The sequence below is a fragment of the Phoenix dactylifera genome, chromosome 14, assembly GCF_051530095.1.
Source record: "Phoenix dactylifera cultivar Ajwa chromosome 14, Ajwa_hap1_PhDact_Kaust_v1.1, whole genome shotgun sequence".
Taxonomy (NCBI): domain Eukaryota; kingdom Viridiplantae; phylum Streptophyta; class Magnoliopsida; order Arecales; family Arecaceae; genus Phoenix; species Phoenix dactylifera.
In genome coordinates this window covers 28341869-28622090 of record NC_143203.1, presented here as the reverse complement: position 1 = coordinate 28622090, position 280222 = coordinate 28341869, and the positions used below count along the sequence as shown (strand labels likewise).

General features: G+C 45.2%; 20 protein-coding genes, 3 long non-coding RNA genes and 1 pseudogene across 66 annotated transcripts; 14 read left to right on the top strand and 10 right to left on the bottom strand.

The window, feature by feature from the left end:
- Positions 1-26293: 26293 nt before the first annotated feature.
- On the bottom strand, positions 26294-28762 carry LOC148700157 (uncharacterized). The gene is made up of 2 exons (XM_088710610.2): positions 28096-28762; positions 26294-28001 (listed from the first exon to the last, which is right to left on the bottom strand). The coding sequence occupies exons 1-2, from the start codon at positions 28760-28762 to the stop codon at positions 27337-27339; spliced, it is 1332 nt and encodes a 443-aa protein (XP_088566736.2). The 3' UTR covers positions 26294-27336.
- A 26470-nt stretch (positions 28763-55232) lies between these two features.
- Positions 55233-56318, top strand: LOC148700156 (uncharacterized). The gene is made up of 2 exons (XM_088710358.2): positions 55233-55463; positions 55548-56318. The coding sequence occupies exons 1-2, from the start codon at positions 55383-55385 to the stop codon at positions 56316-56318; spliced, it is 852 nt and encodes a 283-aa protein (XP_088566484.2). The 5' UTR covers positions 55233-55382.
- Positions 56319-76105: 19787 nt separating this feature from the next.
- On the bottom strand, positions 76106-79080 carry LOC120103651 (Tetratricopeptide repeat (TPR)-like superfamily protein). Of its 2 annotated transcripts, none has more exons than XM_039132232.3 (3): positions 78945-79080; positions 77197-78771; positions 76106-76863 (listed from the first exon to the last, which is right to left on the bottom strand). In XM_039132232.3, the coding sequence occupies exons 2-3, from the start codon at positions 78723-78725 to the stop codon at positions 76626-76628; spliced, it is 1767 nt and encodes a 588-aa protein (XP_038988160.1). In that variant the 5' UTR covers positions 78726-78771; positions 78945-79080; the 3' UTR covers positions 76106-76625. The 2 variants fall into 2 exon arrangements, with proteins under 2 accessions (XP_038988160.1, XP_038988162.1); XM_039132234.3 differs by having other exon boundaries at positions 77197-78753; positions 78945-79077.
- Positions 79081-84907: 5827 nt separating this feature from the next.
- LOC103715053 (EKC/KEOPS complex subunit tprkb-like protein) lies at positions 84908-88624 on the top strand. Its single transcript, XM_008802559.4, has 6 exons — positions 84908-85170; positions 86981-87047; positions 87265-87387; positions 87477-87560; positions 88181-88267; positions 88378-88624. The coding sequence occupies exons 1-6, from the start codon at positions 85103-85105 to the stop codon at positions 88462-88464; spliced, it is 516 nt and encodes a 171-aa protein (XP_008800781.1). The 5' UTR covers positions 84908-85102; the 3' UTR covers positions 88465-88624.
- Positions 88625-90196: 1572 nt separating this feature from the next.
- Positions 90197-91915, bottom strand: LOC103715055 (zinc finger (C2H2 type) family protein). The gene has a single exon (XM_088710650.1). The coding sequence runs from the start codon at positions 91763-91765 to the stop codon at positions 90629-90631; it is 1137 nt and encodes a 378-aa protein (XP_088566776.1). The 5' UTR covers positions 91766-91915; the 3' UTR covers positions 90197-90628.
- A 4381-nt stretch (positions 91916-96296) lies between these two features.
- Positions 96297-113792, top strand: AT-HF (HIS HF). Of its 12 annotated transcripts, XR_015973209.1 has the most exons (22): positions 96297-96531; positions 96645-96727; positions 99235-99329; positions 100323-100426; positions 102129-102298; positions 102393-102507; positions 103325-103380; positions 103470-103508; positions 103640-103738; positions 105577-105639; positions 105723-105785; positions 105942-106024; positions 108654-108762; positions 108841-108894; positions 110445-110532; positions 110607-110644; positions 111199-111304; positions 111651-111817; positions 112569-112781; positions 112963-113040; positions 113142-113223; positions 113430-113792. XR_015973209.1 is itself a non-coding variant. In XM_088710876.1 (20 exons), exons 1-19 carry the CDS (start codon positions 96375-96377, stop codon positions 112993-112995), a joined length of 1722 nt encoding a protein of 573 aa, XP_088567002.1. In that variant the 5' UTR covers positions 96297-96374; the 3' UTR covers positions 112996-113040; positions 113142-113792. The 12 variants fall into 12 exon arrangements, 6 of the variants coding, with proteins under 6 accessions (XP_088567002.1, XP_088567001.1, XP_088567004.1 ...); XR_015973212.1 differs by lacking the exon at positions 105723-105785; XR_015973211.1 differs by lacking the exon at positions 112569-112781.
- Positions 113793-115019: 1227 nt separating this feature from the next.
- Positions 115020-122408, top strand: LOC103715057 (26S proteasome non-ATPase regulatory subunit 7 homolog A-like). The gene is made up of 10 exons (XM_008802564.5): positions 115020-115367; positions 117102-117194; positions 117286-117367; positions 118085-118181; positions 118286-118361; positions 118587-118645; positions 118755-118877; positions 121209-121266; positions 121563-121648; positions 121955-122408. Exons 1-10 carry the CDS (start codon positions 115181-115183, stop codon positions 122024-122026), a joined length of 933 nt encoding a protein of 310 aa, XP_008800786.1. The 5' UTR covers positions 115020-115180; the 3' UTR covers positions 122027-122408.
- Positions 122409-123761: 1353 nt separating this feature from the next.
- Positions 123762-125504, bottom strand: LOC148700155 (uncharacterized). The gene is made up of 3 exons (XR_015973216.2): positions 125364-125504; positions 124755-124809; positions 123762-123945 (listed from the first exon to the last, which is right to left on the bottom strand). It is a non-coding gene; the product is annotated as an uncharacterized LOC148700155 (long non-coding RNA).
- Positions 125059-136611, top strand: LOC103715058 (S-adenosyl-L-methionine-dependent methyltransferases superfamily protein). 3 transcript variants are annotated; one of them, XM_039132228.2, is made up of 12 exons: positions 125059-125348; positions 125743-125966; positions 126089-126182; positions 127197-127246; positions 128377-128426; positions 129731-129839; positions 130449-130509; positions 130616-130668; positions 132908-133000; positions 134066-134129; positions 135086-135193; positions 136073-136611. In XM_039132228.2, exons 2-12 carry the CDS (start codon positions 125940-125942, stop codon positions 136315-136317), a joined length of 954 nt encoding a protein of 317 aa, XP_038988156.1. In that variant the 5' UTR covers positions 125059-125348; positions 125743-125939; the 3' UTR covers positions 136318-136611. The 3 variants fall into 3 exon arrangements, with proteins under 3 accessions (XP_038988156.1, XP_088567008.1, XP_038988158.1); XM_039132230.2 differs by having other exon boundaries at positions 125090-125433; XM_088710882.1 differs by lacking the exon at positions 135086-135193 and having other exon boundaries at positions 125069-125966.
- Positions 136612-139036: 2425 nt separating this feature from the next.
- Positions 139037-144649, top strand: SQD2 (sulfoquinovosyldiacylglycerol 2). Its single transcript, XM_008802567.5, has 11 exons — positions 139037-139636; positions 140390-140456; positions 140708-140778; positions 140940-141057; positions 141139-141212; positions 142180-142235; positions 142326-142409; positions 142480-142567; positions 142683-142760; positions 143394-143450; positions 143986-144649. The coding sequence occupies exons 1-11, from the start codon at positions 139161-139163 to the stop codon at positions 144479-144481; spliced, it is 1665 nt and encodes a 554-aa protein (XP_008800789.2). The 5' UTR covers positions 139037-139160; the 3' UTR covers positions 144482-144649.
- A 1333-nt stretch (positions 144650-145982) lies between these two features.
- Positions 145983-147860, bottom strand: LOC148700154 (putative acetyltransferase At3g50280). Its single transcript, XM_088710879.2, has one exon. The coding sequence runs from the start codon at positions 147732-147734 to the stop codon at positions 146202-146204; it is 1533 nt and encodes a 510-aa protein (XP_088567005.1). The 5' UTR covers positions 147735-147860; the 3' UTR covers positions 145983-146201.
- Positions 147861-154154: 6294 nt separating this feature from the next.
- LOC103695486 (uncharacterized) lies at positions 154155-166301 on the bottom strand. 4 transcript variants are annotated; one of them, XR_015973215.2, is made up of 4 exons: positions 165156-166300; positions 154864-155249; positions 154678-154790; positions 154155-154592 (listed from the first exon to the last, which is right to left on the bottom strand). XR_015973215.2 is itself a non-coding variant. In XM_088710880.2 (2 exons), the coding sequence occupies exon 1, from the start codon at positions 166164-166166 to the stop codon at positions 165159-165161; it is 1008 nt and encodes a 335-aa protein (XP_088567006.1). In that variant the 5' UTR covers positions 166167-166300; the 3' UTR covers positions 154670-155249; positions 165156-165158. The 4 variants fall into 4 exon arrangements, 2 of the variants coding, with proteins under 2 accessions (XP_088567006.1, XP_088567007.1); XR_015973214.2 differs by lacking the exon at positions 154155-154592 and having other exon boundaries at positions 154670-154790; XM_088710880.2 differs by lacking the exon at positions 154155-154592 and having other exon boundaries at positions 154670-155249.
- Positions 166302-176832: 10531 nt separating this feature from the next.
- On the top strand, positions 176833-183976 carry LOC103695487 (coronatine-insensitive protein homolog 1b-like). 3 transcript variants are annotated; one of them, XM_039132223.2, is made up of 4 exons: positions 176833-177258; positions 177445-177947; positions 182384-182861; positions 182971-183976. In XM_039132223.2, exons 1-4 carry the CDS (start codon positions 176905-176907, stop codon positions 183775-183777), a joined length of 2142 nt encoding a protein of 713 aa, XP_038988151.2. In that variant the 5' UTR covers positions 176833-176904; the 3' UTR covers positions 183778-183976. The 3 variants fall into 3 exon arrangements, with proteins under 3 accessions (XP_038988151.2, XP_088566887.1, XP_008775055.2); XM_088710761.1 differs by having other exon boundaries at positions 176929-177258; positions 177422-177947; XM_008776833.5 differs by having other exon boundaries at positions 176931-177258; positions 177363-177947.
- Positions 183977-186464: 2488 nt separating this feature from the next.
- Positions 186465-190830, top strand: LOC103695488 (uncharacterized). 2 transcript variants are annotated; one of them, XR_015973147.1, is made up of 7 exons: positions 186465-186914; positions 187005-187383; positions 187620-187725; positions 187833-187970; positions 189001-189200; positions 190123-190237; positions 190371-190830. It is a non-coding gene; the product is annotated as an uncharacterized LOC103695488 (long non-coding RNA). The 2 variants fall into 2 exon arrangements; XR_015973146.1 differs by having other exon boundaries at positions 186543-186914; positions 187005-187504; positions 190327-190830.
- Positions 190831-192792: 1962 nt separating this feature from the next.
- On the bottom strand, positions 192793-195502 carry LOC103695489 (Duplicated homeodomain-like superfamily protein). Of its 2 annotated transcripts, none has more exons than XM_008776835.4 (3): positions 194270-195502; positions 193512-193936; positions 192793-193291 (listed from the first exon to the last, which is right to left on the bottom strand). In XM_008776835.4, the coding sequence occupies exons 1-3, from the start codon at positions 194695-194697 to the stop codon at positions 193233-193235; spliced, it is 912 nt and encodes a 303-aa protein (XP_008775057.1). In that variant the 5' UTR covers positions 194698-195502; the 3' UTR covers positions 192793-193232. The 2 variants fall into 2 exon arrangements, with proteins under 2 accessions (XP_008775057.1, XP_008775058.1); XM_008776836.4 differs by having other exon boundaries at positions 193599-193936.
- A 6650-nt stretch (positions 195503-202152) lies between these two features.
- Positions 202153-205250, bottom strand: LAC10 (laccase 10). The gene is made up of 6 exons (XM_008776837.5): positions 205090-205250; positions 204377-204528; positions 203974-204218; positions 203715-203846; positions 202613-203530; positions 202153-202502 (listed from the first exon to the last, which is right to left on the bottom strand). Exons 1-6 carry the CDS (start codon positions 205231-205233, stop codon positions 202372-202374), a joined length of 1722 nt encoding a protein of 573 aa, XP_008775059.3. The 5' UTR covers positions 205234-205250; the 3' UTR covers positions 202153-202371.
- Positions 205251-211576: 6326 nt separating this feature from the next.
- PTR5 (peptide transporter 5) lies at positions 211577-215892 on the top strand. 4 transcript variants are annotated; one of them, XM_088710252.1, is made up of 6 exons: positions 211600-211721; positions 211809-211904; positions 213512-213669; positions 213763-213980; positions 214069-214619; positions 214794-215892. In XM_088710252.1, the coding sequence occupies exons 3-6, from the start codon at positions 213561-213563 to the stop codon at positions 215644-215646; spliced, it is 1731 nt and encodes a 576-aa protein (XP_088566378.1). In that variant the 5' UTR covers positions 211600-211721; positions 211809-211904; positions 213512-213560; the 3' UTR covers positions 215647-215892. The 4 variants fall into 4 exon arrangements, with proteins under 4 accessions (XP_008775060.1, XP_088566378.1, XP_088566379.1 ...); XM_088710253.1 differs by having other exon boundaries at positions 211626-211721; positions 211843-211904; XM_008776838.5 differs by lacking the exon at positions 211809-211904 and having other exon boundaries at positions 211577-211721.
- Positions 215893-221427: 5535 nt separating this feature from the next.
- LOC103695493 (Pentatricopeptide repeat (PPR) superfamily protein) lies at positions 221428-227336 on the bottom strand. 14 transcript variants are annotated; one of them, XR_015972903.1, is made up of 4 exons: positions 225103-227336; positions 224863-224951; positions 224456-224594; positions 221428-224360 (listed from the first exon to the last, which is right to left on the bottom strand). XR_015972903.1 is itself a non-coding variant. In XM_026800556.3 (2 exons), exon 1 carries the CDS (start codon positions 227243-227245, stop codon positions 225140-225142), a length of 2106 nt encoding a protein of 701 aa, XP_026656357.2. In that variant the 5' UTR covers positions 227246-227336; the 3' UTR covers positions 221428-225021; positions 225103-225139. The 14 variants fall into 14 exon arrangements, 3 of the variants coding, with proteins under 3 accessions (XP_026656357.2, XP_026656358.2, XP_008775065.2); XR_015972905.1 differs by lacking the exon at positions 224456-224594 and having other exon boundaries at positions 221428-222452; positions 224863-225021; XR_015972900.1 differs by having other exon boundaries at positions 221428-224649.
- On the top strand, positions 221779-222500 carry LOC148700153 (uncharacterized; annotated as a pseudogene). The gene is made up of 2 exons (XR_015972961.2): positions 221779-221975; positions 222073-222500. The product of XR_015972961.2 is annotated as an uncharacterized LOC148700153 (transcript).
- Positions 227337-228025: 689 nt separating the features above from the next.
- Positions 228026-246708, top strand: LOC103695494 (uncharacterized). Of its 4 annotated transcripts, none has more exons than XM_088710257.1 (6): positions 228026-228165; positions 241489-242214; positions 244318-245087; positions 245445-245523; positions 245613-245788; positions 246383-246708. In XM_088710257.1, exons 2-4 carry the CDS (start codon positions 241699-241701, stop codon positions 245470-245472), a joined length of 1314 nt encoding a protein of 437 aa, XP_088566383.1. In that variant the 5' UTR covers positions 228026-228165; positions 241489-241698; the 3' UTR covers positions 245473-245523; positions 245613-245788; positions 246383-246708. The 4 variants fall into 4 exon arrangements, with proteins under 4 accessions (XP_088566383.1, XP_088566384.1, XP_088566381.1 ...); XM_088710258.1 differs by having other exon boundaries at positions 228038-228165; positions 241278-242214; positions 244327-245087; XM_088710255.1 differs by having other exon boundaries at positions 228038-228165; positions 241278-242214.
- A 9749-nt stretch (positions 246709-256457) lies between these two features.
- LOC103695495 (protein OCTOPUS-like) lies at positions 256458-259617 on the top strand. Its single transcript, XM_039132220.2, has one exon. It carries the CDS (start codon positions 257141-257143, stop codon positions 259061-259063), a length of 1923 nt encoding a protein of 640 aa, XP_038988148.1. The 5' UTR covers positions 256458-257140; the 3' UTR covers positions 259064-259617.
- Positions 259618-263048: 3431 nt separating this feature from the next.
- Positions 263049-270857, bottom strand: LOC103695496 (sedoheptulose-1,7-bisphosphatase, chloroplastic-like). The gene is made up of 8 exons (XM_008776848.5): positions 270642-270857; positions 270386-270508; positions 270103-270288; positions 269883-269964; positions 264530-264751; positions 264327-264427; positions 264154-264225; positions 263049-263619 (listed from the first exon to the last, which is right to left on the bottom strand). Exons 1-8 carry the CDS (start codon positions 270756-270758, stop codon positions 263338-263340), a joined length of 1185 nt encoding a protein of 394 aa, XP_008775070.1. The 5' UTR covers positions 270759-270857; the 3' UTR covers positions 263049-263337.
- A 1620-nt stretch (positions 270858-272477) lies between these two features.
- LOC103695500 (uncharacterized) lies at positions 272478-275429 on the top strand. Its single transcript, XR_015973372.1, has 5 exons — positions 272478-272612; positions 272874-272979; positions 274008-274127; positions 274568-274623; positions 275220-275429. It is a non-coding gene; the product is annotated as an uncharacterized LOC103695500 (long non-coding RNA).
- Positions 275430-276680: 1251 nt separating this feature from the next.
- Positions 276681-280009, top strand: PHT4;3 (phosphate transporter 4;3). 3 transcript variants are annotated; one of them, XM_088711139.2, is made up of 9 exons: positions 276681-276819; positions 276923-277452; positions 277762-277988; positions 278131-278497; positions 278617-278661; positions 278749-278895; positions 279296-279433; positions 279540-279573; positions 279680-280009. In XM_088711139.2, the coding sequence occupies exons 2-9, from the start codon at positions 277009-277011 to the stop codon at positions 279862-279864; spliced, it is 1587 nt and encodes a 528-aa protein (XP_088567265.1). In that variant the 5' UTR covers positions 276681-276819; positions 276923-277008; the 3' UTR covers positions 279865-280009. The 3 variants fall into 3 exon arrangements, with proteins under 3 accessions (XP_088567265.1, XP_088567266.1, XP_008775073.1); XM_088711140.2 differs by lacking the exon at positions 276681-276819 and having other exon boundaries at positions 276960-277452; positions 277718-277988; XM_008776851.6 differs by lacking the exon at positions 276681-276819 and having other exon boundaries at positions 276990-277452; positions 277749-277988.
- The last annotated feature ends 213 nt before the right edge of the window (positions 280010-280222 follow it).

Here is a 280222-nt window from a genome sequence, read left to right as displayed (position 1 = left end):
CCCAGGTCGGATCACGATTCACCGCGAGACCCTCTGGGCCAGCCTGCGGTTCCCTGTCCACAGGTTTGTGAACGACTTGCTGGTCGAGTACCAACTTGTCCCAGCACAGCTCGCTCCGAACTCGTGGAGAACCATCATCGGGTTCCTGTCTCTGTGCCTTGGGCATGGGGTCCCGATTTCAGTGAGTATTTTCCGCCGGTGTTTTCTGTTGAAGAAGAACCCGGCGAACGCGGAGTGGCTATACTTTGCCTTCCGAGGCGGTATGTCGCTCTTCCGCGGGGCCCCTTCCTCTATACACGAGTGGAAGGGGAAATTTTTCTTTCTGACGTCTGAGGCGCCGTGGGGGTTTAATCCGAGGTGGGGACACCCTCGGTTGAAGGCCCTTAACAAGCTCTCCGAGCCCTCGGGGAGGGAGCAGAGGACCCTGGATTCTCTCCGAGCCCTCGGGAAGGGCTACGACCTGACCGAGCTCCTACGGGAGGACGCCCTGGCGAGCGTGGGTCTGAGCTCGGCGCGCCCCGAGGGTAAGGGTAGTTACATTACTTTTTTTTTTCTTGTCCTTTGTTTTTACTGCTAATGGTCTAACACTTGATGATATTTTTGATTTCAGATATTCCCCATATGCCGACCAGCAACACGTCGCTTTTTTCTCGCCTGAGGAGGCGGGAGGCCGAGGCCGGGGGAGCTATGCCCCAGCCTCGGAAGAAGGCGAGGCTGGCCGGCGCTTCTACGTCAGCCGAGACGAGCGGCCCCGAGGCGGGGGCCTCCTCAGCCGACCCGAGGCGGGCGCGGGTCGTCGACGACGTGGGCCCGTCGGCCCCTCCTTGCCCTGCCCCCGTTTCCCAGCGGGAGGGCCCGGCTTCGGGTTCCTCACAGCGCCCGGGGCCCGAGCCGACCAGGGGCCCTGAGGCAAGCGGCCCCAGGGTCCCGAGGCAGGACGCGCCGAGCTCCTCAAGGTACTTCGAAGAGGAGTCGGATGAGCCGGACTCCCCTATCCCTGTGGGGAGTTCGGCTATTCATGATGCTGAGGTCGCACGCGTCGTGTTTCGGCGTGCGATGCTTCCGGCGGACCGGGCCGAGTTCCGAAACATTTCGTTGGAGGACATTGTTGACAGTGCCTACTGCAACACTGCCCGGGTAAGTCCTTTTCTTGATTTTCTTAAAGTTATTAGCGAGTCCAGATGTTTTTAACTCACGATCATTTTGTCTCTTTCTTTACAGCATATTCACGAGCTCGATTCTCTGGTGTTCATCGCCCGGGGATGTCAGGAAGAGACCCGGCGGGTTAGCCGGCAATTGGAGCCGGCTAAGAAAAGGATCGCCGAGCTGGAGGCGGCGTTGGCCGAGGCCGAGGCTCGGAGGGCGGCCACCGAGGCCGAGCGCCTCGCTATGGCGGAGGGGCTCAAGGAGGAGAAGGCTGCTCATGCCCTAACCAGGTCGGCCTTGCGCGCCTCGGAGGCGCGCTTGGGGGAGGTCCAATCCGAGGTTGCGGGCCTCAAGTATGAGGACGGGGTTTCCCGCCTCCGAATCGAGCAGCTCGAGGCCCGAGAGAGGAGGGCACTCGAGCGAGCTGATCATGCCGTGGAGCTCTTCAAGGGGTCGCAGGAGTTCCGCGACATGTTAGAGGAGGAGACGGTCGACGGGTTTCTCCGGGGTTTCGAGAACTTCCGGCTGCAGGTGATCCGGTACTGCCCCCAGTACGACTTTTCGACGATCCGTCCGAAGATGAACCTGGGCTACGGGTCCGACACGGAAGACATTCCTGCCATTTTGACATCCGAGGCGGGATTGTACGAACAAGACCCCGCCGAGCCTTCGACGAGGGGGGCCGAGGCGGACGGCGTCCCGGAGGCGGCACCGGCGGCCGAGACGGACGGCGTCCTGGAGGCGGCACCTGAGGCCCCTGCCTCCGACCCCGAGCCTGTGCCGGCTGAAGATCCCGAGGTCATCACAGTGCCAGACGACCCCCCGGATGTTGCTGCCGCCGCTTAAGGCTCGGCGCATTTTTTCATGTCAGCGGACGAGATCGGTGGAGGCACAGGTGGAGAAGATGGATCCTTCCCTGATAGAGATGCTAAAGAAGCGTGGGCAAGACAAGTCAGGGAGAAAGGAAGGTGCTGACTTGAAACGGGAAGGGGGATGGCATGATCTGGGAAGTGCTAAGCCAGTTGGAGAAGACCCCGAGCCTGTGCCGGCTGAAGGTCCCGAGGCCATCGCCACGGACGACCCCGCGGATGTTACTGCCGCCGCTTAAGACTTGGCGTATTTTTTCTTTTTCATTGTATCCGAGGTCGGCTCTTGAATGGCCGACCTCCAATTTTGTAATTGGCCTTCCAGCCCTTTGTCAATGAAAAATACTTTTGTCATTTTGTGCTCGTCTTTCCCTTTCTTGTCGTGAATGAGGCTAGAGTTTTAGCTAACCGCCTCGACGACCTCTAACTCTGTATTTTAGTTCTCGGGCTACTTAACGAAGTTGCCCTTTTCCTGAGTTATATCTTTGCCTTCTCGGATCTTAGTCATTCCAAGCAAAGGGAGCTCCGAGCTTAGGTTTCCAGAAAATTTTCCTAAGTCCTATAACTCGGATCTTAGAATCACGAAAGCCGTCACGTTCGGCCTTTAGGGAAATCCCAAGGCATTGAGGTCGGGCCTTAGCCCTTCGAGTAGGACCGGGCTAGGTCTGTTCGTGCCGCTATTCGGGGGAGTCTAGTCGGGTTTCCGAACTTGACTTCCGGGTCCTTTGTAGGGAGCGCGGGCTAATAGTCGAATTATCGCCGAAGGTTTTCATAGTTATTGTTCTCGGACTCTGCCGAGATTTCAGTGAGTAAGGCTGGAATCTCTGAAGATCGCCTTAGTATCTGTGTTCGGCTGGTGCACTCGCGGCCGGGACCGCTTTCTCAGCTAGACATCGGAGTCTATGTATGGGGGTCGAGTTGGGCCCTAACTTACAAAGACTTTGTTCAAGTTGAGACTTGACGAGTGGAGACTTGTCGAACGGAGCATGCATAATGCAGTTAGGAGATCGGTCTTAAGCCGACCCATTGGAGAAGCCCGACTTTGGGGCGAGATAGGACTCCAACGTTAGATGATTAGCGGTATGTAGATAAAATTTGACAAGGAGGGCATCGAGTTAGATGTACCTCTTGCATTCTCGGAGTTGTGTTTCACATGGCGGAGTAGGTTGCTTTCCTTCCTCGTCGTCCTCTGGAGTCATTTTTGACTTGTAAGGGGGCTCGGGCTTCTCACGGACCCGACGACACCCACCGAAGTTGAGAGGATCTGGGGAGGCTTTATTGATCTACAGTTCTTTTCGAGGTCGAGGGAGCTTGAGACCCTCTGGTCGGACCCCAGGGCGCCCCAACCTTAGTCGAGGAGTCTTGTGTCAGGTCGGCGGGCCTGTGGGCGCTCTACCGAAGTAGGGTGCGCGCTAGTTTAATGGCAGAGCTCCGCTTCAGAAAGTATTGTCCGCTTCGGAGATCGGGGATCGTCGACCTCTCCCGCGGGTCCACTTTGTGGCGCCCTGGGTGGAACCACCCTTTCCATCCCTCACGGCTTCGTCCCGAGGTCGAGGGAGTTTGGAACTCAGCGGTCAACCCTCGGGGCATCCCGACCTTAGTCGAGGGATCGTTCGTCAGGTCGGTGGGTCTGGGCACGCTCTACCGACCTGCGACGCTTTCCGAGGTCGAGGGAGTCTGGTTCTCTACGGTCGACACTCGGAGCATCCCGACCTTAGTCGAGGAATCGTTTGTCAGGGGATCGGGGATCGTCGACCGCTTCCGGGGGTCCACTTTGTGGCGCCCCGGGTGGAACCACCCTTTCCACCCCTCACGGCTTCGTCCCGAGGTCGAGGGAGTTTGGAACTCAGCGGTCGACCCTCGGGGCATCCCGACCTTAGTCGAGGGATCGTTCGTCAGGTCGGTGGGTCTGGGCACGCTCTACCGACCTGCGACGCTTCCCGAGGTCGAGGGAGTCTGGTTCTCTACGGTCGACACTCGGGGCATCCCGACCTTAGTCGAGGAATCGTTTGTCAGGGAATCGGGGATCGTCGACCGCTCCCGGGGGTCCACTTTGTGGCGCCCCGGGTGGAACCACCCTTTCCACCCCTCACGGCTTCGTCCAGAGGTCGAGGGAGTTTGAGACTCTACGGTCGACCCTCGGGGCATCCCGACCTTAGTCGAGGGATCGTTCGTCAGGTCGGTGGGTCTGGGCACGCTCTACCAACCTGCGACGCTTTCCGAGGTCGAGAGAGTCTGGTTCTCTACGGTCGACACTCGGGGCATCCCGACCTTAGTCGAGGAATCGTTTGTCAGGGGATCGGGGATCGTCGACCGCTCCCGGGGGTCCACTTTGTGGCGCCCCGGGTGGAACCACCCTTTCCACCCCTCACGGCTTCGTCCCGAGGTCGAGGGAGTTTGGGACTCTACGGTCGACCCTCGGGGCATCCCGACCTTAGTCGAGGGAATCTTGCGCCGGTCGACGTTTTGTCGTCCTGCGATACTTCTCGAGGTCGAGGGAGTTTGGGACTCTACGGTCGAGCCTCGGGGCATCCCGATTTTGGCCGGAGAATCTGAGGATCACAGACGACCCAACATTAGAAGAGAATTACAGTCATCAAAATGAGAGAATTATTTGCAAAAAGGAAGCTGAATCCATTGTCCTAATTGTCTTGAACCCCTAGGGGGTTCATTGGTGGTGCATTTGTAGATTCTCGGAGTTCCAGCTTCGCGGGATCAGAGTCCCCTCCAGGGAATTTAATTTGTACGCCCCTGGTCGTTGTACCCGGGCGATTCTATACGGCCCTTCCCAATTCGGGGCGAGTTTTCCTTGCTCGGTCGGTTGAGAAGCCTCGGCTCTCCTGAGGACGAGGTCCCCTACTTTGAAGAGCTTGGGCTTGACTCTGGAGTTGTAGTATTGGGCCGTTCGCTGTTGGTATCTTGCCATGCGGACCCGGGCGACCTCTCGTGTCTCTTCGACGAGGTCCAAGTTGCTCCTGAGCTGGGAGGAATTGGTGTCGGGGTCATAATGCTCCACCCTTGGAGAAGGCAGGCCGATCTCCAACGGGATGACGGCCTCAGTGCCGTATGCTAGGTTGAAGGGGGTCTCTCCCGTGGGCAGTCGGAACGTGGTCCGGTACGCCCAAAGGACATTGTACAAGTCCTCGACCCACTGTCCTTTGGACCGATCAAGCCTAGCCTTGAGTCCCTGCAAAATAGTGCGGTTAGTTACCTCAGTTTCCCCGTTTGTCTGGGGGTGAGCAACCGAGGTGAAGCGGTGATCAATGCCGAGCTCGGAGCAAAATTCCCTGAAATGAACATTGTCAAATTGTCGACCATTGTCGGATATAAGGATACGGGGTAGTCCGAATCTGCAGATTATGGACTTCCACACGAAGTCCCGCATCTTTTGCTCGGTGATCCGGGCGACGGGTTCGGCCTCGACCCATTTGGTGAAGTAGTCGATGGAGACGACCAGGAACTTTCTTTGTCCGGAGGCTTGGGGAAAGGGCCCCAGGATGTCGATCCCCCATTGGGCAAATGGCCAGGGGGCGATGATAGAAGTCAGCAGGGCCGAGGATCGGCGCTGGATATTGGCGTTTCGCTGGCACCGATCGCATTTCCGGACGAAATCCGTCGCATCCTTCTGGAGTGTGGGCCAGTAATATCCTTGCCGCAGGATCTTGTGGGCCAGTGCCCGACTCCCCATGTGATTTCCACAGATCCCTTCATGGACCTCTCGGAGGGCATAGTCCGCCTCGGAGGGGCGGAGGCGTCTGAGAAGGGGAGAAGTGAATGATCGACGATAAAGTCTATTCTCGTACAGGACATACCGGGGGGCTTGGCGCTTGATTCGGCGAGCCTCCGTCTCGTCATGAGGTAGGGTCCCATCTTGGAGGTAGCAGACGAGCCCATCGATCCAGCTTGGCTTGGAGTCGATGCACATGGTGGGCTCGGGTTCCTCCGTGCTGGGGATCTAAAGATACTCGAGCGTTGTTCCCTTGGGAAGCTCGCTCATGCGGGAGGTTGCCAATTTGGACAACTGGTCTGCCCTGAAGTTTTCCGCCCTGGGAATGTACTGAATATTGAAAGAATTCAGGGCAGACGTAAGTTCCCGCACCTTTTGGAGATACTTTTGCATGGATGGCTCTTTAGCTTCAAAGTCTCCTTGGATCTGGTTCACTACCAGCTGGGAGTCGTTGAAGGCCGTCAGGTCTTCCACTTTCAGTTCTTTCGCCAGCTTGAGCCCGGCGATGAGAGTCTCATACTCGGCCTCATTGTTCGAGGCCGGGAATTCGAGGCGCAAGGCTTGCTCGGCCACTACTCCGTCTGGACTGGTGAGGATGAGTCCGGCTCCGCTACCCCCCGAGGTTGAAGACCCGTCCGAGTGCAGGACCCATGGCTGCCTCGGGGCTTCCTCCGCGGATACGGGTGGCAACTCGGGGTCGTCCGGCAGAGTACACTCCACGATGAAGTCGGCGAGTATTTGGGCCTTGATAGCCGGCCTGGGCCGATACTCGAGGTCAAATTCCCCGAGCTCAACCGCCCATTTGGCGATCCTCCCCGCACGATCCGACCTTTGCAATATTTGCTTCATAGGCTGGTCGGTCAATATAGCTATTGTGTGGGCTTGGAAGTAAGGCCTGAGTCTCCGAGCCGAGATGATGAGAGCGAAGATGGTCTTCTCAAGTTTAGAATATCGGGTCTCAGTATCCCTGAGAACCCGGCTGGTGTAATAGACCGGCTTTTGGAGCTTGTCCTCTTCCCGGACGAGGACGGAGCTCACTGCAGCCGGGGAGACGGACAAGTATAAATAAAGGACCTCGCCCTTCTGGGGCTTGGTGAGCAGCGGGGGAGAGGCCAGAAGGCTCCGGAGCTCTTCAAAGGCTCGCTGGCATTCTTCTGACCACCGGAAGTCTTTCGGCCGTTTGAGGCTCTTGAAGAAAGGAAGGCAGCGCTCGGCTGATCGAGAGACGAACCTTCCCAAGACGGCAACTCGCCCTGCGAGCCGCTGCACCTCCTTAACTGTCTTCGGAGGCGACATCTCTTGCAGTGCCCGAATTTTCTCCGGGTTGGCTTCAATTCCGCGCTGGGTCACTATGAAACCCAGGAACTTGCCCGAGGTGACCCCGAACGCACATTTCGCCGGGTTGAGCTTCATTTGGTATCTCCTGAGCTTGGTGAATGTCTCGTTGAGATCAGCTACGTGGTGTTCCGCCGCTCGGCTTTTTACCAGCATGTCGTCCACGTAGACTTCCATATTTCGGCCGATCTGATCCTTGAAAATTTGGCTGACCAGCCTCTGATAGGTGGCTCCAGCATTCTTCAGGCCGAAGGGCATCACCTTGTAGCAGTAGGTGCCCTTGTTGGTGATGAAGGCCGTCTTTTCCTCGTCTTCCGGCGCCATTCGGATTTGATTGTACCCTAAAAAGGCGTCCATAAAAGTTAGCAGTTGATGCCCTGAAGTGGAGTCGACGAGCTGGTCGATGCTTGGGAGGGGGAAGCTGTCTTTTGGGCAAGCCTTGTTCAGGTCGGTGTAGTCCACGCACATGCGCCATTTCCCGTTGGCCTTCTTGACGAGGACTACGTTGGCGAGCCAGTCCGGGTAGGAGACCTCCCGGATGAAGCCGGCTCCGAGGAGTTTGTCCACCTCCTCGGCCGCAGCACGTTGCCGTTCCGGGGCGGAGCCCCTTTTCTTCTGCTTTACAGGCCTGCTGGTTGGCCTCACCTGGAGTCGGTGAACCATGACCTCAGGGTCAATTCCCGGCACGTCCGCAGGCGACTAGGCGAAGACGTCAGCATTGTCCCGCAGGAAGCTGACGAGGCGATCCCTCTTGCGGGCGCCGAGGCCAGAGCCGACCTGCACGGTTAGCTCGGAAAAATTTTCTTTTAGTGGAACTTGAACAAGAAGCTCACCGGGCTCTACTTGCTTCTTCCAGAGGGTGTCCCTCGCATCGAGGGTTTCTATGGGCAATGAGGGGCCTGTTGCCTCGGGGGGTTGCTTTGCTCCGTGGGCCGCCATGTAGCATTGCTTAGCGACCAGCTGGTCTCCGCGGACCTCGCCTACTCCTTGGCCGGTGGTGAACCGCATGAGCAGATGGCGGGTGGAAACCACGGCCCGAAGGGCGTTTAGCCCTGGCCGCCCAAGGATGGCGTTGTAGACCGAGGGCAGACGGACCACCAGAAAGTCCGTCCTCACAGTGCTCTCCCAGGGGGCGAGGCCAACCGTAACAAGGAAGCTGGCCTCACCTTCAACCGGGACCGAATCTCCGGTGAACCCGACCAGCGGGGCATTGATTCTCCGGAGATGTCCTTCTGGCAACCCCATTTTTTGGTAGGCATGATAATACAAAATGTTGGCTGAGCTTCCATTGTCAACTAGGACACGCTTTACATCAAACCTATTTACAATCATTGAGATGACCACAGCGTCATCGTGAGGGGTCTCAACCCCTTCTAAGTCCTCATCCGAGAACGAGATGACTTCATCAGTGCGTGGGCGCTTCGGGGGTGCTTTCTGGGCGGCCGTTCCTGTCGAGGCCCTCCCAATCATGTTGATGGTGCCGGCAACGGGCCTGTTGTCGTCCGGATTTTCGGATGGTACGATGTTCTCCGCCGGCCTCCTTTCCTCACGTCGGTTCCTCACGAACCGGTTGAGTACTCCCCGACGGATGAGCGCTTCTATCTCGTCCCGGAGCTGGAAGCAGTCCTCCTTGTCGTGCCCACGGTCTCAGTGGAAGCGACAGTACTTCCTGGGATTACGGAGAATTCCCGTGTCTCGCATAGGAGGCGGGGGTCGGAAGAAGTCCCGACCCTCGATTTCCATCAGGATCTCGGTCCGGGGAGCATTGATGGGTGTGTAGTTATCGTACCTCCCTGGGTGCGTCCGAGGCCGTAGCGGGGACCTCGGTCGGGGAGGTGTCCTCTGCTGAGGTCGCCCCTGCTGACGGGGCGGGCTCCTCAGTCGGGGGAGATTCTTCTCATGGCGGGGGGATCGGCTCCTCTGTTGGCCGCGCTCCTCGCGGTGCTTCTTCTGCTTCTTCGAGGCGGGCTCAATTGCTCCCCGCCTAGAGGCGACTGCCTCCTCGGCCTTGGCATACTTCCGGGCCCGGGCCAACATCTCAGTGAAGTCGGCCGGGAAGCTCTTCTCGATGGAGAAGAGGAATCGGTAGGAGCGAACCCCAGTCTTCAGAGCCGACATGGCTATCGACTGGTCGAGCTCGCGGACCTCCCATGTGGCGGCGGTGAAGCGGTCCAGATACTCCTTGAGGGACTCCCCCTCTTTCTGTTTGATGTCGAGGAGGGAGTCTGACGTCCGTCGCTGGCGCCGGCTGGCAGCAAAGTTGGTGGCGAACTGCCTGCCGAGTTGCTCAAAAGAGGACACCGTGTTCGGCATGGTCCAGAAATCCAAAGCCGAGCGGTCCCTCGGAGGGTTGCTGGGAAGGCCTTGCAAAGTATGGCCTCCGCGGACCCCTGTAGGGCCATGAGGGCCCGATAGCTCTCCAAGTGGTCGAAAGGGTCGGTGATTCCGCTGTAGGGCTCCACCTGAGGCATTTTGAACCTTGCGGGAACCGGCTCATCCTCGATCTGGCAGGAGAAGGGGGACTTGGTAGTGAACTCAAAGTCTCCCTCCTACCTCGCCTTCTTACTGTGGAGCGCTGCAATTTGGCGCTCCAAGTGCTCAACCTTTCTGTCGAGCTCCCCCACCCGCGGGATTGTCGCCGCGGTTTGCGCCGGCTCACGGCGGTCCGGGGTTGACTCAGCCTCAGAAGGCTGGAGTCTTCTGTTGAGATCCTCCCCCGGTAGCTCTCTCTGGGGGGAAGTCCGTTCTTCGTTATTGGCTCTCGAGGAGCCATGTAAATTCTGGCCGGGGAGAACCGGGCCATTGGGAGGAAATTCCGGCGGGAACTGGGCCCGCGGGGGAAGCGTTGGTAAAGCTTCCTCGCGTCGCAGGCCCTGAACGGCGGCGGCCAGGGCCTGGACTTGCTGTACTAAGGCATTGAACTGTTCCGGCTGGACCTGAGGAACTGGGTCAGCCGGAGTTGGAGAATTCTGGACGGAGCGTCCAGGACTTTGCGGGGGATGCCGGGAGACGTTGGAGGCTCCCTTACTTCTCAACTTCATGACCGCTACTCGGGCCCTTCCTCTAGCGCCAACTGTTGCTGGAAATTGGACCCGGGGGCAATCTTCGGTCGAGTGAGAGGGAGCAGCGGGTCACCACGGCGGGGCGGCGACCAGTCGGCGGGCGGCGTCCTCCGCTTGGGGTGGTCGGAGAGAGGGAGCTGGGGGTCCTCACGGCGGGGCGGCGATCCGTCGGCGAGCGGCGTCCTCCGTTTGGTGTGCCTGCAAACAAGCCGGTGGCCGGGTCTTCCGGCGCCGGCCCTCCGACGCTCAAGTCAGGGAGGGGGCAAATAGTGTTGAAGAGGAGATAAAGTGTTTGTAGAGCGTGTAATTCCCCCCCCCCCCCCGCCTGAGAAGCCAAGGTTCCCTTTTATAGGCGGGGGTCGGTGTACCTGTGATGTAACGGGGCGAGGCCGTAGTACGGCTTGGCACGTTGTCCAGGTCGGCGCACGGTCAGGCGAATTATTACATCGATGTCGGCGGTGAGGTCGTCGTACGACCTGAATTGGGGCGCTGCCAGGCGAATTATTGCATCGGTGTCGGAGGTATGGCCGAGATCGGGGACTTATCATGGTTGACTAGACTCTGCTGGGCTAACTTGCCGTGGAGAGCCGAGGATCCGTAGATGTCAGGAGCCATGCGCATTAATTGTGGAGTAAGCCGGAGATCCGCATTAATTGTCGAGTAAGCCGGAGATCCGCATTAATGGTGGAGTAAGCCGGAGATCCACATTAATTGTAGAGTGAACCGGAGGGTTACAGCGGCCATGCGCAATAAATGCTGAAGCAGTGGCAGGGTATGGTCCTCAGTTGGACCTCGGAGGAGTACGGCCGTAGTAGGTGGCTGACAAGGGTAGACCTTGAGCATCAAGATTTTCCTAGGTCGGATGTCTTGAGGTCGGGCGTTGCGAGGTCGGACGCCGACTTCGGCTGTTCAGGGTCGGCGATTGTGCGGCTTCTTGGGGGCATTCGTGTCACTTGGGAGAAAAATCTTATTCCCCCAACAAATGGATATAACAAAAAAAAGTTAAAAGGCAATACATCTCGAAGAGTACTAGACAAATTTGCCTCGTCCATCCATAGATATATACTTGAATGATGAGCTACAAAAGAAGCCATCCAATCTGCAGCTTCATTGATACGATTCTTCAGATTCAACCGAAAAACACGCATGCGTTCTATCCATACTATCTGATCTCAGGTGGAATCTTCCGGGTTCAAACATTGCACACAAAATTGTGTGCTAGCTACACGGGGAGACTTCCGTCCAACTCGCCGGTGGCAGTGGTAGTAGAATGATGCGATTCATGAAGTGCATTAGTCCAAGGACACCTTGTAGCACTCGCTTTCCGTAACATCACTTGGTCAACGTGCAGTAGTTGTTACGTTTTGTTGGGGTTGAAAATTGGCATGAGGGTGGCCACGCCAGAGGAAGCCGAGAAGACAGCCACCAGGATGAAGAAAAAGGGCCACCTCCTGTGCTGCGGGGTACCAACATAAAATTTTGGTCAGAGATTCCGAAGAAGGCCCTCCGATGGCTAAGTTAGAGTTGATCCAATATTTTTTTTGAAAAAAAAAGGTTCCTAAATGTTTTTGATATGGCTTATTTATAGTCCTCACAAGGGTGCCCAGGTGGCTGAGATATGATCCATCCTCATCATGGAAGGAGATGATTTTGGCCAGGTGGCGTGTGGCCAAGGCTAGGGCTCGCTTGAGGCACACGGTTTAGGCAGTTCTTGTGAATGGCATGGTGTTGGCTGGTGTGACAGGGTATGACTCTTGGTATGTGCGGCAAGGTATGACTCTTGGCAGGAAGAATGGCTGGGGCAGTAAGGCATGGTCCTTGGTTGGCATGTCATGGCGTGGCCAACAAGCAATGGTTTGTGGAAAGGGGTTGGCTAGGCTAGGATGTTCGACCACATATGCGGGCACATGCGCGTGAGTCCAAGGGGTTCAAATTAGTGTCGATTTGCATGTACTACCGTTGGTAGGATTAGATGTGGTACTTGTGATTTCATGGCTTTGAAGATTGGGCAAGATAGAGACAGATTATGAGTCGATGACTATGAAGTTCAGACTTGGTGGATGGATGAAGAAGTGGACCGCTTGAGGCAGCAATGACATGAGGCCTTGTGAGGCCAATATGTTGAAGACACTGTACGGCCGAAAGCCTAAAGAAAGAAGCTACACAGAAAGCCAATGAAGAAGGAGTTCTACGACACTCAAGAGCATATCCTTGGGAGCAAGGATATTTTTCAAAGGAGGGAGTTTGTTGAGGACCCACGCAAGCAACGCCGAGATAGCGCCAAACCGAGAGAGGACAATGTGCCAACTGAAGGCCAAAGTGGCCAAATGATGTGTATTATGGCCGGTCGAGCACGAGGTTCATCCACAACTTCGGCACCGCATGGGATCAGCCCGCGCTCCAGACCTCACCCCATCAACCCAACGAGCAGTCTCCACATACACTCCAATCCGACCTCAGGCCCTGCCGAAGACCGAGCCAACCTCGGGCCCTGCCGAAGGCTAGCTGAGCCGACCTCGGCCAGAAGCCAGGCCGACCTCGAGCCCTGTCGAAGGCCGAGCTGACCTTGGCCAGATTGAGACTCTCGAGTCGCACGACCCGGTCAACCGGGACACGAGTCACGTGCATCCGGGATGCGCGTCCCAGCCATCTCAGTCGTCCATTCAACGAAGGAAGACCGAGTCGAACCATCCGGGATGCGGGATCTATGCAAACCCGGGAGATAAAGTTTGGAGATATTCTAGGATTCCTCCAAGCCCTTGATCATATGCAAATCAAGGGTGGAGAAGCATTGCACGTTGCCACATCAGCAAAGATTCGTGGAAAGACGGTTTTCCATGTTTATCTTAGAGAGAGTTACTTAAAATTGTCTAGGGTCTTGGGTCTATAAAAGAAGTTGTAAGGGGCTATTATGAGGCATCTTAGAGTTGAGTTTAGTGTTGTTCTCTTGTGAGAGAGTCGGCTGTAAGGCTTGGGCAGCATTGTGCCGATTTCGGTCATTAGATCTTGTGTTGTAGGACTTAGGCTAATGGTTGATATATCAATCTCTATTAGATTGGGCTGGAAAGGAATCATTTCGATTCTTTGCTAGATTTGAGCTAGTAGAGATCCTTGACTGCTCTACTAGATTGTTTTGCTTTTGATTGTTCTTGTTTATTTATTCTTCAATTGGTGTGGAATAAAATTCAGTTTACTTTAATTGTTGATCTTTGCACTAAGTTATTCCACCGACGTACTTACAATCGATCCATCATCCGCGATTTCTCCAAAGGCGCACGCTAAGGAGCGAGGTAAGGGACTTGGTGAGGGGCTTTGGACCGTAAGCCCCCATTAGTATGGCTGCGGGCGAGGTTGGGCATGCTTGGAGGCAGCGGCATGGGCTTGGCGAGGTCGGCTCGGCCTTCGGTGGAAATTGAGGTTGGTTTGGCTCTCAACGGGGCTGAGGCCTCGCCTGCTTAATTCTAAGGTCTGCTCGGTAGGAATCAAGTGGTTCCACGCTAGAGCATTTTGCCTCTCGTAACCATCCATATATATATATATATATATATATATATATTGGTTGATTGGTTGATTGATTTATTGATGGAAGAAAGTCCAACCCCAGTTAAAGGACGGCAAGCACAAGAGTGGGGGCCAGTTAGATACGGAAGATAAAGACCAATTAGGAGTTAATGCTGTTCATCAATGGACTGGACTCGCAGTCCTACGGTTTGGCCACTGCTTGCTTAGCTGTTGTGCGAACGGCATGGGCAGGGTCCTCTCACAGCAAGCCATGCACACGCTACCAAACGCCCCTGACAAGGACCTGCCTTTACTCCCTAACAGAAAATAAAAATAAAAAGAGAACCAGTTTCACCGTCTATCGTCCTTGAGAAGATCCCCAATTATTTCGGAACTACCCCAACTCAGAATCTGAGAACCCATTGGATCAACCATTGGATCATGCTCCATACAAATCTCATAGCACTCGGACCTTTCGATGGGATCATTGGGCCATCCAACGGGGGATTCGTGGAAAATGAATTCTTCTTTGGCACGAAGTAAACAACTGTTGTCCGATTTCCATTTCTATCTAAAACAACCGGCACACCACCTCCACCGACGTGTGTCCGTCATCACTAGCACACCACAGCTGATAGCGATTCCTGCTGCAGAGTTGGAAGAAAAAAAAATTATTAGAAGAAAGGAAATAAAGGGTAATACTCATGCCTAACTTGCCATTGCCATTGCCATTTGCGTTCGATTCGTAATTATCCAAGCAGAGAACTCCAACCATCCTGATTCCAGTCCAGTCATGAATTATTTTGATGGCATGGTCAGGCATGCAAGGGAAATACTCGACTACCCCATTGTACGTGCTAAAGTTGCGATCAGCCAAACATAACTCTAACCCGGCACCCACCCATATATCCCCGTGAATTGCATCAATCATTGACTGGCATACGGGTGAATGAGGAACAGGTGAGTGTACTAGTCTTCGACATACAAATAACGTCTACAAACACCTAAGCATATCCAACGCTCATCTATTGAAGTCAGCAGTCCATCATTAAAGTACCCTTGGCATGCATTTTCAATTCGAACCCAATTATTCGGATCCGTTTCAAATAATTTTGTAGATGGTCAGTTCGGTTTCAATTTCATCTTTAGAAAAATAGTTTAAATTAGCTCAGTTTAGAATTTAGCTCCAAACCGATCCGATTCGACCCGTGCACATCTCTAATACCGATGGGCATGTTGATCATAAATCTTGGAGGCTGCATGGATGCTTCCAAAATAGGCTTGCAGGAGAGAGTTGCTCCGTTGGGCATTGCTATTAGAGCTGCTGCTGCTGTTGTTGTATATGATGAGTATCTCGAAGGCATGCCGATGAGCTTTACAATGTCCAGCCTGAATTGGTGCACCATCCCCCGCAACTCCATCCAACTTAGCCCTCATCTCTTATTGATCTGGGTAAGATGGATGTCGCCACACCAGCAGCTGCCTCCTCTCACCATTGCCTTCGTCGATATAACCTTCACCAACCGGTTTGTCAATGCGTTTACCTTCTCGGCCTCAACCGCTCTATCGGCAGCATCCTCGCCCGCGCCTGCAAGCCTAGCCCCGCGATCATCACCGGCTGCGTTGGCTTCGCCTTTGCTATATATGGAGCTTTGCACCATATATGCAGGTCTCCATGGCAGAGGAAAGAGGTCGCTGGAAGTGGAGGAGATGGAGGGATGGAGGTGGACGCAGTCTCAAAGTTTCCCCACGCGACACCCATGAATCCTCTGCGTTGCGCAGACGGCAGCATTCAGCATCTCTCGATCACGTCACCAGAAGACGGCCGGCCATCAAACAAAGCAGTCATACGAGGGTTATATATGGTGCATGCCGTTCCCACTCTGCGGTATGATCGGAACCCGGCCGCCGAGGATCGCCTTCCTAAGGATAATGGCATATTAGAAATTTAAATTTGTTTTATAATTTTTTTTAAGACTCTTAGGATGGAAGGACCGGTTTGAAATGGAAAGTTGACTTGTTGGAAGTATTTGAGGCTATAGAGAGGAGGATGTCCGGACTCATCTTGCAGCCAAAAGGACCACGTCTTCTTTCAGTGTGATCGAGCAATCTGAGGCATGGAGACTCTCCGACATTCCACAAGAGGTACTCCCTGAGACAACCTCGGTTGATTCCTTCCTCCAGTTATTAAGGAGATGGTTAGATACACCTCATTCCGGACTTGGAATTATTATAACTATGTATGTTGCCTATCATATTTGGATAGAGAAAAATTCTTGGATCTTTAGAGAGAGCAATTTGCCTCCGCGGTTTACTTTGGAGATGGCGTGCATATAGGCTGCGGAGATCATTCATGCAGGTTCGTCTGAAAAACCTATGACAGCTCAGGGCATCTAGGACTCTACGTCTGTTTTTGTAGCGTCTTAGACGGTGTTTATCACCTGGAAGCCCCCATCTCCAAATTTTCTTAAAGTCAACTTCAATGGATATGTACTGGATGTCGGTAGGAGGGATGGAGTGGGCTTCATGGTCAGACTGTAGTGTTGGGCAACGGGCCGTGCCGGGCCGGCCCGGCCCAGGCCCACCGGGCCAAAGGACTAAACGGGCCGCGCCTGGCCCGGCCCGCTTCCAGGCACGGCCCGTCCAGCACGAAACGCCAGTCCGGCCCGGCCCCAGGCCCGTCTATTGGCGGGCACGGCCCGTAACGGGCGCAAACGGGCCGTGCCAGGCACGGCCCGCAACGGCTTCAAACGGGCCGTGCCTGGCACGGCCCGCAACGGCTCCCGGCACGGCCCGTCTGGAGAGGGGGGAGGAAAATAGCCGTTTCCAACGGCTATTTTCGGGAAAAAGTCCATTTTACCCCTCCCAACAGTCCAATAACGGCTGAATTGAGGGGTATTTTGGGAAAAAAAAATTTTGGGCTTCTATAAATAGCCCATTCCTCCCTCATTCTCACCACACCAAACCTCTCATTCTCTCCTTCTCTACTGCTATTATTTCTCTCCTCTAAAGTGCTCTTCTAGCAATTTAATTTTTAGTTTGTTCAAGTGCTACACAAGAGGAGGTTCCTGTTGAGAAGAGAAGGTCGCTTCTGTTGAGAGCACAAGAGGAAGCTCGGAATCTCGGCTCTGCCTCTGCCCTCCGACCCTCGACTCAATTCCTCCTTGCGGTTAGTTTTTATTTTTTGAATTAATCATAGATATGTCATCTTTTGAGGAAAGTCAGTTTGGCATTCCTGTTTCTAAGGGAGAAGAAACTAATCCCCAACCCCATGTTCCTAGTTCCTCTAGAACTGGTGAACCGAGTGAAGATCAAACCTCTTCTCGTAAGAGGACTAGTGCTGTATGGAATGAATTTGATAGAGTTATGGTTGATGGAGTCTGGAAAGCTAGATGTAAAAAATGTGCCAAACTTTATAGTTGTAGTAGTAGTGGGGGAACAGGGCATTTAAAAAGACATCAAGAGAGTCATAGGATGCATGATTCTCATGCTCAAACTCAAAGTACCCTTAATATACAAGGGGGATTACTTATAGGTAATTTTGCATATTGTTATGGGGGAATTGAGCCGCCATGCCCCACGTGATCGGCACGCGTATCCAGGAAAGCTACAGCTGCCCTATGATCCAGCACTCCGACCCCGAGTCGGACCTCCTCGGCTCCGCAGCCCGACCCCGGGTCGGCTGCCCTATGATCCAGCACTCCGACCCCGAGTCGGACCTCCTCGGCTCCGCAGCCCGACCCCGGGTCGGCTGCCCTATGATCCAGCACTCCGACCCCGAGTCGGACCTCCTCGGCTCCGCAGCCCGACCCCGGGTCGGCTGCCCTATGATCCAGCATTCCGACCCCGAATCGGAGATCTTTTGATAACGACAGGCTATTCTCCAGAGGCACGCCGCGGCCTCCTGCTCCACTACTCCCTGCAACGGCTGTACCCGATGCTGCCCACGATCTCCTGTATCGACCGTACAAAGCGGAGCTCCACTACGCCCTGCCATGACCGTACCCGGCGCTGCTCCACGACGCCCCGTAACGGCCATGTCAGTGGCCATTCTATCGTGCCCCACGACGACAAACCCCCCTGAGAGACCTCCCAGCCAGGCATATATGCGGCTGGGGGGAGAAGGGGGGGGTAAGCAATACCTCCCAGAGCACTCTCTCCCACTTGTGATTATCATCTCTCCTCCTCCAATCTCCTCTGACTTGACCGTCGGAGGGCCATCACCACCCTGGTGGTGGTGCAAGGCTTGTTTGCAGGTTCCTTGGCGGAAGGTGGAGCGCAACCAGCACCAACCAAGACAACTCAGGCGGAACCCCGTTCACACCGTCGTGTCAATCGTTCTCGGTTTGGACCACCAGCAACAGTTGGCGCTAGAGGAAGGGACGAATCTCAGAACGATCGTAATGGCACGGCGAGGTGGTCGCGGAGCTTCCAATGCTTCCGGTCGCGGAGCCTCTCGCGCCTCTGGCCGGGAGGCTGCTGCGTCCCCAACACACTCTCAGCAGCATTCCACCGCTTCTCCTCCCATTCAGACGGTCGAACCTGCTCAGTTCGACCAGCTAGCCCAGCAGGTTCGCACCCTCGCGGAGGCAGTGCAGAATCTGCAGGGTGTGATCTCTCGGGTGCCGCAGCGGGCTCAGGAGCCACTGCTCCCCGAGCACTCGCCTCTTCCTCACAACCCGCGCTCCTTCCTCTCCCATGGAGAGGAGCGCCGGCGCGGGGAGGATTCTCGAGTGCGGTCCATTCTGCCAGGACCTTCTCATCGGAGCTGCGCGGGGTACGAGAGGCGGACCCGGGCGCGTTCTCAGACACCCCAGTCCTCGAGGGGCCCGCACTCCAGTCGGTCCCCCTCGCGCCGCTCCTTGTCTCCCACCCACCGGTCGCGCTCCCTGGACCGGCGGGTGGACGATCTCCACAGACAGCTCCAGGTCCTGAAGGGCCACTCCAAAGATCCCTTCGCCGACTTGGAAATCTCCTCCCAGCCGGCGCTTGCCTCAAGGATCCTGCGAACCCTAAACCCGCCGGGGTTCAAAATGCCGGCGATCGAACCCTACGACGGGGCGGCGGACCCACGGGACCACGTGGAGAGTTTCAGGACTCTTATGCTCCTCCATGGAGCATCGGATCCTCTCCTCTGCAAGGCCTTCCCGGCGACCCTCCGCGGCCCGGCAAGGGCGTGGTTCGCCGGCCTGGAGGCTAATTCCATCCAGTCCTTCCACCAGTTCACCCGTCTCTTCATCAGCCATTTCGCCGTCAGTAGCCGGCGAAGACTGGTCTCCGACTCCCTCTTCGATGTCCGGCAGAACGAGGGAGAGAGCCTGCGGGATTATCTCACCCGCTTCAACAAGGCAACACTGGAGGTCCGGAATTTGAGCCAGGAGGTGGCTCTCTCAGCCCTGAAGCGAGGCTTCCGGAAGGGCAGACTCACCTTCTCCCTGGACAAACGTCTGCCGCGGAGCTTCCCGGAGCTGTTGTCTCGGGCAAACCAGTATGCAGACGCCGAGGAGGCAGCCTCCCACCGGAACAAGGAGGCCGCCGAAGCCCCTCTAAAGCCCGAGAAGAAAAGGCGAAAAGAGGCACCCCAGAGGAGGAGCCCGACGCCTCAACGCCGGCGCAGAAGCCCGTCACCAGCAAGGAACCACGGCGCCACACGCCCTCGTTCTCCGCACCGACGCTTCAACCGGTACACCCCACTCCTGGCCCCCCGGGCCCAGATCCTCATGGAGGTCAAGGGGCGGGAGGACCTCCCGGTCCCGAGGCAGATGAAGAAGATCCCTGGGAGGAAGCCTTCTCGGGCGTACTGTGAGTACCACCGAGACCACGGCCACGATACCGAAGACTGCTTCCAGCTTCGGGACGAGATCGAGGCTCTCATTCGCCGAGGACGTCTCGGTCGATATGTAAACGACCGACGTCCCCCCGCAGACCCGCGTCCAGCCGACCCGGCCCCTCAGGAGCCTCGGGAGCAGAATCGACCCGTTGCGGGAGTGATCCACACCATCACTGGGGGCTGCTCTCGGCCCGTGAGGAACGCAGGGGGCTCGGCGGAAGTATCAGGAGTGGCCGTCGCGAAGAGGCAGCGGGTCGGAAATGTAATCACTTTTTGTGATGAAGATGTAAAGGGGGTTCAGACTCCCCACGATGACGCCATGGTGATCTCTCTCACTATGGCGGACTATGATGTAAGGCGTGTTCTTGTGGATAGTGGAAGCTCAGCTGATATTTTGTATTACGAGGCCTTCCAAAAGATGGGCTTTTCCCGACAATTGTTGCACAAAACATCCACCCCCCTCATAGGATTCACTGGAGACGCTATCTCGACCGAAGGTGTCATCGAGCTGCCTGTGACTGCGGGCATTGCACCCGCAGAAGCCACGGTGCGGCTCGGGTTCTTGGTCGTCCGTGTCCCCTCGGCCTACAACGCTATCCTCGGACGACCCGGACTGAACGCCCTTCGCGCGGTGGTTTCTACCTACCATTTGCTCATGCGGTTCCCCACAGCGGCCGGGATTGGAGAGGTCCGAGGTGACCAGCCGACCGCACGGCAGTGTTTCCTAGCAACTCTCAAAGGGAAGAAGCCCATGGAGGCCCTAAGCGTCGAGTCACTTGACGCCAGAGACGAAGTGGCCTTGCGGCACGGGGAGCCGGCCGAGGGCGTAATCGAAGTTCCCCTCGAAGAAGGCCGCCCGGACCGCACGGTCCGGGTCGGTGCCAACCTCGACTTGGAAGCTCGGCTCCGGTTAGTGGAATTCCTCCGAGCCAATGCAGATGTGTTTGCCTGGTCGGCGGCCGATGTACCTGGGATCGACCCGGAGGTCGTTTCTCACGCCCTCAACGTCGACCCGACCCACCGACCGGTAAAGCAAAAGAAGAGACACTGTGCCCCGGATCGGATCAGGGTGGTCGACCAGGAGGTAGACAAACTCTTGGAGGCAGGTTTCATAAGAGAGGTGAGCTACCCCAAGTGGCTGGCAAACGTCGTACTTGTCCGGAAGGCGAGCGGGAAGTGGAGGATGTGCGTCGATTACACCGACCTGAACAAGGCGTGCCCCAAGGATAGCTTTCCGCTTCCACGGATAGACCAACTGGTCGACGCGACTTCCGGATATCAGCTACTGTCTTTTATGGACGCCTTCTCCGGCTACAACCAAATAATGATGGCTCCACAGGACGAGGAGAAAACTGCCTTCATAACAGACCGGGGGCTGTACTGTTACAAGGTAATGCCCTTCGGTCTGAAGAACGCTGGCGCCACTTACCAGCGCCTCGTCAATAAAATCTTCAAGGAGCAGATCGGCCGGAATATGGAGGTGTACGTGGACGATATGCTGGTAAAAAGCCGCCATGCAGACCAGCACATTGCAGATCTGGAGGAGACTTTCACCACCTTGCGAAAGTTTCGCATGAAGCTAAACCCAGCGAAGTGCGCTTTTGGTGCTTCGGCCGGGAGGTTCCTCGGTTTCATTGTCAACCAGCGCGGGATCGAGGCCAACCCGGACAAGATCAAAGCCATCCAAGATATGTCCCCTCCGACCAAAGTGAAGGAGGTTCAGGAGCTCGCTGGAAGGGTCGCCGCGCTCGGACGATTTGTGGCAAAGTCGGCCGAACGCTGCCAACCATTCTTCAAGGTGTTGAAGCGCCCAAAAGACTTCCTCTGGACGGCCGAATGCCATGCGGCGTTCGACCAGCTCAAGGAGTACATGGCGTCTCCTCCCCTGCTGTCCAAGCCGCAAGAGGGGGAGATGCTCTACCTTTACCTGGCGGTCTCCCCAACCGCAGTCAGCGCAGTACTGGTTCGGGAAGAGGCAAGACTTCAGAAGCCTGTATACTACATCAGCCGAGTCCTCCGGGATGCCGAGACGCGGTACACGAAGGCTGAGAAGATCGCCTTCGCGCTGCTGACTGCGACCAGGAGGCTTCGCCCCTATTTCCAGGCTCATTCTGTCACCCTTTTGACCGATCAACCACTGCGGCAGATTCTCAGCAATCCAGAGAATGCGGGACGGCTGGTGAAGTGGGCAGTAGAACTTGGTGAGTTCGACATCCGCTACCAGCCCCGACCAGCCATCAAGGCCCAGGTACTCGCGGACTTTCTCGCTGAGTGCACTGTGCAGGAGGCGGAACCTAAGCCGCCGGAGACACCCAGCCTCGATCTCCCGATCTGGACGCTCCATATTGACGGGTCGTCGAACCCTGAAGGTGGAGGGGCTGGGCTGGTCCTCACCAATCCCGATGGAGTGATAGCCGAGTATGCCTTGAGGTTCGGATTTCCAGTGACCAACAATGAGGCGGAGTACGAGGCCCTAGTCGCGGGACTCAAACTCGCCAAGGAGCTCGGCATCCGGCGTCTGAAAGTCTTCACCGACTCCCAGCTGGTGGTCGGGCAGGTTCGAGGGGAGTTCGAGGCGCGGAGCCCGACCATGCAGAGCTACGTCCGGAAGGTGCAAACACTCATTTCCGACCTCGGCAGTGTTGACATTCAGCAGGTCCCGAGGAGCGAAAATGCCAGGGCCGACAGGTTGTCCCGCCTAGTGGACGCAGACGCGCACAACTTGTCGAGGGCAATCTACCTGGAGACCCTGGATGCCCCGAGCATTGACGGGGCTGGAGCGGTGATGGCAATTGATCCGGAGCCGTCTTGGATGGACCCGCTCGTCGCCTACCTCGCCGAAGGAATCCTCCCTGAAGACGAAGATCAGGCCCGGCGGCTTGTAAAGAAGTCCGCCCACTACGTACTTTATGAAGGGAGGCTGTATCGGACCTCGTTTACCGCCCCCCTCTTAAGGTGCCTCCGCCCCGCGGAAGCGGCCTACGCCCTCGGCGAAGTCCACGAAGGCATCTGCGGATCGCACTTGGGGGCTAGGTCCTTGGCGCATAAGATCATGAGGCAAGGCTACTATTGGCCGACCTTGATGGAGGACTCGAAGGACCACGTGCGGAAATGCGACGCCTGCCAGCGCCACGCCAACGTCCAGAGAGTCCCCTCTGTCCCCTTGGCGCCAATCACCGCGCCCTGGCCCTTCGCACAATGGGGAATGGATATCCTCGGACCATTCCCCGTCGCTTCGGCCCAGCGGAAATTTTTGATTGTCGCCATCGACTACTTCACCAAGTGGGTGGAGGCAGAGCCACTGGCCACCATCACGGAGGCACAAGTCCGGAAGTTCGTGAAGAAGAACATCATTGTCCGATTTGGAGTACCTCGGGTCCTCATCTCGGATAACGGTCGACAGTTTGATAACAAGCACTTCCGGGACTTCTGCGAGGAATTTGGGATCGAGCATCGGTTCACATCCGTGTCGCATCCCCAAACCAACGGCGAGGCCGAGGTCACAAATCGGACAATCCTCCAAGGTATCAAAGCGCGGATCGGCCGGACGGGGCAAGCTTGGGTCGAGGAACTCGAGAATGTCCTTTGGGCGTATCGGACCACACAACGGACTCCTACTGGAGAGACGCCTTTCAGCCTAACCTATGGCACGGAAGCCGTTGCCCCCGTGGAGCTCGGACTCCCCTCGCCTCGGGTGGCCGCGCACCGACCCGAGGCCAATTCAGAGCAACTCCGAGGGAACTTGGATCTCTTGGAAGAGGCAAGGGAAATGGCTCAGGTACGGATGGCAATGTATCAGCAGAGGGTGGCCCGATATTACAACTCCAAAGTCCGACCGAAGCTTTTCAGAATTGGAGATCTGGTGCTGAGGCGAGCTAAGGCATCTCAACCTACGGAAGGTGGGAAGCTAGCGCCAAATTGGGAAGGCCCGTATAAAGTTCGTTGGGTAAACCGACCTGGCTCCTACCAGTTGGAAGCCCTAGATGGCCGAGAAATTCCAAGGGGCTGGAATTCCGCTAACCTGCGGATGTATTACCAGTAGAACAACAAGGCCAGAAAGACAATTTAAAAAGGTGCAATACTTTTCATTTCAATAATTTCTGGTTACAGTGGCGTGCTCGTGTGATTACAAGGAATTCCCAGAGGGGAATTAGGGAGTAAAGAAAGTAAAGAAGAGGTGGGGACCCAAACCCTCAACCCAGGGCGGCTGCAGTCCCACCAGAAGTGGGTGCTTCTAACCGGAGGCGCCATCCAGCACCTCACCAAAAAGAGGAGGAGCCGCCGCAGAAGAAGCTCCCGCTGCCCCCAGGGGAACGCCGCCTCCAAAGGATATTCCCATCTTCCCCAGTGGTAGGAAAGAGAAGGGATTCGAGGGGAAAGAGTATATGGAGGCGCGGTCCCGGATTGAGCGTCCGGCGCAGAGCTCAACCGGGAGGCTGAACTTCAAGGAGGGGAGATGTGATCCCGGATGAAACGCCTAGAGCGGAGTTCCGCCGGGGAGACCCTCCTTGTTGATCCCAGATGAAACGGCTAGTTGGCTGAAGTTGTAAGGGGAGCGCCTCCCCTTTCCTTCGACAGGAGTCTCTCAGTCATATGCCAAGGAGGAGGTCCGCGATCCATGGCAACCTGCAGCTCCGGCTTAGCAAATTCCATCGTACCTGCACCTGTATTTATAGCCAAGCTGCGGCCCCCTGGTAGTTCCGATACGGGTGGCTCCAATAAATGCAGGCGCACTGAATCCGGAGCCGTTCCGGCTCCCGAGGCGTATCTCCCCGCGATTTCCTAAGCGTCATTCTCCTTAAATCGCATTCTTTGTGCAGGACGATCCGGGTGACGTATACCCCTAGGTCCACGTGTCTCCGCTCGCGCCCAGGCCGCATCCTCCTCGAAGAACCCGCGTATCGCGGCCGCTCAACTAACACTCCTCACCAGCAGCAACTGGCGATCCGATTTCCCAGGTAACGCATTAATTAGCGTTTAATACCCTTCTCGTGTTCCCCCCAGGCAACGCTTGGAGGAGAGGAGAAACACGGTCGCGGCTGGGCACAGAGAAACCCCGATGGGCGGCGAGCGACAGGTGGCCGACCAACGAGTGGAATGTCCCGAGGCTCGGCCCTCGGATGCCTGGCTAACCCGATGATCATCCCGGGAGCAGACTAGCCGGAAGCCCCGACCGGTCGCCTCGGCTTGCGCCAGCCTAGGCCGACCAACGAGTGGAATCTCCCGAGGCTCGGCCCTCGGATGCCTGGCTAACCCGATGATCATCCCGGGAGCAGACTAGCCGGAAGCCCCGACCGGTCGCTTCGGCTTGCGCCAGCCTTGGCCGACCAACGAGCGGAATTTCCCTGAGGCTTGACAACCCTCAGATGCCTGGCTAACCCGATGATCATCCCGGGAGCAGACTAGCCGGAAGCCCCGACCGGTCGCCTCGGCTTGCGCCAGCCTAGGCCGACCAACGAGTGGAATCTCCCGAGGCTCGGCCCTCGGATGCCTGGCTAACCCGATGATCATCCCGGGAGCAGACTAGCCGGAAGCCCCGACCGGTCGCTTCGGCTTGCGCCAGCCTTGGCCGACCAACGAGCGGAATTTCCCTGAGGCTTGACAACCCTCAGATGCCTGGCTAACCCGATGATCATCCCGGGAGCAGACTAGCCGGAAGCCCCGACCGGTCGCCTCGGCTTGCGCCAGCCTAGGCCGACCAACGAGTGGAATCTCCCGAGGCTCGGCCCTCGGATGCCTGGCTAACCCGATGATCATCCCGGGAGCAGACTAGCCGGAAGCCCCGACCGGTCGCTTCGGCTTGCGCCAGCCTTGGCCGACCAACGAGCGGAATTTCCCTGAGGCTTGACAACCCTCAGATGCCTGGCTAACCCGATGATCATCCCGGGAGCAGACTAGCCGGAAGCCCCGACCGGTCGCCTCGGCTTGCGCCAGCCTAGGCCGACCAACGAGCGGAATTTCCCTGAGGCTTGACAACCCTCAGATGCCTGGCTAACCCGATGATCATCCCGGGAGCAGACTAGCCGGAAGCCCCGACCGGTCGCCTCGGCTTGCGCCAGCCTTGGCCGACCAACGAGCGGAATTTCCCTGAGGCTTGACAACCCTCAGATGCCTGGCTAACCCGATGATCATCCCGGGAGCAGACTAGCCGGAAGCCCCGACCGGTCGCCTCGGCTTGCGCCAGCCTAGGCCGACCAACGAGTGGAATCTCCCGAGGCTCGGGCCTCGGATGCCTGGCTAACCCGATGATCATCCCGGGAGCAGACTAGCCGGAAGCCCCGACCGGTCGCTTCGGCTTGCGCCAGCCTTGGTCGACCAGCGAGCGGAAGAGTTTCCTGAGGCCTAACCCTCGGATGCCTGGCTTAGCGCCGGAAGAGTTTCCTGAGGCCTAACCCTCGGATGCCTGGCTCAGCGCCGGAAGAGTTTCCTGAGGCCTAACCCTCGGATGCCTGGCTCAGCGCCGGAAGAGTTTCCTGAGGCCTAACCCTCGGATGCCTGGCTCAGCGCCGGAAGAGTTTCCTGAGGCCTAACCCTCGGATGCCTGGCTTAGCGCCGGAAGAATTTCCTGAGGCCTAACCCTCGGATGCCTGGCTTAGCGCCGGAAGAATTTCCTGAGGCCTAACCCTCCGATGCCTGGCTTAGCGCCGGAAGAATTTCCTAAGGCCTAACCCTCGGATGCCTGGCTTAGCGCCGGAAAAGTTTCCTGAGGTTTAACCCTCGGATGCCTGGCCTAGCGCCGGAAGAACTTCGGGAATCAAAAGTCAGCAAGAAGCAACCAAGAGCTAAAAAAAAAAAAAAAAAAAAAAAAAAGAGGACGAGGGCGAGATGAAGAAATATTCAACGTGCATTAATTTTCAGGGCCGAGGCCCATACAATTGGGCAAAACGCCGACATACAAAAATAAAAAAGACAATGGAAGGTACAAGAGGTCAGCTTGGAGGAACTCCCGAGTCGGGAACGCCGGGCTCGTCCGCGGGAGGTAGGGAAGCAGCAGGAGAACCAGCAGGCGATGGCGCCGGAGAGGAGTCCAGGAGGGAGATCTCGCTCAGGTCAACTTCGGGATACTTAGCCGACACCCTTGCCAGGCCCTCCTCGAAGCCCAAGGTGAAGGCTTCGGCCCCCGCGTCCGACGCGTCATGGACAAACTCGTCAGACTGGCGATAGGTCCGCACTGCCTCCGACATATCATGGGCGAACTCGGCGGACTGGCGATAAGCCTCTACCGCCTGACGCCCGATTTCCGCCCTCTTCTCGGCCAGCTCCGCCTCAGCTCGCTCCATAATCTGAGCCTTGGCCTCCAAGACCTTCGCCACAATCCGGCCTTCGGCCTCAGAGGAGACCCTCAGCAGATCAGCCTGAGCCTCTTTATGCTTCGCCTCGGTAGCAACCCGAGCGGCCTCGGCTTCCTTCAGGCGCGAACGGAGCTCTTGGATGTCCGTGCATGACTTCTCCAGGGCCGACTCCAGTTCGCCTAGTTTGGCTTCAAAAGAGCGGATTCGGTCGCAGGCGTTGTCGGCAGACCGCTGGGCCTTCTCCCACCGCTCTCGATAGTCCGCGATCTTCCGGGACTGCTTTTCAGCCCGTTCCTCCGCCTTCTTGACCCTGCTTTCGAGGCCCGAGGCGGCTTTGAGTTGCTCCCGAGCCTCTGACAGTTGCTCCTCCAGGGCGGCGAAGCCGAGTGCCCGCTCTTCGGCCTCCCGGAGCCTCGCCTCGAGGTCCCCGGTCGTCCTGCCTGCCGCAGCCCGGCCTCCCTCTTCCATTGCTTTCAGCCGGTCCTCGGCCTTCGCCAAAAGCCCCGCCTGTTCCTTGTAGCACTCCTCCAGACGGATCATGTACTGGGCGAGCTAAGAAATAGGAAAAATAAGGGAGTCAGGCGGAGAACAACAGAGCCAATAAATGGTGAAAGACGGCCAGAAGAACACTCACCGACATGAGACAGACGCAGCTGACGGCCCCAACGTCAGAGACATCCAACTCCCGGACCCGCCGACGGTCCTTCTCCAGCAACACTGTTTCGATGAGATTTCGGGCGCCATCGGTAGTGAAGGCAGACCCCGATTTCTCCCCGGAGCCGGATGGTGGTTCTGCAGCCTTACCCTTATCCATCGCCTGGGGAAGAGTCCGACTGATCGCGCTCGGGGCGGGGGTCGCCCCAGGAATTGATAGGGTCCCGCTCGGCCGGGGCCTCGGCGCGTCCCTCCTCGAGTCATCAGGAGCCGACCGAGTCGAAGGCCGGGTCGGGGACCGATCACGTCCGACCCGTCCGTCTTGAGCAGGCTCAGGTGGCACCTCCGGAGTAGCGGCAACCTTACCACCGGAGGGCTGGTACAGCGTCAGCTGCCGGTCGGTGCCCACGACATCTCCCTGACCGGTGGGCCCGGACTCGTCGGTCGGCATCGGAGGTATCTCCTTACGGGACTTCTTCGCCGGTGGGGCCCCGCTCGGAAGAGCTCGTTTCCTCCTCCGGACTGCTTCCAGCAGGGACGCCCTACCAACAGCCTTCGACTTCACCGACCGCATGACGTCGTCGACCTCTGCAAGAAGGACGGGATGGTCAGGGACTGAGAAACCGAAAGGAAGAAGGAACGAAAGAGAAGAAAAGAGCTAAAGAAACGATGGCGGACTCACGGTCGGTGGGGACCGAGCTCAAACCGACGTTCACCAAGGTATCCTCAGAAATGAGGCGGCCCACCGGGGGAAGCTGGCCCTCGGCGACCAACCCCTTCAAGGCGGCGACGCCCTCGGATTCCTCCCTCGACAACTTCGACAGGCCAATTGGGGACTTCACCGGCGTCCCCCAGATTGCCCTGATTTCCCAGGAGGGGTCTGCATCAACGAAAAAGAAGCGCTCCTTCCAGTGGTGAATGGAGGTAGGACCCTCCTTGACAAGGCCGCACCCTCGCCGCGCTGCGAAGCACCACCACCCTTTGTCCTGGGGGTGGCCGCTCAGGCCGTAGAGCTCCCAGAAAACGTTCAAGGTGGCGGGAATCGCATGCAAGCGACAGAGAACCTGGAAGACCGTCAGAGCACGCCACGAGTTCGGCACCAGTTGCGTCGGTGCCATTCCTAAACCCCGGAGCACCTGTAAGACTAGGTCTGAAGGGGGAAAGCGGAACCCGGCTTGGAGGATGCCCTCATTGATGGCGATCTTCCCTCGGGGAGGATGAGACATCCTCTCCTCAGGCCCTGGGAGCGTGACATTGCAGGCCTCGGAAAGGTGGTACCGAGCCACAAATCCGTCTAAGTCCTCGGCGACCAGTTTTGACTTGATGCTATCTGCTCCCACTTCGCCCATCCCTAATGGCCAATCTACGGTCAGGACGGGGTCAAGAAGGAGGGAAAGGCCGGAACGACTGGGGTGCACTAGTACAAAAAGAAAAAGTATGAAGAGCTCAAAGTAGAAGAGTGGGAAACTCACTTGAAGAGGAGGAAGAACGGCTCCGAGAGCGTCAAAGGAAAAGCAAGCGAACGTTTCGGCGGCAACAATGGTAGCGCAAAGGAGAAACTCGAAAATGTCCGTAAAGAAGAAGACGGACGGGGGAGGGCCCCCGATTAAATAGGCGAAAGGGCAAGTGACACCTCGATGACGCCAGAAGACGCCTGGCCGCCGAAGGGTCGCTCGCACCCCAAAGGCGAATCGACACCATTAAGGAAGGATGTCCGCCGAAATCCTCAGGTTGCCAGGTCAGCAGCAACCGCCATACGCCATAAAGAAGGCGGGAAGCTTGAAGCGCGCGCGCCTCTCCGAAGGATGGCGGCAATCTCGAAACATCACTCCCTTCACCTGTTCCCCTTCTGGTTCCAGGCTCGGAAGTGGGGGGCTACTGTTATGGGGGAATTGAGCCGCCATGCCCCACGTGATCGGCACGCGTATCCAGGAAAGCTACAGCTGCCCTATGATCCAGCACTCCGACCCCGAGTCGGACCTCCTCGGCTCCGCAGCCCGACCCCGGGTCGGCTGCCCTATGATCCAGCACTCCGACCCCGAGTCGGACCTCCTCGGCTCCGCAGCCCGACCCCGGGTCGGCTGCCCTATGATCCAGCACTCCGACCCCGAGTCGGACCTCCTCGGCTCCGCAGCCCGACCCCGGGTCGGCTGCCCTATGATCCAGCACTCCGACCCCGAGTCGGACCTCCTCGGCTCCGCAGCCCGACCCCTGGTCGGCTGCCCTATGATCCAGCATTCCGACCCCGAATCGGAGATCTTTTGATAACGACAGGCTATTCTCCAGAGGCACGCCGCGGCCTCCTGCTCCACTACTCCCTGCAACGGCTGTACCCGATGCTGCCCACGATCTCCTGTATCGACCGTACAAAGCGGAGCTCCACTACGCCCTGCCATGACCGTACCCGGCGCTGCTCCACGACGCCCCGTAACGGCCATGTCAGTGGCCATTCTATCGTGCCCCACGACGACAAACCCCCCTGAGAGACCTCCCAGCCAGGCATATATGCGGCTGGGGGGAGAAGGGGGGGGTAAGCAATACCTCCCAGAGCACTCTCTCCCACTTGTGATTATCATCTCTCCTCCTCCAATCTCCTCTGACTTGACCGTCGGAGGGCCATCACCACCCTGGTGGTGGTGCAAGGCTTGTTTGCAGGTTCCTTGGCGGAAGGTGGAGCGCAACCAGCACCAACCAAGACAACTCAGGCGGAACCCCGTTCACACCGTCGTGTCAATCGTTCTCGGTTTGGACCACCAGCAACACATATAATCATGAAAATAAAAAAAAAGCACTTGTAAAATGGATAGTTAAGGATGAATTACCTTTTAGTTTATGTGAATCTTTTAATTTTGAAGAATATGTTTAATTAAACCTACAACCTGCTTACAAAAGAACTAGTAGGCGTACATTTAGAAGAGTAGCTATGACCAACTTTTTAGCAATGAAACAAAATTTAATTGAAACACTTTCTACTTTAAATGTAAAAATTTCATTAACTTCTGATATTTGGTCAGCATCTGTAGGTAGTAATTGTTTTATTGCCATTACTGCTCATTATATTGATAATGATTGGCAATTAAATAAACGTATTCTTGTTTTTCGTGCTTTTGATTTTCCACATTCTGGGCAACAAATTTCAAATATTATTTATCAAACTGCATGTTCATATAATATTAATGATAAAATTATGTCTATTATTTTTGATAATGCATCTAATAATAATTCTGCTGTTGCATTATTAAAAGACTCATTGCATCCCATATTAGATGAAAATTTACTGCATATTAGATGTGCATGTCATATCTTAAATCTTTCTGTTCAAGCTGGCATGGGCATGATTCAAGATGTGATTTCAAAAATTAGAAATGCAGTTTTTTTTATTCATGCTTCAAGATCAAGACTTCAAGAATTTAAGAAATTATGCATAAATCATGGTAAACGTTTTAAAAAATTTAAACTTGATGTAATTACTCGTTGGAACTCCACATATAGCATGATACATGATGCATACCCATATAAAAACTTATTAAGTGCATATATTAATGATCGTGGATTAGGCTTTACATTGTCTGAAACTGATTGGAATAAAGGAAAAATTTTGAAAGATTTTTTGCTTAGTTTTTATAATGCTACCAATGTTCTTTCTGGTATTTATTACCCTACTTCATGTTCATTTTTACAACAAGCATATATAATTAGTCAAAAATTTGCAGAATATAGATATGATGATGTTTTAATGCCTATTATTGACCTAATGGAATCTAAATGGAATGAGTATTGGGACAAGATATGTCCTATGCATAACTTAGCTGCTGTATTTGATCCTAGAGTTAAATTAAATGGCGTGCTAATTTTACTTGATGCATATTCTGAAAATATGAATCAAGATTCTGAATCTGCTAAAGATGAGGTAAAACAACTTCTTTATGATATTTATGCTATATATGATGAAAAAATTCGTGGATCTAGAACACAAATACAAACCTCTATTTCTTCTTCTAGTAGTTCTCGTTCGTCATCTATTTTTTCATTCATTGCACAGAGAAGACACACACATGCTTCAAGTTCCTCTTCATCTTCTTCATCTTTAAGTAGTGAACTAGAATTTTATTTACGAAATGATCTTCAGTCTGCATATGATGAAAATCAAATAGAGAATCTAGATGTATTATCTTGGTGGAAGAGTGTTAGAAATCAATATCCTGTTATGTCTGCAATTGCACGCGATATTTTAGCTGTGCCGATGTCCACGGTAGCATCGGAATCCGCTTTTAGTGCAGGTCGGCGTGTTCTTGACGAAAAGAGAAGTAGGATGACGGGCGAAACGGTGGAGATGCTTCTCTGCTTCAAGGATTGGTTGGATGTTGAGGCAAGACTTCAAGATAAAGGTGGACATAATACAACATCCTTTGATGATGATGATACAAACACTACTGAAGACTGAAGACTGAAGACTGAAGACTGAAGATTGATTCACTGAATCACTGATGATTAGTAAGATTTTTTAATTTTTTATAATTGTACATTTTTATTGTATTCTGGAGGTCTGACCAAGGTCCAAACCTCGGCCCTTTCTTAGTTTCTTATTGTATTCTAGAGGTCAGACCAAGGTCCAAACCTCCCTTCATGTACCATTTTGATTTAAATTAATAAACTGGTAGGGGTCTATGCCAAACCCCCCACCATTAAGGTGGCTTTATATTCATAAATCCTTAGTTTTCAATATTTATTAATTTTTTTAGGAAATTTATGAAGCATTAATTTTTAAGGGCCTGGGCCGGGCTGGGCCGCGGGCCGTGCCGTGCTTGGCCCGCGGGCCTAGAACGGGCCGTGCCGGCCCAAGCCCGAAGCGGGCCGTGCCGGGCTCGGCCCGCGGGCCAGTACCCTGTGACCCAGCACGACCCTCTCAAATGGGCCGTGCCAGGCACGGCTGTTGGGCACCCGGGGACTTGCGGTCCCGATCCCCGGCCCAATCCTCCGATTTGATGTGGCTCGGTTGCCTTGTTGCTTGGGACCGACTTGTGGGTAACGTGGCTCTTCTTGTTGTCTTTGGCCTTCACCAATGCATAGTCCACACAAGGGAAACGGCGAAGGAAATAAATCGATGATGTGGGGAAAACAAACTTAGATTCAATTCCAAGAGGACAACGAATACATGGAATGGTTGGCCAAGGGACGGGAAGTGTCCTTGCCCTATCCTAAGAACAATCTAAGGGGAGTGATATGCTCCTCCTTAGCCCAAGCCTTTCGGCCGAATGACCCCTAAGGGACCTAAGGGATGAAACCCTTTACAAGACTCTAAGTCCAAATGAAATATGATGAAAAAGATGTCTAACTCGGCCTTAAGGGCCTCTACTTTTAGGCCTAGTGCCTTATTGGCTTCATGCCTTCGGAATTCAAAAAGGGGGTTGGCCGACTTCATTTGAATTTGAATTCAAATGCATTCGGCCATGTGCTTCATGAGTTGCTTGGCCGGCTTCGGTTTGAATTTGGATTCCAACCTTCTAAGGAAGGTCTTCAAGTTGGTGCTTGCGCCGATTTGAATGCTCCTTGCTGTTGGGCTGATAGTGTGCTTTTGTGCTTGTTGCCCCTTCACGCGGATCCTTGACTTGGCTTGCTGCTGGCCTTCGGTTTGGCAGCCGGATGCATCTTGGCCGCCCATGAATCTGCTCGCCTGATAGCTATGGGAAAGCCTGCAGGCTTCCCCTTTGGTTTTGCCTTGGCGCACATGGGATTTGCTTGGGCGGAGCCTGGGGCGCCGCTGCTGGGGCTGCTGCCATGTGGCGCGGCCAGTTATGGCCGCGCGCCTGGTCGGGCGACTCTGTTGGGCGCGCTGCCATGTGGCCCTGCTCGTGCGCTTGGTTGGGCGCTTCTGCTGGGTGCGCTGCCTTGTGGTCCTGGCTGGGCGTGATGCTGGGCGCCTTGTTTGGCTGTGCTGCCATGTGTCGTGGCCTGCTGTTTTAGGCAGGGCGCGCCTGTCTTGATGGCTGCTTTGCTCGTGCGGGTGCCACTTGGACTTTGGCCAGGTTCCTGCTGCTTCGGTTGGGCGCACACTTGCCATTGGCTGTGCGCTGGCTTGGCTCACCCTTGGCTGACATGGGCGCAATGTGCGCGGGTTCGTGCCGGGTTGCCGTGCTTGGCCCTTTGGCTTGGATTGCGCTCGGCCGCTTGGCTGGCTGACCAGGCTGTGGAATTGTTGTGCTCGGGCCATTTCTTCTTGTGCGTGCGCGCCTAGGTGCGCGCGCACGGGCTGGTGCCCCTGGACGTCGGCCATGACCATGCCCATCTTTGGCATGCGTGAAGCAGGCTGCTGCGCGCGTGCTGGTTGCTGGCGAGGCATGCGCCGGGGTCCTGGCAGTGCACCGGGCCAATCTGGCTGTGCCGAACCTCGCCATAAGTCTGCTGGCGCGGTTGGGTCGGCCTGGCGCTCGGGCGCGGGTCGGCCTGGCTGGCAGTCGGGCGCGCGCAGGGGTGCGCGCTGGCTGGACTCGGGCGCGAGCGCACGCAGAGGCGGGCGCGGCAGGCTGGGCGTGGGCGCGCTCGGGCGCGGGCGCTGGCAGGCGGGTGCGCTCGGGCGCGGCGGGCTGGGCGCGGACGCGCTTGGGCGCGGCAGGCTGGATGCGGGCGCGCTCGGGCGCGGCGGGCTGGGCGCGGACGCGCTCGGGCGCGGGCGCTGCGGAGCTGGTGCGCGCGGGTGCGCGCGCTGCTGGGCCGGTGCGCGCGGACGTGCGCGCTGCAGGGTTGCGCGCGGAGGGCCGCGCGCCTGCTGGGGCCTGTAGGCGCGCGGTAGGCCGCGCGTGGCTGGCACGGGCGCGCCGTGGCTGGCGTGCTGCTGTGGGCGCGCGCAGAGGGCTGCGCGCGACTGTGGCCGAGGCTGATGTCCTCCTTCCAAGCAGTGAAGGCCGGCTTCCTTGGGACTTGGCTTGGCCATGGACTCCGGATTTGGGCTCGGCGGGCTGAGGTCCCCATCAACGGCCCGGCACTGTAGCAAGCGGGCCGTGCCAGGCACGGCCCGCTTCGTGCCGGGCCGTGGGCGGCCCGGCTCAGTGCCCAACTCTAGGTCAGAGGCCTAAAATCTAGAGTGGTAGCCGACGAAGAGAGTTCAATTACCTGTTGTATGAATCCGAATATAATACGGAGCAAACTTGAAGGGGTGGTGGTGCATGCATTTTCCCCAGCAAAAACATGCACCGGGCCATCAGCAAAGTTATTAACTTTGCAAGTTAAAATTTCAATGCTTCGCAGGTCGCATCAATCAATAGTCTCACGTGCGTCCTTGACGCAGGATGGACATCGGGTTCTTAAGAGCTGCCAACTCGGTCCAATACCAAAAAGTGGCAGAAGCCCGGCCCAGGCCTAGGGCATTAAAAGATCCCCAGCAGAGAAGATGCTTTAATGACCAGGATGCGTAGGTCGCACATACCTCCGGCAGGGGACAAGTTCTAGATTCCGGTGGGAAATTGTCGAGCGGCAATCCTCACTCCACTAGCGAGAGACGTGAAGCGGGCTCCCGGCAGTCAAACCCGTCTTCCAACACCTCAGCGACCCGGGAGTTGTGAGGGAGAAATGGAGAAGGCACTTGAAGGGCCCCACCACTAGGTCGGGTCTGGGTCTGGGTCTGGGTCTGGGTCTGGGTCTGGTGGAAGAAGAAGAGGTTACAACCCTCAGTCGTTGTTCCGCTGGTACGAGCCCCGATGCTTACCGCGGGTGCATGCGTGCAGCCAGCTCTCGGCCACTCCTCTCCACCTCTCTCTCTCTCTCTCTCTCTCTCTCTCTCTCGTTGTTTGATTAGACGGGGATATTAAGATGATGGCAGGCAGCTAGAGTGGCTTATTCAAAGGCAGGTGGGTGGGATAAAGGGAGAGAATCTCCTGCGATCATCTTTCTCCCTCGCAAACAACACGAACACGGATAAGAGATTTTAGATGGTGGATTGGAGAGATCGTGGCAGACAGCACCCACCCGACTACTGCCGTAAGCTGAGAGGAACATGGCCCTTCACCCATAGTAGTCAAGCTCCACTCCGTGCCCCGTGAAAATCTCCACCAACCTAAGCATGCAAGAAAGAAGAGCAAGAAAAAGAAAGAGGAAAGGAACCATGTACATCTGATTGGAACATTTATAATAGCTCCGAGAATTAGATCCGACGCAATGATTTGATTTTGGCTACATCACGGATTGGAAGCTCAGCTACTGCTGTCTTGCTGGAGGGCACCAAGCAGATTCCAGACTTGCAGTCCAATTACTTGCTTGGGGGTGGAGCAGCATCCGAAAGTAAGTGGCAGCGAACTTACCACCTCGACCGGCCGCGCAGACAATGTATAATTCTTGTTGCTGGAAATTAGATCCAGGGATGGCCACTGGCTAAGGAGGGGGAGCTCCGGTGAGTGGCGCGTCGGCGGGCTGTTTCCTTCAGGGAACCTGCAAAAAGCAGGTGAACGGAGTTTCCGGCGCCGGTCCTCCGATACTTAAATTTTTGTGGAGAAAGAGATAATTTGAATGTAGAAATCACAGCCAGAAATCAGAATCCCCCTCAAGGGGAAGAAGTTTCCTTTTTATAGAAGGGATACAGGGTTACTTGTGATGTAACTGGGCGAATTAATGAGCTACAGTCATGATTGGGCGTGATCGTGTGAATTAATGAGTTACCGTGGGTGACTAGATGAAGGGGAGTGAGTCAACTGGCTGCCATGGATGACCGGAGATTTTGAGTAAGCTGGAGGTCCGTGAAGACCGTGTGCATTTAATTGTCTACTATCGCCCAGGCGGAGATCGCAGGATTAGATCTAGGAGAGGAGGAGAAGTCTGCCTCATTCTTTGACTGGGTTTTCTTTAGACTTGAGGTCGATCAAAGCCGCAAGGCTGTGCGCTCTGAGGTCAGACGCGTTGAGGCCTTTGAGGTTGGGCGCCTTGAGGTCGGGTGCCTTCAAGGTCGGGCGCCTTGAGGTCGGGTGCCTTAAAGGTTGCTGCTGTGGTGCCCGTTATCACGTGCCGGCGATGAATCCACATGCTTTGGGGCAATCCATTTTTCCCACAACACTACCCTCCGACTTCCAAGTCCGAGCCGCTTACGAGCTTGGGCGAAGGGAGTAATTGTCTTTATCATGCCAGAGGGGCCAGGTAGCTTTAAATTGCTCCGCCATTCCGCATGCTTCGGGGCATCTTTAATGAGGGCTCGAGGGCTTGAGGCGACGTCCTTTTGCTTTCCGAGGTTGCTCCAGGCCGCGGGCTCATAATGAGGATCCTGGATCCGACGAGATGCCGTGATGGGGATATCGGAGCTGATTATTTACCCGCTTAGGCCACCATCTTATTTGCATATTTATTTTATTTTTATTTCTGGGCTTGTTTGCATTCTAGGGCTTATTTGTGTTATTTGTGGGCTTATTAGGAGTTATTTCTGTGTAAAGGGGTTATATGTTAATTGTGTTTATTTGGGCGGACTATTTTCATGATTAGGGTTTTAATGAAGTATTGAAAAATTTTTCTCCTGCCTTTCTTTCTCCGGTCTCTCTTCCTCCCTTCCCGTCTCCCTCTTCCTTCTCTCTTCTTCTCACTCTTCTCCTTCCCTCTGCCTCTCTTCTCTCCTCCTCTTATTCCTCCCTCTTCCTCTGTCTCCCTATTTTGCAGCAGCAACAGTCATCCCGAGTTGACTCATCACCGCTGCAGCCACCTCTCCCGTGACCGGTTCTACATCAACTTGGTATCATAGCAAGGCTGGCTTTGCCCCTGCTGTCAATGCCACAATTCTGCTCTTTCCCTTCTCTCTCTCTCGGTTTTCAATAGATAAAAAAAGGGGGAAAAAACCCCTGCGGCTGCTCCTCCCACTACCCGTCACTCCCACAGCAGCCCGAAACAAGGAAAAGCTGTGCCCCTTCATCGGTCTTCCCGCCAACCGTCGCCTCCACCTCGCAGCGCCGCCGGTTCACCACCACTGACTACCGCCTCCCCACGGAAGCCGCCACCCTTGAGTTCCCCGTGTCTGACCGGACACCAGCCACCACCGCAGGACACGGAGCTGCAGCCGTGACCGCCGCCCTCCGTCCCGGAGCGTCGTTCACCACCGAGCCCTCCCCGCAGCCGAAGCCGCGAAACCTAGAGCGTCCTTCCGAATCCGTCGGAAGGTTGAAGAAAAGATTAACGGGTAAGTCACAAAACCCGTTAATCCGAATCCGGTAGCTCGGATCTACAAAAAAAAAAAAAAAAAAGGTAAAACAAAATGATGGGCAGGCCCATCAATTTTACATCATATGATGATACACATGACCCATAATATATAGCCTATGACTCCTCAAGTGGTTTGAGGATATGTATTAATAATGTTCATGCAGCTCATAGTTTCGAAATCTTTAAACCCTCTTCAAAAAGATCTTCATGTCCTTGCAGCAAAGCTAAAATACAAAACTTCTGGGGACCCACTCTCAGGTGTGAGATATGCATAATTAGCAATATAACAAAATTATTCATTGCTTTTGCCAAAACTATCTTGCAGTCTAACTTATAGTTTGAAAGGGCTGGCGTACCTCTTTTGACCACGCCACTTTAAGGTCTCTCACTCTATCAATGGACAATGTTTTTCCAGTCCCAGGGCACCCACATACACATATAAACGACCAGCTTTCTCCTGTTCAATGCCTGCCTCGCAGAACTCGAGAATCCTCTTCTGCTCATTTCACGACATGGCTGCCTTTCTGAGAATAGATGAGGCGAGTTACTGCGAATACCGTCCTTGAGATCACAAGAGCAGATAAGAGTGGTAACATGCTATGAGCCAAAGATCATCAGTCGAAATCGGATGAACAAACAAACATAAACAATCCATTCAGAAAGTTCTAATTTAGGGATCCCTGGGCATAACACTGGAGTCACAACAGCAACAGTATTTGACCGAGGTCAATCACTCCCATAAAAAAATAGGAAGAAAGTAAGCAAAACGAATGCTCCGAAAGGGATCAGAGCACCTGCCTCTTGGATTCCACTTGGGTCTCTCAGAAAATTTATCAGACAAACTTTTCCTTGGAGATTTAGGAGGGCATACGAGCTTGCCATTGGAAATCTTGTTATCTCCCTGTTAAATTGTATCGGATCGATGGATCAAAATCATATCAAAAAGGATCCTTGTCGGGTAGAACGATTTTAAAGCGCGCGGTGGAGGGAAGAAAAGAAATACTTGAAACCGTCACGATCGGATCGGTTCGGATCGGGCGCGGGAAAGGAACTCACGTTTCCGTAGCAGTTGTCCGAGCATTGGAATCCACTGTCTCCCTCGTCTCTTCCAAAGCCTCCGGATTGGAGGATCCAGTGGGACATGAGGGGCCGCCGCTAGTGCTTCTGGCGGGTTTCTCTCTCTCTTTTTGAGGGATATTGCCGGGTTTCCCTCTCGAGGCTTCCAAATGGCTTGCTCGTTACGGACAGCAGGCGTGAAGGATCGAGAAGGATCATCTCCGTCCTTTTTCCCCTGTTCTTCATCAATTGGAAGTCTACTTGTTAATCTTTTGCTCTACCATCTCCGTCCTTTTTCCCCTGTTTTTCATTTTCTTTGGTAAATTTGGAGAAGACATAAGTTTCGGCTTGGACAGATGGGTCAGCTTAGGTCCATCCAGGCTGACTTGCTGGTTGCTATGGGATTAGGCAGTACTGACCTGCTAAAAGATCAGTTATGATGAGAGCAAACAGCCATTAGACTCTTAACTAAATCTACCGCATTGCCAGTTCCCACTCCTATGCAGCTAGGAAGGCAATGCTGATATATATAAAGAAGAGCAAACTTTTTTGACATCCTCGAAAGTTTTTTGTTTATCTTGGGAGTCTCTAGCTGTTCTGGATGTGTTCATGGTGTGCACCAAATTTTCTTTGTTTATTCTGAGGCTCAGTATTTTACCGCTTATAGATTTAATATCATCAAGAAGTAGTATCAATTTCTCCTCATATCCCAGCTTAACTCCCTTTTTTTTTTTTTTTTGAAACGACAACAATGCAAACTATTAACATTATAAATGAAGCTCTCTTTGTTGTGTTTGAGGGTGTCCACGAGTGGGCATATGTGCATTTAATGCTATTCTGATATATTTACTGTGCCCTAAATGTGAAGTCTTTTCTCCCTTATAGTCTACTGGGCTCGTGGAACATGCCCCCTATGTCCATTGCTGGCACCTTGCACTTCAGAGTCCCAATTAGCGTTCCCAATCTTGGTAGTATTTCCCTTTTTCTTTTCTTTTCTTTCTTTTTTTTTTTTTTTTGAACAAGGGAAGCTCACACAAGTGTGAGTCCAACCTAAAGTGTCAAACAGCAAAATAAAATACAGAGGAGACGGGACAAAGTTCTAGTTCTTCCAGATAAAGCCTAGTGAGCCGCATTGCAAGCCACCCAATCTGCCATATTATTAGCCCAGTAGGCGGCGAATGTCAAGGAGAAGCTGCATCCCTCCAGTGGCTCACCCGATGCCCTGTATCCCCTCATTCATCGTGGCAGAGTCCACCTTGAGTATGATGTGATCCACAACAGAGTCCGTCTCGCGTATGAGACCCCCTCCCAGGCGGCACGAACCTCGGCATAGATGACGGAGTGATCGAAAATGCGCCGACCCCCGATCGACTAATCTAGCATGGTGGTCTCGGATGACAAAGCCAACGCCGCTACAATAACCCTCCTTCACATTGTCATCGACATTTATCTTGAGGAAACCAGGAGGAGCTCTTAAGGGACGAGAACTATCCTAGACGCTACAAGAGCAGAATGGGAGCTCTTGATTTTTCTAGTCAATCCAACGGACATCGGCGCAGTGATGTCATGGACCACCTCCGTTTAAAGAAGGGCCCTATCACCATCAATCTAGGGTGCACACTTCTATCCTCAAATACTCGGGCATTCCTATCTAGTCAGCAGTGGTAAGTCAGATAGGCCGCCCTAATCCCCTGGACTAGACGTCATGGCCTCTAAGTGGACTCAGCTTGGAAGCTTAGGAAATCCTCTATCGACTCCCACCCCTGTTGCAGTCCAGAAAAGGCCGAGGCGTATTACTCTCAAATCAGAACAGTCCTCTTGTAGCCAAATAGGACATGGAAGATAAACTCTTCCGCTCTTTGATAAGCCCCGCATCTGGGAGTAATACTCACCCCCACCGAGCCAGCACTCTTCTGGTGGGCAAACATCTCTAGATCACCTTCTAGACGAACATGGCCACTTGAGGGTGGATACGCAGCCTCCAAATTCACACCTCTCGCTCTGCCGCACCGCCGTCTCTATGACCAGCCCGAGGAGGTCCCAAGGATTTCCCCTTTCATAAAAACTTCTTGGTTCCTTCAGCTTCCAAATCATCTCATTATCATCCGTTACTCTTGCACAGGTCTTTGTGCTGGAATTTTCTTTGCAAAGGCAAAAATGTCGTGACTGCTGCTGAATACAGCAACAGAAACGAACTATGTACGCCATGCTGGAGTAGATGTTACTTGCATACATATGCGATATGAAGTTCATTCATTTAGTTATGTAATAAAAGCATAGAGGAGAGGAGCTAGTGAGATCTCGCTACAGCATCAAAATAGTGCAGCATTTTGGCTGGAGGAAATGTCGTGCATCTTGTTCATGCAGTGCGATTGCCTAATTTTTCCAAATGCCAACCCCGCTATGTTTTAACCTGCGGGCGAATTACTGGCGCATACTTTTCGAGGATTATTACTCGCATATACTCAAATAGGAATAATGCTGGTGGTGTCATCTGATAATTAATTACATGCAACTTGAATGATAATTAAGCATTTAAAACATTTATTCTATGCAATCAAAGATACAGTTATCTTTTATATTTTACTTTGACTTCTTGTCGGTTGGGAATGTCCTAAATGGCTGCAGGCATCTGATGCTAAATTATGTGCGGTATCTCTAGGGCCTATGAATACAATCTCTTCAGTTTATCCCTCAGTGAAAGATGGCATCTTGGCTTATCAATTCCATAAATCCTAGAGACAACTGCAATGACAACATCTCTATCAAGTCCAGCTCTCTCTCGCAACTTGAAGAAGCTCGATCCTTCGGAATTTCGGTATCGGCGCAAGCGAACACATCGGTAGAAAATGACGGTGCTCCATTCAGAAGATAGGAGATATAACTGTCCGAGGACAGATGGGGAGTATTGTTGGTGCCAGTACAATCTGAGCCAGCAGTCGTTAGGCCATTGGCTTCACTATGAAAGCAGTCAAGCGCCGGGGGAGGAGCCCGTGACATGCAATATTGATCCACACCGGCGATCGAGAAATCGCCGTCGTCGAAGTCCAATAAGATGTCTAAGGAATCAAGAACGCAAGGATCTGGGACATCCCCAACCTGAAGTCCTCCCTCTTCCGCAGTCCCAGCAGTCGACTGATTCAAAAATTCTTCAATGGAGGGCATGCAATCTTCCATCTGGGTTGTGGTTGACATAGAGGAGGACTCATGAGCTGATAAGGGTTCCTGCACATTTGGAAATGTGGCATGGAACTGGTGCGGTGGGCTTGGTGGGGACGTAGAGGGGGTGATCTTGGTGGTGCAATTGTCCGGGCGCGCGGTCAAGCATCCTACTTGTAATGTACTCCTGTAGAACGGAGGGTCGATCGACATCTTCCACCTTGAGCTGTCTTTCTCTTGCTCTTTCTCTTTGCATCCTGCCTCCTCCTCGTTGCATTCCAGTGGTTCTTGATGGAGTTTTCACTCCTGCCAGGGATATGCTTCGCAATCTCGGCCCATCGATTTCCCACCTTCTTATGTGCTACCACTAATAGCCTCTCCTCTTCTTCGGTCCACGCTTCCTTCTGCGGAGAGAATAAAAGGCGCGTAATATTAGAATGAACAGAAAGGAGAAAGCTGACGGCAGAAAGCATCCTAGAAATCGTGACATATACTTGGTAATTAAGAATGATGCGACACATACATGAGAAAGAACTCGGAGGCAGAGTATAAAAAGCAAGATGGAATGATGAAGGGAAAGTATCAGCGGACAAAAACCGAAAATGGTTGCGTGCGGACTCCAAAGAAGCTATTTTACACCTCCAACGGTGCTTGAAATAGAAGGATCCCGATGGTCATCTGTCTAAAATCCAAATAGAAGAAAACTACTCGAAGATAGCATAAGGATATGGAAGAAGAAAGAAATAAATGAGTTGAAGTCAACATATAGACTGAATGGAACCTTGATGATTATGCCATCTTTCTCTACACTGCTTCCCAATCCTGCCAACCAGCTTCTTAGCAATCTGAGGCCATTTCCGAACGCCATGTTTCGGACCAACATACTGCAACACAATAGAGAACAAAAGAATTCAATCATCTCTTGCACTATATTTGGCAAGAAGGAAACTCCTGGAAGAGATCACTCTTATGTACAGGAAATATACAGGTGAAATAAGAAGCAAAGCTGGGCTATCAGTTGGTACCTGTCCTCCTCAGGAGTCCATTGCCCTTTCACAACGGTAGCGGCGGCGGCGGCAGTTGTAGATAAGCTGCTTCGCATCCCCTTCTGTTGACTATTTTGGACTTTGCTCCAAATATTGGTTTTGAGAGGGACCTATTTGCAAAATGACATTTCATTATATAAAATGTACATGTTACCTCTTTTCCCGTGGGATGAAGGGCTTTGTTTTGTTTTTAGGTTGAAAGGGTTTTTCAGCCGCCGCCGCTCCCATCTTCTTCCTCTCGTGCGCTCTCGGTCTCCTGGCAACATCTGACTTGGTTTCCCTTCTGTCTTCACTCGCTGGAGGCTTTCTTCCTTCTTCCTTCTTCAACCGTGGCTTCTTCCTGTGGCTTCCCTGTTTCCGTGAGCCCCTTTCTTCTTTGCTGTTCACAGAAATTGCAACAAGGGAAGGTATGGTTTTGATACTCATTTGATCTACCATTGGAGCCGTAGAAAGGTTGATTTGCATACTACACTTTTGATCTATCATTGTGGCTGCAGAAGGGTGATCCGATCAGGTTGTTTCTTGCTTTATATTTGGTTTTATATTGCCTCATATTGTGATCATTTGGCAGTCCATATTTTGGGCTCTTATGTATCTATGTTTGTACCCTATTGGGAAGATTGATATAGTGGATTGCTCCTCCTCCCCGTGGATATAGGCACTTGCTGCCGAACCACGTAAATTTGGTGTCTTTGTGTTTATTTTTTCATGCCTGTGATGTGTTTGATGGAATGCCTGAATGAGTCCAATTCTTAATCGGTAAGCCGGATACAGTGAGTTTGTGCCCATTAATCCCAACAATTGGTATCAGAGCTATGGCTACTGTTGGGCAACAAAATTCATCTAGGGCTAACGATTCGGCTTCTGTTTCACATTCCACTACCATAAGGCATGAAGTGGCTGTATTTGATGGCACAGGGGACTTCTCACTATGGAAGGTAAGAATGAAATACCTGTTGGTTAAGGAGGGTGTAGCAAAAGCCCTCAAGGGTATGGATGCAATCCCAGGAGATAATGAGGCTGTCAAAGAAGAGATTAATGAGAGAGCACTAGGAACTTTGTTTTCGGGTTTGAGTGATAAAGTCCTGCGAAATGTTGTGGATCTTGATACAGCTAAGGGAGTATGGAAAAAATTGGAGAGTCTATATATGGCAAAATCCCTTACTAATAGATTGTACTTGAGGGGAAAATTGCACACATTTCGTATGGCAGAAGGGACTTCACTCAAAGATCACTTGGATGAGTATAATAAGCTCCTACTTGATTTATCAAATATTGGTGTTGAAGTAGATGAAGAAGACAAGGCTTTGATCCTTATCTACTCATTGCCTAAGTCCTTTGAGCAAATTACTACTACTATGCTCTATGGAAAAGAGACAATAAGTCTTGAAGAGGTAGAAGCTACTTTGTTATCCAATGAGCTTAGATTGAAAGTACAGTTACAACATCAAGTTCAGACTCCAGCTCAAGGACTTATAGCTAGAGGTAGAGATGAGCAGAAGAAAGGTGGACAAGGTAGAAGCAAATCCAAAACCAGATCAAAGTCTAGGTCTAGAAGACCAGGTGTTTGTCACTATTGTAAGAAGCCAGGCCACTGAAAATCAGAATGTAGACTACTACAGTCTAAGAAAGAGAGAAAACAAAAGGATAAAGGAACCGTCTCAGACTCGGCAACGGTTGCAGTTTCATCAGCAGGTCACAACAGTAATGATAATGATGCAGTATTTACAGCTGCTTGCAGTGTCAGTCATCCTGATACTTGGATTGTGGACTCTGGAGCATCTTTCCACATGACACCTCATAAGGAATGGTTCTCTTCTTTTAGATCATGTGAGGGGGGCACCGTTCTTCTTGGAGATGATGGTATTTGTAAAGTGGAAGGTATTGGTACAGTTCAAATTAAATCTAATGCAAACACTGTCGTGACTTTGGACGATGTCAGATATGTTCCTCAACTAAAGAGAAACCTTCTCTCAGTACATGCTTTCGATAGTGCAGGTTTCGAGGGCAGATGGGGTAGAGGATCAATAAATATCAATAAAGGAGTATTGACTTTATTGAAAGGGAAATTGTGTGGCACCCTTTACTATTTGGATGGTAGTACAATAGTTGGACAGGCTTCAGCAGTACAGTCTTCTACTGAGCAGTTGACACACCTGTGGCATCAGAGATTGGGCCACATCTCAGACAAGGGTTTACAGGAGCTGAGCAGACGTGGTTTGCTAAGTGGTCAGAAGGTTGGTGCACTTGGATTCTGTGAGCATTGTGTGTTCGGAAAACAACACAGGGTCAGTTTTTCTACAGGCGTGCACAGGACAGCTGCTATATTGGATTATATTCATTCTGACCTATGGGGACCAGCCCCAATTACATCTAAGGGTGGATCTAGGTATTTACTCACTTTTATTGATGACTACTCCCGCAAAGTCTGGATATACACTATCAGAAATAAGAGTGATGTGTTTGACACATTTAAGAAGTGGAAGGCTATGGTCGAGAGGCATACTGATAGAAAGTTAAAAACCTTCCGAACTGACAATGGATTAGAATTTTGTTCTATTGAGTTTAATGACTTTTGCAAATTAGAGGGCATTGTCAGACACAGAACCATAGTAGGTATACCTCAACAGAATGGTGTGGCAGAACGCATGAATCGCACACTAATTGAGAGAGTCAGATCTATGCTATCTAGTTCTGGATTAACTAGAGATTTTTGGGCAGAGGCCGCTCACACAGCCTGCTACATTATAAACCGATCTCCAGCATCAGCATTGGGCATGAAAACTCCGGAAGAAATGTGGACAGGAAGACCTGCAGACTATTCAGTACTCAGAGTCTTTGGGTGTCCAGCTTATGCACATGTAAGAGATGGAAAGTTGGACCCTAGGGCTAAGAAGTGCGTATTTCTTGGATACGCATCTGGGGTAAAAGGCTATAGATTATGGTGCACAAAGCCTGGATCCCAAGGTTTTTTAGTCAGTAGGGATGTGACATTTCATGAGATAGATACTCCTTTAAGGCAGCTACAACCAAGTTCTTCTGAGAGAGATCAGGGTCAGGATCAGATAGATAGGACTGTTATGAATATTGATCAGACTATCAGATCACAGCAGCAGCAGGCAAATGAAGATACTTTAATTCTGAATGAGCAGCAACAGCAGACAGATGTAGAGATACAGACTCAGGAGGAGGTTACCATGGAAGCTCAGGATCAGATTGATAGCATTGCCACTCGTAGACCCAGGCGTCAGATCAGAACACCACAAAGGTATGGTTTTGAGGATTCAGCTTGTGCTGGGTTAGTTTATTATGCTCTGAGCATTGCAGACACTATTGGTGATGAGCCGACCACATATCAGGAGGCTATTAGTAGTCCGCAGGCTGAACAATGGACCATGGCTATGGTTGAAGAATTACAATCTTTAGAGAAGAATCAGACTTGGAAATTAGTCAGATTACCAGAGGGCAAGAAGGCAATAGGCTGCAAATGGATCTTCAAGAATAAAGAGGGAGCCAGTCATCAGGATTTTAGATATAAGGCCAGGTTAGTAGCTAAGGGCTATTGTCAACGGGAGGGAATTGACTATAAGGAAATATTTTCTCCTGTAGTTAAACACTCTTCTATTCGTGTGTTGCTTGTCTTAGTTGTTTCTCAGAATTTAGAGCTGGAACAGCTAGATGTTAAAACAGCTTTTCTTCACGGTGATTTAGAGGAACAGATTTATATGCAACAGCCACCTGGTTTTGAGGTTCCAGACAAGGAAGATCATGTATGTTTGCTCAAGAGATCATTATATGGTCTCAAGCAGTCTCCAAGACAGTGGTATCGCAAATTGGATAAGTTTATGATCGACCATGGATACAAAAGATCTCCATATGACAGTTGCGTATATCACCAGCGGTTTTCAGATGGATCCTTTTGTTATTTATTACTGTATGTGGATGATATGATGATGGCAGCCAAGGATATATCAATCATCCGAAATCTGAAAGCTGAGCTCAGTACTGCATTTGAGATGAAGGATCTTGGACCGGCAAAGAAAATACTTGGGATGGAGATCAGTCGTGACAGGCAGTTGGGTAGACTTTTTCTTACTCAGCATGGATATATTAAGAAAGTCTTGGATAGATTTGGTATGTCCACGGTCAAGCTAGTCACTACTCCTTTTGCCAGTCATTTCAAATTATCTGCCACACTCTGTCCCCAGACTGAGGATGAGGAGAGATATATGTCCAGAGTGCCATATGCAAGTGCAGTAGGTAGCATCATGTATGCAATGGTCTGCACTCGACCTGATATTTCACAGGCAGTAAGCGTAGTAAGCATATACATGGATAAGCCTGGAAAGGCTTACTGGTCAGCTGTGAAATGGATACTTAGATATCTAAAAGGCACTTCCAATTTGGGATTGGTATTCTCCGCACAGAGTAATTGCACTGTTACAGGATTTTCTGATTCAGATTATGCTAGTGATTTAGACAGGAGGAGGTCATTAACCGGATATGTATTTACTCTCTCTGGTTGTGCAGTCAGTTGGAAGGCTACTTTACAGCCTACAGTTGCTTTGTCTACTACAGAAGCAGAGTATATGGCGTTGACAGAGGCAGCAAAGGAAGCTATTTGGTTAAGAGGACTAGTACAGGATTTGGGTCTCGAGCAGGACCGTTTGGATATTAATTGTGACAGTCAAAGTGCTTTGCATCTTGCCAGAGATCAGATGTATCATGAACGCACTAAGCATATAGATGTCAGGTATCACTTCATCAGAGATTTGGTGGAGAATGGTGATGTCCAGATTCAGAAAATCTACACTGCTCATAATCCGGCTGATATGTTCACTAAACCATCACAGCAGTTAAGTTCAGGACTTTCCTGAACTTGATTGGTGTGAGCACGTGTTAATGCCCTTCCGGGCTTGTGGTGAGGAGGAGGTTATTTTATCAATCCATATTTGATGATAGGTACATAATTTGTCGCAAGGAGGAGGATTGTTGACTATTTTGGACTTTGCTCCAAATATTGGTTTTGAGAGGGACCTATTTGCAAAATGACATTTCATTATATTCCCGTGGGATGAAGGGCTTTGTTTTGTTTTTAGGTTGAAAGGGTTTTTCAGCCGCCGCCGCTCCCATCTTCTTCCTCTCGTGCGCTCTCGGTCTCCTGGCAACATCTGACTTGGTTTCCCTTCTGTCTTCACTCGCTGGAGGCTTTCTTCCTTCTTCCTTCTTCAACCGTGGCTTTTTCCTGTGGCTTCCCTGTTTCCGTGAGCCCCTTTCTACTTTGCTGTTCACAGAAATTGCAACAAGAGAAGGTATGGTTTTGATACTCATTTGATCTACCATTGGAGCCGTAGAAAGGTTGATTTGCATACTACACTTTTGATCTATCATTGTGGCTGCAGAAGGGTGATCCAATCAGGTTGTTTCTTGCTTTATATTTGGTTTTATATTGCCTCATATTGTGATCATTTGGCAGTCCATATTTTGGGCTCTTATGTATCTATGTTTGTACCCTATTGGGAAGATTGATATAGTGGATTGCTCCTCCTCCCCGTGGATGTAGGCACTTGCTGCCGAACCACGTAAATTTGGTGTCTTTGTGCTTATTTTTTCATGCCTGTGATGTGTTTGATGGAATGCCTGAATGAGTCCAATTCTTAATTGGTAAGCCGGATACAGTGAGTTTGTGCCCATTAATCCCAACACCTTCCCTTCTCCATAATTCTCTCTTCTCATGACCGCATCCTTACCATAACATCCAACAAGACCACCATAGAAGCTGAAATCGTTCGACAAAATCCCATTCGGAGGATTAATGCATATTGCACCAGGAGATGTCTCGGCGTTCTTCCCCAGCTTGTCTACAGGATTCTTCTCGAGGCGAAGTTCCCCTTCGCACGAACTGGCCAGAAACCTCTTCAGTGGTGCGAAAAGTGGAGCAGGCGCAGGCCGGAATGGAGGAGGGCTCTTCTCTACAAGCCCATAGCTCCTTCCAGCTGATCCCGTTTCCATAGTGAAGTCTTTGACAAGAAAAAAAAAACAGGGAGGGAGAGAATGGGGGGAGGCTCTGAGATAAAGGGGCTAAAACGGGAATGGCATGGATCTAGGCTCCTGGGGAGAAAGGAAGGTCCGTGGGCCGCTCGTCCCGCCTTTGGGCTCATTTGTTCAGGCTCAATCTTAGGCAAGCAGGCGTACGGCGTACCCAATTTACACAGAGGAGAAGCTTCTCACCACAGTCCATGCATCGATCAACTTAAAATAGGCATGTAGTACAGTACTGATGTTAGGTCCACCTAGGTTATATGCTTACTGCTCAGGACTGCTCGATGACCGGTCCTTGATTGATGGACCCATGATGGACGGTTGAACTTGATTTCTCTCTGCAACATTTGAATTGTGGCAATCCTAGCTTATTATTTAGTTGACAATAGTCTGCCACCCTGGAGTTGTAGATGCCTGCGCATTGTTTTCTTTTTCTGAACTCTTTTTATACAAATATATATCTATGGGCATTAAATATTGATCCAATAGTCGTGGTGTGAATCAAGGATGCATCTAATTCACGGATATTTTGTAGGGCACAGCATGTTTTCATTTAACATTTACTAGGACACAAGTTATGTTACACTCGCACTCCAATCATCATTTGTTTTGTGAGATGTTAATTTGGGTGACTTCCAAGTGATATGTAGTACAGCGTCATGGCAAGCTGCGACTCAACTGGTGCGGTCACTTGTGCATCTACCAATTTGCAAACCTACCCCCTCCCCCTATCTCCTCTCTTATAGGTCTACATCTTCTTCCCTTTTGAAACCCGTTTTTTTTTTATTATTATTCTTCTTCTTCTAAAATTCAAGAAGAAGTGGCTTTAAGATTTAAGTGAGGATGGTGGAACTTAAAAATCAAGAAAAGGAAATCCTGCGAAAATTAGTTAGCACGCAAGGGTTATTAGTCAGCATGCATTAGCAATGCTAAAATTTAAACTAGCTACAACAGATTGTACATTTCTCATCCTTTCTCATTGAAGATATGGATTGGCAAACTTACTTCCACGATTGTGGAGGTGCATAGAAGATCAGAGACAAGGAAAATACGTAATGTGGGATGTGAGATGTAAAGCTTGATTACAGCATACCAATTCTTTAAAAAGAAGAAGAAAAAAAAAAATCACGGACTCCTGCCTAGGTTTGAAGAAAGAAACTGGAACCTGGGAATGGTTGCCAAAGCTGCCCAAAAACGGTACCTGGCCCTTGTTCGTTGAACGAGAGCAGCATGCTATCAGCCCACGAGCTTAAAAGCTACTGGGCCTAGCTGGGGCTCGAGGCAACCGGCCTACCTCATGCATGCTAGAATGGGGCCACCGGCCGAGACCCAATACCGCATTGACAACCGACACATGGATTCGCATGTTGTCAGGTCCATATCAGAAACCTCGTGATATTCAAAATCTTGTGAAAAGATTGATCAATCACGGCATATCTATTTTCTTTGTTTTTTTATCTTCCCCTGGTGGCATTGTAAAGGATCAACTGAAGGGGAGGTTCTCCTCCAAACAAGAAGGAGGTTATATCTATTTTGAGCCCCAACTTTGTTAAAATAGAAAACAATCTCATCACCATCCAGGAAAACAAAAAACCATTAGGCTTTAATCTCTTCTTTTGACTCTCCTTATCTTTTCCATAAATAAATTGGAGCCTGGTACAGCTAACCGGAGGCAATACTAGAGAGGTTTAAGTTCGTCTGAATGGCCATGCCATCCTAGTCATGGTTCAGATCATAGTTATTCGAGCTGTTGGTTCGCTTGTATCCCGGACTCGGGCTCAAAGTTTGCAATTCACGTTCTCAAAAGGGATAGGTAATGAGATAGCTAGCTTCAGCAAATGTAGGTTTAGACGAGTAGATATTTTCTTGTCCATCCCATGCACCTTCCGGGGCTCAATTAGTTTTCTGGTGCAAACCAGCATATCACGAGAAACTGTTCATCTATACATGTATATATACGATGGGTTAATGATCAGAAAAGAAAAGGGCCAACAAGCCATGCAACTTGGACAAAAATAAGCTCATGCCACACAATTCATGATACTCCCATTTTTCACATCATGTATGGCCAAACAACGATCTCCCTGGCATGTGACTATGTGAGGCCCATGTTGGATGGGCATGCGAGTTCACATGAGATGCTGCATGCAGGGTATATGTCAAAATTGGTTAGGTGTGTTGAGTGTTTCTCTTATCCTAAGGCCATGTCATCTATCGAGGCCCTATAATTTATATGTGGACGTGCGCGTGACTGCATGTAATGAGATTGAATATCTGAGCAAGACCATGTAGAATAGATATCACGTTTCAGGCTGGATCCAAGATTAATTTCAAGATGGAGTATCAGGATTCCATCAGCAAGAGATCGAAGTGGGATCTAACGCTATACCAGGCGCTTTGCGTTCTACCTCAATCTTGTGATCTGGCTTATTTGAAATGCTCCTGTGGACTTCTCACAGGGCTAATGAAAATTTGGCACATCACCTTGAAAAAATGTCATATCTTGTTCGAGACGATATTGCTTGGCTAAGCGTCACCATATTGCACACCTTTTAAAGGGTCCTTTCTTGGAGAAGAAAAATATGCCGGGGCATTATCTTAATGAATGGATGATGGGGTGCAACCAAGTTGCTTCCAATGCAAAAAGTCAATTTCTCAAATGTTTACAATCTTAATATTGCTAACGAAGCTTTTATTTGTAGTAAATATACTCTTATATTGGCTCAGTACTACTTGAAATAGACTGACGTCCTCATGTTTCTGCAGAAGAATGGTGATAAATGCAAATGGTAAGGCATACTTCAATTTGCATGCTTCCTGCATCTAATAAAAACAAAACGCGCGCGCGCAAAAAAAAAAAAAAAAAAAAAAGAAAATTCTTATTTTCCATCTTGGTTGGCCAGGCTTCTTTCTTAGGCCAGATTATACTTTCTACCAAACTAAGAGGCTATGATGTCTATCATGCTTATCAAAATTCTTAAATTTATTAGCTAGCGTGCAACAATAATTTTTATTAAAATTAATGGTGAAACTAATGGCTCCATCATCTGACATAACATGGCCCCTGCACATTCGAGTAAAGGCCTGTGAAATATCTCCACGTTTTCATAAATGAACTGTTGCTGGAAATTGGACCCGGGGACAATCTTCGGTCGAGGGAGAGGGAGCTGCGGGTCACCACGGCGGGGCGGCGACCAGTCGGCGGGCGGCGTCCTTCGTCTGGGGTGGCCGGAGAGAGGGAGCTGGGCGTCCTCACGGCGGGGCAGCGATCCGTCAGCGGGCGGCGTCCTCCGTCTGGGTGCCTGCAGACAAACCGGTGGCCGGGTTTTCCGGTGCCGGCCCTCCGACGCTCAAGTCAGGGAGGGGGCAGATAGTGTAAGGAGGAGATGAACAGTGCTTGTAAGGCGCGGAATTTTCCAACCCCCTCCTGAGAGGCCAAGGCTCCCTTTTATAGGTGGGGGTCGGTTTACCTGTGATGTAACAGGGCGAGGCCATAGTACGGCTCGGCATGTGGCTCAGGTCGGCGCACGGTCAGGCGAATCATTGTACTGATGTCGGCGGTGAGGGCGTCGTACGACCCGAACCAATACGCTACCAGGCGAATCATTGCATTGGTGTCGGAGGTATGGCCGAGATCAGAGACTTATCATGGTTGACCAGACTCTGCTGGGCTAACTTGCCGTGGAGAGCCGAGGATCCGTAGATGTCAGGAGCCATGCGCATTAATGGTGGAGTAAGCCGGAGATCCACATTAATTGTAGAGTAAGCCGGAGATCCGCATTAATGGTGGAGTAAGCCGGAGATCCGCATTAATTGTGGAGTAAGCCGGAGATCCGCATTAATTGTAGAGTGAACCGGAGGGTTACAGCGGCCATGCGCAATAAATGCTGAAGCAGTGGCAGGGTATGGTCCTCAGTTGGACCTCGGAGGAGTACGGCCGTAGTAGGTGGCTGACAAGGATAGACCTTGAGCATCAGGACTTTCCTAGGTCGGAGGTCTCGAGGTCGGATGTCTTGAGGTCGGGCGTTCCGACTTCGGCTGTTCAGGGTCGGCGATTGTGCGGCTTCTTGGGGGCATTTGTGTCACGTGGGGGGAAAAATCTTATTCCCCCAACACTACCCCCCGACTTTCGAGTTCGAGCGGCTTGCGGGCTCGGACGTGGGAAGTAAAGTCTATCATTAAAGTTGGGGGGCGAATCTCGTCTGCGCCCTCGTGTTTCTCGGAGTGTTTATAGCGAGACCCGCGCCCTTGGGCGTTTCGAGGTTGCTTTATTCAGCGAACTTATGGTGGAGCTCGTGTCTTTACGTTTCTCGGAGCGGGTGTAACGGGGGTGGCGTCTCTTGGATCGCCAAGATCGCTTCGTGCGGCGGACTCATGATGAGGGTCCTTGGGCTCGACGAGGCGACGCCTCGATCCCGTAATCGGAATTCTCCGCTCATCAATGAGCGTGCCGTTACGGGGTTCAAAACGGACACGCGGCATGACCTAGGATCGGACGCTTCCGATCCCGTATTACTGGATCATGGATCCGGCGAGGTGAAGGCTACGTCGGGGCTCCACGTGCCCCAGGGCCTTATTAAATGAGGGGAGCGAAGGTGCCGTCCGTTCGTTCTTCAAGGCGATTCGATTCTGCGGACCCATAATGAGGCCCCGAGATCCGGAGTGAATACGGTGCCTCGGTCTCCGAGGTCAACACGTGGCGCAATCCGATCGGGGGATGGGAACCGACCCTGCCGATCTGGACCGCCGAGGGGGTCTATATAAACCCCTCGAGTTTGCCCTAAGGGTTTTACTTGGCTGCTTCTCATTTTCGTTGTCTTTCTCCCTCGCTTCCTTCCTCAACCGAACCTCGCCGTCGGTGCCCGGAGCGATTTCCGGCGATGTCTAGTAGGTTCCTACCCTGCAACTGCTAGGGTTCCCCTTCCTTTTTCTTCCCCAGTTTTCATTCTCTGCTTCCGATTTCACTTCGCTCCTGTAAAAAATGGGTCTTGGTCCGGAGGAGGTAGGGTCCAGCCTGTCGGGGGAGGAGTTGGAGTTAATCCGCTCCCGGTTTTTCTTCCAGCCCGGGTTTCGTCTCGAAACTGCGGGGCCGAAAGACAGGGTGACGCGGCCACCCCCAAGTCGGATCGCGATTCACCGCGAGACCCTCTGGGCCGGCCTGCGGTTCCCTGTCCACAGGTTTGTGAACGACTTGCTGGTCGAGTACCAACTTGTCCCAGCACAGCTCGCTCCGAACTCGTGGAGAACCATCATCGGGTTCCTGTCTCTGTGCCTTGGGCATGGGGTTCCGATTTCAGTGAGTATTTTCCGCCGGTGTTTTCTGTTGAAGAAGAACCCGACGGACGCGGAGTGGCTATACTTTGCCTTCCGAGGCGGTATGTCGCTCTTCCGCGGGGCCCCTTCCTCTATACACGAGTGGAAGGGGAAATTTTTCTTTCTGGCGTCTGAGGCGCCGTGGGGGTTTAATCCGAGGTGGGGACACCCTCGGTTGAAGGCCCTTAACAAGCTCTCCGAGCCCTCGGGGAGGGAGCAGAGGACCCTGGATTCTCTCCGAGCCCTCGGGAAGGGCTACGACCTGACCGAGCTCCTACGGGAGGACGCCCTGGCGAGCGTGGGTCTGAGCTCGGCGCGCCCCGAGGGTAAAGAGGAGTCTCATTAGTAAATATACTCCTAATAGGAGCGAGCATATTTAGTAGATATCCCCACCTACTTTTCCTTCTTGGACTCAGTTGCTCATTATTCCAAGCTAGTGAAGAAAGTGAGATCAAGACTGATCGGGCCCTCTCCTTCGCTCTAGCTCTCTTTCTTTTCTTTTGCTTGTTTTTGGTGGCGCTTACTCCTTCGGTCGGCAAAGACAAAGAGAGTCGGGATCTCGGCAGAAAAAAGAGAATCGTAACATTGTCCTTCTATGTCTACCTCTCGGAATCCATTAATTGAGATGCCCTGATGCAACAACGCGTGAGAATTTGAAACAGTAGTTACATTACCCCCTTTTTTTTTGTCCTTTGTTCTTACTGCTAATGGTCTAACACTTGATGATATTTTTGATTTCAGATATTCCCCATATGCCGACCAGCAACACGTCGCTTTTTTCTCGCCTGAGGAGGCGGAAGGCCGAGGCCGGGGGAGCTATACCCCGGCCTCGGAAGAAGGCGAGGCTGGCCGGCGCTTCTACGTCGGCCGAGACGAGTGGCCCCGAGGCGGGGGCCTCCTCAGCCGACCCGAGGCGGGCGCGGGTCGTCGACGACGCGGGCCCGTCGGCCCCTCCTAGCCCTGCCCCCGTTTCCCAGCAGGAGGGCCCGGCTTCGGGTTCCTCACTGCGTCCGGGGCCCGGCCGACCAGGGGCCCTGAGGCAAGCGGCCCCAGAGTCCCGAGGCCGGACGCGCCGAGCTCCTCAAGGTACTTCGAAGAGGAGTCGGATGAGCCGGACTCCCCTATCCCTGTGGGGAGTTCGGCTATTCATGATGCTGAGGTCGCACGCGTCGTGTTTCGGCGTGCGATGCTTCCGGCGGACCGGGCCGAGTTCCGGAACATTCCGTTGGAGGACATTGTTGACAGTGCCTACTGCAACACTGCCCGGGTAAGTCCTTTTCTTGATTTCCTTAAAGTTATTAGCGAGTCCAGATGTTTTTAACTCACGATCATTTTGTCTCTTTCTTTACAGCATATTCACGAGCTCGATTCCCTGGTGTTCATCGCCCGGGGATGTCAGGAAGAGACCCGGCGGGTCAGCCGGCAATTGGAGCCGGCTAAGAAAAGGATCGCCGAGCTGGAGGCGGCGTTGGCCGAGGCCGAGGCTCGGAGGGCGGCCACCGAGGCCGAGCACCTCGCTATGGCGGAGGGGCTCAAGGAGGAGAAGGCTGCTCACGCCCTAACCAGGTCGGCCTTGCGCGCCTCGGAGGCACGCCTGGGGGAGGTCCAATCCGAGGTTGCGGGCCTCAAGTATGAGGACGGGGTTTCCCGCCTCCGAATCGAGCAGCTCGAGGCCCGAGAGAGGAGGGCACTCGAGCGAGCTGATCATGCCGTGGAGCTCTTCAAGGGGTCGCAGGAGTTCCGCGACATGTTAGAGGAGGAGACGGTCGACGGGTTTCTCCGGGGTTTCGAGAACTTCCGGCTGCAGGTGATCCGGTACTGCCCCCAGTACGACTTTTCGACGGTCCGTCTGAGGATGGACGCGGGCTACGGGTCCGACACGGAAGACCTTCCTGCCATTTTGACATCCGAGGCAGGATTGTACGAACAAGACCCCGCCGAGCCTTCGACGAGGGCGGCCGAGACGGAGGGTGTCCCGGAGGCGGCATCGGCGGCCGAGACGGACGACGTCCCGGAGGCGGCACCCGAGGCCCCTGCCCCCGACCCCGAGCCTGTGCCGGCTGAAGATCCCGAGGTCATCACAGTGCCAAACGATCCCCCGGATGCAGCTGCCGCCGCTTAAGGCTTGGCGCATTTTTTCATGTCAGCGGGCGAGATTGTGGAGGCACAGGCGGAGAAGATGGATCCTTCCCTGATAGAGATGCTAAAGAAGCGTGGGCAAGACAAGTCAGGGAGAAAGAAAGGTGCTGACTTAAAACGGAAAGGGGGATGGCATGATCTAGGAAGTGCTAAGCCAGTTGGAGAAGACCCCGAGCCTGTGCCGGCTGAAGGTCCTGAGGCCATCGCCAAGGACGACCCCGCAGATGTTACTGCCGCCGCTTAAGACTTGGCGTATTTTTTCTTTTTCATTGTATCCGAGGTCGGCTCTTGAATGGCCGACCTCCAATTTTGTAATTGGCCTTCCGGCCCTTTGTCAATGAAAAATACTTTTGTCATTTTATGCTCGTCTTTTCCTTTCTTGTCGTGAATGAGGCTAGGGTCTTAGCTAACCGCCTCGACGACCTCTAACTCTGTATTTTAGTTCTCGGGCCACTTAACGAAGTTGCCCTTTTCCTGAGTTATACCTTAGCCTTCTCGGATCTTAGTCATTCCAAGCAAAGGGAGCTCCGAGCTTAGGTTTCCAGAAAATTTTCCTAAGTCCTATAACTCGGACATTAGAATCGCGAAAGTCGTCACGTTCGGCCTTTAGGAAAATCCCAAGGCATTGAGGTCGGGCCTTAGCCCTTCGAGTAGGACCGGGCTAGGTCTGTTCGTGCCGCTACTCGAGGGAGTCTAATCGGTTCTCCGAACTTGACTTCCGGGTCCTTTGTAAGGAGCGCGGGCTAATAGTCAAATTATCGCCGAAGATTTTCATAGTTATTGTTCTCGGACTCTGCCGAGATTTTAGTGAGTAAGGCTGGAATCTCTGAAGATCGCCTTAGTGTCTGTGTTCGGCTGGTGCACTCGCGGCCGGGACCGCTTTCTCAGCTAGACATCGGAGTCTATGTATGGGGGCCGAGTTGGGCCCTAACTTACGAAGACTTTGTTCAAGTTGAGACTTGACGAGTGGAGACTTGTCGAACGGAGCATGCATAATGTAGTTAGGAGATCGGTCTTAAGCCGACCCATTGGAGTAGCCCGACTTTGGGGCGGGGTAGGACTCCAACGTTAGATGATTAGCGGTATGTAGATAAAATTTGACAAGGAGGGCATCGAGTTAGATGTACCTCTTGCATTCTTGGAGTTGTGTTCCACATGGCGGAGTAGGTTGCTTCCCTTCCTCGTCGTCCTCCGGAGTCATTTTGACTTGTAGGGGGGCTCGGGCTTCTCACGGACCCGACGACACCCACCGAAGTTGAGAGGATCTGGGGAGGCTTTATTGATCTACAGTTCTTTTCGAGGTCGAGGGAGCTTGAGACCCTCTGGTCGGACCCCGGGGCGCCTTAACCTTAGTCGAGGAGTCTTGTGTCAGGTCGGCGGGCCTGTGGGCGCTCTACCGAAGTAGGGTGCGCGCTAGTTCAATGGCAGAGCTCTGCTTCAGAAAGTATTGTCCGCTTCGGGGATCGGGGATCGTCGACCGCTCCCGGGGGTCCACTTTGTGGCGCCCCGGGTGGAACCACCCTTTCCACCCCTCACGGCTTCGTCCCGAGGTCGAGGGAGTTTGAGACTCTACGGTCGACCCTCGGGGCATCCCGACCTTAGTCGAGGAATCGTTCGTCAGGGAATCGGGGATCGTCGACCGCTCCCGGGGGTCCACTTTGTGGCGCCCCGGGTGGAACCACCCTTTCCACCCCTCACGGCTTCGTCCCGAGGTCGAGGGAGTTTGGGACTCTACGGTCGACCCTCGGGGCATCCCGACCTTAGTCGAGGGATCGTTCGTCAGGTCGGTGGGTCTGGGCACGCTCTACCGACCTGCGACGCTTCCCGAGGTCGAGGGAGTCTGGTTCTCTACGGTCGACACTCGGGGCATCCCGACCTTAGTCGAGGAATCGTTTGTCAGGGGATCGGGGATCGTCGACCGCTCTCGGGGGTCCACTTTGTGGCGCCCCGGGTGGAACCACCCTTTTCACCCCTCACGGCTTCTTCCCGAGGTCGAGGGAGTCTGGTTCTCTACGGTCGACCCTCGGGGCATCCCGACCTTAGTCGAGGGAAAGTATTGTCCGCTTCGGGGATCGGGGATCGTCGACCGCTCCCGGGGGTCCACTTTGTGGCGCCCCGGGTGGAACCACCCTTTCCACCCCTCACGGCTTCTTCCCGAGGTCGAGGGAGTCTGGTTCTCTACGGTCGACCCTCGGGGCATCCCGACCTTAGTCGAGGGAAAGTATTGTCCGCTTCGAGGATCGGGGATCGTCGACCGCTCCCGGGGGTCCACTTTGTGGCGCCCCGGGTGGAACCACCCTTTCCACCTCTCACGGCTTCTTCCCGAGGTCGAGGGAGTCTGATTCTCTACGGTCGACCCTCGGGGCATCCCGACCTTAGTCGAGGGAAAGTATTGTCCGCTTCGGGGATCGGGGATCGTCGACCGCTCCCGGGGGTCCACTTTGTGGCGCCCCGGGTGGAACCACCCTTTCCACCCCTCACGGCTTCTTCCCGAGGTCGAGGGAGTCTGGTTCTCTACGGTCGACCCTCGGGGCATCCCGACCTTAGTCGAGGGAAAGTATTGTCCGCTTCGGGGATCGGGGATCGTCGACCGCTCCCGGGGGTCCACTTTGTGGCGCCCCGGGTGGAACCACCCTTTCCACCCCTCACGGCTTCTTCCCGAGGTCGAGGAAGTCTGGTTCTCTACGGTCGACCCTCGGGGCATCCCGACCTTAGTCGAGGAAAAGTATTGTCCGCTTCGGGGATCGGGGATCGTCGACCGCTCCCGGGGGTCCACTTTGTGGCGCCCCGGGTGGAACCACCCTTTCCACCCCTCACGGCTTCTTCCCGAGGTCGAGGGAGTCTGGTTCTCTACGGTCGACCCTCGGGGCATCCCGACCTTAGTCGAGGGAAAGTATTGTCCGCTTCGGGGATCGTCGACCGCTCCCGGGGGTCCACTTTGTGGCGCCCCGGGTGGAACCACCCTTTCCACCCCTCACGGCTTCTTCCCGAGGTCGAGGGAGTCTGGTTCTCTACGGTCGACCCTCGGGACATCCCGACCTTAGTCGAGGGAAAGTATTGTCCGCTTCGGGGATCGGGGATCGTCGACCGCTCCCGGGGGTCCACTTTGTGGCGCCCCGGGTGGAACCACCCTTTCCACCCCTCACGGCTTCTTCCCGAGGTCGAGGGAGTCTGGTTCTCTACGGTCGACCCTCGGGGCATCCCGACCTTAGTCGAGGGAAAGTATTGTCCGCTTCGGGGATCGGGAATCGTCGACCGCTCCCGGGGGTCCACTTTGTGGCGCCCCGGGTGGAACCACCCTTTCCACCCCTCACGGCTTCTTCCCGAGGTCGAGGGAGTCTGGGACTCTACGGTCGAGTCTCGAGGCATCCCGATTTTGGCCGGGGAATCTGAGGATCACAGACGGCCCAACATTAGAAGAGAATTACAGTCATCAAGATAAGAGAATTATTTGCAGAAAAGGAACTGAGCCCATTGTCCTGATTGTCTTGAACCCCTAGGGGTTTTACTGGTAGTACATTCGTAGATTCTCGGAGTTCCAGCTTCGCGGGATCAGGGTCCCCTCTAGGGACTTTAATTTATACGCCCCTGGTCGTTGCACCCGGGCGATTTGATACGGCCCTTCCCAATTTGGGGCGAGCTTTTCTTGCTCGGTCGGTTGAGAAGCCTCGGCTCTCCTGAGGACGAGGTCCCCCACTTTGAAGAGCTTGGGTTTAACTCTAGAGTTGTAGTATTGGGCCGTTCGCTGTTGGTATCTCGCCATGCGGACCCGGGCAACCTCTCTTGTCTCTTCGACGAGGTCCAAGTTGCTCCTGAGCTGGGAGGAATTGGTGTCGGGGTCGTAATGCTCCACCCTTGGAGAAGGCAGGCCGATCTCCAACGGGATGACGGCCTCAGTGCCGTATGCTAGGTTGAAGGGAGTCTCTCCCGTGGGCAGTCGGAACGTGGTCCGGTACGCCCAAAGGACATTGTACAAGTCCTCGACCCACTGTCCTTTGGACCGATCAAGCCTAGCCTTGAGTCCCTGCAAAATAGTGCGATTAGTTATCTCAGTTTCCCCGTTTGTCTGGGGGTGAGCGACCGAGGTGAAACGGTGATCAATGCCGAGCTCAGAGCAAAATTTTCTGAAATGAACATTGTCAAATTGTCGACCATTGTCAGATATAAGGATACGGGGTAGTCCGAATCTGCAGATTATGGACTTCCACACGAAGTCCCGCATCTTTTGCTCGGTGATCCGGGCGACGGGTTCGGCCTCGACCCATTTGGTGAAGTAGTCGATGGAGACGACCAGGAACTTCCTTTGTCCGGAGGCTTGGGGAAAGGGCCCCAGGATGTCGATCCCCCATTGGGCAAATGGCCAGGGGGCGATGATAGAAGTCAGCAGGGCCAAAGGTCGGCGCTGGATATTGGCGTTTCGCTGGCACCGATCGCATTTCCGGACGAAATCCGTCGCATCCTTCTGGAGTGTGGGCCAGTAATATCCTTGACGCAGGATCTTGTGGGCCAGTGCCCGACTCCCCATGTGATTTCCGCAGATCCCTTCATGGACCTCTCGGAGAGCATAGTCCGCCTCGGAGGGGCGGAGGCATCTGAGAAGGGGAGAAGTGAATGATCGACGATAAAGTCTATTCTCGTACAGGACATACCGGGGGGCTTGGCGCTTGATTCGGCGAGCCTCCGTCTCGTCATGAGGTAAGGTCCCGTCTTGGAGGTAGCAGACGAGCCCATCGATCCAGCTTGGCTCGGAGTCGATGCACATGGTGGGCTCGGGTTCTTCCGTGCTGGGGATCTGAAGATACTCGAGCGTTGTTCCCTTGGGAAGCTCGCTCATGCGGGAGGTTGCCAATTTGGACAGCTGGTCTGCCCTGAAGTTTTCCGCCCTGGGAATGTACTGAATATTGAAAGAATTCAGGGCAGACGTAAGTTTCCGCACCTTTTGGAGATACTTTTGCATGGATGGCTCTTTAGCTTCAAAGTCTCCTTGAATCTGGTTCACTACCAGCTGGGAGTCGCTTTAAGCCGTCAGTTCTTCCACTTTCAGTTCTTTCGCCAGCTTGAGCCCGGCGATGAGGGCCTCATACTCGGCCTCGTTGTTCGAAGCTGGGAACTCGAGGCGCAAGGCTTGCTCGGCCACCACTCCGTCTGGACTGGTGAGGATGAGTCCGGCTCCACTACCCCCCGAGGTTGAAGACCCGTCCGAGTGCAGGACCCATGGCTGCCTCGGGGCTTCCTCCGCGGATACGGGTGGCAACTCGGGGTCGTCCGGCAGGGTACACTCCACGATGAAGTTGGCGAGTATTTGGGCCTTGATAGCCGGCCTGGGCCGATACTCGAGGTCAAATTTCTCGAGCTCAACCGCCCATTTGGCGATCCTCCCCGCACGATCCGACCTTTGCAATATTTGCTTCATAGGCTGGTCGGTCAATATAGCTATTGTGTGGGCTTGGAAGTAAGGCCTGAGTCTCCGAGCCGAGATGATGAGAGCGAAGATGGTCTTCTCAAGTTTAGAATATCGGGTCTCAGCATCCCTGAGAACCCGGCTGGTGTAATAGACCGGCTTTTGGAGCTTGTCCTCTTTCCGGACGAGGACTGAGCTCACTGCGGCCGGAGAGACGGCCAGGTATAGATAAAGAACCTCGTCCTTCTGGGGCTTGGTGAGCAGCGGGGGAGAGGCCAGAAGGCTCCGGAGCTCTTCAAAGGCTCGCGGCATTCTTCTGACCACCGGAAGTCTTTCGGCCGTTTGAGGCTTTTGAAGAAAGGGAGGCAGCGCTCGGCTGACCGAGAGACGAACCTTCCCAAGGCGGCAACTCGCCCTGCGAGCCGCTGCACCTCCTTAACTGTCTTCGGAGGCGACATCTCTTGCAGTGCCCGGATTTTCTCCGAGTTGGCTTCAATTCCGCGCTGGGTCACTATGAAACCCAGGAACTTGCCCGAGGTGACCCCGAACGCACATTTCGCCGGGTCGAGCTTCATTTTGTATCTTCTGAGCTTGGCGAATGTCTCGTCGAGATCGGCTATGTGGTGTTCTGCCGCTCGGCTTTTCACCAGCATGTCGTCCACGTAGACTTCCATATTTCGGCCGATCTGGTCTTTGAAAATTTGGCTGACCAGTCTCTGATAGGTGGCCCCAGCATTTTTCAGGCCAAAGGGCATCACCTTGTAGCAGTAGGTGCCCTTGTCGGTGATGAAGGCCGTCTTTTTCTCGTCTTCTGGCGCCATTCGGATTTGATTGTACCCTGAAAAGGCGTCCATAAAAGTTAGCAGTTGGTGCCCTGAAGTAGAGTCGACGAGCTGGTCGATGCTTGGAAGGGGAAAGCTGTCTTTCGGGCAGGCCTTGTTCAGGTCGGTGTAGTCCACGCACATACGCCATTTCCCGTTGGCCTTCTTTACGAGGACTACGTTGGCGAGCCAGTCCGGGTAGGAGACCTCCCGGATGAAGCCGGCTTCGAGGAGTTTGTCCACCTCCTCGACCGCAGCACGTTGCCGTTCCGGGGCGGAGCCCCTTTTCTTCTGCTTTACAGGCCTGCTGGTTGGCCTCACCTGGAGTTGGTGAACCATGACCTCAGGGTCAATTTCCGGCACGTCCGCAGGCGACCAGGCGAAGACGTCAGCATTGTCCCGCAGGAAGCTGACGAGGCGATCCCTCTCGCGGGCGCCGAGGCCGGAGCCGACCTGCACGGTTAGCTCGGGAAAATTTTCTTTTAGTGGAACTTGAACAAGAAGCTCACCGGGCTCTACTTGCTTCTTCCAGAGGGTGTCCCTCGCATCGAGGGTTTCTATGGGCAATGAAGGGCCCGTTGGCTGAATTGTCGCCTCGGTCGATTGCTTTACTCCGTGGGCCGCCGTGTAGCATTGCTTGGCGACCAGCTGGTCTCCTCGGACCTCGCCTACTCCTTGGCCGGTAGGGAACCGCATAAGCAGGTGGTGGGTTGAAACTACGGCTCGAAGGGCATTCAGCCCTGGCCGCCCAAGGATGGCGTTGTAGACCGAGGGCAGTCGGACCACCAGGAAGTCCGTCCTCACAGTGCTCTCCCGGGGGGCGAGGCCAACTGTGACAAGGAAGCTGGTCTCACCTTCGACCGGGACCGAATCTCCGGTGAACCCGACCAGTGGGGTGTTGATCCTCCGGAGATGTCCTTCTGTCAACCCCATTTTTTGGTAGGCATGATAATACAAAATGTTGGCTGAGCTTCCATTGTCAACTAGGACACGCTTTACATCGAACTTATTTACAATCATTGAGATGACTACAGCGTCATCGTGAGGGGTCTCGACCCCTTCTAAGTCCTCGTCCGAGAACGAGATGACTTCATCAGTGCGTGGGCGTTTCGGGGGTGCTCCCGGGGCGGCTGCTCCTACTGAGGCCCTTCCAATCATGTTGATGGTGCCGGCAATGGGCCTGTTGTCGTCCGAATTTTCGGTTGGTACGACATCCTCCGCCGGCCTCCTTTCCTCGCGCCGGTTTCTCACGAACCGGTTGAGTACTCCTCGACGGATGAGTGCTTCTATCTCGTCCCGGAGCTGGAAGCAGTCCTCCGTGTCGTGCCCACGGTCTCGGTGGAAGCGACAGTACTTCCTGGGATTACGGGGAAATCCCGTGTCTCACATAGGCGGCGGGGGTCGGAAGAAGTCCCGACCCTCAATTTCCATCAGGATCTCGGCCCGGGGGGCGTTGACGGGTGTATAGTTCTCGTACTTTTCCGGGTACGTCCGAGGCCGTGGTGGGGACCTCGGTCGAGGAGGGGTCATCTGCTGAGGTCGCCCCTGCTGACGGGGCGGGCTTCTCAGTCTGGAGAGATTCTTCTCATGGCGAGGGGATCGGCTCCTCTGTTGGCTGCGCTCCTCGCGGCGCTTCTTCTGCTTCTTAGAGGCGGGCTCGATTGCTCTCCGCCTAGAGGCAACTGCCTCCTCGGCCTTGGCATACTTCCAGGCCCGGGCCAACATTTCAGTGAAGTCGGCCGGGAAGCTCTTCTCGATGGAGAAGAGGAATCGGTAGGAGCGAACCCCAGTCTTCAGAGCCGACATGGCTATCGACTGGTCTAGCTCGCGAACCTCCCATGTGGCGGCGGTGAAGCGGTCCAGGTATTCCTTGAGGACTCCCCCTCTTTCTGTTTGATGTCGAGGAGGGAGTCTGACGTCCGTCGCTGGCGCCGGCTGGCAGCAAAGTTGGTGGCGAACTGCCTGCCGAGTTGCTCAAAAGAGGACACCATGTTCGGCTTTAGTCCAGAAAACCAAAGCCGAGCGGTCCCTCGGAGGGTTGCTGGGAAGGCCTTGCAAAGTATGGCCTCCGAGGACCCTTGTAGGGCCATGAGGGCCCGATAGCTCTCCAAGTGGTCGAGAGGGTCGGTGATTCCACTGTAGGGCTCCATCTGAGGCATTTTGAACCTTGCGGGAACCGGCTCATCCTCGATCCGGCAGGAGAAGGGGGACTTGGTAGTGAACTCAAAGTCTCCCTCCTGCCTCGCCTTCTTACTGTGGAGCGTTGCAATTTGGCGCTCCAAGTGCTCAACCTTTCTGTCGAGCTCCCCCACCCGCGGGATTGTCGCCGCGGTTTGCGCCGGCTCACGGCGGTCCGAGGCTGACTCAGCCTCAGAAGGCTGGAGTCTTCTGTTGAGATCCTCCCCCGGTAGCTCTCTCTGGGGGGAAGTCCGTTCTTCGTTATTGGCTCTGGAGGAGCCATGTAGATTCTGGCCGGGGAGAACCGGGCCGTTGGGAAGAAATTCCGGCGGGACCTGGGCCCGCGGGGGAAGCGTTGGTAAAGCTTCCTCGCGTCGCAGGCCCTGAACGGCGGCGGCCAGGGCCTGGACTTGCTGTACTAAGGCGTTGAACTGTTCCGGCTGGACCTGAGGAACTGGGTCAGCCGGAGTTGGAGAATTCTGGACAGAGCGTCCAGGACTCTGCGGGGGACGCCGGGAGACGTTGGAGGCTCCCTTACTTCTCAACTTCATGACTGCTACTCGGGCCCTTCCTCTAGCGCCAACTGTTGCTGGAAATTGGACCCGGGGGCAATCTTCGGTCGAGGGAGAGGGAGCTGCGGGTCACCACGGCGGGGCGGCGACCAGTCGGCGGGCGGCGTCCTTCGTCTGGGGTGGCCGGAGAGAGGGAGCTGGGGGTCCTCACGGCGGGGCAGCGATCCGTTAGCGGGCGGCGTCCTCCGTCTGGGTGCCTGCAGACAAACCGGTGGCCGGGTTTTCCGGTGCCGGCCCTCCGACGCTCAAGTCAGGGAGGGGGCAGATAGTGTAAGGAGGAGATGAACAGTGCTTGTAAGGCGCGGAATTTTCCAACCCCCTCCTGAGAGGCCAAGGCTCCCTTTTATAGGTGGGGGTCGGTTTACCTGTGATGTAACAGGACGAGGCCATAGTACGGCTCGGCATGTGGCTCAGGTCAGCACACGGTCAGGCGAATCATTGTACTGATGTCGGCGGTGAGGGCATCGTACGACCCGAACCAGTACGCTACCAGGCGAATCATTGCATTGGTGTCGGAGGTATGGCCGAGATTAGAGACTTATCATGGTTGACCAGACTCTGCTGGGCTAACTTGCCGTGGAGAGCCGAGGATCCGTAGATGTCAGGAGCCATGCGCATTAATGGTGGGGTAAGCCGGAGATCCACATTAATTGTAGAGTAAGCCGGAGATCCGCATTAATGGTGGAGTAAGCCGGAGATCCGCATTAATTGTGGAGTAAGCCGGAGATCCGCATTAATTGTAGAGTGAACCGGAGGGTTACAGCGGCCATGCGCAATAAATGCTGAAGCAGTGGCAGGGTATGGTCCTCAGTTGGACCTCGGAGGAGTACGGCCGTAGTAGGTGGCTGACAAGGGTAGACCTTGAGCATCAGGACTTTCCTAGATCGGAGGTCTCGAGGTCGGATGTCTTGAGGTCGGGCGTTCCGACTTCGGCTGTTCAGGGTCGGCGATTGTGCGGCTTCTTGGGGGCATTTGTGTCACGTGGGGGGAAAAATCTTATTCCCCCAACATGAACATAACTCTGCAAGTTATTCTTGGATGATTGTTCTTAAGGAGATATTTCTTGAGAAGACAATTTTTTGGGAAAAAAAAAAGGTTTGATGCTTTTCTTCAATGGTCTCTCTTTAGAAAGTCGGGAGGAATCGCGAGAGGCGTCGGGAAGGAGCACTATTGCAAGACTCGATCTTGACATACCATGTGAGCATCCCTATTGCCTTGACTCATAATTGTATTCAATAATATGCGTCACTGTCGGTAGGACTGAAATGGCTGCATCTTTTTCTTCAGATCTTGTCTGTTTCCTTGCAGATATAAGCAGAACTAAGGGCCCCAAACCCCCATGAAAGTATGAAACAACACGTTATCCTGCACAAAGGGAGGGAGGGTAGGATGCAGGAGGACAAGAAGCGCAGTGCGGGAGAACGTCACAGCTTTTGAAATGGCCATGACGGAGTGGCGTTTTCTCTGTGGCCTCAGCCCAGTGCTTGTATCGGAGGGGTCGTATGTCACAAATTAACTAAGCCCATATCGTCGCTCAAAACTCAAAAGAGGGAAGTCTCGAGTTAGGAAAGGTTACCATCACACCACCAATTTCCTAGCTCACGGTCGGTCCATGCGCACTCACTGGAAAGTGGAGGGGTGGGCAGCGTCATATACGTCCACATTCACACCGCCCGATAAGAGAGGGTGTTTGGACGCTGAGCAGGTACTGGGCGTGGCTCCTCCTCTCAATCATAGAGGCAGGGCCGGCCCGAGTCCTAGGCGACTGAGGCGGTCGCCTAAGGCTCCGGGCCAATGGAAGGCCTCCGGGAGCAGAAGCTAGCTACGAGTCTTCTCCCTTGATGGAAGGGAGGTGGAGGGTTTCCTGGCCTGCAGGGGGCAATCGGGGAAGTTGGGGACAGTAGTTTTGTTTTGGGTGGAGAGAGAGAGAGAGAGGAGGGATTTGGTTGGCTTCATACACACTTGAAGCCACTCTTATCTTTCATCCCTTCTCTTTTTTGGTTTTGGTCTTGGTTTTCCTTCCCTCACATTACTCCTGATCCAGCTGGGCCATCAGGAAGAAAGATAGGGGGATTGGAGATGGACTTCTTGGAGGGTGGAGATTCTTTTAATTTTCTCCTCTCGGTTTCTTCTCCCCTCTTGGGTGGTAGAGAGAGAAAAGGAGGGAGGGGGTTGAATGGCTGCTGTGCCGTGATGTTGCAGTTGCAGCTTCGGTGCTCACTTGAAGGGGGAGATGGTCTTTAGCAAAAGAAAAGGAGGGTAGAGAAAGAGAAGGAGGGAGGGGGGGTTGAATGGCTGCTGTTCCGTGATGTTGCAGGGGCTGCTTGGGTACTCACTTGAAGGGAAGATGGTGGGATGGGACTTTTATTAATTAGATGGAGTGAATTTCCCATAATGACCCTACTTTCTCTTGGACAAATTTTTTGACCGTGAAGCGCCATGGGATGGCCTTTTTCCTATTTTGCTCTTGCTTCACATGGTAAACAGTATTGCCAAGAACAGTTCCATGGCTCTTTTTTTTTAAATATTTTTTTTAATATTTTCATTCAAGAATTATATTAAACTGAAGAGGCTTTTTGTCGACCTTTATTAGATTAATGCATCTTTGTTGAAATAGTGTACTTGACAGCAATCTATTTCCATAACATTTTTTTAAGTATTTTATATTTATTAAAAAAATATTATTTAAAAAAAAGAGGCCCCATTTACTGAATTCGCCTTGGGCCCCCAGATGTATTGGGCCGCCCCTGCATAGAGGTCCTTCATCTGTCACCAAAAGAAAAAAAAAAACGAATCATCAGACGGCTCGTACTGGTTTAATTTCCGGTCAAGTAATTAGTGCACCAGCTTTTCGATGATAAGCATCGCTTGACCGCGGGAGTTGGGTGTACTTGGAAAGCCAATCGCGGTTTTGCTTATACATAATAAGCCAACCGCAAGCATAGATTTTCTGTAAGTAGCTAATTCATCTCTCAACAAACGAATCGACGGTCAACGGAGTGGTTATATGCAGGTGTTCTCTAGCTCTTTCCTTTATAAAATTTTTGCAGATATCTTCTTCTTCTTCTTCTTTTCTTCTTCTTCTTCTTCTCCTTCTTCTTTTTTTTTTTTTTAATAAAAACGGTATTTCATATAGCTCTAACTTAAGTACATCCAACCATATCAAAAGAAAGTAAAAAGTACAAGGTAGAAGCAATGTTTCCTACAGATGTCCATATGATCTCTCCAGAGTACCGGACAACAAATGAGGCAACCCATTCTACTGCACTGTTCGCCTCCTGAAAAACATGTAATGCCTGAAAATCGCTCAGCTTTTGAGTCAATCTACGGGTATCACGGATAAGAGGATGACCATTATCATATCTGTCCACTCCCCGAATTCAGTCGATCACTATAAAGAAGTCCCCTCAAGGCATATATGCTCGACACCAAGTACCCGCATCACATAGGATATCTCTTCCCAAGCTGCCCGCAGCTCCGCCCCAACTGCAGTAAGTCCAGGCGTGCGATGGCCACCAGCTGCTATCATCCTACCGAGATGATCGCTGATCATGAAGCCAACTCCGTCGGACACTCCATCCACCAACATACTATCATCGAAGTTAATTTTGAGATGACCAAGAGGTGGGGGTATCCAAGAAACAAAGACGAACCTGGGTGCTGTGACAGCAGAAAAAATACCCCAGATGTCCCTGGCCATCCTAGAAGAGAACCTAGCGGCAGCTGTAGTGATCTCCCTCACATGAAACATTGCTCTGTCCACCACTATCCCCGGAGGTAACCTCCTGCCCTCAAACAGGCCAGCATTCATGTCCAACCAAATATAATAAGTCAAATATGCCCAAGGGATCACCGCCTCGTATGGAGACTCTCAGCCGATGAATCAAATCCTGTGCCGACTCGACTGAGTGGGGCAACAGAGAAGGTGATCTACCAAAATCCCCCTGGCTCTAGCATACTGTAAAAGAATATGATACATAGTCTCCTTGGTCTCCGTGCACTCCTCACAATACTGGATTGTCCTCACCCCTCGCCGTACTAATAAGCTCCTGGTTAGTAAGCAACCTCATGACTATCTTTCGCAGCAACGCAATTGCCAAGCTGAACAGTGAACTGTCTCTTAAATATGGATTCAGCAAATTGACTTGCATCTGCTATTTAGCACCAAAATCTGAAATGCTATGTTAAATGCATGCAGCCGACGCTACTTCAATTGAATGACGAACTAAAATTTGATTCCGTTGCTCGATGCTGGGGAATGTATTTGTTTCCCATGTGGATGCAATACCGTACAACTTTTCCTAGTTAACTTTAGAAACCAGAAGATGAAACACAACATGCATTCATAGGCTACCATGCTGCAGAAATTTTGAATAAATTCCACCATTTATTTAGGAGAAAAGAGGATTGTTTCGGTGTTTGGAATAATGATTAATATAATTCAACAAAATATAATATTTATTGATAAAAAAAATATTGAACATCTTGACCTCCGCTTCAACCAATCTTCTTGAATTCGGAATATCTGAAATGAATAGCTGACGCAGGATGGATGTAGGGATTGGAATGCAGAGAGAAAGAGGAGAGAAAGAGGGGAAGAAGAAGAGAAAGAGGAGAGGAGAGGAGGAAGAAGAAGATTAATTTTCATGCAATCATTCATTCATTAAACCCTAAACATCAGGATGGACCCATATATATAGGGTCACAAAATAACAAATAACCCCTACAAATAAAATAATTCCAAAAAGCTCCTAAAATGACAATATGCAAATAAACCCAAATGACAATATGTAAATAAACCCAATCAACATAAAATAAATCAATCTAAAATAAAATCAGGCTGGTTGAATCGGCTGGAACCCGCTGAGCTGGCTGGATCCTGTGGCGACCGGCTGACCTGGCACTGGTGTCCGCACCAACTCTCCTCGGGTGGAAAGAAGTCGACCTCGACGAAAGCGGCTCGGTAAAGCCCCGGTAGTACGCCAACAAGTCCGGGTCAATCGGCGGTATCTCCTCGCGCTGGATCCAAGTGTAGCCGGACCTTGGTCGTCCTCACCAACGAACCAGGAAATGTTGGATGCCTCCATCACTGGTAAAAACTATTTGCTCGGCTAAAATAGAATCAATATACTCTTTTTGTGCTCGATGGGGGGTAAAAGGAAACGAAGATGGCATGGAATCAATAATAGGATAAACATCAGGCGCAGGAGAGTGTGCAGCAAAAGAGTCATCAGGGATTGCAACCAAATCTTTAATATTAATAGTAAGGCTATGACCGAAATCAAATGGAAAGTCAATGGCATAGGCGTCAGTGCCATCCTTGTGCAACACCCTGAATGGTCCAATACTAAGAGACTGCAATTCCTTAAGATGGATCATTACGTAACCCCAAGTTTGAAATTCTTTAGCACGGAAATCAGCTTGCATCTTATACTGAGCAGTACATGCATGAATGCCCTTATGGATTTCCTGATACAACTTATGAATGTGTTGTGTAAATGCATATGCAGGCTCAGAAATCCTAATATCAATTTCGATGGGTTGTGCGAGGGCATATCCAACTACACTCATGGTAGACTGGTCAGACTCGTTATCTGACTGTGCAAGCGAGCTAGGTGGAGTGTGGGTGCATCCTAGGGTTTCAGGTTTGTCATCATACTCTTCCTCAATGTCCTGAATGTCATCGAGGTTTGGTTCATAGATTTGCTCCTCTAAGTCATCTATGTCACCTCCCTGCTCTTGCTGAGCAATAACGAAAAATTTGTTCGCACATTGGGAGGTAACGTGACCAAAACCTTGGCATTTGTAACACCAAATTTTGGAATGTGGTTTGGGAGGCTCACCAAGCATTCCCTTGCCATTAGTGTCTCGGCCTGTGACATGGGCAGTAGGAGGGGGCCTATGAGTAGTGGACCCTACAGAAGGTTTGGACCCTAAGGAATTAAGGCCGGTGGGAGTGCTCCGTGTGTCAGGGCCTCTTACAAATGTGGACTTAGTGTTCCATCGATATAGGAGATCGTCTTGGTAGTTAAGGGGCAGGTATTTTTCTTTAAGTCTCTCTTTCATCTCTACCCAATCAGTTACTTCATGTTGATGTCTCCTAGCTAACAGATGTTCGGTACTTTGCCAGAAAAGTTTAGCTCGACCAATGAGCTTCATTCTGGCGAACCGAACCTTCTTCTTTTCAGACAAATTATACCACTCAAAGAAGTGGTCCATCTCGCGTAACCAATCGGAAAAAACCTTCGGATCAAGACGACCATCAAAAGTGGGGGCTTCAACCCTAATGCCTCGCATTACATTTTCATCAGGATCACGAGGTTCTCTGGGTTCTACGGTATGTCGGTGACCTCTATCAACATGAGGAATGGGACCAGGTCCTCTAGGGCGAGGGAAGGCATAATGGTGACCTGGAACAAACCTATTATCAAAGTGGTCCTGCCGAACCGAGGCTTGTTGTTCTAGGATGTCGTCCTCATCAACACCCGGTAAATGGGGAGTACTAGCTCTTTGGGATCCAATAACCCTTTGAAGTGAAACCTCAATTGAATCGAGTCGGGCATTAACCTGGGTGGACATTGTGGTTAGGTCATGAATTTGGGCGTTGTTTGCTTGGACTTGGGCATTGGTATTTTGGACTTGAATATTAGTGTCGTGGATAGCTTTTAATAGGGCTTCGATTTTGGAATCCATGCCTAATTGGGACTTAGGATGAGATGCGACACAACCACTACGTAGATGCATAAAATGAATAACAAAATGTATGATCCTACCAACTATAGAGGTTCCTAAGTAGACCTAATGCATGAAAGTAATTTAATATAGCAAGGTATATGCTCAATATAATCGGAAGCTAACTCAAGCAATTGAAATTGGCTTTGAATTACGTAATAAATTCAGATAAGTAGTTGCAGTCAAATAGTACTAGTTTTCAGTGCGTTGCAGGGCTGCACAGAGCCTAAAAGAACTCCCAAAGATTAGATAGCCCTAAAATTAATAACAAAGATAGGCCACTAGTAGGGTTTTGGTGTTGTTTGGAGTGGATGTGTTGAATTTTCAGGAAGCAATATCAATAGAGCACTTAAGAGTTAATTAATTCTAAATTTAGACAAACAAATAGAATTTGTAGTAAGGGAAGAAACCTGATCTGGGTTGGGGTGACAACCAGAAGCAAATAGCGCGAATCGGGTCTGAGCACAGCAACTCGGTGGACTTGATATCAGCAACTTGGGGGCCAGAGCTGATTGAGGCCTGTGCTTGCCGAAGATGTTCCAGCTGAGATGATGCTGGGAAGAAGGTCACGGCGTTGCAGGGTCCGGTGGTGGTGGTCGGAGCAACTGTTGGCAGGGAGGAGCTGATGCAGGACGGTTGGAGCGGTCTGCGGTGATGACTGTCAGAGCCGACAGTGGTGGTGCAGCAGTCGACGGCGGCGACGGCAATGCGGCGGCGCGGCGGTGAGAGCAACCCGGCGGCGCGGCGGTGCGGCAGCAACTTAGCAGCGGCGAGCGGCAGTAAAGAGTTGCAGGGGCAGCGCGCAGCGCAGGGGTGCAGCAGCAGGCGTGGCAGCGGCGGTGGGGAGCGAGCGGGGAGCGCTGACAGCAGTGGAAGGCCGAAGTTGACGGTGGTGGGAGGGCGGAAAACGGTGGTGGTGGTGGACTCGGCCGGGCCGATGAATGCCGGCGGAGTGACACAACTATGGTAGAGGAAAGAGACGGGAGATGTGGTGACGCGGAAGAATTGACGGCGGCAGCGGTGGCGGTGGGCGGAGGTGTTGACGGCGGAGAGGAAACAGTGTGGGGTTGACGGGGGACGGTGGTCGGAAGAGAAGAAGAAAACGAAACCAGGGAATCGGGAAAATAAAAAAGGAAGGAGGAAACCTCCCGCACGTGCGCGACTTACGCGTCACGTGCGTCAACCAGTTTTTTTTTTTTTTTTTTTTTAACTCAAGTCGGGTTGTCGGGTTATCGGGTTAACAGACCCAACCCACTAGGACAGTCCGACCCGCAATTTTTTTTTTTTTTTTGAAATGACTCGGGTTAATGGATAATGGGTTAACGGGCTAACGGGTGCAGACCTTACCTGTACTGTAGATCATCTTCAACCTTCAACCGTCCGCTCGCTTCCGCCGGATCTCGCCTGATTTTGCGGCGGTGGTTGCGGGGAGGTGTTGCGCCGGCGGAAGAGGGTGCTGGTGCAGCAGTGATCGGGGCGGCGACGTCCTTCACTTGGATCCGGCCACGGTCGGTGGCAGCAAAATGCTTTCGAGACCTCCGGGAAGCACGGCGGCGACCGAAGGCGAATCGGCGGCGATCAAAGGTAAATCGGCGGCGCGGCGAAACGGTGGCGGTGGATGATGCTTTCACAGTGATAGGAGGCCGGCTTATTTGCCTCCCGGGCTGCCTTGGGGGTTTCCGGCGACCGAGCCTTCCTTCTCTGCGTGAGATCCGACAGAGGAGGACGGCCAAGAAAGGGTGAGAGCGTCGGAGGCAGCGGCGGAGGGAAATGAAGGCGGCGACGGCGTCTTGCGAAGGAGCTCTGTGGATCGACGCCGGGTAGCAGCCGACCGACAGGAGGGTTTCACTTCTTTTTTCTTCACAGCGGGTGAGGTGATGAATAGGGAAGAGAATAAGGAAGAAATGGAGTGACCCTTCTTCTTCGGGGTGCGTGCCGTGCGACGACCTTCCGTGCGTTCCGGCGTTTGCGGTGCAAATGATCTAGCAAAATACAGGTGAGGAAAAGGCCGAAAAGGAATCGGCGGGGGTCCGTCCATAAACCGGATCCTTCGACTTCAGCAACAGAGGCAAAGTCAGCCCTGCTCTGATACCAAAGCTGACGCAGGACGGATGTAGGGATTGGAATGCAGAGAGAAAGAGGAGAGAAAGAGGGGAAGAAGAAGAGAAAGAGGAGAGGAGAGGAGGAAGAAGAAGATTAATTTTCATGCAATCATTCATTCATTAAACCCTAAACATCAGGATGGACCCATATATATAGGGTCACAAAATAACAAATAACCCCTACAAATAAAATAATTCCAAAAAGCTCCTAAAATGACAATATGCAAATAAACCCAAATGACAATATGTAAATAAACCCAATCAACATAAAATAAATCAATCTAAAATAAAATCAGGCTGGCTGAATCGGCTGGAACCCGCTGAGCTGGCTGGATCCTGTGGCGACCGGCTGACCTGGCACTGGTGTCCGCACCAATAACTTTGGATAAAACCGAGGTGTCGTTCTCCTCAGACCAGCAATTATAGTGGCACTGCAGGTAATACGTGATCAATGTGATTGCCGCCGTTGCGTGCTACTCGCACGATTGTTACCACGTAAATGTGGTGCCGACTATACTATCAAGATACAAGCAATTAAGGCATGCTATACCAAATCAGATAACTGATTTATTTTCTGCCTTATACAAAGAAATGGAAAGATTCTTAGTTAAGCTTATTTTGGAAACTATTTTCTACAAATTTTCTCTTTTCCATACAGTTGCTCTACTTTTCTAATTTAATCATCAGAGGATCCCACACCAAAAATTTTCCGCCAAATAGACTTCTTGAAAAGTAGCGAAGAAAGAGATCAGTTCTTCCTCACCTCGGTCTCATCCGATCTCATTCAATTCGGTTCTCACCGGCTTCAAAGCAAGCCGAAAAGCGTTCCAACCTCGGTTCAAAAATTAGCAGCAGCACTTATTAGACCAACTTTGAAAGGGCCTATCATATCTGTTGCTGGAAAATAGACCCGGGGGCGACTGCGAGCCAAGGAGGAGGCGCTTCTGCTGCCGGCGCGGTGGCGGACGGCTGTCACTGGCGGATCTGCAAGAAGCCTGCCCGGGGGTTCCAGCGAAGGCCTTCGGATGCTTAAGTCAGAAAGGGGCTTTAGAGATAATGAAATTAATTTAGAGGTGTTTTCTGGCCCCAGGAGAACATGATCTTCCTAGAGTTCCCCCTTTTTTATAGGAGGGGGTGTAGCGGTTGCACACGATCGGGCATGATTGTGCAAATCTTGGTTTAAATGAGTTACCTTATATAGCCCGAGATTTCGGGCTAGCTGGCGATCGGTTGAGATTGCATGGATTTAAATATTGACAACCGTTGTGGCAAAGACGGCGGAATTTAATCCCGGATATGGAGGATTTGATGGTCCTTTCCTTAGGCGGACCGGCTTGACTGTTGGTGGAGTCGGGATCGGCCCGAGGTCAATTCGGTTTTGCTCAGCCGAGATCGTGCGTGCCAAAACCGTTCCTGCCGAGGTCATGCCTGTTGAGATCGTGCTTGTTGAGGTTACGCTTGCCGTCGGATTCAGATGCTTTAATTGTATCTTGTGTGGTGGTCCACTTTTTCCCCCATCAATACCTATATTAACAGTAGAAACTTTTCTGTTTGTTATCTTATTGTTTCATCATAGTGGTTATTATCTTAAAAGAGGATCGTTACATAGATTTGCAATATTCTTTGGAATAAAAACAACTTCTAAATTCAATTTCTGCACCCTATGTATGTATCGAAATTATGGTCCAATCAAAACCTTACTTCAAAAAAAATATTTTAAAAAATCAATGACACCATATATTTCAAGGTGGTTAGGCCGAGCAAAGGGCGTTGGTATTGCAAGCAAAATTGAGCAGTCACAGTTTGCATCATTTCAGCTCGCAAGCTCGTCACATGCCCACCAATTGGAGATGGCAAACTGAAGCTCCAGGCTTTCCACAACCACCACCCTATTAGATGGATGAAAAGACTGGAAAATGTAGAGAGAACGCCAAGTTTGCTGAGAAAAATAGCCGCGGCCGGAATGGAAGCAAGGAAGACTTTCCTGTTTTTTAAAGTCGGTGCTAATTACAAGAAGCAATCCACTTGGGAGTAGGCTCCCACTCGGTTCTCAAGAGATGCACAGTATTTTCTTTTGAGAACAGAGATACACAAAAAGTCTTGCACGGAGATCACGCAGCAGCGGCGAGAGGCCAGCGGACCCATCCCCACGCCAGTAGGCAAAAGTCTTAAAAGAAGAGCTCATGACTCACCGGGCCACACCCGCCACGGGAAGAAAATTGCCGCCTGGTAGTCATCCCAGCTCATGCCCTCGCAAAGGATCATTTCCCTCGATCGGGATGAACGCTACCTCGCGCTCTCCGCGTCCCTGACAATCCAAGAGAAGGCGGTGCATGATTGCTGCCACCACCTTTCCGAGCGTGTATAAGTACGACATCTCGCTGCTACGATATTCTCATACTAATATAAATGCCATGTCCCCTTCTTTATGTTTTGTCCGCCGCTCGAATGCCGCCCTTTTCTTCGCTGCTGCTTTGCCGCCGCCTACGCATCGTTGGCATCGAGAGGGTAGCAGGTGTCCTCGCCTCCGGTGCTCCACAGGAAATGCGCGTAGTTGGCGGCGTGGACGGTGTTGCCGGGATCCGCGGCGATGGCTTCCAAGTAGCTCTCCTCCGCCGCTGCCAGATCCTTCCGCGCTAGCCACAGGAAGCTCGCATAACGGCTGAGCGCCTCCGCGTCCACCGGCTCCGTTCGCACCGCCCTCTTGAAGTAATGCTCGGCCCTGCAAATGCCATCACCCAACACCATTGTTCTATCTTCTCAGACAGACCAAACCAAAAATAAGCCAACAAACAAGTCCCACCGTAATACACCATCAAACAATCTCCACAGGTAATTTCGTCGAATAGGTGCGAAGAAGAAGGCACCACTAATAATAATCGACGGCTAAAACGTAAACCAAGAAAATGTAGGACTGCCGAAAAATGGGGTCGAAACGACCTGCCGAGCATTCGAGCTCCAAAAGAAATACTCAATCCCCGGAACTGTTATGCGACACCAAACCAAGGGATCAAGTGATTATTAATTATTATGAGTACTTAGAAAATTAGATCACCTGTCGTGGTCGTGGAGGACGAGATAGAGGAACTGGGCGAAGTTGGAGAGGAGGAGGGGATTGTCGGGCTCTTGGGCCAGAAACTGCTCGTAGTTGAGCTCCGTCCGCAGGTAGTCCGAGCACTCATCCGGTTCCAACTCCACCGTAACGGGCGACACCAGCCGCTTCAACGTGTCGGGGTCCATCAGCGCCCCGTCCCTCGAGCTAGCTTGCATACTAGAAGCTTCCTCCACTGTTTTGCTCCAAGTCCTTGCCGCCTCCTCTTCCACTGCAGCGGACGAATTCTCCTCCTCTCCGCCTCCTGTCGCCGGGGCCGTCGCGATCCCGTCGGGAGGAATCGTGTGGCTGCGGTACGACGACGAAGAGGATCCGTCGGAGCGTCCGTCATCCGTGGCCCCCGCCACCGGCCTCACCTTCCGTCCGCCGCCTCCGCCGCTCCCTCCGACGGCGGCCGTTCTCCCGGTGACTGAGAATGTTTTGATGGAGGAATGATCGAACCTCGGCTGGTTTTTACTCTCCTGCTGGTGCTGGGTGATGACGGCGGCCGATCGGTGGGGCGGCGCAAAATTGGGCGCGGCGATGGCGGAGTGGCCCATGGAGTAGACGGTGTAGTTGGCAAGGAGGAGCATGAGGGAGACCATGAGGGTCGGGGTGCAGGAGAAGATCCGCTGAAAGAGCCAGACGAAGGAAGCATGGATCTCCTGCTGGACCCTGGCTAGGATCCCCTGGATATCCTCGTAGAAGAGGGTCTGTCGCATTTGCAGGGCGAAGCTATGAAGCTCCTGGACGATGAACACCATGGAGGAGAAGGCCTTCTTCACGGAGCAGCAAGTCGCCTCCCTCAACGAGGACCCCTCCACCCACCGCTGCTGCTTCTTCCGCTTGATAATACGCAGCGAGAGCGGCAGATCCACGCTGTTGGCATTCCGCTCCATGCTAGCCGGCCAGTCCGGCGGCTCCAGCCAGCCGGAGAGACAGGGGTGATCGGCCGAGGGCTCAGAGGAGGATAGTAGGGAAGAAGAAGAAGAAAAAGAGTAGGAGGTGGAGGAGAAGGCATCATCATAGCTAGTACTAGCGCCGCATCTGCTCTCTGCTTCTTGATTTCTCCTAGATTCAGAGTGGATCCTGGATTCCGTGCCATCGTCTTCCTCTAGTTGCTCGAGTTGGAAGGCTAATTCCTGGAGCCTCGTCACGAATTCCTCCTCGTCGTCGTTGTTATAAGCGAAACTTTCAAGGCTCGCGCTGGAAGCCCTCCGTAGGTTTTGCTCTGTTCTTCGCCTTCCCCTTCCTTTCAGGATCTCCGAGGATCGATTCCTGGGCAGCAACCTGGACCCGAGGAAGGGCGATCGGCGGTGGTGGTCGGCGACGTGATACGGGAGGGTGCGATCGCCGGAGATGATGCCTCCACCTCCCCAGGAGCAGAGGGGGGAGAAAAAGGAGGCCAAAATGTGGGAGGAAGAAGAGGGGGCATGGGCGGGCAACAGCTGCGACGACCAATGCGAGCAGGTCCCAGCGACCTGAACTCCCATTTCCGGCCACCCCAATCGAAACCCAGGCCTTCCAAAGTAAGATGGACTTCAGAAAAAAGCAAACAGAGGCAAGGTCAAGCAAGCATGCATCGAATAGATGGATCCAGGAGCACAGCTGGAGGCAAGAAGGAACTGAAAGAAAAATTAGACCGAGAAGGAATTAATCTTCACCGGGACCGAGTCGATGCTCGGCCCCGATGCCGATTTATTTCCACCCACCGGAGGAAGACGACGACGACTGGCCTGGATGACTGCTGGAATCACCCGAACCGCCTCACGTACCAACGCTCCTCCGCTCTTCTCTATGGCCTCGCAGCCTGGCATGCCCGCTCTCCCATATATGGAGAGAGCGAGAGAGAGAGAGAAGCGAAAATGCCTAGCAATTTCACGGAAAAGATCTACACAGATGACGTGCAACTCTGTTATTGGTCGTAATCTGACAGTCTGTGGGTCCTTCCCTCGAAAGACAAGGCGAAACGATTAGTTTGTGCCTGCCAGCTGCGTCTCCCTTTGCAATGCTGGTGGATTTCATGTAGACGCAGAAAAATAAAAAAATATAACATATTTAAAAATGTGGGAAAAACTAGGGAATACAGATTAGTACGGTGAGATAAGCTTCATTTTTTTTTTTTTGATCGGACAACGAAAAACCACTAGATATTTGTTACGCGCGTCAATTTCCGGTCACGCGGTACCGGATAAGCGCGTGGTGAAAGACGTGAATCCTCCAAGCTTCTCCTCCGCTCCGACCAACCACGTGTCCATCACAAACTAGGAGCTTTGCGGCCACTTGACTCACCAGCGTTGGATGCTGTTTGTTATGGCCGCCTCTTCTTTGATGCAGGTATCTGTAGTCTTCACCAATTACCTCCACGGTCCCTCCTTTTCTTTTGTTTCCTTTTTGCCAGGACAAAGACTCCTGTGGAATGTTCCAAGTTACCAATAAGCTAGCCGGTCATTATGAACCGGCAGGTGTTCCATGATCACACATCTCCGGTTAACAACTAAAGATTCTGAATTCGGTCCTTAAACTGTATCAAAACCTAGTCTTAATCATGGCACGGATAGGTCGGCCTTCTTTTTGCTCTCCAGAAGCCCATAATCAATAATATGCTACCTACTTTAATTTGATTCCGCTTGTCTAGAAGTAATGCACCAGCACAGATGCCAGGTGTTCGGAATAGGCGGTGCCATTGAAATTTGTACTTGAAGATCGAGCTTAATTTTTAAGGTTTAGAATCATCCTAGGATAAAGTTGATCAAGTTGAGGCGGTCTACAAAAGTGAGTTCGGGTCAAATTTTACAAGAACTACCCAATGCGAATCCCACCTCGTATGTAGATAAATTATAGTGTTTGTGTTATGATCCTAAATTTTAATGAAATATTTTTGAATCAAATAGGTCTTGATTTAGGCGGATCGTGCCGGGTTTGCTCGATTGGGTTGGACTTGACAATATTTATTTTAGGAGCGACAATGCATAACCTGCTTAGACTTTTTAATTTTTGATTCGATAGATCGGATCGGATTACCTGTTTAACGAAATAATCAAATTCGAAATTAAATTTTTGAGCCGTTTAATAAACAGGTTAGAGCTAGATTGATAGATTTTTGATCGATCCTATATCCAATTTGATCTGTATCTGATTCGACCTAATCGGATTGCCACCTGTAATTTATTTTCCTATTTTAAAAGAGTAGGGTGACAACATATCTTTGGAACAAGGTTGCACAAGATAGTAGGGGAAAATGGTAGGACAAAATTCATTAAATGTTCTGTTGGGTTGTACTAAGCATTCTTTCGAAAGTGGGTGGGAAAGTTTCCTTATGAGCAGAAGGTGCTACTTTGGGTTTCTCATGTGTATCTGTATAGGGGGTGCTATTGCAATTAGGTAACACACACGTGTGACACATGGGGAGGGGTTCACATGGGGAGGGGTTCCATGCAGACGCCGAATTTTTTTTTTTTTTTTTTTGCTAAAGCAAAAGGGGTAGGGGGGAGGAAGGGACAAGCCCACCCCCGCGTAGCAGCCCCCACTGGGCTCCCGCCCCGCCAGGAGAATGTTCGATGCGGGCAGAAATGGCCGTGTGTTGGGCACCCCGACCGGTTTTACTCATACCCTCCCCACCCGTGGGCCCGGCTCAGCTACTCCTCTGAGCTCTGGCTCGAGTCCCACGTGTGAGTACGTCACACCCGGCACGACCCCGGCTACTAGCGGTTCAAGAGCGGTCCTACACCACAAGTCCAAGCAGTGGCCAAAGTAGTGAGCTCCGGTCCACAATTTAATCGTCGCCGCAGCGATTCGAACTTGGGACCTTGTGGTTAGAATTGCTGTCCAGTACCACTAGGCTACCACCTTGGTGGCGAGACGCCGACTTTGCAACCATTTTTGCTCGCTTGTTAATGGATTGGCTCTCGTATGATGTGCCTGCGAAAAGGTAATGTCGGGGCAACGCGATGTTGCATTCAATTGGGTGTATAATGTAGACAAGAATGTAAAGGAAATATCCGAAAATGCTAAAGAATGGACGGCTCGCGTTACGCTGGGTGATAAGAAAAGATGCTAAATTATAGTTGCATCCGGTGATAAGAAAAGATGCTAAATTATAGTTGCATCCATCGGGTGACTAAGGCCCGTTTGGCAGAGCCCAAAAGTTCTGCCAAATGATGGTGACTTTCTGAAGTGATAATTAAATCTTATTTTGTTGGTTCAGAAGAATGAGATTAAGTTAAAAGATTTAACATCCAACAAGGTGCTGAAAAGAAAAAAGTACTTTAAAAAACAAAAGTTAAACACTTATGCGCACTTTCTCCTTTTTAATCAACAATTAATTTTACTTTTGAGAAAAATAAAAACAAAAGCAGCGTACCTTTTCTGATCACTTATTAGATAGTGAAAATCAAAACATATAATTTAGGCAGAAAGATTGGATTATTAATATTATATATTCTTTTCTGGATCAGGAATTCATCCCCCCTCCCTCCCTTTCTTTCTCTGTACCTACATGGAAGCAAAAGTATGCCTAATTAATTGATATATATATATATATATATATATATATATATATATATATATATATGGGTCGCTTTTACATGCCATTGGAAAAACCCGACTGCCAGAAGAGGCGAGAAGAGACGCTGGTTGCAAAGTTAAAGGGGGGTAACTTTAGGTGTGGGTCAGGCGAGCGTTGGGAAGAACGACGTGACCGCGGTGCTTCACGTGATCTCGCGCTCCAGACGGCGACTCCTTCAGGAGGGGCCGACAGACTCTCGCGCTAACGTCCCTTCCCTCCCATCCGTCTTTCTCTCCCCTGATTTTTGGAGGGCGAGAGTACGGTAAAGAACAAATATAGTGTGACCTTTAAAATTTATTTTTTAATAAATTATATTTTTTTTAAAAATATATATTTCTTGTAATTACGGGCTGCATCCATCCAATCTAAATAAACGATGTTAGCAAATCCATTTATCCCACGTAAAAAATCAAAATAACTTCTAAATAATTAATAAATTATAAAATTAGAAATAAATTATACTAATATTCAGTAATTTGAAAATTCTATTTTTACTTTTGAGATTTATTTTTATCTAATTCTTTAATTCATAATTCAAAAAATATTAATCAAATTATTAACTTAAATGGAACTTAAATGCCATACCAAAAACTAACTAAAAAATGTCCAAACTATCCTTAAGCAATATAATATCCACTCAAAGAGGAGCCATAAGGTCCTATGAGTTTGGAGCTTGATCTTGATGAATCATCTGACAAGAGTTATATGCTAAGAAAAAAATAATTTTGATCTCTCAAATGAGTGGATATTTTTAAAATTTTCTACTATAGAAAACTAGCATCATGAGTTTTATCGCTTGAGACAGCTTGTTCATGATCCAAGTCAAACCATGGAATTGCAGCTGATGCATGCTGGTCCAAAAGGATCCGTTTAATTTTTGTATGAAGGAATTTTTTAAAGGTGGGGGGTAGATTTTTTTTGGGTGCTCTTTTTAATTTAATAAAATTAAAGGTGGGTCGTGACGTCCAATGCACATAGATGTACATGGCGTCGTGACGCATCACGCCTGCCTTGCGAGGGTGGGGACCCAGGACGGATCTCGACCTCTCATTGCGGATCGCTCAGGGATGCGGCCCTTCGCCGCTGGACCGCAGCGGGATGATTTCCGGCCCAGCTCTCCGCCAGTGCGGACGCCGAAACTAAAAACGCGCATGTGGTTTGAAACCCAGATGCTCTGGCTCCTTCTCATCATTTACTACAGCAAAAAAATCCAAGCCTGCTCCAATGGGGGCACCCTCGGACTAATTCTTTCCTTCTCGTGATCCAAGAACGTGCATGTTGCAGATGAAAGCTTTGGACATTACATTCGGGTCTGCATGTAATAAATTAGTCACATCCTTCTGTATGAGATTGCATAATTTAATCCCACGAAATATTTAAGTTTGCCCAAATCTTTTCCACGCAAGGTTTGCTTGAGATGACTCTTCAATATTTCAATTTTTCAATAACCTCGCCGCGCGTTATATATTATGCAAACACAGTTCTAAATTACATGACCAAACACCATTACAATCAAAAAATTCGAACAACCTGCATGCAACAATAGTCTGAATATACTTTATGAAAAGTAACAAAAAATTCGAGCTATTTTCGAGAAAGAGGTAGCTTTATCCACTTTCTTTCGCTATCATTTCACATATATCCTTTCTTGAAATAGCAAAAGAATAAGAATTTAGCTGCAATTTTTAGGCTTACTTGATACTCTTTGCTTTACAATATCTTGGTGTTAAGCGGAACAACGGCAAGTTAGATTTTTTTGAGGAGTTCAAAATCTGATGGCTGTGATCGTTTTAGAGCTCTCTCTCTCTCTCTCTCTCTCTCTCTCTTCTAATTACAGCGAGCGGTCGCAGGTTAATTTCGAACACATACGGCTGTAAAAATTCCATTCAGAAAGCAGGCCTGCGTATTGGCTTTTCAGATCTCATGCGATTCTGTTGGCCATATGACATCTTTTTACGTTTCTTGGACTCTATATCAAGGGAAGCATTAATCTCGGCCAGTCTGCACTTTTTGCACTTTTTGCTTGGACTCCCTTTTTTCTTTTTTTGGAGAATATAAGATAATAATTTTGACATTTTTGAAAAATGAAAAAGTTGTTTAATGCTTTAAGAGTAGATCTAACTGCCATGATCAATATATAGTTAATTTTCGTTTTTGAACTCTTCATAAGAGAAGAGCTTTCTTTTTATTACTGGAGACCGTTGAACCAACAATGATGGTTCAAGAGTTTTCTACTTTTCTTTATCCACGGCAAGAGAATGCGGGTTCGTGTGGGGAGCTCAGGTACATGCCATAATTCAATTGTTGGTGTGCGAGTGCACGCATGTCCATACGTACATATGCCACTATTTGAAACTTAACTCCTTCAGTTTAGTTCCTTCTGCTCGTTCAATTTTATGTAGCGTTCTTGGTAGTAATGTAGCTGATTATGCTCATATATGAGCTATATGAGCAGCCGACTTACCAAAAAAAAAAAAAACTTGACTTTTTTTTTTAAAAGAAATATTTTGTCCGCAAGTCTTTAATGTTAAAAATATATTTCGTGATTTTTTTTCTCAAATTTGTTCCCTTTCTCTCTTGTCAATATAATTCATTTCCGCCTCTCATCTCTGTTGTAAGTTTGATTAATCTTCAATAAAAGCTGGGTGGCTCCTTTTGCCTCCTCTTTACATCATAAAAAGAAAATATAAAAAATTGATAATGTGGTCCTGTTGGTAATTTTCGGGATCCTTTAGGTAGATTCTAATCAAATCGCTTGCTGGGAATAAAACATCTTGCCAAAATACAATGCCGACAAGCCAGTTGGAACTCCAAGTCTTTCCATGTTGGATGATCTGGTCGACATATAAATCTCCTTTAAATTTTCTCCCAGCTTGAGGCAGCCATGTATGAAGGTGTATATTTGTGGAAGGATGAACTCACTCCACTCTAGAATCATTAGATCAAACTCAGCATGGTAGGTTTTTATGGTATTTTAGATTTGTAGCAGCCGTCGCCGTCTTCCCTCCCGTTGTTCTTCATTCGTCGAGTTGGGCTCGGGCCAGGCTTTTCAGTTTTCATAGACGGGCTCTGGATGGCGACAAGGGCACCGGGCCCAACCTAGACCACGTATCGGCCCTTGCGGTACCCACAAGGGCACCGGCTTCCTTCTTGAGGTTTCTCCATCGCCCTCGGCGGGAGCTCCACCTCGGCGTTGCTCAACGCGTCGACTACGTGCGCTATCAGATCACATCGTTAGCCAGGTTTCCTCTTCCTGCCTTCCTCGAAGCCTAGGAGAGAAAGAGAGATAGAGCGAAGAGAGCGATGAAGGATTTCCAGGTGAACGAGAGCAGTCTCTCCCTCGCCCTCTTCACCGACGTCACCAACAGCAAGTCAGCCTCTCTTCCCCCCCTCTTTCCTCCACCCCCTTTCTCTCTCTCTCCTACTTATTTTCCAAATAATAAGATGATCATATCTGCTTCTTATGTCTCCTCTTTCATGTGTTCTGATGCTTTCATACCCGTCCGGTCGCTAATGAATGATCTTGCCGATGCGATCCCCCTCTGATGGTTGCATCCTTTCTCTCCCTATTTGGATGAATTCATGCTTGTCGCACCTTATTGCTGCCTTTAGACTAAAATGATCCGTCTCTATCTATAAAAAAAAAAAATGGGGGAAAAAACATTAGCAAATTAAGCTTATTTTTAAAATCAGAGCTCTCTGATTATAGCTTTTAATTTGTCATGATTCATTTCACAAAATTTTGTTCCTTTCTTTCAATAACATCAAACACTTCTTTTCTATGCAATGAGCATGGCTTTCCATTAAATTTATGTGATGTTATATGATTGAGGATGAGAATCCATGCAAAATGACACAGAAATGCCTCCAGAGGACGCCAATCAGAGGTGCAGCCTCATCGATGAGTCATAAAAATGAGAAGCATGCCTTTGTTAGAACATGCACCAGACAAATTATGGTCATCCTGAAGAAAGGAAATTTTACTCATGACCTTTAGAGAATGTGCAGAATCAGTAAGGATATGGATGAACTAATTTTGTTAATCAACCAAGAACACCAAGGAAAAAATGTTTGAATGAGTGTATAGAGATCAAGCAGGACACTGAGTCAGTGTAATATGAAAATCCGAAAATAATATTTTCGGCTCCAAAAATCCATGTTTCCAAGTCGGATATATATCGAACACCTGGATGCTTGTGAAGTTCTATGGTCTCCACTCTTAAAGACTGGTGTGGAGTTGGAGTCTTCCAATAATGAGTTTGACTCTTCACCTTCTTGTTAGAAGGGAGCATTTGTTCTTTCTGGTGTTTGGTCAAGGATGTAGGTGTTGAAATAGTTATGCAAATTGTTGTCTTTCTTATATCCTTAAATTACTTGGAAATTCGAATGATAAACATATGTACTGGAAGACCTTAAGGGACAATATCTTGTTGATATTTGTTTGATATAAAATATAAATTAGTTAAAATTGTAATTTATTCTATATATCCCCATATCCCTCTTTTTCCCTTTTGTCGAGTCAATCGCTTGGATATATGTCCGAGTCTGATTCTAATATCCATGCCCATGCAACACTGATACATAATGCTACAGTACATTAAGCACTCCATATGGCCTTGCAGATCAAAATGTTCCTTCCTATCTGAACTGTATGGCCTGGCAAAGTCCATTAAATATTTATGTGTATATCTATATGGATATGAAGGGTTGGTACTTTACAGAAAGACATGAAACGCACAAATTGTTTGTTAGGTTCCTTATTTAAATAATGAACTGATGGTTTCATTTCCTATAGCAAAATATTTACAATTATGAATATATTGACATATAATTGGCAAGATAAATAAATTTTAATTAGCGGCACTGACCGTCCTCCTTGCATCACCTGCAAGGTAAGCAGAGTTTTATGTGATGCATCTACGGAGGAAGGGCCACGGTCATTGTTGGGGTTCCATGACCTCACAAATGATTATCAGAGGCTCTGGCTTGGGAAGAAGCTTCAATTTCTTGTGTTTCTTCGACCAACGCTGGTATGCCCAGGTCTTTGATCTGTGGCATGAAAAATCAGCCATATATAATGAATTGCCTTAAATAAGCTTAGGGAAAGGAGATTGGTATTATTATCTTTTTCGAATGACCATTATGATCAGATCATAATTTTTATGAACTGTTAATTTTCAGGGAGCTTCTTGATGCTATGCGGGCTGGAAGGCTAGAACCAGAAGTGGCCCTTCTCAATGCATCGCTTGTATGTTATTTTTCATTTTATTTTTTAAGGCTAGATTCAGACTAATCTGTCCATGTTTTATTTATGTACAGAATACTGTCCTCCTTTCTATTTATTAATGGTAAAATTCCTGTAATTTATTCATATTGTACATGTGATACCGCGTATAGCTTTCTATTTGTTCCCGTGAGCATGCGCAGATTTTATCCTGATGCCATTCTTATTGCTAATGGAACAGATACCGGATGTCTTTCCTGTTTTAGCAGCAGCGCATAAGGCACTTCTTGCCAAATCAAGGGAATCACTGTCAACGCGTACTCTTCATTCGGAGCTAGTTTATAATTATTCTGGATCCAAGCATGTACTGATCTGCCGTAGTTCATTCCAGCTCGATCAATTTATCTTAGTTGTTCTGCTGAATAATTGCTGTGAAATTTAATATTTTGCTAGATAACAGAGTCCTTGAAGAGATGTGGAATTTCTGATGATACAACCTACATTCTTGCAGCTCGTTTTGGTGCTTCTCATGATGAGGTATTGTGAAAGCGCTCAGATTCCCAGCATGTTACTTGGAAATAGTTTTTAATATATGAATAATATGAATGAAGTGGCACATGTGTTATGACTTGTACGTTTAACATCGGAATGTGTGATTGCTCAATATATAACTTAATGTTTATTTTGCAGTGAGCAAATATATGGTAGAATTTTACAACTTGAGTGGAATTTTATGATTGCAAATATAACTCAACGTCAAGCAGCATTGGAAGCCTTTCAGTTAATTGTGATGTATTCTCGATAATGCAATACGATGATGTTTTCTCAATACTGCAACACAACTTTTTAACAGTTTCAGCTTCTAGTTGCATCTCCTTCCCTGATACCAAAATATCCACATTTATGAATATATTGACATATAATTGGCCACATTTATCCCCATGATCTAAAATTGGACTGTTCTTTGATTGCCCTACTTGTCCATCACCGGAAAGTTCAATAAGAGGATCGGGGCTCATCTGTCTGTAGTTAGTAGTTACATTATCCATTTTTTTAACCATCCTATTCTTTTCATGGGATGTTCAATCGTATTGCCATTTGCATTTAAATTTTCGATAGTCTAATATTGCATTAAGAAAGAATTTCAACTTTACTAGATGAAGGATATTGAGAAGCTCATCAGTGGCAAAGAGATTGATTTGGAAGAGTTGGAAGGGAGAGCTAACCATGCACAGATCCAAAAGGTTTGAATTTTATATGTTTATTTATTTATTTTGGGCCATGCTGTATTCTTCTCACTTTTGTTTTTCTCTATAATGATAAAGATGTTTTTTTTTTCGTTGACCTTTTACAGCACTATAAAGTATCCCCACAGGAATTGGCAATATCTTCCCTCGCCGATGCAATCACCTGCAGGATTGCAGCTCGAGATGCCCTGTGAGAATTTTCAAGGATCGACATGTAAGCTGGGCTATCGATCATTTGCTTATGGAAATTAGTATGTATCATCTGCACGCCTCTTTTGCATGTTCTTAACTGAAATTGGAAGAAGGTGCATGAGCATGAAATTGGAAATCTGCAAGATATGAAACCTTTGGCTATGACACTCGATGCATGATAAATTGTCAGATTAACTGCATCAACCAGGCCTGCCCTTCATTTCAGTTAGCTGAAAAGGGCTGGTGGTCTATCCAGACAGATTATTGAACTGCTTCACTTGGTGGTGGTTGGTAAGGTAGTTTGAAGCAAGGGTTCTCCAGGCTCTAGGTCGGGAGACAAGGTTAGATCCTGCCTGCACTTTTCTTATAACTTTATAAGGCTTCCAGATTCCTTTTTCCCCTTTTTTTTTTTTAAAAAAAAAGAAGAAGAATCTCTTATTTCTTCTGCCACTACTTTTCCTCTCGAATTGAAAGCATGGAAGCTTCTGTTCCGTGCGTCGTTCTACCGCTTGTTTGCAATCCTTGTTCCCGTGTATTCTCGGACCTCTTTAGTTCGTGTTATACAGCCTGTTTCCGTATCCCGCAATCCACCGAACGGTCTCCTTTTGTTTTGATATCGATGTCCAGCAAACTTATTAAACTCCATTTCAAATATTGTGAATAGGATGTCAATATCCCTGTTTGAATGATTTAAAGATGAAAATTTCCCAGCGTCCTGTCCGGTAAATCGGATCTTATCCTCGTAGATATTCATTGAAAAGTTCTACCAGGTAGAAAGCCACAGGAAGATGACGATTTCAACGCAGGTTTACAGCACGGCCGCGCGAGGCTCTGCAAACAAATTGAGCCGGCATCTTCTCAGAAATTTTGATCTTCGAGAGTGGTGGACTCCAATCACACTGCTGGGTTACATTAGGACCCCCCACCTCTATCCAATTAGACCGGCCCAATTCTGACATCTTTTTTAAAACAAAAATTATATCATCTTACTTGAGAAATCGGGAGAGAGCAGAGCTGTCCTTGTGAGCAATTATGATGTTTGTATGGTTATAAATGCAGTTGCTTAAAAGAAAGAGAAAGCTAAAAAGTGCATGAATAGCAGATGCCTATGTATGGTCTCTCTCTCTCTCTCTCTCTCTCTCTCTCTTCTTGATATAAAAGAAGGGCATAAAAAAAAGAAAAAAAACAAAAGTTCTCAGCATTCAAGTAAATTGTATACGGTACATTTTCTTTATATGATAAAGCGCAAAGGCTGCATCCAAAATAATCAATATCTACTGGCTTTTGAACACTATACACGCTCGCATACGACCCATGTCGAAGAAGCATAGTAGGTGCAACCCTAGCACCATGATTGCACGTTCCTGCATTTGATGCACGAAGATATGCGACTTGTTTACCTTCCTCTTCCAGGCGGATCGTCTTCCGCCACTGCAAGATCATGGGCATCAAGTTGGTCGTAAAGGGCAGCGCCCCCCCCCCCCCCAAAAAAAAAAGGCCCACAGCTGGCGCACATGGCCGCAAGATCGGATGTGTCGCCTACAGCATCAGCGAGTGCTCAGAGCTCATGTGGCTTTTTCCATACTCAAGTTTGCCTTTGCCTTTTTTTTGCCTTTTTGGGATAAAATTTCAAGTCAGTTTTTAACTGTGGGAAGATATACCTTCAAACGCTGTTTTCCTTGGTGAATTCAAAAGCAATCCACTACCAGAAAGGCACTACAGAAGACCTTAAAATATCAGATGTGAAATATGATACATCTCAAAAGCAAAATAAAGATAGGCTTGACTGAAGGACAGCCTGATCCAGCCTGCTATGTATATGCTCCAACTATGGCGAATGGAACAACCACCAAATAATACATGACACACATTATAGTTTTTCTAATTCTCTACTTACTTTGTAAAATACCATTATTATTTGAAAGAACTGACGAACATCCTAACGTGCCGCGACACCCTTAGCCGTCAGATCTAGACAAACACGCAACGCAAGCTAATCAACCACCGTTAAGTTCTGCAGCCGGAGGACACCATGTCACCGCAAACAAAGGAAAAAAAAAAAAAAGACGAACGGATAAAAAGGCATCTCACAGGGGAAAGGAGCGAACTTTTTGTGCTACTAGGACCCACACATCACCGACTGGGTGTCGGACGGTTCACGTGAGATCATGCAGCGTATATGATGACGAAGCACGGCAGCACCGCCCTGGGATTGAACACCAGCAGCTCCTCGTCCCCGCCGCTCCGCCCAGCCGGCACCACCGAGTCGAACAGGGAGGTCCCCTTCTCCTCCTCCTCCTCCTCCTCCGCCGCCGCCGCGCCTCCGCCGTCGCGCGCGACCCTCCCCGCCACGACGCGGCACACCAGCATCGCCCTCCGCACGTGCAGGTAGGCGAACTCGCGCTCCAGGTCCTCCGGCAGCGAGACGTGCGCGGCCCAGCTGGTAGCGTGGGTCGCGATGCCGTCCAGCTCCGCCTGCTTCCCCGCGAACCCGTGCCGCACGATCCCGCACGCGCTGCAATAGGGGCTCCCGCACACCCCGTCTCGCCCCAGCGAGCACAGGATTGTGGAGCAGTAGAATCTCAGCCGCTCGTTCCCGTCCGCGATGGAGCGCTCGTCGCCGCCGCGCCGCGACGCCCTCGACCGGACGGTATCGCGGTACTCCTCGAACCGCGCGAGAGTCCGAGGGGCGTTGTGGATCTTGAGGATGCGATGGATGGTGGGGGATGATTTCCCACTCCAGCCGGAGAGGAAGATGATGCGGACGATGCTGTTGCCGGAGTCGGCGTCGGAGAGCTCGGAGAGGGAGTGGTGGGCGGCCTGGTGGAGGTCGAGGAGGTGGGGCTTGCTCAGGACCTCGCCGCAGGCCGGGCAGGGGAAGACGTCGCCCCGGGAGGCGAAGGAGGAATGCACGGCCGCCGACATTTCGGGCTTGGACACGGACGCGGCCTTCTCGGCCGACACATCGGGCGATAGCGGAATCGGCTTCGTTATTGTAGGAGACGGTGGGGAGATGAGCAGGTGCGGGGATCGATCCTCCTTGGGCTTGCGGGAGGAGGAGGAGGAGAAGAGACGGCCGAGATAGGATCGAACGGAGAGGGAGAGGGCTTTGCGGGTTTTTGGAGCGGAGGCGGAGGAAGGTGAGGAGGGGGAGTGCGGGGAGATCTTCCTCCTCTTTGGCGGGGATTGTTGTTGGTCTGTATTGGGGTTTGGTGTTGGCGTGGAGCAGCAGCAGCCGAGGTTGAGCAAGAGGAGGAGGAATAGGGAGAGGAAGACGTTGAAGAATGATCGTACGGCCGCCATTTGATCATAGGATCACCATGAGGAGGAGTTGGAAGAGGTCAAAGGCCATCCAACGAAGAGGAAGAAGAAGGATGAGAGTGTCTGTGGCAGAAAAGACGTCTGAAAAGCAGCTGAGAGACAGGGCACTGAAAGGGAAGGGGGATTGCTCGTGGTTAACGGGGGAAGAAAGGAAGAAAGAGAGTAGGAAAGGAAAAGAAAGGAAGAGGTGGTGGGCTCACGAGTCTTGAGGGGTCGAATAAAGTTGCAAGTCGTCGGTGGCGAGGAAGGATCCCTTCGGGCTGTAATCTTTTGCGCAAAAGAACGAACGATCTTCTTAAAGCACAATGCACAGTCCGAACGCCTTTGCTCGCCCTCCGTCTCTGTACAGACCTTGAAGCGACTTGCTGCGCGATCCAACAGTCGAAATCGCTAAAGAATATCGATCATTCTTTTGCGCGAAAGATACAACCCCTGTCCGGGGATAAAATACGTCGTCGGCTGACCTGTCTCTGTATTTGTTTGATAACGTTACACTGGCGAACCTTGAATCATCTCTCAGCATTAATTAACACGAAGGCGCATATCTCGTCGGTCCGCGAACCAAATCGGTAGAACTGATGCCGCACTAAGCCTACTCTTTGGCCGTGGTTTGAGTCCGACTCGATGCACGCCCGGTCCTCATCATTCTCGCTTCGAGCTAATCGCTCCGATGAAAATGCCCGAGGTGGACGAGTCAGCCTTAGAACGTCCGCAGCGTTCCTGTGGATTATTTAGCTACGTCCTGCACGACGTGCGAGGCTTCCGTACCGGAAGAGCTCGACACATCGAACCAGGACAGACCACCTGGCGCTACATTTTATTTATTTATTTATTCTTGTCGGAGGATGTGGCATCAGCATCAACTTTCTTTATCCGTCGGACCTGCAGGGCTCATGTGTCCCCGAGCATGGAATTGCGACCGATCCCTTCATCCTTCGTTTCGGTCGCGATACACATCGGATGCTGTCATGTGGCGCCTTCTGGACTCCATATCACATGCAATCACTCTTTTCTTTCTTCCTTCCTCCTCTTTTTCTTTTTTTAACAAAATATACCCTGATACCCTGCTATCACTGCCACAACACGACAGCAACCGAGTCTTTCAACCGAGTCTTTTCTGGTAGGTGATGGTGCATAAACACTGCTAAGAGAAAATTTGATTGCTTTAATTATGGAGCCCCATGACCCAAAAAGGGACCAGGTTGAGCCCAAACTCTAGGACAAACGACTCAGTCAATCGATCGAGTGGAAGTGGAGAATCTGGAGATCCCGATAATTTTCTGCAGGGGAATGACATAGAAAGATAAGCCTTCAGCAATCCACTTGATTTTTCTTCAAACATGAATCAATAAAAATCAAATTAATAGGCATCGACTTGATGGTCCTTTTTTTTCCCTCCTTCAACAACAATTGCAATAACTCAGAACTAGATAAATCCAACTAAAAATAGAGAATTCGAAACAAATATCAAACTAGAAAAATTGGAAGGAACAGAAGACCAGACTACGGGAGATATAGAGATCAAATTCACTGAAGTGTTTCTAATTTTTTTAAAGATAGGATTTCAGTGAAGAATTTAGAAATAAGAAACCTAAAGGAGGAGGAGGAGATGGCAGAAGGAAATTTATTATCTGATCAGATTAATCCAAAAACAAGGAAAAAAACCCTGAATTTAATGATCGGCATGGGTCTATGGACTTCGAAATATGAATTAAAGAAAGGAACTAGAGGAGGATGGTCAGTGTTGCTGGAAATTGGACCCGGGGGCAATCTTCGGTCGAGGAGAGGGAGCGACTGTTAGTCCTCACGGCGGGGCGGCGGTCTGTCGGCGGGCGGCGTCCTCCGTCCGGGGCGGTCGGAGAGAAGGAACAGCAGGTCCTCGCAGCGGGGCGGCGATCCGTTGGCTGGCGGCGTCCTCCGTCCGGGTGCCTGCACACGAACCGGTGGCCGGGTTCTCCGGCGCCGGCCCTCCGACGCTCAAGTCAGGGAGGGGGCAAATAGTGGGGAGAAGGAGATAAACAGTGATTTTTGGGTGTATGAATGTTCCAATCCCCTCTTGAGAGGCCAAGGCTCCCTTTTATATGCGGGGGTCGGTTTACCTGTGATGTAACAGGGCGAGGCCGTAGTACGGCTTGGCATGTTGTTCAGGTCGGCGCTCGGTCAGGCGAATCATTGCACTGATGTCGGCGGTATGGCCGAGATCAGAGACTTATCATAGTCGACTAGACCCTGCTGGGTCGATTTGCCGTGGAGAGCTGGGGATCCGTAGATGTCAGGAGCCATGCGCATTTATTGTGGAGTAAGTCGGAGATCCGCATTTATTATGGAATAAGCCGGAGATCCGCATTAATGGTGGAGTAAGCCGGAGATCCGCATTTATTGTTGAGTGTGCCGGAAGATTACAGCGGCCATGCGCAATAAATGCCGGAGGGGTGTTAGAGTACGGTCCTCGGACATCGGGGTTTCTCTTAGGTCGGAGGTTTCGGGGTCGGTCGTCTTGTGGCCGAGCGTTCCGAGGTCGGACGCTGACTTCGGCTGTCCGGGGTCGGAAGTTGTACGGCTTCTTAGGGGCATTTATGTCATTTGGGGGGAAACTTTATTCCCCCCAACAGTCAGAAACATGAAGAAATGAAGAAGAACAAGAAGAGGCCACAGATCCTATGTAAACAAGCACAGGTAATCAAAGCTCTGCTCATATCAAATACCTGGACAATGACAACATCATTAGACATAATGGGCCGAGGGGGGAGGGAGGAAGAGGGTAGAATAATTAGAATCAGTCCATCAGCTCATTTTTTGCTTGCAGGATCTATACTGGGGGGGCCAAGCTAATATGTAATTCAGCGGAACACGAGGGGCGGTGAAGGAGACTGGTACTGCTCTTTAAATGATGGTACGAGTGTTCCCCGCATGACATTACCACCTTCAAGCAGATATGAGATATAAGAAACCTGGTAATTCATTCTTAAAGAGGTTAGTGGTATTTAATAATACATGCCACATCAATGCAAATCACAATTTTAGAATTTAGAGTTTATGTGACGCTTAGCGGATGCATGAAAGTTGAGTTGAACTTAATCATCAATAAAAGGATGAGTACAAAGATACATTTTCTGCATTAGTCGATAACATAACCTTCTTAGTAAAATGAGAGGAACAATCAAACATTAGATTTACAAGGTTTAAGAGCATGTCTTACCACAAGTTATTATATGAATCACTGGAATTGACTATATAATGATGCTCATCATAGAAAGATAAATAAATAAAAAAATTTAAGGGAATTGCAAAAAATCAAGAACTATCTTGAAGCAAAGTTGCCGAAGATTTTGTAGCAGTTTGGAGTTCAAGGTAATAATTTACATGCGCTGCAGCTAAGTTCAGTTTCTTGAGACAAGAATGTGACATTACCAGGAGAAAAATCTGATAGAGCACAAGCTGAGAAATCGACGTGCTTCATCACTTCTTCAAATAAAAGTATAACCTCGAACTGATATTGAGAATGGCTAAAATGAGGATAAAGGCCATTCATCACACTCTAATAGAAGAACTTTTAATAGATGCTAGATGTCTCGCAAGCAGTAATATGACCAAATCTTTCTGCCAAATATGACTTTCGAAGATCGCATAGGCTTCCATAGACATCATCCAAACAAATTTTGCTACCTACAGATCCTTGCATAAAATACATACAGCTCATTTGAACCTCCGGGTGTATTCCAGAAATCATTAGTGTGCAGTTCAGAAAAGCACGAAACAAGGCTAGGTAATTCTATTGCAGGCATCCCTCCAGTCAATTGCATCCGAAGGTCTTCATGTTTTCAATGATTGGTCCTGTCTCTGTAGCAGCAAGCTGCTGATAGAACATGGCAGAGTTTGGGACAAGGTCAGAAGGTTGGCTGATTGGTTCTCTGCCGCTTTGGGCCACTTTCCTTCGTCTCAATTCATAAGATCATGCACCGGGGTAGCAAGAGGGCCTGATGACTGTTTTGCTGGCCTTTTTATGTTCTCTTCCGATGCGAGTCCAGTAGCAGATTTGTTCTTCATTGAGAGCAGATTTTGTTCTTCAATCTTCCTGGTCTTTAGAATCTTATTAAACAAATTAATCAACTAAGTTATTTCCATATTATCTAATACTTCCAAATCTCAATAGGATTTTCATACATGTATGCATGCATGCATAACTCATAAATTCGTACGGCATGAGAGAGCTTGTTGATGCTCAACTGCTTCTTTGTAAAATGTTTATGTTCCTTTCGTCGTTTGATGATTTTAGTTTAGGTTTCAATATTCACTATATGAATTTATACCAAAAAAAAAAATCATTTTCTGAATAATGCTTTGGGCAATGCTATATTGCTTTGCAATTATTGATATTCTATTCACTATAAACGAAATAACCTGCAACAAATACTCTAGTTATTTAGAACAATATCGAGTGTCACTTCGGTAATAATCCGGAACATGAAAAAGGGATTTCTTTCTCATAATTAGAACTAAATCAACTCGCCCTCCGGGTATTATATATTATTAAACCCGGGTCCAACTCGGGGGAACTCCAGGCACCAGTCTCCTCTCTTCTCTCGTTCGGATGGAGGCGCCGCCACTCTCCTCCTCCGGGGTTGCTTCTCACCTTCGATCTCCCCTTCTTCCTCGTCTTTCTAACACCGGCGGAACGTGGAATCCGAGAAAGCCCTGTTCCAAATCCAAGAAGCACCTCTCCATCCGCGCTTCCTCCCAAGATTCGAGTAAGGACTCCCGCTCATCCGCGCGCCCAAGATTTCCGCTCCTCCATCTCCTTGTTCGGCGGCCGTTTTCGTAATCTTCTCTGACCTTTCTTTTACTTTGCTACTGTCTACAGCGGTCACCCTGTTGGATTACGGTGCTGGAAATGTCCGGAGCGTGCGTAACGCCATCCGGTATCTGGGGTTCGATATCAAAGATGTAAGCTTTCTTTACGCTCTTCAGCAACCCGTTCTTTTTTCCCCTCGAAAAGTAAAATCTTGATATTTTTCCCTTTCTGGTTTTCTTGTTTTTTCTTTCAACTCGATGCCCAATCCGTAATCTTGGAACCGAGATTACAACGGATACGATCTTCATGTTCCTTTTGGATGCCCTAACGTCCTATACCACGATCGTGAGCTCCAGAAAAGGCATGAGTCGTTTTTCTCAATGAAAGAACTGCCGTAGTCTTGGGATAGCACTGTTCTAAAACTTCTCATTTTTTGAAGATTTTTCAGCAAGATTCTTGCACTACTAGATTTTTGATACAGGGTTTCAATACCTTCGCAATGCTTTTGCAAATGAGAATCGCTAGACATCAAATAGGGCTTTTGTACAGAAAAGAATCTTACTTTGCTCCACGAGGTAGAAAAGGTTGCATTTGATTCTGTTAAGCTCATTGAAAGAACTTACACAGCCAGGTATAGGTGCCTATTTTATCTTGTGGAACCTGTCTATTTGTAGCTGCCACTGGTTCCCGGGTATTCAATACCAAACTACAGTGTACAATAGAAACTTGCGGATATAGGATTTGTATCTACTAGTTTGTTTACTTCCATTCTATCTGATTTTCTTGCCACATCATGGTCACAAACTGATGGTCTGCGCAGCTAGAAGGGCCTATCATAGGTTTAATGGCTAAGGTGGAGTGGCTGTTTGAATGTGATTTGTCCTGTGATTTTTTATAGATCAAATGGATCAAATTAATTAATGTGACGTTTTGATATGACCTCCAGTGAAACAGTCTTTGTGGAATTAGATAGTTATTCGAGATCAACTTTGTTACCGACTCATCCCATTGAGGTCCATGTAAAGCTTAATGGATTTAAAGATTCAGACATCAGGCAATTAATGTAAGAAAGTTAAATATAATTCTTAAAATCTAGAAGTACTGATCAATATTTCGTGGTTGTGGCTGGAAGGATTAATGGTTGTGGCTGTATTAGTTGAAGAAATATCTTCTGCGTGGGGTACAGTTTCAACATAACCCAGTTAACTGGTCTCTGTTCATTGCATTATATTGTTCTGGCGACAACAAAAGCTTCTGAGGAATGCCTTTGGGCATTAGTATCTATCTTGGGATGTCAAGTCTCAGCTTTCTGATCTGTTTTTTTTCTGCTTAAGCTAAAATGTTTGTGGAAGGCCTTACTACGCCTAAGTCAGAAAATTATAGTATCTTATTGCCTTACTCAAGTAAGAGGAGACCATAACCATAACCTTAATCATCCCCTTTATTTAGTGCCAGTAGCTCAAGAAAGAAGAGAGATGTCTCCTACTTGTTATGGCGCTGTCAGTTGCTTGCATAGGCTATGCTAGTGGTTTCCCTATACTTTCTGCATGAAATGACCCAGTTGCGTCTGAAAAGGAAACTTGCAATTACCTGAAGCATTCCCTAGTTAGCTCGGACCTTGTTGAGGTATAGAAGAGAAGGAAAAAAGGAGAAAATGTCTATTTGAGGACAAGGGGAAAAAGAAGGTCCAGATTATGTGGAATCCATATTTCTGGTTGGTGATGAAATTTGACACTTCTTGGTGCTCTCTGCCAATTTCATCAAAGTGGAGTGGATATGTTGGTTAGTAATCTCCTAGAAGTTCTATCTATCCAAGCTTCCTTAGGTATTTTGCAATGAATGCAATACAATTTACCATCAGTTTTTTTATGCATATTCCTCTCAATCATTGCCCTTTATTGATCTTTATATGAGAGAATTTGCATTGTGAAGGGCGCTTCTGATGTCCAAGAAGTTGTCTTGTATGCTGCCATTGATAAAAATTCAGTCCTAGAGCTACATTAGAAGATGTTGTTAAGGTTACCTAATGGTTTATCATTTATAAAAATGATGAGGAGGCATTACATCATCTGTTTGCCAGCATTTCTTGGGCTTATGTAATTTAGAGAGTGTGGGCTATGCTTTTGACATATTTTGGAACCTTTTCAATTGGTTGGTAGACTTTTACTTGTGCTACCATCCTGGTATCCATTTTGAGTTGTTGAGGTGGTATGACTGGTTGCGTGCAGTTTTATTATTGTTATTATTATTATTTTGGCACATATGCTGATAGGGAAATGATTTTACCGGAGAAAATGGAATACGATATTCCTATGTGTTGCTATTGGCTCCTAGTTGCCCGATGATTCAATAATTTGTTTGGTTGTGGAGAGTCAGCATGTCTGGATACATTTGTACATGTTGTATCTATATGGGGTATTGCTGATATCTTTTTTCTTTTCGTTGTGCTGCCCTCTTTTAGCTTTCTCCTTTTTCCTCTTTTAAGTTTCAAGTTAATAATCTTTGTAGATGAACATTAGTAACACTTCACTTTTATGCTTTGAAAATGCCATAATCTCTTGGCAATGTCTCAATGGTTATCCATTTCAGATTATGTCATTAGATGTGTTAGGAATGAAATGATGCATCAATAAGTATTGTAAATTGGTACATTTTCTAGGTGCAAAAACCAGAAGACATTCTTAGTGCAAACCGCCTTGTTTTTCCTGGGGTTGGTGCGTTTGCTGCAGCAATGGAAGTGTTAAATCAAAATGGGTAAGTGCTATGTAAAATGCTTTCTGTTGAATTCTACAATCTTTACCGAAGATCTATCCCGCACCTTCATATTGTAGTTTTTCTTTTTGATAAATATGAGTTATATATTGGAAAAGTTATTATTATATTTATGTGAAACAAACTCTAATAATAATTTGATGGCTTATTGGTTTCATATTTTTGCTCTCTTATTTCTTGCAACTATCATGGTATGAATTCTCTCAGTTAGCCAATGAAAGAACAATTGTCTTGCTTTAGCAAATAAACTGTTACTGTAATTAAATTTAATTACTTATTGTCGTAATCAGTCTTATTTCATTCATTATTAAAGAAAGAATGTGAAAAGATGCATGAGGTATATATAATGAAAACTCTGAAATATATTTTACAAGAAAACCTTTTTCCTTCAGTAAATAATAAAGAAGGATATAAAGCTCAATTAGTTAATTTTTTTTTTTCTATTTAATGGCTCAATATTAGTAACTCTTTGGAGATATTCTCACAATTGTGAGAGAATTATCTGATTTATCAGCATTCAATTTTTTAAATAATTTTACAGAAGCTCACCAATACTAAGAACTTTAATGATTATTTTCTTGGTTTATTTGTTTAAGTCGCATTGAGTCCATCATTTTATGAATGTTGAGTAATGTGAATGTATTGGCTCCTCCACATGGTCATTCATATGCATGAGTGATCAAATTTGTTCAAGTAGAAATGTATTTAGTTAGCACATCTGACTGATCTGAGATTTAGCTTAGCATTTTACAATCTGTCCCTATATTGTTCTTGCTGTAGAGGAAGTGCACATTATATTTAATGTGCAACACCAAATGTGGTTGGGATGCTCGTGTCGATAATTTTACTTAATAGTCCATATGTGATGCTACAATATGCCATGGCATTAAAGACTCATCTTATGTTGTTAACTGATATCAGATATCTTATTATGTTCATACATAGATTAACAACATTTCTTTATTGCTGTTGTAGGATGGCTGACGCACTCTGTATGTACATAGAGAAGGACCGCCCCTTTTTAGGTATTTGTCTTGGGCTTCAATTGCTTTTTGAGTCCAGCGAGGAGAATGGTCCAGGTTATTCTCAAAATCTTTTTTGTTTTATATATTGCTTCTTTTGTTAGCAGTCCTGTTAAAAAATGCTTGTATACGTAAACAGTATTGTAGAGTATGGATAAAATACAATTAAATTGCAACTACAAATACCTCATAGGGAAATCATGATTACACTATAAGTTTTTATTGGCTCATAAAACTTTAATAATAGGATTTAATAGAAATATGTGAATTTACCATCCTTTTTTTTCATGGATTCATAAAGGAGTCAATATTAATTGTTCCTTCCTGATTTCATTATGAAGTATCTCAACGAATTACTACTTCTACAACTTTTGCTATAGAATCTCTAATTCATCATCTTGATTTTGGAATTATGAAACTTGGTTTGAAGGAGTCTCCTAAGTTTTTTTTATAAGAGACATAAATCATAATATCATAATATCAACATCAAGAGATGTCAAAATCAAGCACAGATGTATCTAATTTTTCATTTTGGCTGTAGCTTCTGTTTATTTTTAGCCTTTAGTGGGTTTGTCTTAGTCTGTAGCTGAGATTAAAAGATCTTATGCCTTAATAGACCGCTAAATAAGTCAAGGTATTGCAGCAATACTGCTCACGGCACTATTCATGCTACATTACCATGAACACTAACATGGTGCTTTTGGATGTAATTTGGGGATTCATGGTTGCATGTGGGTTTTTCCATTGTTATGAATCGGAATCTTGAGTCTATGTAATGCAATCTAGGAATTGTTATGCAGATTTTAACAGAGTGACAGCAAGCTGCAAGGCTTTTTCCCTTCCCCTCTTTCTGTCTTCCCCTTATTTCTTCTAATCTTCTTCTAATTCTTTCTCTTGATCTGCTATCGTCCCTTTTGCACGTAGATTCAGATTTTTATGGAATTCGTTATCTACATATAGCCTTTGATCTTCTATGTGGCTGTGTCAAAATGTCAGAGTGGGTTGTACATTTGGGGGTAGTCATTTGTTAATATTGCAATGTTCAGAGTGACCTTTGGGAAGTTGTAAGTCTTCTATAGAGATTTGAAGGCGTTTCTTGGTCATGAAATGGCTTGCAGAAGGTCTTGGCTGCATATTTCTTAAATGTTTCTTACTTCTAGCTAAGTTTTATAAGTCTTGCAGCAACCATGCATTCCTGTAACTTAATTAAGCTTGCATAAATTGATGATCATCTAGAATAAGACACTTTTTATATTGCTAGGTTGTATGCTTTATATCTAGAGGAGTCTATAGCCATATTCTCTTTTTTTTTTTGGTCTACTACAAATTTAGGATGCAAATTCATAACCATGTAATGGTACTTCGACAAATTCTGGTACATGCCTCCTTTGCACATTTTACGGAATGTAAAACTGCAAACACATTTTTAACCAAAAAGGTGGTTATGGTTTAGGAGACTTCATCTCTTTTTTTGGCAAATTTGACAAAAAATTGCCGTTTTAGAGACATAGCCTTATTGGAATCATAGCTTCTCATATGTTTTTAATGGAACCATCATGCTGCTTTTTAGCTAATTTGTAAGATAATGCTATTGGCAAAGTTTTCTTGTGGCATGAACACCAATCTCCCGACATTCCTATTTCCTATATTTGCTTATAACTTTAGGCTCTGCTAGGTATATAATTAGGATTCTAGAATGTATTCTCAATTCCTTTTTCACTCCAAACCTATGTTGATGGTTATGGGACATGCCTCACAGTTAAAGGTCTTGGCTTGATACCTGGTGTGGTTGGACGTTTTGACTCTTCAAGTGGTCTCAGAGTACCTCATATTGGCTGGAACACTGTGCAAATTACCAAAGACTCTGGAATTTTGGATGACATTGAAGGCCAACATGTCTATTTTGTTCACTCATATCGTGTTCTGCCTGTATGCTTCTTCCTTCCATGAATTTAATGGCTTACTTTAGTTCCTTGTTTTGTTATTTTTGGACCAAAATCTTTTTTTTCGTATGTTTGCTTAGTCAGATGCCAATAAAGATTGGATCTCATCAACATGCAACTATGGTGAAAGCTTTATTTCTTCTATAACAAGGGGGAATATTCATGCAGTCCAGTTTCACCCGGAAAAGAGTGGAGGTAACTGTTTGTTGCAACTTGTAATCTTTTGTTGCAACTGAGTTAACCAGCTATCTTTCTTTATTTTTGATTGGAGGAAACTGGGAGATGTGATTGGCTGTATTATACATATGGTTGTATAGGCACTCTAATTCATTTTTCTTGGTTTGCAAGCATGCCTCAGATTTCAACATGCTACAGTGCACTAATATTTTTTTTGGGTTTTTAGGATTATTGTGTGGTTATGTCTATTTATAAGAATCTCATTCTTTAAACTTTCATATATACTGTGGTCACACCATTTACCTTCTAAAACAGGTAGCTAGAGAGGTGGATTGGCATTTTGGTTGAGACAGAGAAATAACTAATTATTGTCGACCTCTTGAGCATGTAATTGTTAAGGGTGATGTTTAATTGTGTTTATTATTTATATGTTAAACCAGGTTTTGAATTGCTGGGCCACTCTTTATCAGCACGATACAACTTTTATTTGTTTCTGTTGACCTTCAATCACTCTGTTTAGCGTATTTATAGTACAAATGTACACTACTAAATGCAGTTGATTAAAAAAAACAAATAGAGCCTATATTTCTCTGCAGTGAAACTCGTGACACATTAGACATGTTTTCTGTGCAACTCTATATTTCATAGGTGACCCATTAGAATATGTTTTCTTCTTCTTTGTTTGTTCTTTGCCAAATTTCTTTAACCTTTTTTTTCCTTGGTCAGGAACAACAATCCTCCCTTTATTAATGTCATATCACTTTATAGCTAGTCATTGTAATAATTTTTACCCCTTAGAAGAATTCTAATTGCAGTCTTCTGTTGAATTTTCCAGATGTTGGGCTTTCCATATTGAGAAAGTTTCTCAATACATCATCTTCAAAGACAAAAGTAGGTTATTGATGTTGCTATGTGATATCAACTTTATGATTTTTAATCTCATTTAGATAGTAACAATTGCACGCTTTTATGACGTACAGAAATTGGCTTGTGGAAAAGCATCAAAACTTGCAAAGAGAGTAAGATTTTCAATATTGAAGAGAACTTATTCGATTCAGCAACTGCCGCTTTGTCTGTTTCCCGCATCAGAATGTCTGTTTTCTTCCAGGTTAATGTTTCCTTCTTTACTTAATGACACATAGTTTTCTAGGTTATTTCATGCCTTGATGTGAGGACGAACGATAAAGGGGATCTTGTAGTAACCAAAGGAGACCAATATGATGTAAGAGAGCATAGAGATGGAGATGAGGTATGCGAGAAGTTACTTGATTTTATATTACCTGTTTTACACTTAATAGTCTAATCACAAAAGCATCAGTAAGTGGTACATGATTACTTTCTTACTGAGCTTCTACTGTAGATTTCTATTTCTTCTATGTCCTATCTTCTCTCTCAAATTCCCCCAAGAAAAATTTTAGCAATTTCTTTCATGGAAAGATTTTTTTCCTCCAATTTTGACGTAGCAATCTTAAGTGGCATAGTTTTGTGGATACTTTCATCTTATTTATCTGTACTTGGTTTTTGGTGATTGATCATCCTTGTTTTGTCACCTTCAATATTATTGTTTATTAGTATGTCATCTGCTGGTTCTCTTACCTGGAGATATATTCTTTATTTCTTATTTTTTATGCATCTTTCTTTCATCATTTCATATTGCCTATTCCTATATACTAAAAAAATGTCCTGACAGAACGAAGTACATTTGAGCACTTCTCCATGTGCCTCATGTGAGATACACATGACTTCAAGTTCTTTGGCTTTTAAGGAAAACTAATAGATAGACACAAGAAAAAATGTCAGGAACCATCCACTGTCAGAAAAAATATTCTGGAGATACCTATTCTCTTATATCTTTTTTGAAACATAATAAGGTAATAAATATAAAATATCCCAGAACAATCATGTCAAAGATTGTAAAATGGAATTTCCATTTAATATTGAATGGTGCTTGATGTTGAGCCATCCACTTGTTTCCTAGTTGGGTCTTGCAACTTGCCTCATTTATTCAAGGGTACATGCCCAGCATGATGAATGCTTCTGAGATTTGTTTATTGCTTCAAAAACAGTGGAGATTGCTATCTTTCTCATACAATCAGTCAATAGTTTGCCATTTTGAAATGCACAAGAAAATTGGACTGGTCTGTATCTGTATTGACGCCATGGTGTAACTTATATTGCTGCTTGTTATTCATCATTTTATTGAGTCATGAGATCTGAAGCAACGATAATGCCCTTATGATAGTTGGCCTTTGTAGAAAACTAAATGTGTATAAGGTTACTTTTTCAGACATTGACATTTTTGTGGTTAAAATGGGACTGAGCTAGAAATTTAGCCATACAGGAAAAGTAGAAGAAGGAAATGCTGATGAAAAACTGATGGTATTATACTATGTTTGTTTAATCTGGCCATGCAAAGTTAAATTTGAAGTAGTGATAGTGTGATACTGCTCTTGTTACATAAATAAGATAATTGGCATTGAAGCAAGGTAAATATGCACATGATAACCTTTTCAGAGCATTGAATTTTCGTGGTTGAAGTGGAAATTCTAGCTAGAAATGGAACAGTAAAGGAAGTGCAGGAGTAGAAGAGAGTGAAGGAGAACAAATGAGATAGTTTGGTTATGCACACTAAAAGCTGGAGGCTGTCCTTGTCCAGAGTTCGGCTTGGGTCAGATATATGTTCTTTGTGCGGAGCAGGGTTAGATGTGTGTTTTTTGTGTGAAGCCGGACATGGAGGATGAAGATGATGAATTTTGATCGAAATGGAAGGTAAATCATGAATTTGGAGCCAATGCCAGTGGTTGGAATAAGAGAACTGGTCCATGATTGAATTTGGGTAAGGCTAACCTCATCTGACATGGAAATGGAAGACAAATCATGAATTTGGAAGCAAATGCCTGTGGTTGGAATAAGACTATTGGATCGTGATTGAATTTGTTAAGACAAAACAAATATGATCTGTATTATTATCATCACATGCATTAGTAAGAACATTATTCTTCCTTTTCTTTCCTTTCCTTAATGCAGTTTTGGAATCTATATCTGCATTGCTGTATTTCAAACCTGCCCGCTGTTTTTTGCCAACAGGTGAGAAACCTTGGCAAGCCAGTGGAGCTTGCAGGTCAGTATTATAAGGATGGCGCTGATGAGGTATGTCATATTTCTACTATGCTTTATATGTTTATATTGGAGTCGAGATTATATGAACTTAGAGCAATTAAATGTCATTTCAGGTTAGTTTTTTAAATATAACAGGCTTCCGTGACTTTCCTTTGGGAGATTTGCCAATGTTACAGGTTTGACATGGAAGTTGTCCGTTATTAATGCAATTTTTTCTAATCAAGTTACATTCTGAGAAATCTTTTGTTTTGGATAATATCGTGAAGTTCAACTCATTCTAAATTACTTATTTAGTTTCATCTTAGTGACCTTGTACATAGTGTCTTATATAGGTGCTACGCTGCACATCGGAAAATGTTTTTGTACCACTAACAGTTGGTGGTGGTATAAGAGACTTCACAGATGGAAGTGGAAGGTTAGTGCTTATGGTTCTTTGAAGAATTCTATATTTGATACTTGTAGATATGTGTTTGACATGATCATTTATCTATTCACTTTATGGTCCAAAGTCCTTGACTGTTGGGATAGAATAGTTTGTTATTGATTATGAGTTGATTGGATGATGCATTACATGCTTTTTGATCAGTAGATACGTACTCACTATCTACTAGAGGACCTTTATGCTAACTACAATCTATTTAAGATCTATGGGAACTGATCTCATGTTCCAGGGCAGTGCTTGATTTGGTAATAAGCCAATTTTAGGGGATTATATGCTGGAGAAAGTTGATGCAGGTTTGCAATCTATATAAGAATGCATTTAGTTTGCAATCTACATTTTTATATAGATACTCTTCATTTGAGTTTGTACATGAATTGTTTGCTATATATCAAGGGTTGCCATCTCGGTATCGGACTCCGTACCGATACCATTCTATTACAGTGTTGTTATGCGGTATGATACGAGACAACAAGGTGTATAGATTGTTAGTACGATAAGAGACTACGTATGGTTCGGTACCGGTATGGTACGGTACCGACTAGTATGGCAAACTTTGCTATATATTATGTAAAAGTTTATATGCATAGGATTAAAGATAGATTAGATAAAATAGAGAAATGCAATTGGGATATGATGTGATCTGAGGATACCTCTCAAGTTGAATGGAAAAGTTTATAGGACACCTACACAACTAGCTATGCTTTATGGTACAAAATGTGGGGTAGTTAAAAAACAACATGTGCACATGGTAAGTGCCACTGAAATGAGAATATTGAGATAGATGTATGGTAATACAAGAAAAGATATCACTGAAAATGAAGCTATTTGTAAAAAAGTGGAGGTAGCATTGATTGAGGACAAGTTGATAGATGGTTTGACATATACAATATAAGCTGAAGGATGCACCGGTACGAAGGTGTGACCTGATACATATAAAAGAAAAGAGGGGTAGAGCTAGACCAAAAGTCACGTAGGATGAAGTATTAAGGAAGGGCTTGATATTTCAATATCTCTCAAAAAATATGGCCCTAAACTGAGCAGGGTGAAGGAAAAGGATTCATATAGCTGACTCCAACTAGCTTGGGATTAAGGCTTAGTTAAGTTGAGTTAATTACACTTGAAAAGTTTTGAATTTGTTTGTGACTCACATCCTTTAGCTCTATTTGCCGTGAAATCAGTATCATATCTTCATTTTCATGTTATTGATCTCCTCTTATGAGCTTATAGGTCGTGTATTGTGATTGGGGTAATTCTAACATGGTTGGTATCATATTTGCTCAAATTTGTTTTACTGAAGATGGAGGCAAATATTGCACCTTTCTTTTAACGAAAATTGTTTTGAGCTTCAGCCTGAATATTCCTTCTTTTGGAGTTATCAAGCATTTTGTGTAATCATTGCTAAAGTTAAGCATTGAGGTTGCTAATGTCCTAGCACTCTTGTTCATGCTCCCTCATTCTCATTGAACAGATTGAACCTTTGAAAGAATTACAGCTGCTTTTATACAATGCCGTGCTCTCTCTCTCTCTCTCTCTCTCTCTCTCTCTCTCTCTCTTTATTAAGTAGAAGAATGCCATGGGCTGATTAAATGCCACTGTGGTGCTGTCTATACAATGCTGCGGTTTATATTAGATTCTACAACGTGGGTGATTGGGAGCATGATGGCCATAAAATTGAAGTCATATCATCTTTGAAAATATTATAATTTGTTTCCTTTTGCAATATCTTTGGAGCTGGATTTTGTCAGTATTAAACCTAGAGAAATGATGTCATTAATCTTCATTTGTTAATGACAGATTTCTCATCAATTTCCTTTCAAATCTTATGATCTGTATTCGAGTATGCTGATATTTTAGCTTTATGAAAAACTTCTAATCCTTCAATAATTAGTCAAGTGCAACCAAGGATTAAGTGTCTTAGCACGAAACATGACAGCCAGTGGGGCATGTGCTATGCCATGTCTAGACACATGCATGATGTGTCAAAACACTTGTGTCATGCACTGGTAGCAACTAGTGTTATGCTTTGTACTAGCCTAGCATGACATGGGTCTGCCGGAGCCAAGGTTTGAAATCCTGGATCATACTGCATGGTACAGGATGTACCGACCATACTGCTAGGATATCAAGACTCAATACACCCCCAATATTGAGTAGTGTACTGATTTATGTACCACAGACTGTTGAGCAGCAGTATGGAGTGCAGAACCAGAAATCACTCGAAACCTTGTGTGAAAAAAGAGTCTCCATGAACAATACTTCACATAAATAAGCCATGCATATTGTTTCCTAAATTCAAGCATGAAAACATTTTCATTTGATTGGATCTGCTAAAGTTTTAGATCCTTGGTACCATCTCAACTCCTAAAATTGCATTGCATAATTCTATCTAAATAGACAACATATCAGAGTACACTTTTGTTGAAAGATCTATCACTGGGGTAAGGAACTTTTATCATGCACAGTAACTTGCTGAAAATGATTGTAGTCTAGAGCATCTTCTATGACTATATGAAAGTTGTGTTATCACTTTAACAAACGATTATGTTTGTTATTTATATGTATTTTCTATGTCTGATTTCTTTTTATCCTTACTCTTCCTCAGGCACTATTCGAGCTTGGAAGTGGCATCAGAATACTTCAGGTCTGGTGCAGATAAGATTTCAATTGGAAGTGATGCAGTTTTAACTGCAGAAGAATATTTAAGAACTGGAGTATGTATTGATTTCCCTTCATTGCATCATGTGAAGTTATGAATTCCTTGTCTAATTTTTTCCTAATATTATCTTTAGGTGAAGACTGGAAAGAGCAGCTTAGAACAAATTTCACGTGTCTATGGAAATCAGGTTGGTACATGTCTTGCTTCGTAAGTGAGGTTATTTTACTATTTTGTAACCTTTAACTGCTGTTTATTTATACTTGGTAAAGGGACCACAGATCTTGCTCTAATCTTTCCAGTTAATTTTTTTGAAGAAATTTAGCCTGCCATGTGACATAGGATAAAATTTATTTTTCAAACCTTTTTCTAGCTTTCACAAATATTTTATCAAAAATTTATATTAGGTTTTCCCTGAACTCACTTTTCTGGATGATCCTCGCACATATTTGATCCTGTCTTCTTTCTGGGATTTATTTCTGACTATCTTTGCGCATTACTTTTTTTCACTCCAGTGGGTTCTTCATTACTTTATTTTTGATCAAGGTAAATCTTCAGCTCTTTTTTTATAACCTAACATGCACGTTGAAATCCTCCTATGCCCATCTTTTGTGTATGTCTCTTCATTGACAAGCATGTTGATCCACAAGTGTTGCTGGTAGCTTATTTGTTACCATCAAAAAGAATTACAAAGGAAGCTGAGGTCGTAGTTATTATGTCATGTAGATAAAGACTGCTTCTTGACATTAATGGTGATTACTATCCACAGTATTAGATACAATCCCCACCAATATCTAAGTCTTGATTTGTAACATTATTTGCCCTTTTTATGGTTTTTCAATGCAAAGTGGATGCTTTTGACATCGAAACTTATGAATATTGCATGAAATGCATAGCGTTTAGATTAAATTAGGCATGTAGAACCTACCAAAAAATAAAATAATATCAATGTATAATGGTTCTGATAAAGCCACTCTACTAAGTACCTTGGAAGGTATATTTATTCTTTTTTCTGCCTTAAATGCATATGTTTATTGTCTAACATCTGATAGAAATGTCAGTGTTCTCTCTTCTTTCTCTAAGGCTAGAAATTTAGAGGTGTGAAGAAATTATTTTAGTCTTTTGTGAAGAAATTAATTTATAGCTATCTGCTTTAAAAAAATCAAGAGTTTCAAATAATGGAGACATCAATGATAATAAATACATGCATAGATAGGAAAATTTATGATCATCAATATCTATTCTATTCCTAACTTATGGTCTTGCTGGCTTAATGGCTTTAATCCACTGTTTATGTGCCATACGGTTTCCATTTTCTTGCTTAATTGCGGATTTCGAGATATACATACTTCTTTCTCTATAAAAGTTCTTATATGTCACTACCCTTAGTTCAACTAGTGGCTGTCACTCTTGAATGTTTGAATTGCTCAACCATCATAGCATCTTTAGTTATTTTTCTACGAGGTCAGGTTGTATATTTTTCTGTTGAGATTTATATAGTTGGTAGCTTATTCTGCAGATTCATAATCAAATGCAATTTGTCTGCTTGTGCTTCTTTTTTAAATATTTCTTCTGTTTATGGGAAATGGCTGATGGAGATTGCTTCATTTTCTAGTGAGGAATTCTGATTTGGTTTCATATGTTAGCTTTGACTTTCGAGATGTGCTTGTATAACTTAAACATTAACAAGTTTGACCTAAAATCTAATATTTTCTAAGCTGCTATCTTTCTGCTTGTCAGGCAGTAGTCGTAAGTATTGATCCTCGCAGAATGTATGTCAGGAGCCCTGATGATGTTGAATTTAAGACTGTAAAAGTGACAACTCCAGGTACTATTCTGTTCATCCTCATCTTATTTCTATTTGATGTTCTCCTGTTGCCTTACTCTTTTGTCTGATATCAGGTCCATTTGGAGAAGAATATGCATGGTACCAGTGCACAGTAAGCCCTTTCCCCATGTTAATCCTCATTGTTTTATTTGGACATGTAACTAGACGCCTCATTTCGTCATTTAGGCTTTCAATCTGATTTGTAGCTGTTGTCTTATTTTTGTTATCAGATATGGCTCTAGTTTCTTGCAGATGATTGAACATGTAGAAATGTAAATGATATTAGTTGTTCCATGCATGTCTCCCTTTGTGATCTAGATGTCAGGCGACATTACCACCTACAAATGCATCTCAACTAGTATGGTTGTGTTCATCTCTTCTTTTCTCTTCTCTTCTTTTCTCCTCTTCTTTTCTTTTCTTTTCTTTTCTTTTTTCCTTTTTTTCCTTCCTCCCTCTCAGTTTGTGATAGAATCTAGAAGGCTGGAAACTATGGCCTGTCTTGAGCGGCAAGCCCAACCCACATTAGTTCCGTGAGCCAGCATACTTATATTTGATCCTGAGGCACCTCAATTGGATTTGGTTTGGTTGTGGTTGTAAAACAACATCTCGACATACAGAACATAGATGCATCAAGGTGACCTTTGTTGTGTTTGTTTCACTGAGCAGGTCAGTGGTGGACGTGAAGGTCGACCCATTGGAGCTTATGAGCTTGCAAAAGCTGTTGAAGAACTTGGAGCTGGGGAAATACTACTAAATTGCATTGATTGTGATGGTATGTTGATTTCAGTATACTTCACAACTCCTGTGTCTGGTGAGCTTAAATAATTTGAGCTTGCAGGAGTTCTTCCTTCTGGTAATGCTTTGGCATATAGCAGTTCTTCTCTTTGCTTCAGTAATTAGGTCTCTACTAATATATTGTGGTGAATTTTGCCAGTCAATTATGGAAATGCGAACACTCAATCATAGTTGGATTTTCTTTTAAACTTTTCAATGATTCTTGATTTAAGTTGGCATTTCAAGTCAGTCTAGTATGTTGAGTTGTTGCATTTGAATATCACTGATTAACAATATGAATCTCTGGTTTGAATAATGCTTTAAAATATTTTGTTGCTTTACAGGTCAGGGTCAAGGGTTTGATATAGACCTGATCAAGCTGATATCAGAGGCTGTCACAATTCCTGTCATTGCAAGCAGTGGTGCTGGTGCCGTTGAACATTTCTCTGAGGTTTTTAAGAAAACAAGTGCTTCAGCTGCTCTTGCTGCTGGTATTTTCCATCGCAAGGAGGTATCTCCATGAAATCCATTTCATATCCAATTATAAATATTCGAATAACGATATTGCTATACTAGCTGCAAAAATTCAGCAATATTTTAGGTGGTAGAGTACCAATCTGGGTTACATTTCATTTTATTGGTTATGTCTTATATATTTTGGGTCTGCTTCTGCAGGCTTTGTTTCTTTTCATTTTTATTCTTCTTGTATATCACTTTTCTCATCCTATGTCATCAAACTAGAGCATTGTTCAAGCAAACATATTCCATCACTCATGTCATGTTATTTTAAGGGAAAAACATAGGATCTTGGGTCCCTTTTGTTTAGTTTGGTTGCAGATAATTATGACACAATCAAATCCTGTCTACCTGCTTCTGATGATTAAATGCATTTAAAAGTAAATGGAAATCCATGAGAAATAGTATGATAGAAATACAATTTACTGTAGAAAGCAATGAGACAATTGTTACTTCAATATGCATATCTTGCTTAAAAGCATGGCAATATATGTAAATTCTTTATATTTAGGTGCCTCGAAAGGAGTAACTTATCAGTTCAGAAATCACTCGATCAGATTCCAGAACATCTCGCTCTACATTTCTTCTGTCAATATTAGGATTTAGAAGTCCTTGTTCTTCATTTAATTTGTCGATTTGATCGACATTATATTTCTGTTGTTTTGATCTGTGAAAGGTGATTCATATGTGGTAGTATTGACATGCTTCGTTTACGAACATCTGCCTTTTGCTCTGCCATTTTGTAGAAACCTTGGTGGAACTGGTTAGCGGACGGACAAGTGTGTTGGAAGATTTTTGTCCTTTTACATGCACTATGACAATATTGTCATTTGTCATATCAATTTTTCTTACTTAGAGATCGTGTATCAATTAATGCCTAGTGGCATGGCTGAATGCTGCCACTCTGACTATTTGCTGCTGTTCCCTGCTATGGCAGACTTATTAGATCTGTATGGAGCGTAAGTTTGTCTTTTTTGGCTTTATATATTCTCCACTAAATCTTAAAAAGATAAGGACAAAACTTATCATGATAATATAAATAGGTAGATGAGAAAATTTTAGAAAAAAATACTAAGAAAGCAGCAGCCTAGCTTAACAGACTTCAGATTTGTTTGTCAGACCCTTTCCAAATTGAAACAGGAAGCGGTACAAATTAATTTGGAACTTGTATGATCGGAAGGTACGTCAAGATGATTTGGAAGAGTTGTTGCCACGTTGGTAAGCATGCAGATCCTAACGGACTCTAGTCTAGAAAAATCTTTTTGAGCCATATGAAGTGGATGTACGATTAACAGAAATGTTTTTTTTTTTTGTGCAAGGCTCACATCAAGTGCTGGCAGGACACGTGGCCTGTCAGGTGGCTAGCCACAAAATTATGTGCAAAGTCCATATCCCATTAAGGTGTGGGTATCCATTAGAGCCATGTTGGTCAAGCACTGGTCTCCATAGCTATTAGCAGCAGCGATGTGGAATTTTCATTGCCTGTTATTTAAATTTCCTTTATTTTAGACATTTGATAAGGCTTAATTCAGATTTGTGAACACACCATATTGATTACATTATACAGATGCAAGAAAATTGTGGAAATGATTTGTGTGGTGTTGCAGGTCCCCATTTTATCAGTGAAAGAGCATTTGTTGCAAGAAGGTATTGAGGTCAGAATACCATGGACATGAGGAAGGCGTCTATCTCCAAAGCAATACTTCAAAATGGATTGTGTTGTCTGCAAATGGCGTGCTGCAGCAAATACATTTTATTTTTGACCGAGGATTTCATGTTTATTTTTTGCAGCTACGTTTTACTGAGCAGGATGAAACTCCATGTTTACATGGCCTTTTATTTATGGCAGCCCCTGTGCTCTTTGGTCATGTTAAAGAATTTGTAGTGATGTAATAACAATTGAAGGGGAAGATGCGCACGGACCAAAAATATTATCATGCCCATCAATTTGGGCTGAATATTTTGTGTTATGATCTCTCTGTTTCATATCAGCAAGGAGTAAAAGAAAAGCAGAGGAAAAGGGCGGCTCATTTCTCATCCTGACAGCAGCTAAGCCGGGCTGGTATTTGAAGCTGAGAATGAGGTCTCTCTTTTGTCTATCAGTTATAGATTTTGAATTATATATCTATTTGGAGTCCTGATTGAGTTCCATTACCGATGAGGTTTCAGGGCTTTTGGTATGTCATGTGGGCGCTACTGAAATTCCCTTCTCTACTAGGCGCGTTAAGTATTTGTGTAGTCCATTATTGTACGTCGGCCCATGTTCTTCGGCGCACTCTACCGTGTGCTGCTTCTCTGGCGGGGTGGAGGAAGGCCCTGGGTCAAAGCCAACAAATGCCAAAGCACCTTGTTGTTTATTACAACGTCGTTGTTAGAAAAGCTTTTATTTCATTTTTTTTTTTCCTTCTCATAACCTATGATGATTTAGAATGTGGAAGATTGGTTGGGTTTCTAGTTTTGATGTGAATTTGGGAATTGATTCACTGGGTTGTTTAATGCAAGCACTGTGCAGGCGTGCGCATGCATTTTGTGGAGGTAAATCTGTCTCTCAGAGATTAGCATTGTAACAATCGTTGCTTCTGAATCTAGATTTATATTATCTAAACATAGTCTAGGTTGACAGACTTGGCATGATGGCTTGCAAACAGCTTATGAATGTTATTTCGATCTATTTTGTTTAAAATTTGGCAAAATTCAACTTTGATCCGCTGGCATATATAGGCTCCCGTTTTCAAGCTAGCCCTTGAATATCAAATGAAATATAAAATGGAGCTAGCTCTTAATCGAGGCCTATCAGATTCGCCCCAAATGGACGGGTAGGGTTGCCAGGCTTGACACTGTCCAGCCTTTGCACGTTGGCGAGAACTGGATCCGTATCTAAAGCATCATACGTAGGTTAGATACTCCCTTCCTGACGTATTATTTCTCCTCAAGCTCCGACCTTTTTTTTTTTTTTAAATTTTTGGTTGTACCGACAAAAAAAGGGTAGGATGCTCGGCATCCAAACAGGGCGGTGCGATAAGGAGCGAACGTGGGCATGGCCCGGAAGTGCAGCAGATTTCAGTTCCGGCCGGAGACTGCTACAGCCCAATTGGGCTTAACATTTAAGTCCAGGACAGGCCCAATCCTATCTTCGCAGCTCCGACCGCGCCGGCCCATTGGCAGCTCTCAAACAGCGCGGAGAGGGGGTAGTCGGTAGGTATGCATTTCATACAGATCGGTGGAGGGAGGTTGGAGCGGAAGAAAAATATCCGGATCCGGAGTGGAGAGGGGGGGGGGGGGGGGGTGGAGAGACAGAGCTACTAGAACTAGGGTTTGGGTTTTGGTTTGGTAAAGGAGGAGAGTTACAAAGTAGAAGATGGACGTGGTGAAGGCGCAGCAGATATCGGGGCGGGCGATCGAGAAGGTGATCGTGCACCCGCTGGTCCTGCTGAGCATCGTCGACAACTACAACCGGGTGGCCCGCGATACCCGCAAGCGCGTCATCGGCGTCCTCCTTGGCTCCTCCTTCCGCGGCACCGTCGACGTCACCAACAGCTACGCTGGTATTCTTCTCATATATTTCAAAAGAAATATATGTATACATACATACATACATACATACATACATATATATATATATATATATATATATAGAGAGAGAGAGAGAGAGAGAGAGAGAGAGAGAGAGAGAGAGAGAGAGAGCGAGCTAATTCAAGCCTCTTTTCCCAATTCCATCCAAGAAGACTAGGTTTAGTAGGGTCCGGATATGATCGATTCCTGGAAGATTTGCAGAATTTCAGTTAAGTTTAGGCTAATATGGGAAAAGAAGAATTAATGATTTCAGCTTCTGATCTAACAATTGGTTGTACCATAAAAAAGGAAAAATATGGCAATTGGTTCCGACGTTTTAGAAACCTTGGGTACATTTGGCTATTGATGCTTTTCGAAGAGTATAGACTTCACAAGAATCAACTCTTCATCATGGTCAATCATTGGACATTTTGTTGGTAGTCTTTAATAGTCCTGGATCCTTAGCCTTCACTGGCTCGGAATTGACCAATTCTTGCACTGCACGGGACGAGAGCTTGATCGTGGGGGTCATTTGTGTGAAAGGATGATGAAATTTTTCCAGGGAGTTGGTGGATTTCGCGTATAAGCTGTTTGTCGTTTTGTGGCTTAAGATTTTGGATATTCTAGCTCCCCTTTGAGGGAGTGTAGCAGTATACTGTGGGAGGGGAGGATGGACGGCAGAGACTACCTACCTATTGATCATAGGATGGGTGATATGGAAAGAGAAAAGAAAACACACTTGGATTTCACTGAGAGGACGTCATATACTTTGCCTCTGTTTTGCTTGTTCACATACTTTCAATTGAATATCATTCAGTCAGGCATTTGGAGGGAAGAGGAACGTCTTCCTTAACTAATGGTTTCAGTAGAATGCGTTGCTTGTACCAAGAGTCAAGCTGGAATTTTTTGCATGCAAGTGAGGGGAAGGCTTTACATTTCTTTTACCATAGCATACATAGGCATACACACATGCATCACAATCTTGGCTATGCATATCTTGTGAAAAGCATTATTATTATTATTTTTGCTTTTTATTTGGAATATAATTGTTAGATCATGTTATTACATTTGACATTTAACTCATCAGGTTGGTAATCAACAAACATATTCAACATTGCAAATACAAGTCTTTAGGTCAAAATGATAAAAACATTTAATCTGGTTAAGTGACTGTAAGATCATTTAAAGGTGCTTGAATGACCATGCAGACTAAACTGCTTCAAGGTAGTACTACATAAAGATATTAACTACAGCATAGCCATTTATGCATTTAAGCAGCTGCTAGTACAGCATGAGCTGACCTTCAATTTCGATGGAGGGTTTGCATGCTATATGCATTACTTTCTTGATGCTCCTCACACTTTACCATATTTTCTTAAATATTATCTTGTCTATATTTTTCACTTTCTTGTCGAATCAGATGTTTTACTGTACCCTTCTTTTCTTCCAATGTGTATATTTAGCTCAAGAAGACTTCTATTTAATTGCTAAATATCAAATTTTGTTTTCAAGCAAATGTTTCTGTTAAAGTTATTATAGGATGGGTAAAAGTTTGAATTCTTAATTCTTCACTCTATTGCGAATTTGCATTTATTATCAGGAAATTGGTTTCATACACACTTATTATCAATCCTTTTTTTTTTTAATTAAAGAAAAGAAATCAGTGCCTATCATGTTAAAGGCCAAAAGCCGAGTATGTTGCTTATCCCTCAATGCTGATTTTGCAGTGCCTTTTGAAGAAGATGAGAAAGATCCAAGCATCTGGTTTCTTGACCATAATTACCATGAATCAATGTTTGCCATGTTCAAAAGGATAAATGGTGTCCCCCAATATTCCACATTCTGTGGTTGATCCTTATCAGATTTCTCTCTTTTACTTTATGCTCAAGTCTGGACTTATCTTTCTTTCAGCAAAGGAACACGTTGTTGGTTGGTATAGCACAGGCCCAAAACTACGGGAAAACGATTTGGATGTTCATGCATTGTTCAATGAGTAAGATTATAGGACCTTTTTTATCTTTCAAGTTTTTGGTTTTTTTTTTTTTTTTTAAATTGCATAACTTTTTAACCATAGGACTTTCTAGTTCCTTGTCAGATATCCTGATGGGTTCATTTTTTGTCCTTCTGCATGGAAATGGAATAATGTTCCTCTATTCATAATAAAAGACATATAGTTACTAATTTCTGATCGGAACCAATAGTTTGTTTGGAGGATGACAAGAGTCACAAGACCAAGTTTCTAGTTTGTTGGCTGAGCTTAGCCTTCAAAATATTATGTAAAATCTGAGCAAATTCAGTTTTCCCCTTTTAGATTTTAATGTTGTAATGTTTGTTTCCTTCCCTGTTAAGATTGGTACCTTACAATTGACATCTGGTTGATTGTTTTTTCGTACACTGGACTGAATTATGGTTTGTTGTATTTTTAATATGATCAGCGTGTTCAAAAAATCTTCATAAAGATCAATACCAAAGGATTGTCTAGCATCCTAAAGAACCTTCAACAGTTTCAGCTGTGCTTTCTTTGCCTTTCCTCTCCATTACATGGCAGAATGTTTATTATGATACCGAGCTTTGCACAATATTCTCTACCTTCTTGGCATTCTTTTGTTTGAGCCAACCCCATATGGATGGCTTGAAGGTTGTCTTTAGATCCTTTTGTATAACCGACCTATATGGTTGTGAGTTTCAACTTATGCTTCTGATTTTCCAGTTATGTTCTCAATCCTGTATTGGTGATCATCGATGTCCAGCCGAAAGAGCTGGGAATACCTACCAAAGCATACTATGCTGTTGAAGAGGTGAAAGAGGTAAGCAAACTCAGTGTAGTGGAACTTTTCAGGATGAAGATTTCACTTTATGCTGCATATCAGTAGTTAGGTGCCTCAGTGCTAATGTTTGAAATTATTTACAGAACGCCACTCAGAAAAGTCAGAAGGTGTTTGTGCATGTGCCTTCAGAAATAGCTGCTCATGAAGTTGAGGAAATTGGTATGCCTATGCTATGTTGTTGAGCAGGAAACTGTTGCAACCACTTTTCAATTGTTTTCTCTGTCTAGCTCCAGAAGGAAATCTGAATGTCCGCCTTTCTATTTGTGAATGACATCAGATCTTTTGTGCTAAATTTTACCTTCTCTGTCTACCCCTGACATCACCTTGGATGTTTATGATGATTGACATGTGCTTTTTGTTTTATAATTGAATGTATTGTTATAGGAGTTGAACACTTACTGAGGGATGTGAAGGATACAACCATCAGCACCCTTGCAACAGAAGTAATTTTCTTTCTAACAATATCTTTGTTCTACGATTTCCAGTTTAAAATATTTGATATTTATCTTATACAGTTAGCTTAACCTTATAATGCTGTTATGTTTGATACAGGTTACTAGCAAACTTGCAGCCTTGAAGGGGCTGGATGCAAGACTCCGAGAGATACAAGGTTATCTAGATCTTGTAATTGATGGAAGGCTTCCGCTAAATCATGAAATTTTGTACCATTTGCAGGTAGGGTTTTCCTTGGCTTCTCTCTATCATCCTCCTTGTTGGGATCATTCATCACAGCATATAGATTTGTGGATAATACTATAATTGTTGTCCTCCCCATATCATGGTCCTCTCAGTGAGGTCACATGCAAAACAAGTTCACTTGTTTGTTCAGTCAAAATGGCTTAAATTATTCCATTTGAACTCTTACTTGGCTATTGGTAAAGGTCATGCTGCACAGTCACGAGGCACTATATCTCACTTCATTTGGATATATTAAACAATTTTTAGCTAGTGTTTGTGGGTTTTATTGCATCATAAAGAAACATTTTGGTGGTGATTGCTGAAACAGATATACATGCAGAGATCTGATTGAATGTAGTATTTGTGAGATAACTGGACCAAACATCTGAGTACATGCATCATATAGTTCAATTTGCTTTTAAATGTATCCTTGCTCTTGTATTAGAGGCATATTGTAAGAAACAGCATATGTTGAATACAAAGCTTCGTGCCAACTTACGATTATTTCTTTTAATACCAGACATTGACATTATTTTTTGCATAATTTTCTCTAGATTTAGGAATATGCTTCAGGGTCCGTTATGGGTGCAGGGAAAGTTTATCAGGCCCTTAAATGTTGATTTGACAATTTCATAATCAATCATGCTCCTGTATATGGTGACAATTCCGGGAGTTGCACCAATTCCTTATGCCACATGGCAAGAGAACTGTTCGTGTGTGCATTACGGGAGCCTCATAGTGTTCCTCATAGAGTTAACACATGCTCGAGACATCCTGGTTAATTAGCTAGCATTGGCTGCTAAACTTTTGTTTTGGTCAACTTTGGGAGTGCAATTTCTATAAGAATATGTTTTGAATCTCAATTAGGAGTTGAGAAGCGAGGTCTAGAAACCATTTCGGTTTTGACCAACCTGTGGAGTTTTGGTTTTGGCAATTCCAAACGTTTTGCTCTAGGTTTTGGAGTTTTGGTCCAAAAGTCAATAAAAGAAAATTAAGCCTAGAAGTTATAACAAGACATTTTAGAGTTTTTTTAATGTTTTATAGGTTCTTTATTTTGTACAGTTTGACAGTTCTAGGCTGAACTTAACGTTGCATGTAAGCGAAAATCAAATATAGCAGTACTTAGTATTGTGAATGTATATATAGTAACTTAAATTATTTGAAAATTTGTTATATTTAGGAATTGTGAAGCTTTTCAGTGCCTGGTGAATTCCTTTTCTTCATTTTAGTAAAGCTGATAAATATTTTAAATTTGGATATTTCTTTCTGACAATTTGGAGAAATTCATTGGGTTATATAATATTATATTGATTTTATATGAAAAAAGATGTCATTCCTGTGCAAGGTCTTGCATTCGGTTGCCCATATTGGTCTTTATGAAATATGTATTAAGGGCCTTTTTGGAGTCAGTTTGTCAAGGGTTATGTTTATTATTCATGCGCTCTTTTAAATTAAAAGGGAAAATTAATTGAAAATATCACTGCAATCTATGTTTATAAATAAATAAGTGATTCGATATGGATACCAAAGTAAAACCTGTAAAGAATTGTCCATGTTCCTCAGTTTTAATTGAAATCGGATGAAACCACTGAACCTGAGAAATTTCAACAAAAACTGATTGAAGCTGCCGAAACTGACCAAAACTTGAAACTGGTGTGGTCAGTCTTGGTTCATTCGATATGGTTCAGCATTTCAGAAATCGCCCATTATCCATTCGATATGGTGTTTGATATGTTATATTTTGTGGGTACCATCTACAAACTAGGCAACAATTTTTTGATATGGAATGGATAATCTCTTCAAATGCCTCGTCCATTATCCATATTTTAGTTATTGGTGAAGCTCCAGTATCACCCAAGCATGTTGCTCAATCACGTATCGTTCTACTAGTACCTTGATATGTTCATTAATATTTGTATAGGTCAATTTTCCATGAGAATGTTTACTGTAAAATTTGCTGAAGATATTTATTGTCATCTTTTGATTATTGTTTATCAGAAAGTTTACATTTGATGTGTAGACCTGGCGTCTTCCATGGTATTATTTACACAGATATGACTACACAACCATATTATAACAAAAGACTGCCTGTTTAAACATCGTGCATATTCTTTGTTTCTCCTTTCTATTTTTCTGTTCATTACTTTATGCAGCCAACCTGAGAATCCACCCTAAGTCTCATGTGTGCAAATGGCGATGCCTCCAAAGCTTATAATGCTTGGCCATAGATCAATTTTCTTCTCTCTTTTTCACGAAGATTTCTTGAAACTGTGTTCATGTCTTGTTTGCACTTTTTTTTGGTCTTACAGAAAACATTTCTTCTTGCAGGATGTATTCAATCTGCTTCCCAACCTTAATGTGAATGAATTAATCAAGGCTTTTGCAGGTAATAATAACCTTGTTAGGGACGAATAAAATAGTCGACTTTGTCTAGACAGTTATTACATCCATGGTTTGCTATAACAGACCATACCACCCAATACGGGGCCTACCATACCATACTGATATGGTACCGAGACTCGGTATATCCTCCATACCAAGTTTTGGTACCGAGGTATGCACCATACTGACGGTATATATTTGTTGGGTACTGGTATAAGGTGTAGTACCAGGGCCGGAAACCTTGATTATGTCCGTCTCATGGCAGCTTTTTGATTGATTCTGTTTTATCTTTTTTTGCAGTAAAAACAAATGATATGATGCTGGTTATATACCTTTCTTCCCTCATTCGGAGCGTCATTGCACTTCACAACTTGATAAACAACAAAGTAATTTGTTCTCCCCCTTTTTTATTTTATGAAGCATGTAATGCAGTTTTCGGCCTATAGTGACCTTTGACTTTGGTTAATACCGTAAATGCTGATTGATATTAAATTTGTGACCATTATTGATCTCTCTCTCTCTCTCTCTCTCTCTCTCTCTCTCTCTCTCTCCCCACATATGCACATCATCCTTTTCCTCAAATATAATTTGACAATTTGATGTATATCAATGTTATCCTGGATGGAGCCCAGCATTATTTAGTAACTACTTGTGCAATAAATGTCTAAAAATGGCACTATCTGTGATGGCAGATGCTGAACAAGGAACATGAGAAGGCCGAAGACTCAAAGGCCACCTTTGTATCGAGTGCAGCAGGATGCTAGAAATCATCTCTATTGGTGCCATGTTGTGGACACATAGTAATGGTCTTTATATCTAGCTCATAGCTTGATATTTTGGGTACTGTTGCACAGAGATGGTGCAACATTTAGCACGCTTCTTAGTTTCATTTGTTTTAGCACTATTAGACAAAAGTTATTTTTTTTGATAATAGACATCAAGATTTTCTCTTCTTAACGATGATCATATTTCTGAGGTTATGTTTTGATCCTCTAAAGCTATCTGTCACAGTGGGTTGTAGAGGCTGTATGCCTGGTATCGTAATACTTGTTGTGTTGTATTATGTTAAAGTTCTCTTTGAGAGTACCCATTGCTTGCCTAAAATGTCATTTTGAGCTATGGACGTCTATGGCATATTTTTCTAAAGATCGGTTCAAACTTCAATATGGGATGATTGGTAGGTGGCTGCATCGAGTGACTGCAGTTTGCAGCATCTGTGTGATATGTGATATCTATGGGAATGGCATATTTATTCAAACACAGGTTCAAACTTCCAGATCAGATGATTGGAAGGTGGCTGCATCAACTGCTATAGTTTGCATTGTGATATCTATGGGGGCCTATTTTGTCTACCTTCTGTTACTGTAGCTCCTTGCCAGAGGCCGACCGGTTTCACCCCTGAAATGCAATAGAGAAACCGGTAAGGAGCGGCCAGCAACAAGAGATCCTGTAGGCGACCCCAGTAACAACGACGTTTCTTTGCAGTGCTCTGGATGTCTGAAGATTCTGTGTTATTGTTCGGACTGGTGTGGTAAGTGCATTTTCGAGCTTCCACTGTCATGGAAGAAGGCAAGTTTGCAGCAGAGATTTGTATGCAGTTGCATAAGAATAGAGCCCACTGCTGGAGCCGTTTGGTATCACCTTTGTTTTCTATTCTTATTTTCAAAAATCTTTCCTCCAAAAAGAAAAATTAAACTAGGGTGTACACGAAACCTTTTTATGTTTCAAAATTATTTGTGAAGTCTTTAGAGTTTTGATGGCAAATATTTGATGCTTTCAGAAAAAGAGTTAATATAGAAAGCAAAAATTTTATGCAAATGCTATCGACGTACAATTTTTTTTTCCAATAAAATAAATGGCAATAAAGATTACCTGGTACGAGCTAATGGCTATCCTCGCCACCTCCGGCCTCGCCCTCAGATAAACAGCTACGAGAGAGAGAGAGACCAGACATCCGGCTAAAGCGACGTCTTCTTGATAGATTTCATTAAGTTGTACAGAAAGAAAAATACTTAAAGCAAATACCAAACAGGCCCTAAACTACTATGATGGCACCTGACCTGCAGATTAAGACTTAAGAGTAATGCGTCTCTCGAGCACAAATAATCCCAACATCTCATGGATGCGGGCCATCGCCTTGATCTCTCTCTCGCTCTCTCCTAGATCCAGCGTATGCATGACATTTTTGTCTTTTTGCTGTTAGAGGAGAAGTTGTGCCCTGCTGCCCCGCGAGCAAATAATAACTGGGCTTTGGGTGTGACCGTCGGCTCAAGTCCCCGGGTCGAGCGATTGTGCGGGTGTAGTGTCACGCCCCCGTCCCGAGATCGCGGGCTGGGAGTCGCGCCAACCGCCGCACACCCGTAGAAAACTCTCCCCACGAACATGCAAGGCATCTAAACCAAACACCTCAATTATGAAATTCCAAAATAATTTAACAGAATAAATTGAAATCTTATTCCATTGACTAACTCAAGTCATAATGTCTCACAAGTCTAAATATGCAGCGGAATAATCATTTACCAACATGGAGAAACCTAGTTCTTAAAATAATAAAAGTTCACCAATCATAATAACTGTCCATAATAACAAATCAATTTAAATAACCCTAATCTAAGATAACTTGTGCCACAATCTTTCTAGTCGCTCTCCCAATTTGAATCCCCAATAGACTAGTTCTCGAAATCTGTAAAACAACAAGAGATGGTATAATGAGCTAGACAGCCCAGTAAGTAATGAACACTCTAGCTAGATAAATCAAGCAATAATATGTGGAAAATAAATAAATATGCAGTTCCAAAGTATAAGTCAAATATTTCTTGAATTCATAAGATTCTTTTCGCGGTTTCAAGATTCTTTCACATATTCAATTTATCATGTCGATCCTGGACTATGACCACATGTTCCCTGTGGCAGGGTCATCAACACCGACTAATCTTCTTGCGGTGAGTCCTTCAGGACAGTCAATTGCCAACGTATCTGCCCCCATTGGCGGGGTCCTCAACATAGCCAGGTCGATAGTTCAGTTTGTTCTCTATTTCATATTTCAGTTATATATAAAAAAAATCATACAATATCAAAACCAAATGTCGTTCATATCTTAATTTCTTTCAATTTATCAGATTCAACTCAACAGCCAGGAACTATGACCACATATTCCCTGTGGTAGGGTCATATCACCGACTATTCATCTTGCGGTACCAATATATTAGCCCCCATTGGCAGGGTCCTCAACATAGCCCGACTGCAAGTCTGAATCTATTTCAAGTCATAATCTTTTCTTACATTATGTTTAGTGTTCCAAACCAAAAGGTACAATGTCAGAGCAATTAAACACAATTCAAATCAGAAGCAAATACGTTCAATCATAATCATATAATATTCTAAAAAATACACATATAATCCATGCATCAAATTCGAAATCACGAATAATTCGATTCGTAAAACAGATATTTACTTTGCCGATAAATCTAGTAAAGAGGTTACATCACTTACCTTGCGAACGCGATCCACAACAAATCCAATTAATTCTGCAAATCCCTCGCAGCACCTAATATTCAAAACCATATTTTCTTTTAAAATTCATCACAATATATATATATATATATATATAAAAACCTAAATTTTAACATTCTCCCAGGGCCGACCCTGCCGAAGTGTCTAGCACCCCGGGTTTGGGTTCGGATCCGGGTTCATACCCGTAAACCACCCTCCTTTTAGTTATTTATTTTTTTTTTCTTTTTCCTTTTCTTTTCTTTTCTTTTTTTTTTCTTTTCTTTTCTTTTTTCCTTCTTCTTTCCTTTTTCTTTTCCCCTCTTCTCCCGAATCCCCTCTTCTTCTTCGGCGAGACAGGGGACCCGTGAGCCCCCGCCCCCCCTTCTTCTTCCCTCTCGGTCGGGCCCAAGGGCGGCCGTGGTGGCCGGCCTTGGCAGCGGCAGGAGGTGGCGGAGCAAGCCCGGCCACCCCCGGCGACTGGCGGCGGCGAACACGCCGACGGCTAGGGCAGCCGTTTTGGAGCCAAATCCGGCGATCGGCCGGCCCCAACCCACCACACATCGTGGCCAAGCTTCAGAAGAAAAGGAGAAGAAGGTGAGAGATTCTTACCTCAGCCCCGACGAAGACCGGCGCCTCCCCCTCTCCGACGGAAAAGAAGAAGGAGACCACCCGCCACCCGGTGCCGTGGCTCCTCTCTCTCTCCCTCTCTCCCTCTCTCTCTCTCTCTCCCTCTCTCTCGGTGGCCACACGAAGAAGACCCTCCCCCCCCTTTGCGTGCGGCGGCTCTCCTTCGGTGGGCTCAAAGGAGGAGAGGAAGGAGAAGGAAGCCCTAAAACAGGGCTCCTCCTTCTTCTTCGGGATGGAGGTTCCATCCCGCTGCCTCACGTGCGTTGCACGTGAGGCCAAGATTTGGGACTGGGCCGGTCGAGTGGACCGGGCCCAGTTCCGGGTTCTTACATGTAGTGAACCCTAAGTTCCTGACCCGCAGGGCCTCAACCCTTTAACGAGAGAGAGAGAGAGAGAGAGAGAGAGAGAGACGGTCGTCGGCTGGCTCTTTTTCACTCCCTCGACGATCATACAACTACTGCGAGGGCCGGCGAGTGGAGTCGGAGTTGGAAAACCGTAGGCCCTTCCCTCTCCAGGTTGTAATTTTGCTTGCTAAAACTTGTCCTGAGAGACGAGGATATGGGAAAAGCATCCAAAGACAAGAGGGTAACCATCTTCTCGCTTCATTCCTTCTGATTCCTTCCTGCTGTTCCCGGTCTTCGATTAATTTCTTTTGAAAAGAATAATATATATATTTATATATTTCTATATTATTGATTGTGCTCCAGGATATTTACTACCGCAAGGCAAAAGAAGAGGGTTGGCGGGCACGGAGCGCGTTCAAGCTCCTCCAGATCGATGAGGAATTCAACATCTTCCAAGGTGAATATTCCTATCTGAGGATCTGCTAGGGTTCTTTGCTTTAAATTTTTGACATCCCTTTGATGCCAAGCAATCTATTAAAACTGAGCCGAGCTCCATGAAGTCTAGAGCGTGATCGACCAGGCGAGCATAAATTCGAGAGTATTTATTTTTCGAGAATGAATACGTGCCAATTGGGCAATGATCGAGAGGATGCTATGTGTCCATTTTATGGAGGCAGTAAAGATCCTAGGCATCATATCTTTTTATCATTTATAATTTCGGTTTCCAGGACCTAAATGATCAGTGGGACCTTGAAATATGAATTCTTGTTCCTCAGAAATTTCATGCTTGATTGGTTTTATTACTCTTTAGATTGTCCAGAATTTTCCATGCGGTGACTATAAAGCGTGGAGTCCGAGAGACTTGTCTGTGGAGCCTGCCTTCTCTAAAAATCTCTCAAACATGATTTTTTTTTCTGAAAACAAAAAGGTCATTTTATTGCAAAACTTTCTCCCTGGGTCATCGACTTGACTTTCTTAGCCTTTTTGTTTTGCATTCATGGCTTTGTCGGATGTCCTCCAACTTTCAGAGAACTTGCATTTTGTAGTCACAAATAACTATGTGTAATTGTTTTCCTTGCTTAGATGTACAGAATGCATGAAATTCGTCGAACAATCATTAAGCACTGCAGGTCCTTTCTATGAAGTAACTAAAGAAATTGCAGTTGAGATTGCTAGAATGATTCTCGGCTAGTGATTTTTCATCTCATTTCAACGTCTTTCATAATACCCCTCTTTAGATAATCATTCGATGTAGAAAATTTGTGGTTCTTCTATCCTGTTGTCAGTGGGTGCATACAGCTGCTTTTTGGCCTTTAGTAGTTGCAGATATTTCTGTAACTTCAATTTTCATCTTTTCTGCATGGATGCCCGTGCAAATATGCACAATGTATTGAATGGCTTATTGATTTTGAAAAATTTGGATCAATAACTTGGCTACAACTCTCTGAATACAAAGAATCTTGATCTACAGGGGTGAAGCGCGTGGTTGATCTTTGTGCAGCTCCTGGCAGCTGGAGTCAGGTACTTCTTGAGATTGGCATGCGGTTATGTTTTCAATTATTCATATTTAAAAACGTATACTGTTGAGAAGCTTCATGGACTTATGCATTGTAGCTTACTATCAAGATTAGTGTAGCAGTTGGAAACTTAGAATTTAAAAATTAGTTTTATTTGTGCACATCACTTAGTTCTTGTTAGATTTCTATGCCATCTAATTGACTACTGTGGAATTAGATAGACAAAGTTATTTTCAAAAGTAACTCTCTTGGAATGGAAGACTGCCTTCATTTCTAGAGTCCTAATTAATTGAATTCTATATTACTTAAGGCTGTCGAGTATGAATGGGCTACACATACCATTCTTGTAATTTTCTATGTTACAAGGTCTTGCGCTATATCTTTCTTTCTCTCTTCTTCTTTTTTTTAAAAAAAAGTGGGGCCATTAGGCTCCCATTCATCCTCCTTACATTTGGATGCAGTTGGTAAACCTTCAATTCTCATATGTGTAGGGAGAGATTTGTGCTGAAAGATGAAGTATATCTGGGAAGCCATATTTTGTTAGTCCAGCAAATGCGATGAATGGCATTATGAGAGGCCATAGAGACAAAATAGAGTTTTGGCAGGAAGAAGTCCTCCTTGTTTATTGAAGGGCCAGTCTTATTTAAGTAGAGTTGCTATCTGAGCATATGCATTCAAAGTCATTGCACTTGCTGGAGTTTGAGGAACTAATTATCTATAAAATCCTTCTCAAAGTTCTGTGTCTAGGCCTTGTATATGTAGAATATCTCACTTATGTTTTGAACTGCTGGTTGCTCATTGTTTTGTAGAAATTTCAGGAAATGTTGGTAAATTTTCATTCTTGTTGTGCAATATGTATACTTTCCACTTCCATTGAGCTATTTAGCTGATTGGCCTTTCTGCTAACTAATGCATATTTCTGTGGCAACTAAGTCTCCTGTATCTTAGCTCTTGATTTCAGTAGATGAACTATATAAGTCCTATAGTATTTAAATTTAAAATAATTTCACTGTATCAAGAGTATTAGTGCTGAAATGAGCAGGAAAAAAAAAATGCTAAGTCCATTTCCTCATTGCTTTGATGATTGATTTGATGTTGTTGGTTACAATCCTGGATTCCGTATCTTACCTGCAGGTGTTGAGTCGAAAGTTATATGTTCCAGCTAAGTTGTCGCCGGATCATAGGTAAGACATCTCTTATTATACATAATATGCAGTTTCTTTTTAGTAATTTATTGTTGATCATGCTGCTACATAAATGCTTTTCTAGGCAGTTTTTTTGTTAAACATCTGACTGAGGAATTGTTTTTTTTCTACTGCAATTTCGGAGTAGTCTTGAATGAACTAAAGTAAGGAGCAACAAATAATTGTGTTTCTACCCATGTTAACACTAATTGAGGAGGTGCAAATCCAAACCCAGATCAAATATTTAGTCTCTTAAATCTAGAGTTGGATCAAAACCTTATCTGGCTAATCCTATTCCTGAATTTTATATCAGTATACATTTCACTCACATTTTCTTTCAAGACTTTCCTAGAAAACTGTAAAGCTTTACTCAAAATCCCTATAATAGCCTTTCTCGTTAGCTGTAGAACTTTAACCCAGTAAGCTTATTAATAAGCTAAAAATTCTAGAGTCATTGTTTGCTTGTTGTAAAATTTAAACCTTTCCTATTTGCTTTAAAACTTTTCGTTGTCTTTTATCAAATGTCCTCAATCTGATCAAAACACTATTTTGCATGACAAGCATTAATTTGCTAAACTTACGTAGCAGTTACCTGTAACTTTTGCCTAAAAATTCAAATTTCAGTCACAGGCTTCCCAGCAAACTTCTCTTAGTCAGGGATACTATAATTGTGCCTCTGGGATGAATTAGCACCCTACGTTAAATCATGCCACCTCTTTTTGTCCATTCTCTTCCTTGCTCTAGGGGAACCTTTTGGGGTAGCTCCTTGTAGTCCAAAGACCAAAACGTATAACCGGCAACCTAGGTCTCCTTATCCTCTAGCAGGTCTTTTGTTGTTCGTTGCAGGCTCCTCTTTTGGCTATAGATTCTTTGGGCAGGAATTTGGCACCATTATAGAGGACTAATCACTAATGTTAGGTTTTGAGTCAACTGTAAATGTTCTTAAACATTTTCCAAGGAAACCTTATTCTGTAAATTCAATTGCATGTATAGATGAGATAAGGGTTCTAGTTGAGGTTAAGGTATATGATTATATCACTTAAGATGTCTACTTATCATATGTATAAAAACATTATGCCTGGCGTCATAATATCCTTTCCTCCTTATAGAGAGGGAATTCATGATTAAGTAATTCAAGTTTGAAAATTTTAAATAAGGTCAATACACTCCAGCAGCTTTCCTCGATAACTTGGATTTTGATCCATTGTCATTAAAGTGAACACAAATATAAATTATTATATACAGTTGAATGAAATCTACTATATTTTTCTCATGACTTCTTCAAATTTTTAAAATTTTCATAGGGATGGTGATCTTCCGCTTATTGTTGCAATTGACTTGCAACCCATGGCTCCAATAGATGGTGTTATTCAAGTACAGGGGGATATCACTAATGCCCGGACTGCTGAAGTGGTAAATTATATGATATGCTTATATTTGGCTCTTTAATTTATATTTGACTAAATTCGACAAACCAATCTTCAACTTCCATTAGAATTTTGGTGTGAGATGGTCATTTGGAGTTTACTAATAACATTACATATTTATATCTATTGGTGATGAAGATTTGTAGAATTGATTTATATGTGGTTGGTAAAGGTCTTTTGATGGCTGAGAATGATGGTCTTGTAACATATATGAATCTATTTGTTCTAATCTTAACTATATGTGTATAAAAAATGGTAGTGACATTAGTAATTTGTTAATGACCATCATCCTTTATTTTTTTGTTTCCTTTTCCACTTCCAAGTTTTATTATGCCATTAACTCTACTTTTGTAAATTTTACAACTATTTTTATGAGCATTATTTCTTCTTTTCTTTTCTCCGTCTCTTGTGTTGGGTTTGTAGGTCTAGCTTTGATGATGATTCTATCATTATTTAGGTAGTCCCTGTATGGTATGCCTGAAATTTCTTCTCTACAAGCTGCCTTCTGCTTGGCATCCAATATTCTTGTAATATTATTAAATCTCGCTTAGTTACATTGAAGCAATCATTTAACTGGACTTGAATGATTCATTAGGTTATCAAACATTTTGATGGATGCAAAGCGGACTTAGTTGTTTGTGATGGTGCTCCTGATGGTAAGAACAGAGGATGGTGCACATTTTGGTTATTACATTAGTTTTTCTTATTGCACTTATCAGTTTCATAAATATGTTCCTTAAATTTGATATCAATTGATTGCAGTTACTGGACTTCATGATATGGATGAATTTGTTCAATCACAGCTTATTTTGGCAGTAAGTGTTAGTGCAATATTTCCGTCATTCTGGTTCTTTTTTACATATTTAATGATTGTAACATAATTTGTATGTATCTATGCATGCATGCAGCCATTAATTTGAAAACACTAAAAAGAAATCCCTCTTATAACCAATCCTCTTAACCAAAGTGGTTATCTATGATCACCTGCAACCTTTGAAGAATGGTGATTGACAAACTTTTCATTCCTCTTCACCACTACCACCAAAACTCATTACATTAGGCTTTAGACTTGAAGAATATTTGTAGAAAACCCATGGTTTCTTATTGATAACTGCTTTTCTTGATGGATACTTTATAGCCAATAAAGAATTCATCTATGAAAAGATGAACGAGGTAAGATGACTTGATAGGTTTGATGCTAAATCAGGATTTTGGCAAGTAGAATTAAGTGAAGAATCTAAATTACTAACTTTACGTAATGTCTTTTGTGTTAAAAAAATGCCCCTGAAGTTTTTCAAAGATGGATGAATTATTTGTTGAGACTTGAGACCATATAAAGAATATTGTTGCAACCACCTTGCATTTCCAAGGACAATGCAAGGTGGTTGGACCATGTTTTCAGGATGAACCATCAGAATAGATTGCTTCAACTTTGTTGTTAAACAAGATTAAAGGCACCATAATTAGTTGATTATAGGAGTAGTACTGGAATTTCATAAGGGTGGGTGGATAAAAGAATTAAAAAAGGGTGGGGCACAGGAGGTCAAAATCTTATGCTGGTTAGCCTCATTGCAAGTCTATACAAAGTTGTGGGGTGACGTTGGTAAATAGAGTCAAAAACATTGTGAAGGATTCCCTTCTTTTTCTGAAAGGCAAACAAATGTATGTAGGGGAAGCTTATTGCTGATAAATATGTTATGCGGATAAAAGAATTGGAGAGCAATGTAATAGACAAAGCTGATGTGGAAATGACCTTTCAATAGAGTGGAAATGTAAGATGAAGATCTCTCATGTACATCATGAAGAGAATGAGAAGGCAAAATTTCTGGTGCTATTGTCATAAATAGATCTAATTTCTCATTGAGGCAATCTCTTTTAAAAATAATCTTTCTCATCGACAATAGGAAAGATGGCTCCCTAAGGACATTTGAGAATGACTTCTGCGTGCAAATTGTTTTGGAGATTTACCAAATTATAGGTAGCAATGTTATTCATAATCATTAGAAAAGGGAAAAATGCTTAGCAAGTAACATTTGGAGGAATTCTCTCTCTCTCTCTCTCTCTCTCTCTCTCTCCACAGAGCATATGGGCCAAGCGGCATTCTGCTCCTACAAAGGGGCTTTTCTCAATCACATCTTTGGCATAGTGTAGGTTGCGCACTCCATTTGTGTTGGATGTGCTTCATTTTAAGCTTAAACTTTGTTTGTTGGAGGGCTAGGAGAGGTAGGAGATTGAAGGTGATTACTTCTAGGTAATAATCTAATACAGTGGTAGGTAATTTAGAAAATTGCGTGAGCAACATATATCAGAAAGATGGAATTATGAACCATGTACTGTTGCAGTTTGGTAGTTTTTAAAAATTGTTCAAATGTGTATCTCTTGTAGACTCTTGATTTCGAAAATCTAAAAAGAAATCCTAGTTGGCTTTGTTATGGTGTTTCTAATCCATCCCTTAACTTATTTTCTCAGTTTACTATAAATAATGTATCTTAATTTTGTAGCATTTGACCTGATGACTTTGCTCCCTTGCCTATAAAAGTAATTTTTATTGCATTATAACTTCAAAGCTAGAATGGGGGTGCATGCTGGAAGCAGTCAAAATGGGTTTTGTATTTTTGGTTCTCTCTTAAGAACTTGTGATTAATTGGTTCTTCTATCTTGATGCTTTATGTTTGGTATTGCAACCATAGTTTCTTAATTATGGTATGCTGGTTGGAGCAGAAAGCACATACAGCTTTAGTTTAAGGAGTTTCTCTATGGTACATCATTTGGATTATTTGTTATTGTGTGACGTGCTGCATATATTTTGATTAATTTTTGCATGTCTTCTATAAAATTATCTTGCTGTAAATTCAGAAATCTGAATATGATAATGTTCACATGGAATGCAGAACTTTCTCGTTATCTGCCTAATATATATTTTTTAAAATCCTGCATTGGTCTTGTGCATGTCATCTATATCCTTTTACTACAGAGCCCTAACGTTGCTATTTTTTAGAGGCTATATACCTGCTTTCTGAGTTGCTAACTTTTGATTCGTCATCTTGCATCTAGGCACTAACAATTGTTACTCATGTGCTTCGAGTGGGTGGAAAATTTATTGCAAAGATTTTTCGGGGTAAAGACACAAGTCTCCTCTATTGCCAAGTAAGACTCTTGTCTTGTTATGATTCAACAACAACAACACAAAGAAAAGGAAGAAGATAAAAGAGTACAAATATGAGTTGTTCTTCAAATTTATACTTGTCTTTGATATCTGTGTCTATCTTGTTTAATAAAAGTGGATAGATATGGTGTATCCTTAAACAAGGATCAACTTCAGCATAAAAGCAAATTTAGAACAATTAAAAAAAAGGATAATAAAGTAGAGGGTGAAAAACCAAGGACTGGATGCAAGCCATGTCGAGCTCCCCACATCGGTTTGTAGGAAAATCATACCAGGGCAGACATAATAAAAGGCCTAAGCTCCAATTGTTGGCAAGAATATGACTGAAGATATAGATTCACGACAAGAATAAATCTTTATACAAGTACCTTTTGGCAAGTTCACTAATGGAGTAACTTGCCTGTCTCACTTGGATAAGCATAGCCTCCGACTAGCTTAAGTGTATGGACCATCTGACCTTTTTCCTCTCTCAAACCTATGTTTATGACTTGAAATACTTTTGCTCCTTTTGCCTTCTAACTCAGGGCTTGACAGCTGTGAGATGTTCTGTACAAATTGTTCTCTTGGTATTTAATATAGTAGGATGTTCTTATTTATCTATTTACATATTTTATTACTTGTAACACTCTTGACCAATGCTAACTTTGAATTTTGTCTCCTGTATGACTACGTAATCATTGTATCAAATCAAAGGATATTAGGTTATTTTGGGCAGTGAATTCATGTGTATAATACAAATGAATTTCATTATACCATTAATATGATTGTCAAGGTCAGTGGATTTCATGATTGGGCTATTCAATCAAGAGAAGATAATGTTATGGTTTAATGACGGCTGAATAAGGAAGGTGATGTTGATACTGCTTATTTAAATATAGATCTATACTATGGAATATTTGATATGATTCATTTTTGTCATTCCCCTAAGGCTGTGTCATAACTTTTCTATATGACTGTTTTGATAGTTTTTTCTTTGTTTCTTTTTCCTTTTTAATCTTAGTTTCTCACTTTGAATTCATTGGAACCTTGTTCTTTCTTCTACACAGCTGAAACTATTCTTCTCTCATGTTACATTTGCAAAACCAAAAAGCAGCCGCAACTCCAGTATTGGTGAGGCCAACAATTCTTTGTACATTTTTGGGTCTTTATGCAGCAGCAGGTCATGCTATCACAAGTTTATGTTGATTATATACATGTATTTGGCAGATGCTCAAATAGTTGAATGTGTTATTTGTTATGCACCTCTAAACCAAAGCACATCATACAAAATATCACGCACCTTGTGTGCTAGTATATACATCCACTTGTGCAAGATGACATATAAGTAGATGTTTCTATACTTGACAATGTAATCTGAAAGGACTGATGAGATGCATAGGAGCACGTGCTTATGCTTTGGTTGCACATGTGGAGGCACGCATGTCTTCAAACCATAGTATGCCGTACCGTACCGAACCGGACGGTATCAGGCGTACCGTACTATACCGGTTCAGAACCGGTACTGGTGGCGTACCGATACTTGGAATGTCAAAAGAATTGCATACCGTACTGTACCGACACTATGCTAGTGTGGCACCGATATGGGTCCGGTACCGACATGACGAATGTTGCTTCAAACAAGTGCAGATAAACTACACGTCCGCAACAAGCCCAAATTTTTATACATACACATGTTTTAGTTCTTTGATGCAGCTAATTCAATTTGCTTAAACATGCTGACGCTTCTTAATTGTATGCAATAGGAAGCATATCAACAAGCATATGTTTAGTAACCTGCAATGCTCTTGTATTTGAATGCGATGACCAGATGTTGGGAATTCTTCATATTTATTCATGCACGTTTGCAATGGCATGTGCATGTTTGCTGCGCAAACACACCATCATGCATACAGGCACATACTCCATACAAGTGGTTTTTCAAGCATAAACCAATCAAATGTTTCTATCAATATATTGTGCAGTCTCGAATATGGCATTTCTTATGTATTCTATTTGCTTTCCTTGCAAACATGCATTGTTGTCCTGAGGGTTTAGGACTGCTGAATTACTTCTGCTTTTGTATACAGAGGCATTTGCAGTTTGTGAGAATTATTCACCTCCTGAAGGATTTAATGAGAGAGATTTATATCACCTTCTGGAAAAGGTGGGCAGTCCTTCCGGGGCTGACAATTTAGGTAAAACCTATCATAAACCAATTTCTATAATAGCTTCCCCCTTATTTCTTTTTCAGCACCACTAAATTTCAAGTTAACGGGTTTAAATTATGATGGTTCTTTTGTTTCTGTAGTAATAGTAAAATATACAATGGCCAGAGAAGGGCTAATATGAATTAGATATCCAGGGAAGATTGTAAATTTTCAATAAAAAAATTTGGCAAGGGGCATGGGCATATAATACTATTTTAGCAATCTGACACTTCATAAAGAAACATGTCATGCAGTGGCTTTGATTGTTTAGGTGGTAGAGAGGAATGCAAGTTGGAGAAATAAAGCGTGGTAAGCAGGCTACACCAATTTGGGCACTTGGATGTGCAATTATGTCCTTGGGATAAGGATTGAAACAGACTATTGTTTGTATTATTTTTCTGTTCCTCTTCTTCGCTAGGCTAAAAAGATTCCGGGACATCAGAACTGCCCCTGTAGTTAGTTGCATGGTTCTCCCATAAATCAGATTGACTGTGGCTGGAAAGGTTTTCCTTCAAGCATTTGTGACTAAACCTGGTTTTAATATATTTAACTAACGACCTAGATTCATTCTTTCTAAAATTATCTTATATTTGTAAGTTAATATGAGCATGTTGTCTTAGGCATAAAAATCAAAATCTGAAACTTGGACTCTATGCATACTTTGGAGTCCCAAGCCAAGACGTGCTCTAAATATTAGCGAGTTTCTAGTTTTACAGTTTGGCCTAATTTCTTCAAGAAAAAAAAAAATTCTATAAAATTATGGATGAAGGTTTGTTGTTTCTTGTTGCGCTCTTTACATGGCCTTTGATACGATAACCTCATATGTAGAAGTTTGATGCTGTTTTGACAGTCATATCTTGTTGACAGATTGCCATAGTGGGTGGTTGGAGGGGCCAAACAAGGTTTATATTCCTTTTTTGGCTTGCGGGGACCTCAGTGGCTATGATTCGGACCGTTCATACCCACTCCCAAGTTCTGCTGAGGGAGGCCGTTACCAGAGCTTGGATCCGGTACAGCCCCCAATCGCGCCTCCTTATAAAACAGCCTTGGAACTGAAGAAAGCCTCTAGTCATGGGATTCTAGAAATGGACAAGCTCTCTCTTAGTTCCTGATGGACTTTCCTTTCCACGAGAGAGAGAGAGAGAGAGAGAGAGATGGATTCTCTTTGTTTCTTCTTTCTTTGGAGGTTGCATGTATGTAAAAGGGCCGATAGGCATTTGAAGCCTCAAATGAGGATTATTTCATGTTAAAACTGCAATGACCTGGAGTGGTATCTGACCATGAGAACTATTGGTATAATTCCAACCAACTGTCTGTAACTGCATGGTGTTCTCTAGATACATACAGCCCCAGGCGTATGTTCCACAGACTATCTCTTCATCAAATTATCTATTTTTTGTTTGCAACTGGGAAAAGTAGCATGCTCATTTTATGCACAGGAAAGCATGGGAGGAGGGATGAGTCCCGCTCTTCCTGGTGGCTAGTAGCTCCGTCTTTGGCTGTCCTGCTATATTTGGAGTTTGAACTCAAGGGACAGCAGCCACATTAATAAGATTAGAAGTTACTGGAAAGCAATGGTAGTTTGGATGTACACCAGATCCAGGAGGAATATACATTAGCATATGATAAAAAGGCAAGCAGCCTGTGATTCAATATTTTGATTTTTATATGGATGCGGTGACAGCAGTGCAGCAGCTTGATAGACATGGTTAAGTGCAAAATTCAAAAGACCTCCGTGATGTGGCGTTGATTAATTGAATACAGTCCTCAATGGCCTCTCTATGGTGAGAATCTCTTGGAGGGTCCCTTAGAGAGAGAAAATGAAGGGCCCCAACATGGCGGAAGAATCTCGCAGCAGAGAAACGAGCAGCGAGGCCTCTGGGTCCTTCATTTTCTGGTATCCGACAGCTCTTGGATGAGTGTTCGAGGCGAAAGAGATTGCAGGCCTCTCGTAAATATCAGGGCTGCAGCAGGCATGCTGGCTCCCTGTTCTCAGCATCTTCAGACGCAAATGCGAATATGATGTTCGCATGGGAAGGAAGTGGGAGGAATTTATAGAAGAGACTGCACAAGTGCCGCGAGAAAATAAAGGGGAGGAGGAAAAAGATAAAGTAGGGGGGGGGGAGGGAGAGAAAAGGTGGGCTTCTTGTTGATTCCTGGTAGGACAGTGATGCTTCCTTAGAACGAGAAGCGCTGCGGGCACGAAAGCAAGTGAAGAAATCCGGTTAAGGTTTGCAAGAACCAAGAGGACTCATGACCTTGGGCAGGCAAGCATGAGGGGAAGACATGAGATGGAAAGCTCGCAGCAGCGTTTACTTTCGAGATGGCATTGCAACTTTAGGGCCCCCCAAGTGGAATCCGTTTCTCTGGCAGTTGAGACGACGGACAGCGCGCCAAGGAGTCGAGCGCTTTGGGTCCCATCTAAACGTCCCTTATATTCCCGAAGCAATTCCGCTTCCAAACAATGACCGTTGGTCTCGTTCGCTTCGTGTTGGTATTTGTGTTTGACTGTAGTACATATATCGCTCTACAGAAGGTTCCTTCCTAAAAAGAATTGAGACGTTGCAGGTTGGTGGTTAAATGCCAATCAGGTACATAACCTTACTATTCCTTCTTGGGCTGTAGCTACGATAATAGGAGAAAGAAGCTCCGAGGGTATCGGTGACCAATCGTTGGGTTACCCTCAACTTCAGTGTTTGTGAACTACTGGAAATCAGGTGAAAGAGTGCTGTCGCATGCAGCACGTGCGCACTCTACGGTCTAGAATATTCGATAGATTTTCCGGCCACAGACTATATATGTATGTATGTATATAAGTGGCGCAAATACAAAGAGCCATGATAATTAACTTATTATATGGCATGTTTGTGCATATGCAAAAGAGAGGGAGAATAGTATATTCTCACACGTTGATGATTGTTGCGCACTTGATGCTTCGATGAACAGAAACTTCATGAAGTCAACAAACTGCATGGTATATGCTATATTGTTCTTGGTATCTCAATGTTTAAACCGTGCAAGTTAGGCTTATGAAAACTTAAGACTAACGGATTTCCAAACTTGTTAAGAAAAGGATTTTCTTTGCTATACCGTAGTAAAATATTTACACTTTGCTTGTACGTATTGAAAATATTTAAAATATAATTTTTTGTGTAAGCTTTTTCCCCCCCTTTTTTTAATCGTAAGATGTGGTAATCTTGAGCAATTGAATTTGTTTTTCCAACTTAAGTACTAAATTTATATTTTCTTCTTGCTGCGTTCTCCCTATCGGTGGGCAACCGTTCGAAGATTGTTCAAACCCAATTAATGGCCCACGCATCATGTGATTGTATTCTTTGACGTGAAGTTCAAGCATCTTCGATAAAACATCCTGTTGTATGTAGCACAAAAATGCAACTGGGAATAGACTATTATACGAGTGACATGTAATGACTCACAATTTAATACAAGGTATTTCAGTTAAGAATTCTGCTAATGAGCGCCGACTTTTTAATAGTAGTTGGCTGCGAACACATGTGGTCAAGGAAAAGGCTCCTGAAACTAGTGGATGCTGGGGAGTCTGGTGCTAGGTAACTAAAAGTCTCGCACAAAATATTTATGTGACTGATGGGTGATTCCCTTATTGGATATCTTGCTGAATCTGTGGCACTGTGCATGTAGATATGTCTATGGAGAGTAACTCCAATATCCATGTGTGCCTCATCCCTTTTTTTTTTTTGAAATTTTTGACACGCCTCCTAGCTGGTCGCATGGCAGTAAAGTTGGGCCCCGTGGGCCGGTTTGTCCTATATGAGGTAAAATTGAGCAAGCTGATATGTATATAAGTTTAGTAGGGATGCGTGTTTTGGTGTAAATGAAAAGATAACGAAAGTAGCAGCATCCAACAAAGGAGGGGGATTGGAGGAAAAGAAAAGGTTCGGGGACCGGGAGGCTGCCAGGGTGAAGCGGGCGGCATATGCTCCCGGCATCGCATTGTTATTCCGTCCCCGCAGGAATATACTCGGAAGAGCACCAATTGGAGAGTCTCAGATCCCTCCTTCCCCCCCGCTCTTCACAGTCTTTTAGCAAACTCCCCAATCAATCGCCCCCAGCGCCGCGCCCCTACGACATGTCTATAAATCTTTCTTCCTTCCCCTTCTCTCCCACGTCTCCTCCTCCTCTTTCTCCTGCCCCCCCTCTTCTCCCTTGTTCTTCTTGTGCTCTGTCTTGGGTTGCAAGAAGCCCCTGCTTCTCGCGGGAAGCGCGGCGTCTCGCCGTATGCCAAAAGAAGCGGAGGAGAGCGGCGGTCTTGGTGTCGGCATCGGCGAGGAAGATGACGATAGAAGAGATAAAGGAACAGGAGGTCGAGGAAGCGCCACCGCTGTTGGAGGATGCCGAGGCCAACTCCAGGCCTCGACGCATTGCTCTCTTCGTCGAGCCCTCTCCCTTCGCGTCCGTATTTCCGCCCTCCCTCTTTCTTTGATTTTTTTTTTCTTTTTGATTCTTTAGGTAAAACGCTGCTTGATGCTTGATGACTGCTGCTGTGCTGGAAATATACTGCCCTATCGATTGTTATCATGTATTGGATGATGATTTGGCTGCGATTCTCTTGCGGATGAATCGGGATGTCTTCCATTGATGATCTTGCTTGAAAAATATTCTTATTAAAGTCGCAGTAGAACGATACCGATCCCTCATGGCACGAGCTTAAACTACATACCAGACTGATTTAATAGGTTTAATGCGGGTCTGTCTCTTGCCAAAGCTGCCCTGGCCAAGAATTTACCATGTTATCCGACTTTGCTAAACGCATCTTGGTCTGTATGCCTGATCCCGTATCCGAATTTGCATGAAATTATCCTCCTCAGTTATCACTAAACGAGAAAAATACAAGGAAGCCTGAGGGTGCATGTGAAGATTGTAACATTCTGGTGGTCAGAAGAAAGAAGTTATCCTTCTTTAATTGATAGGTTATCGCTAGATTGTCTCACATTAAGCGCCCACAGTCCTGCATCTAAACTGAGTTGATCCGGTTTTCTGAATCGTTGCCATGTTCTTGATAGTAGCAGGCTGCTATAGATGAAGAGGATATGTATTTTCAATTTTCTTTTGCCCGCTGATTTTCTAAGTAACTACTTGTCAGTTTTCTTCTCTATTCAATTCCACTCTTTCAGGACCTAAACTACTCTTATTTTCTTTTGGCAGCTATGTTTCTGGATACAAGAACCGGTTTCAGAATTTCATCAAATACTTGCGTGAAATGGGAGATGAGGTATATTAACACTGTACAACTAACTTTGTATCGGTGTTATTGGATCTTCTGCAGTCATATGCATTTTCTGAATTACCTTGAATATCCCTACACAAACAGCGTCACCGAGACCTAGCTGTTACACTAGTCAGATTAAAGATGAATAAAGTGGAGGAAAATATTAGATGGTAGGATAAGGTAGGAAATTTCATGCTTGTTTAGATGTAAAAATTCTAAATTTGCAACGATTGCCTTGTTGCTGCCTCGTGCAGGTCATCGTCGTGACTACCCACAAAGGAGTTCCTCAGGAGTTCCATGGAGCAAAACTGATCGGTTCATGGAGGTAATCAAAATCGAGACCTATTTAATTCGACAAAATGTCGTACTATCATGTTCTAGATTATCTCTTCTTGGTGGCAAACTTTTTTCCTTTCAACTTCAACTGTTATAGTTGGCTGAATTTTTCCTCTACTTCTGGTAATTGTTTTCAACTTCCCTTTCCAGTTTTCCCTGCCCATGGTATCAAAAGGTTCCACTTTCTCTGGCACTTAGCCCTAGAATAATATCAGAGGTGGCAAAGTTCAAGCCGGACATAATTCATGCATCTTCACCTGGAGTCATGGTAATTTTAACAGAGAAAAACATGCCCATACATGAGGAGCTCTTTCTGCCTTATAACTTACTAATTCCTTTTACATTTCAGGTATTTGGTGCTCTTATAATTGCTAAATTGCTTTGTGTCCCAATAGTGATGTCATATCACACCCATGTTCCAATGTGAGTTGAATTCTCCCCTAAACTTATGCAACTAACATCTCTATATGTCATCATTGCTAGTGATTTGAAAATTCATATAGTAGTGCGGTTTGTTGAATCCATGTTAGCAATATACTGTTAAAATTGGAAGAAATGCTGTGCCTTGATACTGCAACTCGTGGCTCGTATGATCATAACAAGTTGAGCTTGAGAAGGACACGTGGTCATCAATGTATAGTTTATAGTTTGTCTATGTTTGCACACACATGTTTTTGGGGTTCATACAACTATTTCACTATTATCTGGGAAGGTGCGTGGGGCATGTAGCAGATTGTCATACTATAAACAAATTTTGTTTCATTTATAGTTGAGAATGTACTGCATTAAGCAGAAAAGGATTTTTATGAATAAATATCAATGCATAGTGGGATAGTATTAGATGTAGGATGCATCAATTTTAACAAAGAAAAGAACAACTAGATCTAGACAGCAGCAAAAACTACACAGATAAGCCTAAGGAGGTGCATATATTCCATGATGTCTTAATTCTTTCCATTGGTACATGCTTAATTAAATTAGATTTGCCAAAAACTTAATAGTCAGCTTGAATCCATTTCTCCTTTTTTTTTTTTTTGATCTTACCTGTCACCTCGTCTATTGTGACCATCATTTCCCTTCACCATAGCAAAAGGGAATTGAATCAGTGTCTTTCTGTTTCATAAATTCATTATTTTATCTAAAGCTGATGTGATTTTTATTGAACCAGACATAACTTATCCGTTCTATTCAAATCCATAAAGAAGAAACATTCATATGTTGAGGTGGCTGCAGCCACCCAGACACAAATATTCCTTGTCTTTTGCCTAAATGTACCCCAGAGTCTATATTCAAATGCTAATGTTGTAATATTTTGCTAGCATGTTACCTATATAGAAAATTCTTGGAACATCATATTGTAGCAGACTTAATTTGTATTTCTGTTCTGCAGATACATTCCCAGGTACACATTCAGCTGGTTGGTGAAGCCTATGTGGTTGATTATAAGTAAGCAAGCCTTTTCTCTCATGTTTCTTGGTACAAATACTTCGTTTATTCATATAGGTCGCTACTAATTCTCTTGTCATCCCATTTCAGAGTTCCTTCACAGAGCTGCTGATCTTACGTTAGTGCCTTCAGCTGCTATTGGCAGGGATCTTCAAGCCGCTCGTGTGACAGCAGGTCAGCAGATAGATTTTGTAGCAGAGTACTTTTTCCTCCTCATGTAGCTAATGGTTTTCTTGTTCTGCAGCTCACAAGATACGCCTTTGGAACAAAGGTGTTGATTCTGAAAGTTTCCACCCTCGGTACCGCAGCCATGAAATGCGCTCAAGGCTAAGGTACCTAGTCTGAATCTATCAACCCATCAACCATGCATGCACACAATTAAATAAGTGCACAGGTACAAAACTCTACTTGGGGTTTGTCTTATGATCTTTGTTTCTCTTATGTCAGTAATGGTGAACCTGAAAAGCCATTGATAATTCATGTTGGACGCTTAGGAGTTGAAAAAAGTTTGGATTTTCTCAAAGGGTGAGTTCCTTTTATGAATCCTCCAGCTTTAAATCATCGTAGGAAGAGGAAAGCATTTTTGATTTGTTGCTGCTTCTTCATTTTGTTTTTCTTCCCCGTTCCCCTTACTTCTGGTGTGGTAAGCATGGTATATATTTACAGTGCCACGACCCGATGGAGGAGTATTTTCTAATCAATTCATTTGCACTTTGAATCAATTTATTCATTTAACAAAAATAGTGAGTTGACTGATGGCTAGTTATTAATCTGTTAAGCCTCTTTTTTGTGGACTCTTGTGCTAGCAAGTGCTAACTGATACAAAAATGATTCAAAACTAATTCTCAAAAAAGAAAAAAAGGACTAGAAACTAGGAATCTGGTGATGTTCTAACTAGACACAAAGGACACCAACTCTCGGTGATGCCTGTCTGAAAAGATGAGGTTATATCAAAGTCAAGGCCACCTAAGCGTGCTTCATATTTACATATAAAACTCTATCAGTCTATCCAGTAGCATGCTATAGTCTTTTTGTTTCTCCCTACTTTGATACATTTCAAGGAATACCTTTTTTAATAAATTTTACTCGTTTAGGTTATTTTTCTCTTCTGCATCCACAGTTAAGGTTATAACTCATCTGTAATGTGTACTTGAGCAGAGTTATGGATAGGCTGTCAGGAGCAAGAATTGCCTTTATTGGAGATGGACCATACAGGTAAGATATTGTTGCAGTTCTTGCAATTTCAGTTTTTCTTTTCAGAATGTAGTATGTCATGGTTTTCTGTGACACTATTGGATTTGATATGAATTTCAAATGCTTAAAACGAAAGGACCACATACTCTTATTCTTGAGGCCCTTGCATGTTTAGATCTTTATCATCATCATGATATTTTACATTATTTTGGCAATGGAATGATGGATCATCCTTCCCAAGTCAATGAATAATCTTAGAGGTAGCCTTGGGCATGCCATGCATGAGAAAATTAGCAACAGAAGCGATGTTTGCCATGCCTTATTGGCACCTTTCAATTGTCATCATGAAAACATGGAGAAGATTTCTTGGCATCCATTCAATTGTGACTAACGTATTCGATGACTAAACCTAAACCAATATCTTGCACATATGGAATCAAGAAAATCATATCGGCTGCCTGGCTCTGGCGTTCCAGTCTTGCATATGGGAATTCCGCCTTGTGAAGCTGAGTTTGCATTGGTAGCTAGCTAACATGGTGTCTTGCCGTCTGGACAGGCCTGAACTGGAGCAGCTGTTCTCAGGCATGCCTGCGGTGTTCACAGGAATGCTGCAAGGTGAGGAGCTTTCACAGGCGTATGCCAGTGGTGACATCTTTGTGATGCCTTCGGAGTCTGAGACCCTTGGGCTTGTCGTGCTGGAGGCCATGTCATCTGGGATTCCTGTGGTTGCGGCTCGAGCAGGTGGAATACCAGAGATTATAGCAGAAGATCAGGAGGGCAAAACCAGCTTCCTATTTACTCCCGGAGACCTTGATGACTGTGTGAACAAGATCGAAAGCCTACTCTCTTGCAAGGAATTCAGAGAGGCCATGGGGCGAACTGCACGGGAAGAAATGGAGAAGTATGACTGGAAAGCAGCCACCCGGAAGATACGCAATGAGCACTACAATGCAGCCATCTGGTTCTGGCGGAAGAAGAGGGCGCAGCTGCTCAGACCCATTCAGTGGTTGGTCAGAAGGTTTTTCCGATCGCCACAAGTCAATTATGGTTGATGTTAGAATGTGTGTGAACATTGCAGTTAAAAAGGTTTGGGAAAGTGGAGTGTGGGCGATTGATTGGCCAGTTGATTCCTTTCTTGTACATTATTATATATTATATTGCCACAGCTCTAGTGATTGTTTGAGATGATGTAATGATAAAAGAATTGTTTGTTGTTATCATGGCACTGGTCTTGGTGTTGCTTTTGCCTTGTGGGTTGCATGCATCAGGTTGCCAAGGATTGCGGTCACGACATCCTCTTTTGAAGTCACGAAGCATTAACAAGAAACTATGTTAATTTATGGGAGAAAAGATTACTCAAACCGACCACATCAGTTGTATCAAAACAATCTTCTTCTTCTTCCTTTTTTTTTTTATTATTTTTTTTGACTTTCTAAATCATGAGAAAAACGTTGTTCGTTATGCATTTGAGGGTTTGGCTATGATGGCGCAATATACGGAAATCAGCTTACCGGGTTCGTATGCGGCCTCCTAGCGCATCAACTTGCAGAGGCATGCATAAAATTACCATGCGGTGATCAAAGCAATAGAAAAAACACGTGGATGGATATCCTTACTTGAGAAGCATACATGTATTAGGAAGCGGATGCCTACATCGCGAGGAAGCGAGAAATTGCTGAGATGGCGGTCCACATCCTCCTCGGTGTTTTTTACGCCCTACTTTCAGGAGGGCCAATCCTGCTTGGTTCGGCTTGATGTTTCATTGGTCAGGCCGGGCTTGGGCCCGGATCCTGAAACTGGTCCTTGATATTTAGCTCTACCTCAGCCCAGATCCCGACGAACCAAGCTGCACTCGGGTTTAATGGAGTGGAAACAAAATTCGGTCAATGACTTGGACTGCGATTCATAAAGAGGATAAGTTTTGGAGAGAGATCCCTCATGTTGTAGAAGTGCTATGCTATTCTGCGAGATTATATTTTCTTTTGATGTTCGGATAAGGGATGAGTAGATCAATAAATGAATGCACTGGTTTTTGAGATAATTTGAATTTAATCTCAATGATATAATTGCCCTCCCACTCTTTGGTATGTTTGGAGGGGATAGGTTTCTTTATTTCTGCAGGTTAAGTCTATTCTGCTGAAATGGTGCTGCTGTATTATCCCTTCTCTTTTCCTTTTTGTACTCAGATGAATAGGCCTATTCCAAGACGTTTTTGAGGTGTTTAGCAACATATTCCGCCATTTAGGGGGATATCTCCTCACTTATCACCTCTAACAGATGCAAGCTTAGAGAATTTGACCTGTTTCAGCCCTGTTTTGACGATCATAAAATAATTGTTTTCGTGGACGTTCTGGTCATGGATTTTAACCGCCAAAAATAATCAATTTCTAACGTCCGAGGATTCGCAAGTCCTAAACAAATTCTTAGTGGGAAGCTGATGCAGATAGAAAGGGAGCACCATTAATCAAATGATTCAGCTTATAGTTACCATTTTACCTGCACAAAGGTGCATAGATTAGCACAAGCATCCTCATCAAAAGAGCGAGACAAGACTGCAAAATCTACATTGAGGGGCACAACTTTATTTGTTTTTTTGTTTTTTGTCCTCCAATCATTGAGGAGAAAATGCAACAACTTAATGATTAAACGACTGCAACACCAGGATTCTTATCCTGTCCGGGACCTCCAACATCTGTGCTTTTGCTTCCACACGCAGCTTCCTCGGACGGCTAATTAACTAGCAGAAAGTCAGAAAGGAAGGGCCATCCAATATCACAGTGCAGAGTAGTCTTTGGAGACGTAGTGCATGAACTCGTCGTCCTTGAGGAGCGCCGCCATGGTGTCGGGGGCGAGGCACACCTCGAGGTCCACGCTCCCTCCTCCCTCCCTCCCTGGGAACGCCGAAATCTTGCCATCGAACTTGTTCGCTCGCCCGCTCCGCACCGCCAGGGGCAGCCCCCATCCGAAGTCGTTCCCCTCGTACACGGGGAACCGGTGGGAGCTCCCCATCGTGATCCCGGCCCCGTCCGGGTTCCCCAGCGGGAAGCACCGCGGCGCCGCCTCCCACTCTGCCACCACCCTCCGCACCGCCTCGTCCCCGTGCGCCACCACGCTCCTGTGCAGCAGCCCCGCCGCCCACTGCAGCTCGCTCGCCGCCACCTCCCCCACCGCCGCCGCCGTCGGGATGCTCTGGATCGCGTTCCCGAAGTACAACGGATCCACCTGCGGCACCAGCCGGTGCCGGCAGTTCACCGCCATCCGGAACGTCGTCGTCGCCTCCGGTCGGAGGTGCTTCCGAGCCCGCGTCACCGACCGCCACAGCTGGGCGCACAGCGATTGGAAAGACGAGATCTCCCCCGCCGCGGCCGCCGCCGCTGTCGTCGCTTTCTTCCGGTCGTGGATCTGCTTCCCACATATTTCGGCGATCGAATCATGGGCCCGGCTGTTGGCCCTCGATTTGAGATCTCGGATTGCTTCCCGGCTGAAGTGGAAGATCCGCTCCCGCAGCGGAGCATTCACCGGGAAAGTCACCTCCGGGCCGGCGCCGTCTGCGAACCGGATCACCGCTGTGGAGTCGCCGAAGAAGTTCCGGCGGAAGTCCGGCGGCTGGGGCGCGCCGCCGCGGCAGAGCTCCGCCCATGTGTTGAAGAAGTTCCAGAAGGAGGTGCCATCGACGATGGCATGGTCGACGACGCTCCCGATGAAGACGGCGCCATCGCCGAGCTCGGTGACCTGGAAGGCGGCGAGAGGCCGGAAGTGGCCCTGGTAGCTGACGGCGCCGTCGAAGGGGAAGAACGACTTGACGGGCAGCGGGACGTCGGATGAGGTTGGGAGGAGGAGGGGGAGGGCGAGGGATGGGGCGACGGCGTGGGAGAAGTCGGCGCCGGCGTCGTTGCAGGAGATGACGATGCGACCGTCTGCGAGGGTGGAGAGGCGGCCGGCGAGGGCGGGGAAGAGGGAGAGGGCGCGGGAGAGAGAGGATTTGAGGAGGGAGAGGAGGGGAGCGAAGGGGATGGGGGGGCGGGGGAAGAAGAGGCCTTTCTGGATGTAGTGGCAGGAGAGCATGGGGAGGTCGGACACGGAGAGGTTGAGGTCTCCGAGAGTGGACTTGGTGTCAGGATACACGGTGCACCTGGATACAACAGTGACAGGAGCAGCAGAAGCAGCAAGTCCACTCTCGGAGAAGAAGGAATTGGGGGAGGGAGAATTGTACATGGTCGCAGCAGGAGAGGGATCCGGGGAGGGGGAGAGAATGGTGAGAGCAGCAGCAGGGGAATTCCGGGAGGAGGAAAGGTATAGAGCCATCTTTAACTTTGCCTTTCCCCTCTTCTGCTTGCTGCTGTCTGGCTCTTTGCAGGGAAGAGCGCGGCTGCCACTTGTTCACCGCTCTGCTGGGAGAGGAGTTCGTCTTGAAGGGCTTTTATAGGCGAGGACGGAAGGTCGGGTTCATGCATTTGGAGTTGGCCATACTGCTCGGGCGCTTGGATGTTCCTCGGTGGGACATCTATCCCTTCGGGGTATATGGGATAGAGGGGATGGATGATCACTAATTGGAGAACTTCGCACTCGGTGGCCGCCATGACGATGTCTACGCCTGTGCTGCACGGCGGTGGCGTCGTTTTGCATGCAGATAATATCATAAAAAATCATCATTGATTTTTTTTTAAAAAAAAAACAAAAGAAGGAAAATCTTCAGTCTATGGAGTCATTCAGATCTCAATTTTATCTATCGAAGATGTCACGTTCCATGATCCCCTGCACTATGGTCAAATCCCTACCCGCACGGGATAAGATTATTTTGCGAAGGTACCTGTACAATTACTGCGAATTCTTTTTAAGGATAATACTGTGCGAGCGGCTTGGCTACGCATCGTACTTCTAGGACGCTCGAGACATGGTGGCTCGGAAACAAAGAGTGCAACCGCAACCAAATATCCGTATGCGTTACTTCTTTGACGCTACTTTTGGACTCTTACCTGAGTCGGGTTTGGCAGGAGGCTGCTCGATGTTGGCGCCGATAATGAAAGGACCGAACAAGCTCGAGTGGAGCACAACAAAAGTTCGTGCAAGCCCGGCCAACTTTTACGATCCGAGCTTTACGTTTTATTTGAGTTTGGCCTCCTTCGGCATTGGACCGAGTCTAAACAAATCTATTCCCAGCTTCTTCTTTTTTTTTTCTTTTTTTTTTTTCCTCCTCATAGCTCGTTTCATTTGTAACAATCCAAAATTTTATCTAAAATAACTAGCCAATTTTCTTAAAAAAAATGTATAGTTTTCTATAAATATCAAAAAAAAATTCGATGAATGACCGATGTGAATTAAATATACACCTATCCTCATACTAAAATTTGGTACAATCGATGATAAGTAATCTGAATTGATTGAGTTCCTTTTTTTTTTTGAATGGAATAAAACTACTTACCTTCTGTCATGCAAGAATTGCCAAATTTTCAAGGATAGCTACAGCCAAAATATCGTGAATATATGTAGTTCCACTCTCTCCTCCCAGTTCAAAAGAGACCCAATGGGATCGCAAGCCTTGATTTATTAATTGAACTGCTGCCTTACGGCCCGATTTCTCGGTATAGCATCTGGTTTCTAACACGGCAATCGATGCGGTGGGCAATTGGACATGAAACAAGTACCCGTGCTCGATTAGCTGTTTCCAGTATGCGTACGTGCTTCATTAACCAAGGAAGCTCATCTGGCTCTGACATGCTTTCGAGGCTCCAGCTTATATCTGCCGGCCACGAGTTTTTGTGAGAGCTGGTACTAATTTCTCACCACCCAATGCAGCCGTCCACTTTTAAGTACGTCCTTAGTTGTAAGAAAACTAATCACGAGTCGTAATTTAAACGAGCGAGCAAGCTGGTACCTATCGGTTAATCCCCCCTCAGAATATAATTAGGCTCGGATGAGTAGATCTCCGTGCCCACGTCAGCCAAATTGGTATAAATCAACGGACGGAAAGAACTGAGAATTAGGCTCGATTAATCTTTGTTCCAGTTCCATTCTGCATATGGTGCTACCTTTCTTCCTCATCAGAAGAGCACAGCAGTTGTATTAGTATATTATCCTCGAAGAAAGGGTGAAGGAAGGGAAGGGGTGGATGCTCGCATAAAAATCAAAAGGAACTAATTAAATCCCTGTCCATCGATCATTAGCTGGCTTGCTCAGTGCCCTCTACAGTGCTCCAGTTGATCAGGGTGTGTGTGTGTGTTCTCTCTTCTCCTTTCTTAATGCATTAAAAAAAGAGAGCATATATTTGATAGTAAAGGAGTCCCAAAATCTGGATGGCAGGTCAACGTACGGGGTTCTGTAATTATGACCAGTATTTAACAAAAGATGGTGATTACTGTATTTAGGCACTTCCCGTAGCTATCGTCCCCAGGACAGTGGGGTTCGCAGGCTTGCCGAGAACTTGACCTTGTTAATTTCCATGATCGATTAATCCATTCATCTCCTGTCTATCAGCACTAATGGCCAAGTCAGTCATGCGACACGTGAAACAAGCTTCCAGGAACGTATCATTTTCCCAATCCATTGAGAAAAGGACTGGCCGAAGAATCCACATCATCTTCGTGACCATCGTGTATATATGCTCGACCATTAATTATTATATATCCTTGTCCCCATCCTAGCCCTTGGTGGTCATGTGGAACACAATCACCAACTTTGTTTCGAAAACAATCATAGGAGCAAATGTCTCTTTAGTGATTGCCTTTTTTTTTCCTCTCTTTTTTTTTTTTTTTTTAATTTCTGTTGGCTGGGAACCCTCCTCGTGATTGGCTGGATACCACGATCATGCGAACGTGACCCTACCTCATATACTTTTTGAGAACTGGATGAAGAAAATTTTCGGGATAATATCTCCAATAAATAAGAACACGGCCAGGGGAACAAATAGCTAATGTAGTCTCGGCTATGTATGTATCTTAGATCGAACACTCGAGCAACATCAGAACCATTGGCCATTCTATCATACACGAGCATGTCCCCCGTTAATTCCAATTGTGCTGTAGTAATGAAAAAAATTACTACAGACTAGGACATGAAATCTCCAGGAGCAAGATTAGACTGGGAAATGGGAGTAGAAAATTCAGATGATTTGGGAAAAATCGACAGCAGCCCACAAGAAGGGGGGAGGGAAAAGACGAAAGAAAAAGTTGGAACTCAAAAGAATTGTTGTTCCGGTTGGTGACTCACATGGAATGGTGGAATGGACGGAATGTCGCTTTTAGCTCTCCGCATTTAGCCAAGGAGGTCCCGACGAAGCCTCCAACAAGGAATCTGAAGGGTGGTGGATTTACTTGGATGAGGCAAACCTGAGCAACGGGGACCGATTTTATTTTTTGCAAGGGGAGACAAGGCGAGGGCCCACCACCAGGAGCGATGCCCACCACTCGCCGGTCGCCACCACCAACCCGGTAAGGTTCCTCTTGCTTCTCTGTGCGACCCAATCCATTGTATGGATAATGGACCTTGTATCCTGCAGTCAACGCATGTCGCACAGCACAAAGGTTCAATGGTTCCTTCCACCGATATATAGTAGAGTTGCACCTATCTGCTGCTGTAATACATGCGCCACCATTATCTCAGGTGGAGCCCGTCCTCCATGTAAGCCAGCCCCAGAACTTCTGTTCTATCGTCATCCACTACAGAGCATGTCCTGTCGAAGGCTTCAATTTGCTTCCGAACGTCCTCTCTTATGACAAAACAAAACAACAACAACAACAAAAAAATGATCATTGGGTTATTTACCGACTATCTTCTTCTTTCTTTATTAGGATGGCCAATTCCAAATGCTCGAATCCAGTTGATCTTGGAAAGGATTCATGTGAATCGAGTGCTCTTTGGATGTTCGATCGGCAGGCCCTTAATTAATTGGCAGGGAACAGGGGTGGGAGACAACCTGCCGTGATAACATCATGACGGCCGGCACCAATTAATGGCATGGTAGGGTCACGAAGGATCGCTTTTGCAGTCAGAAGGTAGCAGAGTCGATCCATCCGCGCTGCGAATTCGTTTCGAGGAATGCTGGAAATGATTGATAATAAGGTGAATGCGAAAGATGATGACTGGAGAGCATGTTGAGTTCAAATAACCCCGTAGATGCTGCTTTCATCTTTGGACGCCACGACTTGTATTGCCTATAGCACCTATCCCCCTGCTCCCAACTTTTTTCATTCTAGTGGATGGATGATGGTTCATCCTGTAGTGCCGTGCGCCGTTGGATGGTAAATGGCAATATCTGGTGTCAGCTCTGCCTCATGCCCGTGGACACTACCAAAGTGGAATCAGAAAAAGAGATCGAAAAGGATTTAGGGTGGATAGATGGCTGTCTCCACATTGGAACATGGAAAGAGTGGATCCTAGTTGAATATCAGGATAAACACCAACCTTAGAATGAATGGACAAGAGTAAAGGGAATTGCATAATTTGGTTCCCATGGACAAGCAGGCCGGAAAACACACAAGGAGGTAGAGGAGGAAGAGGAAGAAGATGCCACATCAAGGTGGACATCCCGGATGAATACTTGGGGCTCTGAGCCGGTTATTTCCACAATAGCTTAAGCTTAAGCTTTTGGGTCGGTCCTCCTCACAATATGGGTTTACTAACTTGGAACGGTCCTCCACTTAATAGCTTAAGATTTTGAGCTGCAAATTTGTCACACTAGTTTGTTGCTTGCTTAGCAATCTAGGCTCTCCAAGGCTCCAAGCACCTAGATGGCACTATTGACAACGCTACCAAAGGCTAGGTTCGAGTCCAAAATCAAGACTCAAAAATGAATCTAGTCTGGCGAGCATCAAGCATGCCTATTCCTAGCCGACCAATTTGAAACCCTAATTGGAAATCTATGAAAACTAATCACTGCACCTCAAACATACTGCTCCCTCTAGTGAATTCTCTTGGATTCTCCAAAACTAAGCAAATCACTAGGAATGTGCAAAATAGAATTAGCACGACACAAACACATATATTTCCCTTTCCCTTTCAATTAAAATAATAAATCTTATCAACTTAAAATTCCCTGCTCAGGAGGCAACGTCTCCAATAAGTACTATATGATTCAAGTTTTCTACAAGTCAAAATCAATGCTCAAAAAATGAACAATAAATATTCATCAGAACCTCATCAACTGATCTTATTCCATTATATTTTAGTATTATAGGGAGGACACATCATCCTTGGCCCTTCATGCTGATGTATCTGTGTGGACTTAAATGGGGTCGTTTTGGCATGCAAACATACCACAAGTGATGGCCTAAAAAGGCATATGCTCGCAAAATATTTGAACTTTCCAAGAAATGATGGATGTTAAGAATAAATCAACAAGGCTCGACAGATTTAAAAGTCTCTTGCAACATTTGGTTATGAAACGTCACTAAGAAGGATATACATAATAAAGATGTAGTTTGTGTTTTAATCCTCGACATGAATCAAATTGTGATGGACTAGGCTTATCTTATGGTTATCTTTAATGCCAAGTGCCTATGTCATGTCATTTGAATAGATAACACCTGGCCAACATGCTCAGCTTTGACAACTTGTGAAGATAAGTAACCATCAACAAGCTAACCCGGTACTTAGTTTAGTCCAATCTGGAAAAGGAAAGCACAGTGAACAGCCACCAGTAAATGCATGATGTTCCACTTTACTAATTCCCAACGAAATGGAGCCCAAAAGAAGCATGCATCATCCAAAGGCTCGCTAAGTGATTGTCTGGAATGAACTTCCCCTCTCAAAGGTCCATTGTGATCATTGATTTAGTGCGGGTATTCATTCAATCACATATCCTTCATAGTATTCTTCTGCATCCAAATGGTCCCTTTCTTTGCATGTAATGTTGCTACTTGATTGGTTCCCATCTCTCCTTCAAATTGAGCCTACAAGCGCACCATCCGTTTCATATAGACAAAGTAATAAGTATTGCTTCATAGACGTTTAAATCTTCCCATTTAAACAATATCGTCTTCATCTTCATATTTCACATATTGGTGGTAGTATTACTTCTGCTGACAAATTTTCATGCAATTAACCATGCTCTAATTGATAGAGATACGGAAACATGCTTTGCAAGCAAGGTCAAACTTTGCTCACAAGGTAGCACCAGACATTTTGGGTTGCTACATTTTCTTATGCAAGAGGACTCATCCACAGTTAATGAAATCAAACTTCCTTAGGACTTTTGGTCCGACGGAGCTCTACAGCACCATGCTTCCTTATATTCAAGTTCAGGAGTCTCTGCTCTATGTAAACTGCCATATCTTCTGCATAGCTCATAAGTATACTCCTGCAACCCATACGCTCGTTAGCAAAGCTTTGACAATAAGAGATATATATCAAACCACTGTTGACTCTATAGCGTTGAACGTATTGAAATCAACACCAGAACATCAAATAGTTGGAGAATGTAAATCTCCAAAAGCGGATGCATGAAACTTGGCGAACTCCTGAACAAGCATGGTTATCAGTCCGAATGTTTCCAAGTACCGCTCGAGTGGTCCATTTCACTACAACCGTCCACTTGAGGACATATAGATATCTGGAGGCTTCAACCAACGTTGAATGCCCTGGCATTCCGAAATTGCATATAGTATATAGAAAGTCAAATGGAAAGACTGTGGTGCATGACAAATGAGGACACCTGTACATGCAACACTTGAAACTCATGCATGAAGTTTCTATCAAGAGTCAAGATAACTTTATAATCTTCTTAATCTGCAAAAAAAAAAAAAAAAAAAAAAAAAAAATCCTTTTCCGTGGTGGATCTAGACTCTAGAACTCTTGATAGGACATTCAATGTAGTTCAAGTAGCCTATCCTGTTTGCAAGGTTGTTCGTATTCACGAAGCAATATGGCTGCAGAATGGGCAGCTATTACAGAAGGGCCTACCTTTAACGAGGTTGTATCAAAAATTGAGCTCCATAGGCTTGAGTGAATGAGTAAACTAGACGGCTCTCTCCTTATCACTAAGATAAAGTGATTCATCCAGAAATATATTCACCTTTGAGCCTTTGAGGGGAAAGCCCAAATGAAGAGACCATAGTCACTTTTCAGAAAGGTGAGGTATAACTTATCTTCCCGCATATGGGTGTCCAAATGGATGTTATGACAAGAAGTACCCTAGCCTCCGCATATCAAGCATGCTCGAAGCTGCAACTGACTAGGCAACAAGACATACCTGTTTTATTATGACCTTTAAACATGAAAATGAATTCAAAAGTAGAGTTGATCCATAAGAAACCTGCTTGTGAATTCTTCTATATAACCATGAATAGCATTAGTCGAGCTTCTGCTACAGATAATGTCATGTCTTCAAAAGCACAAGATCTGGTCATGCTTGAAATTAATCACTTTCTGCAACGAAATCGGCAAACTGCTTAAGAAAAAACCTGAGCTGAATAAATTAGCCAAAGATAAATGCAATCACCTTCAGATGGCAGTCATCAACTTGTGACAGATAATTCTTAAGAACATCTGCAGGTGTGTAATGAGCTGTTACATTGAAACCTGATTCTTATAAATCATAAGATACCATTTTGATCTCAACTTACTCCTATTAAGCTATTTTCTAAGATGCAGTTAACAGATTCAACTGATGATTCATTAGCTAGAACTCATAGCATCAGCAGGGAAAAGGGGGCTTTTAGTAGCAGCAAGACTCAAAATAGTTTGAGGGCATATCCTTTGCAAAACTTGGAGTAATCATCCGATGATTTGTGCAGAATGAACTTCTTGATTGGCGTCTGCATTTCCCTTCTTCAGTCCAATCCAGCATGAATTGCAAAAGTTGGAGGGACACACCAATATATCCCCCTAATCAACAAAAATAAAGCAGATTCTTCTTCATAAAAAGAATCAATAATACTATCAGTTTATCAAAAAAACTGTGAATCTTTAAAGAAGCATTAATGGAAAAAGATAACGAACTATTGGTCCATTGTTCTCTCAGTTCCAGGTAAGATCAAATTTTTAATTTACTATTCAACACCCATAGGGTTTGTTGGTGATTCTCTCTGTCATAGGCGAGCATGTACTACTTACAACTAGTTGGTCTCTTCCTAGAAACTTTTAATTTAGTAGGAATACTTCCTAGACTGCAAAGAATGTCAGACATGATAATCTGCCAAATATTTGAGCTGCTTTACCTTTGCTAATGTAAACTATAATTAGCTTTTGTAAATGCGCTTCATTTCTTCAATCTGTACCTGAGATTCTAAATAATTTGAGTTCCACATGCATTTTCCTCTCTCCGACAAGATAAGCAGTATGATTTACAGTTCAAGAAAGAAAATTAAGGAACTGTCTTGTCAACTTGTCACCAAATTTTGAGAAGCTTCACAAAGTGTTTATCTATAATATATATATGGCCAAATCGGATCCAATTCAAACAAAACTTTTAAATGCATCTAGCAAAGGCTTATCACAATCCTTGTTTCACAAGCGAACATATTAAACCCCTATATACAGAAATCTATTTTTGAGGCTTCATCTAGTAGATGTGCCTATGAATCAGCAACAATTGTCAACAAACGTCAATAAGAAGATGGATTGACCTAATGAAGGCTGATATAAAGGCCAACTTATCTATAGCTTGCTGTCATAACAACCCAGAAACCTTAATGCAGGTAAGTTTCAGGACAGCCAGCCTCTGCACAACCAACTGAAAAATGTAAGGCAGTAAACATAGAAAACAAATTGAAAGAAGAATTATATGCCATAGGGATATAAAGAGGCATATGTGGAGGTGTAAGGGTCTATCGCCATCACTAGAACCACTAACAACAACAATAACTACAAAAAGCCAGTGATGCAATTGCGTTGAGAAGCCAGTTCCCCAACAAAAAGATCAACCCAGCAGAAAAAACTACAATATGATTTGCAAGTACCTTCCTCTGCTACAGTCCCTACTTGAAGTGCACACAAAAGCTTGGGTGCAAGACACATTTTTACTCTCTAAAAACAAGAAAAGAAAAAGAAAACATAAACGACACCATTCTTCCAACAAAATATTCAAGAAACAACCTTACCAACTTCTCAATAATTCTTGAGAAGATCCAGATAAGTTTCACAAGGCAAAAGTCAAAGCACAATTTCATCCACTCCAAGTTAAATTAAACATTTAAACTTCTTTGAAAAGACAAATAAGCTTGTTCACGGTCCCTTTTCTTGTCACAACTAAGCAAATCTACCACCTATACCAATTTTTTATTTTAATTCACACATCAAGTGTGCATTTTGATCTACAAAGAATGCTTACCATTATTTAGATTGTTCCATTGAAGAATACTATCTCCTTAAATTAATTATGCAAACTCTTAAATAGCTTGCCTACATGTGAAAACAATCTCAGGACAAGTACCAAAGCTTCAAGATAGCCAAACTTGTAACAGCCATGGTTTGAAGACTCAGATTCAGTCGGAGCGTTTTTACTCTTTCAACCAATTTGGTTCAGTTTTCTTGGTGCTGACCTAAATTAGTACAATATAAAATGTTACTTCTAAAATGAAAAATCAAAAAAATTGCAAATATACAGAAATAATGAGGGGAAAATAGAAAAGATACACGTTAAAAAATTTCAGACATTTTTTATTCAAGGTGTAGGAGGGTGTACATCTATTTGTTATAAGATAATCAAGAATCCTTTGAAATCTCTGAAAAAATAGACGAGGAATTTTATTACAAGGAATGTTATTAACCAAGTTAAAACCCTCTTAATTCAAAAAACTGAAAAAAATGACCTAGAATTGACACCAAGTACCCAAGTATCCTTGAAAAGCTGAAGAAATGATCTTAAAATGACACTGAACAGACAAATGGTTGATAAATATATCATTCATAATCAATTTTGATCAATTTTAGCTGAAACTGACTGAAACCATCCGAGAAACTAATTGATTTGAATCGACACTGACCAAAATTGTCTGAAACCCAAGACTGAAACCAGTTTGGGTTTGAACGTGACCAAAATGGATCAGTTTTGGCAAAACTTGAAACCCTTGGCTTGTCCTCTCTATTGTGCAACTTTTTTGAACCATAGAACATCACAAGCCTAAGTCACCAAGTAATATATCAGTCAAATGACACCCTAGAAGCAACTATTTATTTCATCTACTAATTTTTTATTGTATTGGATATCTCTTCATCTATACCCCTATTTTTTTGTACAAAAAATCCTCATAATAAAAAGTTAATTCATCAATTCATCTATAACTAGTGCAGATATTGGCTTGGCGTTAGCCTTGGTGGGAGCTCCCCAAAGGTGGAAATTCAGTTGTCTCACAAAAACTACTTTTAATGCAGGTCACTACTCTAGAATACATCTTCTGAATAATTTTAATAGCACTTATGCCCAACTTTTTAAATTCTCGATTGACTACCTTCCTGGTGCCTATCATCCACTTTATCCAAGTTAAAAAAAAAAAAACCAATTATACAACTTGTAGAATATCACAAGTCTTTTTCAGCTTTATGAAGACTCAATAATTGAACATGACATAACTTGTTCGACGTTTCAACTTAAATACACTGATAGACACATAATCAAACTTTCCAGAAGACAAATTTTGGCTTTGGCATGTCATGCTTCCAACAGCAACCACTTATGGCCCTAAGTTCTCACAATGACCGGTTAGCTTCCATGTGATATTTCAACCAGCTCTATAAACTAGAACATACAAGGAACCTAATTCAAAAATTTACAGGAATAATAAATAAGTTAATATCATGTTCAGGAATAAATCAAATTAAGCAGGCAAATGGGCTGAGTTGCCACAGGCTATTAGCTCTGTGGCTTTTAACTTGAGAAAATACAAAATTATAGTTCTTTCCAAGAAAATATGAAATAAGTGGAAAAAAAAAACATGAATCTTATTTGACAGTTTCCAACTGATAATGTAAATCAGAATGAAAATATCAAATTCACTGCAAATGTCAAAATGGAAACTGAATGAGTTAAACTAGTCTTTTAGAATCTATCAAGTAGAAGCAAAGAACATCAAAGTCAAAAAGCCAGGGTGGGTGAGTGGGTGAGTGGGTGCTTTAATTTTCGTGCGACCGTGGGTGGTCTCACGGGAATTTTCCCGAACGGGTGGTGGGTGGGAGCGATGGTGGAGCCGGAGGTGGGGAGGAAGACGGGTCCGATGAACGGCGCCCCAACCCGTCCAAATCGGAACACTGTGGGGGGAGGGGGGAGGGGTCCGTCGTGGTCGGAGGTGGCTAGTGGTGCTTCGAGGCGGCCGCATTGGACGACCCACCGGATTCCCGATCGGGAGCTGGAGGCGATGCAGAGACGCTTCGACGACGTGGTGGAGGTTGACGATGATGTGCTGGAAGAGGTCAGGAAGCCTTGGAAGACCTCGGCAGTGTTGATTCGAAGCCTGGGTAGAGTCGTCCCCGCCGAATGGGTAGTCAAAGAGCTTCGGCGAGTCATGAAACTACCCGAGCCTCCCGAAATCTTCCCGCTGTTGGAGGGCTTCTTCGTGGTTCGTTTCTCCTGCGAGGAACACCGGGAGAAGGCTCTGAGCTGGGGGCCATGGCTGGTGGCAGGGCAGATCCATGCCATGGAGAGGTGGAGGCCAAATTTCTCACCCGGTGCAGGTGAGCTAAACAAAGCCATTGTTTGGCTACGAATGCCCGGGTTGCCGTTGGATTATTGGGAGGAGTCCATTATCCTTCAGATGGCGGCGAAGGCCGGGAAGCCGCTGGCAGTGGACGAGATAACAAAACAGGGCAAGAAACGAGGCTTTGCTCGGGTCAAGATAGAGGTGGATCTCCGATTACCTCTGAGAGGCGGCACCTTTGTGAAGGGGAAGGCACAGGGACGGGAGGAGAGAGTTTGGCAAGGCTTCATCTTTGAGAACCTTCCGAATCCATGCTGCAGATGCGGTAGAGTGGGGCACGGAGAAGGCTTCTGTGCGGCGAGTCCGGTCGAGGTCCTAGTGGACGGGGGTACCGAGGTGGTGACGGATGAGCAGATCGGCACACCGGAGAACTCTTCTCAGGGTGGGGCCGGTGGGAACGCTACTCCGGGGAACCCAGGCTATGGGCCGTGGCTGGTAACCCATAGGGTTCGGCAAATGAGAGCCGGCGGAGGGAATGTGAAGCCGAGGAAGCCGATGGTGTCGGAGTGTGGACAAAATCCGGCGGGCACGCCTTCTCGGACGAAGACACCTCCGGCGGATGGGGAGTCGACTCCTTCTGTCTCCCCTGTGGATCTGGATGGCTGGCAGAAGCCGTCCAAAGTAGCTCGGAGGAAATCCCCGGAGCAGGGCAAAGGAGAATGCTCCAACGGCCACTCGGGAGGTGGGGTGAGTCAACTCGGGGGGGCGTTTGGGGCACTGTCCGAGTCGACCAGCGACTCGATACTGGTTGAGTTGGACCGGCCGGAGGTTGATTGGGCTGGCAACAATTCACGGCCCATCTCTACTGTGCTTAGGCGGCCGGGCTCTGGCCCGCCTAGCCCGAGGAGCGGGTCGCGTGATATTGGGCCTGGCGCTGGGCTGGGTCCAATGGTGACTGACCGGGTGCAACTTAAAACGGATGCGGGTCGGGGACCTGGTTTGAGTCCGCTCAAACGCGCCCGCAGCCCGTCAAAGAGAGGCAGCTCTGCCGACTTCCCGTGTCCAGCCGGCGGTGTTCGTCCGGCCATGGGATTCCGGAGGATGGTGGCGCTCGGGCATCGGAGAAGCCGGAGCTCTCCTCCGCCGGTGGCTTCGTCGAGTTCCAGGCCACCGAAGGCCGGCGGCAGGCGGGAAGCCAACGGCGGTCGTCCTGCTGGCTGGAGGTTGTCCCGTGCCACCTCCGTCGGGGATCTTCCGGCGGTCTTGAAGGCGGCGGAGACGCCGAAGGGGGTGACGCAGGTGCCGGATGGACTGGAGGCGCCAGATCGAGCTGGGGCAGATGTGAAAATGAAGGGAGTCTGCGGCAGGGAGGGAGATGGGGCTACTGTGGGTTCTTTGTGCCATTTGGCACAGGGAAACAGTAATCCTAGCCACAGTGAGGTGTTGTCCCAAGCGATGGCAGCTGTGCAGAAAGGGAATCCTGAGTCTAATTCCAATGCGGGAGAGTATGTGGACAGTGGGATGATTGTGGATAATGGGGTCGGCTCCGGTATGGAGAGTCGAGCCACCGAACTGGGTTGTTAATGAAGATAATTCTTTGGAATTGTCGGGGAGCCGGGAAACCCTCTTTCGCCCCGGCGTTTCGGAGATTGGTGCAGGTGCACGACCCAGACATGTGTGTTTTATTTGAGACCCGGTTGGCCGGAAGGAGTATTGTAAGAGCCAGGAGGGCATTGCCTCGGTCCTGGGGTTTCTATGCTGTGGATTCTCAGGGATTGTCGGGAGGTATTATAGTTACTTGGAAACTGGACTGTGGGAAGCTGGACATCTTTAATGTTAGTAGCCAAGAGGTGATCATGGTAATATCTGAGGGGGAGGGTAGACCATGGATATTTGCAGCTGTGTATGCTAGTACCGACTTCAGGGCTCGGAGGACACTGTGGGAGGAGGCTTCCAAGTTGGTTGATCAGGGGCAGCCGATGTTGATTGCAGGAGATTTTAATTGTATAGATGATCCACAGGAGAAGATGGGAGGGAGGCAATTTTCCTATCAGAGGAAGGTCAGGGAATTTCAGGAGTTTATTTCTACAAATGGACTGATAGATCTGGGCTTCACAGGGCCTAGATTCACATGGTGCAACAATCAGCAGGGCCCGGCTAGAGTCTGGGAGAGACTTGACAGGGCCTTCGCCACAGCTGGATGGATCCAGGAGTTTCCAAACAATCATGTTAAACACCTACCGAGGATAGCTTCAGACCACAGTCCGATACTGGTATGTACTGATAGACCCATTCCTTTTCGCTGTCCTTTCAGGTTTGAGAGGTTATGGTTGTGTTACCCCCGATCTTGGGGGGTTGTGAGCGAGGCTTGGAACAAGCCGGTTCGGGGGGATGCTATGTATCGGATTTCTCGCAGACTTGAGCTGACTAGGAGATATCTTCGGAGGTGGAACAGGGTGGAGGTTGGGAACATATTCCGAAGAATTGAGGAGTTAGAGGAGGCCATTGCTAATATGCAACTACGAGAGGCGTCGGGTGGAGGTTTATCACATGTGGAGTTATCGGAGTTGAGATCCTTCCTATCTATGCATGATGCTCTTCTTAGCCAACAGGAGATCTTTTGGAGGCAGAAGTCAAGAGTACAGTGGATTCAGGAAGGGGACAGGAACACAAAGTTCTTTCATCAGTCTACATTGATCAGAAGACAGCGGAATAGGATCAGATCTATCAGGGACGAGGATGGACAGGCTATAGAGGACCCGATTATGATTTGCAGGGTGTTTGAGCAGTTCTTCAGGACTAGGTGGACGGAGCGGACAGGGAGTGGAATATTTACTGAGCTACCCTTATCTCCTGAGGGGGTCTCCGATGAGGACTCTTTAGCACTGATCAGACCGGTATCGGGACGGGAGATTCAGAAGGCGGTGTGGTCCCTGGAGGGGGACAAGGCGCCCGGACCGGATGGCTTTCCGCCCGTGTTCTTCCGTAGGTATTGGTCGATTGTCGGCCTTGATGTTATTGAGGCCATTCAGCAGTTTTTTAGCACGGCGGAGATGAGCCCGGAGTGGCAGAGGACTTTTATTACTTTGATCCCCAAGCGCCAGGTTGCTACTGAGCCTGGCCACTTTAGGCCTATTAGCCTTTGTTCTACTTTATATAAGATTACAGCTAAGATTTTGGCAATTAGAATGAGAGGGATTTTACCCAGAATCATCAGTCCAGAGCAGGGTGCTTTTATTGGGGAGAGGAACATATCAGATAATGTCCTTATTGCCCAGGAGTTCATGTTTGACCTGGTGAAGGCTCCAGTGCGGCGCTGTCTTATGGGGGTCAAGCTTGATATGGAGAGGGCATATGATAGGATGTGCTGGGATTTTCTTCGACATTCCTTACAGAGTTTTGGCTTCCATGAGATGTGGATCAGGTGGATCATGGGCTGTGTGAGGGGGCCATCCTTCTCCATTCTGGTTAATGGTTCACCTTCACACTTTTTTGATGCTTCGGTTGGTCTTCGTCAGGGGTGTCCGCTGTCTCCCTTGCTTTTCATTATCTGTGCAGATGCATTATCCAGAGCTCTTCGAGTAGCAGTGGACACACAGACTCTGGAGGCTTATAGGCCAGTGCAGGGGGCTGTGCCGATCTCCCATCTACTCTTTGCTGATGACTGTTTGCTGTTGGCTAGGGCGACCAGGCAGAATGCCCATGTGATCCGGAGGACCCTCTATGCTTATTGCTCGGCTTCTGGACAACGGGTCAACTTGAACAAATCGTCTATCTTTTTCAGTCCAAAGACCAAGGTTCAGATAAAGGCCGGAATTATGGAGACTCTGGGTGTGGGTGAGCAGGAGGGCACCTTGACTTATTTGGGTGTGCCGATACTTGGGCGACGCATGCGCAGTGGAGATACCAGTTCTCTTGAGCATAGCATTAGGCACAGGCTGGAGGGGTGGCAGATGCATTCACTATCCATGATGGGCAAAGTCACATTGGCACGGTCAGTTCTTAGTGCTATTCCGGTATATCTTGTATCCCATACTGTTCCTCCCGTAGCTTCATTGAGGTCAGTTGAGCGGCTCATCAGGGACTTTATCTGGGGGAGGCGTGGTGATAGAGGCAGGGTACATCTAGTGGCTTGGGAGGTGGTCTGTCAGCCGGTCAAACATGGTGGCTTGGGTGTGCCGTCATTGGTGGCGCGACGGGAGGTATCGATTCTGCGGCTAGCAGCTAGCCTCTTGTTGGAGCCTGAGAGTTTATAGTCCTCACTGATGAGGGCTAAGTACGGGGCATTGACGGTTGGCATTAGGGCGGGACGGCTCCATTCCCCTATCTGGAGGGAGATCAGTGTTAGGGCTCCGTTGGTGCTTCCGGCCATCCGGTGGGCTGTCGGGGATGGTATGTCTGTGGATGTCCTTGAGGATAGCTGGGTGACTGAGTTACCGGTTAGCAGGCTACCGGTCATGGTGGATACGAGCAGGCTGCTGGGACGTCGTGTTGGCGATCTACTTGTACCGGAGGAGGGGAGCTGGGATGAGGTGTTCATTCGGGAGACATTTGGGGAGCAGCTTGTGGAGAGGATTCTGGCATTACCGATCCCATCCCAGGCGGAGCCTGACAGACTGGTCTGGTTACCGACGGGCCGATCGCGGGTACGTGCCAGGGATATTCATGCGTGGACTAGGCGGGAGCCAGAGAGGCGGATTGATGGTGGATGGATATGGAGGATGAGGGTGCATCCCCGGGTGGCGCTCTTCATTTGGAAGGTAGCCTGGGGTTGCCTTCCGACCAGGAGTGTATTGGCCCGGCGGGGGATGAGGATGGGCTCACTATGCGAGGTATGTCTGGATGCTGAGGAGACGGTCGGCCACGTCCTCCTTCGATGTCCTGTAGCTATGCAGTGTTGGAGATTGGCCTCGGCGCTACTACCACCTTTATGGGAGTCGGTGGAGGATATGCTCCGGTTCTTGAGTGAGTCTATTCGTAGGCCGAGGGAGGCTGAGACCGGTTCCATTGTGGCTTATCTAGCCTATCACATATGGTTAGCCAGGAATGATCGTCTATTCGAGGGTGGGCGGCTGACCCCACGGGCTGTGATGGAGAGAGCTCTGAGGCAGGCAGCTGAGACATCTACGTTGACCACGTCGGCTCCACCTGGGAGGACTAGGGACATCTGGGGTACCTGCACTGCTGTTTCAGCGTCCAGGTTCAGTTACTTTTCTTGGGTACCCCCACCCCCCGGTTATCTCAAGGTGAATTTCGACGGTGGCTCGGCGGAGGATGGCACCTCTGGGGGCGTGGGTTTTGTTATCAGGGACCATCGGGGTACTTTTATTGCTGCGGGGGGACGGAGCACTTTTGGCGTTTCGGCGGTGGGAGCAGAGCTGCAGGCTGCTTGGGAGGGTGTTTGGTTTGCGAGACGAGTTCTGGGGGCAGAGAGACTCGTTCTCGAGGGTGACTGTTCTGTGGTGATTGACTGGATTCGTGGTGTGGATATATACGGTGATGGCCATCCCCTGATACGGGATACCCGGAGCTTGGTGCGGGAGCTGATTTCTTGTCAGGTTGTCCATGCTTACCGAGAGGCGAACAGTGCAGCAGATTGGGTCGCCTCTTATGTTGCCCGGCATACCGGGGAGGTTTTCTGAGCTAGGTTGGATGGCGTTCCACACGCCTTATTTTGTTTACTTTTCTTTGATATGTCTGGTTGTATTCACGTTAGTGGTATATGAATGAAATACCGTTTTGATCAAAAAAAAAAAAAAAAAAAAAAAAAAGAACATCAAAGTTTGATGGATTCATCTACTTCAACTCTTTGCAATCAACCAAAAACAAAGTAAACAAGAAATGATAACCAGTTTATTAACAAGAGAAACTGATAGAAAGAAGCAGTAACAACTTTGGATAGATCCTGAAAGAAACATAATCATGGCTCGCCCATGTCATGAAGAACATGAAACTTACATCAATATAAGTGTATAGATCTTCCTCTGACGATCACGAACATCGATCACAAATTCAGCAAAGGTTAAAATATATACAAAGGTGACAGATAAATCGAATCCATACAACCAAACTGGCGTATATTTATTCATCCTTAACTCCTCTATGACGAAACCATAATAATCATCATTAAAGAGTAAGAAGAGGGGAAGGAAGCACGTACTATTCAGTAGTCTGCTCGATAGTCGCTGTAATCATCCCTCGCAGCAAGATCACTCTCCACCCTCTCCGCAACCTTCTCCTCCTCATACTTGAAGCCTTCTTCCAACGCCAGCCCTCCCAGTGCCCCGGCCACCGCCCCAACTGCCAGGCCGGCCCCCATTCCCAATCTGCCCCCCTTCGCCTTCTGCTCGTAAGAAGAAGGGCCGGATGAGTAGTCCACAGGCGCCGACGGGCCACCGTACACCGATGCGCGATCATAGTAGGGCTGGGCCGGGGCAGGGGCAGTGGCCGGGGCCGGGGCGGGAGGTGCGGAGTAATACCCGGCGTTGGAGGAATAGTAGCCAGAGTAGGGATCGGAGTAGTTGCCGTAAGGGTACCGCGATGGTTGGGACGGCATGGGGTGGCTGTAAGGAGGGACGAGCGGAGGCGGAGGGGGATGGGTGCGGTAGTCCCGGGAGGAAAGGGGAGGAGCCGTGGAGTAGTAATAGCCGGAGGGAGAGGCGAATTGGTAGGCGGACTCCGGCGGTGGGCAGGGGCGCTCCCGGATCGCGACCTTGATCCGGATCTTGCCATGTGGGCGGCCGGAGGGGCGGCAGAGCTCTAGCGTTTTGATGGGGAAGGGGCATCCGTCGACGGCTACGACGGAGGATGCGGCGGCTTCGAAGGCGTCGGGGCCAAGGAGTTCCCTGAGGGGGCAGCGGGCGGTGCCGACGAGGGGCTTGGGGGTCTCGGATGGTTTGGAGTGGAAGATGTCGAGGGTGAGCAGGAGCGAGGGGTCGAGGAAGGAGGGGGGGAGGGGGAGAAAGAGGCGCTCGTTCCAGACGGGACGGGTGTTGCCGGCGTCGTCGGGCTTGGTGGCGACCCAGCGGTCGGGGTCGAGGTAGGCAACAGCATAGGGCTTAAGGTCGCCGTGCTGCCAGTTCACGTTCTTGAGGTGCTTCGCAGAGACCACCGTCACCTCCAGGTCGAGGGGCTTCGCCGGAGGAGCGGGAGGAGGCCGAGAAGAAGCCATCGCCGGTAGCGAAGGAGGCTAATGTGCGCGCGCAAGATGCGACAGCCAAACGCCCCAGAGAGGAGCGGACCGCAGCATATAGAATATTTCCGATGTAGAACGAGTTTCATGAGGATCCTATAATAGTATAAGATGGAATTTTATGCAGCAGTCTTTATAGGGATTTGGCTTTCCTGAGGCATAGATCAAATGGGTTGTAGGTTGTATCAAAGCTCCTTCATTCGCCATCTTGGTAAATGGAACGCCATCACGGTATTTTATGTCTTCGGGTGGATTGCGTCAGAGCTGCCCTCTCTCTCCATTATTATTTATTATATGCGCAGATGCACTTTCCAGGGCACTGCGGTATGCAGTGATCATCCAGAAACTGGAGGTTTATAGGTCTGTGCCGGATGCCACACCGATCTCTCATCTACTCTTTGCCAATGATTGTCTTTTGTTAGCTCGGGCGACTAGGCAGGCAGCATGGTTTATTTGGAGGATTGTTCGGGATTATTGTTCTATGTCTGATCAACGGGTCAATTTATCTAAAGTCAGTAATTTGTTTTAGTCCGAAAATCAAACCGGATGTGAAAACCGCCATATTGGAGATTCTGGGAGTGGGAGAGCAGGAGGGCACTTTGAGGTATTTGGGAGTGCCAATCTCCGGTCAGCGTCTACGTAGCAGCGATTGCTCCTCTCTCGAGATCAGTATCAGGCATAGGCTGGAGGGTGGCAGTTACACTCTCTCTCCATGATGGATAGGATTACCCTGGTACGGTCAGTTCTTTTTTCGATCCCGATTTACCTATTATCTAACTCCCTTATACCAGTAGCGACAGTGAGGAATATTGAGCAGATCTTCAGGAACTTTATCTGAGGGAGGAACGGAGGCAGAGGGGGCGTCCATCTTATGGCATGGGAGGTTGTATGTCAGCCTACGAGATATGGTGATTTGGGGGTGCAGTCCTTGGTGGCGAGGCGGGAGGTTCTAGCGGCACGGCATGCTGCTAGAGTTGTGTTGGAGCCTGATGGTATGTGGTCCTTGCTGATGAGGGCCAAGTATGGCGCTCTAGAGCCTGGGGCCCATGCTGGGCGCCGCCATTCACCAGTTTGGAGGGAGATTTGTGCTAGAGCAGGTTGGCGCTTCCTGCGATTAGATGGGCTATTGGTGATGGTCGGTCCATTGATGTGTTGGAGGATCGCTGGGTGACAAAGCAGCCTATTAGTAGACTTCCGGTTATGGTGGATACATCGAGGTTAGCCGGTCTCAGGGTCAGAGATTTGATGGAGCCCGAGGGGGACCGTTGGAGGGTGGAGTTGATTAGGGAGGCTTTTGGGGAGCAGCTGGTAGAGATGATCCTGGCCCTACTTGTCCTTGCCCGGAAGGGGTCGGATAGACTAGTCTGGATGCCGACAGGGTGATCGCAGGTGCGAGATAGGGATATCTATATGTTGTTGCACCGAGAGTCAGCCCGGCAAATAGAGGGAGGATGGATTTGGAGGATGCGGATTCACCGGCGTGTGGCGCTCTTCATCTGGAAGGTGGCATGGGGCTGCCTACCGACCAGGAGTTTGCTAGCACGGCGAGGGGTGAGGATCACTCAGTGTTGTGAGGAGTGTATGGAGACTGAGGAGACGATTGATCATGTTCTCCTGCAGTGTCCTAGAGTTAGGGGGATTTGGGGCCGATCACCCTCTTTGTTGCCCCATTCAGTCGAGTCGACACAGGATTTGATTCATTGGCTGAGAGTTTCCATGCGGAGGCCTAGCACTATTGAGGCCTGGATTCGGTGGTCATATTTGGCTCATTCTATTTGGTTGGACAGAAATGCTGACATCTTTGAGGGCAGGCGGTTACCCCCATAGATGGTGGTGGACAGAGTTATGCGTCTTGCTAGGGAGGTTACTACTACTACCATCAGGTTCTCTTTTAAGATGGCCAGGGACGTCTGGGGTACTCTTTCCGCTATCACAGCACCCAGGTTCGCCCTAGTTTCTTGGGTACCCCCACCCCTTGGTCATCTCAAAGTGAACTTTGATGGTAGTATGTCGGTGGACGGGGTGTCAGGAGGAGTTGGCTTTGTCATCAGAGACCATCTGGGTAGTTTGATAGCAGCTGGTGGCCGCCGCACGCCGAGACTTACTGCAGTCAGTGCGAAGCTGCGGACAGCCTGGAAGGGGATATCCTATGCGAGGCGGATACTCCATGCTGAGCATATATGCCTTGAGGGAGACTGCTCTGTAGTGATTGAGTGGATTCGGGGAGTGGACAGATATGGTGATGGTCATCCTTTCATCCGTGAGATCCGGAGACTGGCTCAGGAGCCGAGCGATTTCCAGGCTTTACATATTTTTTGGGAGGCAAACGGTGCAGCAGACTGAGTTGCCTCATTTGTTGTCCGGCACTCCGGAGAGGTCACATGGACATCTGTAGGAGATATTCCTCCTACCTTGCACTCTTTACTTTCTTTTAATATGGCTGGATGTACTCAAGTTAGAACTATATGAAATGTCATTTTCACCCAAAAAAAAAAGAATATTTCCGATGTATCAGCGATTTTGCCTTATGTTTCTTTCTTTAACGCCTGGGCCCCGCCCTTTCTTTTGTATGTTTATTCATCTAATGTTCTAAGCGTCAGCAAAATGTCGCCTGCTACTCCAAGGACGCTTCGTATGGCCCAAAAAAAAAACTTAAATTTATTATTTTTTAATTTTATTGAATGTATCCACACTTATACTATATAAAATACTTATTTTAGTAAAAAATATCGATAAAATGCCTCCAACTCAGATTATTTGGTAAGAGAAAATCTTATTTTGATTTCTATTTCAGGAGAGGACTCCTACATTTCCATCTCTTGAAAAAAAAAACTCCAATCTTTTTCTCGCTATTCAAATCAAATGCATTAAAAAAAATATGACCATTTCGATTTTTATTACAATTTATTTTAATTTTGATTCCAATTTTGGCAACTTTAGATTGCCAAAATCAACTCCAGATTATTGATAAAAGCTTTTGGCAACCGGGCGAGCTTTGTATTTGCTGAAGAATCCATCTAGGCTATGTTTAATTCGAAACATCCACTTGCAACCAACAACGTTCATGTTGGGCTAAAAAGGAACAATAGTCTAAGTTTATTGATTCTGAAGAGATATAAATTCGATATCCATATCACGTCTCTACACCGTACTTTTTGAGGCTTATATGTAACATGTTGGTTCAATAGGATAGGACATAGTAAGAGTAGTTGGAAGAGGGTGGCGGGGATGGTATAGTATTTTATGCTTGGATATACCCGATTAAAATTGGGTTGTTATGAGTTGGGTGCGTTGTAGTAGGTTGAATGGTTGGTTGGTATGGCAAAAAAGTTTGATGATTGGGGGTGGCAGTAGTGGTGGAGGAGGAGATTTGGGGGAGGGAAGATGGGAGGCGATCTTATGTTGAGGTGCTGGAATGGGTTCAATTGGGATGCTTGTGTTGTCATGTGGTGTATTGATTGAATTGGATGTTGTTGCCATGAAAAAATTCTGAGATTGATATATTGTACCTGCAGAGTGATCTGAGAATGTATAGTTATTAGTAGTCCAAATAGTATCGGCAGGAGTAGGGAGCCGAGATAACCACATAGAAAGGGAGTCAAGAGCAGAAGTGGAATTATGAAAGGTTGATTGAGATGGTGATATAATTGAAAAAGGGAAGACATGCTCATCAAAGATGATATATATTATTTCTTTTACTAAATCAGGTATCTACACCCTTCGTGAATAGTGCTATGTCCTAAAAAACAACATTTAGTAGATTGATATTCTAGTTTATTGGACTTATATGGTCGAAGCCAAAGATAACAAAAACAACCGAAAGCTTGTAAATGGGAATAGTTTGAAGATTTCTGAAAAAGTTTCTCATATGGCGAAATTTTGCGATAAGAAACAATGGCATTCGATTTATTAAATATACTACAATAGAAAATGCTTCCAACCAGAATTTTGGAGAAATAGATACATAAGCAAGAAGTGTAAGTCCATTTTCAAAAATATGATGATATTTTCTTTCGACAACATTATTTTGTTCCTGAGTATGGGAACAAGAAAATTTGTGCATTATGCCATATAAAGACAAAAAATGTTTAAGAGTGTTACTTTTGAATTCACCAGCCCCATCAGAACGGAAAATTTTAATTTTAGTATTAAATAAGTTTTCAACTTGTGCTTTAAAAAAAAAAATCAAAAAAATCGGATTTGTAACACATGAAAAACAATCATGAATAGTGTGAAAATTCATCAACAAATAATACATAATAAGAAAAGTTTAAGCATGAAGAGTATGAGAAGGTCTCCAAACATCACAATATATTATTTCTAGAGGATACTAAGAAGCCAAAACAGATAATAAAAATGGCAATTTTCTGCTTTTTCTAATTGGCAAGATGAACATAAAGTTTGTCTTGGTTTATTTGAAATCGAAAGAGAGACAAAATAAAGGATTGGATATTATGAGATGGATGGCTGAGACGATGATGCCAGAGATAAGTGGAGATGTGATAGCTCACATGGGCTGCTGGTGAGTAATCATATGCATCTTTTGTTAAGAAATAAAAAGGATAAAGTTTATTCTCAGTCATCCTGCGGTACAATCTCGCTCTTGTATCCTTGTCTTTGACAACAAAGCCAAATTCATCGAACAAGAAATAGCAGTAATTATTATAAGAGAAACGGTTTACAGATGAGAGATTTGTCGAGGCTTTAGGACAATAAAGAACATTAGACAAGTGAAATTATTTTATGGCTAATTATAGAAAATGAACCAACGTGAGAGATAGACAAATCTTATCTGCTGCCAACTTGGACACTGCCAAAACCACTATATTTTGATGAGACAGATGACTTGTCGGCAAGAACTTTGAATTACTGGAGATAATCTTGCATAGAGGATGATCTCTTTTTAATATGATGAAGCTGACGTTTCATAGTCATGATATGAGAAGGAGCAAGGGAGTCAAAGCGACGAGAGAGAGCATTCCAAGCTTGCTTAGCTGAGGTAACGCCGACTATATAAGAAAGCATTGATTCGGATAATGTAGCATTGATCCAAGAAAGCAGAATATGATTACATTCATACTATGAAGCATAGGTTAGATGCCTTAGAGAAGATGGTGAAAATGAGTCATCAATGAAGGACATAAGCTTGTGTCCCCATAAAATTGGTTCAAAGAGAGACTTCTAAAGGAGATAGTTGCTGCCATCAAGCTTGATTAGGATTAGATATGAGATATTGGGCATTACAAAGGATGTAGCTAGAGAGGATTCAAGTTCGAGTGAAGAATGTGATGTTCCGGACATTGAAAGGATGGAAATTTCTAATATGAGAAGAAGGGCTGGGTTTGCAGTAGAAAGACAGTGATACCAAGATGGGCTCCGATATCAAGATAAAAAACAAAATTTGATGGTTAAAATCCAACTTAATTAGTTGGGTTTTTTTTGAGTTTGTATTGAATATATATGGAACATACAAGAGTGATTACTGGAGAAAACTTAGGAGAAAATTACAGCAGCAATTCAAATTTAATTAGAAAAAAATAATGAGAAGATTACAACAATAGTTTGAATTTAAAATTAAATTTGAATGGAGAGAATTCAAGATTTGTTATTAACCTTTCGCTAAATCAGCTGCATGGGCAGCTATCTTGTAATGATATGACACCCATCATAACGATTCGGCAACCCAAGGTGTTCCTTAGGTGTTACGGGGCAGAGAAGTGCATACCGAGGGCTCCGATGTTAGCAGCACCGATTGCTGAGGTGATGCGATCATATCCAGGAGCCATATCAGTTGTTAGAGGACCAAGCGTATACAAAGGCGCCTCGTGACACCATTCCAATTTGCTTCTCCATATTATCTGGAATTTTATGCATCGGAATATGTCCAGGCCCTTCATTCATTACCTGCATGGCCATAAATATACTACTAGTAATGTAACTTTTATAAGTTACCATGACTTTGTAAGTTGTTTGTTGCGACACCAAATAGTTATGCAAGAATTTATATCATGCGAAAGTCTAAATTTGTTGAGCTCAGGAGTCCTATTTTGGCTAGAGAGTAAAACTTATTTAAGAGAGCTGCAGTTCAGATAAGATTGTGCTTTGATATGTTTTGGCATGCAACTGGTGTGGCAAATTTGTTCTAATTTTACAATAAAAATCAAACATCTGCTCTCTTTTCTCCATTTTGTGACTCCAGATTTGTGGTTTGTTTTGGTATAGCAGCCTTTCCGAGCGAGCCTCTGCGATCTCCTGTAAACCCCCATGATGATGTGGTGGCTTTGGATTACGATCATCATATCTGCATTCAAGTTCCATCTCAAGAAGCTCCATTTTCGGCACAGTCAGGCAAGCTGAAAGCTTATTGGATTTCAGCTCTAGCCACCCTGCCCCACACTATTCTCAAACCTGAAACATACTCTCTGTTGAACCTGACTTTATTTTCTAGAAGCCTACAGGCAACCAGCAAACGAAACTTTATTCTCCTATCTACCTAAAGAAACTCAACATAAGGAAGGTGTCCCCCCCGCCCCCCGGTAAAAGCATGAGGAAAGTGCTATGCTGTATCAAAATAGAGAAAAAGGGAGGAGGAGATGGGAGACCATAAGAGTTGGAGAAACTTGGATCTTCCATGATAATTAAGAATTTTCTTGCACGAGAATGGATATAATTCTGATAAAAAACTAAAACATACGATGATGTCTCAAAGATAACTACTTGAAAGGGCCACTATTGTTAGAAAAGAAATAATTTAATATCCATAATGATAGACATAAGCATGTATAAAAAAATTATTATTATAGGTAACTCGAATTAGGGCCTGGGGCAACTGGCAAGGTTGCAAACGTACCCCTGACAACCAGACAAGCAATTGATGGAACAGGTAGGCAGATGAATTGTTTATATTCTAACAAAGCGACAATAGCAAGTGAGCATTTTACTGAACTTGATTCCTCACGTCACCAAATACGGACGAAATATGCTAGAGCAATATCTAATAAGGTGGCAAGGGGAAAAAAAAAAGATCTCTTCTTATTATAACATTTCTTCTGCTATTATTCCCTGTTTGGCATAGAACATCTGCGTGTATCTTGGTCCACCCAAATGCTCCCGCCTGTCAACCCAGTCTCTTCTTATCTTGGGAAGAGCTGCGACAACAACAAACAACATGAATCCGGTGACCAGTCCCAACAAACAAATGCATGAGGACATTCAACATCCTATCTCTATTAGGGGAAAAAAAAAATCCCAAAACCACGGATATGTGTCAACCAAGTTGTAATTCCGAAACAACCGTGTAAGAAAAGATTTCAGCAAGTTGCAGACACCGTTTTAACTGATTGGTTTGATTGTAAGAAAATGCTAAGCACCAAGGACGTTGTATGCCCCGGAGACATCTATGAGACTCAAAAGGGAAAAACAGAATATCATGAGTCTTTAGCACAACTCCCTCAAATGATAGAAATTCACAATAATTGGATAAAATAACCCAGAAGGATCATCGGACTCTCGATATAGGCCAGTTTGATTACTACAAGTATTTAGAAAAATCACTGAACTCGATATGGATCACTTTAGCCATTACGAGTATCCAAAGGGTTACCAAACTCGATGTGGATCATTTGGCTACTACGAGTATCGAAGAGGATCACCAAACTTAATGTGGAATATTTTGGCCACTAGAAATATTCAGGAGGATCACCAGACTTTATGTGATATACTTTGGCCACTACGAATATTTGAAAAGATCATCAGACTCGATGTGAATCACTTTGGCCACTACAGATATTCAGAAGAATCACTAGACTCCATGTGGAACACTTTCGCCGCTATAAGCGAGGTCAGATAGGATTCATAAGCGAAATCGGCCATATCGGAAAGCTAAGTCGCAAGCCAAACTTTGAGAGATTATAATTTGGTCGTACGATGTCCGATTGACATGATTTTTTTATTTTAAATTGAATATGTTTTTGAGATTTACAACTTTGGGTCAACCTTTGAATCAGGCTGAAATTCTATCGTTTAGGCTCTGAAACGGTCTGGTCAAACTGAAAGTTTTCTCTTTGAGTAAGATCTTAACCGTGCGTAAATCTCTATCTGAAAAAAGTCAAGCAGAGCGACAGAAGACAAAATTACTGCAAAAGTCAAGATATACCTTCTCGAAATTTTTAGCTTGTTTTTAAAAAATTTCTATTAGATATGACTATTTTAAGATAAAGAACCGTATTAAGTTTAAAAAGAAGAATTTAACCTAAATTGTATTAGAGCATACCTCACATTAAAATTTGCATGAAGTTACTGTACTCGCCCACATGTAAACTTTTATTTTGTGGCCCCTAGTATCATATGTATCAAAGTACTGGTCCTCCCCAGACAGATCAACCCGTTAAAATGGAACTTAAGGACCCGGCCAGATTGTTCATGAACAATTTCCCTGCATAGTTTTACAAAAAAGCAGATTGGTAATATTTATACTCCACAAATGCAAGGAACTATTAGTCTGAAAGGGAAATATTTGTTCTCTATGGTGGTGATGGTGACCCACCAAAGACTTTGAAGTTTCAAGAAATTGTAAATTAGAAAGATGATGGCGACTTGATGAGAGTACTGACAGGAACGGTGTATTGGTAACGGAAATTGATGGTCTCTGTGCAGTGAATATGTGTAGATCTATGGTTAGATGCATCAGGCTGGGCAAAGGTCGCTTTCTTTTTGTCCCCTCTCATTTTGTCCAGCCTGCTCGAGAAATGGCTTTTGTTGAGCATTTGAAAGCAACGGCTTGTAATCCATTTTTTTCTAGAAATCGTAGGTAATTGCTTGGAATCTGTCTTGGCTTCTAATGATGGATCCAACTTTGTTTGCTTGCGGCGGTAATTCTTTATTTTTTTATTTTGGTGTAGAAAGAGGTTGATGAGTGTAACAGTCTAAAACCTCATCCAAAATGGCTAGCCGGAAGGTATTATTTGGGTTCCACTATCTTGTATAGGTACCCAAGATCTATTCAGCAAATAACCATGCGAGACTAAACACACACCTTCTTTATAGTAAGTTGGTAGAGCATTCGAGCTAAAGAACTGTTGTATCGCCTCCACCATATCCTGTCTGACGACCGTCCAATACCTCTTGAAGAAAATTAGGGAAAACTTGTCCAGCCCCGAGGCGATGTCCTTTCCCAGTAACCATAGCGCCTCCCGAATCTCCTCAGCCGACACAAGTCTGATTAAAGCTGCAATCTCCTCCTCACGTGACACTAGTCGAAAGTGGTGGCATAAAAGGCTAACTCTCCCCGCTAGTCTGATCTGTCCATCTAGACCTTAAAAACTGCTCCAGCACCTATCTAATAGCATCTAGATCATCTGTCAACTAGCCATCTGAACCCCTAATTTCTCTGATGTTTCTATGCCTTTTGATGATGGTCGACTGATGAAAGAATCTGGTGTTTTGATCCTTCTCCCTGATCCACTAGATTCTAGACTTCTGCCTCCAAAACGTCTTCTGCTGGCAAAAAAGTGAGTCATAAGTGGATAAGTAAGCTCTGAGCTCCTCCACCGACAGCCCCCCTCCCTCGAATCTCCTAGGATTACAGTCAGGAAATCGCCTCCTCTATCCTCCTAAAGATGTTACCTACCTCCTCCCTATTCCACCTTTGCAGAGGCTATTTGGTAATCTCCACCTTACGAAAAACGCTGTACATGGCATTACCCCGGATCGACACCCTCCAAGCCTCACGGACCACCTCCCAGGAGGGGGATATGACAGCCATAGCTTCTCAAATCTGAATGGACAGAGATAAGGAACAATGGAGGAGGTACTCACCATAGTCGAACAGTAATCCAAGGCGATTCGAGGTAGATGTCTCACTTGATAGTCCGGATAGCTATGCATCCATCTAGCCATGGCAAAGACTCTGTCGATCCGCTCCCAAACCCTGGCCGGCCCCTGACGGTTGTAACATTAAGCGAACCTCGGACCATTAAAGCGAAAATCAATCAGGCCATTGCTAGTGATGAACTTTTAGAACTCTCTAACCTTTCTCTTATTGGAGAAGGCTTTCCCTCCGCAGCTTCTCTTGCTGAATTAATCGAGCCCTGCGAGGAATCTTCACCAAACCCTAACGCTAGATCGGTCGAGACCAAGGTCCTGGAGGTGGAGGTCCACCTCTTTCAACGAGGGTGAGGGCCAATGGACGTCTTCCGATCGAATTTGAGGAACCTTGTATGCTTACCTTATTGCCTGCATATACTATCCTGTAGTTTTTAAGCCATGAAGCTTGCTCAACTTTGTACGTATTTTTTTTCCAATGTACCTATTTTTATTTTAAAAAAACTGAAAATATGTTGCTCAACGGAATGGAATCTACGTCTCAGATCAAGTCCTTGGGCCCTCTGTCTGTCGCCAGTGAACCGTAAGCAGTCAATTGCCAATTTAATTTGGTTAAAACTTTGAACCAGGTGAAATAAATTACAAAGAACGATTTCGGGACTGACTGAATCACAACGGAACGGTTCCTGGACTCACCTCGCCTGTCATTTGCATCGTCCTTCGGGGTCCACTGTGCATCAAAAACGATTGATTTATATCAGTCTTAAATTTATTTTCTTAAAATGCATTACATAATGAGCAATCATTTCCGTCAAAGTGGCCCATAAAAGTTAAAAAAAAGAAAGCAAAGTTTACCCTTCTCTCTTGGGACCTTCTAATAATAAATATTTATTATATGTATGTATGTATGTATGTATGTATGTATCAGCTGAATAAATCAAGAACCTTATTCTCTTTCCGCCTGCCTTTTCTGTTTTCACTCTCTCTCTCTCTCCTCTTTCTGTGTGGTGAACTAGTGGTGGATGGTGAACGGGAAGAAAAAGCCACTGAAATAAAAGGCCGATGCTCTTCCCAGAAGACCTGCCGTCGCGCTCGACGGACAGCCTCGATCCGATCCCTTCGCCGAAGCCGTCCCGGACTCCGGATCTCGGCCACGACGGCCGCCAACGATCCGCCCGGTAGCGCCGCCTCCCGTCGCCGGAGCTCTTCTTCCAGAACCTTCTTGTCGATCGGAGTCCCTAAGTTCTTGGTCTCTTTCTGAGCTTTTCTACTTTTGTTTTTTGTTTTTTTGGCCTTTTCCTTTCTCTCTATTATTCGGCGCCTCTATTAATTAATAATGGTGTTTCCTCATAGCTGCTTCGATTGGGCGGTGGATCTTGTCCTGATTCTTGGTTTCTTGAATCCTTTTTGAGCTCTTTCTCGGAAACCCTAGCAGCCTCCCCTCGGATCGAAGCTGGAGCAGCTGAGCTTGCATCGGACGATGTGCTTCGCGATACCGGACGTGGCGCTGGACCTCGTCATGGGGTACATCGACGACCCCCGCGACCGGGAGGCCGTCTCGCTGGTGTGCAAGAAGTGGTACCGCATGGACGCCATCACCCGCAAGCACATCACCATCGCCATCTGCTACTCCACCAGCCCCGACCGGCTCCGGCGGCGCTTCCCCCGCCTCGAGTCCCTCAAGCTCAAGGGCAAGCCCCGGGCGGCCATGTTCAACCTCATACCCGAGGACTGGGGCGGGTACGCCACCCCCTGGGTCCGCGAGATCGCTGAAACCTTCAACTGCCTCAAGGCCCTCCACTTCCGCCGGATGATCGTGACGGACGCCGACATCTCCCTGCTGGTCAAGGCGAGGGGCCACATGCTCCAGACGCTCAAGCTGGATAAGTGCTCGGGGTTTTCCACCGATGGCCTTTTGCTGCTTGCCCGTTCTTGCAGGTACTCCTCCTCCTTCCAGTTGATCAGATTTTTAGTCCAGTCATTTCTGCCTTTTATTTTCTTTAATTTATTTTTTAAAGAGTGACCACTGATCTCCTTGTGCTTCATTCTTGATTTTCATAATATTTATTTTTTGAGTTAATTTTCTTTATATTTAGTGTTGTTGAGAATAGTATGATGAAGGATAGATACTCCTGTTTAATCCTGTTTTCTCACCCTCTGAGAGGCTGGATTGGAGTGTTAGACCCGTAGATGGGGCTTTCAAGATCTTAACAGGATGTTTTCTGTTCTGTTCTCGAGCTTGCTACATATATAGAGCTTAATATAAAGCTGAAGTGATATGGTTTATGAGTTCTTGGGTCAACTATGCTGTTGTTCTCTGATGCATGTCTGCATTCTGATTTTTTGATATCCATTCCAATATGTTCTTTGATGTGCTCTTAGCATTTTTTCCCTCCCATTATTGTTAATGGAATCCGCAACATTCTGCTTTTGTTTAATATAAATATGATTTCTAAAGGAGAGAGTTGGCATCCTGAGGATAATTGGATATTCTCTCTTATATTGCCTTTTGGGGTCTGAGTTTGTAGTTTCGTTTGTTGTAAAGATGGATGGATTGGGTAACATGGTCTGGACTGATCTTAGATCCAATGGGCTAGTAGTGATGAATTTTAACCAATTGACACTCTTTCGGGCTAGACACTTGAAGGGGCTAGAATGAGCTGTAAAATTTGAAAAACGGTGGTTGTCTATGATGCTGGTTGTCTTTGTAGAGCTGATTTCTCGATGCTTATTTCTTGAATTCTAACATGCCGTTTGAGATAGAACTTGGTGATGGGAGATCAATAAATATGGCTACCCATGTCAGAATGTGTTTTGTGAGTTAAACTTCTAATGTTCCATGGCTGGATAAGTTGGCTTCTTGATCCAAGTTGTGCCAATTGTTAGTGCTAGTGGTTCTGAATTCTGAACATACCAACACTCTTAGGGCCTTTTGGGTATTGTTCTTGCTTTTGTGTTTGTGTTTCTCCACAAATTAGTGAAATGCCAATGGAGATTGATGTTGAAGATAGAATATGCACAAAAATTTTACTATTCCTTCCTTTTATTTTGTCTCTTTTTTGAGAATAATAAATATGTGCTACCTAAAACTCTAAAGGTCTTACAAACAAACTCAGAAAAACAAAAGGGTTTTATCACACATGCTGTTCAGTCTAGTTCATTTTTCTTCTTGGATTTCCAAAAACAACAAACAGACAACAAAAGCAATACCAAACGAGCCCCTGGAATTTCAGGTCTGCCAACCTATCCCATTTTTTTTCTTAATGGTCGAGTCTTTGAGAGATTGACTTCTCCTTAGGTGGTCTTGCTTTTGATCTTTTCGATGTAATTTTGGAAAACCAATTCTTTATATGTTTCCTAGACTATTGCTCATCACATGGACATCTTTCTTGATATTTGTAGTTTGCAAAGGATCTTTTTTAGTTGCTCCAGGAGGAATGTTAACAGCTATAAGCAATTAAAATCCTTTCAGGAGTTTCAGCTTTTTAATCCATTAAGATTATTTCACATAGCACTATCTCTTATGGTAAAGCAAGGTATTTTGCATGTCAAAGATGGTCGCTGACATGATGAACAAGGTTGCTGACACGTCATGTCATTATTAATGGTGTATCTTGACATAAATTCGGATGCCTGTTCATCCTTAGGTTGTAAACACATGATTATTGCTGCCCCCTGTCAACCTGAGTTTGTCTTAGTAAGAAGAGAAAAAGAAGGAGATGAGAAAAACTCGAGAGAAACTGTAAGATTGGAGCTTGAAGACAGATAGTAAAAACTGCTCTCTAGGTGTTTGCTTTTAATCCATTGCAAGTTTTAAGTGAGACATATGTTCCAAAAGTCCTTACAATAAAATCTTGATATTTTTTATGCTTCTATTGACTTTCTGCTAGGATTGGCAGCCAATCATGAAAGGTAAGCCCATGTGTAGCTGCATGCTTGTGAGAAAGGGAATTATTGTTTGACAATTACTTCTAAGGCATAAGTTTTGGTGTTTTAAAAGAGTATCATTAACTGGTTAGTTAGCTACATTATCTATACCCGTGATGGCTGGAAATTAATGAGAGTGAAATGAGGTCATCAAAAAAGTTGGATATGGCCAAAAATAGAGTCATTGACTTCTTTTTTGCTTTGATAGCCATGTGCCTGACCTTTCCTCTGAGATTGAAATTAGGAAACAAGGTGAGTAAAATAATTTTTAAACTGCACAAATGGTATCCAGTTCTGTAGGGGCATGGGTCATCCAAATTCCACAATGTCATACTAACAACCATGTAATGATTACATCCATGATTCTCACATGTATAATGTAACTGACACTCTGGGCTGCAAATGTTGATGAAGCGAGTGTCATGTACAGATAAGTAAATTTTAGGGTGCTATATGCAAAAGCACTTCCTTCAGAATGCTTAAAATTCAATGGGTTCATGAAAAAAGTGTGGATGCTCATCCCAAGGTCTCTCCTTCCTTCAGAATTAAAAAGAGTGGGGAAGGCCAGTTCTTTTTTCTTTATATTTGTTCTAGATGTAATCAGATGACAACTTTTGTGACACTTGAATTCTGCTTTATCTACAAGTAGTAACTAGCAGGTGCCATCGTTAGTTGCTCTGGACTTCATGCAAGTAATATTAGAGTAAGAGCCTTCTATATTTGCTATTTGGTTATTAATGGGTCTGACCCACTTCAAATGGTCAGTTGAGATTCATTTATCCAAAATAAACTAGGTGTGAGGACCGCTTCTTTTTAATGGTCATAGCCTATTTATAATAGAAAACATGACAGAGAATAAATTCATCCACTTGAAGCATATAACATTCTGCAGCAACTTGGTCTCATATAAATTAATTTGAAGTTCCAGAGTCTTTGGGAAATTGAGTCCTGTACAGAATGGATGAAAGGTTGCAACCTTCAAATGTAGTCTAAAGACTTCCACTACTTTTTTTTTCTTTTTTTTTTATTTTTAAATGTTCTTTTAGGATATCTATTGAGATCTGACAACTCGCTTTGTCATGCAAGTTATCAGCCATCTAATCTGATAGTCCTTTTGTGCTAATTTTTAGAATTCCAGTATTTGTTTAATTGTCTTCCCTTGACTTCCCATTTATTCTCAAGAAGTTGATTCTACTGTGCTGGCATCTCTATCAATCATCTTTCAAGCACATGCTGCAATTCTAATCTATTGGGCCATTCTTCTTGATATAAATGATCTCGTCGATATTAAAAAGAATAAATTCTCCTTTACCATTCATGTATGATGTACGGTCACATCTGCTCATTCTTAGTTCCACTTTACATTATTGCAATCTTGATAAATAACCAAGTAAGGTGCAAAATAGCAGAAAACTTTCAACCTATCTATTTGCATTGGCCTTACAGATCTTGCTTATTATCAGAACTTGTTTAAGGTGGTTCTATGAGGTGGATTATATCCTCAAATCAATGCCTCAAAATGATTCCCTCACATTTCTCAATTTGCCCCATTCCCTCTTATTCTGCTGTATTCATTTCTAGCTCCACACCTCTTAGACTGGCTATGATCTTACCACAAAATCCGTCTCCACAGCACTCATCATAGTTTTATGTTCCCTTGTCATAACCTTACAGTTCCAACAATCTAGAAGTGCCAGTTCAATAATTTAAAGTCTTAGAAACATATAAAACTTTTTTCCCTTTTCCCATGAGAAACATGGTGGCCTGTCCAGGTTCGAACCAAGGGCTTCCATCCAGCAGCAGATGGGTTGCTTACAAAATAATCTTTTAGCACATCTATTTGAGGTCTATCTTATGATCATACTTTTCTTTTTCTTAGCCAAGGCTAAGTCTCTGAATTGGGAGGTTTTTTTCAACTTCTCACTTCTCACTACTTCCATCAATTTTTAACTGTGCAAGATAACAAGTATCATCTCTATTTTATTGGACCAATGTCTTTTTTACCTGGAATTTCATGCTCGCTTTGTTGATGATCACTTGGTGTTTCATGTAGAATTTCCTTAACAAATATTATTTCTGTTTAACTGGTTGTGCCTGTATCTTCATTGTTGTTTATGCTTCTTGATGCAACTAACAGAACTTCTGTATAAGCTAAAATCAAGATGCAACTGGTGACAAACCAACAAACATCCCTGATTATGATGTTTTCATTCTCTTTTTATTTTCACTGTCGTCAAACCATGGATTTCCCAAAGAACACGTTTGGGCATGTTGCCTTTGTCGATATGCTGGTGATTTAATCATTCATGATCTTTTTAGTATTTTTATGCTTATTTGTATGGGTTACTTTGTGCTTTCGTGTCCCTAAAAGATGGTTTTGTGTAACATGATAGTTAGATGCTGGTTCCTCTATGACCGGTTTCAGTTTCCAAATGTCCTATCTACAGATGCCTTAAAACCTTATTTTTGGAAGAAAGCTCAGTCGGTGAGAATGATGGTGCATGGCTCCAAGAGCTTGCTATCAACAATTCTGTGCTCGAGACTTTGAATTTCTATATGACAGAGCTCAGGATCTCGTCACAAGACCTCGAGCTACTTGCTAGGAACTGCAGGTCTTTGATTTCCTTGAAGATCAGTGAGTGTGATGTCTCTGACCTAGTTGGCTTTTTTCGCCTAGCAACAGCATTGGAAGAGTTTGGGGGGGGCTCATTTAATGACCAAGCAGGAGAAACCAGTAGGTATGAGAGCGTTCGCTTTCCTCCCAGGTTATGCTGCCTGGGTCTCATTTATATGGGGACGAATGAAATGCAAATAATATTTCCATTTGCTGCTTCACTCAAGAAGCTAGACTTGCAATATACTTTTCTCAGCACCGAAGATCATTGTCAGCTGATTCAACGATGCCCCAATCTAGAAATTCTTGAGGTAGCATATGTAACAGCTTTTATTGTCATTCCATTAACAGTTTTTTTTAATCTTGTTAATTGGATTCAGATGCCAATCTCATAATCCTTGTTCTAAATTTGTTTGATAGGCGAGGAATGTTATAGGAGACAGAGGATTAGAAGTTGTTGCTCAGACGTGTAAGAAACTACGAAGGCTCAGAATAGAGCGAGGGGATGATGAACAAGGCCTGGAGGATGAACAGGGTAGGGTTTCACAGGTGGGGTTGTCAACTCTAGCCCAGGGTTGCCCTGAACTGGAATACCTGGCAGTATATGTCTCTGATATCACAAATGCAGCTCTGGAAGCTGTTGGCACTTATAGCAAAAACCTCTGTGATTTTCGGCTTGTCTTGCTTGACAGGGAAGAAAGGATAACAGAGTTACCCCTTGACAATGGGGTTCGTGCTCTGTTGAGAGGTTGCACCAAACTTAGAAGGTTTGCTTTTTATTTGAGACCTGGAGGTCTTTCAGATGTGGGTCTTGGTTTCATTGGCGAGTGCAGTAGGAATATCCGGTGGATCCTATTGGGTAATCTTGGGCAATCTGATGTTGGACTTCTGCAATTTGCAAGAGTTTGTCCAAGCCTGCAGAAGCTGGAGATGAGAGGCTGTTGCTTTACCGAGCGTGCTTTGGCCCTTGCAGTAACACAGCTGCCTTCATTGAGATACTTATGGGTGCAGGGTTACAAGGCATCACCAACTGGCAGGGACCTTATGGCCATGGCCCGCCCATTCTGGAACATAGAATTCATCCCTCCTAGGCAACATTTTGTCGATCATGATCTTGACGATAGGCTGGGTGCAATAGAGAGTCGGGCTCAAATACTTGCATACTACTCCCTTGCTGGAAAGAGGACCGATTGTCCGGATTCTGTGGTTCCTTTGTATCCAGAATGAGTGTACATATGTAGGCCTTCTGTATTTCGGCTTCTTTTTTCCTTTTCTTTTGTTGCACTCCCTTTTCTACTCTTAACTGCCAAAATATCTGGGTGGTGAACGTCAATATATCTTGTTTGTAACATCTTAAAGATGCGAGCGGCGAGCTTTGTAATAAGCTGTGATCTACTTTCTGTAATTCAAAAGAACTTTAGCGACAGCCATGTGGTCTTCTCAGAGCTCCAAGGTATGGGCTCTGAACTTTTTAGATTTAAGTTGGTACTGATTCTGTTGCTGTAGCTTTTAGGTTTTGTGTGTGCAAAAAATTTTGTTCTTTGGTCGGCTTCCTCCAAAGTTGAGTATGTTCCGTCTTCTTTGTGGCAATTTTTGCTGCTGAGAAGTCTTTTTACAGCAAAAGAAGAACCTTTTTGCTACTCGAGGCGGTGTTTGGAAGGTACCTAAGGCATGGAATAGTTTTTATTGTTTTTAGGTGGTGTTTGATAGGAGCATAAAATGTGGATGCAGGCAAACATCATTTCGAAAACGGGCATGCATTTGAAATAAGCTATGCATGTTTGAATTATCTTATATTCATTTTAGGTCTGGGTTGTTATGTCTCTATTTTGGAGTAGTATTATACTCATTCTTTATGCTTGTTGTACCTTTTTAGTTTGGCTACACTCGAGCAGATCTTCACTTAGATCCGGTCAAGTCTATTTTGAACCATGGAGGTTTCACAATTGATTTGAGCTGTTGGATGCGATCGAATATATCTAAACTACTTACGTACCAAAAAACCATGCGACTTAGAGATTCTTAGCTTATGCATCAAATAATCAATATATATATATATATATATATATATATATATATATATATATATATATATATATTTAATTTTTTGACTATTTAATGTATAGAATAGAAATTTCTAAATCATATAATATTTGGTATGTAAGCAAGTTAGAGGTAGTAGGTCATATCTGAAAACTTAAATCATTAAATATAGAATTTCTATAGTCTAACGTAGAGTTGACCAAATTTGAGTGGAGATTTATTTGAGTATAGCCAAATCTAGCTCTATAATATATTAGATATAGTATTATTAGTATAATATTATATTATATTATATTATATTATATTATATCTTAACATATCTTGATATGATAAATAATTATTTCTTAATATTATAATATGATATCTAATATTATATTATTATATAATATTTTTACTAATATAAATAATATTTAGATATATAAAATATTTATGTTTCTAAAATAATTTTATTTAATTTCATAATGATATTGTATTTATATAATATGACTATAATAATATTGTAATATTTAACATTTATATTATTGTTATATTTCTTTAATACTGATATTATAATACAAAATATTAATATTATTATACAAAATATATTATAGCAAGTCAAGGGTGGTTCTATCATTTCCCAAAAATTGGATATTAATCTAAAAATCTTATCAAACATCTGGTGTAGCTATGTCGTCTATAATGGTTTTCCTTATTCCCATTTTCTTATGCTTCTAATTAACACCGCCTTATTTATTTTTTCTCTTTTTTTTAAGGGATTCAAAGGTATCTACTTGGGCCCCGAATTGGCACATACAAGGAAAATGTAGTTATTAAACCATTATAGGATCAGCATCTTCTGCATTTTTGACATATATTGCAGATATAAATGGTGGTTAGTTATTTCATAGATTTCCACAAGTTTGGCATTTGCAGATAAGCTGATCTGAAAGAAAGATTCCATATTTGAAAGGAATTTTACATGTTTATAAGAAAATTTAAGCAGAAGCTCAAAATGCCAGAGGAGTTGTTAAGTTGTTGGCATGTACGCACGCAAATGCTCACGCATGCATGCGCTGAGGGAAAAGCTTCGATATTTCAAAAGAATTCAGAATGTTCATTAAAAGTTTTGAAAGTTATGAATGCCTGGTTGCTGACATAATGACATGCGCATTTGGATGCGGTCCCCCCAACTCTTTTCTTCTTTTCTTTTTTTTCTGAATAGACCTTGCGTTTTTTTATTCCTCGTCAAGTATGTGAAGACAAAACAACAGTCAATCAATTCCTGATAGCTAAAATTGGTAGATCAGTAAATATTTCTTGAATAAGTGATGCATAAAAGAGAAACAATCTGTAATGTTATATATTATTAATATATATATTTTTATAAAGGTTAATTAGTTGGCAGCGGTTGGAGAATTATAGTCAGCATTCAGCGGCGGAGGAAGACCCTTTTTTTTTTTTCTTCTTCTTCGGAGGCTAGCAGACCATCTTCCCATTAGCGCATGGTATACAAAGCAAGGGCCGCTTCGACCACGAAAGCTGTCTCTTCACTTCTGCGATAATCTCGTTCTACATAGGTTGGAGGACCAACTTTTTTGAATGATTAATTTTTCGTTGAATTAGATATACTGCTGAGCTCAACTATAAAACAACATATATAAATGTATATATTATTTTTTTTTATTTTTGTGCAAAAAAGTATTATGGGCCTATCCATGAAATATGTATTTCAGTAAATTACTATAGAAATCAGCTGTTGTTATTGGTTGCATGTACGGTGTGTGCAGTCTCGGCAATAATTTCTTTTCTGTGCAATTTTGATTCCTTACAGTTGGACGGCGGTTAAAGCGGATCCAACCAATAATTACCCGCTGCTGACTCTCGCCTTGTCCGTCCTTCCGAATAGGTCCGGTCAGGCTGTATCTACAGTCTTCGGATCACTCGTTTCTTGGTCCCTCAGAAGGAAGCCAGGGAGAAGATTTTTTTTTTTTTTTGAAAAGAAAAAGAGCAGCTGGGGGGTTGAAGTGGTTGTATATAAGGATCGATCGGTACCAGCCGGCGGAGAGAAGCCGGCAAGTTGACCCAGATCGAGCGCTCCCCGGCCGCCCTCACCGGCAGCGTCCTCAACGCCAGCAATGTAGTTATAGATCCGCATGGACTCGAGAAGCTACGAGCGCAACAGCCAGCGAGGCCGACGGAGATGGTGCGGACCATGGCCTCCATCGTATCTGGATTGCAGGGATCACCTCCCGAAGGGCACCCTGCCTGCTACGCTTTTCTTGCTGGAAGGTATCGATTTCAACCATAATTCGACAACATCTGATCCATCCTCTCGAGCAGCGGTATCGAAGCTTCCTTTTTTTATTGTAAAATTGCTATAACTATATATTCATTCTAGTCTCCAAAACAATCATGTCCCCTTCTTTCACTAGATTCACTCACATCCTTCTATGTGTTCAACTACTCCCGGGGTTACCTGTTACTTCCATGGCATTGCACAAATCTCCGAGATCGATAGCTGTGGATGAAGCCAGGCTGTTCTCGTGATCTCCCAACTTCATCCCTGGCATTGTTCATGGAGCTCGTTACATGACTGCAGCCGGCAAGCGATTGCCTGCGCCAACAATCTTGTCGGAGACGGAGCACACGTAAAGGGAGAAATGAAGGAAATACCATTTCCACCTTTTAAGGAGTTGAGGCCTCACCTCGACTGCGTTGCTCCGGGAGTTTCTACGATTATGGCTTCATGTTCCAGCCGGAATGGAAAATCATTGCATTAACAAATATTCTGAAGGCTGAAGCACAAATAGGGTTTGTTCCGGCACTCACTGCCTCATGCTTCTTCAGATAAATAACCAGAATGAGAAAAACCTGGTATCATCAACTAGCATTACGATTACAATATTTACAAGGCATGGATTCGTTGCTTTTGGCAAGTCTCCCTGCACTCAAGTTGTGTTCGAAATGTACTACAAAATTTCGTTAATTACTAACCAGATAATGGTCTTTATAGACCTGACTCTCAAGATCAAGGTTTTTGTTTTCAGGGGTTCGTTTTATCAGATTGGGAAGGTATATACAGGCTCTCTCAGCCTCATGGATTCGGCTTACCGATATTGTATTTCTGCTTCGATTGTTGCTGGAATTGACATGGTAGGGTCTGAGCTGCAAAAATGCGGCACGCTCTGCAACAATTGTTTTTCTTTTTTTTTTGTCCATGTTTCTAGCTGAAAAAGTTGACAGATTGTGGTGCCTCACAGATATGAAAAGTTCCTAGAAGATTTGATGTTCCTGGAGGAATCATGGGAGATACCAACTTCACATGTTGATGATGCCGTAGAGCAGAGACCGAGCAGCCTTTCTTAGATTGATCTTCACTTGAAATGATTGGTTGTAAGGTAAGCTTGACAAATATTTTTAAAAGAACTTGATTAAGCAATCTGAATTTTATCATGTTGCCCTCCTTCGTAGCTCTTTAAATTTTATTCAAGAAGAAAAATCCAATGCCCTGACTAATTGATGAAGAAAGATGGATGAACTCTTCTTCATTTAGTCGAATTTCACATTTCATCTTAGACGTATTTTAAAGTTTGTATTCGCTTCCCCTCCATATCCTCTATCATTTTATCATCACTGAAAATATCACACTTTCTCCTGAATAGTCCCCTCTTTGTTCTCATTTTGTCTTGTTTTGGTAGAAGAGGCCTGTAGGAAACGGGCTATGCAGCAAGGATAGCCTCCCCAGAGACCCATAAACCCCCATCATCTCAGCGAGGTAGAATTCGAACCCATGTCTCTTGGTAGAACACCAAAAAGACTTTACCAGGTCAGTCGGGTAGCACCTTCCTCGAATAGCCCCTAATCGAAGAAGAAATTCCCTCTAGACTATCCACTCCCAAGTTTTAAAAGTAATGAAGAAGAAATCCATCTTCGAAACTTTCAACAGATGACATTCAAAAATTATAGAGTTGGTTGCGCTGGTACATCTCCCTTCGCAAGAAAACATTAGGTGTCCATGGGTTTTATTAGTGTCACTTGTTTTCACAAGGCACCTTCTCAATTTTGCCTCTGCAGATTACCAAGTTTAACCATAGTATGGGCATGGCAGATTCTGCGATCCAAAGTTTTTTGGAGAGATCATCTGAACTAACTTTACATCCGTTCATCTTATAGCTCATTGTGGTCAGTGCCTCCGTGAAATGAAAACTTAGGTTTTCAATATCGCAATGGGAGGTGATAAGAGTAAGGAAGTTGTTGGTTCTGTCTTCCTGGAGTGGTCATTGCATATCCCTTTGCTGGCTGTGGCATTAATTGCTAAAGTTCTTGTGATTATATTTCGGTTCCACATAAGTAAGCCGCATTGTATGAGCACCCTAATTATGCAACCTACTGAGCTGTATCTGTGGACCTAATTTTTCTACTCTTCAGGAACATCGGCTATTGGGACGGGAGGCATGCAGTTCCGAAGTCTTTATATCAAAAAATGGAAAGGATCCAAAGAAACCATTTCTTCCTCTAAATAAAAATGCTAGAAGAAGTCTTATCACTGGAATGCATGCTGATGATATTGGATATCAATGTGCAGATGGACTATAACATGCACGGAGGCAACAAAAGGAGCATGATTGGTATGTTTCTTTACTACAGAAATTATTTTAAGTAGAGTCATTTTCCTGCACAATGCATTTTTCTTCTCTTCGTTTTCATACTAACTCTTTCCATTTGCTTGTAAGTTTTGTTTTTAATCATATCTTCTGCTGCATTCCTGTAGTCATTTTTGACATTTATAGATTTCTTTAGGGATCGGTGATACAAGAGCAACGAGTAGTAAAAACTTTTTATATATCCACATATGTAGCTATTAAGAAGTGGAATGAGGATATTATGTTTGTTTAGTTAGAAAGTATTATATGGTGTGAAATATTTGGTAGCAAAACAAATGTCCAAGGAAATAAGAGAAGGTGCTAAAGATGTGAGGATAAAGTGATGAATGAGTTTATCAAAGGAGAGTTGCATTAAATAAGTACAGAGTGATAGTGAAACAGCTGAGCTGCTATTGTCATGTGCAATGGAGATTTGCGTAGTCCCTAGAGGAAGTACTCCCTACTTCTGGACACTTGCATTATATATATTGTGTTACATGATGGAAAAATTTAACATATGTTGATGGAAAAAGTTCAGCAATTAGAAACAGTTAAGATTTATTAACTTGACTATCAGTTTTGGCAGCCTTGATGATTTTGTAGTGGCCATGGAATGTCTTGAACGATAATTGAAACAATAGATGCAGATAATTTCGCTTTTGAATGAAACACAATCATGCCTTAATACTGTGCATAAGAAGATTTCACTGTTGTCCCATGACTTCAGTTTTGTGCTCATTGATTTGGAAGCTATTCCAAAATTTCAATTTCAGGCCTTAACTTTGTCGTTCTATGTGGATGGAATTTGTGTGTGTGTGTGTGTGTTTGGAAGAGAACAGCCAGTTTCCCAAACTTTGCCTTGCATCAAGTGAAAAACATGTAAGTGCTCTAAGATTTCCTTTTGCAGCCTTGGAAGCCATCAAAGAATCAGTAGGCAAGGAAACAGAGGTGATATAAGAGGAACACCCATCAGAAGCCACTTTTGCAGATAAAGCATTTCCATTTGCAGCACCGTTTGCTGGGTAAACCTAGAAGCTAATGCCAAAATTTCAATCTTGTGATCTCCCATTTTGTGCTTATTGATTTTTTTTTTTTTTTATGTTGACAAAAGTAGCAAGCAGTGCCGAAAGGATGCTCTGAATTTTTCGTTTTCAGGCATAACTACTCTAGAAGCTCTCATAGAAGCAACAGGAGAGAAAACAGGAGTTATATTGAAGGAACACTCATCAATAGCCAACTTCCTGGCTTCAAGCACTCTCAATTTCAGCTGCTGTCATTGAGGTGGTTCCCTGTGCGGAATCTTTTGGAGACAATCAGAGCACGGCATTCCTTTTAATGGTTGTGACATGACATCTCTAGTAGCTAACAAGGTTATCACTTGTCTGGAGATCATGAGTTTGAGGGTTTAAATAAGTTGCAAATGGATGTTGGACCTATGTCATAAGGCATATTTTCAGTTGGATTTGGATTCTGCAAATGGTAGCTGATAACAAATATACATAAAAGTTTGTACCGTAATCAATCCAAAGGCTGGCCCTCGGGTGTAATATCTCAAATTGTGTCTGAGCTGATTGTGTTTGCATTATAATTTAATAAATTTACCAAAGTTCATGCCTCCTGGTTCCCCTTTTCCATTGAGATGCATGCAAATTAATGACTTTAGAGCATATGAAAAGCTTTTCTATTACGAGTTGAGATGCCATGTACTGGGATGCTTAAAAATTTCGTGCATCTCAAACCTTGGTTTATGGTATTGAGTGGTAAGCCTCTGCAGGAATCTCCAGATTTCTCTTATTGGCCAATGGAGAAAGCAGAGAACATTGTGTCCCTCCACCCAATCATATATAATTTGCCAAACCCATTTGAAGAGCTTTGAATCAGCATAAAACATAAAGTTTGGAAACGATGTTAAAAAAAAAAAAAAAAAAGGTACAGAGGTGTTAGACCATGTAATGGTTGATCAAAATTAGAATAAAGTGGAACCAAGTGCTTTTCTAATGCAAGCTGCAGAAAAGGATGCAGCATCTTTCCAAAATAAAGTGTGCAGTTTTGTCACTTACGTTGGAAAAGCGAACAGGGAAGACCACTTTGCTCCTGTTGCAATGAATCTTCTTTTCATTGCCCAACTAGTGGGACCTAAATTTGCAAGTGACTCGTCAGGCACCTAAACTTTCTGACATCAGTTGCAGCTACAGCAGCAATAGCAATTTCAGCAATAGTAACGGTGGCGCCGTGGCGGCAATAATAACAACAACAACAACCACGACGACAACAAAACTCAAGCAAAAAGTTAGAAAAAAAAAAGAGGAGGAAGCAAAGAAACATCAACCACCACCATGACCACAGACCATAGTGGCAATAGGTTCTACTTTATTCTTGCTGTCACTATTGGAAAAGCCAGGACAAATAAGAATCGCCAACAGCGGAAAGCAACTATCATATAAGATGATGGTGGAATCGACATTAATTCGTCTGAAGCCCGGCGGAACCAATTGGAGCATTTAGGTTGGCGAGCACGGATGGCATATGTGACCCTCCACAGACATGCAGATCCAAAAGATCAGGTGATTGGTTTGGTTAATGGGATAATGACAAATGGACGGAATGTTTGGGCGGTGCATCGAGTAGGATTTCACTCGGGCTCCACTTGACCCACAATAATATGGTCCTTAGATTCTCAAGACCAACTTCACAACCACAAAACAAGGAAAGAAAGTTTTCAAATCATGGAGTACAGCGTGAGGTTCGCTAATTAATTCTCCACTGGTAGCTTTCCATCGTATAGGATTTACAAGATACTCGAGATATCTGCTCAAGGAACGCACGTGATTACTAATTAGATTCACATTCCAGCTTAGAAAGAGCTGAAAGGACATTTGAGGCCCTCAGGCCATGGATTAACCCATAACGAACGTTCCTTGATGCCGAATTCCATACCAGGATGACAGGATAGGCTGAAAAATCATAGTTAGAAGTCAAAGCTCTATCGTCCTCGCGGTATCAAATACAGCATTCAAAAGAATTTAGCATTCAGGTGGACAATTTGCTCCATTTTCTGGAGTAGTTCGTTGCATGTATACACGTCTCCGGAGACTCGGAAGATCACCCCCTACTTTGCCCTGCGTCTGGGAGAGTAGCTTCGCATGTTCTGGGCTGCAAGCAGAAAGGGAACTACTATTTTTACCGGTCGAGCCCGGTCAGCAATGCATCACATTAGAGGATTAAAACAGTAAAGCTAAGGACTGCCGAGACGGATGATCTCTATATATGAGTCGCACATTCCATTCCATTCAAAGAGAGCAATCAGAAGCAATGAGCGGACATACAAGGGAATGGTATTTGGATACGACTCGGACAAGTCGAGCAACGCACGCGTGTGCATACAGGTTTAGCATTTGGTCAGAGCCTCCACCCTCGTGCGAACTGTAAATTAATCAGGAAATCATTGCTGTAGAACTTCAGGGTTTACTGTAAACAATGACTGGCGAATTGGGAGTACTCCGGAGATTGGTAACTACTCTAAAGGTTAAAAATGCAAACAGCTGTAAAGAGACCAAAGAAATTGGAACTCGCATCCTTTACCAGAAAACACATTTATGATTATCTCGTATTTTACGTACAAGAGAGCCAAGGAAAGGAATACATTGCACAAATCTGAAACTACATGGAAATGAGGCAGAGGTCAACCAGCCATGACCGCTGCACATACATACGAACAGATGAAATAAGAAATAGCAACATGGACAGATATTAAGTAATAATGTGTCCATGGATCTTTACATCACAACAGCTTACACAGAGATCAAGCAAGCTGACTCGGGCCTTCAGTTCATACCTCAAGAATCATACCATGGAGTATGCACACTCTCCACAAATTTGAAAACTAGCTTCTTCTGGCCGGCACCTGAACAGGAAAGGCGACCATTATTGCTCCTTTGCGGATCTCTTGGAACCGGGGCACTCAACCAGCACAAGCATGGAGCAGTCTAAGCTAAGACCACCAAACGACATCAAGTTTCAAGCTAATGCCTTGTTGCTCGAACATTCTTGAGCTCTGTACCTTAGAATGGAAAATTCTACAAAGAAGAAAATGAAAATCATAAGGCCCATCTGAGAAAATATCAGTATTAACAGATTGACAGCATCAAAAACACACTCTTCATCATTCCATTTCAAGCTCAAAGGCCTGAATTTAATGGCCATAGACAATTTACTGTCTAAGGACCGCATATTCTACATTTTGTTATCCACGAGGGTGCATTCGAAATAGCATATTGTGGGCGCCGATCGTCGAACCTCGAAGATTGCCTCTTTGAGAATTTTGAGCTGATAATTTCATCCCATATGAAGTAACTTCATGAGGTGGCTGCATAAACTGATTACCATGCGACGATGGGCTAAAGACACTAGCTGCTTCATTAGGCTGATTGGAATCGCCTATCACCGAGAACTGGTCGGAGGTTGCAGTGTTAGCAGCCGAACTCGATTGCAGCGAAAGCAGGGACGACTGAGATGGCGAGGGAGGCCCATTGTTCGGCAAGCTGACGGTGGTGATGTCATGGATGCTGGACCTCCTCTTATCTCTTCCACCTGAATTGAGCCTGATGAAATACTTCTGCGCATGGCTAGCCACTTGCGTAGGTGTCCTGGTGTGGACAAAATTCCGTGATATGTTTCTCCAATCCCCTTTCCCATATTTCTGGAGACCCAGTAGAAATAGCCTGCAATGAGTCCCATAAAATTTTTCACCATCAGCAAATATCCGCAGAGAGCAAGCAAACTAAGCTAGCGGCAGAACTGACAATAAACAGGCTCAAAATATAAAAATCCTATTTTGCATGCTAGAGAGTACTTCTTCTTCTTGGATCGAAATCAAAACAAACGTGGATTAACTATCCGAACAAGTGTAACGTCTGCAAGGTCCCATCATTTTAATTTTTCAAAAAATATAATTAAAGATGGCGATGTTTATATGAGTGATTTAATCATGGGGTATGAAAAACACGCATATAAGCTTCTTAAAATGCCAAACGGGGTTTAAACGGGGAATTTACTTGTGCTCCTCTTCAGTCCACGGGACTCCCTTCTTCCTCTCCTGATCTGGCCTCCCTCCTAACCTCTTTGCACCCACAAAGTAGGATGGCTTCGACCCTTCATACCTATGGCTGTTCTCCCAATCTAGCGTAAAAGACGAAGAGCTGTAGCCGGGGAATGGGATTAGCCCAGCTTCTATGTGGCTCACGTCCTCCTCCAAATCCTTGTAATGGGATATGATATCCTGCACCGACTTCCCCGGGATCATGGCCGCCACCATCTCCCATCGGTCAGGGGTGTCCCCGTCGAAGTGCGCCAGGGCATCCTCGAAGAGCTTGTTCTCCTCTTGGGTCCAATTCCCGCTCCTCTTCGGGCCAAGAAGCCAACTTGAGTTGGGGAAGTACGGGGTCGTTTGAGCGAGAACTTCCATCCAGGAGCTCGTCACCATTTCCAGGTCTTTCGAAACTCGAACTGCTATTTTTCGGATAGTTGAGCAAACAGAGGGCAAATCCAGCAGAAGGGACGGACGGAGTTGTATTGTTTTGCCAAAGGAATCGGAACAGATACCCACCCCTCCAAAACTAGGGAGAATCCAAAGGAGAGAGCTTGATGAGAATATTCCAATTCAAGAACACTTCTTTCTCCCAAAAACAAGCAAAGAGACTCAACCATCAATAGATTCGAACACCAACAACAACCAGCGAAATCGAAACTTCAAGCCCAAAAGATGGACCCTAAAGCTCGCCATAGCCATCAGATCCGGCGCCCCAATTCAAGAAGAATCAAAGGGAGTGGAAGCCAACCCATATGGAATCCAAACGAGTCGAGCCCGGACCAAGCGAGAAATCAAGAGTATCTATGACGAGAGGCTTGTAGAAATTGCTATGGAGAACGCGACCGCAGACCCCTGTAACACCCTGGACCTCCCACCAGCAGAGAGTTTTCGATCAGCGTAAAGGAACAGAGATCGAGTAGAAAAGAGGCAAAAGAGCCATCTTTCGAGGAGAAGAAGCGGATAAAGAGGCAAAAGAGCGATCTTTGGATGGATAAAGGGAGCAAAAAGAAGGAACGAGATTGAAGAAAAAAAGGGACGGGAAAGGGGGGAACGAGCTAGAAGAACGAAGGGATCTAAACCATGGCTCTCTATTTTATTTTCTCCATCCTGTTTTGAGATCTAAAAACAGAAGAAATGGGAAAGGAAGGAAGAAAGCCTGTGATTGGACCGTGGTGGAGTCACTGGCCACCCAGCCGTGGGAAAGTTCTCTCTCCCCTGTTTGTTTTATACACAGAAGACTGGAGAATAATTTATTGCAGGGTGATGTGACCCGCGCCCTGTATCCAAAAAAAAAAAAAAACAAGGCTGGAGAATAACCATCAAACTGGTTGTTAAGGTTTTGTTGTTTGAGTTAAGCACTTCTCCAAACCTCGTATCAATTGAGTTTCTAGAAAGATGAATACATCTCCAACCCTCGTAATAACTTTCTTCAAAGACACTATGCTTGCTTAATTAAACACATATTACAAGAATAGATATGTCCAGCACTCGAAGCCTTTATTTGTGTCTTTCTGTTTGGAAAATTTTTTTGGAAACTACTATAATCTATGGATATCTATTAAAATCAAGATATTTTATAATTTCAAAATTTTAATATAATTATTTCAAATTTTGGGCAATTTGATTACTTTGTACAAATTTAGAAAAGTTATTAAGTCGGAAAATTACAAATTTTTTCTCCTATTGGAATTTTTGAAGCTCATGATTTTCTCCTCTCAATTTTTTATTTTTAGATTTTTTTCGTCTTAGCAATAAAAAAACTTTGGAGGAAAGCCTCAACTTTCCAAACCTAAAATATTCGAATAAAAAGGATAAAATCATGATTTTAAAATTTGAAATCTCCAAACACATGCTGCATTTAAATGCAAGCAAATGAAATTCCTGCCAATTATACATACAGTACGCATAATTTTTGCAAAATATGATTGCAAAAAATATAGATGAAATAGTTTCTAGGCACAAATAATTTGATCGGCACAAGTGATTGATCGATAACAAGTGACATGATTTAGATTAGTGTGCTAATATTAGTTTCCCTACATAGCTTATCTCAATCTTTCGAAAATACAATAACTACAAGAAAGTTATATCAAATCTCAATTCTTCAGACTAAACTGGGTGAGGAGCCATGTTGTTATACGGTTTGACCTAAGAACAACATGTAATTTTTGAGGTCAAACTTTATTGCATTTTCTATCTAGAATTAAAACATCCCATATATATATAAAGTCTCTTCGTGTTAAAGGATAACACTATTTTTTTTTTAGCAAATTATAGACAACACACTATGTTCTTAATATTATAATCCCCACTCTTGGGATTCCAATTGGGTCGGAGCCTAGTCCGATACTTAAACATTGTAAGTTCAGAAACCCATCAATTGGGATATGTGAAGGTCATCGTTCACAAATTTTACTACCAAAAAAATGTTAGTTTTGACACATCGGTCGGCTAGAAACAAGCTTTCCAAAAAAAACTTAATTTTGACAAATCGGTCGGCCAAAAACAAGCTTTGGAGCAGGTTCTTTATGCATGATGAAAACAGGAGACCTCGTATCTCTGGGATTGTGTCTCTTTTTACGAGATCATTCATGGTTTGTCAACTAGTGGCAGCTTGTGAACTGCTGAGTATGGCCACCTCTCTCCCTAGTCATTGAAATGATCATTGATGTCTTAAGCGTTCAGGCGACCCTTCTCTTCTGCACCTCTATGATATCAACAACATACCATGGTACTTGGATTTCTATCAGATTTCCCCTATATACAAAGAAGGAAACTTTGGTTTTCAAATTCCTCCACCGATCTGTTGCATTTAGCCCGAGCGTATGCCTCGGGTTGTAGTTTTAAAAGGTTTTATTTGGCCAATGCGGTTGCCCTCGGTAGCAAGTTTGAAAGGCTGTCATTTGAGAGCATTGAAAAAAATAAGCAGCAGCAGAAAATAAAAAGATCCACGAGAGGCCTTCTGGTCTCGCCATCTTTGTAGTGCTATCAATAGTCAAGTGCTGCGCTCTTTATAATCTATTCTTTTCCTTGGTCCTGATGTTATAGCCAACCCGTTGCTATTTCTATTTGCTGCTCTTTCCTACTATCCTAATATTCTATCCTTTTAATCCCTGACATTTATGCAGGCACAAGAAAGAAATAGTATTCTCAGCCACCCAGCCAAAGAACATCATTTGTCATTGAAATACATGTGCCTATAAATATATATATATATAAATAAATAGTTATCCATGTTGCAAAGTATAGAACTCGTTTAAATCGTTAAAAAAAAAATCATTGAAATATTTTTATTGAGAAGCTAACACGTAAATACATAATACTTAAAAAATTAGTTTTTACGTATTTAGCTAGCCATGAAAAAGTAGCATATAGCTGGTTGAGCTGCTTGAGCATCTAGTTTTGTAAAAAAAAATTATGTATCTCTAATAAAAGAAATAGAGCTTATCTCATTCTATCTAAAAATTTAAAAATATCTTTTAAAAAATATTTTAATTTTCAGCCAATAATTTTTTTTATATTTTATATATTTTTTATAAAATATAAAAAATCTTATTTTATAAAAAAACATTTTATTTTTTCTAAAAAATAACTAAATATAAGATATTTTTTAATTTTCCATTGAGTATATTATTTCCCACCTCTTCCGGCGCTCGCCAGCAGTCTCTATCGAGCCCATATTGCGGTCCCCTGACAGATGCTACAGTCTCTCCCTCTCTCTCTATTGCTGCTTCCTCTGCCTTTCCCCATGCCTACGTCGCATGATTTAGCTGTTTCGTCTCATCCACTGACGTGTCGAGCCCCAATTGTCGGAGAATCTTAATGTACAAGAACCCACCCACCGTAAACTAGAAAGGAATCCAAAAAAAAAAAAAGAACATCATTTATAAAGCATGCTCACAAAATCTTACTTGTACTTCTAGACCGACACGGATTTAAGAATTAAGATGCCACGGGGAGGCATTCCCTACAAATGACACATCCCCACCCGTACTCATTCCTCGTAGCTTTTCTGGGCTGTTCTCAATTAATCACTGCTTGACTTTAAACTCGCAATAAGCAGAAGACACCGATGTGATTTGCTACACTATTAGATCGATGTGGCTACGTGACCGTCGCATCTAAACTAAGCCCTTTCTTCTATGCTTAATTAAAAACTAAGCAGAAGAGAACCCGCATGGAAGTGGTCGGACAGAGCCAGCCACGCGAAATCAAGGAAGGTCAAGCAACAAAACATCGTAACATCAAAATATAACGGTATCATTAGACCGCTGTCCTAAGATCAGACAAAGTTGCTTGGTGATTATATCCTCTATTGCTAGTTTAAGTGTATGGTTATGAAAATAATGAAGGTTTTTAAGTGTTACATGGGCTCACGTAGCTTCAAAGCTATGACCTAAAGCATCCAAGAGTTGTGTGACTTGTGTCCCTCGAGGGGACCATGGGGCGGGCAGACGATTCTGGTCTTCTTTGTGTAATTATAATAAAGAAAAAGCAAACTGTATGGAAGGATGGGCCGGTACATGGGACTTGGTCTAACTCATATGAAACATTCAATATTCTATAGCAAGTTGCTCAATGAATTAATACCTTTTTTTTTTTTTTTTGAATTGAATCACATGAGGTTTACCCTCAGGAAGAACAAAGAGAGCATTTGAATAAGAGACAGGGCCATTCCAGGCCCAGCTTATGTAACATTCAAAATTGTGGGGAAACTACCACTGTATAAGAAATTATGGTAATATTTCACAGTTAGTTTAGCTGGTAATAAATTGCTACTTTTGAAGAAGCTATTTTGGTGAACCGAGCGGTTCATGGATTGCTCGGTGTTGCTAATTAATTGGCTTTTTTTAAGGTTGCTCGTTTCGAAAATTAGACGAACACAAACCGTCGGAAAAAAAAAATTTGTCTTGCAGAAGGAAATAGAGTCTCGTGTTTGTCTCGAGAATGGGATCTTTTACATTGTAAATGATTAAGCCAAGTTTGATTAGTTGCCATAGAACTTACTGCTTCGATTAAGTCGAGCCTGAGCAACCCAAAGCTTGGTTTGCTGGTCTGCACCCCTAACAGGCAAAGCATAGGGTATAATGCTGACATTGGTTAGAATGTTGGTGCCTCAGAAATCTACGATATATTATATATTACTTCTCTCGAGTACGAGCTTAAGATTATCTCACTTGTGTTACTCTGCTATAGTCATATTCTTTCTCTCTTTTTTTTGAATTTTAGAATAATTATTTTATCATATTAGTGCTGTGGTTTCATGATTTGAATTCTTTCTTTTAATAAAATCTTCATAGAATTGGAGCTCATCTTTTCATCGATCAAACCTAGAACCTCTTCCTAGCTATCTCATGCGCTGAGAGGGTCTTAATTGTTAATAGGACGAAGGTCCCATCAGCCACATTCTTTCTAATTATATGGGCATCCATCCTCATTATAATCAGTTCTAACGTTCGCACTCAAGTGTTGCGATCCAACATTTTGAGGCATTCTATATATATCGAGAGAATGGTATAGGAACCGTCTTCATTGTCCCAGAAAAAAAAAGAAAAAGAAAAAAAAAAACGAAACGTAGCAGCATCTAATTACAGATGAGACTGCGTTCTGATTTTTCGACAATTCGAATCCGATTCCTTTCCCACCAGTAAAGTGAGTATTCCCAAGAGAGAACGGGCGAAAGCCCTAAAAGCCTGTGGTATATATGCATACAAACGGCACATGCAGCTGGCATTCTTAAATGTGAGGGAGGCATCCTCTCTGTTTCTGAATTTCTTGTCCGGTTCGGACGCTCCAGCCTCCAGTAGGCGTGTTTGCAAACGCACATAATCTCACAATTTCCGATTACTTGTATGTGAGAGACATTAACGTTTCAAAGCTTCAAACTAATGAAGCCGGACATAATCCATCGTTCCATGGGAGTAAATACAAGACATTAACGTTTCAAAGCTTCAAACTAATGAAGCCGGACATAATCCATCGTTCCATGGGAGTAAATACAAGACATTAACGTTTCAAAGCTTCAAACTAATGAAGCCGGACATAATCCATCGTTCCATGGGAGTAAATACAAGACATGTGGGAAAGGAGAAGATTCCCCCCTTCCGCGGGGCGTTCGCAGGGGAAAGAGGTGGTCCGCATTTAGTTGCGGACCCAGGTGCGGCATTCAAGAGGCTTTTCTTGGGAGATTCCGTCGCCCGTGATATTATATCTGGGAAGGCGAGACCGACTACCATTCCAGTATGTTCAACTAGAGCTTTATTTTGGAGGGGTCGGATGCCAGGGTGGTCCAGTCCAAGTCCGGCTCATCATCTCCCCACTCTCGAAGGCACGCGAAGGCAAAGGCGAAGGCGAAGGCGAAGGCGAAGGCAAAGGCGAACCCAAACACAAACACCCTCTTCGTCTCGAAAAGGTCGTTGGACTTTTGGTGCACCCACCAAAGAGGCTTTTTGGTTGGGAAAGAATACGAACGGCTCGCTTTCCTCAATTTATTTCGCTTCGCACCAAGAGATGATGTCCTTTCGTCTTTCCTTTCCTTTTTTTTTATGAGCATATGAATGAACGGGTGGAAGGATCTAATGAGCGCGTCGTTAAGTGGGCCCCCAAGGCCCGTCCTGGACTAACAGTGTGAAAGAGGCGTGGTGTACTACTGCAGGGGAATCCCAGCGGGCTCATGGGGACCTAGAAAGCACCACTTCGTCCCCCTAACGCACAAAGTGACGCGAAAACTTTGAGAACTTTGAGATGGTGATGGGCGTGAACATATGGACCAGCCGGTCTAGGCCTAAGCCCATCCCTTGCCGCCATATCACAACTTGGGACTAGGTTGATAGCAACCAACGCCATGATCGAGCCCATTCCAGCTGTGGTGTGGGCTGGTCCATAAGATGTCACCATAGGTTCGAGATAGGTGCACCTTCCATGAGCCATGGCCATATGGAGTTCCACCTGTTCCACTGTAACTCAGCCGAGTTATCATGACAATGGACTAGCCAAGTGCAAGACATGCGACAGATTTGCAGGTCAAAATGGCAATCAAAGTAGAACAAACTGGAAAAGAGATTGATCGGGCAGTGATCTCCAACCAACTAGACAGATTAGATTCGACTCAAGTAACCAAAGTCAAGAAGGATACTACTGTACCAGACCTGATTCGATTTGGGTCCAAACTGGCCCGCCAGCACCGCTTTTGACTAGTTTGGATCGAAAGGGTCCATTTTGTGACAGCGATCAAGCACCTTCAAGTCCGTAGCGGACACGCAGGATTGTTTGTTTGATTTCTTCAAGTCGATGAATCCTGATTGCGAGAGTGGCTCGCCAATCTACTTCTGCATGACATACTGGCACTAGAAGTTGACATTAGGCCACTAGCTAGCATAGCAAACATAGTGGAATCCAAAAGCCAGCTCAATCATACATAAGTGTCACGTCGTGACAGCTGGGAAAGTACATGGTGCGGGCTCATTGTAAAACTTGTCGACGAAGCTTTGACTCGAGCTTACCCAGATATGTCGTCTCGACAAAGCTAGGAATCTAGCGAACCTTTTTTTTTCTTCTCATTATCAATTTGATTATAGGAACTCGATATGGACAGTAATTCCGTTGGTTGCGACCGTATTTATCAAAAAAATTATTACCTGCTTTTAACTTACATATTTATAACATGCGCGATGATTTTCCAGCTGATGGCCGGGCGATCGTTGATATGTTTTAGGAATCGATTCGTAACCGTACGTGGAAACGTAGCGGTAAACTTGCGAATATGTTTACCTAAACATTCTCCCTTTGTAATTAACAATTAATCCAACTTTGTAGTAGTGGTGGGAAAGTCAACAACTTTGCAGTGGATGCATAAAATTATGCTCCGAAGAGAGTCAACAATAAATTTCATGATTGTTTTAAAATTTCATGATTACGTTCAAACAACATTGAAATATTTAGACGTAATCGAATCAATCCAGAAAAAAGGAAAAAGAAGAACACTCCCAAAATTCCCCTTCCGGTCATTGGCACTTCCGCTGATCCTAGAGAGCATAATTATATCAGGCGGGCTTGGGCCCTTTCTAATTAACAAGGTGGAAGGTCGTTTGGGGGTGGTATCAGAGACTCGTTCGGTCCTTCCCCGTTGTCCACCACAAATGCCATCTTGAGCCCCCACGTCGTGTGCACCTCCAAATGGCAGTGCATGAACCAAACACCTGCATCCACGCAAACCGCAAGAATTATGTTCCTAGCTAAGAGAACTCCTCCAACCTTCGTGCTGAAACCAACTGAAATAACATCATGATTCGTGCAAAACATTGCAAACCTGGGTTATCCGCCTGGAATCTTATGGCAGTCCATCCCCCAGAGGGAACTCCAATGGTGTTCCTTTCGACGGGATCGACAAGATTGAACTTGGAGGGAGACGTATTTGGATTATAATTCCCGAGACCCCTTCCGACTGCGAAAAAATTGAAGCCATGCAGATGGATGGGGTGGTTCTCCGGTGCTATAATGCCCGTGTCCTGGAGAACCAGTTGCACCGTGGAATTGAAAGCAAGGCGATAGACCCGAGTCCCGCTCATGGTCTGCATGTTTTTGGGGCCGCCGCCGGTGTAGTTGAAAGCTATCGGCGGCTTTCCCGGGAAGTCGTCGGCGAACACCCCGCTTATGTTGAAATAATGAGCTTGGAGGATGGCGGTGGTCGGCATGGTGAAGCTTACGTTGTTCATGTCGGCCACGACCCGGCTCCCATTAACGCACGTCGGGCACGGGTTGACGCCAAGACCCACGGTGAAGAGAAGGGAGTGGTCCACCGTCAACGGCACTCTGGCGGGATACTGCTCGGAGTTTAGGCTGCGGAGGGAATCGATGAACTTGGAGGCGACAGGGGTCGCATTCTGAGGTGGTGGATTGGTGGTGGTGAGGTCGGCGGTGGCCACGGAGTTGGTGTAGTGCACGGTGGCCATGGCGGTCTTGTTGTCCACCGCGATCGGCGAGTCCATGAAAGGGGAGGCGGTGACCAGGTAGCTGCCGGCCCCTTGATCGGCGGTGAGAAGGACGTTGGTGGTCTGGCCCGGAGTGATGAGTATGGTGTCGGTCTTGAAGGGCTTGGTGTAGCACGCGTCGACCTCGACGACGGTCAGCTGGTGGCCGGCCACCTTGAAGAAGAGCTCCTCATTGAGAGCAGCGTTGACGATTCGGAGCAAGTATGTCTTGCCGCTGTCCACTGTTAGCTGGAACCCTGTTGTAACGAGGTCCACATTAGACCGAATATATTATTGCTTAAGCTGCATCTTTTTGCCATGCCATGCAAAGATGAATCCCTTCTTCCAGAAGATTACTCGTCCAAAATCCAAAGTATGCGCACATATTGGTTGGAACTTGGAATTGAGCATCGCAAGTTCGAAACGTTAATTGCTGATTACCTTTGGAAGTAGGACAATCGGACATAGGGCCTGGATGACCGTTGATTATGTGAGCATCAGAAACATTGGGCGCCAGACCAGATTTCAGAGCCTCGTTGATGACGGCTTCGGTGTCCGACTTCCACCATTCACCTGGAGTTTATAATAAGCAAATATCATTGCTAAAATCCATCAGAAGGGGAAAACGTACCTCTTTCTTTCTGCCAAAAATTTAATTTGACCAAGGTGGACTCGATTCGGAATTCGTCAACCCACGTACCCAAGATGATGACCTCCTCCTTTTGTGGAGCGGGGAAAGGATAGGGAACATTGGGTTTGGGCAAGACGACGATGGCACCGTGAACCGTGGCCCTGAGCCACAGGATGTGCGCATGCCAGAAGAGGGTGCCCCTCTGGCCCGTGATGGTGAAGTTGTACACGTAGCTGTGGCCTGGCTGAATTGGGCACTGGGTGATGTAGGCCGGTCCGTCGGCCCAACCAGTTCGAATCTGCCTCACTCCATGCCTGCAGACCCAATTTATGACGTGTGATTAATCTCATTCTCAACTCACACAGGTTTGGAAATTAATTCTTTTCTTCCAAACTTGTACAGTGTCTGAACTCAGACAGTCTGTGATGATGCTACGTGTGATCCAATGTCCACATGCATGAGGACTGCTCACCAGTGGATGGTAACGTTGTACTTGACGTTGTTGACGACCTCGACGAGCACATTGTCACCTTCTTCAGCATACAGTGTTGGGCCAGGGAATCGGCCGTTCACGGTCACGATGGGTTTGGTGTAGCAGAGCCGGGTCACTTTTTTCACCGCCACCTGCATGAGGCACGCCATGGTAGTTCAGATGTGCCAGTCTTTAAAGATGCTCTTGGTGTTGAGTAAAAGAGAAGCCATGAAAGCATCGCATTCGTGGATAATTAATTAGTAGGTACGTTTCAGGTTCGGTCTACTTGTGATGATCCATGGTTGGCTTTCGAAAGGCTGGTTGTTGGGGTCAATGGGAAGGTATCGGCCTGATCTACTGGACCATATAGTGTATCGGCCTGTACACCTCACTGTGGAGACTGGGCCCTCAGAAAGATGGAAAAATTCCTAAGGAAACGATCCGGATCAAACTAATAGGATTGTAATATTTGATGGTCCTTTTGTAATTAATTTTCTTATTTTACTTGGCCATCTAATTCACATTCATTGGTTAAACAATCATGCGATGAAGTGCATCTCCACCACCAGTGAGGCAGTCTGGATCTATTAAGCAGTCATGCACCACACTTCAATGCAAATCACATGATGAAACGAGACAGCAAATTGTTAGCAAATTTCATGGGTGCAGCATCAATCACAAAGCTTGCCCAGACGTGGAAGGCTGCTACTCACATTGAACTTGTATTTTCGTGTCCTCCCATCCGCGAGCACTGGAAGCATGATCGCCACCAGCAACAAGGCTCTGACATATGACAGCATCTTCCCTGCTCTCTCTCTCTCTCTCTCGATCTGTGTTGTGGTATAACTCCTATGCATGGGAACGACTGGCCAACGCATCCTTATAAAGGGATGGGGATTCTAGCTGCCGAGTCCTTTTTAAGTTTAGGTGGCGGGGACCCTTGATCAACAAGGTTTTGGTAGAATAACCGCGCACTACTTCCGGATTACTTGAATCCCACATAAAGTTGATATACATTTCCCAATAATGTAGCCCTCGAACCCACTCCATTGGGGTCTGACGTCGCTTTCCATTGGTTAAAAAGGTTGGCTTCTTGTAGAAACATTCTCGTAAACAAGCTAGAATTCACCAAGACATCCTAGACTTTTTGATATTAGAATCTAGTCGTCAGATCTATTCTAGCTTCATGCACTTGGATGGAAAGAACTGATCCACTCCAGTCATCTCTGGTTAACCGGTGGGTTGCCTTCATGAGTTTAGTGCCGTTCTTCTCGGTGGTTTAAGCGTGGGGGTGGAAAGGAGTAATCCGCGTTTGCCTTTCCAGTCAAGTAATCATCGAGCAAGTACAAGCGTGGCTCCTCTTATATAGAGAATAAAATTATGTCATGAGAAACGAACATCAGGACAAACATCCCTCGCTACTTGTACACAATCATTTCTTCCAATATATTCTGGGCGGCGCCCTGCTTCCCTAATTCTATTTCCATGTCGCCCTCACCCGAATCAGAGCTCAGGCCAGTGGGCAAACCGGGAAGTGTATACAGGGGTCGAGCAAGGGCTGGCGGCCCCTACTTACACATTTAGAGGTGAAGCATCGATCGGGATGCATGCCTGGTGGTTCCACCTGCCGAGTTATATATATTCCCCTTTTTTTTTTATAATAAATTGAGGGTTTCATGTAGAGTTTCGTGCTCTCTATTAGCATCTGTCATCATGGCATTGCACCATAAAGGTATGGTTGATATGTTCCCATCAACAGTACACCGGGGAGATTTCGTGCTAGTTTGAAAGCTAAGCTATCCGGCTGGTGAAAGCAAGTGGTGCGGAGTATAATTTCTCCGGTACCGGGGATGCCAATGTGCCTCGTTTGAGTGGACCAATCTAGCGTGAGGGCACAGGCTAGCCGGCTGACGGTTCCTACTTGGAACAAGCGACAAAGTAATCCGCATGTTCTTTTAAATGATATGCATATCATTCAACCATCATCTCGCAGCATCTATGCACAGCATGTCGCTTCATTTAGAGCCTCTTGGATTTAAAATGACGCAAGCCACTCTCTTAGCTTTCTCCCAAATTAAGGACTGCTTCATCCGCACAGTTTTATAAAGGAAAGCGCGGCTTGACTTCTTTTCGTTCATAAGATTCCCACGTTATCCAATGAGTTCTGCATGGATGATCTCATCTCATGCACTAAACAGTAGTGATGGGCACTTTGATTAGAAGATTGGTAATTGGTTGATTAGATGATACTATATCCAGTCACACCAGATGATAAAAACATCAACACGTAACACCCTTCCATGCTCCTAACCCACGCTTAGGCTTTACTTGGTGGTTCCACTAGCACTTGATATGAGTGTTACAGGGTAATTAAGTAGGTTAACTGCCGAAGTTGGATTTGTTTTCCGTCGCCATTTATATATGTTGCTCTGTAGATACAGCACCATGTGAAAGGATCTCTCAGGCTCACCTCTGTGATATTGTTTTATATAGTAATCAGGGTATGGTTTCGGGATTACCATATGAAAACATGAAATTTTGATCTTACGGTAGTTAAACTACCGGACTGGTGTTAAATTAATAAATTTTATTTCTCATGTTACACATGATGATCATAATGTGCTCATTATTGTAAAAAATACAATCTGAATCTCATTATAGTCAATGAATTATAGAAAAATTTATCATTTAATTGTGTATGAAAACATGAGATTTGGGTTTATTACCGTCGACATAGTATAAAAAGATATATCCTTCAATTTTCTTCATTTTTTTTTGTTTCGTAGCGACCACTAAATGGTTTGCAGCTACTGCATAACATGAAATTTGGGTATCAGTATAATTGGAGAAAGATATTAGTGCTTATCATTAAATCTTATTTTCCATGTTTTGTATAGTGATGATAGAGTGATTTTATGATTATTATATTAAAAAATAATGACCTATACTGAGTGAGCTATATTGTAATCCGAGTCAAATTTTATTTTCAACATTTTGTATCGTGACTACAAAATGGTTCTGTAGTCATTATATGAAACATGAAATTTGTTTCTTAATATAACTAACAAATCATAGAAGGGAGCTATCATTAGATTTCGTTTCTCATATCTCTTAAAAGGGACCGTAGAATATTTTCTAATCAGTATCTAGAAATGAAATATTTTGTTAACAGTTTCCCATGGTGGCCGCAAAATGATCATGAGGTCACAATACTACACAGAAAATGGAATTTAATGATAGATCTCAAAGTAGTTCGCAAATTATATTTTTATGATTTAAAATTTAAGTTTCTATATAGTAACCATGAAACTTTCTATCGTCGCTTATGAAATTTAGGAAATGGCATTCAAGTGTAGCTCCTTAATTTATAGTACATTAATTTATTTCTATATAGTGATTAGGGAACAACTTTCTGGTATACATGGAAATAAAATTTGATCGCAAGTCCTTCCATGGTTCCTTGTTTATAATAAATATCAAATTTTGTGTTGCCATATAGTGACCAATAGAACCATTATGTGGTTATTCCTTTTTTTTTTTTTAATTTGTTCACTGTAGCACGAAGGAATAAAGAAGCTGGAATAGTATGACCATGAATCGGGTTAGAAAAAGAAATATAATTTTGAAACAAGCAATATTCGCTATCTTATTAAAAAAAAAAAAAAAAACAAGAATGAAATTTAGTGATAGGTCCCTTTATATCTTGTTAACTATAATAAAGCTTCAATTATTACTTACATCCATATGGTGATTACAGAACCATTTTGCAGTCAATACACGAAACGTGGGAAACGTAATTTAATCACTAGTTTCTTTATAGTTTATTGATTATAATAATGCTCCAAGTTCCATGTTTTTGTATGGTAAGCACAAAACCAATGGAAGCCTTGTATAGACACGAGAAGTGAAATTTAATGGCAGGTTCTTTTGTAGCTAATTGATTGCAATAAAGTTTTGACTTTTTTGGGGTAGAATATAAGGTTTTGACTTTGTTTTCAATATAGTAATACATACTATGCTCATTATGTAAAATATGGAAAATGCTCCATGATCTATACTCATACACCTTAGAACCAATATATACTGATAAAGCATATCTATCAATGAAAGCTTGCCATCTAATCGTGGGCTTATATACCATTCAAAGCATGCCACATGGCCTGTCCAAAGAGCATTTAGAGAGTCCCCTACATCTCAAACTCTTCTTAGAGTTAACAACAACTCAACAGTATCACTAACTGTTTCTTAACAAATGCAGTACACGAGCAAATCCTACATCCAAAAAAAATATAGAAGAGATTCATGGATGAGATATGCAGTTTGTTGTCTTATCAATCAGCGTATAGCTCTCCAAACTACTCAGCAACGAGTTTCAGCCCTCATCTATATATTGCATTTCCAGGGGGCCTCCGGATAAATTCTTTTTCGACTCTCTTACGCTGCCTCTCTACTCCTCTTAGGCCTGCTAGTTGTATTTGACTTAGTCATCGGAGGATCCTCCATTGGACAAGCTTCAGTAGGTAGACTTTTTTAGTTTTGCTGTTTTAGGATGGAGCCTAAGACTGAGCATCACTAAAGATGTTCCCTCATCGTCCAACTCTACAAGAGCATCACCTTGGGGGCGTGTAACGATCTTATCCAATCTTTCTGATTCGAAAAACGGACGAGGCGGGATCTCTAGCTACCACTACCAACTCAGCACATCAATCGGACCGATTTCTAGCAATAATAGATTGATATTAAAAGGAGGGCCCTGAACCCATCATTGGAGGTCCGATTGATCAAACGAACGACACACATCCGTGAAATCAAGATGCAACCTTGGAGTCCGATAGCTCTTTATAGAGCCCTCGGAGGGTGTCTCCTCAGCAAGAGCTACAACCTACTCCGTCAATCACCACCGAGCAATTCCATTTGCTCATGCAACAAATTTAGATGTTTTTTTTTGTGTGTGCATCGGCTGCTCACACTAGCCTCGCGTGAGCACAGATTCAAATGTTTATCACTGCCATACATAATCTGCAGCAGAATCGCCAATCAGTTGCAGCAGTAATATATCTCTTTGTAGTTCAGTAATTATGATATGGTCCAAAATTTATTTCCAGAATGCTGCTTATAGTCACCATATTAAACATGAAAAATAAGGAATTGGATGTCAAATCCCTCTATAGTTTATTAGTTATAACGAGGCCCGATTCAGTTCTCACATCTAGTGCCATTAAACTACTTTATTACGAAATATAGGAACTTAAATTTAACGATGGATCTCTTTGCATATATTGGCTATAATATAAGGTCTAATTTTGATGTTTTTAGGTAGTGATCGTATAAGCATTCCGTGGTTTCTACGTTTACATTGAAAGTGAAACATGTTAACGACATAATGTATCATATAAGAACATGGTTTGAAAGTATCAGTTTTTCTTTATTTTTTTATTTTTTATTTTTTATTTTTTTATTTTTTTTCAATCACCACCTCCAATATGGCTATGACATTAGCGTGCCATAGCCGCGGTCACGACGTGATGTTGAGGCTCGTCTTCTGCGATGGTTGACGTCAATGCCCCCCTCCGCCATCCGCCCATCCGGTTTTCAAGCCAATATTAATTCCTTCCTCAAAGGTTCTTTTCAAGCGGGCCCCAGAAGCCGGCGAGAGAGAGCGAGATATTTTGTAATTTTCGAGGGGGGCACCGTGGTGTTTTGGACTTCTGGCTCGGGGAGATTAGGAGATTCCGAATCTGGTCCATTTTCGAAGAGTATTCATGAATCTACTTCTACGCTGCCTTTCCAGTTTTTCTTTCCCACGGCCATCATTTGTTTTCTTTTGAATCGAAACGTCCGTTGAACGTTCCATTATCAGGAAGATTTTTCATAAATTTAATTATTGTACCGCCAACGCTTTCGATTCCTTGGCTTTACGAACTTCTTTAATACGGTACCGATCCCTCCTCTTTGCGTTCACATGTTCATGTATAGGAGTTGTGCACTGGGGATTGCTTGTTTGCACTCCCTGTCTGCTTCGCCATTGATGATGCTTTTGGAAGGTTGCCAAAGAAGTCCTCCTCCGCCCTCTTGCTTTACAGCATAATCCTCTTATGCTTTGGATTGTCTCCTTTGTTTTTATTTTACTTTGGGGGGTGCTACATTTACATTAGAAATTTTCGTTCTGGTCTCTTATATATATATTTTTAAGAATGTTGCCCTCTTGAGTTCTTAATATAGGAAAAGGACCCTTTTGTCATCGTTCCCTATGATAATTACGTTTGAGGGCCTTCATATGAGGACGTTTACTTCTTGCCTCCTTTCCTTCGTCTTTTAATGCAATCATGCACCTGTTTACCATTATTTTACTTTTACGTTGTTCTGGCTTGCTCTTACCATTCACCTGCAAATTGAATATTTGAGTGTATTGATCATGAAGAATCTCATCATGAATATTTTAGTAATATTACGTGGATAATCTGATTGGTTGAGATCTCAAGTGGAGCAAAATGAACTTTTTAACTCCAGAGTGCTTTATCTGCTTGAGGCCAAGATAGGCAGCCTGATACATGTAGGGCCACCACTCCAATTCCGCCCGTATCGAGCACTGCTGAGTTGGATGGAGTTGAAGGTAAATCCCAAACCAACCCAACCTCTAAATCGTCCAATCTATATCGAATGCAATCCAATCCTGGAGTGAACTAGTTGGGCCGGTCGGGTCATACCTTCAGAGCCACCAACTCAATTTGACCCGTATCGAGCATTGCCGAGTGCTGAAAGTAAAACTTATTTCCGTCGTGAGTTTAATTTGCACGGCAATTCTCAGCGGATTCACGGAGGGGTTGGCCGCCACGTGTTCTGACTTGTATCAGTTACAATTGTTTTTGATTATTCTTTGCCGGAATTCTCCCTGCGCCATGCTCCTGGACGGAGACATGGGAGTCACCTTTCACACCATCTCTTGCTTGTTGAGTTCCAGCACAGAATCGAAGAAAGTTTCAGCCAAACAGTAGAATAAACTAGTGTGATGCAAGTGAAGATGAAGTCAAATGGAACTTGGAAGGTGGAGATGTATCCTTGTAAATTTCTACCACGATATGCACGTGGTAAATACTCGTCCATTATAACAGTAGAATAGTAAGGCAAAACGCCGTAGGCCTTGGGTTCTCCGTCGGGACAAAATATCTCCCCAAATTCCAAAGGCAGGGGCCCCCAGCCAACGGAATATTGGACTTCTATAAAGCTAGACCTAGCCATCGCGGTATTGGTGCTCGGCAGGCCGGCTTATCCTCAGAGTTGTGATCCCGCGGGGAATTGATCGTCTTTTTCTGGAAGACGAGGGATAGCCTTTGCCAGGATTCAGGTAATCTCCTCGCTCGGCGGATCGCCTTTTCCATGCACTTATCAGTACTTTAGTTATCAAAGAAACAAAAAATTTTCTCCACGCCAGAATTTTATCTATGAGATCCATGATCACATGTTAGCGTCCTCCTCCCTCGTGCATCTTCAGAGCGATTCCGAACTCGTTCTTAATCTCTTAAGGGAGGTAAGACACGGCATAAACTTTCTCTATCCTCCTCGAAATTCGCTTACATTTTTTTTTTCAATTATAGGAATGAAGAATAATAGTGGAGGTAAGACCAAACTCTGATAGAAATATTGTAGATTTTCTTTTTTAGAAAAAAAATATTCACAATTCAACCCCTCTGATCTAGTGGAGCAGTTTGCTCAAGGTGTCTGTTTTGTTGTTTTTTTCTGTTTCTTTCTCCCTGCTGTAACGATCTGACTTTGTATCTCCACTTCTGATCTTCCTTATCTCTCTCTGTCAAAACTTTTATAAATTCTTGTGGACTTTGATCTTTAATAACAGCCGGGTGGCTGCTCTTCCAGCCTCCCTTATCATCAAAAAAAGAAATATATATATATATATATAGTGGGGCAGTTTTAATAGTGGTTTGAAGTACAGTATTGTCTTCTAACAAAGTACTACATGTGCCACGTTCAGCTCTAATGGCTAGCCAGTAAGATAGTTTCTTCAAGAATTTCTTGAAGCAATTCAGTTTCACTGGTGCCTATAAAATTTGTATTCCTTATATTCCAGAACTTTTTATTTTTCTAGAATATATGGACATGTTCACCATAGGTTCCTCATGACATTACTCAAGGCGGCAAGCCTTTTTGTAGTTAGATGAATTCACTGTTCTATCAGGTTCTATCAACAACTCAGAAATCACTCCCTATATATCAACAATAAAAAAATTACTAAAATAGTGTCTTTGCCGGCTATCACTTTATTATTGATTTCCTCATATCCCAAACTTTTTTCTAAGACATCATATGTAGGTATCAATCCTTTAGAAGATGATACAAACAGATGATCGATAGTTCAAGAGCATGGCGGATATGCTTCCCACATTCCGAGCCTGCCCATCGGGCTGGACAACTCTGGGTCGGGCCTTAACCAGGCTGGAGCTGTTGGGCCGATAAATTCTGAACAAGGCTCGAGCTAATACTAGGCCTGGCGTGTGACCAGCCTGAAGCCTAAGCCCAATAAACTCCGGTCCTAGCCCGATCTCTCTCTTATCTCCTCTCTACTCTATTTCTCACGAGGCCGATCTCCCCTCTTCGCCTCTCTTCTCTCTCTTTGCCTCGGTTTCTCTCCCTCCTCTCTCCTCTCTTCTCTCTCTTCCCCTCGATCTCTCTCCCTCCTCTCTCCTCTCTCTCTCTCCCTCTTACTCTCTCTATTACTATCGACTCTCCCTCCCAATCTCTCTTCCCCGTCTGCCCTCTCTTACTCCAAATCCATCTCTCCACGCTCTTCTCCCGCCCACGTTCTCTTTTCCGCTGTCTCGCCTGGAGCCCAATTGTGCTCTCGGGCTGGCCCGATTCGGCTTCGAGTCGAGATCAATCTTGGGCTTTTGCTATACTTCTTGAACGAATTGCCGGGCCCTCTAGGTAATTTATTGCTAACATCGCAAATAGTTGCTGTTTCTGCTTTATTTATTCAAGTGGTACTGGTGGTTGCTTGATAACTTATTCTTAGTTAAATCCTCATTTGTTTCAGCTTTGCAACTCTAGCGAGTTTAGTGTAATTTTCCATGTAAGCTTACCTGGTGCATTACCATATCGACGTTACGAATGCTGAAATTGTAGGTTAAATAGTGAGAAGAATCACTCCAAGCAGTATCCGAACTGCGAAAACATGGAGGAAGCCGAAGACAAATACACAAAAGATGGAACGACAGATATTCACGGAAACCCTGCTGTGAGGAAAGGCACCGGGAATTGGAGGGCTTGCCCCTACATTCTTGGTATGGTTCTCTAAGTCCTTGTGCCATATCCTATAAAAACAAGTTTGTTTCCTTTAACCTTTCGCATACCAAGGTTTTTTTATCTCTACGCAGCGAATGAATGCTGTGAAAGGTTGGCATATTATGGGATGAGCACCAATCTGGTGAACTACCTGAAGGACCATCTCCACCAAGGGAATTCCACGGCAGCAAATAATGTCACCAACTGGTCGGGCACGTGCTATATTTTGCCTCTGCTTGGGGCTTTTTTAGCTGATGCCTACCTTGGAAGATATTGGACGATCGCCAGTTTTATGATAATTTATATCTTCGTAAGGAAAATCGAAGAAACCCCCTTCCATTCTGTACTTGACTCGAACCATCAGACATGAGAACTAATTCTTTTCTGCTTGATTGCAGGGTTTGACGCTGCTGACTCTGACAGCATCCGTCGGAGGGCTGAAACCGGCTTGTAGGAACGGTGTCTGCGACCCCACGAATGCTCAGAGTGCGGTGTTCTTCGTAGCGCTCTATCTTGTTGCACTGGGTACTGGAGGGATCAAGCCCTGCGTCTCTTCTTTTGGGGCCGACCAATTTGATGACTCAGATGAATCCGAGAAGAAAAGGAAGAGCTCCTTCTTCAATTGGTTCTACTTCTCGATCAACATCGGGGCCCTGGTTGCGGCCTTGGTGCTGGTCTGGATACAGGAGAATAAAGGATGGGGCTGGGGCTTCGGAATCCCTGCGGTGGTAATGTCCATTGCGGTTGTGAGCTTCTTCTCGGGCACAGCATTGTACAGACACCAGAAACCTGGAGGAAGCCCCCTCACACGCATTGCCCAAGTTGTCGTCGCATCTTTTAGGAAATCCGGGGCGAAGGTACCTGCCGACAAATCTCTACTGTACGAGATTCCGGAGAAGGAATCTGCAATACAAGGTAGCCGCAAGCTCGAGCACACGAACCAGTTCGAGTAAGTCCGTTGGAACTCCTTATTCAGCATGCATGGCTTTCCTAGCTACAGTTTGTGCTGCTTAGAGACATCTGCAGCAGCTGTAGCGATCTGATCTTTTTGAGTTGGACTCCCTCCCAGTTCGGTTGGGCAAGCATGCATCGATTTGAAACTTTGTTTTCGTGTTCCACTCAGGTTCCTGGACAAGGCAGCCGTGAGGAGTCAGGATGAAAAGATCGGCGGCCCCGCGGACCCATGGATGCTCTGCACGGTCACGCAAGTGGAGGAGCTCAAGAGCGTCCTGCGAATTCTTCCGATATGGGCCAGCGGCATCGTCTTCGCGACTGTCTACAGCCAGATGGGCACCATGTTCGTTCTCCAAGGCGATACTCTAGATCGCCGCATGGGCCCCCATTTCAAGATCCCAGCCGCTTCGGTCTCCGTCTTCGACACCATCAGCGTTATCGTATGGGTTCCGATCTATGATCGCATAATAGTCCCGGTGGCTCGCAAGTTCACAGGTCGCGAGCGGGGCTTTACTCAGCTGACCAGAATGGGCATCGGCCTGGTCATCTCCATATTCTCCATGCTGGCTGCCGGGACCCTGGAGATCGTGAGGCTCCGCATCGTGGCGAGGGATAACTTATACGACCGTGATGGCGATAATGACTATGTGCCCTTGTCCGTATTCTGGCAGGTGCCTCAGTACTTCATCGTGGGGGCCGCGGAAGTGTACACCTTTATCGGGCAGCTGGAGTTCTTCTACGACCAGGCACCCGACGCCATGAGAAGCATGCTTTCTGCTCTCTCGCTGACCACGGTGGCGCTTGGTAACTACTTAAGCACCCTGCTCGTCACGATCGTCACGCACATTACTACCAGGAACGGGAAGCTTGGGTGGATTCCGGATAACCTAAACCGCGGCCACCTCGATTACTTCTTCTGGCTGCTGGCGATACTCAGCGTTGTGAACTTCCTAGTCTACCTTCTGATCGCCAAGTGGTACAGCTATAAGAAGACGGCAGGCGATGACACTGAATTCCAGTAACTCTTAATTAGAGGCGCACATCTGCCGGAGCGGGCAATCAAGATTCGTCTGTTGGATGCTCTTCTATGAGCTTGTAAATTTGTGGAATATATCTATCTATCTATATATAAAAGTAGCACGTACTGCCTATGTATGTCGTTAAGTGCAAGTCTCTAGATTTGGATTGTCTCCTTGGATGCCAAGGCAACATGTCTATGTTAAAATTCATCGAAAAGAAAAGATTGTGCGCTTTCAACTTTCGAGCAATCTATGAGATGACTGAAACAACCCCATTACTAAAATTCTTTATTTCTAAAATTTCTTACTAAAATGGTATGGATCATCCGCTTCAGAAAAAAAGAAGCAAAATATAAGAAGAAAAAGAAATATTCTTAATGATCTCATACACTGCCGATTGCTCGATTACTTGAACAACTAAATGTCCCAGCATTATTTGGATGATTTCGGCCCAGACTCCAGATGCTGTCATATTGAATAGAGGATTCGATTAGAGATGGGTGAATGGCTTACTTAAATTAACCAAGTGGTCTCATCACATTTGACTAACAGATGTGGTGACTAATTTCAAAAATAAATTGTTGATATGCAGGAAAACGTATACCCTTTGATTGACTAAATTTTACAATAAAAATTTACTTGGTATTGTGGAAACCTCCATGAAAACCTTCCGTTGGAATTTGCACGTCCTGAGGCAAAAACCTGAACTACTTCACTGACGAGATAAATTTCAGGTGTTCAAAAAGAAAGGGAGCTGGAGCTGAGGAAGTCATGCAACTTGCATCTATCTCACCCTGTGCGCGCGCGTGTATCTGTGTTCTTTTCTTGTCGTTGTTATGGAAACGGAGGGCAACCTACCCAATCATTAAATCTTGGACCACCCGGTCAAGGGGCAATTCATTCATTTTAGGCAGCAGATTTTACCGTTTGCATCCCTCACAAAAGGACATGGAAGCAATTCTGTCACGCCCCGGATTCGGATCCATGACACGGCCGTGCTATTGCCGACTACCACCCACAATAGCATGCAGCCTCATACATGAGTAACAAGGTAGTCAAACCAGTCAAACTTCATATATTAAAGCATTTTTAGCACACATGCTCAGTGGTACAAAAATACAGAGCTTCTACATATTTTATGTATACAAAAGTATATTTGTTTTACCCCAAAAGGGATAAGCCCTGATACAAAAGAAAAAGTCTCTCGCAGCTATCAGTGGTGAGGATCTGAAAAAAAATATCAATAAAATGGTATAGGCTACACAGCTCAGTAAGTAATCCTGCATAATTTTAATGGATCAATTAATATGCTAAACATGTTTAAACAGGATTTGAGAAGCTGATATGTATGCTATCTAACAATTCATCATGATAAAATATTCATACTGAATCAATAATCATGTTATGTATGTTATCGAAAATCTTCATGTAAATATACCCTGTAAGATCGTATACCAGCATGCCGTGGTTTACATCCTCCGATACTACGGCGGAGTCATTGTCGGCCACTGGCGGGGCGAGCTCAGTTATTATACAGCCCGTAGCATCTAAGAGTCCATACATAGTACTTCTTGCAAGTGGTACACTTAGCTAGAGGCAATTCATCATCTTACACTATGATTACTATATTAAGTGCAATTATGGTAACGAAATGCCAATCATCTTACATGTGTAATACTTTAAAATCTGTATAAGCATGATGTATGCATAACCATAATTTCTATGACTAAAACATACCACTTGTATACATGATCCGTAGAAGATTGGGACAGGTTACTTATACTTATAATTTAGGTAAGGAAACGTATTCATGATTTATAATAAGATTACAACAAGTTACTTACAGTAATTCGCTTTCCCACATTTGACCAGTCCAAATGACGGATCCTTAATCACCTTGCACAACATCATAGGGATCACATTATTCTCCGTTTGTTTAATACATAATTTCTCAGTTAAAATTATGAGTTTACTTGTTTGGATCCCATCCAAGAATTTGGCCCAAGTCCACTTTACCCACGTTGGGGCCTTCTAATTTGGTCAATAGGCTTAATCCTAAGTTAAATTTTGGGTTTAGGGTCAATGTGGCTCATTTGGGCCTGAGTCAGGGTCAGCCTATAGCCGATTAGGCCTCTGGTTAGCTGAATTGGGTTTGAATTGAGTCTTAGTTGAGTCTGCTGGGACTAACCCAGCCTAATTAGGTTCGGACCAAGTTCAAATTGGGCTATATTTGGTTCAATTTTACAGTTTGGGCTCGTCCAGACTTAGCCCAATCTGTTTGGGCTCGGGTTTAGTCAAATCGGCTAAACCCATGTCCTTTGTCCTTTTTCTTTTCCTTTTTTCTTTTTCCTTTTTCCTTTTTTTTCCTTTTCTCTCTTTCCCTTTTCTTTTCTTCTTTGTTTATTTTCTTCTTCCCGAAGCTTCCTCTCCTTCTCTCTTTCATCCCGATCTCCCCTTCCTCTTCTCCTCTCCTCTCCGGCGAAGGGAGGACGACGGTCTCCTCCTCATGGGGAGGGGTCGGACCGCGATCGGCGGCGCCCGCGGCCGAGCTCTCGGCTTCCCCGGTCGAACCCGCGGCACCCTCGGCCGCGCCTGAGGCCGATGCCCGTGCCGGCGGCGCTCGCGGCCGAAGCCGGGGGCCGCCTTATAGAACCTGTTACCAAGCCTCCGCCTTGAGCGGAACTTCTGCACCATTCCAGCTATCTATATGATAATCCCAGTGAATCAGATAAGCTGTTAGCGAGTTGTTGTAACACACCTTGATACGAGGAACCACTTCCGTAAACTGTTATGTTGATCTCCTTGTATATATATCTCTTGTAAAACACTGATAAGTTAGAGTTCCTTCAGTAAAACTACTGTTCATCTTCTCTTCATGGTATCAGAGCCAGGTTCGATCCTGGGACCTGTGGGAGGAACCAACCTGTGTCAGCCAGGCTCTCAAGGACCCACAGTGGCGTGCTGCAATGTCGGATGAATTCACAGCTCTTCTCAAGCATGGAACTTGGGACCTTGTTCCTCCCACTGCTGGTATGAACCTTGTGGGCAGCAAATGGGTATTCCGTGTGAAACGCAACCCAAACGGCTCTATCAGTCGATTCAAGGCTCGCCTAGTTGCCAAAGGGTTTCATCAGCGGCCTGGTGTTGATTACTCTGAAACATTCAGCCCCGTTGTTAAATCTGCCACCATCAGGCTTATTCTTTCTCTTGCAGTCATGAAAGGATGGTGCCTTAGACAACTGGACGTAAACAATGCATTTCTCCATGGTACTCTTGATGAATCAGTTTTCATGAAACAACCTCCTGGCTTTGAGGATCCCTCTAAACCCCACTGTGTTTGTCAGTTAAAGAAAAGCATCTACGGACTCAAGCAAGCTCCCCGCTCCTGGTATCGGTCTCTTCGAGCGGCTCTTCTCAGTTCTGGTTTTCAATCTTCCTGTACTGACACGTCTCTCTTCATTTACAACTCGGCCGGTGTTACATGCTACTGTCTTATCTACGTGGATGATCTTATTATCACAGGCAGCAATCCTTCTTTTGTTTCAAAGATCATTACAGAACTAAGTGACCGGTTTTCCATTAAGGACTTGGGGAATCTTCACTACTTCTTGGGTATCGAGGTAATCCCTACAACTCAGGGGCTTTTTCTCTCACAGCACAAATATGTGCGTGATCTCCTCGCTCGCACCAACATGGATGGCGCTAAGACAGTTCAGACCCCTCTATCCACCAGCAATCCCCTTGTTCTCCTAGATGGCTCCCCCCTGCGGATAGCACTGAATATCGCAGTGTCATAGGCAGCCTTCAGTACCTCAGTCTCACTCGACCGGATATTGTCTTCGCTGTGAATAGGCTCTCCCAGTTCATGCATCAGCCTACTGTCAACCACTGGGCTGCTGCCAAGCGACTACTCAGGTATCTCAAGCATACCATCTTTCATGGCATTCACATCCGGAAGAATAGTGCATTGCAACTCAGCACCTATACGGACGCCGACTGGGCTGGAGATCATGACACTCGGGTGTTGACTACCGCCTTCATCACATTCCTTGGTTGTAATCCCATTTCCTGGACAGCTCAAAAGCAACGTGTTGTTTCCCGCTCGTCCACTGAAGCTGAATTTCGTGCCTTGGCAGCTGCTACCTCTGAAACAGTATGGCTACAATCTCTTCTGTCTGAACTTGGACTCCAGCTTCCACAAGCTCCGCAGCTCTACTGTGATAATATTGGAGCGAACCATTTTAGTCTCAATCCAGTACAAGACTCTCGCATGAAGCACATTGAAATTGATTTGCTCTTTGTCCGTGATCTTGTGCAAAAAGGAAAAATCAGTATTCATCATGTTCATACTATAGATCAGTTGGCAGATCTGATGACTAAACCTCTACCTCGCCACCGGTTTCATCTGCTTAAATCCAAGATTGGCCTTGCTGATGGCTCGTCCATCTTGAGGGGGCATATAGAACCTGTTACCAAGCCTCCGCCTTGAGCGGAACTTCTGCACCATTTTAGCTATCTCTATGATAATCCCAGTGAATCAGATAAGCTGTTAGCGAGTTGTTGTAACACACCTTGATACGAGGAACCACTTCCGTAAACTGTTATGTTGATCTCCTTGTATATATATCTCTTGTAAAACACTGATAAGTTAGAGTTCCTTCAGTAAAACTACTGTTCATCTTCTCTTCACGCCTCACGCGACGACAATCCGACAAGTCCCCTCTTCCTCTTCAATCTCCCTTCTCAAACCTCCTATATTCTCTCTCGCTCCCAAGCCCTCTCTTTTCCTCTCTCTATTCTTCTCTCGTGAAGGAAGAAAGGCGAGCTTGGGAGGGCCGGGCCACGGCCGGCGACGCCCACAGCCGGCCTGCTACCTGCGGCCGAGCCGAGGCCGGCGGCTCCTGCGACGTCTGTGGCCGTTCCCCACGACGCCGGCGACCACACACAGGTGAGCCCCTCTTTCCTCTCTTCTTTCTTTCTTTCTTTTAATCTATCCTCCCGAGTGGATCGAGAGGGTGAAGGGCAGGAAAACAAGGTGGTCGAGAGGCTCACCTATTCTGTGGATGAACTGCGACGACCCTGCTCCGACGCCTCCGCTCCGACGCCTCCTCCGATACCTCCTGTTTTGCATGGTCAAGGGCCCCTAAGGAGGTCCCATCTCTTCCTCCCCCTGGTTCCGAGAGCTTCCAGCGGGCGAGCTCCCGTTTTGCATGATCGGGGCCCCTAAGAGCTGGCCATCCCTCTACCGGCCAGTTGAGGCCCTGTCAATTCCCTCTCAGCATGAGGTGGCAGCCCTCCACGGTTGCCACCCCCCGGCAGTAGGGCCCACAACACAACAATCGGGCCCAACACCCCTAACTGGGCCTCAAAAGTATTGGGCCCAGTTGGTTTTGGGCCCGGACATTACAATTCTGTCTGCAGGCCTTTTCTACTCGGTCGGAATAAAAAGAGCAGAATAAATTAGGACCTCACAATCAAGATTCGCCATTTCAATACCGGATTCGTACTAGTGCCATGCTGGCACGGTATTAGTATGGTACAATACGAAATTTTTTGACATACCAAATATCGGTACACCAACCGTACCAGATATCGGTACCGAACCGATACGATATATTCCGTATCGTCCCGTTCAGACCGGTATAGCATACCGTACTTCTAACCCATCAAAACATTAAATAGTCGGAAAACCAAGAATGAAGACGTGGAAGAGATCAATTATAATAACAATTCTGGGAACATCATCCGGTAGAAGCCAACAATAATGGGGGAAAAATCAAGGGATTTAACAAGACGACATTATTTTTCCACATAAACAAACAGTACCAAAGATTTTATTTAAGCAGCAGCGCAAAATGGACACATGAAGTTGACGCTCCATTATTTTTAAATAAAATTAAAAGGTAATGGATAATGTTTGACGTCCAGGCATGGGAGGTGGAAATCACCACTGCTACAGGGAGTGAGAGTAACATCCTCGGCTCTCCACTGCTTGCTTCTCTGCGTACTCCAGTATTACAAACAGAAGAAGATATGAACCCTCCTTAAGGCCATTCAAACATCCCTCCCTCCCCCAAACTAACCCTTTTTGGGAGATTAACCCTCTGTTTCTGTAATTCCAACCAAGCTGGTTCTGACTCCTCTTCATCCGAAGGAGAAAAGCAAAAGCGGGATCTGCTTGCATGAATTGCTATGCTGCAAGTCCAAAAGGTTCACCTCACCAACTTCCTTGGTGAGCACTCTGAATATCTCAGTTTGCAGAGGATGCCAATGCTGAGTTCAATAAAATTGGAGAGAGCAGTCTCGAAGAGCTTGACGAAGCCAGTGCCAGGGTCTGCTTGTAACTTATATGAAGCTTTTACTTCTACAATACATGACACCATCTACTATTTTGCAAAATCTCTCCTCCAAATAATTCTGATGTTGCAGATCATGGCAAACCTGGAGAATCTGAAGCAGGCTTTTGAAGGGACTGCAGAAATTAACAGGAGATTGAAACGAATAGGAGGATGTTGGAGGAATTTGAGGATCAGATCAAGCAGGACCGAAATGAAGGCTTGTCCTTCAAGAACCTGTGGAATAAGGCACCTCAAGGGAAAGCAGAAGCTAAGTTTGAAGCACAAAAGATTGGAGAAGTTACAGAGGAGAGGGCAGGATCAACAATCCAGAGAAATATTTGTGCTCATGTCATTGCTGCTTGTCGCAATTGGAAATGCTGTTGCCACTACTCCTGAGGTAGAATGGAGAAAGTTGCAGCATAGGGTTTGATATTTGTCAGCCTGCTTGCTCGGTACATTTACGAGCAGAGCCTGTCATCAACAAATGAAAAACAAATAAGAAAAAAGAGTAAAAGATAATAGTTGAATCTTCTTCCCTTCTTGGGAAATAAAAGTCTTACTGAGTACTATCTGTTCTGTAAATTCTCAGGAGTTCTGCAGAAGCAGTCCGCTTTGTTTCTGTTTTTGCAAATTCAGACCACTTTTATTGTTCTCTCCCACAAATGGTGGACCGATTTTAAAAGTTTCAGATGCCTTAGCACCTGACCCACAGGTACGCTCTAGCTCATGAATGTGCATTTCATCACAAAGATGTGCAATCAATGTTAAAAATATGTGCATTTGTTTAAAAAAATTTAGGCATTCACTATAAAAACTATCTGTATTCAGCTCTGCTTAAACATGCAAGCAGCCTGTATGCACTTGTCCGGGGGCAAAAGCATCCAAAATTTTTAGAATTGGGTCCTACCTAAGGATTGAAAAAAGAAAAGAAAAGAAAAGAAAAGAAAAAAAGAAGAAAGAAAGAAAGAAAGAAAGGAAAGGAAAGAATAAATGGTCCAAAACTGCAAATAGAAAAAAATAAAGCAGACTTTTTCGCAAAATCCACTAAACTCTATAATCAAACAGTTCTAAGAAGGACGAAGACAAATATTGCATGGTAAAATAAACCGCAGTCAACTCTTAAAACTGGGGTCTGATACACACAAGCTAACTTTGCTTTTGCATCAAGATGTCATTTTGGTAATATTCTCCCATTGCCAAAATTGTGTAACTAAGACATTCTGATGCTGTATAGTATATATTAGTTTATTCTTACCTTCACCTCATAAAAGTTATACATGAAAGAACTAACAGAGTATCAGGCAAAAATGTACAGTAGATTTATAGAAGTGGCAGATATGGTGCAAGGGAAATAAAATTGCATATGAGGCTACTCAAAGCCCAGACAGCAAGAGATAATAAGCCCATTACCAAATTCTTCAAGTCCTATAGGGTGTCGAACAGATTGTGCATTGGAGACTCAATGAGCAGCATAACAGTTCAAGCCAACAAATGCACAGGAGTAGGAAATTCTTAAGAGTTACTTGCAACATCAAATAAGATAAGACTTGTTAAGGTTCTGGTTTTAGATATTGCATGCTATATTTTCAAAACAAGGTTATCATTTGAGATGCATATTATGGCTTATCTCTGCTGCTTATCTTTATGCCCTTTACTTTATGATGGCCAAGTTTGTTTCTTTCAGACAAATGATAAGGTCGATCCTGTTTAGTGAAAAGAAATAGATAAGTTACAGGTTTGAAATGAGTTCCACAAAAAGTGTCTTTAGATCTCAAGTCTAACTAGCATGTCTACTGTGTCATTAGCTGAGGTGAAGGAGACATATAAGAACCGCATCCCTGCCAAAAGGCTCGGGACCATCATTAAGTTACTTGGTTTTCTTAAGACTTGAGACCAACTCTGAGATTCTGAGCAGGTAAAATTCCCATAGGGGCTATTGACCCCCCAAAAAAACAACCTCCCAAAATAATTCTTGATAGATAAGAGAACTGTAGCCATGGTCGACCACCTGGTTCAAGGCATATCGACTTGAACCACTTGGTTCGGGGCATACTGACCGGAACCACTGTGGCCTATTAGTTTGGGAACCAATGCGAAACAGTCCTTGCTCTGAACCAAGTGGAACCACTCGGTTCCGATTGGTTAGGAGTGGTTTGTGTTGGTTTGTGCCATCCATTAAGCAATCATGCGGTCAAGACCAATATGAAATAAAATAATATCAAAACATCCTTAAAATCATAATATAATCTCAAAAATGAGAAAGGCAAAAGTAGGAACCAATATGCATCAGTGTACCAAGTGTCCATGCGGTTCGGCTTGATACCATATCATACCAGTACATGATTGCAACAGTCCCCAGTAATGAGATTGTGGATCTTGCTGCAGACATTAGAATCCTAGTAAAGAAAATGAAATAATAGGAATACCTTTTACTAGAGAGAGCGAGAGAGAGAGAGAGAGAAGCATAAAGTTACTTATTTTGTCCTATCATTTTTCCAAGACTATTATTGTGTCTTGCAACGAGCACGCATGCATTTCATATGCACATGAGCACACAGCACCGCATACCAGCACCTCTATGCTCCTTGCAACACGCATTGCACAACAATACTCCTGTCATAGGTCAAAGCTAGATAACACACCCTATGGAGCCAAACAGATGAAAATGCTGCCCAAGAACAATATGACCAAGTAATATTAACAAACTTAGGAATGAATATCAATCTGTGCAGAAAAAACATAATATGAGAAATTGCTATGTTCCACATAAAATGGACAAAAAGTTAAGAACAAGCAGAGCCTTCAAAATGAGTTCATTTTGATACGGGATTTTGCAAGATAACTTCACAAAATGCCCCATAAGATTTCCAGGTAAACATACCTTCAGCGCTTAAAAGGATATATGAATGTCCTTCAAATATCCAACAATCTGCCTGGTTTGCATTATCAGCAATTTTCCATCATGGGGTCCTGGAATATTCAGGCATGGCATGCATGCAATGAACGCAATGCCAGCATTTGGGAGCAGATTATAATGTTTCTGTATGTTAATGCGTATAAAGGAATGTGACCAATCCAATAAGCCTAATACAAAGTTGATGAAGAGAGAGAGAAACCTCACTTGCAATAGATCTTCACAGAGATCAAGTTGGAAAGGGTCAGCTGCAGATAACTGCCCTAACTAGTATACTCCAGGTAATGGCAGTTGGAATAGTACCACAACCTAAGGCATCATCCAGTAACTTCATTGCCTCAGATGTCCTATTATAAGAACAAAGACCGTTAAACATTATGTTGTAAGAAATGATATCTGGTTCAAACCCAGCCTCTGACATCTGGACCAGTACATCTGATGCCCTTTCACAGTCACCAACTTGATAAAATCCATCCATAAGCGTGTTGTATGTTACTAGATTTGGAGTGCAGTTCTTCTGTTTCATCTCCAAGAAAACATGCAGGGCTTCTTCCACTTTCCCAGCAGAGCAAAGGCCATTGATAAGAATGTTGTGCATGATGACATCGGCTCCAAAGCCCTTGTCAAGAACTCTGTCCCAAATGTCAAGAGCAACATCGATCTTCTTATCTCGACAGAGACCATCCATCAAAGAGCTGTATGTCACCATGTCAGGTTTGAAACCTTTTTCCATCATTTCTTTTGCAAAGCTAGAAGCCTCCTGGAACCTCTCCACCTTACACAAACCATCTATAAGAGTGTTGTATGTTACAATAGTAGGAGTGCAGCCATTGCTGACCATCTCCTTGAAAACCCGGATGGCGACAGCAATCTTAGATGCTCGACAGAAGCCACTTATCAATGCATTGTATGTATGCGAATTTGGTTCACAGCCATGTTTAGCCATTTGATCATAAATGCAAATAGCCTCATCCAATCTCCCATCTTTGCTCAATCCATTTATCATCGAGGAATATGCAAAGACATCCAGATTCTTCTCACCATCTTCTTGCGCCTCCTTCAAAACCCATAAAGCCTTGTTGACATACCCTTTTTCGCACAACCCATGGATCAAAACACCGATTGTCACTGAATCTGGATGGCATGCATTGTCCCCTTGCAAGCTTTCCCAAAGTGAAACTGCCTCATCTGCCTTGCCATTCTCGAACAGACCCTTGATCATTATGTTGTAACTGACAATGTTGCGATTCCCTACCTTTCCCATCGACTGCCACAGCTTCAAGGACTCCTCTATCCTCCCTGCCTTGCAGAGACCATTAAGCAGAGAGTTACATGTGACAACATCGATGACAAAGCCCGTCTTGATAATCTCCGCGTAGACCCGTGAGGCCCCATCCACATTCCCTGTTTCACACAGCCCGTGAATCAAAATCCCATAGGTGAATGAATCAGGCCGATGGCCATTCCTCACCATCCGACTCCACATCTCCATCACCTCTTCAAACTTCCCAAGCTTGCACAAACCATTCAGCATAACATTATACGTGGCAACATTTGGACCAACCGCGCTATCCCTGACCAGCCTCTCCCAGATCTCCATTCCCTTCGAGAAATCGCCTTTCTTCAACAAACCATCAAGCAGAACATTATAGCACACAATATCGGGCGTCACATCTTTATCGCACATTTCATCGAACAGTTTGAGAGCGTTGACCAAATCGCCGTTTTTAAGCAACCCATAGATCACGGTACTGTAGGTAACGCGGTCGGGCTCAAGGCCGCGACTTTGGATGGTTTCCAGGAGTCGGAGCGCTCGATCGAGCTGTCCCCGGTCGCAGAGGCCTCGGATGAGAATGTTGTAGCTCTGGAGGTTGGGGGAGACGCGGCCTTTGGTATGGAAGAAGGCGAAGAAGGACTCGGCCTGGTCCCAGCGGCGAGCGCGGACGAAGGCATCGAGGAGGGCGTTGTGGGAACGGACGCCGGGCTGGCATCGGAAGATGGCGGGGAGGGACTGGAAGGTGGCGAGGGCGTGGTCGGGCATGAGGGCGCGGGAGAAGGCCTTGAGGGCGACGAGGGCGGCAGCCTCGGAGAAGCGGTGGCGGCGGGGGCGGGAGAAGAGGAAGCGGAGGAGGCGGGGAAGAAGGGCGGGGGCGGAGGAGGAGAGGCGGCGGAGGAGGAGGAATAGGAGGGAAGGTGAGGGGGAGTAGAAGGGGTGGCGGGCGGCGATGGCGTCGAGGTGGGAAAGGGCGGTGGCGGGATCCTTCTCGTCTTTGAGAAGGTCGAGGAGGCGGTAGAGCGGGGGAGAGTCGGCGAGAGGCTCTCCCCCCGCCATCTGCTGTCCGCCGGCCATTCTTCCGCTTCTGCCCCATCCTGCGTCGTTAGTTATAACGCGGAAGCCTTCGCGTGATGCTGCGACGTTCGTTGCTCCCCGCAAGCGAAAGAGGCTGATGTCTTGAATAAAGGATTTTGTATATAATTATTTTTTTACAAATTAACTTTTATTTAAAATATTAATTCAATTTGCACGCCACGAGAGGCCTGTCTTCTGCTTTGGTGCCAGTCGTGATGGTTTCATTTGCTTACCGCATAACTCGGTATCTTATTTTTAAAAAAAATAATCCAAAAAATCGTTAAATATCTCCAGCAAATAATTGATATAAAATTAAGAACAAGTCCATATAATTTTTACAATTTTTTTAATTAAAATCATATAACTTTGCCGGGTTAAAAGTTCAATCTATCCACACCTAATTACAAACACCATGGGCAATACCTAAGCAATCCAAATGAGCTCGTGCTATACTATCTCCTAATCTATATACATCATATGTCGGATCTATATACTATTTATAACAATCAAAAACCTCATTAAAAAAATAACTAAATAATATTATTTAAATATTTTGATCTTATATAAATATTTAAAATTTATTTACCGAGCAAGACTAAGTATATATAACGTACGAATTCTAGCACACTTTCTATTTGTTGGGCACCTTATCACTGCCGAATCTCATCTATCTCCGATCATTTTTTGTAAAATATTTTCTTCTGTCTCGTGTGCATCTCATAATTCCAGCTCATTGTTGATACATAAAGGCAACGTCCGGTTAGAGAGGGGGCATTTTATATAGCAGGAAAGCAACTCGCTGGTTTTGAAATCTCTGGGGCGGTGGGGGTCTATTCTTTTATTGCGAGTTGCAGCCATTTGCTTGGCTCACCGACGGTCCGAAGGGGAGAGATGCGGTCGTGAGAAGCCACTTGGCGGCTGTGAGTATTTCCTCCATGGCGATTTTCCTCTCCATTCTCGTTAATTTTTTTTTTTTCATTTTTTTCTTTGGACAACGAAAGAAAGCATGGTTAAGCCAACCCCGTGCAGCTCTTGTTGGGGGAAAAACCCCAAGTCATACATCCACGGAGGCGCTCGGCCGAAGAGCGCTGACCGGAAAGCTGCTCGGCCAAGGAGTGCTGACCAGAGAGCTGCTCGGCCGAAGAGCGCCGACCAGAAAGCTGCTCGGCCAAAGGATGCCGACCAGGAAGGCGCTCGACTAGAGGGCGCCGACCAGAGTGCGCGCCAAGAGGTGCCCAACCAAAATAAGCTGCTCAGTCAGAAAGTGCCGACCAAAGACAGCGCCGAGGCGCTCTGCTAGAAGGTGCTCGCCTAAAGGGCGCCGACCAGGAGTACTCAAAACAGCCCCGCCACAGGGCGCCCCATTGGGCGACCAGCTCGGCTCGGCACCCTTGCCGAGCCGATGCCTTAACCAAATGTTCAACCTCCGCCTAAAGTCCAAGGAACTTGACAACTCCTACAGCTTGCGACCTGCCACTATCTCCAAGCCATTAAGGCACAAGATCTCCGCAGGCGTTCGGCACGACCTGCCATTAATGTATGAGACTCCCTCAAGTCTCCGGTGCACTCAGGCATTTAATGAACACGGCCCAAGACGATCTCCGGATCGCTGAACCATCAGAGCGCATGGCTCTACCTGACCGCCGGTTCATCGGTAATAAATGCACTCACCATCCACAGACCCCAGGCCCGCTACGGCCGGCGGTTCAACCACTCCAACAGGTCCGATCGACCGTGACAACTCCCTGGTTCCGGTCTGATTCGGCCCTGTTCTCCACTACGCCATAAATGGGCCAAATCGTGCCCAATTATGACAGACAGGGACAAATCCCCCGGTTACCTCTCAGGTAACGTAATCTCCTCCTATAAAAGGGAACCTGGGAGAACCAAGGGGGAGGGACGACAACAAAAACGAAAACAGATCCCCGAGACTGAACCCTCCGGGAAGCACAGACACAATAGATGACATCATTCTCTTTGTCTTCTTGATCTGATAAAATACTGTGTCTTCTCCATACACTTTCTCCCCCCCCCCCCGCTCTCTCCACATACTTGCCCCCTCTGACTTAGGCATCGGAGGGCCGCGCCGGGGAGCCCGGCCACCGGTTTTCCTTGCAGGACTCGCACACCCCCCGCGGCGGAGGACGCAGCAAGCCGGCGCACTGCCGTCCGCCTCCTGCAGCAGCGGAGCTCCTCCTTCCCCGGCTTCACGACGGCCCCTGGGTCCAATTTCCAGCAACAGTTGGCGCTAGAGGAAGGGACCGAGTTCGCCGCCATGAAGCTAAGAAGCAAAGGGGCTTCCAACGCCTCTCGACGTCCTCCACCAAGCCCAGAATGTTCCGTTCGGAACTCACCACCCCCGGTTGAGCCAGCACCTCAAGTTCAACCGGAACAATTTGATGCCCTGGTGCAGCAAGTGCAGGCGTTGGCTACCGCCGTCCAAAGCTTGCAACCCAGGGGCATTCCAACAGCACCGCCTCCCCCGGCTCCAGTTCAACCGGAGCCCCCTACAAGCGGGCTTCCTCTTCGAGGTCAGGACTCTCAAATCCAGGCCTCCCTCTGGAGAGAGCACCCAGTCAGAGGCCACGGAGGCTGGCCACAACCTTCAGAAGCTGAGTCGGTTCCAGGGCAACCTGCACCCGGAGGAACCACTGTAGCAATCCTCCAGAATGATGAACTCGACAGGAAGGTCGAGAAGCTGGAGCGCCAAGTCCAGGCACTCCACGGGAGAAAATCGGGACGTGACGGCGACTTCGAGTTCAATACGAAGTCGCCCTTCTCCCAGGAGATTGAAGATGAACCGGTTCCCCTCCGGTTCAAGATGCCCCAGGTGGAGCCTTACAACGGCAAGGCTGATCCCCTTGACCACCTGGAGAGTTACCGGGTCTTAATGGCCCTACAAGGAGCCTCGGAAGCCATGATGTGCAAGGCTTTCCCGGCGACGCTCCGAGGACCAGCCCGGCTTTGGTTCACCGGCTGAAGCCGAGTACTGTCTCCTCCTTTGAGCAGCTCGGCAGACAGTTTGCTGGCAATTTCGCCGCTAGCCAGCCCCAGCGGCGGACATCCGACTCCCTCCTCGACATCAAACAAAAGGAGGGAGAGTCCTTCAAGGAGTACCTGGACCGGTTTACCGCCGCAACATGGGAAGTCCGGGAGCTTGACCAGTCAATCGCCATGTCGGCGCTGAAGACTGGAGCCCGGTCCTACAGATTCCTCTTCTCGATCGAGAAGAATTTCCCAGCGGACCTTACCGAAATGTTCGCTCGGGCCCGGAAATATGCCAAGGCTGAGGAAGCCGTGGCCGTCAGGCGGGGCGGGACCGAGCAGAACCCCAAGAAGAGGCGCCGCGAGGAGCGCGGCCAGCCCAGAAGCCCGTCTCCGCGACAAGCCAAGAATCCGCCCCGCCCGAGCAGTCCACCCCGACTGAGGGGCCGCCACAGCAGAGGTCACCACTCCGCCCGAGGTTCCCACTGCAGGCCCGTGCACCCGAAGGGAGGTATGAAAAATACACTCCCCTCAACACCCCTCGGGCCAAAATCCTCATGGAGATCGAGAGTCGAGATCGTATCCGGCTCCCACCTCCGAAGCCTGATACCCGAACCCGGCGCGACAACCGGAAGTATTGTCGTTTCCACCGGGACAAAGGTCATGATACCGAGGAGTGTTACCAGCTCCGAAATGAGATCGAAGCACTCATCCGCCGAGGGGTGCTCGATCGGTTTGTGCAAGGCCGGCGTGAAGAAAAGCAGCCTGCCGAAGGAGCAGCACAGCCTGAAGGTTCGAATGCCAACAGGCCCATTGCCGGCGTCATCAACACTATCCGAGAGGCCTCGGCTGGAGAAGCTTCGGAGGGAGAAACCTCATCAAAGCGCCCGCGCGCTTCTGAAGTCATCTCCTTTTCAGACGATGACTTAGAGGGAATTGAAACTCCCCATGATGATGCCGTGGTCATCTCCATGATCATAAATAGATTTGATGTAAAGCGCATCTTAGTTGATAATGGAAGCTCGGCGAATGTTTTGTACTTTGGTGCATATTGTAAAATGGGGACGACCAAAGAACAGCTACGGAGGATGAATGCTCCGTTGGTTGGATTTACTGGGGATTCAGTCCCAGTAGAGGGCGAGATCGACCTTCTGGTCACGGCCGGGCTCGCCCCTCGTGAAAGTACCGTGGGGATGAGCTTCCTCGTGATACGCCTTCCCTCGGTCTACAATGCCATCCTCGGGAGGCCAGGCCTCAACGCCCTCCGAGCGGTAGTCTCCACTCACCATCTGCTCATGCGATTCCCCACCAGCCGAGGAGTCGGCGAAGTCCAAGGAGACCAAATGGTGGCAAGGCGATGCTACCTGGCGACCCGCGAGGCAAAGCGACCCGCCGAGGTGCCTGCCCCAGCGACTAACCAGCCCTCAACCGAGGTTATGGAGGCACGGGTCAACCCTCAGAAAGAGCGGGTAGAGCCCGGTGAGTTATTAATTCGGGTTCCTCTACGTGAGAACTCTCCCGAGCTAACCGTGCAGGTCGGCTCCGGCCTTGACGAGCACGAGAGGGGTCGCCTCGTCAACTTCCTGCGAGACAACATGGATGTTTTCGCATGGTCGCCTGCAGACATTCCGGGGATAGATCCAGAGATCATGGTCCACCGGCTCCAAGTAAAGCCAACCAGCAAGCCCGTGCGGCAGAAGAAACGAGGCGCCGCCCCTGAACGACAGCAAGCAGCAGCCGAGGAGGTCAGCAAACTCCTTGAAGCTGGATTCATCCGGGAGATAGCTTACCCGGAGTGGCTCGCCAATGTGGTCCTCGTCAAGAAGGCCAACGGGAAGTGGCGTATGTGCGTGGACTACACCGATCTGAATAAAGCCTGTCCGAAGGACAGTTTTCCACTTCCCAGCATCGACCAGCTCGTGGACTCCACTTCGGGTCACGAGCTACTAGCATTCATGGACGCCTTCTCCGGATACAACCAGATCCGCATGGCGCCAGAAGATGAGGAGAAGACAGCCTTCATCACCGATGGGGGAACCTACTGCTACAAGGTGATGCCTTTCGGCCTAAAAAATACCGGGGCAACTTATCAGAGGCTGGTCAGCCGGATCTTCAAAGATTAAATAGGCCGGAACATGGAGGTCTATGTGGATGACATGCTAGTGAAAAGCAAGATGGCACAAAACCATATAGCCGACCTCAATGAAGCATTCTCCACGCTCCGAAAGTACCAGATGAAGCTCAATCCAGCTAAATGTGCATTCGGAGTCACCTCCGGCAAATTCCTCGGCTTCATCATCACACAGCGAGGAATTGAGGCCAATCCAGAGAAGATCCGAGCCCTTCAAAAGATGACGCCTCCTAGGACGGTCAAGGAGGTACAACGGCTTACAGGCCGAGTTGCAGCTCTCGGGAGGTTCATCTCCCGCTCGGCTGAGCGCTGCCTTCCATTTTTCGCGGCCCTCAAGAAGCCGAAGAACTTTTTGTGGTCGGACGAGTGCCAGCAATCTTTTGAAAAGCTCAAACATCTCCTGGCTTCCCCTCCCCTGCTCACAAAGCCGCAACAGGGTGAGATTCTCTACTTATATCTAGCTGTCTCCCCTGTTGCGGTAAGCTCGGTCTTGGTCCGAGAGGAGGGCAAACTTCAAAAGCCAGTGTATTACACCAGCCGGGTCTTGAGGGACGCCGAGACCCGATACTCCAAGCTGGAAAAGACCGCCTATGCTCTGGTCATCTCGGCTCGGAGGCTCCGACCCTACTTCCAAGCCCACGCAGTGGCTGTGTTGACCGACCAGCCGGTCAAGCAGATCCTGCAGAAATCAGACCGTGCGGGCCGGATCACAAAATGGGCCATTGAGCTCGGAAAATTTGACATCGAGTACCGACCCAGACCGGCAATCAAAGCACAAGCACTCGCAGACTTTATAGCCGAGTGCACCATACCGGACGAGGTTGAACCCGAGCCAGAGCCACCCATGGAGCAGACCCCGAGTTTGACATGGACTCTGCATGTCGACGGCTCTTCAAACTCGGGGGGTAGCGGAGCAGGGCTCATTCTCACCAGCCCATAAGGGGTGGCCGCCGAGCAAGCCATGCGCCTGGAGTTTCCTGCCTCTAATAATATGGCGGAGTACGAAGCGCTCGTTGCCGGGCTCAAACTAGCCAAGGAGCTAGGAGTGAAGGACTTGAGGGCCTTCAGTGATTCTCAGCTCGTCGTCAACTAAATTATGGGCGACTTCGAAGCCAGAGATCCGACCATGCAGAAGTTTCTTCAGAAGGTACGGGATCTCGCCTCGACCTTGGACTCTTTTCACATCCAACATGTTCCCAGGTCGGAGAATCTCAGGGCCGACCAGCTGTCAAAGCTGGCGTCCTCCCGTATGAGCGAGCTTCCCAAGGGGGCAGTACTGGAGTATCTTCAAAAGCCCAGTACAGACAAGCCCGAGCAGACCTTCTGCGCTGAGTTCGAGCCAAGCTGGATGGACGAACTCATCAGCTATCTACAAGATGAAGTCCTCCCCACTGATGAACGAGAGGCTCGCCGAATCAAGCGCCTAGCCACCCGGTACATACTATACGAGGGAAAGCTCTATCGAAGATCCTTCACCTCTCCACTCCTCAGATGCCTCCGCCCAACAGAGGCGGATTATGCCCTGCGTGAAGTCCACGAAGGGATCTGTGGAAACCATCTAGGAGGGCGAGCGCTGGCCCACAAAATTTTGCGCCAAGGATATTATTGGCCGACACTCCAGAAGAATGCCATGGACTTTGTCCAAAGATGCGACCGGTGCCAAAGGAATGCCAATGTTCAGTGCCGGCCCTCGGCTCCTTTGACTTCTATCAGTTCCCCTTGGCCTTTTGCCCAGTGGGGAATTGACATCCTAGGGCCATTTCCACTGGCCGCCGGGCAAAGAAAATTTCTGGTCGTCTCCATCGACTACTTCACCAAGTGGGTAGAAGCCGAGCCCCTTGCCCGGATCACCGAGCAGAAGATGCGGGATTTTGTCTGGAAGTCCATTATATGCAGATTCGGACTTCCCCGCATCCTTATTTCTGACAACGGTCGCCAGTTCGACAACATCCACTTCAGAGAGTTCTGCTCCGAGCTTGGCATTGACCACCGCTTCACCTCGGTCGCGCACCCTCAGACGAACGGAGAAACCGAGGTAACAAATCGTACTATTTTGCAGGGTCTTAAAGCCAGGCTCGACAAATCCAAAGGACAATGGGTCGAAGACCTATATAATGTCCTGTGGGCTTACCGGACCACGTTCCGTGTCCCCACCGGCGAGACTCCCTTCAACCTAACATATGGAACGGAGGCCGTCATCCCACTGGAGGTTGGGCTTCCCTCTCCAAGAGTCGAGCGTCATGATGCCAGTTCCAACTCTTCGCAGCTCAGAAGTAACCTTGACTTGATCGAGGAAACAAGGGAGGCCGCCCGAGTTCGTATGGCGAGGTACCAGCAAAAGACAGCTCAGTACTACAACGCCAGGGTCAAAGTCAAATCTTTCAGACCAGGGGACCTTGTCCTCAGAAGAGCTGAAGCCTCCCGACCTGCTGAGCAAGGAAAGCTGGCTCCCAATTGGGAAGGACCGTACCGAGTCACGCGCGTTCGCCGGCCCGGAACTTACCAGCTGGAGTCCCCAGACGGGACGCCCATTCCGCGGAGCTGGAGCTCTGAAAACCTCCGCGTATACCATCAGTAGAACCCTAAGGGGTTCCCCCTTTATTCAATTATTGAACCTCGTTTTATGAATTCCATTTTATAATAAACTTACGGTCCGCATACTCATTTTGAGCTCACCAATTTTTCCTGATTATCTCATGATGTCAGGTTTATTTCTCTTACCCTGACCACGGTCAGGATGCCCTGCCACAACGGGATGCCCCGATTCGTCGGGATGGCCCGAGACATCGGCAACGAGTTAGCGATCCTCTCTGACCGGACGAGCTCGGCTCGTGCTCCATCGGCAATGAGTTAGCGGTCCTCTCTGACCGGACGAGCTCGGCTCGTGCTCCATCGGCAATGAGTTAGCGGTCCTCTCTGACCGGACGAGCTCGGCTCGTGCTCCTACCCCGAGACGTCAGGATGCCCCAATATATTGGGATGCCCTGCCGCAACGGGATGCCCCGATTTGTCGGGATGGCCCGAGACGTCGGGCAATGAGTTAGCGGTCCTCTCTGACCGGACGAGCTCGGCTCGTGCTCCATCGGCAATGAGTTAGCGGTCCTCTCTGACCGGACGAGCTCGGCTCGTGCTCCATCGGCTATGAGTTAGCGGTCCTCTCTGACCGGACGAGCTCGGCTCGTGCTCCTACCCTGACCACGGTCAGGATGCCCCGAGACGTCGGGATGCCTCGATCCGTCGGGATGCCCCGAGACGTCGGGATGCCCCGGCTATAGGGACGCCCGAGACGTCGGAATATGAGTTAGCGGTCCTCTCTGATCGGACGAGCTCGGCTCGTGCTCCATCGGCTATGAGTTAGCGGTCCTCTCTGACCGGACGAGCTCGGCTCGTGCTCCATCGGCTATGAGTTAGCGGTCCTCTCTGACCGGACGAGCTCGGCTCGTGCTCCTACCCTGACCACGGTCAGGATGCCCCGAGACGTCGGGATGCCCCAACTATAGGGATGCTCGAGACATCGAGATGAGTTAGCGGTCCTCTCTGACCGGACGAGCTCGGCTCGTGCTCCATCGGCTTCAGCCAACGAGTCCGGCCTGACCTATTATTGGATTTCTCTGTCGACGCCCTCCAAGAACGGAGTCCGAGCGGAGAAGCGTCTTCAGTCACCTCGGCGCCAGGACGCACACGGTACAAGGTACCTATCTATTTAATGTCTTTACATTACATTACCTATTATTGGATTTCTCTGTCGACGCCCTCCAAGAACGGAGTCCGAGCAGAGAAGCGTCTTCAGTCGCCTCGGCGCCAGGACGCACACGGTACAAGGTACCTATCTATTTAATGTCTTTACATTACATTACCTATTATTGGATTTCTCTGTCGACGCCCTCCAAGAACGGAGTCCGAGCAGAGAAGCGTCTTCAGTCGCCTCGGCGCCAGGACGCACACGGTACAAGGTACCTATCTATTTAATGCCTTTACATTACATTACCTATTATTGGATTTCTCTGTCGATGCCCTCCAAGAATGGAGTCCGAGCAGAGAAGCGTCTTCAGTCGCCTCGGCGCCAAGACGCACACGGTACAAGGTACCCATGTATTTAATGTTTCTACATCATTTTATCTATTTCTCTGCCGATGTCCTCAAAGAACGGACACCGAACAGAGGAGCGTCTTCGATCGCCTCGGCGAAGAAGTGCTCAGGACACCGACACATTGTACTAAATCCGGTGAATCCCCATCACGAGCTGACGAGTATGCAATCCATCTGTAAGAGAAGAATCCGGTTTGCCCCGGCAACCCGAGGCTCGGATTCGAAATTCGCCGCATTAAGAATTAAGTTCTAGCGACCGCCCTAGGGCTTGGACGAATTCTGGACTAGGCTCGGAAAAACTTTCCGAGCCCAAACCCTTGGTATAAGCACAAGCGTTACTATACCACTAGTCGAAGAACCGAGCAATGGAGCTCGGCAAGGCAAACTTAAACTCAAACCCTGTGGCGGGAAAAACTGAGGCCCTAGAGCCCATATCCTCGGAACCTAAAACGGATCCGAGCAGAAAAACTTAGGCTACGACAGACGAGTTTCCAAAAAAGAAATGTATATTCATTTCAAAAGGGCCCGTAGGCTAAGTACAAAATCCGGGTTTGGCCCTTACAAGTATGGGAGGCCATCCCGACTTTACAAGAAATAACAAAAATTACATCAAAGGCTCGAGCTCGACCACCTCGGCCTCGGCAGTACCAGGAGTGGTTGGCTCGGCTGCCGGGACCTCTTCGATAGCCTCGGCAGCAATAGGAGTAGCCTCGGGGACGACCTCGGGGGCGACCTCGGTCACTTCGGGGACAGCTACGGCCGCCTCGGCTCCCGGAGTTTCTACCTCCGCCTCCGGAGTTTCTGCCTCTGCCTCCGCCCTCCCTGCTCCCGGCTGGAGCAGGGTCAAAATCCGGGAGAAGCCGCCGCAACTGGTTGCGGAAATCCCGAAAGCCTTGGATCAGCCCATTCACGCCCTCCTCAGCCATGAGTTCGTGAAACTCCTCCGACTCGCGGAAGAGCTTCACTGCATTTTGGGCGTTCTCCCGGGCCTCTATCTCCCGGGCCTCGTGGTAAGCGGCTCTCCGCTCGAGGCCCCTTAGCTCCTGCTCGAGCTCCGAGTGTCGGAGGCGGGCATTCCCCACCTCCTGCTCGCGGGAGGCCAACGCCTGCTCGAACTTGGCCAATCGAGCCTCCGCGGCGCGCAGCTCGGACCTCGCCAATGCGTGCGCGCCCTTCTCTTCATCGAGCTCGGCGGCTAGAGCTCGAATCCTTCCATCGGATGCTCCGACCTTCTCTTGGAGCACCCGTTGTTCGGCCTCAGAGGCCTGGTACTTCTCCTCGGAGGCTTGGTACTTCGCCTCGGCGGCCATGTACCTTTTCTGGGCCTCCTCATAGCTGCGCTGGCACCTCCGGGCTTTCTTCCGGTATTCTTGAACCAGGTGCATCAGCATCTCCGTCTCATGCAAATACTGTAAAAGAGACGAAAAGGAGAACATAAGGCGCCGCTAGTAGAAAAACTATACAGATTACATAGGCGAAAAATTTTACTTACCCGGACGGAGTTGCAGCGTGTAGCGTCCATGAAAGCGTTGTAGCTCATGGACTGCATCATGGCCCGGTCGGCCGGGAGCAGCGCGTGCCGAAAAACCTCGCGCGCCACTTGCGGGTTTTCAAGGGCCGAATCGCCCTCGAACACCGACCAGGTGGGTGCGAAGGGCACCCGTTCTTCCGAGCTCAAAGGGCCCGGGAGGCCAGCGCCATCTGGCCTAGGTGGAGCCGACCCCGAGGCTCCTTGACTGCTCCCCGGCTGGGAGCTAAGGGGCTGGGATCGGGCGAGCGGCCGATCTAACCGCCGCACAACTATAGCGAGGCGTGCAAGCACGGAACCCGCTGAACTTCTCCCCTGGTCGGCAACTGGAGCGTCCTGCCGACCAGGGACCTGCGTCAAGGGCGCCGGGCATGGGGGCGCCATCGGGGCTCTGGAGCCCGAGCCCCCGGAGCCCGCGCCCTCTCTCCGATCAGCCTCAGGGCGCGCGGGCTGAGAAGGCCCCGCCTCGGAGTTGGCGGGGCGAGAAGGCCCCGCCTCGGGATGCGCAGGGCGGGAAGGACCCGCCTCGGTCACCACTGCCGCCGAGGGAGTCGAGGTTGCCGAGACCTTCTGCTTCTTTCTCGGCTCCGCAGGCTCCCCCGAGAGCTCGGCTGCCCTCTTCTGGAAGCGGGCGTAAAGGACTTCGCTCTTGGTCACCATTTTTGCGATGTCTGCAAAGATAAACAAAATTAGAACATTAGAACAATAAGGAAATAAAAGTTGCTGTAACTATCCTTACCCTGAGGACGTGCCGAGCTCAGGCCCACGTTCACCAGGGCGTCCTCGCTGATGAGGCCGTTCAGCAAAATCCTGTCCCCAAGGCTGCGGATGGTATCGAAGATCTCCTGCTCACGCGGAGAAAGCTGGGGGAGCCTATTGATGGATTTAAGCTGGGCCGGCCTCCACCTGGGGTCAAACCCCCAGGACCGTTCAGAGCCCAGGAAGAAGAATTTCTCCTTCCAACCATGAATGGATGAGGGGGCACCATGAAAAAGTGGCCGACCCGCCCGGAGGGCGATGTAGAGCCACTCCCATTCTCCCGGGTTCGACTTAAAAATAAAAAGTCGCCGGAAGACGTTGACAGAGGTAGGAATCCCCTGCAGTAAACATAGTGACAGGAAACCCATCACTGTCCTCCAAGCGTTTGGAGTGAGTTGCGCCGGAACCAACCGGCACACCGCCAGCAACTCATTCACAAAGCTGTGGAGAGGAAATCGGAGGCCGGCCCAGAGTGACTCCGAGTGCACTCCGATCCGGCCTACCGGAGGATCGGTTACCCGATCCCTTCGCCTGGCGGGTTCCAAACGGAACCCGCGAAGAGGGAAAAACCACTCTTCGGCCATCTCGACCTCCAGGACACTCATGGTGGACACTACTTCACTAGGCAAAGAACCCATTGCAAGAGGGGGAAATCAAAAAGAAGGGGGACCTGGGAAAGATGCCGGAGAGAAGGGACTTCGGTCTGAGGAAGACTGGGAGAATAGGAAGCTGGAAGCAGAAAGCAATAGAAAGAGAACAGAGGGCCGGGGGAGAGTTTATATGGACCTCCCCAACGGCCCGGATCAGCGAAGAAGGCGCTGCATCCTGGTTAGATGATAACACGTGTCGGTCTAAAAGACAGAACGACGCATTTAATTAGGGCTAGCGCTTCGAACGTCGAAGCGCCCCATCGGATCGTGCGGAAAGGCGTCCGCAATCGAAGATCGTGCGGCCCCATCATGAGCCCACGACGCGAGGACGCTTCGCAAAAGGTGTCCCAATAATGAGGCTTTTCGGGAAAGAAGAGACGCCGCCTATTAAAGGCACCTCGAAGCGTTCGATAACTCAAAACGCGCAGCAAATCGAAATTTTCGGAATTCGTAATGACCCAATTAAAGCTACTTCCCGCGCCCCAGCTGGTAGCCAACTGGAACTCGGAAGTCGGGGGGTAGTGTTGGGGGAAAAACCCCAAGTCATACATCCACGGAGGCGCTCGGCCGAAGAGCGCCGACCGGAAAGCTGCTCGGCCAAGGAGTGCTGACCAGAGAGCTGCTCGGCCGAAGAGCGCCGACCAGAAAGCTGCTCGGCCAAAGGATGCCGACCAGGAAGGCGCTCGACTAGAGGGCGCCGACCAGAGTGCGCGCCAAGAGGTGCCCAACCAAAATAAGCTGCTCAGTCAGAAAGTGCCGACCAAAGACAGCGCCGAGGCGCTCTGCTAGAAGGTGCTCGCCTAAAGGGCGCCGACCAGGAGTACTCAAAACAGCCCCGCCACAGGGCGCCCCATTGGGCGACCAGCTCGGCTCGGCACCCTTGCCGAGCCGATGCCTTAACCAAATGTTCAACCTCCGCCTAAAGTCCAAGGGACTTGACAACTCCTACAGCTTGCGACCTGCCACTATCTCCAAGCCATTAAGGCACAAGATCTCCGCAGGCGTTCGGCACGACCTGCCATTAATGTATGAGACTCCCTCAAGTCTCCGGTGCACTCAGGCATTTAATGAACACGGCCCAAGACGATCTCCGGATCGCTGAACCATCAGAGCGCATGGCTCTACCTGACCGCCGGTTCATTCGGTAATAAATGCACTCACCATCCACAGACCCCAGGCCCGCTACGGCCGGCGGTTCAACCACTCCAACAGGTCCGATCGACCGTGACAACTCCCTGGTTCCGGTCTGATTCGGCCCCGTTCTCCACTACGCCATAAATGGGCCAAATCGTGCCCAATTATGACAGACAGGTACAAATCCCCCGGTTACCTCCCAGGTAACGTAATCCCCTCCTATAAAAGGGAACCTGGGAGAACCAAGGGGGAGGGACGACAACAAAAACGAAAACAGATCCCCGAGACTGAACCCTCCGGGAAGCACAGACACAATAGATGACATCATTCTCTTTGTCTTCTTGATCTGATAAAATACTGTGTCTTCTCCATACACTTTCTCCCCCCCCCCCCCCCCCCCGCTCTCTCCACATACTTGCCCCCTCTGACTTAGGCATCGGAGGGCCGGCGCCGGGGAGCCCGGCAACCGGTTTTCCTTGCAGGACTCGCACACCCCCCGCGGCGGAGGACGCAGCAAGCCGGCGCACCGCCGTCCGCCTCCTGCAGCAGCGGAGCTCCTCCTTCCCCGGCTTCACGACGGCTCCCGGGTCCAATTTCCAGCAACAGCTCTCGTAGGCTGCGATCAATCGTCCCGTGTTTTAATTGACATCATTCTTTGATGCAGCTTTCTAAGACTGAATTCTTTCTAAAGTGAAAGCGTATTTTAATATAAATTAAAAAGTATTTATATTTTTATACCATACTTGGATGTTACAGGACGAACCAACGACAGGGATCTGCTGCTCCTACAAATAAAGATTCTACTGAATATGATTATAGCGATCAGTCCGCTGGATTGTTGATTATATTCTCCCGTTTGCAACAACCAAATGCATCAATAGCTATAATTATGTCGACGATTTCTTCATTCTTTGGAAAAATTTACGATTTTTAATGCTTGGTCCCATTTTTTTTTAATGCTATTTAGGATGAAGATTGGCATTTCGCTAATCAAAAGGAAACTTTGAGGCAAAACTACCTCCCCGTTTTCCATAAACACGGAGAGCACGAAGCGTCCGCCAAAAGGAGGAGCCAAAAACACCGGCCCCCTCTCCTTCGGCGCTAACCGGAAGCCAAACGAGCCCCCTTCCCCTTCCCCACTCCCTCTTATTATACCCCGGCGGAGCACCGGACTCCGATGACCGGTTTATCCCTTTATCGCGACGGGGTCCCTCTGGATGCCCCCGTCTTGAGCCCCTGCGGCGGCCTCCCTCTCTCCCCCGAGTTCGCCGACCCCGAGGCCGAGCTCCGACGGCTCTTCGACCAGATCGCTGGAGATTCTTCGCTGGAGAGCCTAGGCTCCGATCTCTTCGAGCGCTGGGTTCGGAGGTTCTTCGGCGAGGGCGGCGACGGGAGTCCGTACCCGGATCTTAGGCGGAGGATCGAAGCGCTCATCCGCAAGCTTTTGAGCGAGAGGAAGGCCGGGTCGAAGGAGGCTGGGAGTGCGGGTTCTTCGCCGGGGTCGTCGAAGAGGAAAAGGGAGTTGGAGGAGATGCTGATGCGGGTCCGAGGCTTCGCCGTCGACCCCCACGGTAAAACGACCGGAGGAGGAGAAGGACAGGAACGGGAGAAGCAAGTGCTGAAGGCGCGGGTTGCTCGGTACCTGAGCACGGCCGAGTTCGCAAATATCGAGGACTTCCCTTCGTATCCTCAGGCAATCTTTCTTTGTCCCACAGTATCCTCGGGTAGTCTGTCAAGAAAAATACGAGTGCTTCTTGATGTTCTTCTGCTTTGTTTGCTGTGAGATTCCAGTTGTTTTGCCATAGTTTAATTTTTAACCCGACTATGGATATTTGTTTGCGTTATTTTATTTGTATAAATACATACATACACATGTACATACCTACATATATCCATACGTTATAATAGTAGGGTTTTTTCAAACATAATTGAATATCAAGCAATGTGATGTAACTGTGCCAACTGTACTATTCTATAATTTCAAGCTGTCATCTGTTCAAATCTATCCATATTTAGTATAACACAATTTTTTTTTAAAAAAAAAATGGTAAACGGCTGTTCTGTAAACCTTTTAACGTTTTTTGTAATAAGAAATATCTGCGTGCCTGTAGTAGGACTAAATACCCTTGTGGTAATGGAACATTACTCCAGCGACTACTGAAAAATTACTTGTTTTATGGAAATTGATGGTTGTACAATAAGGCAGAAGCAGCATGCACATGTACACTGCACCTGGGGGAAGGGGGTTACATGGAGTTTTGATCCTGTATCTACCAGAATATGGATGAAATGTATGAACAGGCCTTGTGGCATGCTGTGATATGCTTCCAATGGCATATGAACCTTTTTTTTTTTGTTGAAAAAATCTAATCTTGTACATACAAAGATGCTGCTCTGAGTGCATTATATGCAAGGTCATCCACTTTTTTTGTGCACAAGGCTACAAACTTCTTGAGCAAATATATTTTGTAAAAATATGAAGTCTTCTTCCATTTCGATCAAGGATGAAATCCATGGTTCTTAGGCATGGCTTCCAGAAAAAAAATAATGAGGATGCCCTCATTGTTAATAGCAAAAATTTTGAAGGACTTGAGCTGTACTTGAAAAGCTGCTTGGATCAAATCTGTCCAAGGCAGCATGCATTCGTAAAAGTAGCCTACCTACATGTTCTTTGGTCACTCAAGGTTCCTGAAAAGAACTTACATACATAATTAATGCTCATTCATGGTAAAAGTTTACTTTTAAAGGAGATTCATTCTAAGGCTCTGAAACATCTTTCATAAGACAAGTATAATACAGAAGATTACTTTGAATGTTCTGTATGAGATCTTCTCTTTTCTAGTACTTCTAGAGGACTAAAAAACAAATTCTGTTGTTTTGCAATTTTTTATCTCCTTTTCAAACTAATATGACAGCGAGACCACACCTGTTATTCTATGTGTAAGTTCTTACTAATGATGAGTGCATGTGATCACCCATGCAAGATCTTAGAAGCACAATATTTACCATGTGAGGTGTTGCAGAATATATGTTTATATTTCATTTTCTTTAAAAGAATTAATAAAATTCTTATTTTTAATCAAAGTGCATGCTTGTACTTTTTATCTATGTTTTGAAATTGACCGATCAAACTTATAAACCCCCTTTGAAACAGCATGGGAAGGAATTTATCATATGTCAGTACCCATTTCTTGCAGTAAGTTTAAGATTTGTGCACTTGCATGCTTGCATGCATGTGTTAATAAAATTCTTATTTTTAATCAAAGTGCATGCTTGTACTTTTTATCTATGTTTTGAAATTGACCGATCAAACTTATAAACCCCCTTTGAAACAGCATGGGAAGGAATTTATCATATGTCAGTACCCATTTCTTGCAGTAAGTTTAAGATTTGTGCACTTGCATGCTTGCATGCATGTGAAATTATTGTGCCTAAAGTTGGCTTTTCTCCAGTTGTTCCAATTGATTTGAGGAATTATAGTTATAGAAATCATCTCCTTCATGGAATTCTTTGAGCTCTTATTGATGTGATGAAGTTCCTCATATCCTGTTCAAATATGTTCGTTATGATCTTTTAATTGTAATTGGATCAAATTTGCATTCATTTGGACATCTTCTGCAGTGACGTTTTTGCTCTGTTCTTTCATGAGCTTTCAGCTACTTGGTTGGCCCATGCATTTTCTCTTCATGGTGGGAAGTTCTCTTTCTGGATTTATGCGTTCATTGAAAGTTCACTCTTGCATTCTTGACATGATTATGTTTTGTGCCATGATGAACTGAATAATTGCATGTTTCAGAAGAAGCAGAAAAATGGCAAGCAGTCTTCAGCAAAAGCACAGAAGAAACGGAGAAGAATGCTGAATCAGCCAGAACGGAGGTCTCAAAGAATAGCTCGAAAGCTGAAAGTTAATGAACGCCATCTTGTTACCCTCAGGAAACGCATTGGAGTTGGTACCTTGTTTCAGGCTGAAGTTCCGGAGTGGACTGGCCCACCCAATGTCATAGATGTTTCTGAGGACAATGAAGATTCGGATGATTCAAAGTGGTTGGGTACCAGAGTCTGGCCAGTAGGAGGGGATGATAGAAAAATTAGCGAGGCGATGATTGGGAAAGCCAGACCAGACTCATGTGCCTGCGGTTCTGCAGGATCAGTAGCCTGCATAAGGTCTCATGTTACGGCCGCACGACTTCAACTTCAGTGTGACTTGGGTCAGGCTTTCTTCAGTTGGGGATTTGATGGAATGGGTGAAGAAGTTTCCAAGTTGTGGACACGTGAGGAGCAGATGAAGTTTGACCCTCTTGAAAGACTGGATCCTAAGTCAGAACACAAGACTTTCTGGAAACTTGCCAAGAACTGTTTCATCTCCAAGAGCAGACAAGATTTAGTGAGCTTTTATGTCAATGTCTTTATTCCAAGACAGATGAGCAACCAGAGCAGATTGCCAACTGCAGAGGTCAATTCTGAGGATGATGATGATGATGGCGATGATGAAAAAGATGAAAAACCTCATGAAGATGGGAGAAAGGGCAAAGCTCTTGAGGTCTCATGCTCCAGGTCTTCTCAAAGGTATTGGTACTATAGAATACTTTCTTATGGCCACTGTATGCTCCTGACCTGAGTATCACGCCAAAGACTTGATTTAGTTATCAAGTGCAAGTTCTGTCAACTATATTAAGAGTAACCTACATTTTTAAACTATGACATGCTGGATTTTAAGAAGGAAACATGCTGGGTCATAGGTGAGATAAGTGCCTAATTTATGTGTGCTTGATAGGGGGCCACATGTTCTCTAGTTAAAATTTGAGATGACAAGCTGTTCTTAGACTTAGAAAGGTTTCCTGCATTCAACTATAATTTTTCAGAATACAAGAAGAGATTTTTTTTTTTTTCCAGAATTCAGTTCTTCTTGGCATTCTCTTTTAGGTCTCTGAAGTTGAAGAAGAAACCTTGAAGGTGTATTGTCAGCAATATTGGACATACTGTAGCAGCAGTGCTTCAGCATGTAAGCTCTTCTGAAAGCAGACATTTTTTTTTTGTGTGTGTGTTTCTTTGCTTGGTGATTAAGAGATCCGGATGGGTCTAATTTTGCAGACTTGGGAGAGTACATAACCAGTAAGGTTCAAATGATGAGCTACTTTGGTAGATCATCCTCAATAGCAACACAGATTGGGAACAACTAATGGGAACCTTGTTGAGTTGGTAACTGGTAGGAGATATTTTGATTTTTCAAATGTACAAGATAGACATCAACGTGACTGTTAAAAGAGGTATCACTCTCTACATTTCATAATTTTGGATATTTTGTACCACAATTGGTTTTTGCTGGATTAGTACAATTTCTGCCCATTCATAGCAATTTTAAACATGCCAGCTTTTACAATTATTTTGTAAATTTTTTCTTGAAGTTCCACCTGTCTGCATCACTCATACAGTCCTGTAGCACTAGATCTCTACTTTAATTCGCCTTACCACACTAGTTGAATATGTTCTCAGCATCTTGGTCCGTACCTAGTTTTCTCCTTTTTTTGTTTTGTTTGTTATGCCCTCACGGTCTGCGTCAATTACTCAGTGTTCTGGTACCAGATCTCTACTTAGTTCACCTTACACAGATTGTTGGATATGCTAGTGATGCATCTGTCAGCATCCCTTCACCTTAAATTTTGACTAAATCACTTCTTTTGTTTAGTGTTCTTGCTGAACTTGAAAACCATGCTCCATTGCTTGTTTGATTGTAGCTGCTGTCTCGAACTCCTTTATGTATTACAAAAGCTTAGCAGTCAAACAATGCTAATCACAAAGAACAAGTAGAGCTATATCCTGCACTGTTACTTGGTTCTATGAAGGTTTCAATCTTGTTGCAGGAAAACCACAACCCGAACCTCGCCCAGCACCATCAAAACTGTCATTCTTGTACCTGACTTATGTCCACAATTTTCATGCAGCTCCCGTGGCTGCTAGACGTGTAAGGCCGCTCTGTTCTATCTTTTACTATTTTCATTTTTAGGAAGGTACAAGACTTGACACAGCACACTATTTTGATCCAATTATTTTCATTATGATACCAATGCCAAAGATTTTCCAGAACTGTTTCTTTTTCTGTGGTGCACCTCACCACATCACATAAACTGTAAAATGCCGATGTACTTGTTTAAATGTATTTATAATTTCTTCCATGAATTGATTTCAATCGCCAATCCTTCCAAGCATAACTATAGGTAGCATATATACGTATCTATTAGAAGTTTAGAACTATTGTCTGCTAAATATCATCATCCAAAAGCATTTCAAATTGTCAATCTTATGTTATTTGCGACTTGCCTTTTCTTTCTGCCTCATCTATTCCAGATCCACAAGTTTGACCCGATCATCAACCAAACATGCAAGCATGCTGGAAATCAACATTAACGATTAGATTGAACAAAAACAGATTATCGTACAGGTCAACTGATATTCTCATACGTTGGCTGCATAAATAGCAGCTCTCTTGGATTGCTTGTGCATGCCTGCCAATCATCAATGGCGCATGCAAAGCACTTGCCTATTCCTTTCCTCTTTTTGGATCTCGATTTTCCTTTCAGGGTCCATTACACGAATTAGCATACTATCATCATTCATTCAGTGTCTGAATTATCAAGATCACATAGAACTCCATAAGAATGGCCTCCTCTTCATATGATTTCAATTGCTCATAAACATACTCTGCACTTTTTTTTTCAAAATTAGCATCAATGACCTCTTCAATTGGATAAATGGCTAGAATAATTCTAATCCACATAAGCCCTTTGATCCATAAAATGTGCATGGCACATGCTGCATGCTTGAACTTATAAACCTTCGAAAACAAGTCAGTTTCATTCTGCTCCCCTGGCCTATTCATTTTTTAATTTATTGGTTTATAACTTCCTATTATAATTCATCATTTGGATAATATTAAATTCCTCATTTTTTTAAAAAAAAAGAGTGATTTGAAAATTGACCCAAACTAATCCAATCGTCGACGTTTGGTGATTAGGTTTTGTTTATCTGCAACGTTGATTTATTCTGTTTTGGTTCCAAAAATCGAAGAACCAGGCAAATTGATTGAAGATCTGGTTCTGGGTCAACCCCTAAATCGGAACCATGCAGACCCCTGTACAAGAAAGCCGCACGAGAAGGCCTAAATTAGTGTTTTGGGAAAAGTGGTAATAATGCTTAGATGTAAAGCCAGGGTGATAGGATCAAATCGCAAGGGGTTGAGCGGCAAAGGTAGGATGGCGCTTTATCCCGTGAACAGCTTCTCCTTTCCTGTGCTCGCTTTGCCAGGGAATATATGCAGCTCACCGGGCATTACCACTTTACCATCACAGGGAAAAGCGATAAAAGCAGGGGCACTCTTTACTTCCCCACCTCGAATAACTTTGAACCCAAGCAGTGATGATTTCCATGCAACCCAATCTAACTTTATCATAAAATTCTCACACCATGGGTCCCCTCCGTGAACCCCAAGGCATGCCCTGAATAAAGCGAGTCCACCTCCATCGATTTACGGTGCCAGGCCAAAGGTCTCCCTGGAACATTGTAAATCCCCAGGAAGGTTTGGCCTAGGAACGGCCCCGTTTGCTTGTGCTTCCGTGCCTCGTCACCTCTAAGCAACAAGCCAAATAACGCATTCCTTCATGATGGGATTTGTGTCAATTGTTTGGAGCCAGTTTTGGGTGCTTTGTGAAGGGGGGCAAGCATTCGTCGTATTTGCTTTGAGGAAAAGAAGGGCGCATCATCAGGATCAGGAATCTGATAAATCACATGGTATGGCAATCATAAGATATTATTCCTTTTCCCTCTTTATGCATCCAAGCCGTGTCCTGCTTTGGCCTTTTTCTTTTGCCAAACTGCTGTTGATAGATAAAGCCTCGCAAAAATGTTGCAGCGAGGACCCCATCACCCGCATACCAAGATTCTCGTACAAAAACCTCTGCGATGTGTTTCGACGACGAGACCACCCGCATAACTCGGAATAAAAAACCGATGCCATTTACGAGTTCCAAGAGTGTCTGCGCCGCGTCGAGCTTCAGAATTCGTTTGGACACTTTGGCTATCATCTTCATTAAGATTTGGAACTAAAACTTAATCTAGTGTATTCGTCGGCATAATCAGGATAATCATAGTCCCAAAATTGATGGACCCATGCCTGGTCTCTTATGTTTTGTAAGTCAAGTCATGGAGGGAGGACGAGACAAGTTGCATGGGTAACGCGCCGACAGCCCATCTCTGGCCCTTGCGGCCTTGCCTTGGTCTCACAAGCCTGAAGGAGTTCCGGGTACGTTTCCCCCGAGTCCCTCATGATCGATCTGCGAACTCGGGGCTTGTGGATTGCGGAGAAAAATAATCAGATATTTAATTATTTTTATTTATTTAATTTTATTAGATGTATCCGTATTACTCATTCGTCTTAGCAGCAAAATAAATAAATAAATAAATAAATAAAAAGAAAGAAAAGAAGAAAAAGAAAAAAAAAATCGGATATTTGAAATTGATTCCGTAGGATTATTACTTGGACCTTCTTTTCCGGTCCTGCATTAATATAATGAGGGAGCGTACGTGTGGAACAGTATCAGAACCAAATTGATCGCTTGCTCCCTTCCCTTTTTTTTTTTTTTTTTGGGAATATACCGGACGTTTGTACGATCCTACGCGCTGATTGAGTGCAGAATATTACAGCACGGTCACAAGAATCTCTCATATCAAACCTTTTTTTTTTATTATTATTTTTCATTATTTCTACGTCTTCAAGTACAGGCCTACGTGAATCATGAGGGCTATTACGTACTAGTATTACTTTAACTAGAATAGCAGCTTAAGCAGGCTAGCATTCCACCGACTGCTCCTCGATGTTCCCTTGGTAAATCAACTTAAGAATCCGATACGTTGGTATGTTTGGATTGGGGATATCGGGGGTTTATCCCTACTTATCCTCAGGATGAGACCCATACGTGCTAAGCTATTGGCCGGATAACTTAACCCAGTTATCCGGTCAATGCAGCCCTAAACTCATCAAACCGGTTTAAAGTTAGACCAAAGGGACCCTGGTCAAACGATAAACCTGGGTAAACCCAGCACCGAGCCGTCCTGTTATCCCTACATTTATCTGGAGAAAAGATGGATACTGCCCTCCTCTTAACCCAGGTTTTGTTCTATGCTTTTTGCAACCTCCTAGCTGGCCTAACGCTTGCTCCATCTATTCTTGCCCGAATCCTCTTCCGGGCAGTAAAATGAATATTGGATTGTCAGTGAGACTTTTTTTTTTCTGAATGGGAAGCGAAAAAGGAAGCGAGAAACTTCCCCCTATTTATTATAAAAATATTAAAAATTATAGTAATGTTTTACAAGAGGATATGGGAAAAAAACATAAAGTGAGTAACGAAATAAGGGTACTCAATCTGATAGAAATGGCCTTATAACTTCGGGATGATTTAGCCGAACATAAGTTATGCCATATTGAGAAGGAGTGAAAGATTTTAGGAAGAATAGAAAAAAGCTAAATACTTCTACTTATGAAAGATCTCGAAATTCCTTCCGTGCCAAATATGCCTCATTAGAGCTATGAACAATCCATCCCATCTTTTTCTTATAGTAGGCCGTACTTATATTGCTCCTTCTGTCCTTCCCTTCATGATGACCATAAAATCTGAAAATTATAAGACAAACCCCTAATACAGAGACACGATAAAATTATAGGCGACCAAACAGCTCGAGTAAATGAGCATATGATGAAGAGATGTGACGCTACCTCTAAATATTGCCGTATAATAACAACAAATGATATAAATACATGCTCCATGCAATCATCTTCATAGTCTTATATGTCTCTTTGCACATGGTTAAAAATTTTGTTAAAATCATACCCTGTATTATACTGTGAACTCCTGGTTTTACTTTTTAGACGTTGAGTCCAGAGGCTATGTCGTTTTCTTTGTTATTTGATTCTTTGGCATTCTATGTTTGAGCTAAAAAAATTGTAAAATCTGATACAATATGTGTTGGATTGTTATTTTGTGAGCTGAATTCCAGTATTCTAGTGTGCAGTCGCCCATTTTTGTTTTTCCAAGTTTCTCATATATATCGTTGCCTTGGTATTGGTGCTGCTTTTAAATTGTTCCGATAAGAATTGACTATAAACTTTGGATGGCCAAATGGCAATCGCTGCAACCCAATGGCAGGGTGATGATGACACGACGATTTCTAATGGTTGAAACCAGGCATGATACTCTATTAAGCGTACACAGCCAAATAAGGATGCCTATTGTACTACGGCAAACTTGTGTTGGAGGTAAATTTCAGCTTAGTAATATTTAATAATTTATATGTTCACATTTCATTTTAATATATAACTATTGACGAGCTACGTATCCTTTTTTTTCCCCCAAGAAGTGCCCTTCTCAGTTATCAAGTTCTTAATAGGAGGATGACGCACCCTAGACTTGGTTATTATGAGTTTCCTACCATTTTGATTTTATAAAGGACCGCCATCAATTATGTATATTTTAAGGTTGTTTATGTCCTTCAATTTACAAAACAAATATTAATTATAGGATTGCGAGCCATCAATTATTTGCATGTAGACGGTACATTATCTTTGTAATATTTATATAAATGCACAAACCTTCCTCCTCTATTTCTGATCTATGTACTATAAAAATTGGCATTAAGACTTACATGATAATAACATGTTTTTATTTAATGAAACTGATAAACATTTCTCACTAGTAAAGATATATGAAGATATTGGTCCTCTACACATATTTACATAGTTTAAACTACCAACTTAGTAACCCTACAAAGCAAATATTCACGTTCCAAACTATGGGACAATCAAGTATTTCTATCAAACCTCCAAGACCAAAAATCTGATTCTAGAACTTTGTCAAGACTTGGGTTCAAACGTTAAAGAGCATCTAAACAAGCTTCCACGACTTAAGCCAAACTATTACCTTCCAATGTTCAACATATAGAAAAGTTTTGAATATTTGGTTAGACTTAATCTAGTACAAGAACTTGAACATATATAAAGCCTTTCCAAACTTCGATTTTCTCCATTACATTTTTCAACGTATTCTAAGGTTGTTAGGATGACAAATAGTTTTCAATTCTAAATATCTCATATAACATGCATTATATAAAGAGAGACATGGCAAGTTATCGATATGATATTCAAACATTACCTACTTTATGCTTTGCTCTGACCATACAATAATACTAACCATAAATATTAATATGTTACTACGTCCGCTTCCATCTCATCATATGCAAGTTGCACCAATGATGTACTTGGAATTACACTTAGTTTTATCCACCACCACGCTGCAACATGCTGAAACTCATTTATGCACTTGTGCAGTATTTTCATTCACACATACATAAGTGTAATACATATCATGCATAAACATTCGAATAATTGCCAATACTATTATAATAATATATTTTAGGTGATAATATTATTTAACTACTCTTCTACTATGACGTTCTAGCATTACATTTCAATATTATTTCATTGCAACATGGTTGTTATATCACACCACAAACCAATAAACCACACTTGTAGCCTCACATAGCTCTTAATTTTGTCGGAGAACTTGGCCAATTTTTCTTATCAAATATTAATAATATTTCACTACTACTATAGACAACCATCATATAATATAATAATAACCAAGGAATAAAAATATAGTTTTAAATAAAATACTGCCAAAACGTATCACAAAAATATAATATATTAAATTATATCATAATTACCATCATTTACACTATTATAATATAGATACCCATGTACATATTATATTACACAATATATTAGTAATCAAGGAACAATGAAATAATATTATATTTGCTTATACTATATCCTAACCTGTAGCAGAAATCAAAAGGCCAGTTAGATAGCAATCACATGGTGGTGTCAGGAACTGAGTAATAATAAGGTACTCTGACCTCGATAATAAACAATAGGCTCGATATGCAAGACTGATTTAATAGAAAAAAGCACAAAGGCTGCTAATTTGGAGTTAAGTGTTGGATAATGTTGCCTACATCACCTTCCAATCAAGGATGTAAAGGATGACTAAGAAGATGCTACGTTGTCAGATTTGAGGAGGGCTTAAAAAAAAAATTTAAAGGATAGACTTATAAAATACGTAGGTCGGTCAAGTTATGCCATGAGCGACATTAGATAAATCGACTGACATCTAAAGAAATTTGGTCGAACCAAGCCGAATGGTTACTCAAGGTACAAACCGAGCCCCAAAAAGGCTGTAAGTATAGGCTGTTTGCGAGTATAGCCTACTAAAGGCTAAATATTGATTTGAAGGTCGATTATATTCTATGCTATGACATCAATCCGATACAGGATAGATCGGAGATAGTTTCCAAAAAACAGGATACAAGAAGTGGGAACAAATTATTATTAGAATTGTGTGCAACAAACATCAAGAGAAGGTGGAAAGAGGTGATAAAAATCAGAAATTGCAGGTATTGATGCTAGAGATGGATAACTATCTGATGGTTAATAAGAAAATGAGTAAATACTAGATTATGATTCTAAGAAAAATCTTTATCAAACCAATAATCAATATTTCTATTTTATCTCACAGTGATCTTTCTTTACTTTTATTTATCTTTTAATTCATAGTTCTTAGCGTAGCACCATAGTTACCGCCTTCTTCTTTGAAAAGGTAGGATCGGAATAGTGAAAGTTCTTAAAAATCAAGGCAGTCAAACCTGACCACTATTGATTTATCCTTTCTGATTTAGAGAAAAAGAGGGAGCCATATCATAATAATTAAATAATATGTTGTACTTGATTTTATGTTTTACTATATTAAATTTCAGTATAATCTGCATTATTGCAATACAACAATAGAATGTTAATGTCCACATAATAATATAAGATAATATAATAATATATTTGATTATTTAATCGCATTGTTACAAGAATATCTCATACAAAAATATCCAAACATGATTTTTATAGAGTGAACGTAGAATAGTGGGGCTTGGAATAGCCAACTTATCCACTTGCGTAAAATTCACCTTTTCCAACAACTTGTCCTCAAAAAATTTCGAGTAAAGTTTCATCCATCCAAAAGCACAAGAAGGATACAATTATTACTTGGTATAAGCCCATCTTTTTCAAACACAAACTAAGGTTTATGTCCATTTCTGCTGGTATAACGTAACATCTTAGGTATAACTTTTCGTTATCCCCAAGCAACCCATATCCCATCCAAAGGTAGTCTTATTGTGGATTGGTTATTTCCTATGCGAGATAAAACTTAGGTCCTAACATGCACATGGTTATTCTACATTCAGTTGCCCATCAAAACCATCTTATGTTATTTAAAAGACAAGGAAGCCAGGTTTATCATTTATAAATTCAATAGCAGGCGAGGATACAGGCCAGCTACTCCGTGTCCTCTCAATAACTAGCATGTAGCTTTTGTTAATTAAGCTCACCTCCCGGGTCTACGAGGCACGCCATCCTCTGCAATCTTCAGAGATAAAGCAATCTTAAGAAAGCATTAAAAATTCTCGGTGCCTTTTTGTTCTCTTGTTGAAGGATTAATAATTGCAATTAGAGTAGAAATTAACTTTCCAATAAAGAAACGAGAAGGTCACAAAAGAGAAGGGAGAAGGAGAGGAAGATGTAGGTATAAAAAGACAAAGGCAAAGAGAGAGAAAGTTTGAACCCCATCTCCAAAAGCTCCAAAGACAAGCCGATCATACTTTGCCTGCCCTCTCCGAAACTTCCCCAAATATTAAAGAACTCTCGACAAAATGCGATCGAGCGGGCCTGCGGATCGTCCGAGTCCGCTTTTGCATGCGCTCCCAGATAGATGGTATCATCTCCTTCGCAACTTCCTCTCAGAAAGTGCGATTTTTGTAAAGGAGAAGTTAAGAGAAAATAAAACCAACGCGGCACAAAAGCATAAAGAACGTTACATATATATATATATATATATATATATATATATATATATATATATATATATATATATATATATATATATTGAAATTTAGAGCTCCACGAGACTAATACATATAGATAGAACAGTTTATATAATCCATGCACAATAATTCGATATTTGACACCATCGTAAGGCACAAATTTATGGTTATATAGCTCCACGTTTCAAAGCTTATAGACCCATCGATCTCAGCCCGACCGAGCCAGATCCAGCTGATTCCCGGCCTCAGCCAACACTCTGTCTGTGGCCGATGGCCATCTTAGACTGCGCCACACTTTCTTCTCCGCTGCGCATCCATAGTAGTCCTTCCATGTACAAACTACGAACCTTTGATGACTTCCATGATCTCTCTGTCTCTCTCTCTCTCTCTGGTGAGCCTCCCTTTGTATCTCCCTTTCTTTCGCCGTTTTTCTTATGGAAAAAGCCGGTTCTCGTGACCATCCGGTGTATGAGATCAATTTACGGGCCCGCCCGCGTATGGTTGTCTTGATCGGTGGGGGGGACAAAACCTCATGTGTGCAGAGGAAAGAAAGAGAGAGAGAGAGAGAGAGAGAGGACAGAAAAGAAAGAAGTGAGGGCGAGAGTGGAGGACAGGAGGACGCTTTTATAGGTTCCAAGCCCCAAGGCAATGGGGGGGGGAGGAGGAGGAGGAGGAGCGGGGAGCCCCTCACCGCCCTGCTAAAAATAAAACATGGACGGACGTGACGCCCCTCGGTCGCTCGGCAATCCCCACGAAATTAGCGGCACCAGGCACAGCACTTATTAACGTCATGTGACCTCCGTGACGGACGACCGTCCTTCCCGAGCCCTGCCTGCCCTCCCTCTTCCTTTTTTCCGCGATTGGCGGACACGTGTGGCCCACCGCTGCAGTTATTCGTATCAGCGTCCAAGTCGTGTCCTAGCCGTCTGATCCCATGGAACAGAATGGTGGAACGGCAGACCTGTGACGGGCGTACCATTTCTCTTTCTTTCTTCTCCCTGCTCTTCCTTCCCACCATTGAGCCCGAGGGCTTCCACTCGTTAATTCATTCTCCAAGGTCCATTTACAATAGCAGAAAGTTCGCTCTTGGCTGTGCCTTATTAGGGCGGGAGATGGAGGATGGTTGCTAGAGTAATGCACAGCCTTGCCCTCTTTGTCCCTCCTCCTATGTATTTGCTTTTCAGAAATTGCTCCTCAACTTGGTTGCTTTTCGTGCAGCTTCACATGCCCCAGGACTAGAACTTCTAAAATTGATTATATAATTTTTGGAAACGTATATTCTCAAAGAAGTAGGAGGAAATGTAAGGAGAATGCTTTGCCTGGCAACTATTAGTGACTTATTCCGAGAATACCAACAGCAATGGTTGCCTGACTGATGTTAACTTTTCTATCTAATGAATGGTATATTTATTAATTGTTAGAAAAAGTACAATGAAAACAATTACACATCAAAGCATATTGCTATGTTCTCAAGCAGCGCTACAGAACGTGGTACGATTTTTTTTTTAAAATTGCTCACTAATGGCATAAAGCATCAAGTACTGATTAGTAGTCAAGTCGATAATAATATACCAATTGCCAAACCTTGATATTGCAGCGTGGGGACGAGATTTGCAGTATCAATTTTTTTAGATGATATTTTGTTTTATTATCGGAGGAGTTCTTGGATCCTATAGGAGTGTGGGTCGACAGGATAGAGGTTGTACCTTACGCACCGAAAAAATGATTCATCTTTCTTCGTGCGAGGGATGGTACAAAAATTATTTTGAGATCTGTGCAGGATGATGAACGAGTGAGTTTGGGGTGCGACCGAATGGACGGCGTGGCGAAAGAACATCGATCGTCCAGAATACAGCCCGAACCCAGGTCGACACAACATGCCAAAGAATTATTGGCGGGTTCCACGTTTTTAGCAAACCTCTGGTTAAATAATCCATGTCCTAAATCCTTAAAAAAAAAAAGAGTACGTACTAAAGAAGCCGCAGAGAATAATTGAATAAATAAGGGCCCTCAAAAGAAGGATGGCAAAAAACCAGCTTACACATGGGGAGAAAAGAAAATTTGAAAGTAGAAAAAGTGAAAAAGAAAAGCAGATGGGAGGTGTAATGGGGAGACGAAGCGTGATCACTTTTGCTTTTTCTCTTTTCCTGATTTTTATCCATTTACTTATTTTTCTCCCACTCTGCAGACAGCTCTGAGTCTCTCTCTCTCTCTCCCTTCCTTGAGAAATCCTTTTACCCAATCCCTTCACCCTTGCTCCCACAATCCTTCTTCCCTTCCTCCCTCCCTGGTTCCTCCCTACTTCCCATTCTCAGAAATCCAACGAGGAATTTTCTTGCACACAGAGACATACACTCTATCCACCGCCGTTGAGTGACGAAGAAGCAGACCAGATAGAGAGCTCAGCGAGAAGTGAGGCACATTTTGAGATCCGACCCTGAGCCTGAGCACAAGTGGAAACATCGACATGTTACCATGTCAAGAATAATAACTAGAAGAACAACAATAACTAGCAGCAGCATTAGTAGTAAAAGAAGAAGCCGAACCGCCCCCGCCGCCGCCGCCGCATCGGATACCGGCAGCAACAGCAACAGCAGCACCAACGTCGAGGAGGCGGACGTCATCATCATCGTGCGGACGCACCCATGAGTCTCGAAGTCCAGACGACTCACCACCAACTCCCACCGCCTCCTCACCGCCTCCCGGCCTCCTCCTGTCCCCTCCATCCCGACGAGCACGTCACTGGCTTCTGTGCCTCTTGCCTCCGCGAGCGCCTCGCCGGCCTCGACACCTCCTCCACTTCCGGCCGTAAATCCACTTCCTCAGCCTTCAAATCCCTCTTCTTTAAGGCCCCCGCCGCCTCCGGCGGAGGAGGAGGAGGAGGAGGAGCGCAGCGCACTTCCTCCAACGCCACCTCGTCGTCATACTCGCGCCCGGAGCTCCGCCGCTGCAAGTCGTTCTCATGTGGCCGCGGCGACGGTCTCTCCGGTCCCCGCACCTCCGCCGCCTTCGAGCCCCAGCGCAAGTCCTGCGACGTCCGCGTTCGCAACACCCTCTGGTCCCTCTTCCACCAGGACGACAACGAGAGAGACAAGCACGGCGTCCGGGAACCCTCCGCTGCCTCTGCCGGAGAGATCGAGGCCGAGTGCCGGAATCTAGGGTTCCCTCTGCCGTCCTCCGTCGCTGCTCCGGTCCTGGAAACTCGCGAAGAGGAGGAGGAGGAGGAGAAGGAGGAGAGAGGCAATGTGGAGGAAATCAGGGTCGTGGATCCCGTCCTGGTGGTCGGAACGTCAGGGGAGATCGAAGGAGGAAAACGGGAAGAGGAGGAGGAGGCGGAGCTGAAGCCGATGAAGGACCATATTGATCTCAACTCCGCCCAGGCCAAGAAGCCCCCTTCCAAAGACCTCAAGGAGATCGCCGGCAGCTTTTGGCTCGCCGCCTCCGTCTTCAGCAAGAAGCTCCAGAAATGGCGGAGGAAGCAGAAGCTCAAGAAACAGGGCGGAGGCAAAGCGGCGGCGATGCCGCCGGAGGAACCTCCCAAGTCGTCCCGCCGGTTCCGCGACACCCAGTCGGAGATCGCCGTCGACGCCTTCGGCCGGCGATCCTGCGACACCGATCCGCGGTTCTCCCTCGACGCCGGCCGGATCTCCTTTGACGACCCCGGGTTCTCGTGGGACGAGCCGAGGGCCTCGTGGGACGGCTGCCTCATCGGAGGCCGATCCGTGTTCCCTCGCCTCCTTCCCATGCACTCCGTCGTGGAGGACGCCCCCGCCCCCGCCCCCGCCCCCGCCGTCCAGCGGTCGGACGGCCAGATCCCTGTCGAGGAGGACGCTGTTATCCCGGGCGGCTCCAACCAAACCCGGGACTACTACTCGGACACATCTAGCCGCCGTCGGCGGAGCTTCGAGCGGTCGAATTCCATCCGGAAAACGGCGGTCGAGATCAGCGAGCCGAAGCCAGCCTCAAATGCCAAGGTGTCCCCCGCCGTTGGCGCCGAGTTCTTCCCGTTCCACCCTGGGAGCTTGCTTGATAGGGATTTAAGAGATCCGAGCTCCAACTCTTTGAGGGATGATCGGTCCGAGAGCTTCGAGTCGGCTTACAGAGACTCCTGTAAGGGAAGTTCTGCAAAGAAGTCGAGGAGGTGGGGCAAGCCATGGAACATTTGGGGGTTTATACACCGGAGAAGCAGCAGCAGAGGAGGAGGAGCCCGTGTGGTTCAGAGATCCTTCTCGGAATCATGGCCCGAGCTGCGGGGCTGGGGGTATAATGGCAAGATCATGCGAAGCAACAGCAGTGTAAGTTCGAGGAGCTCATTCAATGCCAATGGTGGATTTGGGAGCATGAGGAGGAGCACCATGGAGACCAATGGGCATCAGAAGAAGACGAGGGAGGATTTTCTGTTCGAGAGAAACCGGAGCGCCAGATATTCTCCAAGCCATTTCGATGACAATGGGCTGCTGAGGTTCTACTTGCCACCCATTCAGAGCAGTCGGAGGAATGGAAGGTCGGGAAAGGAAAGGCGCATGATTTCTCATTTGTTCACCAGGAGCATGCTACGATTGCACTGAGCCAGTAACCGGCTTGAAATCGGGTTCATGTTCTTCCTGGGTGCAGACATATATTTCTGTATTTTCTGTTTGCTGGGAGGAGAAGCATAATATCTGCATTGACTCGCATTCGTCTTTGCTTTATATCCCATTTTGTCGGTCGCTTCGAGGATAACATTTCTGTTTGCTTGTTCTTCTTAATTGCATCGATAAGAGGATGGGATTGAACATACTAAGGAGAATGTCATTCTACTTCCCACTAGGCTGCAAATCTCTTAACAAATACTTGGGGGTTAGCTCTTGATGAAATCTCTGATGCAGCTTTTTTTACTAGTCGGCTAGGAAAATTCCTTGCTTTAGCTTTGGTATTCTAATTGGATGCAGAGTGGAAATATTACGAAGCTTGCAGTGGCCTGGTAACAGATACTCTGTAGAACTTGTTGCTCATCATTCTGTCATTAGCTTTACAGAAGAAATGCGACTTTATGGTGAACCATACAGTGTTGTGTATTGCAAACCATACAAACTCTAGGAATTTCAATTTACCTCATAAATGTGCTGTGCCAATATTTATCTACCTCGTTTTATTTTATTTTTATCTTTTCTTGATGCATCCTCTGCTTGCAAGCTTGTTATCTTCCTTGCCATCTATGCACGATATACACTGATACTTCTTTTCTGTACAGTTTAACTACATTTGCAGCATTGCCTGATGCTAAAGCCTGTCTTTCTTTCAAAACTCATCTTTTGGTGGGCTTATGTACACCAGCTATAATTTTCTCAAAGTGTTTTGCCCCCACCGTCTGCAGTTTATGCAATTTGAAAGCTACTTTAGTGCAGAATGTTAGGAATAGTTGATGCTTCAGGCTATAAGTTAGCCTAACTTGAATTTACAACCTTGAACCTTTTTAGGGGGCATGGTTGCCGATCAAGTTACACTAGCTTTCGAACAACAAAAAGCTAGATGGTTTGATACAGGATTGAACTTCATGATACAAGGTCATAAGATATCGCAATTTTTGATTGCTCGCAGTGGTTCGACTATTCAGGATAGAGGACTCATTTGCTTCATTGCTTGTCTTCCAGCATGTTCTAACAGTGTTCACAATCTTATATTTTTCACTTTTCTTTTTTGAACAAGTGGACTTAGCTGTTTTTCTATGCCTTTCAGGGAGATTGTGCTTTTCATCATTCCAATAGTTCAATCAAATTAAAATACTATGCCCTTCAGATCATTGCGTACTGCAAGCACTACCTTTGGTCCCATCTTGGTCCGGTTCAAATCGGTGTAGTCTACCCGACCATCTTTCTGCAATACATGATTGCTGCTTGCCCTGATTGTTATCTTTGAATGCTCTTTAAGCAAGGTCCACCTCCGAAATGTTGGCAGCGAAATTTGGAAAGAAGCAACTTGAGAAACTGAAAGACAGGATGCTGCAGTTTTTAGAGGCGTGCCAGAAGTCACAGTTTTGCACTTCCAAAAGTTCTGACTTACGAGGAGCAAATCATCAATTTGTTTTGACTGTCTGTGGAGCTAATCATAATACTGAAAAACGAATTTTTATGTTTTTGTGGGTTTGTATTAACTAGGATCCCAAGTTCCTGTCGTAGAGTCCATATCTATGACACCCAAACTCATGTCTAAACCCGTAATTCCAGAGTTAAAAAATTCAGTCATATTAGTTGCCATGAAGAGTTTCCAACTATCAGTTAGTGTCGAGGTTTTGCAATTTAATTTCAGTCACAGATTTGTTGATGTTGTACTTGTATGAATGCGTGACACCGTGGGTTGTTGCTTTTCTTTCATTTTTGCAGGTAATCCAATCTACAGGAGAATCTCCGGGCATCCTTTAAAAAAGTTTCCAATTTCCAGTTTTTGCGCACAGATCGATGCAAAATTATAAGATCATACATCGGATGAAATGGCCGCCCTTCCTTGAGAACAAATGAAAAGAGGCACCAATGCAATTTGGTGGACACTGTTGAAATTGACAAGAGCTGATGCTAAGAGGTGTGAAGACGAGCAACAGGAACTAGGGGGATTCAGAAACTGTATTGTAGTACCAGACCGTAACATCCGTTCTCAGTAATGAGAATGATAAATGGACCCAAAAGTTGGTGTTGTCACCTTGAATCCACCTGAAATCTTGCTAATTTTATTTAATGCTCAGGCTACAGAATCTCATCAGTCATCAGATCAGAGAATTTGGAATCTGTTGCACTGTTCTTCGTGCAGAGCTACTTGATCAAGTAAGAGAAAGTGGATTCTTTTTGAAGTCGCAAAAAAAAAAAAAATGATAACTGTAATGATTTTGAAAATGTTATGACTCTGTCGTAAGGGAATTCTAGATGTGCTCATGCAGTGCAGGGTAAATTTATTGTATATATCAGAAGAATGGCTTGATCTTGTAGAAGCCGTCTTGAGAACTAATAGTGCGTTTTTCTTTTTTTTGTTGGAGTGCAATTCGTCTGTGTTATCAGTTCAGTTGGCATAGTCTCTCAGGGAACCAATGATTAATGCAGGAAAGCAATTACAAAAAGAAAACAAAAATGACAGAGGAGCAGTTCTTTCTTTCTCCATGGTGGTCTGAAGAGTTTTTCCGTAAGAACCATGTCCATCAGTTGTCTTAATAGCAAACTTAATGCAAAATAACTTCATACTCGAGTTTTAGATTCAGGCACGCATTCCTGTCAAGCTATCATCATTTCCAAAGATTTATGTTGAAGGACCAGATATTTCCTCTCCAAAATGTTTTTAAGACCACTGTGAAGTCAGCCTACTTTACATTTTCCAGTTCCATACCCCTAAAATGCTGAATCTGCCGAATCCTAGGTTCTAATATAAACCCAAGAAACTACTGTGTATATAACCCTAAGAAATTACTGCAAGCTTTTAGCAGGCAATAGCTATGACTATGCTAAATAGAATGGGATGCATAGTACACCATACTGCACTGTACAAAGCGTATTATATTGTATCAGGTCAGTATCGGTATATGACATGAAAAGCACACTAATATTTTTTATGCTGAACCGATTCCGTATCGAATATATTAATACAATAATATGATAGTATTAGTTTGGTACCGAGACAACGAACTTCGCCGGAATGAAGTAATAAATTTTTAATTGGCCTGATGAGCCTTTAGGTGTAACCTCCCGCTGCTACCTAGAAAAGTAAATTAGTGTGATTATGCATAAACGATACCACGGCAAGTTCAAACCCATATATCATAATCTTCAGCTTTAAGGTAAAGGCTAGAATGCTGGATTGATTGTTGATACGATGAGCTAAAGTTGGATATGCTAGAACGTAATCAAGTCCCCCCTGTTTCAAGAAGAAGACTGTACAAGTCCTTCACTCGAGGCATTAGCAGCCTTTAGTTTACAGTTTTGTCAGAGCAGCAATCAGCGATCGAAGTTGAACATGGTATGCCATTTGTGTTACCTGGCTCAATCGGCATGAAGTAAAAATAATTCTGCTAGACCCGTTCCCATTTTCAGATATTCTCTCTTAGCAGTCAGAAGGAAAGCATAGATGATAGATGTAAGTGAAACTTGGGTCCCTGTCATTTTCATTCAGCATGGTACCATGTTTTATTTATTGATATTCTTTGCTTGGGCAGGAAAGTGATGGCAACTTCACATCTGTAATGTGAATGTGCAGTTGGTGCCCCATTGTACACATCTGCCATCATGCATTAATTTCGTGTCCATCAGTCCTTAAGGACGCTTGTCCTATCTCATCAATAATTTCGACATCTTCTTCTTAGCATGCGTTCTTTCAAATAAATAATTAAGTTTTGTGTATATAATTTGCACAGAAGCATTAATTTCATCTTGATATTACTGTACGATTGTAATTATATATAAATATTATTATTGTAGCTCATGATTGATGAAAATATTGAACAGAGTTTCTGATGAGGAAAGAATATTGGGGAATAAAAAGAATGCCATAGCTAGAAAATCAACCAATCAGAAATCCCAGAAGAAGTCCCATGTATTATTCTGGTGAACTTATTAATTCTCTTCCAATTTCTTTCTCCTGTGAAGAGTTAAAAAAAGTCTGAGCATTGCCAAGAGGAACTTGACGAGGGAGAGTAAAATTGCTTTTAGAAAAAATATGCTCGACAGATACTTATAAGTGGATGTTGCTTCTTCCCTTGCCCACCCTTCCATCACCATCGATGTGAAGTTGGAAATCGAACCGGATGTGCACTACGTACATTACATTGTGATATTTGAAAATATTGGTATGAAGAGGCTGAAGGAACGACCACAGGCAACTCGGTTTAGGCAGTGGCCCCAACAGGTGTACCAGCTGCGAATCTAGATGAGCCATATAGAGTTTCCTCAAACCGGATGATTTCATTCTTGGATCCATAAGCGACTTGGGTGCGGTCATCAAGGTTGTCGATCACCTTGTCGAGTATAGATTGTGTGCCATCACTGCTACATCCTCCCGCTTTCTCCATTAGGAACCCCAGGGGAGCACATTCAAACAGAAGCCTCAGCTTAGCTTTAGAAGTTGGGGATGATACATTGGTGAAGATGCCTTTCTCTTTCACGATGATCTGCGAACAGAAACCGATCAAAAGATGAGCATGTGAAAAGCTGAAGAGTTCAAGTACCAGTCTCCCAATCCTAAGGTACACGAGCTCATTACTTATTCTGTATGTATTGCTTTCTCATCCACCTTTTGCATGCATCAAAAGCAGCTAGGTACGATAGCATGAGGTTGCTTATAAGAGGAAAGAAGTCTTAAAGCATATTTGATCTATGGAAACGTATTACTGCTATTACAATCAAGAAAGAAACCATACTTTTTAACTAATGAGCAATATCACGCAACTGATTTTAAGGGATCGATCTATAAGGAAGGACTGCTAATTAATGATGGTCCAAGTTGCTGCTTGAAGATTCATGCTGTCGAGAAACAAACAACTGGACTCAACGAAACACACTATGAGATCTGAAGCATAGTTCTGCTAATTTTCAACTTGCGTACCAGCCTCATGATAATTTATTACATTATTAATCACTTGACATAATTCTTTGCTTGTCTCAATGAAAAGAAACGTAAGTATTAGCAATGTGAGAGCTATCACCTGATTGACATCTGGCACCATTCCTCCAGTGTAGCGCAATGTGTACTTCTCTCTCACATAGTAGCTGATCAGCTGCGGGGACGCATGCATGTTCATTAGTTAAACCTGGATCCGGCGATATCCTTACTAACAGGAACATTACGGTGGAAGAGACGATAGATTTAGTTGAATACCTTATCATAGGCAGGGTTGTCACATGTAGCCCTTAGATTTCCGGGAGAAAACATCTTGCCTTCACCAATGGATGTGGTGTCTTTGACATGCTGCCACTTGCCTAGGCCATGACCAATTGTCAGAAGGCCTTAATCGCCACGAAAACAGAGGAGACCAAAGCCAATGATGCTAGATAAATCAGTGGATGTTCTGAGCAACCAACCTTCATCCATAAGAAGGAATTCATGGGTTCCAGGGCAATCTTTTAGAGCCATAATATAGGTCGTTCGAGGTCCATATATGCCCATAGCTGCAGCAACTTGATCTCTTCCTGTCACACCCGTAAGCCTGCCACCAGGCCAAACACCAAATATCGTGCCAACGGTGAAATTTGTGTCAACGATACTGGAACCATCGAGGGGATCAAAAGCCACACTAAAACCACCTGTGTTTCATGGCTGGTTAGCCCGACAGTCTGGTACTACAAAATTCTGAAGCATGGTATCATAAGATCAGCATGAATTTATTGAGGAGCCAAACCCCCCAAAACAAGTATGCAGTCTGAGTAACTACGAGTAAAGGAGTATGTGTTGAATAATTTTTTAGTTATCTGTTGTCCTATTCTTTGGGTATTAGTTGGCTACGTGTCTTTAAGCTTCCTAGTTATCAGGATTACATGTTATATTGTTTTTTAGTGGCTAAGTGGTTTCTAAGTAGTTGCTAGATGGTTTCTAAGTAGTTGCTAAGTGGTTGCTAATTTTTAGCTTAATTTAGTTGTTGTTTTTAGCCCATTTTGTAAGGTCGTTTTCTTTCTCTTGAAGAATATGAACAGATGAATTTCCTCTTCCAATTGGCTTGAGTTTACATTCCTTTAGTTTGTTTCACTTGTAAATCTGTTTATGCCCAGCAGGTGTTAGCTTTAATTCCTCAAAGAATATTCACCTTAAAGCTTTTGTTCAACTCTGTTTTTCTACATTTGGTATCAGAGCAGGTTCATTGAGGGGACCAAACGCAGCAGCTAATGGCGTCTGAAACCTTTGTGCAGCCAGCAATTCCTCGCTTTGATGGTCACTATGATCATTGGAGCATGCTGATGGAGAATTTCTTGAGGTCCAAAGAGTATTGGGATGTGGTTGAGTCTGGAGTAGCAGAACCAACTGCTAGGATGTCAGAAGCTCAGAAGGCAGAGTTGGAGGCTTTAAAATTGAAGGATCTCAAAGCAAAAAATTATCTTTTTCAGGCAATTGATCGGACAATCTTGGAGACTATTCTTTGCAAAGATACCTCCAAGCAAATTTGGGATTCAATGAAGAAAAAGTACCAGGGAACCACAAAAACAAAGAGGCAGCAGCTTCAAGCACTTCGTTCGGAGTTTGAAATACTTCGAATGAAAGAGGGTGAGACTGTTACTGACTATTTCTCTAGGACAATGGCAATTGTCAACAAATTGAGGACCTATGGTGATAAGACACAAGATGTTACTGTTGTTAAGAAGATACTGCGTTCAATGACACCAAAATATAATTTTGTTGTCTGTGCTATTGAGGAGGCAAATGATCTTGATGAAATGTCACTTGAAGAACTTGAAAGTTCCTTGCTGGTACATGAAAGGAAGCTGAATCGACAAGAGCAGAATGAGCAAGCTTTAAAGGCCACAATCGGCACCTCTTCTTCATTTTCAAATAGATTAAACAGAGGAAGAGGCAGAGGTAGAGGAAGAAATCAGCAAACTCAGTTTTTTGAAGGAAGAGGAAGGGGGCGTGGCAGATTTCAGATTTCCTATAGACCAAAGTCAGCAGACAAGTCCAAAGTTGAGTGCTTTCGGTGCCACAAGTATGGGCATTACCAATCTGAATGTCGAGCTAATTTGCCTAACAATGAAGGAGAAAAATCAAATTTTGCAGAAACTGAGGAGGAAATATCCTTGTTGATGGTATGTCATGCTGGAGAAGGGTCAAATAAGAACCTGTGGTATTTAGACACTGGTTGCAGCAATCATATGTGTGGAGACAAGGCAGCTTTCTCCACCTTGGATGATTCTTTCAGAGATAATGTGAAGTTCGGAGACAATTCTAAAGTCTCGGTCATGGGAAAAGGACAGGTGATCATTCAAATGAAGCGTAATGCCTCTCAAAAAATTTCTAATGTCCTTTATGTTCCAGAATTGAAGACCAATCTGCTAAGCATTGGTCAATTGCAAGAGAAGGGTTATGAGATTATCATCAAAGATGGAGTGTGCCGGATTCAAGATTCCAAATTGGGCTTAATTGCTCAAGTTAAAATGACAGCTAACAGAATGTTTCCTCTGCATCTAAATTGTGCTAGTCAGTCATGTTTCTCAGCAAAGACAAATGATGTGGCTTGGCTGTGGCATTCTCGCTATGGTCATCTAAACTTTGGTGGTCTCAAGCAACTTCAACAAAAGAACATGGTGACTGGTCTGCCTAATTTTGAAAGTCCCTCAATTGTTTGTGAAGAATGTGTTATTAGCAAGCAACACCGTGATCCATTTCCAAAGGGGAGTTCAACCAGAGCAAGGAGGCTATTGGAGATTGTACACTCTGATATTTGTGGACCAATTAATCCAGTTTCCAATGGAGGTAAACGCTATTTCATTACTTTCATTGATGATTTTAGTAGAAAAACATGGGTGTACTTCTTACAACAAAAGTCTGAAGCTTTAATGGCTTTTAAAAGCTTTAAAGTAATTGTTGAGAAGGAAGCAGGGAGTCAAATACAGGTGCTGCGTACTGATTGTGGAGGAGAATATAACTCACAAGAATTTGCAAATTTCTGTGAGACACATGGAATCAAGAGGCAATTGACAGCAGCCTATACGCCCCAACAGAATGGTGTTTGTGAGAGGAAGAATCGCACTATCTTAAATATGGTGCGGAGCCTTTTGAAGAAAAGCAACATTCCCAAGAATTTTTGGCCTGAAGCAGTCAACTGGAGCATTCATATTCTGAACAGAAGTCCAACTTTTGCTGTTCAAAATATGACACCTGAGGAAGCATGGAGCGGAAGAAAACCAGGTGTGGATTATTTTAAGATTTTTGGTTGTATTGCTTATGCTCACATTCCAGATGAGAAGAGGAAGAAGTTAGATGATAAGGGAGAAAAGTCTATCTTTCTTGGTGTTAGCAATCATTCCAAAGCATACAAGCTGTTCAATCCAAACACCAAGAAAATCATCATCAGTCGGGATGTGATTTTTGATGAAGGAAAATTCTGGGAATGGGATGAAGGCAAAGCTGAACAGAAGATACAAGTTGTTTTTGATGGGGAAATTGAAGAGGAAAAACAGCAGCAACTTAGGGAGAATGAGCAGCAAACACCAGGGAGTCAGAGCATCATTCCAGTAGCTCCAGCAACTCCACAAGCTCCAGAAGCTGAATTAAATGAAGGACAACAGTCTCAACGTGTCAGAAGAAGACCAGCATGGATGATTGATTATGAAGTACCTGGAATTGAACAATCTGATGAGGAAGAACTGACATATTTTGCTCTATTTTCCGACTGTGATCCTACAGTTTTTGAAGAGGCTACCAAAGAATCCAAATGGCAGAAGGCAATGGATGAAGAAATTGCAGCTATTGAAAGAAACAATACTTGGGAGTTAACTGAACTTCCAAAAGGGAAGAAGGCTATTGGAGTAAAATGGGTCTACAAGACAAAGTTGAAGGAGAATGGTGAGATTGACAAATACAAAGCTCGTCTAGTTGCCAAAGGTTACAAGCAAGAATTTGGTATCGATTATAAAGAAGTTTATGCACCGGTTGCAAGGCATGATACGATTCGCTTGGTAATTGCTTTGGCAGCACAGAATTCATGGCCACTCTATCAAGTGGACGTTAAATCAGCCTTCTTGCATGGAGACTTGGATGAGGAGGTATTTATTCATCAACCCCCTGGTTATGTTAAGGCTGGAAATGAGCATAAAGTGTATAAATTAAAAAGGGCATTGTATGGACTAAAACAAGCCCCACGAGCTTGGTATAGTCGTATTGAATCTTATTTTCTGAAGGAAGGTTTTGAAAAATGTCCTTATGAACATACACTTTTCATAAAATCAGAAGGTGGGAAGATGCTTATTGTCTGTTTGTATGTAGATGATTTAATCTACACTGGAAATGATATGGTTATGTTTGATAAGTTTAAAAAGTCTATGATGGCTGAATTTGAGATGTCAGATCTTGGATTGATGCATTATTATCTTGGAATAGAGGTGAATCAATCTGCTGCAGGCATTTTTATTTCGCAGAAAAAGTATGTTCAAGACATTTTGGACAGGTTTAGAATGAAGAATTGCAATCCTGTCAGCACACCAATTGATGCAGGAATGAAGCTTGTTAGAAATCCTGAAGGGAAGAAAGTCAACAGCATTTTGTACAAGCAAATAGTGGGAAGCTTGATGTATTTAACTGCTACAAGGCCAGATATCATGCATGCTGTGAGCCTTATCAGTAGATACATGGAGAGTCCAAAGGAAATGCATCTCCTGGCAGCAAAAAGAATTCTCAGGTACTTGAAAGGTACAGCTGAGTATGGTTTATTTTATAAGAATGGAGAAAAGTCAGACATGTTTGGCTTCACAGATAGTGATTTTGCAAGGGATCTTGATGACAGAAAGAGCACATCTGGTTATGTTTTTATGATGGGAACAGCAGCTGTTTCATGGTCATCAAGAAAGCAACCGATTGTGACTTTATCAACAACTGAAGCTGAATTTGTAGCAGCAACTTCATGTGCTTGCCAAGCAATATGGTTGCAAAGAATTCTTGAAGAATGTTATTTCAAGCAAGAGGGACCACTTATTATTTTCTGTGACAACAGCTCAACAATTAAGATGTCCAAGAATCCAGTTTTTCATGGAAGATGCAAGCATATAGATGTGAGGAATTATTTCTTGAGGGACCTTGTGAAAGAAGGGGTCATTGATCTTGTCTACTGCAGAAGTGAAGACCAGATTGCTGATATTTTTACCAAACCTCTCAAGTTGTCAACATTTCAGAAACAAAGGAAGTTGCTCGGTGTTTGTATGTTGGAGAAGTTATTAAACTGAACTTTGATATAAAGTTTAGTTTAAAGGAGGGTTTGTTGAATAATTTTTTAGTTATCTGTTGTCCTATTCTTTGGGTATTAGTTGGCTACGTGTCTTTAAGCTTCCTAGTTATCAGGATTACATGTTATATTGTTTTTTAGTGGCTAAGTGGTTTCTAAGTAGTTGCTAGATGGTTTCTAAGTAGTTGCTAAGTGGTTGCTAATTTTTAGCTTAATTTAGTTGTTGTTTTTAGCCCATTTTGTAAGGTCGTTTTCTTTCTCTTGAAGAATATGAACAGATGAATTTCCTCTTCCAATTGGCTTGAGTTTACATTCCTTTAGTTTGTTTCACTTGTAAATCTGTTTATGCCCAGCAGGTGTTAGCTTTAATTCCTCAAAGAATATTCACCTTAAAGCTTTTGTTCAACTCTGTTTTTCTACAGTATGCTCATTAATATGAACGTCTAGCAGTTCTAGTAAGTCATGAATAAGAAACTGTCAGAATTCATAAACAACAGTGTTCGGTCGCATGCCTTCAGCTGGCCCGCCCATGTCTTGTAGCTCAGGAACTTCCTCAGAGCAAGCATACTTGCAAACGTGGGAATATTGCAGAGCCTGGATGGTTTGGTATAAATGAGGTTAACCAAAAGAACTGTCGGAGACCCAAAAATCAATAGTTAAGAATGGAAATTAATGAATTATTTAGTGAATAAATCAGGAGAGCAGAAAGGGAGGCAATTCATTGTTGTCAACCTCAAAAAGTAGCTTGTTGGCAAGCAAGTCCACTGCAAGCTGTTCATCACCAAACAAGTTAACACAAGCAGTCCCACCACAAGATGCAGTCCTCACTTTGAAGGATATGGTCCTCAGCGCCTCTCCCATGCTCATCAGCAGCCTGATGAGGTTCTTATCTGGGGTCGCCTTCGTTAAGAACTCCTCCTGCAGCTCATAGAATTCTCAGCGACCCGGTGATCTTCAACAGCCAAAATCTGTACAACTAACTTCAGCGCGTTTCTCTAGATGAAAGTAAGCTTACCAAGCTATCCCCGATCTCACACTTGGTGATGAGCGAGTTGCTGCCGGCTACCTTCGAAATTCTTGGCAAAGACTTTGACATCACTCGCAGAGATTCGCCAAAGAGCGAGCTGGATTTAAGACCCTGCATGAAGTGAACAAAATCAAAACTATGATAGTTTTCAAATATCTTTTTTTCCCCAGAAAAAGAAGTAAAAACAAAGATTAAGCTTAAAGTCGGGCATGGACTATAGATACGCAAATCTGTGTACCCTTACATGATTCCTATGAGATCGCGAGAAGGGAGGAGCAGAGGATGGTGCAGCAAAGCGTGGGCGGTTCAATACATTATGCGGGAGCGTCCCGCAAGCATAGCTCGCTACTCCAGCCTCCATTTCCTCCAGCAAACAAAGAGAAAGCTACACGGATCACTGGGAGTGTTGCTGGTACTGAAGCTGCATTCCTGGCTGGTTGTCGTTACTTTGTTCGAGCGATGGAGGGAGGGCTAAAGGAGATAAGCAGTTCTTCCTGAGCTGCCACGTGTCGTGCACTGGGAGGGGCGTTATGGGTTGAGGCTAATTCTCGGCGTCCGTTGGAGTGAGTGATTCGAGAACGCAGTCATGGGGAGGGCCCAACGGCTCTTGGAGTCTCATGGGCCAGCAGGAAAGAGTTACGTATACGAAAGTTGCCGAGAGGTTGCTTTGGAAAGCGAAGGACCAGCCGACTCCATGCTAGGCGGTGCGAGGCCTCAGGCTTTTCAGGCTTGGGCAATGGTAAACTCTCCTGGAAGCCAGTGCTCATCTACGGGCCGAAGCCTAGCAACCCAGCTAAGCCTAGCCTGTCTTCCATTCCCTTTTCAGCCCAAAGAAGATGCCGGCCCTTTCGTCCATGGAGGCCTATAAGCAGCTTGGGTCAAGTTCGTTCAGAACGGCCTTCAAGTCTGTAATACTTGCATTAGTTGCAGGCCGGCTCCAAGCCTGCAAGCAACTCCAACAGCATAGTTCAAAGTTCAAACATAGGGACCGAAAGCCTACTGGAGCCCAGTTATGAAACATAGGATCGATCAAACCGCCTCTTTATCTAGACGAGGACTGCATGGCAATTTGCTGCGTGCGCCACGCGGAGGGATCGGCTCGAAAGCCTACTGGAGCCCAGTTATGAAACATAGGATCGATCAAACCGCCTCTTTATCTAGACGAGGACTGCATGGCAATTTGCTGCGTGCGCCACGCGGAAGGATCGGCTCTTCTCCGGTGCCACGTGTATCTCTAAGGGCCGGAGGCCAAAATTATATAACAGCTGCAGAGCGGCGGAGTCCGGTCGCGGTCGTGAATCGTACGCGATGGAGGAAACAAGAGCGGTGGCGATGGCGGCGGAGCAGGAGGATAAGCAAGGGCAGCAGCTGCCGACGGAGAGCAGCCCCTACACGAGGTACGAGGACCTGGAGGACTACAAGCTGCGGGGCTACGGCACCCAGGGCCACCAGCCCCCAGTGGACCAACCCCGCGGCCGCGGTGGCGGTGGCACCGACGCCCCCACCCTCTCCGGCAGCGGCCTCTCCCAGGGCCAGGCGGCCCATGCCCAAGCTACGGACACCATCAATCGCCAGGGCGTTCCCTGAGGCCATCACCAACGACTTTAACCTTGCGTAGCATCTACTATCAGTCTTGTTCAGTTGTTCCACGTCACGTACTTTCTGTTAAAAGAATAAAATCAGTCTTGCTGTGAAGTTATAACCGGGGTGTCGATCGTGGCGAATAAATTGTAGTATTTATATCATAAGATTTCTACCATCCAAATGATGCTTTCAAATTCTTGTTTATATATGTATCTATACTACCTTTTAGTCCTTTTAAATTGCATCGCATCGCATCGCAGCTGGATCAGAAGACGGAACAGAAGTTCTCCAGTCAAAAGTGGCGTTTTAGCGCGTTTTTGACATATGCACCCATTTCATTCGTTTTTTCACCGTATCGAGAGGAACTTTGCAAATTGTCCACACATGAAGGGGTTACATGTAAACTTTTCTAATTTGCGGTCTAAATACCTGGCAGAAGAAGTGGGGGGAGGAGTGACGGAGAAGGCGAGGGTAGCCCTACTGGTGCGAGAAGAAGTATCGGAGCGAGCGGCGAGCCTGGAGCCCGGCCGCACCGCGCTGGCGACTCGGCCAGATTCTACGAGGTTCCGGCCTCCGGGTAATCCAGCGCCGTTCCATCTCCTGCACCTTCAAAGTCCCTCCTAGAATCATTGTGAGTTAACAAAAGAGGGAAAATTTCTCAGACTAGAGAATCCCCTTCGTGCCAGTGTTGTTTCCATATCATAGTTTTGGGACCAAGTGGCCGATAATATTTCACTTATTTGCTTGTTTCTTGAGATCAGAATTTGGGCTTTATATGGTTTTGATGATTGAAATATAATTTGTAGATGATACGACTCGAATGTGCTTCCTGCTTAAATTGTTTCATTTATAAGCAGACCAGATCTTGGCACTCTCTAACAAGATTTTGCAGGACGTGAATGGAAACTTGTCGGCAGGGGCCATAGCAAACCTCGTGGGTGAGGTGGGAGCTGCTGCAATGCATCCTGATGGTCACCACATGAAGGTCTCGGTCGTATGTATGCGAGCTCTTCGTTTGCGGTTTCTCTTTTTTTTTTTCCTTTTTTTTTATTTTTTTATACCACTGCTTCCTGCTAATATGAAAAGGTTTACTGGTCTTGGGAGTAATTTGAGATGGTGGACTTGCCTTTAGTAACTGATGTAAAAGATTATTTAGGAGCAAAATTTGAACATTTGAAAACAGAGCGATGCAATTTATGTGCTTGTCGCAGGACTCTAGAATTCATGGATAACAATTAGCCAACCGAGATCTGAGGGAGAACAGAGTCTTGGAAATGTTAAACTCTAGACTTTTTTTTTTTTTAAGTGGCTAACCTTTGCTGCCAAAAACTATTAAGATTCAGGAAATGATTTGAAGAACAAAAGGATTTCATGGAACATATTTGTTCGGTCTAGTTCAATATTTCTTCTTGGATCTTTTAAAACAAGAATGTAAAATAAAAGCAATACCAAACAAGTCCTGTGTTTTCAAAATCTGCCTTATATAGTTGTTATTATTATGTTTTTGTTTCTTTGCAAATTATTGAATATCATATGGGGATTGATTTCACATAATTTTTTCCATTCCTTGCTTCCATTTTCACTCCTTTTTCGATGCAGCAGATTTTTGTTACCAAAAGCTCTAAAGGATTTTCAAACATTTTTTAAGAAAAAAATTAGAGTTTCGTCGTATATGTTTGTTCAGTCTAGTTCATTTCTTCTTGGATTTTTGAAAGCAAAAGTAGAAAATAAAAGCGATGCAAATGGGCTCTTGGATATCCTTCGGTGGAGTGGGAAAAGAACTAAAAAACAACTGTGCAATAAGAAAAAAAACTATATACCATTACTTGGAGAATAATTTAAGAGGTTTCAATGGCGAACAGGTGGATATGCTCATGGTTCTTTTGTTAAAGTGTGTCTTATGATTCTTTATGTTATCGGATCCATGTTTGCAACATGGACATGAATTGAACCTCAAAAGCTCATCCAAATTCTGTCTCCTCTACTTTTCGCGTATTTATTTATCAAAATTTTATTGTTGATCAAGATGAATTGGAGATCATCTTAAGTGTTTTAGGGCACAAAGGACCTTATGATGGAACATATGCGTTGCTGATAAACAAAATGACAGGAGAGATTGTTGCTGAAGGTCGACACTCATTTTTTGGTAATCTTAAAAGCAAGTTCTAAATAGACACCCATTATCTCATGCACATTTGAGCTATTTGTCCTCTCAGTTCTTGCATGATGCAAGAACAAAAAAAAAGGCCGGGTGGCTCTTTTTGCCTCCTCTTACATCAAAAAAAAAAAAGAAAGTTCTTGCATGATGCAGTTTGTCAATTCGAATGGACATGTTAATGAATGTATTATGGATAAATGAATTAAATTCTATTACACAAATGTGAATTACCATAATCTCCTCTTTGATCATGTGTTAAGATAGGTGAATCACAAAGATTATTTTATATTTTTTAAAATTCCATGAAGGTCAATTTGCATTTTTTTCTCAACTGTCTACTTGTGGTTCGTCATTTGAGATTCTTTTAAGATACTTTTAAGTTGTTAGATAAATTGACTTGTCTATAACCGCAATATTTATCATGCCAGGAGGCCTTACTCATCTATGTTTCTTCTCCTGTTGGGAGCTAGATCTTCAGTCACAGGTTCACTCGATCTCTTATCATTAGTTAAAAACCAAAGTTTCAGTAGAAAATAAATAACCCACCTTGATAGCTGGGCATGAAGCCTAAGCAGTAAGATCCCGTTATGAAATAACCACATTTCTAATCTTGTATAAAATTTGAATATGTACAATTCTTTTATGAATTTATTATTTTCTTGGGAGGTCTTTTTGAATCTCTATTTTGTATTAAACTGTCAATCAAGAGTTATCACATATTTCTGCAGGTCCAATGAATATGATGCCATGAACAAAGAATGATTGCTAAAATAAGAACTTTGGAAATCGTTAACTTGTTCCCCTTCCGAGAACTCTAGTGACAGACAAAGATGTGCACATCAGAGATGAGTTCATTGATTTTGTGGTTTTCATATATATGAAATTGAACAATGTATTGGCCATGTCTAACTGCAACTATGACCAGTAACCTTCACACAATGTGTAGTTTAATACTGCAATAAACAGGCCATCAAACTTATTTCTGAATCGATTTCTGACATGTTCTCTCAGTTGAAAACTCTATTTATTTTCTAATTTCAATGATTTTACATTTCTGAATATAAAGTAAATCTTGTCCAGACATCATCCAAATTTATTCTGGTTGCTGTTTTGATCAGTATGCATGGAAGATACTTCTGTCAATCATGAATCCACGAGGGTAATTTCTTCGCAAATCAAAGAATCTGATGGAATTGAACTATTCGACGATTAAGTGTTGAATTCCACCAATATGAGGTGGAAATTATGTTCCATACCATGAAATAAAGTGCCAGATACCTTTCATAGTTATAGTTGGACTGAATGATCACCAGTTGTGTTTTGACTGTTATTCTTCTACATAGTCCTGCCGAGAGTAACTTGCGGCTATACCTTTATTTCTACTATATTTCTAGTAACCAAGTGATATGTGGTGCTGCTGGCCGCATATTTCGGTGGAGATTGCAGAAGGGCTTTAGAATTTTTTGCCTTACTTTTCTGTCTTGTGTAGAAATTAATTGTTAGTTCTATGTTAATGGGTTAATCATGCTCTCGGTGCCATCTTTGGCATCTCGAGGATTTATCCTTGATGTTTGGTTGCTCCTAGTTCTGTGTTAATGTTTTGTTGGAAGGCATTATTTTGGTGGAATACTATTAGCAGCCCAGAGCAACTTGCACTGCTGCAAGACACCATTCACTTCTTCTGCTTCTCTATATGTGAGAATCCGTGTGGGTATGTGTTTAGTCCCACATCGGTTATTTGCTGGGTAGATCTTAGATACTTATACACGATCAAAAAATCCAAATAATACCTTCTATTTAGTCTTTTTGGGTGATGCCTTGCGTTGTTACACTATACATATTTCTTTCAGAGATCTCATATAATATTGTAATTCCTCTAGTTGAAAGCTAGGATGTGGACTTTGGAGTTGTATGGATAAATTTTATTGCCGAAAGGGAAGAGATTTACCAGTTGGGCATCTCGTTGAAGGGCTTTGTACAATTTATGGTACTTATATCTATGTTGTTTCATTGACTGGAATAATTTGATGGTAAGCATTTCCTGGCTACTTATAAGGCTTGTTTGGTTCGTAGAAAAAGAAAGGGAGAAAATGTGGTCAATGGAAAAGTAATAAGATGCTTCTCGTTTGGTTGAAGTTTTAAAAGGAGAAACGGAAAAGTTGCATTTCCATAGGCATATGATTCCCACATTTTATGGAAAAGTTTTTTCCATGAGTCGAAAATCACTCGATTTTTATTTTTTTAAAAAAAATGTCCTTCAGTATTAAAGAGGTATTAAATATCTAATTTTTATTAAGAATATAATAGAAATTATACATAATTTTTTCAGAAAAGTAGATGGTCAACCAAACATAAGTATTTTGGAAATCTGTCATTTTTTTATGGTTAATCAAACATATTAAAAGTATTTTTTAAATTTTTTTTTAAAAAAATCTATTTTTTAAAAATTATATTTATAAAAAAAAAATATTTTTCGTGAACCAAACGATCCTATAGTCATTTGGTGCATCATTGGGCCGTTATGTCACAGGTCTGTTTGGTTGCCCGTAAGTGGGTATTTGAACTCAGGGCTCCCGTTCTTCCATTTCCTTCGCTTCCGCCCAGCTTGCTTATGGTAGCGCGCTGCACGCCGCCTGTTCTTGTTGTCAAAGGCCACCCTTTAAAATTACGAAATGCCTCCGTAAGTGTCGAGAATTACAAACAAGGTCACGCCAACAAGCTTTACGAACAAAACGACTTATAAGAACAACCCCGGCTTATTTGTAATTCTTTTGATATGGCAGGGCTTCTCTTCTTAATCACCAGCCAACACGCCAAAGTACAAAAGGATCGCTACTCTCCGTGTCCCTCATCGCCGCCATTCGCCGGTATGGCGAGTATTCCGCTCTCCCAGAATCGGGCTTTTCTCCCTGCCTCACTAGGGCTACTTTCTCGTAGCCCTAACCCTAGCAGAGGGACCAACATCGTCCTCTCTCATCAATTCCCATGGCGATCTTCCCCATCATCGAAAGCCAAACGCTCCCTAGCTCCACTACATCCATGGAGATTTCCAGGGAAACAGTCCCCCAGAGAAGTTCCGGGGCCTCGTATTCTTTCCTCTCTGGGGAGGCCTGCCTCTGGTTCTTTAATTCCAGAGAGCGAGCCACAGAAACCTAGCTTCCTGGAGTTCGTCACCTCCGAGAGGGTCAAGGTGGTCTCGATGCTGGGATTGGCTCTTGCTCTCTGCAATGCCGATCGGGTGGTGATGTCGGTGGCCATCGTTCCACTTTCCCAGGCTAACGGATGGAGCCAATCCTTTGCCGGCATCGTTCAGGTAATTCTCGTCTATCCTTGTTTCATGGCGTCTTGTGGATTGTGATCTAGGAAATGGAACGAGGGTTTTGAGGACTTGGATTCTGTTGATGTTAGTAATTCTGGAAGTGGTTCTTAGTGCTGTAGCCGTGACAAATTTTTATGTGCTGGGATTAAATTCTGGGTGTATTTCCATCTTTTAGTAATTCAACTGTGACAATTTGTTGATTAATTGTTATTTTCATAATCGTTTGATAAAATTAAGTTTCGATCTTCATTTCCTCTAGAGTCGCTTTCTCTTCTCTGATTGTGTACCAGCTACTCACCGCAGTCATCTTTCCTTTGGGGTTATCTCATGTCGCCCATTATTGGAGGAGCTCTAGTGGATTATTATGGTGGCAAGATTGTCATGGCCTGGGGTGTGACTCTTTGGTCGATGGCCACTTTCCTCACTCCTTGGGCTGCTGAGACTTCTTTACGGGCTCTACTTGCGATGAGAGTTCTTTTGGGTGTTGCAGAAGGAGTGGCACTACCTAGTATGAACAACATGGTCCTAAGGTATTGATCTGAACCTTCAACCCCCAACCCTAGTTATTATATGTATTAATAGTCCAAGTAAATGAAGAATTTCGTCTTAGCATGATATCTTTTTACTCCTTGGCAAGTTGTTGAAGTTGTTTATACTGGACTTCTCTTATAGATGGTTTCCTCAAACAGAACGGTCTGGAGCTGTTGGGCTTGCAATGGCTGGATTCCAGCTTGGCAATGCAATTGGTCTACTGATTTCCCCTATAATCATGTCACAAGCTGGAATCTTTGGACCTTTTGTAATATTTGGATTATTTGGATTTCTTTGGGTATTGGTATGGCTGTTTGCAACATCAAGTACTCCTGATAAACATCCCCAGATATCAAGATATGAGTTAAACTATATTATGAAGAGTCAAAAACTGCCGATGCCTGATATTAATGAACCTGAAAAATCCAGAATGATCCCTCCCTTCAGGAAATTACTTTCGAAGATGCCAACATGGGCTTTAATTTCTGCAAATGCCATGCATAGCTGGGTAAATTCAATACACCCTTGTTTTATGGATAACTTAAGTGTCAGGCATTTCAATAAATAACCTATAGTGCTCACTTTTCTAAACAAATATTAAGAGTCATCCTTTGATTGTATTTGCAGGGTTACTTTGTTATTCTTTCTTGGATGCCAATTTACTTCAACACTGTATGTATTCATGATTCTGTTGTGGATGATAGATCAACAGTCTGGTTTTAGCATCCAATTTATTAAGCTGTAACATATTTGGAGCAGATTTATCATGTGAACCTCAGGGAGGCTGCATGGTTTAGCGCGCTTCCATGGGTCATGATGGCAGTTTTGGGGTATATTTCTGGTGCTGGGTCAGACATGCTAATTCAGAATGGTACAAGTGTTACTTCCACTCGAAAAATCATGCAGGTACTTTTTTTTGAGTGAACTGAAGCATTTTAACAAATAGAAACAAAGCTTAGGTAAACTATGGCATCCTTCATGCTGTAACTTGTAATAGAACAAAAATGAAATGCACCAGCAGTTTTTATCCTTAAACCAAGGTTTTAGTGCTTTTCTACTGAAAATGGAGTTGCTTATTACATTCACAACAATGTCTTAATTAATCTATTAGCTAGTTCATGGAGTGTCAAAAGTTGAAATAGTGGACCTTTTTCTTTTTATTTCTCTTATTTTTTTTATATTAAAAAGAAAAATCCTGAGATCCTCTAGCTATTCAAAATTTTAATTGCCTGCTTTTCATATTCATATAGCAACTACTTTATTTTTTTGATTGAATATTACAACTACTTTAGTTGCTTCTCTGCAGTCAATTGGTTTTGTTGGTCCTGGGGTTGCTCTTCTTTGCTTGAATATGGCAAGAAATCCTTTTGTGGCTTCTGCTTGGCTTACGGCAGCCGTTGGTTTAAATTCCTTTAGTCATTCTGGTTTTCTGGTGAATCTCCAGGTTGGTCAATCTTGGAAAACTTCCCAGTTGAAGTAAGAAAAGAGTATCCAAAATTTCTAGCTTTGCTGCTTTGCTAATTCCTTTTGATCTTTTATTATGTTCTCAGGAGATAGCCCCACAGTATGCTGGTATCTTGCATGGTACTAGTTTATTCTTAATGACATATTGTACCAAGTACCAAATCTGATCTATAACACTAACAGCTCTTAGTTATTTCATTACTGATTAATGTGATATGGGTGATAGGAATGTCGAATACTGCTGGAACTTTGGCAGCCATTATAGGAACTGTTGGAGCAGGTTTCTTTGCTGAGCAGATGGGTTCCTTTCGTGGATTTTTGATGCTTACATCACTTCTGTATTTCATTAGTGCAATTTTCTGGGATATTTTTGCTACTGGAGAGCGTGTTAATTTCGATGGAGCTGGTTAGTAATCTGACAAGCTAAATTTTTTGTTTGATATAAGTATGTGTTGGCGGACATTCCCAGTCTTAATTTAAGAAGCTTTGGCTGTATCTTGACAAAAAAAATTTAGGAAATCAATATGTGCACATATGGCAACTTAATGCTTGTCTATCACTATTTATTATGTGGAAAAACTATGGCAAATTCGTTGTAGTCGGTCTCGATTGGCTTTTAAGAGGCATGGCTACTAAAATGTGGAATTTAAGGGTTGCCTTCCCTTATAGGACCAAAGATGATCCCGCTTGCTAGAGGAAAAGTAATGAAACATAGCAGGGAAATAGAGTGCATGCGTGTTTATTGTGGTTCTACGAACAGCCTGGCACC

Excerpts from the sequence above, each read along its gene's own strand:
- SQD2 (XM_008802567.5), top strand. The coding sequence starts at position 139,161 with ATGCTCCCGGCATCGCATTGTTATTCCGTCCCCGCAGGAATATACTCG. Across the intron at positions 142,761-143,393 it reads AGTTTGGATTTTCTCAAAGG|AGTTATGGATAGGCTGTCAG; the intron begins GTGAGTTCCTTT and ends GTACTTGAGCAG. Across the intron at positions 143,451-143,985 it reads ATTGGAGATGGACCATACAG|GCCTGAACTGGAGCAGCTGT; the intron begins GTAAGATATTGT and ends CCGTCTGGACAG.
- PTR5 (XM_008776838.5), top strand. The coding sequence starts at position 213,561 with ATGGAGGAAGCCGAAGACAAATACACAAAAGATGGAACGACAGATATT. Across the intron at positions 213,981-214,068 it reads TTATGATAATTTATATCTTC|GGTTTGACGCTGCTGACTCT; the intron begins GTAAGGAAAATC and ends GCTTGATTGCAG. Across the intron at positions 214,620-214,793 it reads GAGCACACGAACCAGTTCGA|GTTCCTGGACAAGGCAGCCG; the intron begins GTAAGTCCGTTG and ends TGTTCCACTCAG.
- LOC148700154 (XM_088710879.2), bottom strand. The coding sequence starts at position 147,734 with ATGGCTCTATACCTTTCCTCCTCCCGGAATTCCCCTGCTGCTGCTCTC.
- LOC103715053 (XM_008802559.4), top strand. The coding sequence starts at position 85,103 with ATGAAGGATTTCCAGGTGAACGAGAGCAGTCTCTCCCTCGCCCTCTTC. Across the intron at positions 85,171-86,980 it reads ACCGACGTCACCAACAGCAA|GGAGCTTCTTGATGCTATGC; the intron begins GTCAGCCTCTCT and ends GTTAATTTTCAG. Across the intron at positions 87,388-87,476 it reads ATTATTCTGGATCCAAGCAT|ATAACAGAGTCCTTGAAGAG; the intron begins GTACTGATCTGC and ends ATATTTTGCTAG.
- LOC103695489 (XM_008776835.4), bottom strand. The coding sequence starts at position 194,697 with ATGGTGACGAGCTCCTGGATGGAAGTTCTCGCTCAAACGACCCCGTAC. Across the intron at positions 193,937-194,269 it reads TGGACTGAAGAGGAGCACAA|GCTATTTCTACTGGGTCTCC; the intron begins GTAAATTCCCCG and ends GACTCATTGCAG. Across the intron at positions 193,292-193,511 it reads TCAAAGAGGCAATCTTCGAG|AATTTTCCATTCTAAGGTAC; the intron begins GTTCGACGATCG and ends TCTTCTTTGTAG.
- LOC103695496 (XM_008776848.5), bottom strand. The coding sequence starts at position 270,758 with ATGGAGGCTGGAGTAGCGAGCTATGCTTGCGGGACGCTCCCGCATAAT. Across the intron at positions 270,509-270,641 it reads CGCGATCTCATAGGAATCAT|GGTCTTAAATCCAGCTCGCT; the intron begins GTAAGGGTACAC and ends CACTTCATGCAG. Across the intron at positions 269,965-270,102 it reads CCAACAAGCTACTTTTTGAG|GCTCTGCAATATTCCCACGT; the intron begins GTTGACAACAAT and ends CAAACCATCCAG.
- LOC103695494 (XM_088710257.1), top strand. The coding sequence starts at position 241,699 with ATGACCGGTTTATCCCTTTATCGCGACGGGGTCCCTCTGGATGCCCCC. Across the intron at positions 242,215-244,317 it reads ACTTCCCTTCGTATCCTCAG|AAGAAGCAGAAAAATGGCAA; the intron begins GCAATCTTTCTT and ends TGCATGTTTCAG. Across the intron at positions 245,088-245,444 it reads TGCTCCAGGTCTTCTCAAAG|GTCTCTGAAGTTGAAGAAGA; the intron begins GTATTGGTACTA and ends ATTCTCTTTTAG.
- LOC103695487 (XM_039132223.2), top strand. The coding sequence starts at position 176,905 with ATGTATGTATGTATGTATGTATGTATGTATCAGCTGAATAAATCAAGA. Across the intron at positions 177,948-182,383 it reads CTGCTTGCCCGTTCTTGCAG|ATGCCTTAAAACCTTATTTT; the intron begins GTACTCCTCCTC and ends TCCTATCTACAG. Across the intron at positions 182,862-182,970 it reads CCAATCTAGAAATTCTTGAG|GCGAGGAATGTTATAGGAGA; the intron begins GTAGCATATGTA and ends TTTGTTTGATAG.
- LOC103715058 (XM_039132228.2), top strand. The coding sequence starts at position 125,940 with ATGGGAAAAGCATCCAAAGACAAGAGG. Across the intron at positions 125,967-126,088 it reads AAGCATCCAAAGACAAGAGG|GATATTTACTACCGCAAGGC; the intron begins GTAACCATCTTC and ends ATTGTGCTCCAG. Across the intron at positions 126,183-127,196 it reads GGAATTCAACATCTTCCAAG|GGGTGAAGCGCGTGGTTGAT; the intron begins GTGAATATTCCT and ends CTTGATCTACAG.
- LOC148700157 (XM_088710610.2), bottom strand. The coding sequence starts at position 28,762 with ATGGGCGAAGTGGGAGCAGATAGCATCAAGTCAAAACTGGTCGCCGAG. Across the intron at positions 28,002-28,095 it reads GAGCTCGGTCCCCACCGACC|AGGTCGACGACGTCATGCGG; the intron begins GTGAGTCCGCCA and ends TCCTTCTTGCAG.
- LOC103695493 (XM_026800556.3), bottom strand. The coding sequence starts at position 227,245 with ATGGCCGGCGGACAGCAGATGGCGGGGGGAGAGCCTCTCGCCGACTCT.
- LOC148700156 (XM_088710358.2), top strand. The coding sequence starts at position 55,383 with ATGCTTCCGGCGGACCGGGCCGAGTTCCGGAACATTCCGTTGGAGGAC. Across the intron at positions 55,464-55,547 it reads CCTACTGCAACACTGCCCGG|CATATTCACGAGCTCGATTC; the intron begins GTAAGTCCTTTT and ends CTTTCTTTACAG.
- LAC10 (XM_008776837.5), bottom strand. The coding sequence starts at position 205,233 with ATGCATAGGAGTTATACCACAACACAGATCGAGAGAGAGAGAGAGAGA. Across the intron at positions 204,529-205,089 it reads CACGAAAATACAAGTTCAAT|GTGGCGGTGAAAAAAGTGAC; the intron begins GTGAGTAGCAGC and ends TGCCTCATGCAG. Across the intron at positions 203,531-203,714 it reads CGATTGTCCTACTTCCAAAG|GGTTCCAGCTAACAGTGGAC; the intron begins GTAATCAGCAAT and ends TCGTTACAACAG.
- LOC103695486 (XM_088710881.2), bottom strand. The coding sequence starts at position 166,166 with ATGGCTTCTTCTCGGCCTCCTCCCGCTCCTCCGGCGAAGCCCCTCGAC.
- LOC103695495 (XM_039132220.2), top strand. The coding sequence starts at position 257,141 with ATGAGTCTCGAAGTCCAGACGACTCACCACCAACTCCCACCGCCTCCT.
- LOC120103651 (XM_039132232.3), bottom strand. The coding sequence starts at position 78,725 with ATGGGAGTTCAGGTCGCTGGGACCTGCTCGCATTGGTCGTCGCAGCTG. Across the intron at positions 76,864-77,196 it reads GTCCTCCACGACCACGACAG|GGCCGAGCATTACTTCAAGA; the intron begins GTGATCTAATTT and ends TGGCATTTGCAG.
- AT-HF (XM_039132225.2), top strand. The coding sequence starts at position 96,375 with ATGGAGGCGCCGCCACTCTCCTCCTCCGGGGTTGCTTCTCACCTTCGA. Across the intron at positions 103,509-103,639 it reads CATCAAAACTTGCAAAGAGA|GTTATTTCATGCCTTGATGT; the intron begins GTAAGATTTTCA and ends ATAGTTTTCTAG. Across the intron at positions 110,645-111,198 it reads ATGCATGGTACCAGTGCACA|GTCAGTGGTGGACGTGAAGG; the intron begins GTAAGCCCTTTC and ends TTCACTGAGCAG.
- LOC103715057 (XM_008802564.5), top strand. The coding sequence starts at position 115,181 with ATGGACGTGGTGAAGGCGCAGCAGATATCGGGGCGGGCGATCGAGAAG. Across the intron at positions 118,878-121,208 it reads AAATTTTGTACCATTTGCAG|GATGTATTCAATCTGCTTCC; the intron begins GTAGGGTTTTCC and ends TTCTTCTTGCAG. Across the intron at positions 121,649-121,954 it reads ACAACTTGATAAACAACAAA|ATGCTGAACAAGGAACATGA; the intron begins GTAATTTGTTCT and ends CTGTGATGGCAG.
- LOC103715055 (XM_088710650.1), bottom strand. The coding sequence starts at position 91,765 with ATGGCGGCCGTACGATCATTCTTCAACGTCTTCCTCTCCCTATTCCTC.